Source organism: Rhynchophorus ferrugineus, unplaced genomic scaffold (assembly GCF_030347505.1).
Source record: "Rhynchophorus ferrugineus isolate W39M unplaced genomic scaffold, kcgeb_rfMv2 rfM9, whole genome shotgun sequence".
Lineage (NCBI taxonomy): Eukaryota > Metazoa > Arthropoda > Insecta > Coleoptera > Curculionidae > Rhynchophorus > Rhynchophorus ferrugineus.
Window position 1 is genome coordinate 7042171 of NW_027472588.1, and position 212229 is coordinate 7254399.

The window sequence follows — 212229 nt, forward strand, 5'->3', positions numbered from 1 at the left end:
TTTTAACAGTTCATAATGCACTACACCCGTCCCCGTTATATGCACAGCAGTATCTCGTCATGAATATTGCGCATCATTTAGGTAATTTTTTATCATCTACATCAAAATCACCATTTTCGAATTCTTGAAATCAAATCCGACAATTTGGATCAATCAAAATGCGTGCAAGTACCTAATAATTTTAAGAAGAATATCAATGAAACTCGTATGGACTATATTAATACAATTTATTATATACATATATCACAAAACTATAACATACATCTTAAAATGGACACTAAATATATTGCTTAACCAGTGTTTGTTATCATAATTAAATTATCAAATATACAAAAATATCATTAAATATCTTAAGTTCAATTAATATCAGAAAATACAGCGATAATTAGAAATAGCCTTACCTCGATATTATAATACAATTTAGAAATCTGCTTTGTCACATGTATTTGTTTACTAAACAAGTCTATTAGACATTTATTACATTTTAGACATTAATTAATTTGTTACAAAATATATCGGATAAATACGTCTTAAGTTTATATCTAGAATGACATTTAAACGTAAAATAAAATATATCTAATTGGAATTACAGGTACTAATGGTAAAGATATGTTCAACGTCTATGGACATAATTATATTTTATTTTTAAATTATATACTGACTAGTTTTATATTATTAATATGATCATCTAATATGCATAGTGAAGAAAATACAACTTGATTAGCGATCTTCTGTATCTTACAGGCTGGTTTTGGTAATCCAAGCTTTAATCGTATTAGATGGATGGTTTATTGGTGGATGTGAAGTTGGTAAAGTAATCAATATTTTAGATAATACTGAAGAAAATGTAAAATATGTGCCAATATCTGAGCAATTTTCTTGAATAAAAGAAAATGTTGCTAAGATTCCACTCTAAATTAAAGTAATTCAAATCAGATTATTAAAAATAAAAAATGGAGAAGGTTTATAAAATTAATAGAATGACGAAGTAAATAATTATATGATATTTGTAAGTGTAATAATTGAAAATATAAATGAATTATAAAAAATAAGCAAATTTTTTAAAGATTAATATATAGATAACATAGTAAATATCATAAAAAATATTTTGGCTATATTATGAATATAACACTGCAACAAGTAACAAATGACAAAATATAATGAAATATAATCGATTAAAAATATAATTCGGGAATAAGTTTCTCAATGCTCTTTAAAATTCCCATTTTTAGAGCTTGGAAAAATGAGAAAAAATATGTCTGAGCATAGAGACAGTATAGCACATGATTATATTGCTATGTAGCTACAATTTGAAATATATGTACATAGATTGTCCCAAAACTCTTAAAATCTATATCTTAAAACATTATTTAAGTACTACATACATAGTTTATAATAAATATTTAACGTTACTTATTTGTCTAGTTTTAATAATCTAAAAAGCTACCTTATTCTTCTGGTAGAAACTTTGGTCTTACCAAAACGACGTATTTATTATTAAAACATAACAAATACTTCATTATAAATTAATTTTATATGTATGTTGAACCATACGAATTTTAGAAATATCATTTCAGTAAGTTAACATAGTTAAAGGGCTATTCTACCAGGTGTGTCGGTAATTTCTTTCACGTTTTTGATACATATGTAGTTTTACTCTACTGACATTAACCTCAAAACTACACAACTTACGTTTACTCAAAATAACAGCGATATATTTTTTCCTGAAGTTTTGTGCCTGAAAATGTGCATTTTCGGCAGGCAATTACTATTCTCGTTCCATTAAAAAGGCGTTGAAAGTCATCGTTACTGCTCTAGAGACTTACGGCAAGCATGCTCTAACCATAACAATATTTTAAACGTTCTTTCGTCAATTTAAATCTGGTGGTTTAAATGTTCAAGACAAATAACGCCCTCTTAAGCTGAATAAGTTTGAGGATGCAGCAGTGCAAGAGTTATTGAATGAATTGAATGTACGCCAACATCTAACTTTAATCATCTTTTATCTAAAGATGGACAACATATATAGAATAAAATGATCAATACTTTGAATAAATACACATTTACTATCCATTAACATCTTTACTTTAGCGAAAGAAAAGGGAATGAATTACCGACTGACAAGAACCTGGTAATGTAAAGTGTGAAAAAAATGTTTGAATAAAACTGGCAACTGGGTATTAGTTTAGTGTGAATTTCTAAATATAAACACCAAACCAGACCATAGTAGCTTTTTAGTAACTTTTGACATTATGTAATGGAGAAATATATTATATTACATGAACATTTTCGCAATAAAATTTAAATAATAGCTCTACAAATACTTTGCAGTTACAGAAAGACATATATTGTCTATTAATATTGAATTCTTTTATTAATTTACTAAAATATATTATTTAACTTGTATACATTTCATGTTTCAAAATTTCACACAAAAATTTCGATAGAAGTAGCTTAAAAGTCGTGGTCATCGTAGGAGTCCTTTCTCTCGCTCATGAAATTCAACGATGACGTTCTAATAACAAATGAAGAATCTGTAGCGGGTGTTATTAGTGGCGTTCCTGTTAGGCTTATTGCCAATGGTAGAGCAGATGGCGTACACAGGCTGGTTGCCCCTCTGGTTTCCGTTACGGATCGATAACGAACTGGACGAGATAACCTATAAAATTCAGAACAAGTGATTAGTATGCAGTTTTATGACTATGCCGTTGTTTTATTATTTCTTGTTTCGTAGGCTAATGATTTGGTAATAATGAAATATCGATTTTCGAACGTGGATTTAAAGTTTTTTATTACAGTTTGTATTAGGCGTTGAAAAAGTAATTTACGTTTTTAATGTTTAAGTATAAAATGTCATAAAAATTATAATACCAATATAAAAATTGTAACTATAATATTGTAATTATAAAAGTATCTTCAACATAACCTTTAATTCTACAAGTACCATCCGTAAAATATTTAAATTAACGATAATAAGCATAACTGTGTCCTTATAGACATAAATTTTTTTAAAATGCTTCTTAAATACGAGAATCAATTTGTAGCGTAATTTGTCTTGATTCTGCCTTGTGGGAAGTGTAATTGATGATACAAACATTTCTGAGCTGGTAACCTCTCTAACTGTTTCGAAAGTTTGAAGATGCGGTAATGCTTTATGATGACTCAGATCTTAGTTGCAAAAATAGTATAAAAATATCTGATGTTCTTCAATAATTTCTAAAAGGTACAGCCAATGTATTTCAAACTTACATTCTCAATATTCCACAGGTTTGACCACTCATTGGTTAGTGAATGAATTACAATTAATTAGCAAATGTTACTGAAAAGAACAAGATATTGTTGGATTGGCTAAAATATACTACACAACTTGAGATCTTGTTATCTTTATTAATTGACAACTAGTATATTCCATGCCATTTTATCATGACTCCGCATTGGCTTGCTACTATACCAAGAGAAGTACAACAAAGTGACAAAAGGACTATTTCTTTTAGAATCTTAATTTGTTTTTTGTTAGCTGCAATGGCCAATCGTAATTTTGGTTCTTCCTAATTTTATTGGTTGGTCAACTTTAAGATCAAATATTATTTTGCGTTAATCGGGATTATTTTGTCTAACACACAAGTAAATGAAAAGTTTTTCAATTCATCCTGTTTTCTACAGCCGAAGAGCTATTAAAGAAAATTAATTCACGTTTTTAATGTTTAGCTACAAACTTTTATAAGTTTCCTGACATGACTTTGAGTGATCCAAATATTACCATTGGGATTGGAATTTCTTTCGATGTACTAAAAATAACGATAATTAATATCTTAATAGATGATGGAAAATCCTAAAAATAACGTCAGATATTTCCAGCAGTAGTTCGCTTTCGATTTTCTCTACAAGACATTTGATGAAAAAATTTACAGTTTATAGTTTCTGTTTTTTGTTTTTTCCTTCATATATAAATTTCGTCCATTTTTTCTGTCTCTGTTCAGTTTTCTTGCTTCAGCATGAGATTTACTTCTTTACTTCGGTACTTAATATATTAACTTCAGGTTGTATTACCTATAGTTTTCCATATATTGCTTTATAGTGGTTTCTATAACCTTTAATCCCAGTACTATACTGTCCCACAATATTAAAATGCCTTTAGTTATGTTATTATATATTCAACTTGGGTATTTATTTACTTACTTTTTTTAAATATATTTTAAAATCTCCTTTTTACCAACGACGTTTTATGTGGTCTGGACTTACTCTTTAACGTGGGCCCCGTAGTAGGGTCTTCGGCTGGCCTACCGATTGTCCAGTAAGCAACTTAAAGACCATGCCAGAAGTCATCCGGTCTTACCCAGCTTGGTTACTGGCGTGACTCTGATGGTTATTCCTTGTCGGATTTTTACTGTTGCCTATGAAGACATTTACAATTACAATCACAAACATACAGTACAGCCATGCCCCCGCAAGACTTAAACCCGCGGCTATCGCGACAGTAGGTCCGTCCTGGCGCCTTAACCACTGCGCCACCAAACCGGGGTATTTCTTTATTCTGAGTTTAAGATTTTCTGTATGATCACATATGTTCACATCTTCTATGAACTGATATTACTATATTATCCGCAAACAATTTTAAAGACATTTCTATTTTTTGCATAATTTTACATTCTGTATTAGCCCTGTTTGTTCTGTTTATTATTTTTTAAATTATTTTATCCATTTAAATTATTGACTCTTAGTTTCTGCTTGGGTTTCGAATCTGTATGGTCAATATTTATTTGCAACGCGAGCATATGTATTTATCCCCTATGTTTCATAAACTATTCCTACTTCTCTTTGTTCTAATATAACTATTTTTTCCTTACTTTGTCAAATGCCTGTTGCAAACCAATAAATGCTAGGTATATGTATTTTTTGGTGTAGTTGTACTTTTTCCATTATTTCTATATGTTAAGTAGCGTCTTATTTACTAATGTTTATAGACGATTTTCTATTCATTCGTATCATTCTTCATCGCTATGCACAATGCACTAATTCCTCTAATTTTTATATTATATTTTCAATATATATCTTCAATTTTAAATTCTTCTGCGCTCTTACCTAATTTGTTGTTCAGTATATTTTTTCCTATGTTGATTCATGCGAAAAAAGCAATTTCTTTTTCGTCTTCGGTTTTACAACTTAGTTACTATATAAATTATTCGCAGTTTATTTAAAAAATATGCCATAAATAAAAATGGGACAATGTTTTTTTTTTCAAACGCCTATATTATAGAGGAGGTGGTTCTCCTTCGTTATAATTTAGCTATAATACCTTAACTAAGCTCGGGTCTTCATATAAAAATATTATACAGAGAAAAAAGTTGAAAAATTGACGACCCAAGCACACTCATAATGTTAAATGAGGAAATCCCTAATATTCCCATTTGCTCGAAAGGACCCTATAATTCCCACCGGATTAGCATAATTTTACGCATAGCACTCTATCATAAGTCAAAAGCAAATACGTGTCTATTTTAATAAGCGAGTTTCGATTTGAGATATGGACTTTTAACCGAGAGATATTGTTAAATTTTACAGAAGTCAATTTCGATTCTAAAGAAGGATTAGTAGATTTTCTGTTGTTCACCTGTATAATTTCTGAAATACGAACCGTTTAGTACAATAAAAGCTTTTATTTTATTCTAGAAAATATTATATTTTATGGAAAGAAGCAGCGACTATTAAATGGCGAGTACAAAAATTAAATTATTTGTGACTATCTCTTGTATTTTCGTCCACCAGTTTGGCTTTGATCATCTTTGTGAATAGCACTGTTTTTAAAACAATTGATGGTTCCAAATTCCAATAATCCACGGCTGAGGAATTATAGTCTATTCAAAACATTAGTGACGCACGTCCTCAATATGCGTGTATCGAAAGTTGTAAATTCGTTTTACAGTCCGACAATTTTCCTTCTCGTTTTATTCTATTTAAGAAAAGATAGAATGCGGTTAGAGAAGTTAGAACAGGTAACCGAAAGAGCCTGCAAAAGATGTCCGTTTGACAAATGTCTGCAAAATTCTTCAAAATATTAGAATTACGGTTTATAAACCGGTAAATTTTTTTTGGTTGAAAGTATTTTTTTGCACGTTGCAGCTGCACTTAATATTAGTGAACTTCCAGACATTGCTTTTAAAAGAATAATATTTTTAAAAACATATAGCAAAAGAGAGGGATAATTATTAAACCAATATTTATATTTAGATTAGACATGAATATTTCAGAATGGTACATTGGGCCGCTCATGGCGAAATTATAATAAAAATAGTGTAAAGGCAACAAAAGTTGATGGAAAAAGGTAACCGTTGGAAAAACTATCGATTAGGTTTTGTTAGTCATAATAACTATTAATAATTCATTGCATACATATAGTTCTTCGTGATGGAGTGGTTTTATCCCTGGTGTAGAATTAATGTTTTCCTCCAAGTCCAAGGGTGACTACCATGGGGAAATGAACCATAACTTGTTCTTGTAGTAGTTTGAAATCAGCATAAAATCTTGGAAGAACCATCAGTTATCGTTATGTACAATGCACCATATCATAGTACACTGGTGGAGAAGATACCAATAAGTGCACCAAAAAATGGTGCAATTAAGGAATGGTTGATGAAAAAGGAAACAACTAAAGATCAGTTTATAATTAATATACTTTAACTGTAGGAAATTGTGTTAGAGAGTGTGACATCTTTATGAGTATGTGTGATTTTGTCAGAATATACCTGAACGTTTTGTTTGATTTGGTGCGGCAACATTGCGACATTTTGACAGGTCACGTGGGTACACTGCTGTTTTGAATTTATTATAAGTATTTAATACTTTGGTGGTCTTACACTCTGAACTGTGATACTTGTGCCGTGAATCAACGAACTAAAGGGGCTCTCTATGGAATTGTTTACGACTAGAAGCTTCTCAGCACCTTCTATCCTTATTGTGGCCTTACAGCTTCAGTTGCGACAGTTTTACCCGGAATGCTTTGATAATTAAATTGATTGCGGTGAATGAATGAATGATTAAATGGTGGATCAATTGAAAAGAGAATTTATGATCACCCTGGAATTTTTTTTAGAATAATCTTTTTTTGATAATTTCAGCTTGATCATCATGTAATATTTTCATGTTAATTTTATGTTTATTCTCTACTCTGAATCCAAGAGGGATTACTTTAAATGTGCCAAAATAAATTTAAAACAGCTCCATTATATTGCATCAAATATAAAATAAAACAGTATTTCATAAGATTTTTATCACAACAGAAACTTATATAAACTGTAATAAATAACGACACAAATATATTTCGGATATTACTAAACGAAATTACATTTGATAATCTCAAATATCATCAACGAAATTGATGGTAAATTAAAGATAAAGCTTAATTAAGGCCCCAGGGGTAGAACCATAATGGTAATAATCAGATTTACCATTTCCTTTCAACATTATTTTTTAATAGCGAGCCGTATCGATCCCATCGCGACAAAGTCGAAACATTTTTCATGTTTTGGCTAAATAGATTTCTCAATAACTCAATTTTCTCGCAATCAGTTTAGCTGCGATTATAAAAAAAAGCTGGTAGTATTGGCGGTGTGAGTGAGTGGGTGGAGTGAGGGCCTCGCTGTTTTCGTTAATACAGAACGTAAAACCTACTTTTCATACGAGAGTTGTCTTTTATATTTTGAGATTTTGGATAATTTTTAAGTAAGTGTGTAATTTTTATTGTTAATGGATGAGTAGTAGTAGGTCAGGCCATGAATTATAGAACGGAATAAAGGTAAGCGCATTTAATAGGACTTAGAATATATGCCCAGCTATATCCTTAGATGTAGCACAAACCCTCGATAAGGTTTGGTATGAAGGCCTTGTTCATAAAATACAGATAATGATACCAAAACTACACACCGAACTATTAAAATCGTACATTACAACCAAAATATTTAGAGTCAAATAAGAAGAAGCTTACTCTGCAATAAAAGAAGCTAAAGCAGGTGTACTACAAGGAAATATTACGGAGAATATTACGATGGCTAAGTTTGCTAATGTTACTGCGATTATAGCTGTAGGAGATAATAGAAAAGAAGCCCCACGAAAATTGCAACAGGCAAGTGATAATATTGCAAGGGGGTATGAGGAAAGACTCCATTCTCATGAGAATATTGATGTATTGCAGGTACTGGATACCACCAGAACATGATACAGGCTCAAAATTATCAAATCATCTGGTCTTGTGTAGTGTTGTGTAGTGAGGTGCGTATAATAAAAAGTACAGGAATAACATGTTTAAATATTATTTCACCAGAGACTGAGATAATATTGATAATAACAATGTAAGGAATTTTTTAAGTATATAATGCCATCCATTCATTCAGAATTAATGGTTCTTTGAAGCAGGAGCTTTATGAAGGCAAATTCATTCACCTTTTCCTACTTTACTTTCGAAAAAGAAATGAAAATTACTCATTGAACATTGTACAACATTTCTGGTTATGAGTGTATAAGTAAACATCAATGTTATAATTGATTTATTCATTTCCTGGGAAAAGTTGATCACGTACGATAATAATGCTGTTAATAAGACTATTATAGAGATCTGGAGAAGCTCCACAAACAGTTGCAAAGTTCACGTTGATGCTAAATATTCTCTATGGGAGTTGAAACGGAATCGTTCATCAGGAGTTTTTAGAAACTTACTAAAATATTGATTAACTTTCTACTATCAACAACTAACGCTATTGGAGTAGGTTACTGAAACATGACCGGCATTGACCAAAATGGAAAGGTATAGTCTTCCAAAACGGAAAAACTAGAACACATAAATCTATATTGACTCGTCAAATATTTAGAGAGCATGACGGGTATTCTGACACATCTATAATTTATATCCCCGACCTTGCCCCGTCTGATTTTCATTTACTCTGGTCAATTGACTTGAACGTTTAACATTTATTCGGTTAGAATCGTATTGATCATACTTTTTATATATTTGATTTAGAAGTTTAGGTACTGATTCTAGTATACGAATATTTTACGAAGATGAGAGTGATGCCCTGACATTATCGTTCTGTTTTTAGTTCCAGTTTTTTTTATCAGATAAATAATGAACGAACGTTTTCATGATCAATTTGATTAATTAAATTACTCGGAACAACTTTCTCCATCTAAACATCATTACTGACCTAGTGAGCAGATAAAACGGTTCAAATTTTGTTATCATTTCATGTAAATGAGGAAAATTACAAAATCATAACGGCTTTTAAGCAGATTTGTAATTAAAGTTCAACGAGATTAGCGAAGTTTTTGGTTGAAATTTAAATATTTTAAATAAGCAATTATGTTAGGCCCCCACAAACTTTCCTAATTACATAATTCAGTTTCGGCAACAATGGTTTCTTTTTTTTTGCAATTTTGAAAGCCCTAGTAATCTATAAAACAAATACACATAAGTATTCTTATTCAATCAATATTTTTCAATATTAACTAATATACTTATTGGTACTGTAATAAACATAAGATTTAAAATTAACATTTTAAAGCACACATTATTATTAAAATGAATGCAGTTTATCATGGAAATGTTTTATAGAAGATTTATAGCGTTTCCTACTCAGGATTAATTTGGATTGTAATTTATTAAAAAGTCGTGTGAGTTCCCATGCTGAAATATTTTATAAGAACATAATTTAATATAAAAACGAATAGATTTTTCTCAATATATCATATATCGTAAGATAATATAAAAGCATACGATGTCATGTTTCTCTAGAATCTGATGCCATTTATGCTTTTGCATGCTTTTTAGGATTGCTAATCAATAACAATTAAATGATTAAGCAAATAAATTATGAAGGGTAATGGAACAAAAGATTCAGTTGCACATAATCTTTGTCTGCATTGATTCTTTTTGAAAATTCAAGTCATATTATTTATGGTTATATAATAAAGTCAACAGTGTAATTTTTACACGTATGTATGTGAATGAATTCTTCATAAACTGCTGCATCGATTTTTATAAAAAAAATTGTGTATGCATGGGTGGGCACCGAAATGGTTTATATATATATACAATTATATATTAGTAAGTGGTGAAGCCACATGATTCATAGGAACTCTGTTCCAAATTTGGTGTTTTTTGGTTATTTTTGTGTAGTTCCTTAACTGCATATCATTGTTAATCTATAATTATGATGATCTTAGAATACTTTAGAATAGTTTTATTCAAAAGTCAATGTTTCGATAGGGCCTGGCAGATTCACTATTTTCATATGAAAGAGAAATACTGAAGGCACTTTCGTTTAGTGATTTATGTTGTTTTGTAAAGCATTATCACTGTTTCAAAACTGTTTTTCTAACATTTATATTGTAAACTAATGCTTCTCCATGATTGAACATTTTCTTTCTAATATATATCATATTCTTTTGGTCACTTATAAAGGGTGTTATTTGAAATATTACTTACAATGGATCATGCAAGCATGAAGGATCAACAGCCAATGTCAACAAGCATATTATCAGCTGGCAACACAACTATAAAATATTACTATTTGTGCTATGACGTGAAGCGATATTATATGGACTTTTCAAAGGAAAAAAAATTCGTTAATCAAGGAGCAGCTAATGCAAGCAGCCTCATTTCATTTCAACACCAACCTACTTTTATTGAAAAGTTCTGTGTCTATATATAACCACCTACAACGCATATTTAATTAAAACATTATTTTCTGCATTTCCTGAATATAATTAATTAGAAGCAAATGGTATGTCTTTTAATAATGTTGACAATAATACCAAAAGGGATTATGAATCGTATATATTGAACAAAAGGGACCAAAACAACTGAAGGGTTTCTGCCGTTATATTGTTTTCTAAAAATCAATATATTGCTTGATTATCTTCAATGTATTTTAAATGTTTACATCTACATCAAATAATATTAGCCATTATGCTGAATTAATGGAAATTTGCTTCAGATTGCTGGAAAGTCATCAAACTATGAATGGATTAACTTGAAGTTTATTTGTTTCCGATGCAACATTATGCCAAATACATTGTAGCATAATTTATTGATTTTCGAAAGTTTTTATACTTTTTATCTGTCGAATGTTAACAATTCGAATCTAAAAGTTTCTTGTCCGATCAGTAAAGTTACTTTTACGTTATAAAAACCATAAGATATAATTAGCAGAAACAATATGTGCTAAGAAAAATATTACCAACTTCGTATTACCACAATTTGGGGAATTTGATAAATTGGCATTGGTAACTTTGCATATAGAGTTAATAATTTATATAATATATATAATTCGAGCCGAGAAACACCCAGACCACTTTTTTAACAGTTCGTTAAAATTGCCCTATAAAAGCATTTGATTGGGTCATTTCTATAATGCGATTGTTTGTATCTATGACTTGCTTTAGTCTGTTTATGAGACCATTTTTGTGTGACTGATATAGAGTGCCTTCAGCATTAAATGACTTAGTTATAATCAATATTTTTTGTGTTTGCACATTCAGTCTCAAAAGTGTTATGTCTAAAATGAAATAAAATGAAAAAATGGTCAGTAATGGAGTTTCTCGATACTGCCACAGGAAAATCAACTATCAAGGATTGGTATGCTAAGTTTAGACGTGCTGAAATGAGCACCGAAGGCGGTGAATGCAGTGGACACCCAAAAAAGGTTGTTACCGACGAAAACTTTTGAAAAATACACAAAATGATTTTGACTTACCATAAATTGAAATTGAATGAAATATCAGATACTCTAAAGATATTAACTGAACGTGTACATCATATTATTAACGAATATTTGGGTATCAGAAAGCTGTCTGCAAAGTGGGTGCCGTGCGAGCTCACTTTTGACCAAAAACAACGACGAGTTGATGATTTGGCGCAGTGTTTGAAGATCATAAAGTGTAACTGACAATGGATCAAACCTGGCTCCATTATTTCATTCTGAAGTCCAATCGACGGTCAACCGCGTGGACTACACACGATGAATCCGCTCCAAAGCGCGAGAAAACGCAATAGTCGACTGGTAAAGTTATAGCGGTTTTATATTTTGGGATGCATATGGAATAATTTTCATTGACTACCTTGAAAACGGTCGCATTTCAATATAAAAAACTGCTGTTTCACCAAGGCAATGCACCGTGTCACAAGTCAGTGAAAACGATGGCAAAAATAAATGCATTGCCTCCATCCATGATTTTTTTAGTTATGTTGAATAAAAATACTAATTTTGCCAAGAAAATGTGTTTTACTATAGTAGGCCGGGGACTTTTTAATTAGCCTGTTATTACTTACTCGTTAAGTTAATACTCTATATACTACTCAATGATGTATAATATGTTAAAAACGTATATTTATTTTCGATACAACATTGTACGAAATACGGGCCAGGTGTAATACGAATTAATATACCGTAATAATTAACGTGTAAGTAGCTTAAACTTAGTTACGTACCTTTGACACCGACAAAGCAGTAATCGAATGAAAGCCGTCCGGAAGGTCTTGTTGAATATCGTGTAAATGATCGGATTTATGGTGGAACTAACGTAGCCCAGCCACAGACACGTCACCACGACATGCTGGGGGACGTCGCAGTCCGGGCAGGCGGCGAAGATGATGTTTAAAACGAAGAACGGCGACCAGCACAGCACGAAAGTGAAAAATACTAATCCCAGCACTTTTGACGCCTTCTGTTCCGTCGCCACGGAATTCGAGGCAAACGTTTTTCTCTTTACTTTTCCGGCTAGCAACCTGAAACAGAGAAGGAAAAAAATGAATGGGGCGTGTTTTATTGAACGTCACTGTTTTTGCAGCCAAATTTAGTATAACAGAAAAATATCGCAACAAACGAGGCGAATAAAAGCTCGGTATATATGTAGAAAAAAATCAATTGCCATTTACAGCTGGCGGGAGTTACGGGGATTTTCAATGGTATCATATTATTTCATTGATATTTTCCTTGAAACGAAATATTATCAGGATGTATTGATTTTTTAGTTCATCTATAGGGTGTATAAATAAATGTTGACGGTATTTTAATGCTTTGGTAAAATACATTCATAAAAATAGCAACAACTAGTATATTTTATAGAAACGATCGTCCAAGCAAGAGCTCACCTGTTTGAAGTAAGTACAGGAAGTTACAGCAGATAGATTTGTATAACGAATTTTATATTAAAATTACTGGAAATATTTATGTCAGTATGTATTTCCAAATTTAACACTTTATCCAAACGTTATCCTAGCGACAAACCTTGGTTTTTAATTGAAAAACCTTATTTTGGCAGCATTGCAGTATTAGTTGGTGTTGATGACCTATCTCCATATTTGCACACTCTAAGTCCAAATAAGCTTTATCACTAATTTATGAATTATCTTTGATATAAGGTAAAGAAAACACTCTTTTTTTGTCCAATTTGATGCCAGTCTGCCATCGAAGTGAATGCCGAGGTATTTCTTTGATTCTGCTTGAGGAATTGGATATGATTCAAGTGATATCGTTAGGTATCTGTTTTGCCGCAACGCAAAATCGACAGATTCACGATCTATTTCGATCTATTAACCGGTATATTTCAATCTCTGGTCTATTTGTAGACTGTGTTTGTCTGCTATTTTTATTATTGTCCCAAGAGACTACCCTGTGAAGCTGTATCCAAAATTATGATTTTTAAGAATCGTCTTCATCGTCTTCAGCGAGATTCATTCTAGCCCGTTATTATCGACGAGATCAACTCTTGGTCCGCATGACTACCCGCTGGTTTAAGGGCGTTTATGCGTGATTCTGAAACTATCAAAATGAATAACTTTTTAGCTATGAATTTTTATTATACACACTCGTGATATAGTTGTTTTGTTCTATTGCACCTATTATTATCATATTATCCTATTGCTCATACAAGCTTTAGAAGCAAATTTATATATTATATCGCATATATTTGGGGTGATTTATCACATGTAAGTAATATAATAAAAACCTTACTGTGGAAGCAATAGTTATAATAAACAAATAGTGTAATTTACTATCATTAATTTATTTAATACTTCGGTAAACTTATTCTGAAAATCATCATACATATTTTCAAAACCTTAGATTTTGTGTTATTAATTTGTTTTTCAACATACATGTTTACCCTTAAGTAACCTTACCTGTAATTATACTTATTTTCCAATGCGTAATACTATGTAAACTAGGTTTAGTTCGTCCTTCTGAAGTAAAAGTTTACAAAATACTAAACATCTTTTGAAATCTTCCAAGAGATCTTAACAATAAAAGAGAACTATTAAATAACTGAAACAACAGCTGTAACAACTGATTGAACTACTAAAGAAGGTAAATAAACATCATGAAATTAAACAAATATAATGCTTTTTGAGAATGTTTTGATAATGTTTATCTGATAAATATCAACAGAGAGATAAATATCAACTAATACTGCAAACCACCACTTCTCAGCTTTATCGCAGAGTCCATTTTTTCAATATTTTCAACGATTCCATTTGTAAAGAAGATTAACAATATAATTGACATAAACATCAAATATAAACAAATACAAAATAAACAAAAATAAGGAAACAAACCAACTTAGTTTTGCAGTCCGTCGAGATATCTTGAGATATCTTATAATTCAATTTGGTTAAATGTATACGTATATATATATATATATATATATATATATATATATATATATATATATATATATATATATATATATATATATATAATTATTTTAACCTAATAATATTTTTATCAGGTGAATATCAGGTGTGATAAGATTTTCCTATCAAATCCAGAGGGCTATGTTCAGACTTATTTATGCTGCCTTAAAGATAGACTTATTATATATAGAGAAAAACAGACTTATTTATGCTGAGAAAGATATTTATATTCTATTGCATCTATTACATGTAGTCTTATCTTGTAGCATAATTCTGTTGAAAATTTGTAACTGAAATAGTTTCTAAGCTAAAGTATTTATTATTTAATCTTTATTATTTCACTAATAGACAATTCATTGTACCAAAAAATACCATTTTCTTCTGTCTTAAACCATATTATCTAGGACATCAACCAGATACTTCATTCGATTACCATTATCATAGCTTATTTGTGAGTTATAGACGCTTGTGGCCCTTAATAAATAATATTTAGGTGTATATATTAAAGGCAAAACAGCGCATCATATTATGTCATAAGCACAAGATACAGTTCTATGAGGATTCCTAAATGCGAGCTTCTTACACATGTCGACTACTACTGTATTCCAAACATTTTTTTATTCTTAATATCTATCACCACGCCCTTGTGTTTCGATATAATACCTTTTTATATTATTTTATTTTCAGTACATATTACTTGACATAATTATCATGTCTATGAAACACGTTTCTTCTTTGGGGAATTTTCTCATATGTCTGTGACACTTGTATTCTCTAACTAATGCATGTTCTTCAGCACGTGTACACGTTTCATCGACACGAGATAAACTGATATTTTCCTCACGTCCGCTCAATTTACTTTCATAGCCAACATAAGTATCCATAATATATAACGTTGTATGTATATTGTTGAAATTTTACATTATAGTGGATTTTATTGAACAGTATGAGCTGGACGATGTGTAAAACGTAAAATTAATTAAAAAAATAGTTTTAAGAAAACACAATTTACAAAAACTGAATTAGATTTCACGCCATATTTACTAAATATCGGGCAAAAGTTAATACGAAAATGTTTTGCACATGCCAGTTAACTTTGATTTAATTCAAACTCGAAACTGCATAAAGTTAAAAAAAATCTTAAATCGGAATAATCGGAAAATCTTATTTTCCGAGTTTAGAACTAGATGCAAATTAACTTTGTGTATCTACGTGTTTGTAATATTTGTGCTCGTTCTTAGATTGTGGAATATATAGTTTATATTGTATTATAGTAACAGATATTATTTTGTTAGTAGTGAATTAAGAATTTTAAATTGTTTTTATTGGTAATTTATTTATATATACGGATTAGGTTAGATATGAAAATTTTGAATTTTAGTACGTATGTAAGTATATGTTTTTTATACGTACTTTCTTAATATATAATTTAATACAGTTTAATATTTTCAGCTCATATTTATTTGACCATTATATTATGATTATCAGATGAAGAATAAAAATTGTTTTCTTGATACAAGTGATGCACCTAGATCTGCATCAAATGTTCTTGATATGTTTTTGGACATGTTAACAAAAATCGGTAGATTTTTTAGGTGTTCATAGACCGGTAGATGTGGTATCAAAAAACAGGTAGAAAACCTAACCCCAAATTTGAACTACAGTGTTATTAAAAATATATAATATATCAACCATATGATATAGTGATTTTGATGTTATATTTACCAACTGAAAAAATTCTTTTCTGTCGATTTTGATTTGAGGTTTTATACGTGTTAGTTTTTTATGCTTTTGTGTATAATTTTAAGGAAATTTCTTATCACGGCGTCATTTTTATAGTATCTAAGTTAAAATGGTTTGTTTAAATGCAAAATGAGAACAAATGTGTTTGCTTCTAGGATGTGATTGTTTATTGGCCGAATAATTCTCTACTGCAAAAATGGTTTTTGAATATTACCTATGATGAACTTAAAGGAACGTTTTATGAGCTCTTAAATTAAGCTTTCGAACAGGAAGGTTTGATCTCTGCATTTAAGGCTAGGTTATCACGGATTCAAATGGGGAAGATCATTACTTAAAGAAGCTTGATTGATAATTGAATTTAAATAAATCACATTTATATAATGACAAATCTTTCATCTTAAGCAGTCGAAAAGGAAAATATGGTTATAAGCTGATTATTGTTGTATCAACAAACGAAAAACAAAACAATAAGATGAATTTTCGAATATAATTATAAGATTAATTTTTTTCTCAAAGGAAATAAATTGTGTATTGTCCATTTATATGTTACTAAAAATCTCTTAGCGCTTTGATTGTGTTTATGTATGTACTTGGGACTTCGAGTTTTTATGTACGAAAGCATAATATCACAAAGAGAAAAACAATTTTTCAATATTTTTTAAAAATTGTTTGATGTGCAGATACATATAATTAACAATAAGTATTTTTTCAAAAATAGTTATTAAGTTTCTTTTATTGATAAAAAATATTTACTCTAAGATCTAGCAACGCTTTTTAGAGAGGATATCAGATTAGCTGATGTTTTGTCATATCATCTCTTTCAGTGTCTCGGGTTTCGGTCAGCACCCTGTACACATTAATTAATTAATAATAATCGAGTATTTTATCTGTACAGGTATGATGCGCACTGATAAACGCAACGCCTGCCGCCAGCCAGATGGGCCGGTTGCTGGCCGAGAGAGTTAAACAGATCAATTGTCACAAAATTAGCTTTCATTTAGCTGACATTCTTGTTTTTTGTACGTTCGCTACGCTAGCTCCTGTTCTATTAAACATTACTTTCAACCCGTGATAATAATTGTTGTTCGTTATTTTTGACAATGGCAGTAGTTTGACAAATATCAAATGTCACGTAAATTACGACATACCTATGTTGTACAGCGTTACTTTAAAATAGCTAAGTTAAACATATGCTCAAGCCTAACTGAAATAATTAATAATATTAAATTTTCAACTCTTAACCGCAACGTTATTACATATCTGAGGGAATTCCACTTTCCAGCCACTCCCTTTGAAGTGCATGACGAAATTTAAATTGGCAAATAGCACTCTAGATCCTGTGGCGAAAGTTGGAAGCATACCGTCAGTGTAGTACGTTAACGCTCATAAACTCGTTAATAATAAAGAGTCTCGCCGTGAAATCCGAAAAGGTATTTAGTCGCTCCATAATAACAACTGCAACAATTATTCGTCTTTGTACGGGGCTGCTGAAGGCAGTGTCAGTTGCACTCTGTTTTGTCAGCGATATTATATAACTTCCAAGTGTATTCACAATATATTTCGTATAGATACGTTATTTAATTGTAAATAAATGTAACGAGTAGTATATTTTTCACGAAGAACACTGAACTATTGAAGCAGAGTTATTTTCAATATATCTAACATATGTAAATAGTAAATAGTTATGCGCGGTTGAAGAAAAATATTAAAATATGTAGAGGTTTAATCGCATCTCTATTTTCTCCGTGAAGTTTTCACCACCGTCAATTTTAAATTAATAAAAAATTAAAACACCCTTTACTAATTTATCTTAATTACTTCTCGAAATTCAAAAGTTAATGAAGAATAATAGATTCTAATTTAAAAATAATGATACGTAAAATCTAATTAAATTTTTAAGAATTGTGGGATAAACCCGTATACCAATAGAGAAGGGCAGGTTAGCTAAAGTATTATATTCTTAATATTTATCATTAATATTGATACTCGTATTTATAGGTAACAACTTTTAATAAATATTATTTTACATAATTATAGTGTCTATGATACACATTTATTCTTTTAGAATATTTCGCTTGTCTGTGATAGTTGTATTATTTAACTAGTAATTGGTCCTCAAAATGTTTATACGTATTATCGACAGGGGATAAACTTCTTTTGCCCTTATGTCTACTAAATTTACTTTCATTGCTAACATGAGAATCCATAATGATGTATAATGTATTGCATATTGCAGTTAGTAACATTCGTCTTAATATCAGGCAATATGTTCCTTGTCATTTTACTCTAGTCAAAAAGAGACACAATGCTGTCTGATGTGTCCTAACATGAAACCCATTCAGCATACAAAAGTTGCCCAGTTGTCAAATATCTGCAAACATTTTCAAGATATTCCCGATAATAATTACAGCTTATAAATCGGCGAACGTTTTTTTAGTGATATACGTGTTTATTATAAATTTCAAATCGTTGCTTATTTTTAATCTGATTGGCCGATGGCAATAAATAGTCAGTCAGAAACAAATCACGTATCTAAGTCAATAACTTCGAACAGGAATGGAGGTCCCTTCTTACCAGTAAAATCTTTAGAGAATTAAGTATTGATAATAATATATTTTAAGTTAATAAATGTTTTATTGGAATACATTTTTATTTTATTGCAGCTGCCCTGAATATAGTAGAATATAGTACTGATATCCCAAAAAAGAAAAGAATGTAATGTGGGGTTCACCGAAAATAATGTTAGTTCCATTCGCGATTAAACTTATGAAGTGTATAAAAATAGTGTGTACCTTTTTCAATATATACAATTATTTCAAAGATAATTGTTAGTCTTGAAAATGTTTATAAAAAATTTAGGGATATGCAACACTTTCAGGAGTGTGAGACATCCTTTCATACACCATTGTTGTTGTATAGTTAGTTGTAGTTTAAATCCTTGGTTAATATATGAATTGTATGCATTATAATGTTGAAATAAATTATAATTTATAATAAATGGGTTTCATTATTTCATTTATATTAGAATGTTGATCAAAATAAAATGTGATCAAGTTAAAATGTGTTGCAAAATAATTCAAACAGTACTCATTTGACAGCAAAATAACAACAGCTGAGTTAATATTTGGAACAATTTCACGTCTTATTTCTAATATATCGGGTAGAAGTTAATAAGGAGATTCTACTTTTATTTCTAATTAACTTTCTCTAAAATACCTTCCGCATAATTTGGAAACTTTGTATTTCGGTTTGGTGGCTGCAGTTAAACGTGAAGTTAATAATTAAATTGACACATATTTTAATAATTTTTCTGAATGGAGTGTGATTTACAAACAAAGTAACTTAAGATAACACTTAACTTGTATCAATTTGGTTTGCTCAGATGTCTGTTGTATTTCGTTTATAACCCCAATTCTGCAAAGCTCGATTAGACTCACTGTGAGACGTCCTTTCTATCAAACAATCATTATTCAAAATGTGTTTAAATTGAAGTCATTAGGGTTCGAATAATTAGTTCTGAATGTATTGGAAGTTCGAGTTATTCTATATATATAGGGACCAAAAAGTAATAAATTATCATTTAAATCAATCATTGTAGCATCAGTCATGTCTATAAATTAAGCTAAAGTTAATAGGTGAAATTATGATACAATTTCATCGTTTATATATATTTATAGTATTTTCGCGGAAATTTGAAGTAATTTTAATAATGAGTTTTTAATAACAATATTTGTTACTAAGTTTAGTTAATTTTTTCATAAGAATAAAGTTTTATGTTATCATAGAAATGTCACATTATCTTTATGAAGAACTGTATTTGTACACATTTTACTGAGATATAATTTTGAGAAAAGAGTTGCTACATAAATTTATAGTATTCGTAAGAAAGCTTATGGGAATTTGCTATATATATAACTGTCTGTACAAATTAATTTCGACGCATTAAAAATAGATTTAAATTGCTGTTTATATGTATATTATGATTTAAATAAATTGTAAAGTTCGTTCACTAGCTGTCGTCGAAACCAAAATGTATGAAAAATAACTAAAAACTTTTCACGTTTATAATAATACATTGAAATAAACATTGAAAATATATCACCCCTGATAATAGCAAATGCTACAATACTAAATGCCTAATAACCTAAAAATATCACATTGAAAGTATAGACTTGAGGGTTATAGAGTACTTACAAATACCCGTCCATATGCAAAAGCATAGTGTGTCATTTTTTTCTATATACCGTTAAAAATTATGTCAACTCAATATAATTATTTCATTATTTTTTGTTAATAACGTATACATGTTTCCGAAAATAAATATAATTGGATTAACGACAAAAAGTTCTATTGGTCAACGAATTAATTTAAGAAATAGACGTAGGCTTAGTTAAAAAATGAATTTACGAAAGTAAAATTTAATTGATTTTTTTCCTAAGCCTAATATAACAATATTTAAGCCATTGATCGACCACTTTTAATATAAAAACCAAAAAATTATAAACGTATCTATATCTCTTTATATATATCTGCTTAAAAAATATATCTCTGTGTCGTCAAACTCCGACATAACTTTTTATTACTGCAATGAATTGTTCTCCTTTCTTTGAGCGCTTATATTAAAATTTAAAATCCACACAAAACATATTTTGCTGCGTTCTGTTCCGTCATTCAATTTAGTTTATAGAACGCTTATAAAATTCATGATATCAAATGCGTCGCATAAGGCAATTGCAATATATGAACAAGAATTTGATATTTATTAAAAAAAAACAGGGATATATTCGAAATACGTTCGATAAATAAATGTTGTGTTCCATAAATTGAAAAGTGCAGGCAAAAATTCGTAACCAGTGGATAAACAACACGTTTAAATATTCCTTAAAAGCATTAAAATTAGATTTGAATGTATAATGAATGGGACTGTGGTTAAAGTGGATAATTGCGAATCAAGATAAGAGGCAGTGAAACTCTAAAATTGTGTATATGGTAGCAAATGACAACATATGGTTTTGTAACTGCGAGATTGGCCTATGGGATTCCTTGCCGTTTGTCAGTTTTTTAAGCATAATTATTTCATTCAGCCAAAAACAACAATAATAGTTGTGGTATAATTTCATATAATAGGTCAATTGAAAAGTCCCCGGCCTGGCACATAGATGGCGCTACTAAAATTAAATCCATATGCTTTTTAGTTAGCCCTAACTCTCAAAAGATGCGTATATAAATTTGACAGCTGCCGGATCATTAGTTTGTGAATTATATCATTTTGTGTGAAGTAAATTTTGTTATTGTGAAAAAATAGAAAAAATGCTAAGCTTAGACGTGGTGAAATGATCACCGAAGACGGTGAACGCAGTGGACGCCCAAAGCGGGTTGTTACATATAAAAACATTTAAAAAATCATATAAAAATGATTTTGAATGACCTTAAGTTTAAATTTAGTGAAATAGGAGACAGTATAAGGATATCAACTGAACATGTACATGATATCATTCACGAATATTTGAGTATGAGAAAACTCTGTGCAAAATGGGTGACAAGGTTATGGCGTTTGTATTTTGGGATGCGCATGGAATAATTTTCATTGACTGCCTTGATAAAAGAAGGACCATCAACAGCGACTATTACATAGTGTTTTTGGACCGTTTGAAGAACCAAATCGCTGAAAAACGGCTGATTTTGAAGAAAAAGAAGGTGCTGCTTCACCAAGACAATCCAACGTATCACAATTCAGTGAAAATGATGGCAAAAATCTATGAGTTGGCCTTCGAGCTGCTTCCTCATCCCGCGTATTCTCCAGATCTGGCCCCCAGCGACTATTTCCTGTTCTCAGATCTCAAAAGAATGCTCCCTGGGAAGACATTTTCGTCGGATGAAGAGGCCGAAACTGTGGCCTATTTTGAAGCAAAAGACAAATCGTACTACAAAAATGGTATGGTGGTATTGGTATTTACCCTTGAAGAGAATTATGTTGAATAAAAGAAATTAATTTTGTAAAAAAGAATATATTTTAATATGGCAGGCCGGGGACTTTTCAATTGATCTGTTATGTTAAATCAATGTGTCCGATGAATACTGAAATGAAAGCTGTCAGAACTATTAAAGTCTACTTTTTAATGTTAATTCTGTGTTTTCTTCATATAAATATTGATACGAATTCTGTCCTATATATTTGTATTGTAAAGAGTCTAATATATATATATACAATATACAGTAGTTAATTATTATTAGTGGTAAGTACCATACATATTATTACTGCACGAATAAAATCTAAATATCAACTAATCAAATATAAACAGCCGTGTAGGATTGAACAATTCGGGTGAAAGGTTGATTTGTGGGGTTTGTGTTAAATTAAGCGAGACTAGTTGAGTAAACAGCGATAGCTCCGAAACTCTAACTGGAAATTAATTGAGATTAATAACGGCGTAGTACCGGGAAAGGGCTAATGTCTAGTAAAAAATACGCCCCGAACAGAAATTACCAATTATATAGTTGACACTTTACTTAGTCACTTAAAAAACACAGGGTTGATAAAAAAGCAATTTCGGTCTGCTCGCGTGTTATAAAATTGGTTTTTTATAGTTTTTATTTTTTAAGTTTTAATTGATTTAGTCTTCCTCATTGTGTTTCAAGGAAAACAGTAATATTTTAAAATATATCTTGATTACAATAAATAGTTCCTTTTTTGTTATCTTCTAGAGTCCCCATTTATCAAGTGGGGTTTATCTGGACTGGACCTATATATAACTGGAGATCATGTCAGAAAATATCCGGTCTTACCCAGCCTGCTTACTGGCATATATAGGATCGCCAGCCTAAAATGTTTAGTTTTGACATGAAGATCACTAGAATATCATGAAAGATTCCAAGCCAGCAGAATCACCAGACCTCAGTATAATTGAACCGTTAAGAGGTATCTTTTAAAACAGATATTGAGGAATAGATTTCCATCTCTAACTTCGCTGAAGCAATTCACAAATATTTTGGTACAAGAATGGAACAACCTTTCATAGGGAATAGATACTCCACGAAACTATTGAGCGAAATATTACAGCTGCTGTCTCGTAATGAGCTACCATTCTCTATTATTATGAGTTATTAACACTAGTTAATAATAGTAGTTAGTAGTGAATAATAATTAATATAATTACGAGTTATTAATAAATAACTATTACGAATATGTAAGGGGTTCATGTTATTTTGTCAATTCCCTGTATATCATAAAATACAAAAATGCCAATTTAACACATTAATAATGTTAATTGAAGATTGATTTGATTGTCGAAGTTGAAGGAATATAAGTTAAGCGTAGTGAAGAGTAGGATAATAAGCAATAATAAGTTAAATCTGTAATAAATTATTGATATTTTACTTTTGAATTGGCTTTATTATAATATCAACAATAGTAGAACTATAAAACTTTAACCTAATCTAGTTTATTATACTAATAAAGAGAAATTTACCTGAAATTCGTCAGATTGGAAGTTGTATGGTTTAGTTGTAACTTTAGCGACTTTAACCTGCAGTTTCTGGCTTCCCGCGCTATGTTCTCCGGCGTCTGTGTACCTTGATCTCTTCTGGCTGAAGTTACGTTTCCATTACCACCATTGGCGAAAGACATCTGACTATGCGAGTTGGCAAGTCTTATATTTGAGCTTCTGTAATTGATAAAGTTTTATAATTAGATGCAGCGTCTGGAGTCACGCATATTCGATAACACGCCAAGGCTTTCGCGGAGAATACCGAGATCTTTATCTTTATTTATTGTGTTTTCTGAGATATAGATTTGTTAGTAATAGTGATTGATGTCTAGGGCCGAAATACAATCACAATTTATTGAGTTTCACTCACAACATAGAAAAAGGAATACATTAATAACGATATATTATTAAAACGTGCTTTTACAGTACTTTTAATATAAAATGAGAAATGTATTTGATATATAACACTAAATTAATAAATGTCTGTATATTAAAACATATTAAAATAACTATCTCAAGCACTAACATTTACTGATCTTCTTAAATGGCATGTAATTAAATCTAATTGTAGTTAAATTTCAAAAGTCAACATAGCATTGATGAGTAAATTACTACACCACTGAATATTATAACACAGTATCACAAGTAAGATTATTTTCAGAACTATAACAACTTCAGAGCGTCAAATAAAAATATACATGATCTATCTTTACATTTATATTATAAATATAAATATGGAATAAGATATGAAGTAATACTTGTTTGTTTATTAAAACAATAACGAGCACAAATAGGTAATGTACTTTATGCAATTTGGAAATATATATTAAAGGAATGTATATAACATTTATCAAATTAACTATTCGTTTTTTAATATTTAGGTCTATAATATAATAAAATGTCATATAGTTATATTTCCTATTAAACGAATCGTTGGTATTTGTGAATTCTTTAATATGTTTAGTAATTTACTGTTAATAATTCATAATTCCTCATATGTGTCCCATCTATGAAAATTATGTAGTTAGTTTGATTTCAACTGCTGCATATTTTTCACTAGTTCATTTTAATATTCATACAGTCTATCTTTTAGGCATATTTCTCATTTAAAATATATATCGGAAAAAGCTGATTAAAAAAATATTTTTTTACCTAAATTTTTAAATCAAATTGCATCGTTCTTTACTTAATTATTCCACTCCTTGACCTCATCGCTCATCTTTCATTTGCCATCTATGGATTTCCTTTAACTCACCAGCATATGAAGAATTGAAATTCTATGAAGCTATTTTATAAATATTAGTAATATCTGCAACATTTATTTTAACACTTGATGCACAAATTAATGTATTTTTACCTGCAATATTCGGTTAGTGCTTTGTTAAAAAATTTCTGAAATGAACTTGAAGTTAATACGACTAAAATTTACAGAAGAATCATAATAATCTTTAGAATTATTCCTAGTACAATGATATACTATGTCTCCAGATACATATCAATTACTCGGTCCTTATGCAAGAACATTATTCCTAAGCTGGGTTTTGTTCACCAGACACCAAATAAAATCAAAAGCTATAATGCTGTAAGTTCTAAAGACCTAAAATTTTCCCACTATTTTGCGAACTATATCAAGAAAAATGTTAGAAGCTAGTGTCAACCGTAAATAATTTAGTGAATCGTAAAAAGGTGGAATTGAAAGGATAAGTAAAAATGAAACATTGAAAAAAAATCAAATTAAAATCATTGAAAATCGACATAGAAATGTCTAAATAGAAAACCCATTGGTTGTGTAGACCCGTTGTATTCACCAAACTTTGGTCCTTGCTCTCTCTAGCATTCGAATTCTATCGTTTGAAATATAGAAAATGATCGTAATTACGTATAAACCATACTTAAATATTCAGTCACTTATGTATCTTATTTTATATAATATGTGAAATACTAATTTCCTGTCAATTTATTTCAATTGAATCTCGTAGTTACAAGAAAATGATTGTTTGTCAACTTATAATATTGTCAGACCTCAGACTCGGAACTTCACTGTCAGCTTAATATTTATGTCTGGCATCAATGATAACTAAAATAAGAGTAATTTTAACGTATGGATTATATAAAACTTGCAAACGTTAAAAATATCTCTGGACATCCTTCAATAAAATTGAACTTTTATCTAGTAGCCTTCATACTCTGAAGTAGCAGAATACAAAGGTGCGATATCGGAGATATATGCTGAACTCTCAGTCTCACTGATCTGTCGTTATTCGTCGTTGTAAAATCTGAAATTAATTTTCTGTGCTCTGCTATAACTTTTCGACAGATTCACATTCTTAGTTTTTGCTCATGAATGGCCATTAAGGATATTTGCTGCACATTTCTTGTCTGCTAATTGTTGACAAAATTAACTAACACCTGGTATTAACGGAGATCCATTTAGTCCATTTCGAAAGAGAGTCGACCATCTAGTTTTATTCAATTATTCCCACGAAATTTTCTACCACATATAATTGTTGTTCTGGAACTCTAATAATAAAGTAGCCTATGGAAAACAATGGCAAATAAAGTAAGCGCATTCGACAAGTTATCAGGAAACAATTATTTAACCAACTCGAAATGATCAATGCCCATTCCTTGTCCTTTTTCTTTAAATAAACTTTCATGCTACTGATACATGGCAGCGAGCATAATAGGAGATTAAAATTTTTGTTTGGAAAACTTTGTAAATATTTAAAAACTTTTTCAAATAATTCGCCGTTCCCCTCTCGTCTTTTATCAAATTCTCCCCCATTGTGTCGTCGGTATTAATTAAATTTTAATTAAAAATATGAGGCGGCTATCATTAATTACCGATTTTAATTGCCGTTTATACTGAACTGACTCTAAAGTGTGTGGAATGAATTAGAGTTGAAAATAGTGGGGATTTTCATTAAAAACTGAATAAATTTGATATAATTATATAGTCACTGAGTGACGTGATAGTTTTGCGGTAGTCGTGGCTTCAAATCCTATACCAGTATGTATGTTTATTTATGCGTTATCTGTTGGCAAGTGCGTAAAATCTGACAAGAAAATAGCATGTCAATCGCACCAGCGACACGGTAGTTTAAGACCGAAAGATTATCGAGATAATCTCTAAATGATGAAAAAAGGGTAAAATATTTCGTATTTTATATAAAATTGTACCCAATCAAAATAATATTGAAAAATCTTAATCTTAAAAAACTTGACATAAAAAAATTCAAAAAAGGTTTCTATTAATACTAATAATTTATAAATAACTAACTATTTTCAATCAAATTCAAATAGAGTTTTGAAAACTGATGATACTTTCTAGATAAACGAATTATTTGCATCAATAATACAGACAAAATTAGTGGATGTTAACAGTAATTAATAAATAATCTAAATTATCAATAAACTGAAAAATATTTTTAAATTAATCGAAAATGTTTTATTGAATGTTGATTAATCAAAATACTATAAGATAGTCGGATTTATATATCCACAGAAATTGATTTATTCAAAGACTGTGATAACTCAACTCTACAAAGGGTTTCAATGAATGCTAAGGGAGTTTTTAGGTCTATAGATTCACTGACTTCAACAATATAACTTAGTCATAACTTTGATCAACGACTCTTTGTCAATTTTCTAGTAAAACATAATTTCGTCTTCGATTTTAGATGAGAAACAAAATATCTGCGATATAAGGTAGATTTACCCAAGCCCTTCAACTATTCTCTCTAGTCGATATTTTAAAAAAATCATTTTATGATATTAGTTTTTGGTCGTAAGAAGCCGAATTAATTATTTGTCCAGGTATGAGTAGCTTAAGATGAAGGACTCCTTTGTGCAAGTTTGGATTTTATTTATTACGAAGCTTCTTCGAGATTCCGTCGTGACGTTCTCCATTCATTATTGTCGTAAGCGATCTAATTTACATCGGCCATAACCATTCGTTGCAAATATTACTTTAATTAGTATCGATTTGATAGTAATTCACAAAGAGAAACATCTACCATTAAATTGTTCAATTCTGATTCATGTAGGACCCAAGTATGAAGCTTCTTCGTTACCCAGTGTTATATACCTAGTTATAATAGATAGAAAAATGCAATACTTGCATATTCGTTTCGCTTTATGGGCAAACATTAAACAGTTAACCAATGTACCTACGGAGAGAAAAAAGTTTACTCAGCTATTTTCTTTGACGTAGCGCAAACCTTCAGTAAAGCCTAGCATAAGGGACTCCTATATTCGTTACCGAATATATACAATTAAGCTTTACATTCCTACATCTCGGCCATGGTATTTAGAGTTAAATAAAAGAAGCTTCCTCTTTAATTAAGATTCGACAATTCAAGAAAGAATAGCAGGTACCCCAAGGTAGTGTTTTGGGTTCTGTGCTTTACCCACTCTTTACATGTGAATAGAAAATATAACTTACTATTGGTACATTTGCTGATGAAACTGCGATACTTGCTGTTGGAGACAGTAACAAAGAAGCAATTAGAAACTACAGCATGTAATTATATAAATAAGTGGATATGGACATGAAAAAAGTCAACGAAAGAAGTAGCATATCAAATGTAAGAGGAAAGAACTCAAATTAAAATACCAAAAAAATATATTGTTTATTTGGAAGAAAGTCCAGATAATCTGTATCTAATAAGTTGCTGCTCTACAAGCAAATACTAAAACCTATATGGGACCTTTGGGATTCAGTTATGGAGATGTTCTGCGATAAGTAATACCAGTACTTCAAAATAAACCCCTGAGGAGTATTACGAATGCACCCAGATACTATAGGAATAATTATATCCACCAAGAGGTTTGGATTCCAACTGTCATAAAGGAAATTAAGAGATTTGCAACAAGACATGAGGGAAGGCTCCACTTTCATATAAACACCAAATTAGGGGTCAAAACTGAACTAGGACGCAGACTCAAGTATACCAAACCGTGTCATCTTGTGTACTTGTGTATACAACATGATACTGTAAGAAAACAATTAAAACTAAATTTATTACAATCAATAAAATATTAATGAGAAATACCGCCAATTCCGAAAATTAGTCCTACAGAAAAACCTCATCGGGATTGCTTCAAGACAGGGCCGTAAACAAGGCAACAAAGTTAGGCTTTAATCATTTTCGCAATGAATTTGAGCTCGGCCAAATTTCGTAATAAACTTTTCTCGAAAGGGTTTGTTATAAGAGCGTTATTGCTCAATGGAACATTAATAATTCTATAAAGATTATAATCTTAAAATGATGTCTCCCTTAATTAGGTTAATTAATTTTATTAGTTTTTGATTAAAATTATAAGAACCAGAATTGTTCTCATACTTTAATAAGTTTTTTTCATTATATATTTCTTCTTTGTTGAAATGGAAGTTATGGAAGCATAATCATAAGAGTAATTCCTTCTTTTAATATATAAATTTGGCTATACTAGATTTATATTTCCTTTTCGATGCTTAAATGGATCATCATGATCATTCTCATTTATTTAAAACAGTTTTTCTGTGAATTTGTTATGACACTGAATAACTTTTATAGCTTCTGAATATTTCAATGTTTATTTATATCTGTTTCTTTATATTTTAAAGTTTTTTTTTGTCAAGGAGGGTTTATCTGGACTGAACCTACTATTTAACGTGGACGAACCACGGTATTCGGCATTGAGCCTATCGACTGGCGAGTGATCAACTTAGAAATCATCCCAAAAGACATTCGGTCTTGCCAAGCCTGGTTACTGGCATAACTGGAATAATTTTCTTTATCGGATTTTACACTCTTGCCTAGGACAATCACAAATATGAAACAAATATGATCAAATAAACATAAATTTACGACCATTCCCCAGCCGGATTCGAACCCGCGACTATCGCAACAGTAGATGGACTGTCCTGTCGCCTTTACCACTGCGCCAACCAAAGCGGCTCTGAATTTTTATTGTTTACATACCTTATTGAAGTACGGCAAAATATAACGAATTTATAGTGTTTTTAATAAAATATATTTATATATACTAGATATATATTATATATTTCGTACCAACGATAGCTTCCAGTTGACTATTAAATCTAAATATTTTGAAATCGTTTTACTTCAAAGCGTTGCAATATAAAATTCTATATATAAAGCCATTGACTATTCAGCGATGCCTGTAAACGATTTCGAAATTGATTAAATTCTTTTTAAATTGATTTTTCTATGCCTTACATCAAACATATGCCAATCATTTTATAGCTCGAGTATTTCCATTAATAATAAAGTAGTGAAGAAACACTATCGTAACACCCACGTGTTGGAAAAGTATACTAAAATTCTAATAAATGAAAAACCATATTCCTTTGTTTCTTTCGGTATATTGTCCATTGTTGATTACGTAGCGTAGGCAAGACAAAATAGGGATATATGGTCTGCATTAAGAAATGACGATGTATGAACACACGACAGGATCCAGGTGGGATTTCATTTCGGTATCAATATATGAAGGCTCTGAAAAGGTGCTCGCCACAAAAGTTTACATTTACATATATCCATGTATATTTTCCTCGAATTTTTTCTAGATTTCATCTTAGAAAGTAACACTTCGTATATTTCCTTATGTGTTTATATTTATATAATATTACAAAGTGTTCATCACAACTTACGACATTATGATACGCACCGATGCCAGCAGAAATTAGTTTATGACCCTTTGTTAATTAACTGCTTGCGATTTTATTACCTCGGTAAGAAACATGAATAGAAATAAAAAAACCAAATCTGATTATATCATTTCATTTCTCCTTTGTCTTTCACTCTGCTTTTCTCTACTTTGTCGATTTCTCTATCATTATTTGTAGTTATTGCATCATCAAGATGAGTCGTTCTTGTTGCGTTATAAAATGAATATGGGAATGCTTTTTCAGAGTAGATATAATTTCGAAATTAACTTCTGCGAGGGTTGTGAATCTGCATTCTGGCTCACCACTGTTACAAGTATGCATCACAACCGCCGAAATTATGATACTTAGAACGTAAAAAAATTACAAATATTTCATTTGGACATTAACTATGAAACTATTTTACGATGTTTCCAACTCTTAGTTATTGTACTGTATATAATTATTTTTAATTACATAATAAACGGTAAGTGAAAATATTACGTCGCACTGTAGATATTAGATTCAGTAGCGGTATGTACATGACAGGTATTTATCTCGTATATTTCATCAGCAAGCTGAAAAGTTCCTAACTTTCCATAGAACATTTATGTTTCCATTGTCCCTTAATATTAGGGATGTTGTAAAGGCTTGAAATTAAAATTGTTTCTAACTTTCTAACACGAACCGTATAAATATGTACATTGCATTTCATTATAACTTTCAATGTTTTATAAATGTATTAACATTTTTTCTCCAGTATAGGAATATGTTAGTAATAATCTTAATAATATAATAAAAAACTGAGGATGTCTGATTTATTACCGGTTTAGTTCAAACTTACATAGTCGATAAATTTTAACTTTTTACTTCAGTAGCATTGCAACATAGAACTTTTGGTATATGTTCACTTTATTTTTAGACATTTTCCGATTCCCTGGGTTCAAATTTTATTGCTTCGAACTTCTTTCCATGAGCATGTAAAGCGTTTTAGTATCAGTCGGTTAGTGTACGTATAAGTGTTTGATAAATTAGATTTAAATTTATATGTTTCTAAAAATTGAACTTCATATGATTACCTATAATTCTCAGGAAGTAGGCTATGGATTGCCTTTTTAAACATTCACTTTTGATATATGTTGAGCATAGAATATGTATTTTATATTCATTATTCAGTTGGTTGTTCCTAATTGTTTTTATTTCGTGTTGAATAAATATTTAGGTTCTTAATAATTAATATTATATATAAAATTTAAATAAAAACTTGGTGTTAACTGTTAGTTTAGAAAATTTAAGATTTTATGTTAAATTTCGTCAAGAAGAAGCTCACTTATTTAAATTTTGCTATAAAGTTATATTGTTTGAATCATTTTTACGACTTTCTTGGTTATAAAATATTTTTATTTTCATAAAGTTTTATTCGATACATAAATTTAATATGTTTTAAGTGAATATAGAAATAAAATATATTTAGAGATATTTTATTATGTTTTAATTATTCTCATTCAGTTAGCCATTATATAGTTATTTATCAATGTATTAGTAAACAAGTATTAGTAATAAATAACGTATTAAAAAAATTATATTTCTACATTAAATATAAGCATTTAATACATTTTCCTTTAGCATTTACTCAACGGAAAACTGATACCATAATAGAAATATTCCTAGGTCAATGATATAAACTTTTCCATAATGCATGTTTGATTAATGATTAGGAAAATGACTAATGGTTTTTCTTTCCCCTGCTTTCGCGATAAATGTATCTATAATATTTGGTATATTTAGTCCTAAGTGATCGAAAAATATAATTCATGTACCTGGAAGTGCTAACAGAGAGATATAAATAAATCCCAAAATTACATAAAGCAACAAAATATTTTACGTTAACTAAAGGATATTTAAATGTAAGTAACTATCATAAAAAACAATGGCATATAAAATTTTAGCAAGCTCAAAAATTGTGCGAAATGCAGAAATAGTTACAATAGCAAAACAAATCGAAGTAAGACTAGAAAAAGAATTGGCAGAAAATGAGTATCATATCCAAATTAATTATGACATAAAGAGAGAACTAGAAATATATGATATAATAAAAAAAATATATAAAATAAAAACTGACTAAAGACTGTTCAACTTCAAAGGACATAACATTTTATGCTCTAGAAATAAGAATAGAGAAAATAATAGCAGGAAGTGTGCATCATAAGCAAATGAATTATGAAATGAAAAATAAATATAAATTGATATAGTAACAAATATAATATCACAGAAAGTGAAGTAGTTAGGTCATGTTTTAAGAAGTGATTCGAAATATATTACAAATGGAGAGGAGAATTGGGAACAGAAATAAAAGAAGATAAAATAATGGAAAATCATATTAAAATGTATTATGAAATGAAGATATCGGAATAGATATAAGAAAAATAAAATGCCATGGAGCGAATTGAAGTGAAAATGGCATCAAACAGAGTTAAAAGATAAAGATAGTTAAAATAGCAGAAATATTTTATTCGCATCAAAAGAATCACACCAAAAATCTGACGTTAAATTTTATACATACTTGTAGTTTCGTTAATTATCTGATTAGTATCAAATGATATGGCATAATGTATTTAATTTTAAAAAAATCCGAAATTAATCAGATTTTTTAGTTAGGCATGTGCGAAATTCTTAATGATATGATACTAATTTTGTATATAATATGATAAAACAAGATAAATGATATAGGAAGTAAAGAAAGAAGGATAGAGATGTTTAGACGGATCTGAAATAAAATCTATGAAAATAATGAAATCTATGTTTCTGTTTACTTCATAATTCTTTTGGATATGATATATTTTTTCCGTTTTTTTACTTCTCTTCGCTCCTTGATTTTTTAGTTTTCTTTTTTTACCTATTCCTTTGTCTTTCGTCATTACATAATTAATTTAGATATGGTAGAAATTGTCTGTTATTTTTGTTTCTATTCTTAGTTTGATTTATTCTTCAATTTTATTCTTATTTTCCTATTTTATTTCGGTTTAATTTAAGCATGATTTGGTTGAATTGGAATTAAGAAAATATTAAGTAATGGATAAGATAAATTGTGTCAATGAATATTACGAATTAAATAGAGACTGAACAAATTCAAAGACCATAATTATTTTTGCATCCTAATCATTGAAGAGTTTAAGACGTAATAAAGAACAAAACTTTAGTGTGAAACAAAAATCTGGCATTAATTATTTTGTACACTTATAGTGATATGGCGGTGAAATTTCGTTTTTCAACTTTTCTGATTAACAGTAACTTATATCGGGTAATATATTTGATTGAAAAAAATCCGAAACTAATCAGATTTCTTCGATCGGCGTGTGCGAAAAACTGAACCGAGGTAAATAAGACAAACACGGTAAATTGGAAACGCGTTATCTCCTTACCGATCGCCACTTCCAACGGTCCGCCATAGTGGATTATCGCTCGGTGTCGGCGTTCGTTCCTGCTTATTCGCAAATCGGCCGCCCAATCTTCGGATCTGATCGTTTTCTGGGTGTTCGGCTGCGAAACGGGCTTTTTTCCGCAACAGTTGTACGGTTAGAGCGTAGCTTATCATCATTACCGTCATGGGAATGTAGAAAGCAATTAGACTGCCGAAGACGAAAAACGCCCGGTTGTTTATGACGCATTTTTTCGGATCCGGCATGATATTCTCGTGATTGATTATACCTGGAACAGAAAATTGATTTCAGTTTCCTTATCAATGCACACCTAACTAATAGCAATCAATATTATATATATAGTAATGTTTTTAAAATATTAGTATCGTTTTTTAAGTCGGTTGAAGTGACTAATTTCTTTACACATTGCTTGAAACCAGTAAGGATTTATGGCGTTCATCTCTGTGATTGTATTAGGAAAAGGAATAGAAATATCACACAAATGTTCCAAAATAAGGTAATGCGAGGTATTGAGTTTCTCAAGATTTTATGTAATTATGGGTTAGTCAGAAGATTAAAGAGTAAAACCATTTGATTTTATTTAGGCAAATTATAAGTAAAACTGAGTAGCATAAGTACCTTGTAATTTTATAACCGTATCAAAGTGGGATAAAGAAATAGCTTATAAATAGAGGTAGTTTTTTAGATCGTCATAGTAAATAATAACGGGAATTCATAATATAGCATATAAAACTTTGAAGAAACTTTATAATTTGTTATCGAATCAATTACAATTCACTTTATAGCTGAACTATCACAATTCTCGTCCAATAAAACCCCGATCCGACTTCAAATAAGTCTTAGTACTCCTACAATCCGAATCACCTCAACATCTAGTCCCTCTGTTCTCTCCGTACCGGCATTAAAATCGATCATTATCTTTTGTTTATTCCTTTTTTATGTTTTGATTTTTATGTTTCAGTTCTCCAAATATTAGCGCAGGTCCTGAGGGAATCCGGCAGCGGATATAAAATCATGAAGTTCTCGACGAAAACAAAAAAATAAAAGCGTCCATTAATAGAAGTTCATAAACTGGGAACTGGAGCGGAAACTCGTTACCGACACAATAAATTTTGAAACGATTCCTGAAGAAGGAAGTAAACCTATAATATTCCCATTTTCTACAAATACATCATGTCCGCGGTTCGAACAGCTGGGGAGGATGTTTCAAGATATATAGCGGGGTGGTATTTATTACCGAAGCGTGTTAGTCGAAGTGATTATTAGTAATATGGTTTATTAATGACAGTAAATTCGTTAAAGGCTGTAATAACCAGTAACAAAATGATTCCTTTTTTTAAGTTAAAATAAAACTAAAATGGAAATAAAAACTGCAGAAACTGTACATCATATCCGATTTATAATTCGCATAAAACAAGAAAGACAAAAATAGAAATTGAACTAAAAAATCAGCGTGAAGTGGCTATGGCATGACTTAAAAATTGACCAAATATTTATTACCAATATGACTAAAATATAGAGGATAGTAGGTGTCATATCCCAGTGAAATATGATATGGCTAAGAATATATAAATAAAAATAGAATAAGCTTGGTCCTTGTTTAACATAAAATAACTATCATATCCAAATGAAATATGAAATGAAAAATAGAAATGGATATGGAAAGTAAAATAAAATATCTGGGAGCAAATTGAACTGAAAACAGGAGAAAATGCGTTTCATATCAAAATGAATTATGAAAAGAAATATGTAAATAAATATACAGGGAAAAATGAATTATAAAATAGTGAAATTTATAGGAGGTTATGATAAGCCACCAAAAAGATATTACAAATATGATTATAAGGTGGACGATAGCAGGCAAAAGCACAAAAGGAGCAAATATTTGCATGAATTTAAGCATAATTTGTTTGAACTAGAGATAAGCAAAAAATAAATAATAATAAGAAACGGTAAGTCGACCTAGAGTATTATGTGATAAGAAATAATATAAGAACTGTAAAGATACAAATACATATACAAAAGACAATATAAAAGGGCAATCTCTTTCTTGGCGTAAAGCTAAGAATAGAAAGAAAATCACCGGAAAATGGGTATCATATTTAAATTAATTATGATATGACGAAAGGCGGAGGAATAGGTACGTAAAGAAGAAAAGATATAACAATAGAAAAAACGCATAAATATGTACAGAAAGAAAAATAAAACTGCAGATAATGATTGTCCAGGAAATGTCTACAGTGGTGGCAAGACATATCACAAACATGTTTACAAGATGTATGATAGAAGATAAAAGAAAAAAGAAAGTTAAAGACTAAATATTAAAGATTTAGGTGTGATTAGAAATAATGCGAAGATGAAATAATATAATATAGCTTAAATATATATATAGCCGAAATAGTTTGGAAACACCCTATTTTTACATACAAACATACATAACTTTCTCATATTTCCAAATCCAAAATGATAGCGTAACTAATAATAAATCATACACAATTATTGAGAAAAAACAATTACTCTCTATTAAAAAACATATCTTTAGCATATTAAAAATGAGGTACTAACACTTTTTCTATCACAAGATAGCTAGTATACTTTTTTATGCAAAATCTCCAGGAAACATCGCTAAACTACAAAGAAGAGTAATTATAACCTTATTTACGAGAAATGTTCTAAATTAGTCTTTTGCGGATACAGTTCCTCTTTAATGTGCAAAGAACGGCGTAGATTGTGGTTTAAAAAAGATTTGTGTTAAGGTCATTTTTCTTCTCGGTTTTTTTCCTTGCCTGAGGGTTACGTTTCTTCGGTGATAAATGTTGGCAATTTTAGAATTACTAATAAAAAGCCGCGTACATTAGTTTACCAGAAGTGTAAATAATGTTATTCTCAGTGGTTATATTAAACCGACAAAAAGTTATTATTGAGACCACGAAATGATTTCCATAATATCTTGTTTGAATAACTACTAATGTTCGGAAACAAAGTACTGTAAGGAATAATTGTACTGTAAAGAGAAAACGTTGAATATGCAAAACATAGAATAAAAAAATGAAAAACAAATGTTGTAGAAAAAGCTATAAACTATTAACATAAGCGATGGTATAAAGGCACTACAGATAAAACAAACTAATGAAAGACTACTAGAACTAAAAAAAGAAATAAGAATAAAAAGCCTAATAATAATACAGATTGAATAGAACAGAAAATCAAACGATAAATATTCAGAATCAATAAGGAATACAATTATGGAAATATAAAACAGGTGGTGGTAGATAAAACAAAGGACTCTACCCAATAGAAATAGGAATCTTTTTAGCAAAAGCAAAAACCTAGACACACGGAATGTTTAAAAACAACAGTTCAATAATTCAGTTGTTATTCTTGAGTATTTCTTAGTATGTATGTCACATAGGGTTGCTTCTAGACGACTTTTCATAAAATATCAACAAAAATAATTTCGCAATCACTCTACTCATCTGATTTAGCTCCTTTGGATTGTCGGTCATTCCTTATACCCAAAAAAGCGTTTCGATGAGATTGATTCTAATATAGGGGCAAAATATATTTTCCTTTTATATAAAAATATGTAAAAGAGAAGAAATACATTTCCAAAATAAACAATACATATGAGTTTTTTTCTTATTATTAGTTTAGAATACTATACTATTTTAGTAAAGTAATACAGAAAAATTACAGATAAAATAAGTTTAAAAAACTATAAATAATCACTTACTGGACAACAAAATATTAATATATTTTGTTATTAGTACTTTAAACGAATTATTTTAATTAATATTAAAAGATCAAAGACTTAGCGCTCTAAAAGTTTATGAGATTATTATTATTTAAATCAGTCTCAAAGTTTAACGACTCCGAAACTCTGACGAAAGATCTCTAAGAGGTTTTAACTAAGATATTGACATAATATCAATTTAAAGCTTATACAGGGATTTTAGTTGCAAATAGGCTTTGCCAGTTTTCCCTTTTGGATAGATAAGTATTTTATCTAGTTTTTTTTTGACTTAATAATTTTAGTATACGCTAAAAACTCGTTAGAACTTAAAATTACGTAGTTATTTTACCACGTTGTTTCAATTAATTACACTATTTGTACAAAATTAATTGCGGAAATTTACCCTAATTGTCAAAAATATATTATGTACTTGAGAGATCTCGACATATTAACGAATAACTTAAATTAATCTAATTGTATCTGTAATTTACTTATATAAATTAAAGGTTAAAATATATAAATAAAAAATAAAAATTATTTAGAATATTTTATTATACTAAGAAAGCTTTTTCCAATTCATTTTGATTTTATATTATTTAATTTAATTAGCTTGAATTAATTATGGTTGAATTTCGACCACTGAGCGATCACTAATACACATTATTCAATCGATTAGATATATTGCCAATTCAAAATAGCAGTGACATGGGAAACGTCACAATGTTGCCACAGCTACTCTGAGTTTTAGTACATTTAGGTTCTGAAATATAACAAAATTTTAATATAAGTAAAATAATTGAACAAATATTCTATTAAATATAATTTATTTTAACATTATATTACATCAAATGAATTTATTATCGAAGAACATAAAACTACAATTAATTTTACAGCCACAATAATTTATAGGCTAGAGTTGTTGTTCATCGTTGTTCTATTATATATTCATTGAGCTTTTTTCCATACTAGTATCATTTTTACTTTCATTAGATAGCATATTTATGTTTTACGCTTAGTTCTTTCTTTCGATGCGATGTATCCTTGTAAAGTCATTATGTTATTATTATATTTCTCTTTAGTTTGTTCTGTTGCTACCTGTATACATTTTTCTTGATAAAACTACATTTAATCACTGTATTCTCTTTAATGTATTTGCCATATCTGCAAAACAGTTAGTATTACTTCTCTACTCATACATGTTAATCAAATGTTCATGTAAATCTTTGACACTCTGTAATAAAATTCAATACAATTAAAGTGTATTAATTGTATACTGACCTCTCCTCTTTCATTACTCTGTCTTAGTAATCGTCAGCATTGAATTATAAAGCAACATTCATAAAGTTTTATTCAATCACAGTCACTGTCAGAAATAAATACTAGTCAAGTTAATAACCAAACTGTTTATTTCCAATCTCAATCAAATTTAATTTTATTAAATTTTAATTTATATATATATATATATATATATATATATATATATATATATATATATATATATATATATATATATATATATATATATATGGTGAATATCGTGCATTGTACATAACAATAAGTGATGGTTACTACAAGTTTTTTGAAAGCTGATTTTCAAACTTTCAAAAGACAAGTTATGGTTCATTTCTTCATGGTAGTCACCCTTGGTCCTAGAGAAACACACTGTACATGAAACAATTCTGCACCAGGAATAAAACCGGTTTCCAGCATGAAGAACTATATGTCTGCAATGAATAAATGTTATGACTAACAAAACCTATTCGATAGTTATTCCAACCTTTACCTTTATCCATGAACCTTTATTGTCTTTATATTATATTTATTATCATCTTGCCATGAGCAACCCAATGTACCATTCTGAAATATTCATGGCTCTTTTAAATATATAAATTGATATAATTCTTCCTTGATTTTGCTATTTCTTTAAAAATTGCATTTTAAAAAAAAAATCTCTGAATTATGGGATATCTTCGGGTTATCTATACACCACTTAAATCCTATATTATCTAACAATGTATGAACAGATGTTCAACATCACTCAAATAGCTGTAACTCTTTTGGATCTTTGTGGATACTTTCTAGACTAACAATTTTCTCTGAAATAATTGTATTAAATTATGTTTCGATTGAAAAAACTACTTACTACTTAATAAAAACCGCGGCGATTTAAAATTTATTAAAACAAAGCGTTAAAATAACGTTCGCCGGTTTATAATCCGTAATTATAATATTTTGAAGAATTTTCAGATGTTTGGCAAACGGACAAATTTTGCAGGCTCATTCCGTTACATGTTCGAACTTCGCTAACAGCATTCTATCTCTTTTTAAATATAATAAAATGACAAGGATAATATGTCTGACTGTAATTCGAATTTATAACTTTAGACAGACATATATTGACACGCGTGTCACTGCTATTTTGAATTCACTATATTGCAGTAACCAAAAGGAATGACATCCTTTTAAGTAAATACGATATGATTAAATATGTATGGATTAATTGATTCACAACTGAAAACACCACTACCATATCTAATTATACATGTTCGTAATTATACATAAATGTAAACTGCCTTACGCACAATAGAAATCTACGTATATAGGTAATTAACAGATGTTACTGTTAATTAAATAATGTTTCTGTCAATGAAGGTTAATCGAACCGAAACAGATTGCTAAATGCATAGAGAAACTTAATATCAAAGTTTCCATAGTGATGAAATAAAGCACAAAATATTCAATGCAAATTTTATAAATAAATCATACTGCACTAACCTATTCAAAAACTAGTATATTGGCACGAAATTGTATTATAAATAATAGCAGTATTAGCAATATTAAAAACAATTATTTACAGAGTTTTCCAAGAATAACCGATTTAACTACTAATAAAATAAACTATAAGAGAAGCACTGCTTATTATAATTTCAAGTTTTATCTAGTAAAAATTCTCTGGTGGCTCCATTTATGCTTTTCGAAGATAATTAATAAATTTCCTCTTGATTTCCCAGCAATCTTTGAAAATGTAATTATTACACTTATAACCTATTTTTAATCAAATACATTGATCATATATAAGTAAAACTCTTGTTATGAAAATTCCTGAAAATACATTTGAATCTAGAAGATATTCATATGGGCATTAATATATGAAGCAAGAAACCTTGAGTTAATATTATTCTGTAGTGTGTTGTTGCTGATAATTTTCCTGGTAATGATAACAGGTTAATTGAAAAGTCCCCGGCCTACCATAGTAAAACATATTTTTTCGGCAAAATTAGTTTTTTTTATTCGACATAATTCTCTTCAAGGGTGATACACTGACTATAGCGACCCTCCAACTTTCCTATACCATTTTTGTAGTACGACTTGTCCTTTGCTTCAAAATAGGCCTCCGTTTCGGCGATCACCTTTTCATTCGACGAAAATTTCTTTCCAGTGAACATTCCTTTGAGATTTGAGAACAGGAAATAGGCGCTGGGAGCCAGATCTGGAGAATACGGTGAATGAGGAAGCAATTCGAAGGCCAATTCATGGATTTTTAACACGGTGCATTGTCTTGGTGAAGAAGCACTTTCTTTTTCTTCAAATGCGGCGGTTTCTCGGCGATTTAGTTCTTCAAACGGTCCAATAACGCTATATAATAGTCGCTGTTGATGGTCCTTCCTTTTTAAGGTAGTCAATAGAAATTATTCCATGCCTATCCGAAAATATAGACGCCATAACTTTGGCCAGTCTACTGTTGCGTTCCTACGCCTTCTAGCGGGTTCATCGTGTGCAGTTCACTCGGCTGACAGTCGATTGGACTTCGGAGTGAAATGATGGAGTCATGTTTTATCTATTGTCACATATAGATGCAAAAACTCGGGTTTATTAGGCTTGATCATCTTCAAACACTGCTCTACTCAATCAACTCGTCGTTGTTTTTGGTCAAAAGTGAGCTCGCGCAGCACCCAATATGCACAGAGCTTTCTCATGTCCAAATATTCGTGAATGCTATGAGCACCTTCAGTTAATATTTTATCCAATTTCAATTTACGGCCATTCAAAGTCATTTTGAAGATTTTTTATATATTTTCGTCGGTAACAACCTCTTATGGGCGTCCACTGCGTTCACCGTCTTCGGTGCTCATTTTACCACGTCTAGACTTAGCATACCAATCATTGACCGTTGATTTTCTTGAGGCAGTATCCGTAAATCGGCATCAAGCCAAGTTTTTGATTCAGCTGTATTTTTTCCTTCAAAAAGCGATATTTTATCGACACGCCAAATTCCTTTTTAGCCATTTTTTTCACAATAACAAAAGTCTCTTCACTCAAAATGCTATAATTGACAAACTAATGATCCTACAGCTGTCAAATTTATTCGTATATATATTTTAACTAAAAAACATATGGATTTATTTCTAGTTGCGCCATCTATGTGTCAGGCCTGGGAATTTTCAATTTCAATTCGTTTCTAATAATGATTGTTTTCTACCTTATTCTTATATTACTATTTCTAGTTATTATTACTTGTTTCTTATGACTTTTTTTTCTTATATATAATCTTAGGTTCCAATATTTTTGCCCTTATTCTTAATATTGAAAGACGCTGTGGTGTTTCTGGTTTGGACCAATAGTGTTAAGCCTTAAACAACAAACAAAAAACAATCAAACCCTCAAGGGGAATTTTTGAACCTATAATTTTGAAACGTAAAATGAAAATTAGTTAAAATATTACAGTAAAATACTACCATAGCTCTACTCTTTCCAATTTTCCGGTAGCATAGATAACTAATGTTCATTTATTGGATGTTGAAAATTGATTATTTAGCCACCGAATATTATTTTTATTAATTCAAAAAAGTTTTTCATGCTCTATTTTGTAATATTTTATTATTTATGTCAACTGATATTCTTACCTATAAAATATTTATATAAATACTTACCCAAAACAGTAATTGAGCTGGAAACAATCATGGAAAGTAACCATGCCAGACCGATCCTTAATATGACCGTTCTTGTGGTGGTGCTATGTCTGGTTTTAAGAGGATTCCTGATTCCCAGATATCGGCCTAGACTGATGAAACACATATGCATAATGGATGCGGAGCAAGCTAATACATCACATGTGGTGTAGACGTTGCACCAAAGGAGACCGAAGGGCCATTCGCCTGAAAAAAAGGAGTTTATAGAGCAGATTATCTCTATAAATTAATTGTCAAGTTTTTAATAAATATTATAAGTTTTAGTAATTATGAATTAATTTCTACCGATTTTTTTATAAGTTCATGGCTTCCTTATGAAGAATTGTGTCTCATAATTTAACGTGTTTCAGATTATTTATCGTTCTAAATAAAGAAGCAAATATTCCTTTATACAAAATTGAAAAACTAGGAAATTAAGAATACGATCTGATTTTAAAACTAATTTATAGAGTATAAAATTGCAGAATAAAATCGACGTTGTGATAATATGAGTTAATTGCTATTTTAACTGACCATATATATAGTCATAGCTGTAAATGTTAAATAAATGCTATTCTTAAAATGGAATTTTCAAAAACTATCACTGATAATATCAAAATTATTTCAACGATGCGGTGTAATTAATTGAGCGATAGACTAGCCAAAAATACGAGAAATTATTATTTAGATATCAACTTTATTTTATAATAAAACTTATATTATAGTCTTGTTAGTTAGGAGCTCTGCTGGATGAGGAATCAACCAGCATATAGCAAGCCCGACGATGCATATGATCCATATTGATGACTTTATTACATCGACGGTTCGGTAAATGAAAGTTTAAGTCAGTTGTTTATTTATTGTTTGTAAGCTAAAGAGGTCCTGAACCTTGGGAGACCGGATGGAAAGTGAAGAAGAACTGCATATCGAGATGGAGAAGTTGATCAAAGGTGTTCTGCACTTGGCGTTGGAAAATAACACAGAAATTAGAAGGAAACTAAACGGTAATAACCACCCTAAAAAATTTTGGAATTGGTATCAGAAAAAAGAACTGAACTTCAGAACTTCAGAAGAATACAAGCCTATTTGCTACATGGAAGTGTTTTGGGACTAATCCTTTATCTGCTGTACACTCGGGACTTGCCTACATGCAATAAAAATTTTGTTGCTACATTTCGAGGTGAGATAATAACACTGAATCAACCAAAAAGTTACAATCATCTATTGCTGAAATACAACGCTGAATCAAACAATCAAAATAAATCAGTTAATATTGATTTCACCAATAAAATAATCAGGTACAAGGTAGTATAATCAGCAACTAGTTCCATATGGAAATACATCCAAATATCTTGACATAACTTTTGATGTTACAAAAATAGCTGTAGCTGCTATAGCAAAAATAGCTGCTTTTGATAGCTGTATTACAAAAAAATTACTATTTTTGGAGTAGATATTATGCTCTGTCAGGATATGTAATAAGCTCCTTCTTTATCAACAAGTCTTGAAACAATTGAGAAATTCTGTGTGTTCTATTCTAGGATGGTGCTGCGAAATATTGCTGATGCTCTATGGTACATTAATAAGGATAATCTGCATAAGGACCTGAATATTTATAGGACTATAAAGGCTCAAAGGCATGAATAGAGGCTCATGAGCATGTCAGTATTGGATTTTTCCAGCTCTTAGATAATGATGGCTTAAAGAGAGTAAAGCCATTTGATCTAGTTCAATGAAGTTAAAATTAAAACTCAGAGTACATTAAAAACAGTAACATAGATGTTGGAATAAATCCTTTGTAATTTTAAAATCATAGTATGTTATAATAAGACCAAATAGCATATTAGTGTTAGTTTACTTAGATTGCTATGATAAATAATTTTTAAAAACATATACATTTTCTGAAAAAATTATGAAAATATCTCTTTATTCATATTCTACGATAGCTATAAATATTCAATCAAATAACAATATATTAATTGATGCAGAAAAATATCAACTCATATCAACTATACAAATATTTTAGAAGCTGCAGAAAGACAAACTTTACTCACGGATAATTAAAATGTATACACTCATCAGAACATCGTTATTACATTTAACTTTTATCCAAAAGTTACATATGAAGACATTCTAATTGTTTCCTCTTGAGGCGTGCTTGGGCATCTGAAAAGGAAATTAAGACGGATGGCTACATAAAACATTTAACCCTCGGAAAGGAAAAGCTGATAAAGACTTTTTGCAAATAAAACTTTCAAGTCGTTATTGCTGTAATGATAGCGAACAGGCCAAATTATATGTTATTTTACAATTATCGAGCTATTATTCTAAGCATTCTGGATATATGAGAAGTAAAATTTGATATTGTATTAGGTAGTCAGTTTTGAAGTTTTTTAAAAAAAGAAAAAATGCGTCATATAAAAGAAATATAGTGATAATATCCTATCAACAACGTATTCAGTTTAGTTTACTTGTATACAGTACTACACAATACTATATTATTTATGTAATTTATAGTTTGTTATATATGTTTAAATAAGTCATGTTATTTTGAAAGGGTTATTTTATATTAATTAAAATTAAATTAAACGTTTCTTCTCATTCAATCATTGTCTAGATATTATAATTTCATTACTTTAGCCAACTTTTGTGTATAGAATATTAAAAGATCCGCACAATAATACTTTTGCTATGTTTTGTCTACGAATTTACGTTTTATTCATGGTTTGAGGCGATTAGTTCAAATTTACGGGATGGGTAAGTCTTTGGACACATCTCCATGAAAAATGTAAGAGATGCAGACGTTACTGCATCTCATACATTCCCACAGAGAGATAGCAGCTATTTATGGAGTTTCAAAGTCTGTTGCTAATCGAACTAAAATTAAAATTGACAATAAAAAGGGCTTGAAGCAAGAGTGGAACAGTTTTTGTATCCTGTTGTTGCGGGTGATGAAAATTGGATTCTTTGCGAACATCCAAAGCAAAAACATTCAACATCACCCCTCTATTTGCTGAAATCAGCAGGTGTTGTATACTATGAGCTGCTAGAACCTATTAAAACTGTCTGTGGGAAGCGCATCGACTACATTTGATGTCACAAAATCGGTAAAAACATACTTGAATACATTAAAATGGGAGATGCTATCAAATCTGCCGTATCTCCAGACCTTGCTCCTACTGGTTACTACTTGTTCCGACATTTAAAATTAACAATAATATTTCAACTACTACAAGCTAATCACGTTGAAGTCGGTATGAGCAACAAATTAGGTTTATATTGTACGTAATTTAATTTTGTATATAATTTACAAAATTATATTATTATTTTTGTATTGTTTCGGTTCGGCACCTACTTCAAACTAATCAGTTGATAGTAGTTAAAATAATATTGTAAATAGATAAATAGGTTTAGGTATTAAGCTAAATTGTGTGTATGTAGTAGAATATAAAATACGTGTAGTAGATAGGTTAAATAAAGTTCTTGTTTATTTTTATTTAGTTATTACAACGATTATTTTGTAACTATTTTGTTTTAAAGTCGTCGGTTAAAATAAGTCGGTTCAATTTTTATGTACATTTTTCAAATTTTTCTTTTTTTAGTGCTAGATGTTTACTCAAAAAATTACGCAGTTATTTTATTAAGTATCATAATGGGTAAGCTAAGTAAAAGGTCCGTATGTGGAAAAATAGGTATAAAGAGACAGTGATTGAATATAAGGAACCTAGGCTAGATGATTAGACAAATGTTCCAACCAAACTAGAATAACAATAAAAAGTCATTGCCTCCGCCGGGAATCGAACCCAAGATCACCACGTGTGAACTGAACGCTCTAAGCACTACACCATAGAAGCAGTTGCCTGCTATATTTCTACGGCTTCCCACATGCTATGTTTAATGCTTAAATAGCAAACTGAATGGCGTTTGCACTGAACTACTTCCTTTCACCCATTACATCAGTTCAGCAATAACATTACAAATATACAGCATACACAAATATCTGGTTATTTTAGATAAAAAAATATCTGAAAACTTTATACTTGCTTTTGAAATTTGAGGGTTTCCCTCGATGACATCGGAATCCACCATCAAATCATGACTTGGTTCCAACGGGACCACTTTGGAAGAGCGCTCTTTCGAATAAAGGAAGAATTTTGGAAATTGGTCCATAATTGACTCAGAAATCGGTGAACATAGATTAAAAAAATGTGTAGTCGAATGTAGAACGTCCTCCTTTTTTAAAGTTGGTTATGCAACAGGTGGGTCCCGATACCAATATGATTGCGCGCTATTTTGGTTATATGACCTTTAGCTCGGTTTCGCTCTAACCATTGTATTGTGTAGACGTCCAAATTTTATTTTGGATAAACATAGGCCACAAGAACGAGCAGAAATAGTGATAATATTTATTGAAAATAATAGTTCTATTATTGCCACTCAGCGGAAATTGCGTCAAAAATATCCTAATCGTCCATTTCCTCACAAAACCAAAATTTATCGTCTACATGCGAATTTTCAACAGAACGGTACGACAGCAGACAGGCCTCGTTCTGGCAGACAGCGGACGTCTCGTAAGCTGCAATTGTCGCTCTGGTGTGCGATAGTGTTACAGCGTCTCCAGAAACATCTATTCGGAGACGTGGTTCCTAGTTATACATTTCTGCACGCAGTTTAGGGTGAATTTTGAAAACTTATTGGAAAATGTTTCGGTACAAAATTCAATTAGTCCAAAAATTGCTACCGAGAGATCCTGATCAACGAGTTGAGTACAGTTATACAATCCAAAGGCTGCTTGGTGTAATTGAAAATTTTTAGTCTAAATTGATAAGGAGCGAGGAAGCCCATTTTCTTTTCAGTGTATACGACAATATAATATAAAATATAACAGTCGGGTTTGGGGAACACAGTACACACAGCTCGTTCAACAATTCTTCAACACAAGGCTACTTTTATAAAGCTTCAAATTAAAAAAAATCCTTTAAAGATAGTTTATAGGCCTAATATTTTCGCTCACAAATGATGTAATTATTTTTTTGTTACAAATCTACTTTTGAAATGCCACATTACAATAAAAATAGTTCTCCATAATTTAAAATTTATTGACGAGCTCCATCAGGGAATTTTAATCAGTCCTGTTAGGGAAATGAAAAGTAAATTTACTCGTTTTTTTCTCTCCTCTTCTGCTGGGATAATTTTAATTTTAATAGGCATCAAAAGACGTCGGTTGTTGGAAAAACAACGTAAAATTTGAATAAATTATCAGACGGGGAGGTCTCGCAAGACGCCCTCCTTTTCTCATTCTTTTCTCTATCAGAACGCATTATGTTTTCATTCATTACTGTTTTCATTCGTCCTTGAGATAAGCCTAATTAATGATAATAAACTCGGCGGAAACTAAATTGGATTTTCCGCGCCGAGTGCTTTAAAATTTAATATTGCCGAGATTTCAGACGGTGTAAAATTCGCGGCATAACTTGATAGGCGCGATTTGTTCCTATTTTACGTTTCGACTGGTCTGTTGCACTTTGTGCTTTCTTATAATGATTCATCCGGATTATTGTAACTTCGTTTTCTTATAATAAAAATCAAAAGACTAATTAAAGTATACACGGTTTTGTACCTGAACAACTAAAAGCTGAATAAAAAACAGCAGTGCGTTTTTAAAAATTGGTTCAACTTTTCGAAATACTCAATATATTCATCATTTAACATGTTTTTACCATTAACATTCACCAACAAATAACGTTAAGAATCGTTCTTATCTGCTCGACTCGAAAAAGTTTTTTTATACGGAACTTTATTTGAATCAAGGTCATAGAAAATCTCTGAGAGTGGCTAAAAATTGTATTAGTAGGTGTATAAAATAAGGGTTCCCATTTGAAAGTTTTTTTTGCAACAGTAAATTAAACCATATCTAACCAACCTTTACTCCATACGGATATTCTGAACAAATATCTATGCAATTCTCGATGAACATCACACATAAGCAGCGTTATCTACCGAAACCAAAATATAAATGATGTGATAAAAGAAACTATAAAAAATATCTATTATGAACCCCTACTTATTACAGTTCCAAAATGCATTCATCAGATGGCATCTTGCATTATAATTTCATGTTAACGTTTTCTTTTGCTAGTATTAGATTAATTCTATCTTCACATTTTTAATCTTTAATTCAACTTTACTGACTTGATTTAGACTGCTTGCATAACATGAGTTGAGTTGCTCGCTGTTAAATATATATAGGTTTCTTGCAGTCCGTCAAATATACCGTCAATTTATAACACCGTCTGAGAATTATTTAACCCTATACATTTAGTTTTTCCTACTGTTAATTCCTCCGTGGCCTTCAAAATGTATTTAAGGAAACAGGTCCAAGAAATAGTCGCAAGGGACTACATCTGGAGAATATGGTGTACGGGACAGCAATCCCTAGCCTAATTTAAGGATTTTTTCCATGGTGACTACACATGTGAGGACAATGCACGAGTCTTGAAGCCAAAATATTTTTTGTGTTAAATGAGTTTTATCTTTTGCAAACAATCGATATGAATGACATTAAAAAGTCACTGATTTGTCAAACAGTCTTCGTATAAGTGAGTCTATTGTTTTTTTATTTATGCAAGTTTTCAAGTCTCACCTTTCTGTGTCTACCTTTTATTGATATATTTGTTTACTTATTTATTTGTTTGTTTTGTTATTTATGACAACCACTTTTTGGTTAGTTTGTTTACCGGATTTAATTTACCCCATTCATCGTGTTATTACACGCATGCTAGAGGTGCTCCTGATATTTCATTAATTATATTTCGAGGTAATAAAAGCCCTTGCTATGTGTTGTGTATTGCACAATACATTTAAGATAATTATGCTGCCCAAGACAAAACGTTATTTAACCACCTTTCATCATGTATCCACAGTTTCCTCAATTATATTAGGACAGGGGTCATTGTATCATTGTAATTTTCAAACACATATTGTAACATATGATATATTACATTTTGTTAAATTATGCTTATTAATTTTTAGAACGTTCAAGCGTTTATTTATTGCTCTTTTTTATCTTTACGAATTTCATATATTATAATATTATATTTTCATTTTCTAAATCACTTTTCAACACTTCAACATTCACCAATAAAATGAAGGTAATGACTTACTAATAAGTTAAACATTACTATTGAGAAATTTCTATATAAAATTATTTTAAATTATATAGAGAACTGAATTTATTTATTGTATTACTTTCCGTGAATATTACTAAAGCTTCATTGAAGGCTAAGGTCGTCAACCTAGCTTAAAACACGCCTTTACAACCCTTAGGTCTTAATAATAACTTTAATTAATAAATTAATAATAACTTTAAATTGAACTTCCACTGATTACTATAAATAAAGGAATATTTTTCATTCATAGATCAAAGCAAGTTTTGATTAAAATGATTTTATCGAATTTATGCGAAGTTCGGTTATTGATATACAAATATAATTAAAATTGAAAATAATATATTTAAAATATGAATGAATAAAAAATATCAATGCACATAAAATGTATATTCTTTTCTCTAGATTGAGAACAAATAAGTTATAAATTTTATGCATTTATTGTGAATTGTGTGAATTTCTGTATTATGATGTTATAATTAATAAACTTGTTAAACTTGAGATTCATAATTTTACACACTGTGTAACTTTATTTATTTTTTTCTGATCACTTTATTACTGTTTTAGAATGTGTGACGATCATTTTTAAGTTTACTTTTGCTATTTGTAAAGGACATTGTTAATGAATTAAAGTTATTTAGGACAAGTTATTATTCATTAAATCATACCAACTATTATTTTAAATCTAATCTTTATTTTAAGTGATATTTTTCAGTAAAATTCAAACCCAATTATATAAACGTTAATAAACGTTGATAATCTTATTTTCACCATATCTTGAACTATGAAATAGTAGAAAATATACTTGAGAAAGCTTATAAAATGACTTGATTATTGTTACATATAGACGAGACGAGTTCCTTTCGAACGAGATTTAAAATACGATTTCTATCTGAAATGGCTCCGATATTACATATAATTCAATAATACCTTCGAGATACCGCGCGGTTAACTAAATTATATCCCAGATTCGATCAAAAGCTTTTGACATACTTATATTTTCCATTATAAAAATTAAAAATGATGTGTAGCAGGTCGGTTGGAAGGAGTCGAATAATAGACATAATTTCTTATAGTATGATGGTCATTTCTTATTAATAAGGGAATTTGTTTTATTTTTGGCGATTTCATTTGGTGGCACGGAGAAGGAATATTTTTTCAATATATTCTTCATTTTTCAGTCATAATAATTATATTAAATTTTACTAAAAGCTAATGACATCCTTTTTAAGTATTTTTGAACTGTTTGTATTGGCTTATGGAACATTGTGTGATTAAAGAAAAAGTTCCAATTGCTAAAATATCGAGAGGTCCTCGATAATTAAAAATCGCTCCGTACCATATCAATATTGTTTTATTATAAAAAGGAACTATTGCTAAATCATCTCGCAGGTTTCACGTGACAAGCGAATATATCTCCCCCTCTTTTCCAGAACAAAACAACTATTCAGAATGATTAATTCGCCTTTTTGTGGAAGATAAATCTCGAGAAAAAGAAACCGTGCCAGTATAATTTATGGTTCCGGTTGCGTGAATATTTTTATTCGTTTTCACCAGATTCAAATTACAAGCAACATTATGTTTTCAGAGGTATTTGTCACCATGAAATACACATTTCGTTTTTCAAGATACATATGTTTATTATTCTTCTATGAATAAATAATAATAAAATAGACAAAAAAGTTAAAAACTCTTCTAAAACTACATGTATGTAGTTAAAATAAAAATATATATTCAATTCAAAACAGTAGTGACACGTGTGTCAATATGTGTGTTTCTAAAGTTGTAAATTAGTTTTACAGACAGACAATATTATCTATCTAATTTTATTCTATTTTAATTTTATTTATATTAAAATTTTGTTATATGTCCGAGCAAAAATGTACTAAAACTCGGAGTTGCTGAGGCAACATTGCAACATTTTGACAGGTCTCCCATGCCACTACTGTTTTGAATCGACTATATTTGTTGTATAAATATATGTATGTATATATATATATATATATATATATATATATATATATATATATTTATTTATTTATTTATCGAGTTGCCTTAGATAAATTATTAAATTATAAGTCAAAAGACAATATAATGCTGGACTCACCTAAAACAAAGCGCTCACATGCAAAGAGGTTGAAAAATCAGGATCACATTTAACATACGTTAGTTCTGCTCCAAATCAAATATACGAAATGTGTAAAAATAGTTATTATAAGAGCTTCCAGTTTTTTCGATATAGACATTATTTAACATAATTATTTCAGAAAAAATTGGGAAGTAAACCAGGCAGGTTAAGACCGGATACCTTCAGGAAGATCTGTTGGTCACTCGCCAGTCCGTAGGCCTAATACCAAGGACCGTGGTTTTCAGACCACTCTAAAAAGTAGGTCTAGTCTAGATGAACCCTCTAAGGAAAAACAAGACTCTAAAATATAACAAAAAGCCATTTTAAAGAGATAAAATAGTCAGAATTAATAGTAAGAAAAATGTTATTTATTATGAAATATTATCTTCAGTTGGGTTTAGTATAATGATGATTTGATTAAATGTTCTAATATACCTCTCCGGAGCTTTCAATTATCTTTTTTAATAATAGTTCCTAGGACCTGCTCAGTGCTGGTGAAAGGAAATTTTGGGTGGGTAAATTTTTCAGATAATTAATGACTGTGCTAAGTTTCCCAAAATCTCATAAATAATAAAACCCGTCTTCTCAGAGAAAACCGTTCCCCCTTTATGCCTAGCATATCGATCTATAATTTCTTTGGGGGTATCGGCTAAATTTAGAAGTACCCGTAATTTGGAAACAATAATAAAATAGAATCAGGAAATAATAGAATGAAAGCGTATAACTTTACGAATAATATAAGAAATTTTAAACAATTTAATGAATAATGATGATAGGAAATTTGGCGTAATTCCAAAAAATATAAATGTAGCTTTAGTAATTCTATATTTTATAAAACATATTCGATATTCTTCCAACCCTTGTAGCGTTTTAAAATACAAAAAGAGAACAAATATATTGTATATCAATAACTTCCCTTTAACCGGATTTTTTTTCCAAAATCAAGTGATGTTTAAAAAAAACACACTTACTTAAATAAGTAAAATACTTAAAAAAGTACACTTACGATTTTTTTTTAAATAGCTTTTTTTGAATATATCAGAGAATATATAAATAGAAAATAATAAAACAAAAATACCCTCATCCAATAAATTTTTTTAATATATATTTTAAAGTCTCCTTTTACCAACTATGGATTTATTTGGGATTATTTTCCTTGTCGGATTTTACACTCTTGTCTAGAACATTCACAAATATTAAACAATTACAAACATAAATTTACGACCATGCCTCAGCAGGATTCGAACCCGCGGCTATCGCAACAGTAGGAGGACCGTGCCATCGCCTTTACCACTGCGCCACCAAGCCGGCTAAAATTTATTTTGACATTATAGTTCATCCTGGCAGATATTATCGAAGAACTTAAATTACAGTCAATTATATAGCAATAATAGTTTGTAGGTTATTTTTATGTTTTATTATATTTACATTTAACTCTTTTTACTCCACTTATAAGGTAGAATTCTACGGGCATTTTTTATGTAGTTGTATATCGTGGAAGCCTAATATCCCTAATTAACAATTTTATATCCAAGTAATGTATTTTACTTTCATTAAAGAGCTTTTTCCTATATTACCGAATGGTGTATGCACCGATGTTCTACATCCCACAAAGAACTGCATATGTTTAAGTTTTGAATGGGTACTTTCCAGACTATTAATTTCCTCTATGCATAACTCTCTAACACATTTTATTGACAGGAAGATGCCCTCCATCTCAATCCTGTTCGTAAATGGTTCTGTTTCTTTCTGGAGACCCTATCTATTTCTGACGATGACTAATATCTAATATATTCGGTTTTTTCAATCTGAGTAATAATAAGCAGCAATTTGACTTTCATTAAAACAATCAAAGCGCTAAAACAACGTTTGCCGGTTTATAAACCGTCTGGTGAAATTGAAGATTTTTCGTCTAAATTGATAATTACCGATGAAGCCCATTTTCTTCTCAGTGGCTCCGTCAATAAACAGAACAGTCGGTTTTGGAGAACACACACTAAAAACAACTTTATGGTGTGGTATTCATGCTGGAAACATCATTGGTTCCTATTTGGTTTTTTTAAATGATCAAAGTGTTGTAGTTACTATTATTGCTGAACGGTACCAAGGCATGATTCCAAATTTTCTTGTGCCTGAAATGGAAGAGCAAGGACTAGAGGACATGTGATTTCAGCAAGATGGGGCCACATCACACACAGCTCGTTTAATAATTCAATTATTGAATGACGTTTTCCCACGAAGACTAATTTCAGCAGCAACAGACATTTCCTTACGGGGTTTTTTAAATCAAAAGTTTAAAGTGGATATATATAGATCAACATCCTAAAGACAATATTCGTTAAGAATGTGAAGAATTTCAACCTCAGATGTTGCAGGATGTTATGAAAATTGCCTAAAGTTGCATAGCGAATCGCGGTCACCATTCAGCTGATATAATTCATATCAATAACATATAATATTCATATAATCATTCAGAAAAAAAAGACTGGATAAATTTTTATATAAACCAAAGTTATAGACAATTAAAAATGGTAGCTGGACTTTTGCCCCACGTTGTATAAAGTCCTAGTAAACGTATTAATAAATCTTTAAAACGCGGAATTATATTAGGAGATCAAGAAAAATTATTGAGGTTATAATTTTAGAAAATCAACATTATTAATTGATAATGCTCTTTTTTATATTAAAAGAATGTTTAAATTTCATGGCTTATATATGTTTAAATTTTATTTAGAGGTAATACAACTAAAATAATTTAATTTTATCGTGATTTACTTGATTTCTAAAATTATTTCTAAGGAATCTAACATTTTCATTCATACTAGGGCACAAGTTGACCCTTTGATTCAAGTTAAAACATCCATTATTTCTCTGGCGATAAAGTACGTTTCGAACTCGCATCGATCATAATATGAACGAAAACTGTATGTGTTTGTTTTATGTCTTTTGCACGAGGATATGGGTGAGTGAAAAATGAACGAAAAAAAAACCGTCACGCATGTCACAGGCAATGCCAAAATGGGCATTTTTGATGTGGATGCAAGTTTTACCCGACTAAAATAAATTATGAATCGAGCGATTCACGAGACTACAACAAGCTCGTCAGTTTTTTTCTCGACATGGCGATAAAGGGATTTCTATCAGAAGAAGTTTTTGTTTGTTCTCATCAAGGTTTCTTAAAAATATTTTCAAAAAAAAAACGAAAAATGTTTTGAACAATTTTAACAAAATAATGTGTCAAAACTTAAAACTTTAATTTATTCTGTAATAATTTGGGCTAGCGGTCATGAACTAATGAAAATTCGACCACATTTAAATAAGATAATCATAAGGAAATAATTTAAAAATTTTATGTTACCTGTCTTCCCAATATCACTACATAGTATAAAACAAAGTCGCCTTTTCTGTCCCTATATCCCTATGTGCGCTTAAATCTTTAAAACTACGCAACGGATTTTGATGCGGTTTTTTTCAATAGATAGAGTGATTCAAGAGGAAGGTTTATATGTATAATACATGCATATTATACTAAGGCAACATTGCTAATTTTAGAGGTTTCTAACGTGATGTCGTAAATTAACCTATTTTTTTAGGCTTATTTAGCAATTAGCAAAAACGCTGCCTAACCCTACGAGTTAGATCAAATTAATGTACTACAGTATTGTACACCATAAAAAGGTCTACAAAAAAGTCCGCGATGGTATATGTTTATCTTTTAGGGATAACCCACATTAACCATTTTTATTGTTTACTTTTTACGTGAAAAAATGGCTTATTTACGAAGCTATTTTAAGCAATACGGCATTAATCCTCCGGAATTAAGTACCTTAAATACAGTGTGCAATTAATATAGATCAATATGGTTCCTTACAGCATGTAAATTAAACAAATATTTTCGGAGATATTACAAATTTAAAATTTGCGTTTAAAAATGTGTAATGTAATAAAAATTGTATGAATTTATATATTCCAAAGATAGCAGGAAATCTTCATAGTAAGTATAGGGGAAGAGCAATTGTTTTACTCCAAATTTAATGCGTGCAGGCCAAGGGCAGTAATGAATGAACCAAAAATACTGGATCGATTTTAATCATGTTTTCATTGAGTGACATAGGCATATATATTTTATGCCCGTGCAAAGTCGGAGCGGGCCGCTATGTTTTTATATACAACGTTCATATTTTTTCTGTAGTGTATTTAATTTAGTATCAGCATTGCACCCGTGCGAAGCCGGGGCGGGTCGCTAGTTTTCAATATAAGATAAAAAATTTATTTGATATATAACTTTAAATCAAATAATACATATCTGTATATAAGACATATTAAAATACACTTATCCATCATCGCTTACACTTTTAAATGGAAATTAATTAAATCTACTTTCCATTAAGTATAGATAAGTTTGTATTACCACACCACTGAATATTTTAACAAATTATCATAAGTAAGATTATTTTCAGTAACTTAACTAACAACATAGCATTAAATATAAGTATACGTGATCTTTCTTTACTTTTATGTTCATAATCTTCTACGTAAATATAAGAACATATATAATGTACATATGGGAACAGAGAATGTATGAATAAAACAAGTTCAAAATGATATTTGACTTTAGCATTAGGTCATTTATTTTTTAGCAAAAATGTAACAGGTCGAGTGAAACGCCCCTGGCCTACCATAGTAAAACAATTTTTTTGGAATTTTTTTTATTCAATATAATTGCCTTCAACTTTTCGATACAATTTTTGTAGTACGATTTGTCTTATGCTTCAAAATAGTCCCAGATTTCGACGATCACCTCTTCATCGACGAAAATTTCTTTCCAGAGAGCATTCTTTTGAGATCTGAGAACAGGAAATAGTCGCTGGTGGCCAGATTTCGCTGGTGGATAAGAAAGCAATTCAAAGCCCTATTCATTGATTCTTGCCATCGTTTTTACTAACTTGTGACACCGTGCATTGTCTTGGTGAAGCAGCACTTTCTATTTGTTCAAATGCGGCCGTTTTTCGGCGATTTCGTCCTTCAAACAGTCCAATAACGCTATGTAAAAGTCGCTGTTGATGGTCCTTTCCTCTTCAAGGTAGTCAATAAAAATGATTCCATGCGCATCCCGAAATTCAGACGTCATAACTTTGCCAGCCGACTGTTGCGTTTTCCCACGCTTTGGAGCGGGTTCATCGTGTGCAGTCCACTCGGATGATTGTCGATTGGACTTCGGAGAAAAATGATGGAGCCATATTTTATCCATTGTCACATATCGATACAAAAACTCGGGTTTATTACGCTTCATCGTTTTCAAACACTGCTCTGCTCCATCAACTCGTCGTTGTCTTTGGTCAAAAGTGAGCTCGCGCGGCAACCATTTTGCACAGAACATTCTCATACCCAAATATTCGTGAATGATATGATGTACACGTTCAGTAGATATCTTTAGAGTGTCTGCTATTTCATTCAATTTCAATTTACGGTCATTCAAAATCATTATTTTTAATGTTTTCGTCGGTAACAACCTTTTTTGGGAGTCCATTGCATTTACCGTCTTCGGACCTCATTTCACCAAGTCTAAACTTAGCATACCAATCCTTGATGGTTGATTTTCCTGAGCCAGTGTCCGAAAACTCGGCATCAAGCCAAGTTTTTGCTTCAACTGTATTTTTTCCCTTTAAAAAGCAATATTTTATCAACTCGTGAAATTCCTTTTTATCCATTTTTTTTCTCAATAACAAAAGTTGCTTTGCTTAAAATGTTATAATTCACAAACTAATGATCCGACAGCTGTCAAATTTGTACTTGCGTCTTCTGAGGGTTAGGGTTAACAAAAGAACATATGGATTGAATTCTAGTGGCGCCATCTATATGTTAGGCTGTGGACTTTTCAATTGACCTGTTGTTCTTAATATATACTTAATACGTACTTAATTATTCTAAATAAATGTTATTGTAAAAGACGACATTGTGTTCTTTTCAAAAGAAGAAATATATATGTATTTGGAGATTCTGAGATCGGTATCAGAACTTCTATTACTGACATTACTTTCTCTTTTTTCCCTTGTCTAGTGTAAATCAAAATATACATTTATATCACTGAAATTCAAAATTAGAGCTGTGAGATATTGCAAGTTTTTGAGTTATTCTTACACACTGTCTTCATTTTATATTTCTAGATTATAAACAGATGGTAATTGTGTATTAATTTCGTAAAATTTAATTAGATAGTGTTAGTGTTTGATATTTGATTTGAATAACAACTTTTTCCGAGAGGAATTGCCTAAATTACGGAAGAATATAACTATATATATATATATATATATATATATATATATATATATATATATATATATATATATATATATATATATATATATATATATATATATATATATATATTATTTAATAATTCCATTATGACAAACACTGTACCATATATAAATTAAACTCAATTTCTGTATGAGCAAAAAAATTCACAACATTATAATAATAAAATGAAAATCACCAAGAAGTAATATATATAAGAATAATATAGAAGTTGAAGGTTTTCATATCAGGGTCTTATACAGTTTTTGAAGGATTCATTTTCTACATTCACAAAAAAAGGACACATATAAAATAACAATGAAAAAATTAAACCTAGAAATATTTATTCCATAAAATGAAATCAGAAAGTTCATTTATTTGGACAAAACTTATAACATGATGAAAATTAGAATTATAGTTCAAATTATGATACATTACTAATAAGTAAAATGTATAAAATCTATTAAAATTAATTCTTATTTCCAGCATATATAGAAATATTGCGGTCCTAATCTCCAGTACAAAACCCATTTTATAGCGTTTATTTTATTATATTCAGGAATGTGTGCACGAGATATATTTCCCTCATGATCGTGACCATAGCATTTAAATATGCAGGTCTTATATTGCACTGTCTAGCTCACGAGTTTAATTTTCAAGCAAGAGCCAGTCCCTCGTAAACCCTAGTTTTTATTAAACACCATTAGAATTAAACGTAATCCCCTGTCTCATTTTCTTGGTTTATCATCGTTCAACAAAAAATATTTTAGGTAATGAAACGTCTACGTGTAAAGATAAAGGCCTAAAATATGCGCTACCTTGCGCTGGGAGCAAGCATCTAGATGTGTTTCAGGATGGGAAGATTACGGTTGAAATAATGCATGCCTTTTGTGGAAGCCTTCAGAAAAATTGGAAAATATACGGGTAACATTGTTGATAATTCGAATGTAACACTCCGTTAGTAATACTATATTTTCTATATCTACCTTCCTAAAAAATCAATTTAAAAAGTATTTATTGTATATATTGTATAGATTATATATATTGTATATATTGTATATATTGTATATATTGTATGTATTGTATATATTTTATATATTGTATATATTGTGTATATAAACAACTACACTTTCACACATCCTCACCTTTTTGAAGCTGTGTACCATCCAGGCCAGGTTGCATCGATCTGATTAAATAGCTATGAGAAGGCGCTATGACTTATTATTATTTTTGGTGAAGAACAATTTTGATTTTGGTTCTTGTCGTGTGGTGACTTTGTGTCACTGTCATTAAGAAACTGTTATTTTTTGTAGATAAGTAACAACACAATAGACTCTAACAATTAAGATAAGGTAATATTAACAGTTGTTTTTATTGTTAAGTGTAATTACATGTATGCACCTAATATATAAAAGTTGATAGAAGCTTTGGGGGAAATGAAGTGATTTTTGTGACGTTTATTTCAGTGTTGTTTGAGACGTCAACTTAGTGAAATTAGAGATTATAAACCACTGAATAAAATTTATTGGTTATTTATTGGTTGTGTTGAACTGCATTGGTATCGCTACTAAAAATACTTGTATACTTCTAACGCTTCTCTTGCATATATTAAAAAAGCAGGGCAATCTCCCTCTATAACGTATTGATAATCTACTTCAAAATAAATTGTCTGATGTTTGAACTAATTCAACGAAATCTCATGTATCTCTGATAAAAAGATAAGTTTAATAAAAGTTTGTAGTTATTTCCTATATCTCTGAAAAACCTTAGACTGTTCTTAACTGTAACACAAAGTAAATTGAAATCTGGAGAGTGGCTTTTTTATATTAATGTTATGAAGAAAGAAGGGACGTATAATTATTTCATATTATATTTCCGATTTTTTTACAGATTTTGATCTTGCTCGAAAATATATGTTACCGAAATATATATACTACAAATGCGAAACACTCGAATTCATTCGGCATACTTTAAAAACAACCCGCATAGCAATGATAGTTCGGCGAGAAAGTTCGGGTGAAATAAAAAATTTATATTCACCTCCATGAACTACGAATATTTTTTTTCGGTTGGCAGAATAGAGGGTATCAAAAGAGTTGAAATTTTTACGTCTCTTGATTACCAACAAAATGTTTCCTAGGTAATAGTGTAGTCCCTTTTTTTCCTATAAGTACATTTATATATATATATATATATATATATATATATATATATATATATATATATATATATACATACATATATATAATAGAGAAAAAGAAGTGATTAAATAAAAAATATAATATCAAACAAAACAATAAGAATTCCAGAGTTTCGCGATTGAAACAATAACAATTTATATCGAAATATGTTGAGCATTCTCATGCTCACCCCCTTTGATGCTCCGGGAAAGCGATTCGCGTTCTCCTCGAGAAGGGAAGAGGGAAAAAAACAGGCTACGGTTGATTAAATAATTTGAGTCGCATCAGCGAGGTCAAATAAACAAGTGAAATATTGAGGTCTACCAGAATGAAAGTACACCGTTATTTGTTTACCCAAAATTCTCCACTTTACTTTTATTCCTTTTATTATGTTTATGGATGGGCCGTATTGAATTAAAAAGGGCAAATGTAAATTGGGCCGAGAGGAAAAATAAAACTGGGTCTATATATTAAGCGTCTTTTTTTTGTAATATAAATACCATTATAGGAGGAGAAGTGGCGACTATATGAAGTGGGTTTTGTCCAACAGATTATCAGTTTAGTGTCTCCGTATTAAGGAAAAAAATATTTCTTGCGTAATTACTAAAATGACCGAAATCGAATAATCTGTTCATATTTTCCGTGCATCTGCGCCATAGCTTAACCAAGCATTAAACAGGTAGTTATTTTAACCAAAAAGTTTTTGTGGAGTCTTAGCAATATGATAACCTGGTGTATTTTTAAAATTATAGTGGTGCTTGATTGCTTCCGAAACTTTGCTAGGGGTAATCATTGCAATATTTCTTGCAGATGTTCTTTAAACCTATCTCCTATCTCCCCCCATCCGACTTTGAAATAGGAGGCACTTGAGCTATGGGGTACTGAAGATGTGTAGTTGCTTTCCAGAGTGAATACTCGGCGTTACTATTTACAGAGAGTTTTGAAGAAAGGAATCCAGCGATAGATGCTTGTTTGATTTCTTTAATTTCCTTTGTTAATTGCTATAGGGCTCTGTTAAGTAAAGTTTTATCATACAAATCCAGAAGCCCGACTGATGCCATCTTTTTTTTAGATTACATTTTTCGGCTATCAGATCCATGACTTCTTCGGAACATCTAATCCTGTCAGTTTCGATTCAATAAAAAGTAGGTCCATATAGCAATTTTATCAAGACAAGATTGCAGGTAGCAGTTGACCGAAATCGAATAATCTGTTCATATTTACCATGCATCTGCGCCATAGCTTAACCAAGCATTAAACAGGTGGTTATTTTAACCAAACAGTTTTTGTGGAGTCTTAGCAATATGACAACCTGGTGCATTCATCAAATTATAGTGGTGCTTGATTGCTTCCGAAACTTTGCTAGGAATAATCATTGTAATATTTCTTGCAGATGTTCTTTAAAGATGTTAGCTTTTTTAAAATTATTTGGGGCCTATCTCCCCCCATCCGACTTTGAAATAGGAGGCACTTGAGCTATGGGGTGCTGAAGATGTTTAGTTGCTTTCCAGAGTGAATATCCGTCGTTACTATTTACAGAGAGTTTTGAAGAAAGGAATCCAGCGATAGATGGGTGTTTGATTTCTTTAATTTCCTTTGTTAATTGCTCTGTTATTGCTGACGATAACTGGTGCAAATGTGGTAAGCATGTTTTCTTGAGCCACACCAGTCCTTATCGAATTGAAATCAGGTTTGAACACGGACATATCGATTAACCAAGTAGTATTTTAATAGCAGTTAAAAATGCTTAGGGATAAATAAATTTTCCCAGGAGTTACCGTTGCAATCCTCTCAGAACAGTTGATGAAATTGAGACAACATTATCTCCTTAATGTGAATAGAATTTTTCTTCCAGATGCTCGTCAAATATATTTGCTTGTTCAAAATTTCTTTTGGCTCACCTACCATCATGCTTTCTAATATTAGTCACTTAATATATGGCATGTCCAAGGTGTTTAGTTACTTTCGAGAGTGTATATTGGCCGTAATTATTCACAGAGAGTATCGAAAGGAAACAAGAGTTTGATGCTTGTTTGATTTCTTTAGTTTCCTTTGTTAATTGTTGTGTTGCTGTTTTAAGTAAGATTTTAACAAATGGGATTCTGAATTGATGAGATCTTATTCTAAGCTAAGGCTAAGGCTCTGTTAAGTAAAGTTTTATCAGGCAAATCCAGAAGCCCGACTGATGCCATGACTTCTTTGTAGCATCTAAGCCTGTCAGTTTCGATTCAATAAAAGGTAGGTTCATATAACAATTTTATCAAGAGAAGATGGCAGGTAGCAGTTGCGTTATATAATGTTGTGGGACGATAACTGGTGCAAATGTGGTAAGCATGTTTTCTTGAGCCACACCAGTCCTTATCGAATTGAAATCAGGTTTGAACACGGACATATCGATTAACCAAGTAGTATTTTAATAGCAGTGAAAAATTCTTAGGGATAAATAACTTTCTTTCATATAGAAGGTGAATGAAGAAGAAGAAGAATGAATAGAAGGTGAAGAATGCCATACCCTATCAAAAGCTTGTGCAACATCGAGAAAGATAATAGAACACACACCCTTATTTTTTAGGGATTTTCCAATTATTTGGTTCAATGTGCTTGGTCAATTGTCGGGTGAACATTGCTGAAACTAAACTGATGAGATGGTATCAGCGTTTACTAGTTTATTTATTTTTTGTTTTAATTGCTTTTTTTTTAAGTTTATTATGAAATATTTCTTTGGAATCTTCTAAGAATATCTCTCGTAACAAGGTCATAGCCAGGTGCCATTTTCCCATTAAAGTGGAGCTTGATTCCTTCCGAAATTTTCCCAGGAGTTACCGTTACAATCCTCTCAGAACAGTTGATGAAATTGAGACAACATTATCTCCTTAATGTGAATAGAATTTTCTTCCAGATGGTCGTTAAATATATTTGCTTGTTCAAAATTACTTTTGGCTCACCTACCATCATGCTTTCTAATATAAGTCACTTAATATATGGCATGTCTAAGGTGTTTAGTTGCTTTCGAGAGTGTATATTGACCGTAATTATTCACAGAGAGTATCGAAAGGAAACAAGAGTTTGATGCTTGTTTGATTTCTTTAGTTTCCTTTGTTAATTGTTGTGTGGCTGTTTTAAGTAAGATTTTAACAAATGGGATTCTGAATTGATGAGATCTTATTCTGAGTCCCCTAATTTATTTTGGGACATTTGAATCTGTTTCCATTCAATAAAAGGGGTACTTCTCTAAGTACCTTCTTGAATTACAGTGGTGAGAGTAATTACTTCCTGTTCCCTATTAGTCGTTATTTTAAGAGATGTATCAAATTAATATTCTGTAGTAACAGTTAATTGAAATAATCCCAATCCGTGGTATTAACCAGAATGGGATTTTGAGCTTTCGCTGCTTTGGAGAATGATCAAAGTGTAAATCGAGGCCACTTTAAATCTTAAAATAATTTTTTGGTATGTTCTTGACAACAAAGAAGTTAATCAAATATGGTGATCATCTCAAGTTAGAATGCCAGTATGTCGACTGATTAGTAGATATAAATTCACACCTATAACTGACAGCAGTATAATTCCTGCCCATTGGGGTACTAATTCTCGATTTACAGTCAGTTTGCTTGGTACTAAAATTGCCACTAATAATATCGTAAAGATAACTTTCAGCAATAATGCTATATCCAGAAGAATAACAGAACTTTTCTTTGGTTAACTCAATGGTTTTACGATTGTAGCTTGGATATTATATTAATTGAAGTTATTTGAACAGATTTTTTGTTGCAGATCTGTTTTATTTTTTGTCTCAATTGATGGAAAATGACCTCACTGATTAGATGAACCTTGGAACGATTTATCACATGTATATGTTATTGAGTTTATTGTTTGTTTCTTTGACGTTTAGGTCGACATTTTAAATACCAAAACACTTTAAGATATTAATTTTCGGATCATTAAACTATCTATTCTTTCGTACACGATGGTATATTACTCTGATTCTGGTTTCGTATTTTCATCTTGCTAAAACCATCTTAATGTTACCGAGAGATTGACAGTATACGCGTCTCTTCGGCGAATTGGAGTACATAAAACCGAATTTTGCCAACGCGATATTAAAACGATGGCAATGGCATAGGTCAAAGGTAGATTTAATGAACTTTCGAAAATTTGCCGCGTCAGTCTCTAGCAGATGGTGGACGACAACTGTGCCTTTTTTCGTTGAATTTAAATCCTGCTTTAAACTGTAAACCTTTTTGATGAAGGTATAGATGTTCCCTATGGAAATTATTAATATGGGTTCTTGGGGGTTGAAATGCAATCCAATATTTATTAATACCGAAATTCGAGGAACTGTACTTGTTTTGTAATTGATATAGTTCAGGTGTTGGAGATGTATTGATCATTAAATAGAAAAATAAATGAAAATTTTAAAAAGGAATGTCGCCTTACCAGTTTGGCAGAATTATCAGTGGCGTACCCATAACTATATTTTTTTCTGAGCATAATAAGCAGGACTGTTCTGATTCTACTCTTGATTCTTCCAAAATTCCAATAGACCTCGGACAGAAATACTCAGATCTACAATGTTTCTGTCTAAATTACAATGGATTATATTCAGTAATGGCTCTCTATTTGAATACGAGGGTGGTTCAATATGACCGAGACAAATACTTTGATACGTTTATTTATTATTGAAAAATTACTAGTTTCTCTAGGTATTTCCCCTAGAGTTAAGCATTTTGTCCATCTTTTCGAATGTTTTTTGATACCGATATCGAAGAATTCCTAGGGCAACAAGGACAGCCATGTGCGCACGAGCTTCTCTACCTCGTCGTCGGTGTTGAATCTTTGACATCCGAGAGCTTCTTTCAGTGATCCAAACAGGTGGTAGTCGCAAGAGAGTAAATCCGGATTGCAGCGGGGGGTTGTTCCAGTACTTCCCACCCTAATTTCAATATTGTATCGAGCGTGAGACGCGCGCTATGACGGTGTGCGTTATCCTGAAGAAGAATCGCTCTTCGTGCTTGAATGTTGCTCTGTTTCAAGCGATAAGGGGGTTTAACGTGTATTTTCATAAGTTTAGAGTAGTATTCAGCATTAATAGTACGTTAGGCGCACAATAAATCGACGTATAGCACGCCCCGCCTGTCTCAGAACACCGTATACAGATCCTTGCCGACGGGCCTGGTTGTACCGCGTACATTTTTGCTCAAAGTTCAACAGTTTAGGAAGTCATCGCGGTATTATTTTGCGATATTGAAGGTGTTCGTAGATCATGGACTCTACACTACCAATACTGATGCCGAGTTCAGCCGAAATGTCTCGAACATTCATCCTACGGTCCTCCAAAATGAGTTGTTCTATACGGCGAATGTTGTATGGTGTGATGCTGGTTCGAGGTCGACGGCCATGCGGCTCAATCTTGACGGTTTCGCGGTCATCCTTGAATTATTTGGCCCATTTAAACACGGCAGCCATACTCAGACGCTCACTACCGAACTAATTTCGCAAACGCAGAAAAATGTCCCTCTTTTAACGCTTTTCCACACTAAAAACGAATGACAATATGTTGCGCTACGGCGGTCAGCCCTTGACGTTCACTCATGGTCGTACCACTTGTAACGACTTGTTGGTCGAGATTGGACGAGCCTTTTTCTTCTTATTCCAGAGTGACCAGCTAGAACCAAATGGTCTTTTGCTGATGTCGCCTCGGGTTCGGGATAGAGAAGTGTTTTGCGGGACATAGAGACTCTGGGATACGACTGGGATTGTCGTAGTTTGTTTAGCTACTGGGATTTGTGGATGAGTAGGGATTTGAGCAGATTGTTATCGTGTTCTAACGCGCCTAGGAAGAATCTTACACTCAGCATGTTCGTGAAGCTTTTCACGAACGGGACTCCTGATTTGAGGTAAGTGTTCGTGTTCCTCATAAAGCATGGGACTTTGAGTAACGGGCGGACTTTTTTGGACTGGAACACTTGGTGTAGTGTAAGTTGTCTCTCAGAGACATACATGTACCACATCTAAACTCCCTAAAGGCATACTGGACGGACTAGCATCTTAGATAGTCTCTTTCTGGGGGACTGGGAGTTTGCTTTCTATGCAGAGGAGTGGAAATAGTAAGTTGTATACGCACACGAACTGGAGACCGACGTATGATACCTTCTAGAACCATATGATAGGAACTTTTTCGATTTGGAGGCGATAATCGTGGAAATATTTCTTGTAGTGGAACAGAATAGCCTGAGTCTTGCTCTGGTTAATCTATAGCCACCAGAATTTGTACAATGAAATCGCCTAATTCACTTGGGCTTGAAGTCTGTCGCGGATGGCGCCGGGACTGTAACCGGTGGTGAAGAAAGCTGTGTCATCTGCATACAATGCTGCGAGGCAAAGAGTGGGAAATCAGCCATATAAAGTTTGAACAGGGCAAGAGCTGGTAGAGCACCTTGTGGGACTCCTGCAGAGGTCTGTTTTCGAGAGTAGACTGAGTCGGCGATCTTTACTTGAAAGGATCTACCGTCCAAGTCTGAATGAATGAGGGAGATTAGATCATTCGGTAGACCTAGCTGGACCTAGCTTCATTGGAAGCTTTAGAAACATCTAAAAAGGTGGTTCCAGCTGTGCGACCTTTGCCAAGTTCCTGGTTGGTTGCTGCAACGCGGGCAGCTTGATGAAGATTTAAGTGTTTGGCACAGAAACCAAAATGTTCGTTTGTGAAGCTATTTAAAGCATGTAATATTACTTTTAGGCAAGTTTGAAGGTGAACTAATTGGACGAGATCAACGAAATATTATTTTAATGTAAATTGAACTTTTAATATTTTTCTCACCACTAGAAAAAGAAATAGTTAAAGAACTTAGGAACTTAAAAAATCCCATCGCTATTACTTTGAAATATTATTATTATATTTTATTAGAATAATAGTTGTACTAAATCTATATTATTTATAATTTATATAAAAATGTAATTTTATTTAAATGATTAACATGACATTTAGAGCCAATAGTGGATTTCTTGTGTGATTATTTTAGAAATTCCTCCTATTGTCTATTGCTTAGTGTAATACCCTCATATAGATTGTAAAATTGGTATATAAAATTCGAATAAAATACCCAATGCATGTCATCAAAATTTATGACATCAGCACGTCGTAAGCTACATTAACTTATTTTAGTTTATAACGTTCTAAACCTTGTAAACTCTAATTATTATCACTAACGTTTTGAAGAATTTTGTATACATCCGACAACATGGTCCACCAGTACCAGTAATTCTGTAGACTGATTCGGTAATTTGTTTCAACGCATTAGATTTTGTCTCTTTTTAACTGGAGTAAAATGAGAAGGAAAAATCCGTTCCCAGGCTAAAACAAATTTAACATTTTTACAAACTATATTTGGTAGTATATTCGAAATCATCGATTCATGCAATGACTGTTTTATTGGTGGATTATAATGTCCCATATTTTAGATATTTCATGAATGGCAACAACTGGTATAAAATTTGATAAATCTATTAGTACAGTAGATAAAAGTAGATCATGATATAGGACACCAAGTATTCGCGAGTCTTGAAATCAAAGGTCTATGCCCATGATGAATAAGGGAGTTCAAGGTCGTATTAGCGAAATTCAGTAAAAGTTATTCAAAATGGTCCTAGAAAATCAAAATAAAGGATACCCAACGTAAGGGATGTTTCTCGATAACTCAATTTTTGCAAATTGGGCCTGCATTTATAAATTACGGTAATAATTAAGCTACCAAGAATATATCGTTATTACAATTTTTATTTAAAAATATAAGGCCCTGTTGTAATATATTATGTAGATGTTATAATATAGACGAAAATTAATACATAAACTATCATAACCACAAAAATAAATCACTTAATACTCTAGGCCGATGTGGGACGTAATAATCCTGTTTGTTTATCCGGACTGATGTTAATTAAAATAACAAGTTATATGGCAGAAACATTTAATTTAAGGGAGACGGCTCCGTGTTGAACTGAAACTTTATCATGTTAAACGTAATAAGTAGGTTGAAGCGTATTTAACTGTGGTATTAAGCCTCAGGTACATATAGGAACGTTCCGGTAATTATCGCGGTCTAGTCACACTGAGCGTAATCAGCGAGCCACCACACTAATTCCGCACAGGCAACGCTATTCATAATGTTAATCTATGAGGAACAAATATGGGCATGTTTCGGTAAACTATCTTAGCTGCAGATCTAGTAGAATAAGTTTTTCGCTCTGAATTTCGAGACCCTGATGGTGAATAAAGTTGAGTTGATTTAATTTCGGCATTCTGTTTTAATTTAATTACACCGTGTGATTTGTATGACAATTTTTCTAACATTCCTTACTCGATTATTAATAACACTGTATATTGATATGGCTATCTAACATGGCACGTTCCCTAGTAATAATGTGAATACTCTTTACTCTAAAAGCCGTATTACTCCAGGATGGCGCCTACATCCTTTCATACCTATTACATATTCACTTGTTTCAAAAGAGACGTATGGAAATATGAAACTTTTTATTACTTTACTTTTTATTATGAACAATTTTTAGACTTAACAGGCCAATTGAAAAGTCCACGGCCTACCGTAGTAAAACACATTTTTTGGCAAAATTAGTTTTTTTTATTCAACATAATTCCCTTAAGGTTGATACACTGACTATAGCGACTCTTCAACTTTTTGATACCATTTTTTGTAGTACGATTTGTCCTTTGCTTCAAAATAGGCATTAGTTTTGGCGATCACCTCTTCATTCGACGAAAATTTCTTCCCAGCGAGCATTCTTTTGAGATCTGAGAATAGGAAATAGTCGCTGGGGCCATATCTCGAGAATATCGTGGATAAGGAAGCAATTTGAAGCCCCACTGCATGAATTTTTGCCATCGTTTTCACTGACTTGTGGCACGATGCATTGCTCAAATGCGGCCGTTTTTCGTCGATTTTGTCTTTAAGCGCTCCAATAACTCTATGTAATAGTTAATATTGATGGTCCTTCCTTTTTCAAGGTAGTCAATGAAAATTATTCCATGCGCATCCCAAAATACAGGCGCCATAATATTGCCAGCCGACTGTCGCGTTTTCACACGATTTGGAGCGGGTTCATCGTGTGCAGTCCATTCGGGTAACTGTCGATTGGACTTCGGAGTGAAATGATGGAGCCACGTTTCATCCGTTGTCATATATCGACGCAAAAGTATCCTAAAACTCGGCATCAAGCACAAAAGGACACATTGGCCAAAAAGTACTGTCTTTGTTTGTTGTAAATCAAATGTTATATATGAACTTCTTATTCCACAAGAAAATGTGATCCTTCCATCCTTTCATATACATATATAAAACTTGGTTTAATGAAAATGTTTATCTATTCTATGGATAACAATGGTAAAGGAGTTTTATATTTGAAAACTGCTTTCTCTATATTAAGTGATGCTAAATTAACAGAAGGTGGTTTTGTTGTGCCCACAGTGTTATTATTATAATTTTATACGTAGGTGCAAGTGGTACTGTGTTTCTCATTGCTATCTCAGTGAATTTTAAACTGTTCTTTTTAGATCCCATTATTATCTTTATGGCAAACCAGCTAGTTCATTCCATTCTGTATCCTCGAATTCGTTTGTCACGATACAAGTTCATATAAAACAACAAAAATATTTTTAAGTCTTTTGTTCTTTTTTAATTTAAGTTAATTTACTGAAAAACATTTGAAATACATACATGCAGTACATTATTAATTACTTGGCTATAAAGTAACTTCGTTATATTTTCAGTATTCTAAGTAACTTTTTTTACAGTTTTTTCCTTAATACGCTTTCACATATTATTATTAACTGAGGCGGACGGTAGGACTCCGAGGAGATTATAAGACCGTTGTTTTTCAATTCATTCAATTAATCGGCTTCAAAATAATTTTCTAGTGAAGAAGACCGGTTGACGTTGTTAAAAATGTTTCTTGATCATTCCGTAGGGGGGTACATAGGATATTTCGGTAAAAATAGAGTCATTTCAATGATCTTCAAAAGCAAACTGTATAAATGGATACTATATGCTCAAAAGCAATTTCTATAACCACTATAATCTGTCCAGTCGGCTATTATAACTTGTGAACTGAAGATAATTTATTCTAATTATATTATATTCTTCAAATATACGTATAATATTCAACAACTGGCCACGCAGCAATATCGAACCCTTGTGCGCATGCGGGGATTCTCCAGAATTAGACTCCTGTGACACCTAAACTAATTTATAACCTTAAACATTATGTGTCAATTGTTTTTAAAGAAAGTACGGACAAAGCAGTAGGTAGACTAATAAGTACGATAATTTATTTGACTCTATAGCAATTCGAGTCATCACTACTTCTGATTAATCAGGCCAATTGCGTAGAAGCAGCGAAAAAAGAAATAAGAAATTTATTTCCAGCACAACTCACTTTTACGACGGAATAATGTGTTGCCTTTTGCAACAGTTCGAGCAATCCATTTAAAGATTTTTTCTGATCCTATTACTCCTACGGAAAGGGTAGCCGAAATAAAAATGACGTCCCACTAAAATATATTTTTCTGTAAGAAGAAAGAAAAAAAAAGCGAACGCGTACCGCGATTGGACCGTACAGATAGGACACATAAACATAAATCTTGAATCTCGTGAAATGGGCGAAATAAGAAGGTGCAAATTTGCTACACGTGTCGGCGACAACTGCAACAGTAACATTCAGTTAATAAGTCGAACATAATTTGTTCTGTTCGTGTTTCCTATACGAAAATAATTTAAAATCTCTACGATATTCTTTAGAAAAAACGTGTTTTCATTATCATATCATTAAAATATAAGTCAGTAAGTGTATAATTATTTTATACAGTCTATTAACAATAGGCTAGATGACTATACTATAGAAAAATTGACGTATGGACTAGTGTAATGAATGCGGCTTAAAACAATCCAAATCTGCGCGTGACGTAATTATTTTCGTCGCACTGAATTGTTTGTATGAGTACAAGCGTTATTTATACATCATTTTAGTGTTAGGTATTTGTATTCTTCGTTGTGTATATGAGTCCCTAATAATTTTGTTTTATTTTTCAGTTAGCAAATAGTTAGTGGTTTAGTCGTACAAGTGTACATGAACTCAGTATATACAAGGTTCGAATACCAACTAGATAGTAGAATATGGGTTCCTAACTGAACTCACTGAACATATACTGTTGTTCTCTACTGGCCATATGTCCTCAAAATACAAAGAAAAATAATAATTAAGTTCAAGCTTTCAACAACTGTCAATCAAATCCCAGCATGGTTAGACAACGAAAGGCGAATATCGAATATTTGATTTCTTGTAAATCAAATAGTTCGACTTCATCAGGTTAAGATAAAGTGACACGTATTTGACTGAACAAATTATTTTGTGAAGTGTTTACAGCCTGTTATGTGTGTTACAGCAAATAAAAACAGAAAATTTCTAACATATCGAACAATACTTACGTGCAGACACGTATGAACTAATTGTCAGTGAAGTTAAATAATGTAAAAGAAATTCACCAGATACCCAGTTGAAGATATATATATTGCTGTTGCTAACATTAAAACTTTTTATTTAGTATAAACATATATATGAATATAGGATTTGTGATGTTAAAGTAGTGCAAGAGAGAATAATTATAGTTAGTAGAGACATTTTTATACATTCTTATAACGAATGTATTAATATAAACTAACACGAAGTAATAATAAACTCTTGTGTAATAATTAAATAATAATTTGTAAAAAGAAGTCAGTTAGTCATAAAATATTTATAGTACTATTGGAGTATTTTACAATTAACTATAAATAAATTCTTGGGGTGCAAAAATAAATTTAATTGTTCCAAAACAAGTCTTATCCTCTTCTCTCAAAATATTATTCTGACATGATATTTTAAGTGGATAACTTTAAAATGTCTACCAATACTTCTTTTATAAAGGAATATCCATAACAAAAGGAAATTACCCAGTCAAACCTAACAGCCACATCGTGTGTTTAGCAATATCAATTTGCGGGAATTTAGATGGCGTGAGATTATTTTCTGTCAGAATATGGTGATGCCGAAGCGTAACCAACTGCACAAAGTAAACTAAGCGGAATAACAAACTGCGAAATAAATGGTCCTACTTTCAAACGGCATTTTCAAAAAATAAAAGGGAAATAAAGTATATACACCTATTTATCACTACTAGTTAGTATTCATACAATCAGTTATTTCCTCAAACTCAAATGAATAAACGAATATATATTTATAGATTTCCAAATAAATTAGTAAAAGTGGTATTGTTTAAAAATAACATATATTTTTCCTTTTCCAATCCATAGTCCTAACGTATAGTATTTTGCATTTATTAGCATTGGAAACTATTGACTGAAAATAGTCCAAACAGTCGATAATCGCAAAACAGTCGAACTACCGAATAGTAAAAAAACTAGCAAAAAACTAATGCACTCTTCAACTGTTTTTCTATTCGTCATAACAGACGAAAATGTGCGAATTCCTTGCCGTACACATTTTGAGAGGGAAAAGGATGGAATTATTTTAAATTGGTAAATGGTAGTGTGTAAAAAAGAATGGATTAATAATCACAAATATATTTAATTGTATTTTAATATTCGGTAGTAAATAACACTGACATAATATAATAAAATAATTGGTTGACTAGTAAATGTAACCATGTCTGACAGAGATAAACATATTCCTTTTAGAACTGTCATTGGTAAAGAAAAGAAAAGAGATAATTGCTTTAATTTGATACCATAAAAATAACGGTTTCACATAGAATGATTATTTTTTTTTATATTTCATATATTTAACTTTCATTGTAAAGTGGAATGGAGTAATAACTACTAAATATTTGTATCGAATTCTCTCAACATATTTTTATCAAGTATTTAACAATCGCGCTGTTATAGTTAATAATGGATATCTTAAGATTATTATTTGTTAAAATTTGAATGAAAGAAGTTTTAACATTCAAAAGGCTTAAACAAACACTGAGATACTTCAAAAATCGAGAAATCAACAAAGACCCAATAGTTACCAAGATAACTTAAATGCAGTCAAGATTATTTTCCTGTTATATGTTATTGAACATGTTCTTTAATGATCTGTTCTGAAATATTTCTAATAATTCAATATTGTTATTGCTTGCTGGGTCCCATAGATGAATGTCCCCTACGTTCAGATTGAATTTTTGATGGCTCTATATACCACCATTTTGATCGCATCTCTTAAGTGAGGGTGATCACTTGATAACCAATGTATACTACGGAGTTTGCTGTCGAGCTAAAGGAGTTTGTTAGAGAGGTTAGCTATTCTGTAAATACTTATTAAATATTTACCTTCCATGAGCATGTGAGAGCAGGAAATAATCATGGATCAATTTATTTTTATTGTATCTTCGCAAAACGTATCTAATCTCTATCAAAATGCCATTCAATCGACAAGTTACACATCGATATTTTTCAATGTTGCAACATAAACATTACGATTATAATTCTAGTTCTTCTATAAGAATAATTAAAATTATAACAGTTGTCATGATACGTAATATTACGTAAATGTAAACCGTTTATAATTGTCCATTTCTCTTAGAAATTCGAAACGACACTATTATATTAAATGTTGTTATGTTCTAAACATTTCAATCCAATTTAGACCCAATTTTCTCAGTTTTAAGAACAAAAAAACAGATAGGAGCTGAAAAGATGAAGATGTAAATACAGAAAAAGATTTTCCAAAATGTAATCATTAATATATGGAATTTTGTATTCTTCGTTGTGTATATGAGTCCCTAAAAATTTTGTTTTATTTTTCAGTTAGCAAATAATAAACACAATTATATTCAATATAATGTTAGTGGTTTAGTCGTACAAGTGTACATAAACTTAGTATATATAAAGTTCGAACACCAACCAGATAGTAGAATATGGGTTTCTAACTGAACTCACTGAACATATACTGTTGTTCACTACTGGCCATATGTCCTCAAAATACAAAGAAAAATAATAATTAAGTTCAAACTTTCAACAACTGTCAATCAAATCCCATCATGGTTAGACAATGAAAGGCGAATATCGAATATCTGATTTCTTGACTATTTGTAAATCAAATAGTTCGACTTCACCAGGTTAAGATAAAGTGACACGTATTTGACTGAACAAAGTGATTTTGTGAAGTGTTTACAGCCTGTTGTGTGTGTTACAGCAAATAAAAACAGCAAATTTCTAACATATCGAACAATACTTACGTGCAGACACGTATGAACTAATTGTCAGTGAAGTTAAATAATGTATAAAAAATTAACCAGATATCTAGTTGAAGAATGGTTTGAATAAAAAGGACCTAATATATATATATATATATATATATATATATATATATATATATATATATATATATATATTGTTTTTTGATTTATATTTTGTTCTTTTATTTTTTATTTGTTGCTGCAAATAAAGTTAAGTAAACAAACACTGAGATACTTCAAAAATCGAGAAATCAACAAAGACCCAATAGTTACCAAGATAACTTAAATGCAGTCAAGATTATTTTCCTGTTATATGTTATTGAACATGTTCTTTAATGATCTGTTCTGAAATATTTCTAATAATTCAATATTGTTATTGCCTGCTGGGTCCCATAGATGAATGTCCCCTACGTTCAGATTGAATTTTTGATGGCTCTATACACCACCATTTTGATCGCATCTCTTAAGTGAGGGTGATCACTTGATAACCAATGTATACTACGGAGTTTGCTGTCGAGCTAAAGGAGTTTGTTAGAGAGGTTTGTTATTCTGAAAATACTTATTAAATATTTACTTCCCATGAGCATGTGAGAGCAGGAAATAATCATTGATCAATTTATTTTTATTGAATCTTCACAAAAGGTATCTAATCTCAATCAAAATGCCATTCAATTGACAAGTTACACATCGATATTTTTCAATGTTGCAACATAAAAATTACGATTATAATTCTAGTTTTTCTATAAGAATAATTAAAATTATAACAGTTGTCATGATACGTAATATAACGTAAATGTAAACCGTTTATAATTGTCCATTTCTCTTAGAATTTCGAAACGACGCTATTATATTAAATGTTGTTATGTTCTAAACATTTCAATATAATTTAGACCCAATTTTCTCAGGTTTAAGAACAAGATAGAAGCTGAAAAGATGAAGACGTAAATACAAAAAAAAATTCCAAAATTTAATCATTAATATATGGATTTTTTTTTTCAACTTTCTGGACTAGAAATATTATATATTGCATTGTAGTAATTGTGGATTGGATGTAGTGTTAGATCAGTCATCTTCGAACACACGGTTGATAAATCAATAACAGTTAAAGATTACTGATTTCAAGACAAGGTAGGTCAGTTTCTTGTGTTAAAATATGCGAAAATTTCCCAGTTTCTAACTGAAAACTTCCATTTTGTATCGAAACTATTTTTTGCTTGAATTTTAGTTCACCCGATATGTTAGTTATTTTATCTTAACAAATAAAGCTATACGGCTTCAGTTCGGTAATGGATAGTTGGAAAACAGCAAAAACGTCTTCAAGGTCGCGATATTCGCCGAAAAAGAAAAGACTGGTAGCCTATTGTGCTTATTTTTAGTACTGGAAGGTCGGAAACTCCTATGGCTTGGCTTTTCAGAAAAGATTTTGCTTCACTGAGAAGCCTCATAATAAAGGTGGCATGTTCAGTATTTCGACACGAACGTTTGATGTCCCGTTACGTCTAAAGAGACTTTAGGGGCCATCATTATTTATCGCCTTGAACTGATCGTGTCGAAAGGGCTCGAAAATATCAATTGGTTTTAACAGGGAATATATGAAAAAAAATTTGGTTCTAAAACGAATTACAGAAAAGGAAAATATATGGTATATCTTGAAATCAAATATCCCAAATAATTACAATACTACATTTTTGCAAATATTTTAACCAGCGATATCTATTGGTGAAAATATCAAGTAATAATTTAAAGAACACTCTAACCTAATTACGAAATTCAATTATATTCCATGATACCCATCAGAATACATGAAGCCGGCTTGATGGCACAGTGGTAAAGGTGATAAGACGGTCCTCCTAATGTTGCGAGATAGCCGCGGGTTCGAATCCTGCTGGGGCGCGATCGTCAATTTATGTTTGTGATTGTCTAAAATTTGTGACTGCCCTAGGCAGGAGTGTAAAATCCGACAAGGAAAATGATACTAGTCATGCCGGTAACCCGGCTGTGTAACACCGGATGTCTTCTGGAATGATTTTTAAAGTTGGTCACTCGCCAGTCGGTAGGCTTAATGTCGAGAACCGTGGTTCGGAGCCTACGTTAAACTGTGGGTCCAGTCCGGATAAACCGCTAGTTGGTTAAAGGAGACTTTAAGATATATTAAAAAAAAATGAATAAGTGCATATCAGAAGGAATAATGCCTGGTGGGCTAGGAAATTTTATTAAACGTTTCAAAGTAAGTTTTGTGATCCTACCTACTAACCAATATATTACTGAATTGTCTTACCACCTTACATATACATCTTAAAATGAAACTGATATTAGAATAAAGTTGAAATTGAAATTTCCTTTTTTTCCTGCTTGGAACTTCAGATATATAAGAGCCAGACAGCATAACACCAAAAATACTAAGAACTAAGTGTATATATGATAATATTGCAAGCAGAATTGTTATATGGTTTATCTTTTTATTATCTGCTATTGTTATTATGTCATGTCACCTAAATATTATTTAACGATGTCAGGAATCTATTTTAATAAATACTGAAAGATCAAATAAATCAAATTACATCAGTTAAACTTCTCAAGGTTTTACAATAGCGTATGTCAGAATTTTTGAAGATAATTATCTGTCTGAAGCATCTTTAACAGCACATTCTAAAGAACAAATTACATTAAGTTTTGTTTATTTTGAGGGATAAAATAAACCAACAAAAGGGCTGTCTCATTTATTATTGCTACATATTAAAGAATATATATATATATATATATATATATATATATATATATATATATATATATATATATATATATATATATATATATATATATATATATATATATATATATATGGTAGATATGGTGTATTTAACAATAACTGATAACAAATTGACATAACAATTACACCAACTTCTTTAAGAGCTGATTTTCAAACTATTGCAAAGAAAAGTTATGGTTCATTTCTTCATGGTAGTCACGATTGGACTTAGAGAAACACTAATTCTGCACCAGGAATAAAACCATTCCTGTTTCCAGCATGAAGAACTATATCTGCAATGAATAAATGTTATGACTAACAAAACCTAATCGATAGTTATTCCAACGTTTACCTTTTCCATGAACTTTTGTTGTCCACTATAACACTATATTTGAACACTATATTTACTATACTATATATTTACTACACTATATATATACTATATATATAGATACTATATTTATTATCAGGTTACCTTCAGTAGCCCAATGTACCATTCTGAAATCTCTTTTAAATATATAAATTGATATAATTCTTCCTTGATTTTGTTATATGTTTTTAAAAATTGTATTCTTTTAAAGCAATCTCTGGAAGTTCCATTAAACCCCTCCGTTGGTTATCTTTACATCACTTAAATCCTATATTATCCAACAATATATGAACGGATATTCTACATCTCTCAAATAGCTGTATCTCCTTTGGATCTTTGTTGATACTTTCCAGACTAACAATTTTCTATGAAATAGTTGTATTAAATTATGTTTCGATTGAAAGAACTACTTACTGTTTTATACACTTCGTACATTTGATCTCTGAAACACCCAGATTGATCTTGATTCGTCACCTGTTCGCACAAACACGGTTACTTTTTGGCGAATTTAAAGTTATATTGTTTTTTTATTTTTTGAGATATTTTAATGACCGGTCCATACTAATATGTAATGCAGCTGCAAGGCCCAAATAATATTTACAATAAAAACCGCGGCGATTTCAAATTTATTAAAACAAAGCGTTCAAACAACGCTTGACGGTTTATAACCCGTAATTATAATATTTTGAAGAATTTCCAGATGTTTGGCAAACGGACAAATTTTCAGGCTCATTCCGTTACATGTTCGAACTTCTCTAACAGCATTCTATCTTTTTTTAAATAGAATAAAATGACAAGGATAATATTGTCTTACTGTAAAACGAATTTACAACTTTAGACAGACATATATTGACACTTGTGTCACTACTATTTTAAATTGACTATATGCATTAAAGTATTAAAAATGTGACAAAACCTCACTTTATTTCCTCATTGCGATTTTGAACGAAAATTATCATAGGGAACTTTGTTTAATTAAATGAGTCCTTAAAGTTAACCAGAATGGCTTATCTTCTAATTGTAAGTATACATCGTGAACCGGAAGCAAATATCTGGCTATCTTAATGTATCGAATCTTAATTAAAGTTGTCTGTTTTAATTAATTTCAATTGTTCTTTGGTCAGGTCTTAGTTAGAAATTACTCCCCGAAGAGTCGTACATGTATTTCGGTATTCATTTGTTTTATCGGCAGTGTTATATAACCAACTATCTGGGTTTCTTGATTATATCTGCTACACGATAGTACTTTATAATTATTATTTTTGTATTCGTTGTTAATATTTATTTGTTATATTGTATGATCAATTCATAAAAATGGAGAAGGAAATTAATAAAATATCTAATAAATGGGTAAACTATTATCATATATTTTAACACTCAATGTTATTGTTACACACTCTAAAACTAACTTTTCTATGCTTTTTTAATATATTTGTTGTAGAATATATCCTCTATTATAACAATAAAGAGAATAAAGTCTGCCAACCATCACTTCATGGAATTGAATAGACTACTTAGGCTATATATTGTTTTTAAATGCTAAAATATAATTGTGTTATATTAATTTATATAGAGCTACATTACTTTGAACTTTTTAATCTTCATTTAGTTGATTAAAAAATTACTTATTTCATCCTAAGCTACACTAAGTTAGCAATAAGTTAAAGAAATTTAGAGGGAACTTTAACTTTGTCATTCATGTAGTTTTCCAAAAATATTTCTTTCAAACTGTTAATACAAACATTAGGTATTTGCATGTATATTGATCAGAGATATCTCTTGGTGAAAATGGTATCTTTTAAAAAACTCTCAAACTAACTGATAAATACGGTGGCTCTGACCATTCTCTAGATAAAGTAACATTTTTCCATTTTGTATTATTTCGTAATTAAATGTACATGGACCATAATTATATAAGGCTTTAAATAGCATTTTATTTTATTGTTTGATTGGAGGAAATATCTTGCGGAAGCGGAAGGTTAAAATAGAATGAATTATTGTCCAAAGGAATCTGCTTTAGCGCAGAAATGGTTTTTGAAAGTAAACAATGAAAAAATTAAGGAAATTTCTTATGAGCTGTTATATCAAACTTTTAGAAGGAAAGGTTTGTGTGAAAATATTATCAAGATGCAATTAATAAGAGATAATATATGTATATTCACAATCTTAACCTATCGAAAACGCAAACCTTGCTAAATATTAATATATAATATATTGGAAGTAGAAGTTATTTAGACCACGTTAAAATATTCAAAAAGAATTTTAAGGAAGTAAAAATATAATATTTTTTAAGGAAATAAATACGCATATTCTTTTTAAATCTACAAATGTGTCCCTTCAACTTCAAAAAGGTAGGCAGCAGACTGTAAAACACTAAAAATATTATAAGGCTTCATCATATTCCGATGTTGGTTTTGGATTTTTAATGTCAACAATAAAGAGGATCTTGGATCTTGGCAAATCTCGGATCTTAGAAGAAAATCTAGCCCCAATTTTCAAGGAAGTAGTAATGTAATTCTGATGTCAAAAGGGCTACTTGATGTTTTTAAAAAAGTCATTCAAGTTACACATCGATATTTTTCAATGTTGTAACATAAAAATTACGATTATAATTCTAGTTCTTCTATAAGAATAATTGTATTAAGAATATTTGAAGCGATTGCGGAAGCGGAAGGTTAAAATAGAATGAATTATTGTCCAAAGGAACCTGCTTTAGCGCAGAAATGGTTTTTGAAAGATAAAATTAAGGAAATTTCTTATGAGCTGTTATATCAAACTTTTGGAAGGAAAGGTTTGTTTGTTGTCTTTGCGACCAGATGTTTATGGACCCAAATATGGAAAATATAATCAAGATGCAATTAATAAGAGATAATAAAAGATCATAAAAGTATATTCACAGTCTTAACCTATCGAAAACGCAAACCTTGCTAAATATTAATATAAATATATATAATATATTGGAAGTAGAAGTTGTTTAGACAAGTAAGAAGTAGACTGCAAAACACTAAAAATATTACAAAGCTTCGTCATATTCCGATCGTCGGTTTTGGATTTTTGATGTCGGCAATAAAGAGGATCTAGGATCTTGGCAAATCTCGGATCTTAGAAGAAAATCTAGCCCCAATTTTCAAGGAAGTAGTAATGTAATTCTGATGTCAAAAGGGCTACTTGATGTTTTAAAAAAAGTATTTAAGGTTTTAGTATTTTATCATATCTTTTTTAGCATAATTGAAAGTTATAAAACTATATGAATTTATATTGACAACGTACTTTTTTTCATTAAGATATTACTTACTTCCTTCCAAAACTGGCAGTTGATTGCCCAAAAGTTCTGGAAACGCATTTCAACCTTCCTATCAGCCAAAATTAAAAACGTTCTTAATAGTTTCATGTTATCTACATCCCAGTTATACCATGGGAGGTCATAAAGTGCTCTAGATATTTCTTCGCTCTACAAGAAAACATATATGTATTAATTTTTATTGTATCTAATACATACTACTCACAGTATTTATGTTACTTTGACCGCATAAAATATACGGGAGGACAAGCATTACATATATAATAGTATATAATCCAGTGTAAATTTTAGGTATCTGAGGCTAAAATACATAGAATAAATAAAACATGTTCATTTTGAGATTCAGAATAAGACATCTACTTGAAGAACGTTTAATGGTCATTTTATTTTAAGTAATTTGATTTATCCAAAAAGGCTTGAAATTAGTTCAATACCAATGGAATGTTTAATGTATTTAGAAGATGCTTTAGACGAATATAACTAACAAGAACATCGGTAAAATATCTGTTGTTAGAAGTCATAAGAGATTAAACATTGAGTTGCGTACATAATCATTACATTTATAAAATTAATGATTATTGTAGCAACTCTAGAGAGCTTGACATTTTGTTACTACTTAAATTACTATTAGTACGGAAGCATATTATTAGAAGTTATATCAATATGATTAAAAATACACAGTATTTTACTAATTTTTTAGTTAGAGTAATAAACAATTAACAAAGAAATATTTAATACGTACCAATGTAAAAGCCAGAATGCAAAAAAGTCCGATTATCAAGTGAGGAATTGAAACAAAATAAAACATTAACTGAATATTCTTTAATCTCAAGGTGTACCTGAAAATGTAATAAATAATGATTGGTTTTACGTTTTAATTATCTTCCTAATAATTGAAGAAAAAGCCTGATATCTGTTAATTAACAGGTTAATTGAAAAGTCCCCGGCCTAACATAGTAAAAAATATTTTTTAGGCGAAATTAGTTTTTTTATTCAACATAATCCCCTTCAAGGGCGATACTCTGTGACCCTCCAACTTCTCGATAGCATTTGGTAGTACGACTTGTCTTTTGCTTTGTCAAATCAGTAGACCTCAGTTTTGGTGATCACTTCTTCATTCGACGAAAATTTCTTCCCAGTGAGCATTCTTTTCTTTTGAGATATGAGAATAGAAAATAGTCGCTGGGGGGCAGATCTGGAGCATACGGTGTATAAGGAAGCAATTCGAAGTTCAATTTATGTATTTTTGCCATGATTTTCACTGACTTGTGACGCGGTGTATTGTCTTAGCGAAGCAGCACTTCCTTTTTCTTCAAATGCTGCTATTTTTCGGCTATATCATCCTTCATACGGTTCAATAACGCTATGTAATAATCGCCAGGATGGTCCTACCGTTTTCAAGGTAGTCAATGAAAATTATTCCATGCGCATCCCGAAATACAGACGTCAAAACGTTGCCAGTTGCCTTTTCTCACGCTTTGGAACGGGTTCATCCTGCAGTCCACTTGGATGACTCTCGATTGGCCTTCGGAGTGAAATGATGGAGCCATGTTTCATCCATTGTCACATATCCATTGATCATCTTCAAACACTGCTCGGAATCATCAACTCGTTGTTGTTTTTGGTTAAAAAGCGAGCTCGCGCGGCACCCACTTTACACAGAGCTTTCTCATAGCCAAATATTCGTGAATGATATGACGTACACGTTCAGTTGATATCTTTAGAGGGTCTGTTATTTCATTCAATTTCAATTTACGGTCATTTAAAATAATTTTTTTGATTTTTTAATGTTTTCGTTGGTGAAAACCTCTTTTGGGCGCCCACTGCGTTCACCGTCTTCGGTGCTCATTTCACCACGTGTAAACTTAGTATACCAATCCTTGAGGGTTGATTTTCCTTCCAACTATATTTTTTCCCTTCACAAAGCAATATTTTATCAACACGCGACATTCCTTTTTATCCATTTTTTTCTCACAATAACAAAAGTTGCTTCACTCAAAATGCTATAATTCACAAACTAATGATCCGACAGTTGTCAAACGTATACACGCATCTTTTGAGGGTTAGGGCTAACTAAAAATATATGGATTTAATTCTAGTGGCACCCTCTATGGGTCAGGCCGGAAGTGTTTCAATTAACCGGTAACAGGAAACATAACAGCATTTTTTGGAATTAGACACTGGATGTTTTTTGGAAGAAATAATTAATAGGAACGTTCGTTTCGTCTTAAAAAGACGGTTGATTGAATATGTTTCTCCTCGAATATTCTTTCTAGTTATTTAAATGATTGCTTTGATCAAAAAACAGAGACAATTTTTAAATAAAACGGAGTGGGTTGTTCATTTTCTCAATTTGATTTCGCTTATTTAGCAATAATCTGTTAAACGAAATTATATCCCAGCCGAAGGAATTCATATTGAACAACACCACAATTATTATGTCTGACTATTTTATCCATTATACTAGTAACGAAACGAAATTATTGTGAATAATCATTTACCTACCTGATTATTTTGGAATGATTTTTGATGAGTGATTTTAAGTCCTCTCTCAGAACGGATTTAAAAACATCGCGGGATATTGTATTAAGTATATTGAAATGGTTGTAAAATTGTCCCATTTCCTCTATTTCGTCAATAAGGAAATACATTAAGAAATTTAAATGATGCATTATATAGTACCTACAATACATAAATTGGATTATTGTTGATGTTGGTCTGAGGCTTTTTTGATACTATATTAACATCTTTCCATTAATAGTTTATCCAAATGATGTATACCATTTTAAGGACGATAATAAACATCCTTGATACCATGGTATAATATATGAAATGGTATATAAGAGAACACTCTGCGAATCTATTTTTAATTTTGTACTATTTCAGAGTCTACTTTTTTGATCAATTATGTTTTATCTGGACTGGACCTACTGTTTAACTTACCGACTGCTATGTAACCACTTTATAAATCATGCCAGAAGACATTCGATTTTACCCAGCCTTTTTAGAGGCGTGACAAGAGTTTTCGGGTTTTACACCCATGTTTTTAGAATTTATTTGGATATCAATCTCAGATTCAACGACTGTTGGGAATACCTGCTTGATTATTCCACAAGCTGCCCGTGCATCTTTTAGGTTTAGGTAAGGTTTTAAGTAAAGATTGGTTCAAATTTAACTGTTAATTTACTCTAGCTTTTAATGTACTAGTTATCTGATGGGTTATATTTTAAAAAAATTGAAGTAGATTATACATGTTTTTCTTCATAGGTCTTCACGTAAATCTTCACATCTGATTGTTAGATATTCTTGAGTATAAAGATGTTTTGAAACGTAACAATGATAATTTAACAACAATGGTTACTGATAATTACTTTTATCTATATATAATTATCAATATCTATATTGATAATCGAAAAAGAATTATTAATATATAGTTAATATTATTGATTTCGAATTATTTCTTAGTCAATCATAAATACTTACATGTGACATAAAAAGAATAGTGATGCCGCGGCAAAAGGATATATAGCAAACATTAGGGTATACATAAGCCAAACATACTCCGGGTACCTATCAATTAAATACTCTGCTAACCAATAGAGATCTTTGAGGTACATATTGAAAGCAATAAATTGAATAGTATTGCTAACGACATAACATATAAAAATGATGGTTATTAACCTCTCCATAAAGTAACAATCACTCTCAATTTTTGTCTTGGTTTTCGATGATAATTTACTGATATCCCATGAGAAGTTTTCTTTCAGGTAAAAAATTTCATGCGCTATTTTCGGCAAATGAAAAACACTGGTTGTACCAATGAAGAAAACCTGAAATAAAAACAATTTTACCAATATAAACCAGAACAAAACCAATAAAGGCACAGACAGAATTAATTAATGACTATGTTTAGTACAGTGTTAATTCTTATTAAGAAATAGTCATGTCAATTCAAAAGTCCCCGATCTGCTATATTAAAACAAATTTTTTTGACAAAATTATTTTTTCTTATTCAACAGATGATTATAGACGACCCTCCAACTTTTGGATACTCTTTTGGAGTACGATTTACCCTTTGCTTCAAAATGGGCCTCAGTTTCGGCGATCACCTCTTCATTTGACGAAAATTACTTCCCAGCAAGCATTCCTTTGAGATCTGAGAACAGGAAATAGTCGCTGGGCTACCCACTGGGGGGTAAGTGTCAGATCTGGAGAATGCGGTGGATGAGGAAGCAATTCGGAGACCAATTCATGGATTTTTGCCATCGTTTTCACTGATTTGTAACAGGGTACATTGTCTTGGTGAAGCAACATTTTGTGGATTTTTTTTAATATTCGGTAACAACCTCTTTTGGGCATCCACTACGTTCACCGCCTTCGGTGCTCATTTGACCAAGCCTAAATTTAGCATACCTATATATATCCTTGATGGCTGATTTTCCTGGGGCAGTTTCCGAAAACGGCATCACGCGATGTATTTGCTTTAACTGTATTTTTCTATTCAAAAAGTAATATTTCATCAACACGCGAAATTTTTTTTATCCATTTTTTTCACATTAACAAAAGTTACTTCACTCAAAATACTATAATTCACAAACTAATGATCCGACAGCTCTCAAATATATACAGGCATCTTTTTAGTGTTAGGCCTAACTAAAAAACATATAGATTTAATTTTAATAACGCTATCTGTGTGTCAGGCCGGGGACTTTTCAATGAACCTATTAAACTAGTGTTCGTCCTGTGGTAGAAATTGGACCACAAGTATTAAATAAATCATGTTTATTTTATAACAGAGTAAAACGACTAATTTGAAGTATTTCTAAAACTTATTTTCACAATATTTTCGACTCAGTTTACCACTTCAGCTGTAGAAGCCACTTTTCTCTCTTGTGATTTTGGTTCAAATCACCTTCAAGTACTACGTTGGGCTCCAAGTTGATGTACTTAACGCGGAAGATCACTGTCATTTGATCTAATATGTTTAATAATATTAAATAATATAATATAATAATATTATGTTAAAATTTAAATGGAGTTCTTATTTAGACGTGTTATCGAATATTGATCTTTTTTAGTGGCTTTTTAGAGATTATTTATAGTGGTTACCATGTAGGGATATTGACAGTACTTACAAACCAAAGACCAATAAATTGTGTCAAATTTTCCAGAAAATATTCCACAGTGAAGTATTTTGCCGCACAATAGATAGTTATGATTATTATAACAGTAGGTAAAATAGTTACAAATCCTAAAATATATTTCCATATTTTGTAAGTAGACATTTTGATTCCCATATATGTTTTAGGAAGGAGTTCAACTAAAACAGACTCAGAAATTAAATACTATTTGATATTATTTCAAGTATCACATACTGGATTCAACCATTTTACAGTGGTGCCACTAATTGACTGACATGGAAAAGCTAACATTTCAGTTCTATGTTTAGATTGATGGGTCTTTTATAATGACTTAATTGAAGAAGTATAACCGGTGATTAAAAAAATCTAAGTAATTAAGGAATAGCCATTTACTTTCAATCATGGACAATTAAATACGTTTTCAGACGTAGTTCAAACAAATATTGACAGAATCAAGTCATTAAAAGAATTAATTATTCAAAAACGTTGCATTATTGCTTATGTAGTATAAAAATAAGTTTTGATGAACTCATTATTTACAGAGGAACAGAAAAATATGTCAAACTAACAGAAATACTTGTATAGTCCAAAAAACAGTGAAGTATAATGTGTTGCCTATTGCAGTTTGTAAATTCTGTGTGGATATTTCGATGGATATATGTCCGAATAGAGATTAACTTGATATTGGCTTCATTTGGAATCATATATATGAAATATGTGATAAAATATATTGTCTTTTTAATATTCTCAGCATTTTCAGAAGGTCGCGAATATACAGTTTTTTGAAAGAGAAATATTGCAAATTATACTTCGGCAAATATAAGTTAAATATTTAATACTATAAATTAAATTAATATTATTATTTAATGTAATTAAATTAGGGTTAATGTGGTCTCCAATGAAACGAAAATACTCGAGTTTGAAATTATTAATGAGCTGAATTAAACCTACTGGGGATATCACTACATAAAAAACGTGCTTATGACTCTACTTCATAGGTGGTCTAGAGAAAAGCTCAACGTAAGTATAGTATACCACCCTAATCTACAAACTATGTGACCGTATAATTAATTTTAACTTCAGTCCTTCGATAATATATCCATGATATATATTATGATGTTAAAATAAATTATATTTTATAACATGACTTTTGTTCCATTATTTTATTTGCATTAGAAATTGATTATTGACAAAACTGACGTGACAACATTCCAGCATTTGCTTACTATTATTTTAGTAAGTTTTGCATTCAATAAGATGTATTTTAGGAAGATTACATAAGAGATATTCAGGTGATATCACTTAAATAAATACGGACGTATCTCCAGCAACAATAAATTATGGACATAACAAATTATTTATAAAAAAAGGATATGTAATCCCCGCCTCGCGCCTAAAACACGTTAAACACCGAAGGGGGAGAATGAAGAGGGATCCTTAATAGGATGAATGATGACTTACTACGGAAACAGCTGAAAAAGAATAAAATCCAAATATTTCAAGACCCTTTCCGATTCAAGACTTTTTCGTGTAATGAGACTATGTTAGAATATGTTTCTGTTGTTAGGTAGAGTGACTGAATCAGAAGATATAGGGAAAATCCGTAGAATTTTACTAGGGAAGGGTACACAGTTACACAAAACAAGAACTAAACGTGAAGGGTTAATGTGTTCTCCAATGAAACGAAAATAGTCGAGTATTAAATTATTAATGAGCTGAATTAAACCTACTGGGGATATCACTACATAAAAAACGTGCTTATGACTCTACTTCATAGGTGGTCTAGAGAAAAGCTCAACGTAAGTATAGTATACCACCCTAATCTACAAACTATGTGACCGTATAATTAATTTTAACTTCAGTCCTTCGATAATATATCCATGATATATATTATGATGTTAAAATAAATTATATTTTATAACATGACTTTTGTTCCATTATTTTATTTGCATTAGAAATTGATTATTGACAAAACTGACGTGACAACATTCCAGCATTTGCTCACTATTATTTTAGTAAGTTTTGCATTCAATAAGATGTATTTTAGGAAGATTACATAAGAGATATTCAGGTGATATCACTTAAATAAATACGGACGCATCTCCAGCAACAATAAATTATGGACATAACAAATTATATATATAAAAAAGGATATGTAATCCCCGTCTCGAGCCTAAAACACGTTAAACGCCGAAGGGGGAGAATGAAGAGGGATCCTTAATAGGATGAATGATGACTTACTACGGAAACAGCTGAAAAAGAATAAAATCCAAATATTTCAAGACCCTTTTCCGAGGCAAGTGAAAAAATCGAGCAAAGATAAATAGAAACATTGTCAAAATAAAGGTCCAAACGTGATACGCCTAAAATATATGATGACTTTTTGTACTTAAGCCTCCTTCTTTAACCCTCTAATGTTATAAAAAAAGTTAATTTTAATAACCCCCTTTAAGTGAATTGTTAGAAACCTTGTTGTTAGTTCGAATTGTATCGCAGTTATAGCAAATTGTTTCTAACAACTGACACACAATAGTTCAGCTAAGGAAAATTGTTCTTGCTTGAGAACTGGTAGTAATTGTTAAGATTCTGCGAACATAGCATATCATTGTATTAGAGGTAATTGTAAAATGTATTAAGATTTTTCTGTAATTATTTTTGGTATACTTCTAATTAATTGCAGGTTTCATTAGAAAATAATTTGCCCAATAATTTGGCCAGTTTTCTGACAGGAAAAAAATGGACAGATACTCTTTTAAAAATTGAATAGTGGAATAATGTAATAAAAAAATTGAGAAAACATAAAACAGTCGCATTGTATCCAATGTATGGTAAAACCAAGTCAACCAAGGAAAACGCAACAGAGCAAACGTGTCCAACAAGAAGAATATCCCATCAGCTCGTTGTAGAATGTTTCGGATAATGGGATACTCTTTTAAAAATTGAATAGTGGAATAATGTAATAAAAAAATCGTACAATTTTATCTTAAAATATAGATTAAGAAATTCTCTTACAAAATAAGACTGGTTTTGTATTATATGTGCTGTTTTTCAATGTATATTTTAGGCGAAAAATACGTATAAAAAATAAAAACTCATATTTATATAAAAATGAAATTGAAATTAAAAATGAAATTAACAATATAATTTGCTTTAATTAATTATTGTTGTTTTAATTAATATACAAATATGTATTATTTCATTTAATATTCTAGATTAGTGATTATTAGATAAAGATAAACAAAGATCATTTATGCTTATATTTCATTCTCTAATGTTGCAGTTCTGAAAATAATCTTACTCATGATAATTTTTAATAATGTTCAGTGATGTGGTAATGGTGGGTTGTTAAACAATTCTGAACCACTTAAAAAGTTTAAATTAAAAGACTCTAAATTTTAAAGGTCTTTCAGACAACTTAGCTTATCTAAAGGGACAGACAACGACTATTGAAGCGCATTAATTGACTCAAAATGCCCTTTTGCTAGGAAAATAGAGATGTACTTTCTGTGGTGCACTGTGACTGAGCGATAAAAATGGATATTCTACAATAATTGCAAACTGAAAAGCTTATAAGTTAAACTAGGAGGGCCATCTACATCGACACCAAAAGGGAATCATAATATGCAAAAGTCTTTCAATATGAATAATATGGTGGTACGAGCAAGACATAGTGTATAAAGAGCTTCTAAATTCAAAGGAAACTGTTACTGGATATTCCTGCCAGTGTTAACTGAACAAGTTGAACGACATATTTTTAAAAAACAATAGCAACAGCGAGTTACTGACGCAAAATCATTGTGTTACATATGTTGCGAATAGCCATAGCGGATGCACTATTGCAGATCGAACAGGAAGTTCTACAGAAACCAGAATACTCACCAGATATCTCCCTGTTATTATCAGTTTTTTAGATCTACATTGTCCTTTTCAAACGGTATCGTCATTGCTGCGACGTAATTATTATTTATGTATGTTTTAAAAAATTTTGAAGTATTAAGTTTACAAATATTATACGTGTTATTATTATTATTCTTTTGCTGAAACTGTTCAAGGCAGGCATTATGTTGCAACATTATCACGTTTACATATGTTTAAGTTATGCATTCTTATTAGTACTAGGATTATTATCTTTTGAATCTAATGGCGGACAGTGTGTTGTGACGCAATTTTTACTATTTATGACTATTTAACTGTTTTTAGTAGTATTTATGACATGGGAAAAGAACCATGAATTGAGAAAACATAAAACAGTCGCATTGTATCCAATGTATGGTAAAACCAAGTCAACCAAGGAAAACGCAACAGAGCAAACGTGTCCAACAAGAAGAATATCCCATCAGCTCGTTGTAGAATGTTTCGGATAATGGGGGTTCAAGTACCGAGGCTAGAGGAAACGTTTCAGAAGTTAAACCTGGTCGTGGAATTTTTGAGAATTCCTTAAGGGTCAAAAACATACGTATTCTATCGGAGTGAGAGATTGGACGAGTATTTCCCACTCCAACATTCTGAAAAAATCGGGGTACTGAATAGTGTTTCTTTTTTCTAAAACACGGCGCATACACGCGCTACAGCGAGAAGGAACATTGAGAAAGAAAGAATTTGAAGACAGCAAGAAAATGTATCAGAATTACTAAATAATGGAAAGTGTTGGCAAGAAAGAGAAGATAAATGAATTGCCAAGGAAATACAGTGAATGAAGAAATAAGACGACTAGAAGCAGTAAACTGTTGAAAAAACTGAATATCGAGAATTAATCAGGAATCAACACAAATATAATCCTTATAGGTTAATATTATCCAAAAACATATAAAACAAACATTATCCAGGCATACGATTTAGTAAGTCCATCATTTTCATCTAATTTCTTTCTCTACATTACACATTTTTGAGTCTAACACTGAAGTTTTTTCTATTATATATCAATCACTGCACTCCAAAATCTAATGGTTTTGGAAATGGCTGAAAATAAATCCTCATCGAAACTTAAAGGAACTCTTGGTATCTTGTCAAAAATTGGAAACCGAATACTCTTAAAAAATGAATGTCTCTCTATTAGCAATCATTATTATCTGAATATGACACCTCCTAGCACTTTGTTCTGAAAAATTTGTATTTTATTTATATTACTCGTCGCAGAATCTTCCCTTAAGTGGATTCCATAGATCCAATTAATACTGAGTTAAGAATTTGCTTACACAATAATATTTTATCTCAAATATATTTCTTTTCTTTTTAATGTGCTCCCTTCAACTTCCAAACTAGATACTTAAGATTTCAGTATGTTGCTTTAGCAAACTTCTCTGTAATAGAAGGCTTGAACTATATCTAAGAATAGAGCTGACCGAATATTCTTATATCCGTAGACTTATTGTAATTCTATGCACCTAATTCATTGTCGAATATTAACTTGCAATGTTTTTACCATTTTGCATGGGATGAAATATACGGTATAAGAAAATAGTGTAAAAAATCACACTCTGCATAATTCAACAACAAAGTTTTTTTTGCGACGCAACTTTATTTATTTAGATTTAAGGCAGTCGTTTAAATTTAAGTTTAGGTGTTGTGGTATAGATTTATAGGTATAGTTGTATAGTCAAGGGATCTAATTTATTTGACCATTTAACTGATTTTTGTAATAACTGTTGGTGACCCCGACGTGATCAAGTGCCTAACAGGTAAATCAGCTCAACATAAGCCACTCGACAGCATGGAAGGACAGCACGAGGAATGGAACCCATCAACATCACATGGTCGACGATATTCCACGAGACTAGCCTGATGGACGAAAACCACAGAAGCCCATCATGTGTAACATCAACACATGAACACCCTTGCATTACGAAAGGGGACATGTAAGGCACCATGCTTATAGGTACCTTCAAACAAATCGAAACGCCCCAAGGCGAACGACGTCCTGCTCCAACTTCGATGGCAGCTGATCCCGTAAAACTCCTCGCTCAGGTTGGGATCGTCCTGGGCGTTTGTTTGCGTGATTGGGGGTGTACTCCGGAACGTGCACCACAAAGAGGTACGTTCCACGGCAGTTCCACTAGAAGGGGAGTTATGTGGAGACCGCCACGACCCTTTAGGCCGCCACGCATTCACCAACAACAAGTTCAAAGGTTGGCAACGCCAGTGGATTGGTACCATGCGGTTCCAGGTTATAAAAGACCATCACGACGACGTCTTGCCCTCTTTTCTTTTCTCCATCCCCTTGTAACAGTATCACTTCCACAGCGCTACCGTACTTCCTCTACCTAACCAAATATCCTGTCAATTCTCCCGTCGACCACATATATAAATTATAAGTTAAAATAAACAAGTTTGATTCAACCAGTGTTTTTAGTTCTCAATTCAAGTGCAAATTCCTTCCTTATTCTTAAAATTATTCTTATTATTACTTAATATATATCTATATATATACATATATATCAAAGAAGAGAAAGAATTAACTGTATTTAACTTACGACCTTGTTTTCTCTCTTACATCACTCCATATTAAAATAAATGTCGTTAATCATGTTACTAGAACTATAGAAAAATTTGTGAAATTGATGGAGATTATATATATTTCTATAAAAGCCTAAAAAATTAAAAAAAAAAACATGAACAGAATGCATGTAAATGCTTCATATACTATAAAAAACTGAGATTAATTATATGCCTCTAAAATACGCGTGTCATAGAAACAAAACTCTCCAAGCAGAAAGATAGCGTCCATGCTTCAATCTTTTTGTTATCGGAAAACAAACGTTCATAATTCCAGACCACTGTGTGCTTTACGATTGTTAACGTGATTAAAAATTCTACGCTGGTTTTGTTTCAAATCGCTGAAGTTAGATAGAGATGACGTATTGGGTTCAAACAAACAAGCAGAAATAATACGGCCCTTTACAAAAGATATCTCATTCTGCATTATTACGTTTCGACCGGTATATCAGACTCGAAATCTTGTTGACCCATAAATTGCCAAACTAGGCAAAACCCTAAAAATAAAATTCGCTTTTTCACTAAATAAATATCAAAAGAAAATCGTTCCCAGTTGGTATGGTGTGTTATCGTTTATCAGTTTAATCTATTCGCTGATTAAACATGCATTCGGGGTAAGCGCATCGAACAGGTATGTGTTGTAAATGGTTTTCTGCCACAGCAGAAGCGCTTGTGAAATAAACTGTGAAAGTAGCTGTATGTTCGCTTAATGAGATGGAAAATCGACTTTCTGTCGATATTATCTTTTCGAGCTGAAACTTTTCAATAAAACTTAACCTACTATCGATCTCATTTAATATAGGAATAGTGAAATAATTTTAAAGAATTTGTATTTTAAAAATTGAATACTGTTGAGACGTGGGTGAAAAAACGAGGTCGTAAATTAAAAACAATTTATTTTCTCTCTTCTTCTTATTTCTAACATAATTCCCTTCAAAGGTGATACACTGATTATAGCGACCCTCCTACTTTTTGACACCATTTTTGTAGTATGATTTGCCCTTTGCTTCAAAATAGGCCCCAGTTTCGTCGATAACCTCTTCATTCGACGGAAATTTCTGCCCAGCGAGCATCCTTTTGAGATCTGAGAACAGGAAATAGTCGCTGGGGGCCAGATCTGGAGAATAGGGTGGATGAGAAAGCAATTCGAAGCCCAATTCCTGGATTTTTGCCATCGTTTTCACTAACTTGTGACACGGTGCATTGTCTTGGTGAAGCAGCACTCTCTTTTTCTTCAAAAGCGGCCTTTTTCGGCGATTTCATTATTCAAACCGTCCTATAACGCTATATAATAATCGCTGTTGATGGTCCTTCCTTTTTCAAGGTAGTCAATGAAAATTATTTCATGCGCAACTCAAAATACAGACGCCACAATCTTGCCAACCGACTGTTGCGTTTTCCCACGCTTTGGAGCGGGTTCATCGTGTGCAGTCCACTCAGATGACTGTGGATTGGACTTCGGAGTGAAATTATGGAATCATGTTTCATCCATTGTCAATTGTTAATTTCAAAAGGAGTGTATTAGAATGAATATAACAGTTTAATACGTTATCATTCTACTATAGCACTAGGGCATCTGCGGCGAGTGACGTCTCTGGGACTTTGTTACTCAGGGTTACCTTGATAAGTCTCTGGGTTCGAAATAAGTATAAATATGTGGAAGACTAAAAGAGTGGAGCTATTTGGTGCACCTAATATGTAATTCACTACATAGTATAAAACAAAGTCGCCTTTTCTATCCCTATATCCCTATGTGCGCTTAAAACTTTAAAACTACGCAACGGATTTTGATGCGGTTTTTTTCAATAGATAGAGTGATTCAAGAGGAAGGCTTATATGTATAATACATGCATAATATACTAAGGCAACATTGCTAATTTTAGAGGTTTCTAACGTGATGTCGTAAATTAACCTATTTTTTTAGGCTTATTTAGCAATTAGCAAAAACGCTGCCTAACCCTACGAGTTAGATCAAATTAATGTACTACAGTATTGTACACCATAAAAAGGTTTATAAAAAAGTCCGCAATGGTATATGTTTATCTTTTAGGGATAACCCACATTAACCATTTTTATTGTTTACTTTTTACGTGAGAAAATGGCTTATTTACGAAGCTATTTTAAGCAATACGGCATTAATCCTTATCGAATTAAGTACCTTAAATACAGTGTGCAATTAATATAGATCAATATGGTTCCTTACAGCATGTAAATTAAACAAATATTTTCGGAGATATTACAAATTTAAAATTTGCGTTTAAAAATGTGTAATGTAATAAAAATTGTATGAATTTAGATATTCCAAAGATAGCAGGAAATCTTCATAGTAAGTATAGGGGAAGAGGAATTGTTTTACTCCAAATTTAATGCGTGCAGGCCAAGGGCAGTAATGAATGAACCAAAAATACTGGATCGATTTTAATCATGTTTTCATTGAGTGACATAGGCATATATATTTTATGCCAGTGCAAAGTCGGAGCGGGCCGCTATGTTTTTATATACAACGTTCATATTTTTTCTGTAGTGTATTTAATTTAGTATCAGCATTGCACCCGTGCGAAGCCGGGGAGGGTCGCTAGTATTATTATAAATAAGGAATTATCTATTTATATAGATTTTTATAACTCCTGCAAGCATTCAAATACATCGAAACAGGTGTACTAAAAACGAAGATAATTTACAACTTTATCGAGATCTTGTCGCCAAAACTTATTTATTTAATCCGGACGAAATCCCATCAACATTCAATGATGATTATATTTCGACAGAAATAATAAGTTTTGATTGAAATTTGTCAGCGGCAGACGCCGGACCCTTTTCATTTTCAAAACGTTAGCTTTGCAGTCTGAAACTTTCGGAACTGTTGAACAGTTGTTGACGGTTTCTTGGTCAAAGTTTATTATTATAGGTCCCGCCTTAATCATTAACTTTACTCGATTATTTCACACTGTGCGTCGTCATCTTTTAAATAAAATTCTCTCCTAGTGTAGTCGTATACAGTGGGATATTGGTTTTGTCTATTAAAACTTTATAGGGAACAGACAAAAGAATGTGAGCACCTGACGTATACAAAATATTTATTTTTTAATAAGGTGTTTTCCAAAACATGATAAAACTTCATCCACCAAGAGGAATATTGATCAAAATACAAGTTAATTGACAGAGATCGACGAACATTAAATTTGGATCGTGATGGTGATTGGAACACTCAACACTCAGTTGAGTAATATTGTTTATATAAAAACAGTACCTCGAAAGGTATGTTATGACCCTTTATAGTGGAATCCGTTGCTAAGATGCAAGAGAAGAGGCGTAACGATCATAAAGCTTAGACACTTGTTGATTACAAGAATTTGGTATAGTCCAATTAATTATCGTTTACATTGATGGCGACAGATGTTCTTGTTTATATGTGGAGAAATCCAAATAAGCCTACCATATGATCTGCCTGCTTTCTAGAATTATGGAGCTCTTACTATGACTAGCATATTGTTGCCAAACACTGCCTTATTCTGAGGCAACATTGTGTCCAAACACATAGCCAAAATGATTCAGTTTTTGTTTGAGGAGCATCAGAACATCACCAAACAACTTTCCTAGCTAGCACAATCACTAGATCTCAACATAATTGAACCGTTATGAAGACTGCAGAGTAGATTTCCATCCTCAACATTATTGAGGTAATTGGAAGACGTTTTAGTATAGGAACTGGACAAAGTTTCGCTGAAAAATATCCAGAAACTGAAACAAATGTCATGCCTTAGTAATAATACGTTAATAATAAATAAATATTGTGTATGTGTCAAGTATTCGTCTTATTTTGTTCATCCCCTGTATGAATGAAACGACCAAGCTACCAAATAACGTATATGTATAACAATTTAAACGAGGACTATACTTACGCATAAAATTCGCAAAATATTTATATATACAAACTTATACGCCCCGAAAACAATATCGAAATATTCCAGTTCGTTCACCTTCGTACGGCTTCGTTTATCTTACATATTTCTAATATCGCATTTACATTTCGCATGGCAAAAAATGATTGAAAACTTTGCAAGCGATTCGGCAACTTTGCCCCAAGATAGCGAATATCAAACAAACTAACCGTTCGCATATTTTCATCTCGTAAAGACGGTACATAAATATTTGCTTTGTTTTTTTTTCTGCCCAGGCACAAAAAATTACCGAATATCGCCCGTCGTACGAGGTGGTTAACTCGAATGGGGATGGATAGCGAAGAAGCAATACCTCAGCATACGTATATCGTCGTACGTCATATCGAGACTGTGAATGTTTAAGGTTTTATTTTCTGCAAATATAAGGTTGTATTGTATGAGAATTTGAAGAATTACCGTGTAGATTTTTTTATTTCTCTTTTTGTTCAGAGTCTCTTTTCTATCAACTAGGTTTATCTAAACTGAATTTATTGTCTAACGTGGGCTCTGAACCACGGTCTTCGGCATTAAGCCTACTGACTGACGAGTGAACAACTAGAAATAATTCAGGAAACATCCGTCTTATCCAGACTGGTTACTGGCATAAGTAGGATTAATTTCCTTGTCGGATTTTGCGCTATTGTCTAAGCACAATCACTAATATTAAGCGATCACAAATATAAATTTACCAGCAACCACAGCGGGATCCGAACCATGGGTCGCAACAGGAGGAAGACTAACCTGTCGCTTTTAAAACCGCGCCAACCAAGCCGGCTCTTGAAATTATTAGCCAGGATGTTCAAGAAATAAACTAAATAAATTATCAATTATGTTTAAAAATTTCTACAAATATCCCGGACAACCTTTTTGTGATATCTGCATTTTTATAGATTTATAACGTTATGTTTGGGACTTTCTGTAAATAATGAAAACTACAAATGGTTTAGAGCACGGGAAAACCCATATAATTGTTAAGGGGAGAAGTAATTGTAAATTATTGGCAGATACAGTATGCTTTTTCCAGATCTGAGCCCGATTTCTCTTATGAACTAACTGTCCTTAACTATAAATATTTACCCCAAGAAACCTACTCAAACGATTATTTCCTTGACATCCTTGAACTAAGAAATAAGATGTATATCCAAGTCCAGTACTACATACCTAATTACATCTCTACATATATTTATGTTCTGTCTTTATCACTCTTTATTTTATACAAATAGCCTCCCTTTATTATGTATAAATAGTAAATGTTGATTTATAATATTCTCGTTTTAGTCGCCAAATACCAGTGCTTTTGTTTTATGTTCAGGCAATGTCACTTGGCATTTTCAATTACAATTCTTTTGCTAACTATTGGCGCTTATTTCTTTGTGAAGGTCTTATATGCTCATCATAATTACCATGGAGCAATAACAATGTTACAAAGACATTATTTTGATAGGTTTGGAGATATTTAATTCATATATATATATATATATATATATATATATATATATATATATATATATATATATATATAAGATATAGAAGATAGGTAAGATAAGATATATAAGATATATATTAAACAGAAATAGAATCCTGTTAAAAATATTCAAACATGTAACGGAATGACCATGCAAAAATTGTCCGTTTGCCAAAGGTCTGAAAATTCTTGAAAATATTGTGATTACGGCTTATAAACCGGCAAACGTTTTTTAACTATTTGTTTTAATACATTTGAAATCGCCGCGGCTTTCATTGAAAATATTTTTTGCGCCTTGCAGTTGCACTGTATATTAGTACGGATACAGTCACTATATTATCTCAAAAAATAAAAAACAATATAACCTTAAATTCGCCAAAAAGAAACCGTGTTTCAGAAGATCGGCTTGGTGTTTCGGAGATCAAATATACGAAATATATAAAACAGTAAGTAGTTTTTTCAATCGAAACATAATTTAAAACAATTATTTCAGAGAAAATTGTTAGTCTGGAAAGTATCCATAAAATCTAACAGATATAGAACATCATAGAACATATAGAACATTACTCTGATACACAATTATTAATTATGTGGATTAGGCTAGGAGATACCACAACATTATAAAAACGCGCCTAGAACCCTACCGATACTAGTGTGGAAAAAAGCATTGGAAATCATTTCCGGCTGATGTGAAATATGCCGGCGTAAATATAAAAAGACGATTTGAATATTATAAAAGCAATTGCGACGTTACAATAAATTCGTACATAACCATAATAATTCGAATCTTGATTGTCGTTCTCTTTTCTCTCTTACCTCCACGTAGCAGGATAGTAATCGGTATCGGGCAACGGTATTACGTATATGGCGTTCTCCCGAGAAATATGTAACTTTATTTCCAGCTCTCCACATTTTTTCCGCGTCGAGACCCCTCCTAGATTGTGATAAGATTGTTTCGGTTCTCGGATCCAATGATCGTATTTTTTCTGGCATTAGCGACGTTTAGCCGCGCGGCCCTTGACCTTGTATAGGGAAAATGTCAGCGGAGTTTTTATAGTGGCTAGAAGGGGGTGCGTTGAATGTTAATAGCTGATAATGGGAACGATAAAAAGAGCTGTAAAATGAAAGATTCAGGGAACATCGTTAAACGGTCGGGAACGATTTTAGAATCACTTATCTTCGCCGTATTAATATAGCATTGCGTGGAGGTATTTCGAGCCCATGGCAATGAATATTAAGCGCAATACAGATTTTTTATATTGCTTCGTATTGCTTCATCAGCAGCGGGGTTCATTTTCAACAGAGGGGAACGAAATATTGGCGTTCAGACTAAATATAAACTAGTAGTAGCCGAGTGGGCGAAATTCGACGACAATTTATTGAAAAAATAATATTTATATCGTAATAAAAGCTGTAGCGGGGAGACATTACCATTCACACATGACAGGTGGCGCAAAAGTCTCACTACCATTTTGATTTCGATATATCTTGGTAATGTGACGTTTAGCTCAGCTTAGCTTTAACCATTTTGTCGTGAAGACGTCCAAATGTTATTATGGATAAATATATGACACAATAATGAACAGAAATAGTGACAATATTTATTGAAAATAATCGTCCCATTATTGATACTCAACGGAAATTGCGTCAAAAAATATCATAATCTTCCAGTGCCTCACAACACTGCAACTTATAATTTACATGCGAATTATCGATAGTAAGGTACGACAGCAGAAAGGCGTCGTTCTGAAAGACAATGAACCTCTCGTATCGCTTAATGCTGTGGCTTTGGTGCGTATAGTATGACTGATGTTGCTCTGGTGCGCCATAGTCTTGCAGAGTCTCTAGAAATTGTTCCCGTACACATTTCAATTAGTGCAAAAATTGCTACAGAGAGATCATGATCAATGAGTTCAGTACAGTAATGCAATCCTAAGGCTGTCTGTAGAAATTGAAGATTTTTCGTTTAAATTGATAATGAGCGATGAAGCCCATTTTCTTCTTAGTGGCCACGTCAATAAACAGAACAGTCGGTTTTGGGGAACACAGAATCCTTAACTAACTCATTAGAAATCATTGCATCCACTATAAACAACTGTATGGTGTGATATTTATACTGGAAACATTATTGGTCCCTATTTTTTTGAAAGTGACGAAGGTGTTGCAGTTATTCTCAGCGATGAACGGTATCAAGACATGATTCGAAATCTACATCTGCCTGAAATGGAAAAAAACGAGTGAAAATGTAGTTTAATCAAGATGGGGCCACAGCACACATAGCTCGTTCAACAATTTAATTATTGAATGACGATTTTCGGACGATTTATGGAGCTTTTAAAATCGTTTAAAATCGCCTTGAGTCATGAAAAATGCCTTAAAAATAGTCGGATGTTGCTTAGTGAATCGCAGTCACCATTTAGCCGATATAATTTTTCAATCATACCGAAAAAAAGTAAAGACCAAGTAAACTTTTTGTGAAAACCAAACTTACTTATCTTTTCTTTAAGCAATGTTATAGGGAATCAAAATAGTAGCGGGACTTTTGCCCCTCGTTGCATATCATTTTATTGTACTATCATCATGCTTCAAAGCTATACATATTATGTTTTGCGAAAATAATACGGTCATAGATTTATACCTCTCTGAAAATGTCAAGTTTGCTGCCTGAAAACGTGCATTTACGGCTCGCATTTCTTTTCTTATTTAATCCAAACAAAAGGGCCGCTGGAAGTCATGCTGCTAGAAGCATACGGTGAACATGTTCTAACCAACGTAAGGCGTGGTTTCAAAAATTCAAAAGAAGTAATTTCTATTACAAAGAAGATGAAGATCCAACCCAAATTCGTTAAACCTGACCCAAGAAATAATTAGTGGCTGATTACGAGCAATGGGGAAAATCCACTATATGGGAAGATGGGTAACACATCAATTGAATCTCACACAAATGGAAAATGGAAAAATCCTCTATGAAATTCTGCTTCATATGCATAATCGACAAGGTGTTGCTGTATGAGTCTATTCTCAAGCCTATTTGGTTATATGGAATCCAACTATGGGGTACCGCTAGCAAATCTAATATATCCATCATTCAACGGTTCCAAAATAAAGTGTTGCGTGCCATTGTTAATGCTCCGTACTATATTTCAAATAAAGTGATACAACGCGATATTCTTCGAGAATCTATAACGAGTGTAATTCAACGTGTTTGTGTGAAGTACTTCGAAAAAGTGTCGGTGCATCCCAATGTACTCACTAATCAGCTAAATATGCGACGTGATAGTGAAGTGCGTAGACTAAAACGTTTAACACCACCTGATCTGATTACTGGACATAGACTAATTAATTAAGATAATATTTTATACAGAAGATCGCTTAATGAAGTGATTTTCTACATGCCATGTAAATATAATATAGACATAAGAAATACTTATTGCCTATAGGGCAGATTGTGGAATGACAAAGAGTAAAAAAAATGTATAATCGGAAGTTATTTCTGCATCGAATAGTGACGGGTAATGATAATTGGATTTATTTTGAAAACCCTAAGCGCAGAAAATAAGTTTTGGTCACGATCATGTGGAGTGAATAACTCTTGAATCTTGGTGATCATATTCAATATTTTATAGAATATAATATTAAGATAACATATAGTTAAAATGAAAATATCAGTCGCTTCATTTTGTAACTAGCCCTAGAATAAATTTGTTTTTGCTATTTATAAAAAATGAACCCATTATATGGCTACGAGAAAAATTTGCAACCACTTCCGAAATATAGGATTCACTTCAATTGTAGTATTAGTATACTTTTGAGATACTTCTTAAAATGAGCCACAAGAAGGCTTTTGTTCCTCATTTCAATAATGGAGTAGCATCAACAAGCAAAAATGTGAAACATCTTTGTGGTATTACGTATTAAAAAGTACATGTTTAGCAAAGTGGCAGTTAATATTCTCATTTCCTGACTCGAATTTAGTATTAATGCTTTTGATTATTTTTATGATAATATATAGAGTAACTTATATACTGTAAAAATGTTTGGTTCTTAAGTGGTGAGTACCATTACACACTATATTTTATTTCATATATTTTATTATCAAGATGTCGAAATAATTTTTTATAAGATATATAAAAAGGCGAACTTACTTATACGACTTGAAATCCACCTTAAGATACTATATAAGATATTTGTTGTATTATACTAACTTTACACCAGTGTCATACTATTACTGGTTACAAATCTCTTATTTAATTTATTTGTAAACATTTTGACAAATAAAAAATGTATCATAAAATAAAAAAATAGAATGCTTTGAAAACTATGTGATAAAAATGTAAATAAATCAGACTTACGGCAAACAATCACCAGCTGTTTTGAGTGGATGTCATTGTCGAACTGACATCACAGAATGCAATTTGTATAGCGCGATTGAGGCCTATTGATTTTTCGGAGATGTACGGATGTCCCAGTACTCAAAGGATTTATGTGTCATTCTTTTTTTGTCCGAACGTCAGGGGTCTGATTTTTTATCGACCAATCTAATTGTATTTGTTTTTCGTCTATTTAAGTGACATTTCATCAAATTCTGTTATTAACCCATATCCAAAATTAAGTTACGGATTACTAACCATTTTAATTCCGAATGTTTTCAGTGGCCATTAAAATATTTTGAATTATTTAATTAGGTTTTAATTATTTAATAGATATTGGTGCATTACTATTGTGATGCCTTTTTCAATGTTTTCGAAAAAGTCATGTTTTCCTCCTCAATTGCAACCCAAATTCACATTTAACTAACAAATAATAAAGGAATTAACGATGTCTCACTGTCTGATGTGGATTTTGGACTGAAAACATCATTGAACCTTACTTATTCGATAATTAGGTTAGTAACCAATGACTTCTTTCTGTCTAAATTGGTTGATCTTAATGTGGGGGGCATGTCGTTTAAGCAACTCAATGTAACTTGCCACACAACCTATATGGTTTTATATTTTCGGTAATTAAATTTCAAGATAAATCAAGATAATCCGAATCTAGCTTCAAGGATATTCAAGACTGCATCTTTAATAACATTCAACCGTGTTTATGAAACATTCACACATATTTTTTTGGCAAAACTGTAAAGAATACGTAACCTTATTCTGTTTACTTTTACCACATTGTACATGTAGAAAAATAAGGACATCCTATATTTAGGATCAACGACGTAGATGTATTTTCGGTTACGTTATTTTCGAAGAAAATCAAGAACGATTCTCAACGTTTATTATATATCCGCTACCGTAACTTTCCCGAAACAAACTTGTAACTCAGTGTCAATTCTTTTTTATCTGATTATGTCGTGCCGTCCTTGGGGAAACGGGACCGTCCGACACAATTATCTCTAATCTAAATTAGATATCATATACGCAGGACGGTATTTAAGCCATCTAGGATGGGGAGTGAGTTTTATCGCGATTTGGGAAATCATTTGATTTGCAGGAATAACAGGTTACATATTGTTGTGAAAATACAGGTAATAACTTACGTATTGAATATGTTTCGTTTAGTAGTAATAAATAAATAGTTCAGTTGTTGTTCGAAATATTTGAAGGTCATTTAATACAAACTAGTGATCGGCCAGTCGTCGATATTGATAAGCTACTAGTACAAAAGAACCGAGCAAAATAATAATGTGGATTGACTGCACTGACTTTAGTGATTAGGCCTATTAAATAATTTTATAAAATAACTTCTTCTACGTATGAAAATATAAAGTTACTTTTACATCAAATCTCCATAATTAACAAAATATTAATAAGTTCGAAGTGCTCTAAACTATATGACAAAACTAATATAATTAGGATTATTTTTAAAATTGTAATGAGTTCAGAGCACTTGCAGTCATATATGATAAATATTACTTCCTTTTTCATAAATAATATATATTGAATAATAACTGAAACAACAGTCATAGTCAAGAAAGTTATATTAATGCACCAACTAGGTTTATCTAGTAAAGAAGTAAAATAATAACTGATAAAAAGACATATTTACTAAACACTTACTAAATTACTGTGAAAACCGTATAATTTTTTCTAATAACATAATTAATCGTGAACCATCAATATACATTATGTGGTTAGTTCTTTTTTCTTAGCTCATTTGAGTAACCTGTTTTAAATATACGTATTTTACTTCATAATATTTTCCACCTGAGATTTACATTAAAAACAATTATACTATGGTGGATAATTTAATTTGATAAAAATCAATTTATCTGCAATCAAATAAAACTGCAGTTATTCACTTTCATGACCAGGGTTTCGAATAATCCAAAGACTGAAAAGGGAAATACTGGAAATAAAAACAAAACCATAAATGAGAAATTTAACAGATGATAAAGAAACCGATTATTCACTCTGGAAAGCCACAAAATATCTAAAGCGCTCATGTATACATGGTATAAGACACCTATGTCGGAATCGGGTACATGACAATCACAAAAAAGCAAGTGATTCTGCACTTGCTGAATATCTAGAAAAAACTTTCAAATCGAACGAAACTGATATTGAACATAATTTGCCGGACATAGAGGCTCAAAATTCGATGATTGAATTAGTCACTCCAAAAGAGCTAACCAAAGTTACATTAACCCCAGGAAGTCACCAGGCTACAATTTAATAACAGGAGAATTACTGCAAAATCTACCAAGAAAGAGAATTATAAAACTCACCAACTTGATCAATACAGCATTTAGATTAAAACATGTCCCAGGAATTTGGAAGCTGGAGGAAATTATAATGATCCCAAAACCTGGAAAGTCACCAAACGAAATAAATGTCTATAGACTTATATCACCACTGCCAGTAAAATCTAAGGTTTTTTGAAAAACTCCTGTTAAAAAAAATAAAACCGACTATAGAGAGAAAAAATCTGGTATCAACACACCAGTTTGGGTTTATTAACATGCAGTCAATAATTGACCAGGTGCACAGAATAACAGATGTTATTGAAAAAGCCTACAAAAGTAAAAACGTATGCTTAGCTATATTCTTAGATATATCATAAGCCTTCGATAAGGTTTGACATGAGGGCCTTGTTCATAAACTACAGAAAATACTACCAAAACAACACACCGAACTATTATAATCGTACATTACAACCAGCATCTTTAGAGTCAAGCAAGAAGAAGCTTAATCTACAATAAAAGAAGCTAAAGCAGGTGTACTACAAGGAAGTGTACTGGCACCAATGCTTTATCCACATTACACTTGTGATATGTCACAAATGGAGAATATTACGATGGTTACATTTGCTGACGATACTACGAATACAGCTGTCGGAGACTATAGTGAAGAGGCCTCACGAAACTTACAACATGCAAGTGACAATATAAATAAATGGACACAAGCTTGGAAAATAAGAATTAATAAAAGTATATCTGTACATGTGCAGTTCACCTATAAACAGACCGTACAAGCACCATTACAATTACAACGCTAAATATCTCGGAATGAATCTCAATGCAAAACTTCGCTGGAAGGAACATATAAAGAAGAAAAGAAAAGAACTGGAATTGAAATATAGGAAAATGTACTAGCTAATTGGAAGAAAATCGCAATTATCAGTACATAGTAAATTGCTATTATATAAGCAAATACTGAAACCTATATGGACATACGGAGTTCCAATTATGGGGATATTCTGCAAAGGGTAACATAAATAAAATACAAATTTTTCAGAAAAAATTCCTGAGAGGCATTGTGTGTGCACCCAAATATTATGGGACTGATTACCTACATCGAGACCTTCAGATACCCGCAGTCAGTCAAGAAATCCAGAGAATTGCAAGGGGGCATGAGGAAAGACTTCCATTCTCATGAGAATATTGAAATATTGCAGCTTCTGGATTCCACCAGAACAGGACACAGACTCAAAAGAATCAAACCATCTGATCTTGTGTAGTGTTCTGTAGTGAGGTGCATATATTAAAAAATACAGCAGTGACATGTATAAACATTATTTCACCAGAAACTGAGATAAGGCCGATGGGTCTTCCTAATTATATACCTAGATTTAAGTTATAAAGACAAATTGTAGGTTAGTAGGAAACGACTAGTAACAATGTAACAATTAAACAATAATAAAAGTGTTTCAAATCCTTTGCTTTAAACAAATTTATTTATTCATTATTAATTAATTTCAGTATTTCAGTATTTATTTCAGCATTTAGTTCAATTTTATTTTTAGTTCTTGTTACTACTTTGCTTCCAACTTTGTTTCGTGTACTTATATTTGTATCCCACATGTGAACAAATTCATCTACTATATTTCGCCATCTGCGTTAAAATTGAGCGGTGGCAAAATTATGTTGAAGGTAAATGTTGAATTAAAAAATGAAAAGTTTTTGTTGTCCTTTAATAAGTTGTTTGTAAAGTGCAATCAAGTAAAAACTTAATTATTTTGAAGGGGTTCATTTGCTTAAAGCAAATGTATATTGTTTAAAATACTTCTAATTAATATTTTTTGGCTTAAGCTTAAAACGAGAGAGGTTGGATTTTTTATCTCATTTTTCGACAAGCATGTTAAAAAATATATTAATACAAAATAACATAATACAATTTGTAGACCAACAAGATGAGACTGATTTTATAGGCAAGATCTCATGGTTGTTTTATTATATTGTTATTAGCTGTCTCTTTAACTCCTGTAACCTGTAACTGTAATACAACTGATTTAAATTGATATCACTAAAGCCCTATAGACAATTTTGATTATTTTTGTCAGCTGATATATTGTGTTCTCAATTAGATTGCCGCCATTTTGTATTCATCCCTAATTATTTTTATTTATATCTTTAAATTTCATAATATATATATATATATATATATATATATATATATTCATTATATACTTCTAGTTTACCATTTTAATATTTTATATTATTTGTATTTATGTAGAATTTTTATGTAGGTTTGGTTTGGTTGGCTGCGTAATGCCTCTGAAATCCTCGATCAATGCCTTTCTAATAAAATATTTTCTTTGCAAGTGCCTGTAATACTAATTTAAATTAGCCAAAGAACGACGTCCTCGGCATATTCCTGCTGAGACCACGCAAAACAATTCTGAAATTATATGTCATGTCTTGAGATATCATGTTTAAAGTTCCGTTTTTTGATGCTAGGTCACTAAAGCTGTTTCTATCTATTTCTAGATTAAAATATCACCCTAAACTCTCAACTCACTCGTTGACATTTTATTCGTTTCTTAACGGCTGTCGGATATAAGAATTATATTTCGGTAATGGGACTCTTATTGTCTAATTGAACTAATTTATTTTAAAACGTAGGGATAACAGAGGTTCGGAGAGTACCGTAAAAATTTACATATATATCGAAATTATTTTGTCCCTCTTTCGGGCAAAGAAAATTAAACGCACAAATTTCGTTGAAATATTTAAAAACTTTCGGATGTTGTGCGTTTGAAAATATGTCGGATTTTATTTCTATATAATTACCTTATATATATATATATATATATATATATATATATATATATATATATATAGATGGCGCTACTGGAATTAAATCCATATGTTTTTTAAATATCCATAACTCTCAAAAGATGCGTGTATAAATTTGACAGCTGTCGGATCGTTAGTTTGTGAATTATAGCATTTTGAGTGAAGCAACTCTTGTTATTGTGAAAAAAAAATGGATAAAAAGGAATTTCGCGTGGTTTGACTTGGTTTGACTTGGAAAACTTGGTTTGATGCTGAGTTTCCGGACACTACCCCAGGAAAATCAACCATCAAGGGTTGATATGCTAAGTCTAGACGTGGTGAAATGAGCACCGAAAACGGTGAACGCAGTGGACGCCCAAAAGAGGTTGTTAACGACGAAAACATAAAAAAAATCCACAAAATGATTTTGAATGACCATAAATTGAAACTGAGTGAAATAGTAGACACTAAATATATCAACTGAACGTGTACATCATATCATTCACGAATATTTGGGTATGAGAAAACTCTGTACAAAGTGGGTGCCGCGCGAGCTCGCTTTTAACAAAAAACAACGACGGGTTGATGATTCCGGGCAGTGTTTGAAGATGATCAAGCGTAATAAACCCGAGTTTTTGCGTCGATATATGACAATGGATAAAACGTGGCTCCATCAATTCACTCCGAAGTCCAATCGACAGTCATCCGAGTGGACTGCACACGTTGAACCCGCTCCAAAACGTGGGAAAACGCAACAGTCGGCTGGCAAGGTTATGGCGTCTGTTTTTTGGGATGCGCATGGAATCATTTTCATTGACCACCTTGAAAAAGGAAGGACCATCAACAGCGACTATTACATGGCGTTATTGGACCGTTTGAATGACGAAATCGCCGAAAAAGGGTTGCATTTGAATAGAAAGAAAGCGCGGCTTCACCAAGAAAAGACAAGACAAATATCACGTATTAGACATCTATTTAAATAAAATTGAAATAATTTTGCTATCCTAATAGCGACCTTGCAATAATGTAGAAATAATTTGTAAATATACCGGCTTGGTTGGCGCAGTGGTAAAGGTGACAGGTGGTCCACCTACTGTTACGATATTCACGAATTCGAATCCTTTTGGGGCATAGTCGTAAATTTATGTTTGTAAAATCTGACAAGGAAAATGATCCCAGTCACGCCAGTAACCAGACTGGGTAAGATCGGTCTGATGTCTTCTGAGATGATTTCTAAGTTGGTCACCAAGCTTAATGCCGAGGACCGTGGTTTGGAGCCCACGTTAAATTAATATAACAGCATTTGGGAACTCTATTTCTGAATGGTATATGTCAACATAATAAAGTAAAAAGAACAATATTTTATTTTACAGATAATAAAATAGCTTTTGTCTTTATGAAATATCTGCGTAATAATCTTTAGACACTCTAGGATCTATTTTGCGAAGAACTAAATTAGTTTTAATAGCATATAGAGGCTCAAAACCTTAATAATAAATAAATATTGCGTATATATTCAATGTTCATATTATTTGTGCACACCTCGTATGTAAGCCTATTTTTTTTGAATAAGATGCAGTATCATTTCAACCTTAAATATCATATACTAAACATCTATTTAAATAAAATTGAAATAACGTTTTGTCAACTTAATATTCGAGATATTATCAATACTTCGCACGAAATATAGTTTACTTTAGAGCCATTATTCCGATATGAATTTATTGTCCAAATAAACTGTCAAAATATAAACCCCCTATTCTAACAACAATGTGTATTTATTGGCTACACGCCTTCGCGTCACACCTTCGGGCTTGTCGTTCGGTTTTTTTGTCGCAGGTCGAAATGTAGAAATTAGATTTTATTGTGCCTAGACACACAATTTTCCATATTCTTGGAAATTCGCAACTCAGGTCCGAAAGACGCGCTCAGTTAACCGAGTCTCGTGGTGATAAATATTTCCAATATTTGGAAATTAGATTGGGGAATTCACGCTTCATCGTATCGGTTGGATTTTAAGTTGATTGCGCTCTCAACAATTGAGTTATTCCGAGGGCTTTGTGCTTAGGACTTTTTGTAATATAGAGTTAAAGGTACATTACTGTTTTAATCGACACTTATTCATAAAAACATATTTAATATAGTCATAAATATAGATTTAATAAAGTCCCGAGCTATCATATTCCTCTAAAACAAATCCAAAACTTCGAGGAATACATTGTAGGGAACTTCAGGCATGTGGAATTTTACATCGTGGAATAACGGTCCACAAAATACCCAGAAATATAATCCCAGATGTTGAACACGAGCAAACCAACTAGAACCCGATAATGAATAGCTAGCGGCAACCCCAAGACGTTTATATGGGATGTTATTGAAGGGTATTGCGATTCATTCTGTGCTCAACCCTCGTTTAGTTTAGACGTGCCACCATCGACTGCTCAAGCCTCGTCTCCAGGTATACCGCTGCCATCCGTTTTATCTAATTGTATTGTTCTCATTTTTTATATTGCCAATAAATAACGGTCACATAATGTAAACACACTGTTTCATTTCGTTTTACCTCCATTCACCGAGCCACATCATTTACCCTAAAACATTAATATTATTTTACCAAAATACCCGCAAATCATTTCGATGATGTTGGAGACGTAAATCTCATTACTCCATATTCTAAAACTCTCCTTAACAGTTCACATATATAGAAGTAGAGGCGATTATACTAGCCAGGGAAGATGTTTGTTGATATTATGATGTCTGATATTATTATGAATCATGACTGAACCTTTTCGGTTGTGTATATGGGCAATATCATTTTAGAATTGGAAAAATTTTGGCAGCGATATGCTAGTTATAGTATGAGTTCCGTCGATGAGCATATCAACATATTCATTCGCAGTTATCCAGCCAGTGATGTAGGTAAGGTTAAGTACTGCCAGAAAATGGTGCGTGCAGCAAATGTCCATATTGAAAATAAAACAATTCGTTCACATTAGCATTCGAAACTATCGATTAAAAATAATTATCGACTGTTTAGTAATTGACTACATTTTATCATCGAATGTTTTAGGCGGGTTCTTTCCATATAACTATTTTTAATTTTGATTTTTTAACATACTTGTTATTCCATTCCTAACCGCGACGTGGTCATTTTATTGTTATTTCATTTGTAAAATAACAATATAACGCAAATAACAGTGTACCATAATATAGCTGCATTTAGGAACTCTATTTTTCAATGTTATTTATTGATATCATAATGTAAAAAGAAGAACTTTTTTTTTGTCAGCTGGAAAATATTTCTCACTGTATTAGTGTGATCTTAGCAACTATTAATTGTTTTTTTTTTTCATTGATATTCTCAATTTTCTGAGCCTCTCGTTGTCTGCTCAAACCTTTTGTAGGGCAAAACTTCTTTCGTAGAAGTTACAACAAATAATAATTTTAGGATATTCCTCATTAACGATAAAATTTTATTTACGAAGGGTGCGGTGGTTAAATAGTTACTAAAGATTGGTCGTAAAATTGATAAAGTGTCTCTTTACAATCAAATTAAATACATAAAATTTGTAAATAATTTTATATTATTGAAAGTGAAACTAATAGAAAGAGAATAGAATCCAGTAGTTCTCTTTCCTTTTCTTTCCCGAAGAATTTTCCAGAATGCATGGTTGAACAAAGCATTTGTAAGCACTGGCTGGAATTAAATAGAAATAAACCAATTAATTTGTTATATTATATCATTGTTACCTTCCAAATATTAAAATGCGCTGAAACTTGCTAATTTACAAATATTTCAAATAAACATCTATACAGCACATATAATCATACAACTAGCTGCAACTTTTCTCTCTCAAAATTAGTATGGAAAGGATTTTATACGTCTCAGAAAAGAAGGTTTTCTATTAAATGAATGAAAATAAATTATCAGTTGTCAGACTAGATATTGTTTTTTATATGTTTTGAAAATGTTTTATACGAATATTAACCCCGATTAAACCTGTCAGATCCCTTCCTTAGTATATCTATTTTGGAAGGAAACTATCAAAAACAATATAATTTTGTATTCACCACAAAGGAACCGTCCTGATACGAAAAGGAGTCCTGAAAAAAAATCATGATCAGCTTGATGTTAGCTCTATCAGAGATCAAATATATGAAATGTATGAAAACAGTGAGTAGTTTTTTCAATATATAAGGAACACACGCAGAAGAACGTTTTAAAATAAAATATGTACATAATAATCGTAATAATTAAATCAGAATAAACAAAAATCTTATTTAACTTATCTACTACAAGTATTTTATATTCTACTATATGCACACAATTTATCTTAATACCTGTTCGAGCAACAAATTGGATTTGTTCTGTTTATAATTAAGCTATGTGTATATGTCAGAAAATTATATTATTATTTTTGTATTATTTGGGCTAGACGTCGACTTTGGTGAGTTTTAGTGAGTTCCTTATTTATTTTTTGAAGTCGGTTCAATTTTTTGCTTTCTACGACTTCTCATATGATATCGTTAATATTTAAAAAGCAAACTGAACGGCTTTCAAACGTAGAACCTCCTCTTTTTTTAAGTCGGTTAAAGTTATACGATATTTCGCGACTGTACCTTATTATTAAAAAAAAAGTTATCATGAATAACAATTCTGTCACTAACTAGTATCAATTCCGGAGATAATTAAATTATTGTTTACCACATACCATCATTAAACAATCCCCTGTTTATTACGAAACCGAAAATATTTAATGAGTTTGAATTTTTATTAGTGAGATTAAACGTATAATCAAAATTGGCCTGTCATAATCGATACGGACGACATGACGTCGAAAACTTTTCGATAATTTCCGCGAACGAATCAAAGCCGGAGACCTAATCGTTTTCAGGGCAATTTTCGTTAGTGTTTTTGCATAAATTAGGACAAAGTGTCAGGAATTCGATTAGGCGCGGCGGGGCCTCTCGGAGTGGTGTTTCTTTTTCTATTTACCGGAAGAAGTTATTAGTGTCTGCAGCTAATTAAATCCGTCGAGGATGGAGCCATCCCGGTATCGGAGTCAATTTTCACTCTAAATTGCATGTTCGAACCTATGTAATTTCGTCCTGGGATGGATGAGTATGGGGTGGTCTTTGACAGGTTACTTCGGCAAGTTTTCATTAAGTTATGTTATATTAGATACGGTACTTAAAATGAAATTATGCATATATATATATATATATATATATATATATATATATATATATATATATATATATATTGTAGCGACCTTGAGGCATGTCGAATTTTACATCGTGGAATAACGATCTACAAAATACCCAGAAATATAATCCCAGATGTTGAACACGGGCGGGGTGTCAGCAGCGCCAGCTAGAACCCGATAACGAATAGCTGGCGGCAACCCCGAGACGTTTATCTGGGATGTTATTGAAGGTTATTTCCATTCAGTCAGTACTGGACCATCCTTTGGTTTAGACGTGCCACCATCGACTTCCCTACTCTCGTCAACAGATAACTCCGCTGCCATCCAATTTATCATTTTTATTTTTATATTTTTATATTACTTCAATAAATAAATAACGTCACATAATGTAAACACCACTGTTTCGTTTCGTTTTCCCTCCATTCACCGAACCACATCATTTACCCCAAAGTGGTGACCCCGACGTGATCTTTCGCAAAATTGGGTTTGGACTCGTGAATGGAGGGTACGTGCAACATGGTGTATTTTACGTGGCCGTTATATTTTTTGTTTCAAAATTTTCAATATTTTTAATTCGATTCGTTTTCGATTTTACCTTCAATATTCCTTTTCATAATATTCCTAATCCTTTTCAAATTCCTTCTATATTACATTTATTCAAACATTTGTTCCTCATTAAATTTTATTTTAGTGCTGGAACAATGAAGCTTCAATTTCATTTCATTATTTGCAATTCATTTTTTTAAATTTTTTTTTCAAAATTCTCTTTTACAATGTTTTGAACTCACAGATATTTTCACATCACTGCTTAATCATCTGCTTCTTGGCTAAACATTTCTTTCGGCGCTATGTATAAATCATAATGTCTTCATTCGCTCGCCCTCTCCGTCATAATGGCAGTCACATTTTGATTTGAAAGGCTTTGGGCAGCTTCGGTCGGATACCGTTTGTTTTTTCTGAATTACTGTAACGTATGTGACTCCAGATTAGTCACAGATCAGCTCCAGAAGCTAGGTACCGATTGCACTCACCGTAGACTCGTCATGTCTTTGCCGAGGTACCATAATTGCAAACGTCTCGTCGTCGATGAAAATAAGCTACCGCATCGTCGAACAATCGATCCTCCCACAGCGTCGATTATGGGAGCCCTGTCCGAAAAATAGCTTGTTCTCAACATCGTCGATGGACCACATTCAAGTGCCAAAACGACGATGAAGCAACGGTATCTGTAGGACCGGAAGATATCAACAGCCGTACCAGATCGCAACCGTACCAACCACAACCGTTTCGATTTATCATATTTTTCAATTTACCCTAAATATATATATATATATATATATATATATATATATATATATATATATATATATATATATATGTATATGTATATGTATATATATGTATTGTGCTAATATTAATATTGTTCATTAGGCTCGCCAAAAATCGAGAACGGTTAGACCGATTAGACTAATTTTGATTTTAAAATATTTACTGAAGCCCAGAGAAGATTTATGTGGTGAGCTGGTATGAAACAGTTACGATGATAATGGTAAAAAGAGCAAGTATATTCTTATAACTTATCGATAACGTGAAAATCAAGTGCAAAATAATAACATATATATCAAATATGTGTAGCTATGTACTAGAAGTAATTTTGAATAGTATTATATAGTCTACTAAAAATAAAAGTGTACTGATATCACCAAGATGTTTAATGTATTGCCTGCCTGTAAATTCGATTTATAATCAGAGAATATAGACAGAGAACTTCTCATTTTATTCCAGTTAAAATGATATGCAATGCTGCCTGATACGTTGGAATAGGTAACCGAATTAACCTACAAAGTTCGTCCGGTTACCAAACGTCTTCAGAATTCTTCACAGTTTATAAACCAGCAAACTTTGTTTTAACGCTCAGCTTGTTTCAATAAACTTCAAATCGTTACATATTATTACTTTGGTTAGAAACGCTGAATCCTTCAGAGAGTCAGAAACAGATTGTTTCTCTAATCAGTTACTTCGAACAGGAATGAGATAATGGAGGCTCCCTCTTATCAGTAAAATGCGTTAGACAGGTAAGCATATTTACTATTAAATACCGGGTTGCAGCGATTTTTATTGAAAACATTTTTAGCGTGTTGCCGCTACACTAAATATTAATATAAACACAGTCACTAAAATATCTCAAAAAATTAATAACAATATAATCTTGGATTCACCAAAAAGAAACCGCCCTCATACCAAAAGTGTGACGAATCATGATATCGCCTTGATATTAGCTCTATGTAAAGATATAAAAACAGCGAGTATTTTCTCAATATATACATAATTTATTACAATTATTTCAGGAACTAACAGTTAGTATGAAAAGCTCTTTGGGGGATGTGGGATGTTCTACATCATATTCTGTTGGATAATATAGGATTTAAATGGTATGAAAGATCATCCACGCAAATGGTCTAATGGAACTTCCAGACATTGCTTTTAAAACAATTCACTTTTCAAAAGCACATATTTAAAAGTATATTTCAGAATGGTACACTGAGTCACTCATGGCAAGATGATAATAATTATAGAGTAAAGACAACAAAAGTTAATCGAAGAAAGTAAACATTGAAATAAATATCTATTAGGTTTTGTTAGTCATAACATTTATCAATAATTCATTTCAGACATACAGTTCTTCATGCTGGAAACAGGAACGGTTTAATTCTTGGTGCAGAATTAATGTTTTCCTATGATTCCAAGGGCGACTACCATGGAGAAATAATTCATAAGTTGTTTTTGCAGTGGTTTGAAAACCACTGAATAAAAATTTTAAAGAATTTAGAGGAACCTTTATCAAGAACCAATTATTGTTAGAATATTGAAGAATCATTTATTGTTATGGGCATATCATAGTACACTGGTGGAGAAGATACCAACAAGTCCATCAACAAAGGTTGCAATTAAGGAATGACTTAAAGTACATAAAATAAGTTTTGACGAAACCACGAAAACAAGGATAAACTATTTCAAAATGTTACTCGCTAAATATAAATGAAACCTGTTACATTTTGTGTAATTTAGTTTTTAGAAATAAGCTTGGTAAAAGATATATGATCGATCAGATTGCTGAACGTTATGGCCACAGAGTATTACGTCTTCCTCCCTATAACTGCATATTTAATACATTTGCAGTCATATGGGCTATTGTAAACAATTATAACAATAAACATTCATGTCGAAGAGGATACTCAAACCAAAATGTATGAATTTATGAAAAGAGGCATTCTTGAAAATAACACCTTCGGTTTGGTTGAACTCGGTCAGACACATTGAAGAAGAAATCGTAGAACCGTGACCAAGTCTTTGATAGATTGAAAATAAACAGCTTAGTTATTCACTTGATTAATGTTTCTGAAAGTGACAGTGATTGAATAAAACTTTATGAATGTTGGTTTATGATTCAATACTTATTATCTAGACAGGGCGATGAAAGAGGAAGCAATTAAGGGTCAGTATACAACTAACATGCTTTAACTGTAGGAAATTGTATTATAGAGGATAAAAGCTTTATAAGCATGTGTGTTATTGCTCAGAGTATATATGAACGTTTGGGTAAAATATATGAGAGATAATGCTCTTTTGCAGATATGGCAAATTCATTAAGGAAAATGCAGTGATTAAATGTAGTTTTATCAAGAAAGTTCTATAAACGTAGTCACAGAACAAACTAAGGAGAAATATAGTAATATCATAATGACTTTACAATGAAATATTACAACGAAAGAAACAAGAACTAAGCGTGAAAGGTTAATATGCTCTCCAATGAAATTAAAATGCATTACTCAGATATACATTTGTTAATAAGGTGGATTAGACCTTCGGAGGATACCACCTCATAAAAAACGCGCCTATAACTATACCTATACTAGTATGGAAAAAAGTTCAATGTAGATATAATAAAACAACTCTAACCTATAAACTTATTGTGGCTGTATAATTAATTGTAGTTTTAAGTCCTTCGATAATATATGCATTAGATGTACTATAATGTTAAAGTAAACTATAATACATAACATTTATATTTCAATATATTATTTAGACTACTAAAACTCAGAGTGGTTGCGACAACATTGCGTACGTTTTGACAGATCACGCGGGTTCACTGCTATTTCGAATTGACTATAGATTAGATTGATACGGCGTCATTAACAAGGAATACAAAAATAGCTCTAGAGGCGTATTAATTATAACGGAGTAATTATGTTGAATCTTTAAAATTGATGGACCTCCTGGAGTACTTAATGAATAAGTAATGCGCTTCGGAATATCCACTTTCGTTTCGTCGGAGGCCGATTTGTCACTTTGCTAGAATCAATCCGTTTAGTACGAGAAAAACGCGCATAAACGTCTTGTTTTATTCTCATTAATTTGAAATTCAGATTCGGCCATAAATTAGAAACAGTCGATTTCGAGCAGTTTAATGCGACTTACGAAATGAGGGGCTCGAATTTAAATTAAGTTGTTCTTCGGTTGATTGTCGTCGCAGGCAGGATGCGAAGAAGAGTATGGCGATAATGTAATTTTTTCGGTGATATTTGCGTTGGTTTCTAAATTCGGTTCATAATTGTAGGGTCGTTAATATCGAAATTTTTGTATACAATTTTATTCAGAACAGGATATTCTCATTATTCCTATATTCATTATGATGTAGCAACCCTTTAGACCTTTTAGACCACCACGTATTCACCTAGATAAAGTTCAAAGGTTGGCAACGCTGGTGGATTGGTACCATACAGTTCCCGGCTATAAAAGACCATCACGACGACGTCTCGTTCTATCCCTTTTATCTACCGCTTATAAGAGTACCACTTCCATAGCGTGCTTCCTCTACATAAACTAATATCCTGTCAATTCTTCCGACGATCACATGTATCATTTAATATCGAATTTTTTTTGGTCGTTGTGATTCCACAATCTGCCCTATAGGCAATAAGTATTTCTTATGTCTATATTATATTTACATGGCATGCAGAAAATCACTTCATTAAGTGATCTTCTGTATAAAATATTATATTAATTAATTAGTCTTATTTTAAAGCTTATTCTAAAGTCTACATATGTCCAGTAATCAGATCGGGTGGTGTTAAACGTTTTAGTCTACGCACTTTACTATCACGTCGCATATTTAGCTGATTAGCGAGTACATTGGGATGCACTGACACTCTTTCGAAGTACTTCACGCAAACAGGTTGAATTACACTCGTTATAGGTATCACTTTATTTGAAATATAGTACGGAGCATCAACAATGACACGCAACACTTTATTTTGGAACCGTTGAATGATGGATATATTAGTTTTGCTAGCGGTACCCCATAGTTGGATCCCATATGACCAAATAGGCTTGAGTATAGATTCATACAGCAACACCTTGTTATCTAACGATAACTTGGATTTGCGCCCGATGAGCCATTACATTTGATATAATTTCAGTCTAAGTTGTTTTCGTTTATAGAGTATGTGCTTCTTCCAGGTTAGGCGTCCATCTAAATGCATACCAAGATATTTAACATGCTCTGCTTGGGGGAGTTGACGATGATTGATATTCACTGGTGGACATGTTTTTCTACACAGTGTAAACGTTACATGGGTGGATTTTGTTTTATTGACTTTAATGCGCCATGTCTTGAACCATAATTCTATTTGATCCAGGTGGGTTTGTAGGTTTATTGATGCTGTGACCGGATCTTCATAGGATGCCAATATTGCTGTGTCGTCCGCGTATGTTGTCACAGTAGTTATTTTTGTGGTGGGAAGTTCGACCGTATACAGAAGGCCGAATACAGTACTGGACCCAGTACACCACATTGCGGAACTCCTGAATATATGGCATTTAATTCGGTATGAGGGAGAAGTTTCTTTAGTTTAACCTGCAAGACCGTATGCCATACTTTGTCAAAAGCCTGAGATATGTTAAGAAAAGCAGCCGAACAATATCTTTTGGCATTTAGGTCAGCGTTTATTTTGTTTACAAGTCTGTGCACTTGTTCTATAGTCCCATGCTTACTGCGAAATCCAAACTGATGTTCAGGAATAATATTTCTTTTTTCTATTATATAGTTTAGCTTCTTGATCTATAGTTTCTCGAAAACTTTCGAGATTATCGGTAATAAACTTATAGGTCGGTAGGAGGTCACATGTTCTGGTATTTTTCGTGGCTTATGCTAGGGAAGTAATTAATTCGTAGCATAGCATTAAATATAAATTTTAATAGTAACATCGAAATAAACAAGTTTTTATGATACCAGTGTTTTCTGTTTCCGTGCGAATTCCTTCCAGAAAATAGTAGTGAGTGTTCCGATAAACGAGCGTGTCGACAGCAACACATTCCGACCGACAAGATGAACATTCTACAATGAAATATCCAAAACGGTAGTGCCGATTATTACTAGTCTCTGGTGAAATATATAATTTATAATTTAATTAATTTTTGACCTTTGAAAATCTTCGAAAAGTAATTTGATGGGCTGAATTTAATTAAGGTGAACACATTCTGGTGTGATAAGTACAGATTAAAATAATTTGACCCAAAATTTAACAGAAATGATGTCTTGAGCTCATAACCCACTAAAGATAAGCATTTAAAATGAACGTGAATGATTAAGCAGTTAACTATTTTAGTTTTGTTCAACAAAACACTGATCTCACGTCATCTGAATTGATGATGTCCAGACGTCCCAATGTTACCGCATCAATTTTGAGTTTTAGTTCATTTTAGCTCTGATATACAGAACTATTTTGATCTAAATAAGATAGTTAAACAAAAATACTATTTTCAAATATAATTTACAGTTATAATAGATTGTGGGTCAGGGTTGTGTTTAATTATACTACATTTACATTGAAACCTTTTCCATATCACCTACGATTTTTTTTATGTATTGATATATCCTGGAAGCCTAATCCGCCTAATTAACAATTGTATATCCAAGTAACATATTTTACTTTCATTATGGACCTTATTTCCCTTTTACGCTTAGTTATAGTTTACTTAGGTATATTGTTTCCTTGTAAAATAACTTTATTTCTTATTAGTTTATTCTGCAACTACATCTATAAATATTTCTTGATGAAGCTAAATTTAATCACTGAATTGTATCTAATGCATTTGCCATATCTGCACAACATTTAGCGGATTATTTATTTCCTCAAACATTTTAACCAAATGCAACACACTTCCCAAATATTTCACATTCTACAATAAGGTCTCCTATAGTTATCGTAAATTAATTATATATTAACATTTAGCTGCTTTCACACTCATCGCTCTATTTTGGAAATTATCAACTTTGAATCATAATCCCATTTTCAGAAAGTTTCATTCAAGCGAATAACTATATAACTATTACTATATTTCTACTTCAATATGTCTGGTCGAGTTTATCCGAACCGAAGGTATTATTAACCATTTCTGATTCCAGCATGAAGAATTATATGTCTGCAATGAATTATTAATAAATGTTATGACTAACAAAACCTAATCGATAGTTATTCCAACGTTTACCTTTTCCATGAACTTTTGTTATATTCAGAGTATTTTTGTTATCATCTTGCCATGAGTAATCATGGTAACCATTGGTCCCATTCTTAAATATCCATGTCTCATCTAAATACACAAACTGAATTGAAAGTCTTCCTTGATTTTATTGTATGACTTTAAAAGATGCACTCTTTTAAAATTTAATCTAGAATTTCCATTAGACCTCTTTGTGGGTTATCTTTACACTATTTAAATCCTATATTACCCCACAGTGTAATAAAAGATGCTCTACATCCATCAAAAAGCTGCATATCCCTAAGCTTTCTATGATTACCTTTCAAACAGATTCCTGAAGAAATTACTAGCTGTTCGATAGATAGTTATTGATAGAGATAACATCAAGCTGATCTTGATTCGCCACCCGTTTCTTTCCTGTGAAACTCAGATTATATTATCAAATCAATATCAAAAGCATTTAAACAGCGTGTGCCAATATACAACCAGTAGCTATTATAATAAATGTTTTGAAAAATTTTGCAAACCTTTGACGACCGGACGATTTTTACAGGCTGGGGCGGTTAGATGTCCCAATTTGTCAGACAGCATCGTGTCTATTTTTAACTAGAACAGCATGAGAAGGAAAATATTGTCTTATTCTACAAATTATATTATATATTATATAATTATAATAATAGTAACACATTGAAAGATCCAATTAATTAAAATACTCAATATTCTGAATCGAGTCAACAACATAAAATGCATAGTATTTAATTCGTGTTCGGAATCGTTCAAGGTATATTGACAATCCATTAAAATTAATTAAGGTACGTTGTTTTAGTAACGATATTCTTCTCGTAGTCTCACAATAAGGCACTAATTATAACGATGAAATATAGCGCGAATCCAAATATACCATCAATTAAATTACTTATCTTCTGGCTTTCGATTAATCAATTTTTCGTTATTAAACTTCGTCGGACTACTTGAGATGCCTAATAAATATTCTAAACGCGATCTTATATTGACTGTCAATATTTACTTCATATTTCGATGCACCGTATTGATCATCCTATTTACGTGTCACAATATTAATGGTGCCGAGTCTGGTAAACTAAATGTTGATTTTGTTTTACGTTTAAATTTCATAAACGGAATATAGGGTGTACGAATAAGTTTGGATGTTTTTTTTTTCAGAGAAATTCGTATAATATATTTTGTTACAATTATTATCCATCGTGATGATTAACTTTGCTCTTTTATATCTTTATACAGCTTCCATCTTCCATTATATTTTGTGAGCCAATTTTAAATTTATTAATACGTGGGTCACTATTTATATCTCAATAATTGGCAACGCTATTGTGATGTGAGTCCATCTGACGGTTCCATCGCAACGTTTGACATTTTTGACGATGTACGTACTCAGAACATTTTCTCGCAAGGAGGCTACTTGTGTATTTTATACTTAGTTGAAAGTCTCGTCTCACACTTTCGTGCGACTATTTTTTACGGTTTTCGACGTGGCTTTTGACTTTTGGCGATAAAGCTCCATTAAAAATCACCGTCTATCGCTGGCTTAGTGAATTCAATCGTGATCGTAGTTCACTGTCAATATCTGCCAATCTGTTTGACAATCGCTCAAAAAAAAAAAAAGGCTCATGTCGATTGGTGCAAAGATATGGTTAAGAAATTCAATCGTGGTGTTTCGAAAGACGTTTATAAAATCGTGAGAGGTGACGAATCATACATATATTCGTATGAGCCCGAAGGTAAGCAGCAGTCGACTGTGTTTCAAAATGAACCAAATCGAATAAAAGTTGTTCGCGCACGAAGCACTTCAAAGCAAATGGTGGCCAATTTCTTCGGGAAAACTAGTCATATTGCAACAGCGTCCCTAGAGGATCGTAGAACAGTAAATTCTAATTGGTACACAACTATTTGCTTGCCAAAAATCATCGGTGAAATAAGGAAAACAAACGAGATACGCCGGATTGTTCTTCATCACGACAATGTGAGCTCTTACACATCGGCTCAAACCAGAGACTACTTGAGCACTCAAAACATCGAATTGATGGGTCATCCGCCGTACAGCCCTGATTTGGTACCCAATAACTTCCTTTTGTTCCCATCCGTGAAGAATAAACGGCATGGTAAACGATTTTCATCGCCCGAAGAAAAAAGCATGTTTTGAAGATAACTCATTTAGAATGGAATAAGTGCTTTGAAAATTGGTTTAAGCCTATGCAAAAATATATCGATTATCGTGGCGAGTACTTTAAAAAACAATAAAAATGTATTCGCTGCTTAACTATTTATTTTCTTTCCTATTCTGAAAATATAAATAGTGACCCTCGTATATTATTACTAGTCGTTGCCGACCAGCTTACAATTTGTGTCTAGCGATTTAAAACCATTAGTCTTTCCAATAAAACAGCCAATATATGTCATCACAATTTATAATGCAACGTTGCCACCCCAAATTTAAGTTTTATTTTATTTTAACACTAACAAAAAAATCCGAATGAAAATAAAAAAACGAAATGTCATGTCATTTATTTTAACATTATTAGTATATCTAATGTATATTTATTGAAGGACTTAAACTACTGTTAATTAAACAGCTACAATACTTTGTAGGTTAAAGTTGTTTTATTATATTTACATTGGCGAATGACAATGGTATTGACCAGTACCAACAAAAATTGAATTTCATAACCGAATTTTTTACATTATCGGTTGCATCAGATCTCGTTCTGTCTCCTTTTAACCAGAGTAATGCACATTAGTAAAATGAGAAAGAAAAATTCTTCGAGCTTAAAAGGGATTTTACGTTTTTATAATATTAATAATTTTGCAATACGTTCGATGCTGGTGAAAATGTTTATCTAAGAAGACCAATTGGCCCTTATTTAGTCTTCAATAAAGTAAAATAAAAGCTAGTAGCACTTTTCAGTTCTTTTACTAATTAATACAAGACTTACAAGACTGTACAAGACTTCGGTGTTCCACATGAAAGTGGAGTCTTTCCTCATGTTTTGACTTCCTCTTCGACAATTGAGATCTGACTACAAGTAATTGTTCTTATAGTATATGGGTGCATCCGCTCTACTTATCAGGACTTTATTACGAAATACTTGTATTATTTTGATATTTCTTTTCGCAGAATATTCCAATAACTAAACTCCATAGGTCCATTTAGATTTTAGTATTTGTTTGTACAACAGAAATCTATTATATACAGATAGTGTAAATTTTATTCCAAATAACCCATACTTTTCTTGTATTCCAATTCGTGTTATTTTTCTATTTGATATATTCTTTCAACCAAAGTTTTACTAAGATCGATCCCAAGGAACTTGGCATTGTTATCTTATATAGGGACTGGGACAATAGTATGATTCATATTTGTTCATGGTACATAAGGCTTTGAAACAACTCTTGATAACTTATCATCCTTAGATGGTCGTTGATGTTTCAACTAAGGAAACAGTACTGGAAGTAAAATGAAAATTTATTCGTTTAAAATATCCAATAGGGGAAATGACAGGAAGCAATGCCGATAAATGATATTACAAATCTATTATATCTACTAAAAATTTAAATTCTAACAGGTAGGATATATATTTAACCAACTAAAGAAATTTATTTATACACCTAATATTTGTACACCACATATTATGAAGCTAATATATATATTTTAAATGATTTTAATATGCAAATACTGGTATATTATTGTGTCATGTATAGGTACATTTAATTGGTCTTAGTGACGATTTTAAATTTTATAACAGCATAACAAAATACTTATTTATGCATTATTTCATTGGCAGATATCTACAAGTTTTCAAAAAATTAACTCACTCAAAAAAATATGGCTTTATTAATGATGCTTTTATCAAATTTTAAAATCAAAATCAATTTAAAAAAAATCTACTGTATAAACATTTACAATGGATGAGTTATAAAAATATATGTTTTTATTGTAAGTTTTGTAATTATATGGAATAGATTCTGAATACCAAAATATTCGTCAATTTCTTCAGTGATGTTAGAGATGGAAATCTACACCTCACTATCTGCTCTAAAACTTTCCATAACTTGATTATACTCCTAGAGAAATAGAGATTTAACTTTACAGGAAATTTTGTTAGTGTCATCAATTTAATAACTATCTTGAGGGGTTCGTTTCATTAAAGAAAAAATGTGTAATTATCCATATAAATGTATTGGATTAAGGCTATTTAACCAAGATAGATAATAGATTCAGGAATATACATCATTGGCTAGTATGTTTTAGAAATAATTTGAAGAATTTAATATAAGTTAATATTTTTCTATTATTCAAAAATTTTTAGGGGGGATGACTCTATAACTTCAATTCCAGATGTTCCTATAGGAATAAACGAGTCAAGGCAATATCTTATGCCCCAGAAAATAGTTTTATTATACTGTCAGTAGAACTATCTTAACCTCTTCTTTTTATTTTAAACTCTTATTTTATCCCGCGTTATTGACAGGTCGATAATATAACATATTTTTGTGAAATATCTTTATAAAAATAAAATTTGTGTGTGCAATGCACCAAAGTTTTTTGCTTATGGTTTTATATATATGTATATAATATTTTTATCTTATAAATATAATTATTTTTATATTTTATAGATAAATTCAGATTATATATTTTTTTTATCGATTATATTTATATTTAATAGCATTTTATTTTATAAATTTATTTCGGAGAAAAATTGTTTTTATTTAAATTTCATTGGTCAACTAAACATGACGCCAATGCTGCACTACTAGTAAGCCAATCAAATGTCTTCACAATAAAATATTTTTCTTAAAGGTGCCTATAATGGAGATTTAAATTGACCAATCAAGTTACTTAAGTGGCCAATTCTGCGCCCTCTGGATGTTGGGCAAAGCAAAACTTAGCGCCAGAGTACCCTATTGAGTTGCATCTCTAATACTTAATTAATACATTGAGGATGTCGAGGCATTCATTAACTGTAATGTGATGTCAGCCAGTGATTTAAATGAGAGGACTAGCTGAATACCACGTTATCGCCGGCCTAATCATAACCTTTGGTTTCACGTTTTTTAATACCCTTTGGTTTCACGTAGGAAGCAGCTCATACTAAAAACAAAGAGGTACTTTAAAATAACTGTAATCCCTCTATAAAAAATCATCTGGTATTCGTCTTAGTATTTCTTTATTAAAAAAACTTGTAACAACCTCCTCAATTGAATATTTGTGCTCTAGACTAAAAGTATATTGTTGTTAGGTAACTCTATTATTATATATTCCAAATTATCACGCTAATATTATTCATGGTATTCGTATTTTATCATAATGTAGGATATAGCAACGCAGACACAAAGTTCGCTATTGTAAATTAAGTTATTCTCTGTATATCTCGACTGACTTTAAGATTCCCTCTACAATCTTGGTAGTTCGTAAAGTTTATCTGTTCATTAAATTGTAACAGCTGTATGAATAATAATATCATTGTATATCACGATACATTTTTCAATGTTCTATAAAAATAATAATTAGAATCTTATAATTGATTACATAGTTTAACAAGTGCTGATATTCCCGTTATATTGTTATAGGGCACGGTAATTTATGCCAGCCAATAAATGATCCTGATACGAGGTTGTAGGTTGCTCTCATTGTTAACAAATTGATTCTTGCGTGACAAGTAGAATTTCCTCCCTTCTAATGAACGAACTCGTTTTAGTCCCCAATAATGGATGTTAGGATCGTCGCTGACGGTTTTGTTGAATAAAATATTTTAATCTTTGTGGAGTTTCTAAGAAGTGCCGGTTATGAGAATATTTTGATAGGGAACAAGATAATTTACTTGAAGCAAGAGCAATAAAAATGTGGTTTTTGAAGTCATACGCGTGCTAATATATTTTTATTTTTGCATCTGCATCAGCTTCTACAATTACGGTAAGTCTGCACTGGTTTTAATATTTTTGCAACTGTTTTGCATATTGCATATCGGTCATATTATATAGACAATAACATATTGGTTTTATTTACCCGTCTCATAGATTTTCTGACCATATATCAAGGTATTGCAAGATTATGTGACATGATGGAATATAAAAGTTAAAAATAATAGCAATTGTTTATTTTAAAGTAACACAACATTTGCATCGACATGCTCATAGCTTTATTAAATTTTGGGCATTTAGCTGTTATATATAAAGCTGTTACATATTATGAAACCGCCTGGTTGTCACCCTCTCAGATATAAAAATTATAGTTCTTCCTGCGCTGTTCATATTTGTTAGTTCCATAAACTGCTTGTGAAGAAGATTTGTTGGGTGGTCATGAGTTTTATGTTTTTTTAACAACTTGCTTTTGATTCAATTTAGAAATTGGTGTGGTATTCTAGTTGGTGATGGCACGAAGAACATCTTGGTTACACATATATACAGTCTTCTGTTTTAAGTGCAAGAATATTTTTATTTAATATTCTCGATAATATCCTCATCATCCTGCTGCTATAACCTCATTTCTCATTTCCCTAGATGTTTTCTTGTGTTCTTTCTATTTTTTTACTTGTTCAAGTCATCACTTATACCTTCTTTGGCATAGAAAATCTGTCATTTAACTAGCGATCTTAACCATAGTATACATATTTTAAGCAACATCACTACATAGTATAAAACAAAGTCGCCTTTTCTGTCCCTATATCCCTATGAGCGCGTAAATCTTTAAAACTACGCAACGGATTTTGATGCGGTTTTTTTCAATAGATAGAGTGATTCAAGAGGAAGGTTTATATGTATAATACATGCATAATATACTAAGGCAACATTGCTAATTTTAGAGGTTTCTAACGTGATGTCGTAAATTAACCTATTTTTTTAGGCTTATTTAGCAATTAGCAAAAACGCTGCCTAACCCTACGAGTTAGATCAAATTAATGTACTACAGTATTGTACACCATAAAAAGTCCGCAAAAAAGTCCGCGATGGTATATGTTTATCTTTTAGGGATAACCCACATTAACCATTTTTATTGTTTACTTTTTACGTGAGAAAATGGCTTATTTACGAAGCTATTTTAAGCAATACGGCATTAATCCTTATCGAATTAAGTACCTTAAGTACAGTGTGCAATTAATATAGATCAATAAAGTTCCTTACAGCATGTAAATTAAACAAATATTTTCGGAGATATTACAAATTTAAAATTTGCGTTTAAAAATGTGTAATGTAATAAAAATTGTATGAATTTAGATATTCCAAAGATAGCAGGAAATCTTCATAGTAAGTATAGGGGAAGAGGAATTGTTTTACTCCAAATTTAATGCGTGCAGGCCAAGGGCAGTAATGAATGAACCAAAAATACTGGATCGATTTTAATCATGTTTTCATTGAGTGACATAGGCATATATATTTTATGCCCGTGCAAAGTCGGAGCGGGCCGCTATGTTTTTATATACAACGTTCATATTTTTTCTGTAGTGTATTTAATTTAGTATCAGCATTGCATCCGTGCGAAGCCGGGGCGGGTCGCTAGTTAGTAATAAGTATGCTTCTTTAATTTGGCAGTTGTTTAAATAAATATTTAATCGTTGAATTGTCAAGTTTAGCGTACCTTGATTTAATGTCTTATTGATACTAATAGCATTATTAGCTTCTAGAAATACTAATGTGCACTTAACAACATCTTCATTAAGTTGTGATATTTATACCGGATGTAAAATATATTTACGAAACTACGCCTATAAATTGAATTCAATTACCGTTAATGTCAAGAGGGAAGCTAATGAAAATAGTTAGATTTTATCAGGAAATAAATAGCTATAAAAGAAGCCGTAAAAAGCAAACAGAACGAACCTTTTCGCAATATTTGCAACGCCGGCTAGTGAGCATCCTAAGAGTTCCAAACTATTATTAAATTATATTCGTTTCTCTTATTTAAGGATGTAACACAGTTTGTAATTTTAAAATATTGTTTTCTAGTTATACTCTTGTTGTTATATATCATAATATTTTTAATAGCTTAAAATATGTGAATATGTAGCGAGTAAATCGAATTGGCAGGAAATTTCAGTTTTTATTTAAATTTTAATAAAAAGGTAGCTGAAGGTCATCGAATGTTGTGTGAAGCTTACGGCAATCATTCTGCATCGATTTCTACATATTTGTATGGTAGTATTTTTGATACCGAAGACAAAGAGCGTTCTGAGCAGCCAAATGGAGAAAATGGATGGCGAGGATTTGAAACCATTACTCGATGAAACCATCAATAGGGATAGCTCCTAGCTAAATCAACTACAATTGATACGTTTAAGAGGTGAGAAAAACCGCCAGAATACGAGCGAAGACACATCACATATCATTTTCACCATGATAAGGCCCGACCACCTGTTGTTAGCCCACCCGCCGTATTCTCCAGATCTTACTCCTTCTGATTACTACTTGTTCTGACATACGGGCCCTGGGATACCAAAAAATGTATCGCGCTATCGAGATAGAATCCGTAATTTTCCTGAAAGGTGGGTAAATGTATCGATGGGTAATACTTCAAATACAATACATTGTATCGATTTTTCACCATAATGCTACAAATAAAAAAAAGCCCTGAAAACCTATTTGTAGGTCTAATATAGTTTAGACTCCCGGATTTTATGCAGACCTTCCTTATATTTTTCTTATTTCTATCATTTATATAAAGCATTAATTCAAGATTTAGCTAATCCCCAGGAAGCGATTTTATATCGCCGGATATTTCCGTTGTTTGCCTAATTCGAAACAATATAAAATTATGTTTAAGGGGAACGAGAGTTAAGAAAGAATATTTTAGTCGTTTAATATTTTTTCAGTTCCAGATTCAAACTTGTTTTGTTTTCGTGTCGGAATACGGCTTAAATATCCGAATTGTATGAAAGTTCGGCCGCTTTTCCCGTTTTGCGAATCTGAATTTCGTACTCAAACTGATTTCCAGTTTCCATTGCCATTTTACATTGCCAAGTTAGATTTAGGCTTCGGGTAAAGTACAATTTTAAAACCATACGGTCTACCGTATGTTGAATATCGACGTAATTTATCATAGATTAGTGATCGCCCTGTGGTTGAAATTCGACCACAGTATATTAAAATAATTATGTTTATCCCATAATAAAAGGACTGCTTTGAAAATGATATGTTACTAAAACTTATTTCTGAAGTATTTTCAATATAACATCAGAAATGTATTTGATACATAACATTAATTAAAACAATAAATGTCTGTATATTTCTATATCCGCACTAATATTTTTTAAATTGTGTTTAATTAAATTTAGTTTCCATTAGCTTTCAATAATTAACAAAGTATTAATAAGCTTAAATTACTCAACAAACGGCGATCGTCTATGGCATTGGCTTGTTCTAACGTCGGCATCACTCATTCTCGTCAATGGCGCGCGAGCTGTCACTAGTGTCGGCCGTACTTGTGTTACTGCTGTCGAAACATTTTCTGAGGTAGGTATCAATGTGTTATTTAAGCTATGAAAATTAGGTTTAAATATTTCAACTATGTGTTTTATTGCAGAATATAAGTTTCATTTTATGATAGGTAAAGTACATGACCAAGTTGATTTTAGTAGGCTAGCCCATATTTACGTGTTATTATTTTAGGTGGTTACAGGACCTTGGCTATTAAATAAAACGATATTCAGCGATGCAGATTTTCTTGCAGCGGAAGAAAATACTGTCAAAAATGGATGTACAGATTTTACTCCGAAAAAATCTACCCGCAATAATGAAAAGTCATGAAAAGTCAAGTCTAGGTCTGAGACTCAAACAGAAGAATCTACTTCTGGAACTGGATATGAACCAACATATGACTGTCAACCGTCGTCTTCGGGCATTGATCGTAGTAGTCTATGTCTAGTATCTCCATATGATTTAAGCCCCGTGCCAAAAAAATTCGGAAAGACATCTAGTAGAGATAGAAAAGCTGCTGTGTCCTCCGTTATAACATCGTCTCCATATAAAATTACCTCATTGAAATAAATAAGAAGAATATTGAAAAGCAAAGTAAAACAAATGATAAGAAACCCAAGCAAAGAAAGGAAGTATAGAAAATAAGAAAGCCAAGACCAGAGACGAAAGTGAAGAAGTTAGTATGAAATTTGATTCTGATAGTGAACCAGAATCCCCAGGAAGAGAGGCTCCTGACTGTTGTATGTGTTCTATTTATGCAAATTATGTGTAGTTAGTTTAATTTTAATTCCTGCATATATTTTCATTACTTTATTTATCTATTCATATAGTCCTGATTTTTATACATGTATCTAATATACCATGGTGATTAAAAGAATAATTTATTTACCTAAATTCTTAATTAAAATTGCATTGTTATTAATAATGCTGATTCTGATTATTATTCATTCTTCTGAATATTCTGATTATTTATTTCACTCTTTGATTTCGCCTTTGCAGATAACTCATCTTTATTTCGTTTCCTTTAGCATTCGTTTATCTATTGCTTTCTAGTTTGTCATATGTTCCACGAAAGAGAACACCCCAACATATGAGAAAATAAAATTCTATAAAACTACTTCATAGCTGCTAATATTCTATGCAAGATTCATTTTAAATCTTGATGCATTAGTTAACATATTTATTACCTGCAATGAAACCTATAAATCAGATGTCAATATTATTAAACCCTAGTTCAATGATATGCTATGTTATGTATGTGTTTATTTACAGGCTGCCAATATCAACCCGTCGCAATTGAAAAACCCTATAGTTTTTCACTCCTTTTACTCAGCTATCATAAAATAAAAGATAAATAGGCAAAAAACGAAGCCTAATGTTACTTTTGGCAAGGAATGTCATTAAAAATTAACGCCGTTACAGATTAGAGTTTTTGCAAGTATTTCAAATGAGATTTCTTGGTATTTATAAAGTAGCATTTATTCGAACATTAAGCAAAACAAGAGTTTCTTAATGATGGCCGTTCCTTTTAAGATATTTAGAAAAATTGTAAATGCGAAATCAGAAAAAATAATTGAGTCCTTTTCAGTCTGGATATTCGAGTTTATATTTTTTGTCAACGATGTCTTGCTCATTGTTTTTATTTCAACGAATTCTTTTGAATAACTATTTTTATAAATAATCTAACATAAAATTTCAATTAATAGATATTATATTTCTTGTTCTATACTAATCATAAATCATATACAGAGTTCTAGAAAATAATAGACCAATTTTTTATTAAACAGCAATGCTGCTAAATAATTTAATTAAACTTATCTAATTTACAGGTCATGTTTAATTACAGTTTGGTAAATTTTTGGGTAACAACGTTAAACCAACCATTAAACTAATAAGTTCTAACCAACTGTATTTTCTTGCTATACATGTATATAAACTTTTACGTATAAAATATATGAACTCTGATACGATAGAAACGCAGAAAAGTAACTGAAACTGTTTGAGTATTATATTTCCCGGAAAATAATTATGATTTTATGTAAACTGATTCTAGGACAGGTATTATTTTGTATTTTGCCTACTCACATGTTTAATGTTTGGTGGTTCATCTGATGATAGATGGCGAAAATGGCAAATATTACTTAAAGCGTAATACATTCATTCCAAACATTTCAAGCCATTTTTAGAACGATTTTTCTTTGGTCACAAATTATGATCCAATTTATCCAATAACACCACCTCAGAAAACCAATTTTGAGTACCACAATTAGTTGTAAATCTAAAAAAGCAGTAACTAAATGTAAATAAGTTACTATTTAGTCCTAGAGTTTTCAACCTTGCTTGATTTTGGTTTTGAACCAAAGTTTCATGTCATGTTGTTTAGTTACTTGAGTCATGTTATTCCAGTCCTAGGTTTGATTAAGTCGAAATAATTCCTTCCAAGCTCCTCCCTTGTATTGAGAATAATTAAAATGTAATTGTTTATAAATCTAAACATAAATTTACTTTGTTTTCATCGAAAATCTTTATGTAGCATCCTTATAAAGATAAAATTAATATACTTGTTTTTATCAAATGAAGAGAATATTCAAGATTTTTTTTTGTTCTACAATCCTAGCGCCAGGATAATAAAAGAAAGTAATGGTAAAGAGGAAAGTAATAGTACATTAGTCATGGTCAGTATATTGAAAAATAATCATTTACATATTTTTTCTAGTAAAATCTTCATTGATTAAAAGAAAATTCTTAAAAGTTATGTTTGAGTTTCCTGGATATAATTTTAGTTTAAAGATTACTTATAAAACAGTTCGACAACATAATATCGGAATATTGATTGCTATTTATGACTGTCCGAGAAGATCTACCTGTGATTGATAAAGGCAAATAAAGGGTTTGATATAGGTATACCTTTGCATAATAAAATTATATGGTACTAGTAAAGTTAATTTATTGTATTCTAAGACCGAGAAGGTTTTAGAAGGGGAAGGCTCGAAGAGGACACTTATGAAGAGAATTGGGTTCTTGGAGGGTCAACGAGCCTGTTTAACAATTTCATGTAACATAATTAATAATACAATATAGAGTGATACTTAAATGCTCTATTTTTGATTGACCATATCAGAGTTAATATCTGATACTTGTTCTAATATTTTCACATATTAATAACTAATTATCACATATCGATGCAAAAACTCGGGTTTATTACGCTTGATCATCTTCAAACACTTCTCCGGATCATCAACTCATCATTGTTTTTGGTCAAAAGTGAGCTCGCGCGGCCCCCAATTTCACAGAGCTTTTTCATACCCAAATATTCGTGAATGATATCATGAACCGTTCAGTTGATATCTTTAGAGCGTCTGCTATTAATTCAATTTCAATTTACGGTTATTCAAAATCATTTATTAAATTTTTTTAATGTTTTCGTCGATAACAAACTGTTTTGGGCGTCCACTACGTTCACCGTCTTCGGTGCCCATTTCACCACGTCTTAAGTCTTAAACGTAGCATACCAATCCTTTTTTGGTTGATTTTCCTGAGGCAGTGTCCGAAAACTCGGCATCAGGCCAATTTTTTGCTTCAACTGTATTTTTTACCTTCCAAAACAATATTTCATCAATACTCAAAATTCCTTTTTAACCATTTCCTCACAATAACAAAAGTTGCTTCAGTCAAATTGTTATAATTCACAAACTAATGATCCAACAGCTGTCAAATTTATACACGCACCTTTTAAGGATTAGGACAAATAGAAAAACCTATGGATTGAATTCTAGTAGCGGCATCTATGTGACAGGTCGGGGACTTTTCAATTGACCTGTTTTATTGAATGGGTCCTTATAATTAATTATAATTCTAAACAATTTTTATAGTCCTAGGAATAATATAAGTTCATGAACATAACTATTTTATGTTCTATATCAGGAATGCCTTCTTTGTTATTGATATGTTACAGGAGCCATATAGAAGAAACAAAAATTTGTTTCTATATATAAAAAAAATTAAAGCGAAAACTCAATTATATTTAATTTTACTAGTGATAGCTTAGTGGCGATAGTTAATAAGTATTTCTGGAAATCAATCGGTTTAGTTTTTCGATCTGATATCTCTGAAGCTCTACTGATGGCAGAGTTCAGGTTTTTACAAAAAAAGTGATAGGTCGTTGATGAAAATATACATATATCGTTAATTAGTATTTCAAGTATATATGCAATACTTGAATTTAAAATGCAACAAAAACGAAATTACTTCCTGTCCAACAATTTGCTAAATTGATTATAAATTATCATGTGTTAAGTACGTAAAATTTCGGCATCATACATGTTTATTTACTAAATATATTTAAAAAAAATAGATTAATATTAAAATGTACATATAGTTTGGTCATGAATTTACCTGTTCTTTTTTCATATAAATACGTCTGGAACTTCTCCCAAGTACACCCATTTATCTTGCTAAGTTACCTGGAAACTCTTATCTACGGCAAACAAGCCCACTTTACTTAGTTTCCAAAGACAACTCTAGAGACGGTGATTATAGAAATAAAATATTTCTGTGAGTGTACACATCTGGGATTAGGGTAAAATGCCTGTCTCAGATTCAAAGACCGATGCGCGTAATAACTCTTATTGGTTATGCGGAATAAATAATGTACAACGGTGGGTACACGTGGACGAATATATATTGCCACCAAAGCAGATATATTTTAATTGTATTTGCTCAGTATATTGTAGGACATTTCTTTCCTTCAAAAGTTTTAATAAAATTAAAAAAAAAAAACAATATATAAAATTTATATTAATATTTTAATTTTTGTATGCATTATTATTTTTAAAAGTATCATTCATCACTAGTCATTGTATTATTTTCATTGTCCTTGTCTCTGTGATTCATTAAGACGTAACAAGCCTTCAAACACTCACAATTATCATGTTTTCGCAGCTCCTAGAAAACTGGTATTAAGTTCCCAGTTTTGAAAAAAATTCACCCACCGTTTACAACAAACCTTAAAACCAAATTCAGCACACCAAAAACACATAAAAGTCACCAAAGCTACAAAAATGCACCTCAATAGAAATAAATGACCAGGATGCAATTTAGATTAATTAGAAGCTATAGGCCTAGTTAAAGCTACTAGGAAATCTGCAATACTGAACCAGCAGGATCTTGGTTTCGCTATATATAAATATAATTTGGCTAAATAAGTCCCAATGTATTAGACGAAATCTCAGATTATGTTTAATCTAATGGCGAGGAAGAACATTAAGAGACACTATTCGCATCACAACAAAGGTGAAACATAATGTAGTTACAAACGATTTTCTTTCCTTCATGTACAAGACAAATTGAGCCTTCTATCTCAAAAATTGGAAGTGTGCAATTTTGAATATGTATACTATTTAAAAAATGGACGAGCAGTCGTAGCTAAATAAACGCTCCGCTGTAATTTAAGTAACACATATTGTAGCAAGTTATCTGATTGAACAAGCTTTCAAGTTATATTCAAAGGTTATCAATACAGCTTGTTTGTTTAAATTTCTATTAATATCAGTTGATTCAGCAGCATTGAAACTAATTGAATGCACAGAAAGTCATATGTCATTCAAATAAGCATGCAGAATATTTTATTTAAAAATAGAAAGTACTAACTAAAATAATATTATACACGCGGCTTATCAGCTTTTGTTTCAAATATTTTAAGTTTCTAGGTGACTTGGAAAAATAAATAAATAAATCACAAAAAATGTAAATATTCTGCACAGGTGACAAGAAAATGAAATAAGGAGAAATATCCTCAGATTGACCTTAATCTAATGATGAGCAACAATTTAAAAAAAAATAAAAGAATACAAATCGCATCACAATGCAAGAGATACATAATGTAGTTGTATATGATTCACGTTTCTTCATCTACAAGAAAAGTTGACCGGGTTCGATCTTCAAGAGATTTCAATGGTTAGCAATTAGGTTGACTCTTGAATCAACACAAGATGAGAAATGTTTCAGTGCTGAGCCTGTATAATGTGTATAAAAGGGGAATGATTCCTAATAATATTATTAAAATATATTGTAACAATTTATTTCATTGAGAAACATGCTCTGTATTTAAATTGCATTAATACTAGTTTATATGACTTCAGTGAAGCAAATGGAACTCCAAAAAGGTCCCAGATTATACAACTAGTCATGGGGAGCACTATATTCAAACATAAGTGGTTAAAATAATATTAGACCTCGGGTTTTTCAGTTCTTGTTTCAGATATCGTAAGCCGGCGGTTGAAATATCTTTAAAACAAAGTAAACCTTTGCTATATATATTTTGTTTATGATGAACTTTCAGTCAGACATAAGAAAACAGAATTTCCTTCAACTCAATTTATATCAATGGCAATCCTTCAGGAATACTTTCCCGCATTGTTCTGACATTTCACAACTAACTAATTCAGATCGCAAGTTGTGTAGGTGAGCCGAGTTAAATTAGTATTGTGGCTCGCTAGCTTCGGGGACCGAAAAATTAAACGAATTTCACTTAGTATTCATGACTATGTTGCCTTTAATTCAACTGATAACTCCGTACTTTGCCGGGCCGTATGTCTTGTACCAAAACTTTGTTATATAATTCGTCGTCTGAGATGCCGGCAAAAATAAGCAGAAGTTTATTACCAGAGACTTTGTTCGTGCTTGAAAAATATTAGCTAAAACTTTTGCTTCTATATATAATAAACAACAATACGTTTTAGCCTTGAGACTTTTATTTACTACTTATTATATAACCTCGAAATTTTAATTAATATAGATTTACAGGTATTATGGCTGTCATGGCATGACATCCGATCCGAGGCTATTTTTCTAATTTTTTGACTAAATCTTGTTCTGGTGAAGATATTTGCATTTCTTGGACAATAATTCGCTTCACTGTAGTCCCGCTACTATTTTGATTGCGCACGATATTGGTGATGTGACGTTTAGCTCACTTTCCCTTTAACCATTGTGTTGTGCAGACGTCTATATTTTATTATGGATAAATATGCGCCGCAAGAACGAGCAGAAATAGTAACAATATTTATTGAAAATGATCGTTCCATTATTGCCGCTCAGCGGAAATTGCGTCAAAAACATCCTAATAGTGCCTCACAAAACCACAATTTATCGTTTATATTGGAATTTTCGACAGTACGGTACGACAGCAGACAGGCCTCGTTATAGAAGACAACGTACGGCTCGTAACGCTAGAAATGTGGCTCTGGTGTGCGATAATGTTGCAGAGTCACCAGAAACAACAATTCGGAGACATGGTTCCCAGTTACACATTTCTGCACGAAGTTTAAGGCGAATTTTGAAAACTGAATTGAAAATATTGCCTTACAAAATTTAAGTAGTCCAAAAATTGCTGCCGAGAGATCCTGATCCACGATTTGAGTACATTAATGCTTAGGCTGTCCGGTGAAATTAAAGATTGTTCGTCTAAATTGATAATGACCGATGAAGCCCGTTTTCTTCTCAGTGGCGTCGGCAATAACAGAAAAGTGGGTTTTGGGGAACACATAATCCTCAATTAATTCATAAAACATCATTGTATCTACTAAAAACAACTGTATGGTGTGGTATTCATATTGGAAAGAGCATTGGTCCTCATATTTCTTGAAAATGGCGTAGGTATTGCAGTTACCGTTACTGCTAAACGATACCAAGACATGATTCAAAATTTTCTTGTGCCTGAAAGGGAATAGCAAGGACTAGAGGGCATGTGGTTTCAGCAAGATGGGACCACAGCACACCAAGCTCGTTCAACTATTCAATTATTGAATGACGTTTTTCCACGAAGACTAATTCTGCAAAGTGGCGATATAGCATATGCCAGCAAGGTCTCTGGATTTAGCAGCATCATGCTTTATCTCATGGGGTTTCTTAAAATCAAACGTTTATGTGAATAAGCCCCAAACCATTCAACATCTTAAAGAAAATATTCGTAACGGAAATGAGGAAATTCAGCCTCAAATGTTGCAGGATGTCATGAACAAGGCCGTAAAATGAGCCGAAATTTTCATAGCGAATCCCGGTCACCATTTAACCGATATAATTTTTCAATCATATTGAAAAAAAAATGTAAAGACCATGTAAACTTTTCATGAAAACCAAACTTACTTATCATTTCTTTGAGCAAACTTATAGGCAATCAAAATGGCAACGGGACTTTTGCCCCATATTTTACAATGTCTACCTATGTCTATATTTTTAAGATCTGATGATCTGCATCTGGTAGTGGTAGCAGCGCTTCTAATAATTGTTGAATTTATTCTTGTATATGCATTTGTTTATGATTTTCTTAACTTATTAGTAATAAAAATTTGTATATCATGACCAATGACGTCAATTGAAAACAGCTATTGTGTTTTTAGTTAGCCAACAAGGGGCTAAAATCATTTTCCATCCCAGAAACTCATCAACGTAATCGATCTGGTAGTGGTATTGGGGCAATTTTACTTTTCCAACGGCACACCATAACTCAGTGTATCCTCCGATGTATTTTAATGCCTACAACATTGAACAACAATTATAATCTCCCCAATCGTAACTGATTTGTTAGCATTCTGATCTATTTCCGGGTAGTAGAGGTATACTGCACATTCCTGGATCACATTTTCTAGAACTCATTGCATTCCAAGAGTATCCGCTTCATTTTCAGGCACTTTCAAACGAAATTCTGGCATACCAAAACCATTATTATCATTTTTTATCTCTCATTGGTAATCGATTCGGTTAACACGCGAGTTAGCTCATCACAGATTTGATATTCTTTGTCCATCTAAGTCTTTGGTATTGTTAATAATAAAAGCAAAGAAAGTTCTCGCTCACTAAGTATATGACTAAATAATAAGAAATGTGAAATACACTTACAAAGTATAGTCTCTCATAAACATGCATTCAACATTTTTGCACCACAAAATGCACCCATAACATTTAACAAGCAACAAAAATTTCTATCTTTTCTGACAGTGAAGTTATTGATGAAGGTGATAGTAATATGAGTTCCTTGTATGGGAAGACATTATTATTGTTGCCACTATTTTGCTTGCAACTACATCGTATTTTCTCACCATATAAACCTTCCTTGGACCTTCACAAAGAGTATAGTAATTACAAATTTATAATTACAATAACGTAATAAAATGATGAAAGTTGGTGTCATTTAAAATATCACTCACCAATACTTATCCCCATTTTTACCATCTCTTTGTATTTTATATGATATTATATCTGACAATTTGGTATCAGATAGAAGATTAGAAGAATAAAAGGATCAATATCTGCTAAATTTGATAAAGGAGATAAGAATTTTAAGCTTTTTTTATGATATTCACAGGTTCTGCAACTGGTAGTTTAATATAGTGTGGAATTGACAGATAATATAGTATATAATGCTTAATACCTAAATCAAATGCATGAATGACAATATGTAGCGATATCATATAATAATTTCATTGAGTCTGAACTTTCATCACAACTTTTCTACTAAATTCAGCATTCCCATAGAGTTCTACAAGTCAATGTTTATATATTATAACGACCTCTCAAAGTCATTGACATATGAGAGGCAGATGCTGGCATTTTACATCAGAAAATGTACATTTGCTTGTATGTACAATATGTGGTCAAATGTACAATACATTGTCATTTGCTTCAATCGGTTTCAATCGGTGTGATAAAATCGAATAACTGTTCCATAAAATAATTTCACTTGTTATTAAAATTCATCGCTTTTGATAAGAACAAAAGTCAGTGGTACTGACCCAATAGTGTGAAGCTAGAGAGCTATAAATTCTACCTTAGAAAAGTAGCAGAGTTGATGAACTTTGCAAGATTATATAAATTAATTTCTTACAATAATAATATTAATACAGTATTTTATCAAGGAGATAATTCACAGATTCATACCGATAAAATTAATCGGTCCTTTTTAAGATAGCATTTATTTTTTTATATTTCTAACAATATAGATCTATACTCAGCTTTTTGAAAACCAAACTAACAAATTAGCTAGCTATTAGTTACAATAATAATATGTAGCCACTTTCACTCATCAAGCCAAAATTTCCAAAAGTGAAATACCCCTGGGTCAGAGTACACAGAAAGTGGAGAGCTCAATTGGATATTTACAGCATATGGGGGATATGAGATAGGTAAAAATAATATAAGAAGCAAGGATGGAAATGAGAAAAATAAGAGAGAGACCCAAGTCAAATACGTGAGAATTGTGAGTAAACATAACACGTGATATGGTAGGAATGGCAAATATCGATATATCGATTTATAGATTTTACTCTACGGCCGGCGTACATACTGTGTAACTACATCTTGATTATATTAATTAATATACAAATATGTATTACATCATTTACTCTACCATGCTTACTATTGTAACATAAAAGTAGATAAAAATCATATATACTTATATTTGATGCTATGAAATTGTTACAGTTCTGAAAATAATATTACTCATGATACTTACAATAATAACATGTAGCCACTTTCATTCATCAAGCCATAATCTCCAAAAGTGAAATACCCCTGGGTCAGAGTACATAGAAAGTGGATAGATCAATTGGTGGATACTTACAGCATATGGGGGATATGAGATAGGTAAAAATAATATGAGAAGCAAGGATGGAAATGAGAAAAATAAGATAGAGACCCAAGTCAAATACGTGAGAATTGTGAGTAAACATAATACGTGATATGGTAGGAATGGCAAATATCGATATATCGATTTATAAATTTTACTCTACGGCCGGCGGACATACTGTGTAACTACATCGTAATTATATTAATTAATATACAAATATCTATTACATCGTTTACTCTACCATGCTTATTATTGTAACATAAAAGTAAATAAAAATCATATATACTTATATTTGATGCTATGAAATTGTTGCAATTCTGAAAATAATATTACTCATGATACTTACAATAATAACATGTAGCCACTTTCATTCATCAAGCCATAATTTCCAAAAGTGAATGAAAATACTCTTGGGTCAGAGTACATAGAAAGTGGATATCTCAATTGGTGGATACTTACAGCATATGGGGATATGAGATAGGTAAAAATAATATGAGAAGCCAGGATGGAATGAGAAAAATAAGAGAGAGACCCAAGTCAAATACGTGAGAATTGTAAGTAAACATAACACTTGATATGGTAGGAATGGCAAATATCGATGTATCGATTTATAGATTTTACTCTACGGCCGGCATACATACTATGTAACTACATCGTAATTATATTAATTAATATACAAATATGTATTACATCATTTGCTCTACCATGCTTATTATTATAACATAAAAGTAGATAAAAATCATATATACTTATATTTGATGCTATGAAATTGTTACAGTTCTGAAAATAATATTACTCATGATACTTGCAATAATAATATGTAGCCACTTTCATTCATCAAGCCATAATTTCCAAAAGTGAAATACCCCTGGGTCAGAGTACATAGAAAATGGAACTATACTCAGCTTCTTAAAAACCAAACTAATAAATTAGGTTTAACTTCAGGATATATTCGGTAAAAAGAAATAACAGCCCCATCTTTTATCAAACACAGAAGTTGTTTAAACAAACTCTAAAGGAAAAAATAGGTTTAGCGCATATCATATTAATAAAAATGCGATTAACAACAACTGCAGCTCAATTAAAAGTGTACCCGTTAGTTAAACAGATCTGCTTTCAAATTTTAGAATCTGAGAGGGCCAGGAAAATTTCCCTGGCAAGGCGACAAAATAATTTAGAGAAGAAAATTGCTTTTCAAAGCTATTAATTCTCATTTAGAGAACCTTCTCTCGATCCGAATAAGTTCCCAAAGAGGAAACAATGCAAACTTTATTAATTTCCTTTTTTTTCTGAGGAGGACGAGCGTCACCTGGACAATTCCTTCAACATGCCGTCACTTTGTCCCCGATGGCAGATGTTTTATTTTCGACTCGTTAAGTTCGTAGAATTTTCTTAAATTAGAAGTGGACGGACGAGAAATTTTAATATATAACAACCCCCTTTTAATCAAATCAATATAGTTTCATTCCTTAGAAACAAAGTTGAGCCCTTTGTATCTTTGTACCATTTTTTTGGGGTAACAGTTTCCCTTAAACTTCAAACATTTTTTTTAATAATACAAGTTTTTATAATATTCTTTGTAATATATTTGCTATAGTTTTATTATTTTATCCAAATCCCTATTATTAAAATTCATGAATGGACAATGAAATGTGGTACAGTAACATTGAGTTGTTTTAATAACATTAATAACATTAGCATTATTAACATTAACATTAACCATTAACATTATTAGCATCAATAACATTAACATTTAATAACATTGTGTGTGTAACATTTAATATATCGATTTATAGATTTTACTCTACGGCCGGCGTACATCCTGTGTAACTACATCGTAATTATATTAATTAATATGCAAATATGTATTACATCATTTACTCTACCATGCTTATTATTATAACATAAAAGTAAATAAAAATCATATATACTTATATTTGATGCTATGAAATTGTTACAGTTCTGAAAATAATATTACTCGTGATACTTTTGTTATTATAATCAGTAATTCAAACTTACTGATAGTTTGTTGATTGTTAAAACATAATGGAAATTAGATTTAATTAAATGCGATTTAAGGATATTAGTAAATGTTAGTTCTTGAAATAATTTGCATGTATTTTAATATACAAACATTTGTTAAAGTAATTGATGGTATATCAAATACATTTTCGCTCTTATATTGACAATTTTGTCAATGTTTGTTTTGTTTTTGTTTATTAGGAGAGAAACATGCTTAAATTCATAAACTGTGGTCAAATATCGACCACAGTGTGATCACTAGTATTTATTTAGGCACCATTGTTTTTCTGCAGTCCATTAAAAAAAATCAACTAAAAACAAAATATAGAGTCCCATTGATGTTTCATAAAACCGGTTGTAACGATAATAAATACTACAGCAAAATTTAGGTGGAGCGATTATCACTTAAAAAAACCAACACGACCAAATATTTACAAGCTGAATGCGAATTTTATTGCGAATTCTAATGGACGTTAAAACGTTTTATTTTTAATTGAATTCAAACACACTAAGCCTGTTTTGATTCCAGACGAAAAATACACAAGTTTTACGGTATATTTACCATAACTATACTGACACTAAATCGTTATGAATTAACAAAACCCTCATTCAAAATTAATAATACAACGTGACAAATATAAGGACATTATTTAAAATATTATATAAAGGCTGGATAACATACTGGACTTGATGAAATATCATACACATTTTTAATATTTCTCGCCCTTTTTAATAACGCTAATAAATTTCGCAACGCAGAAAATGACTTGGTGTCTGACATATATTTGAACGAAAAAAACATGGACGTTATTTATCAAGTGGTTAAAAATGTCTTGCTGACTGTTGTTGTGGTGAAAATGATATATAACAATCAATTATTAATATAAAACAATAGAGCACTGATTTTTAATAGCTATTGGTTGTTAGAATACTGTTTTCAATATTTACTACACCAATTAATTATAAAAATCAACAGTTGATAGTTTTGGTCATTGTTTTGAATATAACTAGTATTGGGAACTATCGACTGAAAACATTGGATAGTCGCAAAATAGTTGAAACAGCCGATAGTCAAAAAACTAATGAGTGAAAATAGTAATTACTCAATTAGCCAAATGCACGGTTCGACTGTTTTGTTCAATTCGTGATGCCTGACGAAGATGTAGGAACTCCTTCCTGTATAAATTGTGAGAGAGAAGGGATGGAGAACATTTCTTGGACAAATTAATTTTATATGTGCTTATATTTTCCAATGTACATATTCCTTCACGTACTAACTTTAAAAGAGAAATGGAAAAAAATACTGAATACAATTAACATGCAATTAAAATTTTAATTTTAAACGAAGCAGAATTACTTCTTTTGTCGGTAATTTATTTTTTGTATATGTCACAAAATTATGTTATTATTTTTAATTGTTTGGGCTCGGCACCGACTTCAGTATGATAAGTGGGTAGTTGTTCAAATAATATTGTAAATAGATAAATAGGTTTAGGTACATAGGTATTCCTTATTTATTTTATGAAGTCGGTTCAATTTTTTTGTTAAAATATTTTATTTAACTCTTTTTGGTATTACATATTTATCCAATAAATTACGCATTTATTTTATTTAATATTACTATGGAAAGGCCAAGTAAATGTGCAGACCGTGTGAGGAAAAAAAAAGGATAAAGAAACAATGACTGAAAATAAGAAACGCTTCAGGCCCCGGAGTCGTCTATATATTCTAGGTGATTTGACAAATGCTCTAACTAAACAACAACAAAAATTTATTGTCTCCGCTGGGAATAGAACCCGCGACGTCCGTTTGGAAGCTAAACGCTTTACCCATTACACTATAGAAGCAGTCGTCTGCAATATATTTACGAGGTCTTAGATGCTATAGTTTGTGCTTAAGAAGCAAACTGAATGGCTTTTGCACTGAACAACTTTCTATTTTTCATCAGCTCAGCAATAACATTATACACAAATATCTGATTATTTTAGATAAAAGATATGTGAATACCTTGTACGTGCCTTTAAAATTTGAGCATTTCCCTCGATTACCCCTTACCCCCCAACAGACCCTGATTTGGTTCCAATTGGACCAATCATTCCAATGGAATTTTGAAAATCGGCCCACAATTGACGGAGAAATCGGCGAACATACATTAAAAAAAAACAAATATATATATATATATATATATATATATATATATATATATATATATATATATATATATATATATATATATATATATATATATATATATATATATATATATATATATATATATATAAATATATATATATATATATATATATATATATATATATACAGTCGTTTTTTTATTTGCCTTTTGTTAATTTCCAAACTTTTAAATGATATTTATGAATGAATACAAGTCTCTGATTCAATATTCTATATTTAGTATACAATTTAAATAAATATTTATCTAAAATCATGTTACCAATTAACCAAATTTCAATGCATTTAAAATTAAATTGGCTCATATTCATAATATCCGTTAAATATATTATTGAAAAATGGTAATAAACGTTTATAGTTAAATACAAATCTGTTCTCGACATATTTGCATATATTCACGCTCTAATAATATATTTCCTGCTGATTTTACATTATATGTAGATATTTGTTTTATAACATAACGAACTTTAATCAAATTTATTGTACATGTATTACCATTCTGAAAATACATTGTTATAAGCCTTTTTCATTCTCGATTATTTAATAGTAGCTTTTGCTATAATTCATAATATTAACATATTTTAAATATATATAGCAAATATATTGAGAGATATTCAAAATATTATTTCTGTATATTAACAAAATTAGTTACTATAAATACCAATTGGTTGGAACTGTCAATAATTAATATAACTTGAGAGCTATACATTGTTCACGTGAATCAACTATCCTCACGTGACTATAATTATGGATCAATAAGGTCTATTTGATCATCTGAGTTAAGCCGTCGGATTTCTATTCCCTAAACTGGATTTTTTATTCCCTAAAAGACGAATGGAAAAAGGTTTTAAAGATCATTTTAGAAATCTAGGAATGCACTGAAGAAAAAATTTGTATATTTATACACAGTGGGTTTAAAGAGGATTACTTTACAGGAGATAAATAAATTTAATAAATTTGAAACCTACGTAGGTGTAGAAATCTTTGTGCGAAAAATGGATGGAATAAGAACAATAGTGTTATTCTTCAGCGTAACAAAGCTATATGTTGCAAAATCGGTGAATAGATACCTCCAAACAGTAAAATGGTTGCAACATCATCCGCCGTTTTGTCCACACCTTGCTCCTTCTGATTACTACTTGATTACATATTGTTGTACATAAAAATAGTGACCTGTCTAAGCAGCGCTTCGCTCCTTATTATGATACCAAAAAATGGGTAGATTTTTAGATACCCTCAGAAGATACATCGGTTTTGGGATAGAATCCGTAAATTGGCCGAAAGACAGGAAAAAGTAGCGGCTATCGATGAGCAATGCTTTATATATATAAAGATATTAAATCTATACCTAATGGTGAAAAGAATTATGAATTGGATCGAAATACTAACTCGTCGACCTGGTTTAGTATAATACTGATTCCGGACCCAACTGATGATTTTTCACACGACATATAATAATTCAACCGTTTCTGAATCTTGATGAGAATAATCAAGAATGAGAAACTTTTCCTTTTTATTAATTCTGATTAAATCTTGACGCTCTTGACTGTTTCTGAATTCATGTCTTTTGACTAATTCCATCGTTCTTTTACAGTTTCTGATTTTGGTTCCGTAACTCTTTCATTTTTAATTAAATCAATTGTGTTGTGTCAACACCTTCGGTTTATATGGGCTCAATCAGACTCACTGAAGAAGAAATTGACAAATGTTTGTGAACCGTGAGTAAGATTTTAGTAGATTGGAAATCAACAGCTTAGTTATTCACTTGAGTAGTTATTCTGAAAGTGACAGTGATTGAATAGAACTTTATGAATATTCTTTTATGATTCAGTGCTGACAATTACCAAGACAGGGTGGTGAAAGAGGAAACAGCTATAGGTTATTATATAATTAATATACTTTAACTGTATGAAATTGTATGATAGAGTGTGAAAGAGTGTGTGATATATGTGCATGTATGTTATTGTTCAGAATATACACGAAAGTTTGGTTAAAATGTATGAGGACAGAAATAATACTAACAGTTTTGCATATTTAGCAAACGCATTAAGAATAGTGCAGTGATTAATTCTAGATTTATCAAGAAAAGTGTACAGGTTGTAAAAGAACGAACTAAGGAGAAATATAGTAATATTAAAATGACTTTACAAGGAAACATTGCATCAAACATTGCACTGATTATATTTGTTAATTAGGTGGATTAGGCCTTTAGGGGATACCACTTCATAAAAAAACTCGCCTATTGTGGCTGTATAGTTGATTGTAATTATAAGTTCTTCTATAATATATGCATTAAATATATTATAATGTTCAAATGAATTACATTGGATAACAATTTTATTTAATTATTTTATATATATTAGATTTTTTATATATATATTTTAAAGTTTCCTTTTACCAACTATGGGTTTATCTGGACTCGGCATAAAATTTAACGTGGGTTCCGAACGACGGTCCACAGCATTAAGCCTACCGACTGGCTAGTAACCAACTTTAGAAATAATCCCAGAAGACATTCGGTCTTGCCCAGACTGGTTACTGGCGTGACTAGGATCATTTTCCTTGTCGGATTTTACACTCTTGTCTAGGATATTCACAAATTTTAAACAATCACAATCATAAATTTACGACCATGCCCCAGCAGGATTCGAACCCGCGGCTATCGCAACAGTAGGAGGACCGTCCCATCGCCTTTACCACTGCGCCACCAAGCCGGCTATATTAGAATTTTGTTATATGTTAAAGTCAAAATGTACTAAAAGTTGATGCGGCAACATTGCCTCATCAATTCAGATGACGTGGGTTCACTGCTGTTTTGAATAGACTATAGTAGATTATTTTTGTCATGCTAGAATACCATATTCTCATAAAAATATTGTGAATTAAATGAATAATTTGATATTAAATATTTTATTAACTTACCTAAAAATCCCGGTATGGCTCCTAGCGGCATAACGAACAAACTGACCAATAAATCCGCGATGGCCAGGCTCAGGAGGAAATAATTGGTGACGTTTTGCAGTCTCCGATCGAGCAACACCGCCAGACAAACTAAAATATTCCCCAAGCCACCCGCGATAATAAAAACCGCCACGAACAAAAAGCTCCAATCAAAATGCGCCTTGGTCCATAACGTTTCCGAAAAAGTCGACGAGTTACACGTCCAGAACACTTCACCGCTACGATTGTAAAGATCGCAGTTTAAAGTTGGAGTGCGCACTATAAACTGCTTAATGTTCTCGCTGAAAAAGTGCACTAGAATGTCCTCGGTACGGTTTGAAGTACACTCGGTGCAAAGGAATTTATTGTGGAGCGAGTAACGATCTCTCTCGCAGTAGAAATCGACGTAGGTGATATTTTCTATGATGCACTGTAGGGTCGTGGTGGCGTTGTAGTCGCAGGACGTCTCTATTGTAATGTTTTCGACGCATTTTGCCAGAGTTTCTTCTCGCGGAAGCAGTCCAAAGCTCATTGTTTATTTAATAGCCATAATGTTTATCCTAAAACAAGAAATATAAAATTACTTACACCAAATTTATTAAGATTCTTTTGAAATTGACATTTAGGGTCAAGTGTTATTCGATTGGAATAGTCACATGATATTGTTTATAATGAAAATTATTTAAACGATATTTTATTGTCTGGATTCATTGGAAAATATAAGATGTCCATTGCCTTAATGCATTTATTTTATTTAAACAGTGACACAATGCTGTCCGATTATTTCGAACACGTAAACAAGTGAAGTCGTCCGGTTGTCAGACGTATGCAAAATTCTTGGAAGCAGTAGGGATAAGAGGTGATAACTCTAACCTATAAACTATTGTGGCTGTATAATTAACTGTAGTTTTTAGATGTATTATAATATTAAAATAAATTATATTTGAGAACGTTCAATGATTTTATTTAGATTAGAATTTTGTTCTATGTTAAAGCCAAACTGCCCTAAAACTCAGAGTTGATGCGACAACATTGCGACGTTTTGATGTGACAAATATAAATGACTTATGTATAAAATAATTTTGAACAGGCTACATATACAATTTGTCAATCAGGCAACTTTTCTCCAATAGTATTAATATAAGTTTGCCTTTATATTATTCATTTATTAGATAACAGAATTGAAATATATTTTAAGAGATTAATTTAACAGTTGACGCAATATATACCATAAATACGCTGTAGGTATTACACGTCTATAATAAATGATATTTGCATATAAAATAATCTGTCTAAAATAGCAGTGAACTCACTTCATCAATATGTATAACGTATTGCCTATAGCAGTTAGTTGATTCGTTATAATCCCCCTTTCCCATCTTATTCTTGTTAAGTAGAGATATAATGCTATCTGATGTACGAACATGTAATAGAATCAGCCCACAAATATCGTCCGGTTGTCAAATGTCTGTAAAATTCTTCAAAAAATATTATTTAGTACAATAATTTCAGAGGAAAGTGTTATCCATTTATACACTGTTAGGTGGCGTAGGATTTAAAGATAACCCTCGAATGAATTTTCATTGAATTCAATTTTCAAAAGCATACAATAAAGTCAAGGAAGATTTATTATTTGAATTTTTATATCTTCACACGACTTTGATATTTCAAAATGGTATATTGGGCCACTTTTGTCAAAACTGTTATAAAACGTTGTAGAGAACGATAGTTGCCGGAGAAAAGTAAGGGTTAGAATTAGAGGTAAAAGTTGACATAAACAGTGACTCAAAAAGTGACAGTGACTAAATGAAACTTTCGGAATATGTTATTATGATCTAATAGTGAGAGGTGAAACAACTAAAGGTTTATTTTTAATTATTAGTAAATGACGATAGTGTAGAAAATTCGATTTTAGGGTGTAAATGCACTAAAGAAAATGCAATGTTTATTACCCTCTAATAAAAAATATTTTATTTTTATATACAATTGTTATTTAGGTGAATTAGGGCTCCAGTGGATATCACATAAAAAATTCGCCTAGAATTTTTTATGTGATATCATGGTATGGATCTCATGGGTGATGTGGAAAATAATTCAATGTAAATATAATGAAACAACTCTAACCTATACACTATTATACCTGTGTTCTTAATTGTAGTTTTAAGTCCTTCGATAATATATGTATTATATGTACTATAATGTTGAAGTAAATGATATTTGATAACATTCCTCTTCGGTTACAATATGGATGGCGCCTGAGCTAATCTATGGCTTTTAGGGCTTGTGATTATAAAACTAGATTCGCGTTCACCATCAAGGTTACAACATGCTACTCAAAACTCCAGATGTTTTAAAATTTAAGAATACTAAATGTAATCATGGTTATCATATTCACCAAAATATGACGCTGATAAATAAACCTGGAAGCGTTTAATAATAGAACTAAACAAGAAAAAACATAATTTATTCACAAAATAAATACTTGAATGATTTTTCTTTTCCCTTCTTGAACTGAAGTAAATACATACAAAGTGTTACGAAACGAAATCTGAGAAAAAAACTTTCAATATTTTTTTGGTACTCCGGTAAATCTTCTCCCTTCAGTTAAACGTATAAATCAAAAAAGCTTTCGGACTTTTTTACTTGATATTTAAATATAAAAAAAGTAAATACCAAACAGGATCAAACCGATGCTGAACGTTAATTTTCAAGTGACCTAAAACATCAAACGGCTTTGCTCAAAGGGCTAATTTTTTTGAACAATTTGATCCATCGCAATTAAAGCTACCTCTGGTGTCCTAACTTCTTTTAATATTTGCAATATCAAATACAGTAACTTGATCGGATCTAATGGATTAATGTTGTTTGTTAATAAAATGTCTTTTTAAAAAATATCACTACATAGTATAAAACAAATTCGCCTTTTCTGTCCCTATATCCCTATGTGCGCTTAAATCTTTAAAACTATGCAACAGATTTTGATACGGTTTTTTTTCAATAGATAGAGTGATTCAAGAGGAAGGTTTATATGTATAATACATGCATAATATACTAAGGCAACATTGCTAATTTTAGAGGTTTCTAACGTGATGTCGTAAATTAACCTATTTTTTTAGGCTTATTTAGCAATTAACAAAAACGCTGCCTAACCCTACGAGTTAGATCAAATTAATGTACTACTGTATTGTACACCATAAAAAGGACTACAAAAAAGTCCGGGATGGTATATGTTTATCTTTTAGGGATAACCCACATTAACCATTATTATTGTTTACATTTTTCCGTACTTATTGTTGCCTAATCAAAATATTGTGCACGCTTATTAATTAATTAGACAAGGTATCAAAATGAAGAAAATATCAACTCAATGTAGGGGTGTATAGCATGAGTTAGATCAAAGGCCAATTATAAAGCAATGTATGTTAAACCAGTATACTCAAAGAAATAATTGCATAGAAAAGAACGGTACATAGAATATAAAATGTAGAAGTATTTTTTTTAAACTTTTATGCCAACATTTAACGAAACTATGAATACATTATATATTATACTAAAATCATATGAGAGAGAAATAGAAAGTATTACATTAAATATCTAATTTTTATTGGAAAATATATTAATAATCGTTTTGTTTTAGTGTTGAATTTATTGACAAAGTTTAATAACAGAAATATTGTAGAATTTCTTTGAGAATAATATGTTTTTTGAAGATCAGCAGTAATTTACCATCCATTATCACTAAATCTTTTTTCCATCTATTGGAAAATATACACATTATCTTGAATTCTCAGAGAATATATCTAGATAACTGTGAAGCAAACGTAATTTTATTCTCATATTTACTTCCAATGTATTGAGGAATTACAAGAATTTGCGCACGGTTTATGTATAATTTGATAGTTTATATTTACCTAGAAAATTTTCTATCATCAATACAAAACCTCTACACTATATACTCTATACTTTCAATATCTTTCAATTATAACTCCTATAAAATTTGTAGGTTTAATAAATGTCCGATCTTGAGAACCATCACTAAATATTACTGGATTTAAGATTTTATACCCAGTTTAAAATGTCTTATAAATACATCTGAACCATTCTCACTTTTTGTTCATCCAATCTTGATTTGAGAGTATAAGTATGTTTTTTCGCTACGATATCTCATTATTGACATTGGGTCCTTGCAAGGGCCACAACATAACATATTTCCAGTAATATTATTTAACTTTACTACTCCGTATAAAAATAAAGTAATGGTATTTGCTACATCAACATAGTTGACCAAGTAAAAAGCTGACCATTTTTAAATTAATACAAAATAGGTCATATCATTGCATTGCATCTATTATTGAGGTACTTGTGGAACAAAACAAACTCCAACCACATTACGCAACACGATTAATAATATTTCTTTTTCAAAAGGCCACAACCAACACAGTTACTGGATAATACGCAGGAAATCTTATTTAATTTTAATTTAGGAAATACATACTGATGATTTAAGGACAAAAGAAGAATAGTAATAAATTTCTTTATAAATTAAAATTGTACTAAGCATACCTAATGTAACTGTAACTTAAAAATTGTAAATGCTACTAAAAATAGCGTCACATAATTTATTAAAAATCAGATTCATATTAGAACAACTACCAAAAATGTAAATGTCGTTTAAAAACCGAAGAGAATAAAATTGCACGTAAAAATGTTGACTACTTGAAGTTTTTCTATCATTTCTCGAAGATAAAAGTATTCGAAGAGATCCTAGAATATTTAGTAGCCATTATACTTTAAAATTTTACTTTTATTGGTAACTGAACAATGGTTGTTTATGGATCCTTTTACTATTTGAATACTTTCATCATAAATTACAGTAGACTATTATTTCAATAATGAACAGTAGACGCAAATTATTTGTGCAAAAATGTTAATACATAATTTTAACTATGGAACTGCTCGTGGAAGATTACAGTATTTAATAGTTTTATTTCTTCAAATAAATTATCAATTTCGCTTTAATTACCTAACATATATTTATCTAAATATATTAACCTTCTTCAATTGATAAATATATAATTTAGTGACTTTAGAGTTAACTCATCAATTGCTAAGCTGTCGGAAATTTTTAGAAACTAAACATTCTGGCTGTAATGTACGATTTCAATAGTTCAGGGTGTTGCTTCGTTAATATTTTCTGTAGCTTATGAACAAGGCCATTATGCTATACCTTATCGAATGATTGTGCTCTATCTAAAGATCTAGCTGAACATAATTTCTAACATTCATAAGCTTTTTATTTACATCTGTTACTCTATGGACCCGGTCAATTGTCGAATGTTTGTTAACAAATTGAAACTAATAATACTAAATGAAAAACTATTATTTTATATGAGGAGATATCAAAACAATCAATTTGAATAGTTAAGTTTTGTTATTTAACAAATATTTACATTGATATCCAGCTATTCAACAATAAATATGACTGATCAAAATATATGCAAAAAATTAAAATGTAATTGTATAAATACAAGGCTACATAAAATTCAAAAAGTGTTAGTGTGGAATAAGTCAAATACTTTTGCCTAAATTTATTTTTTTACTCCCATTATCCTAAAATGTTTGAGGACATTATTTTAAATAAAATGTGGGACTAGAGCATATGCATGTTTGGGGCTTTCGAAACTCTGTTGGGATTGAAAAGGGAAACAATACCAAGAACTAAACCGAAGGACCTACCGTACTTAGAATGATTTCGAACTTTGATTTTATTCTACTTAGTTTCGAACTTGTTATAGTTTCACGAACTTTTAAATTCGACAAGACATCGAACTCAAATCCAATCAATGCATATTGTTATAACCGATTTCGATAATAGAAGAACGATGATATTTTTTTTAAACCTCATTATCATCAACAGAGCACTTTTTCTTTTGTAGGTATGATTGTTGATATATAAAATGTATTTAGTCGTATCAAACTAAACCCAATATAAAATCTAATATAAACACTATAGTTTGTTCCTGGTTTTCGTAAAACTTATTGTGTTTCTACTATGGATGGACATTACACCAAACTCGTGCAATTTATTCGGACCACAGTCATAAAGGAAAGAAATAGACCGAAAATAATATAAACTAAGCAAATATTTTGCCTAAGAAATTACAGAAGGAATGTGAATCTCTAGGAAATAATACACTTAGTTCGGATTTATTACTTTCGGCTAGATTTATTAAAATGGCATAGCCAAGGTTATAAGGTTTGCTTTATAACATACCTTAAACCCTTTAAAGTAGTATATTCACGATTTTTCTATTTCCTAAGTAATTCGCATAATGACAGTAATAAAGGGACACACAAATACAAAATTAATATATATTTTTTAATATTTAAAGATATTAAAAAAAACATTTGTTTTTATAAGAGGTTATAACTATATAAACTATTGTAGCTGTATAATTTACTGTAGTTTTTAGATGTACGGTAATGTTAAAATAAATTATATTTTTGATAACATTTGTGTTCAATTATTTTATTTGGATTAGAATTTAGTTATATGTCAAAGCCAAACTGAACTAAAACTCAGAGTTGATGCGGCAACATTGAGACATTTTGGCGTCACAAATTTAGATGACGTATGTACAAAATAACTTTGATTAGACTAGGTGTGAATATTTTTGCCTACAACAATTTTACTTCAATTATTTATCTCATATTTCATAGTTATACAATCATAAATCATAGATCATAAACAATTAGCCAAGCTTTAATAGAAGCAATCGGTTGTAAAAATAGTTACTATATCTCTCAGTCGCTTCCATTCAGATACGAAACAAAAGAAACAATTCACATTTCATAACAGCCGAGGACAATTTATTTTAACCTTAACCATGACAGAAATAATTACAGGAAAGATAATATGGCTTAAATAAACAGTATATATTTCGCCAGGAAAATAATAAGAGCGTAAAACTAAAGAAAACAGTAAGCTCTATGATTAACAGGCCATTTAATCATCTTCATGTGACCTTTTCCGTGGTGTAAGTTTATTTTTCCTTATTTGTTCGTTATTGTTTATAACACAATACTGTGAAAACAGAGTCGCGTTTAAAATGGAACGCTTGGTTCGTTTTAATTAGTTGAAATGTATGCAGTTATGGTATAGCCAAAGCTAATGAAGAAATTCTCTTAAATCTTATTTTTTAAATGCCAATTCACTTAAAATATTATAATGAATCGTGCCAAATGTAAAGCAACTGGCCAATATTGAGTAGTTGTAATACTTCGATATTTTTACATTAGGTATTTCTGGATCCATATTATCAATGATGCCATGGAACTGGGGTCATATTGATATTGTACCACCTCATAGTAGTACACTGTCGGTCCACAACGGTGGCTTCAAAATTTGTTTATAAAGTCAGATTGTTGTCCAACTAACCACCGCATTTTTCTGAGATTCACATGAGGTTTTGGTTGATACTTTTTATGATGCTCTGACTGGATTTATCAGAGATCTTTGGTGACACTAATTTGTTTTTATTTTCAAATTTTTCGTAGTATTTGTTAATTTTACGTTGTTATATTGAATTACTAGCGACCCGCCCCGGCTTCGCACGGGTGCAATGCTGATACCAAATTAAATACACTACAGAAAAAATATGAACGTTGTATATAAAAACATAGCGGCCCGCTCCGACTTTGCACGGGCATAAAATATATACGCCTATGTCACTCAATGAAAACATGATTAAAATCGATCCAGTATTTTTGGTTCATTCATTACTGCCCTTGGCCTGCACGCATTAAATTTGGAGTAAAACAATTCCTCTTCCCCCATACTTACTATGAAGATTTCCTGCTATCTTTGGAATATCTAAATTCATACAATTTTTATTACATTACATATTTTTAAACGCAAATTTTAAATTTGTAGTATCTCCGAAAATATTTGTTTAATTTACTTGCTGTAAGGAACCATATTGATCTATATTAATTGCACACTGTATTTAAGGTACTTAATTCGATAAGGATTAATGCCGTATTGCTTAAAATAGCTTCGTAAATAAGCCATTTTCTCACGTAAAAAGTAAACAATAAAAATGGTTAATGTGGGTTATCCCTAAAAGATAAACATATACCATCGCGGACTTTTTTGTAGACCTTTTTATGGTGTACAATACTGTAGTACATTAATTTGATCTAACTCGTAGGGTTAGGCAGCGTTTTTGCTAATTGCTAAATAAGTCTAAAAAAATAGGTTAATTTACGACATCACGTTAGAAACCTCTAAAATTAGCAATGTTGCCTTAGTATATTATGCATGTATTATACATATAAACCTTCGTCATGAATCACTCTATCTATTGAAAAAAACCGCATCAAAATCCGTTGCGTAGTTTTGAAGATTTAAGCGCACATAGGGATATAGGGACAAAAAAGGCGACTTTGTTTTATACTATGTAGTGATAATATAAGAATGTATTTTCGAAACTAAGAATTTATGTTATCATGACATTTTTGCAGCAGTTATAGTAAAAATTAAGGGCGAAAACTGTAAGATCTTATATGAGCAGGAAAGGGTTTGTTCATTGCATTCGAGACTGAAGGAATATACACCCAGTATTTATACACCCGTTTTAACTTGTGTTCAATTACTTAAAATATATAGTCTCTATTCACAAAGTTTTTACTAATTTCAAAGGAAAAGATGAAGTTAAATCATATATCGGTAAAATCAGATCTTTGCACATTAAAATCTTCCAATAGAATAAGAGGTGGAATATGTTAAGTACGAGATACGAGAATAATTTGTTTAAAAATTAAATAAATTGTGAGGTTTTAACATTGAAATTAAATAATTGGTATGAGATATAACATAGACGATATGGTAACAGAATCTTCAACTTCAGACAAGCAAGGAGCATAATTACAACTCTAAAATGATCAAGAGTTTAGTGAAATTAATTCACTAGAGAAGCACATTGTGAAATTTTAATTGAAGTAAAATATTTGTTGGTATTTGTTACAAGCAAATGGCGAATTTTTTAAAAATAATCAATTATCTATACTATTCTCAATAGGACACTGTTGTAAAAAAAATTAGGTGTCGCTTGTTCTGCCGATTGAAATGGGTCTATAGACCTTCAAAGGGCACAAATTAAAAAAACTGCATTGCAAAATCTGAATTTATCAACAGAGTTTAACTATATAATTTCAAGAAATATATAGGAAAGATACAGAGGTTTTGGGAATGACAATTCAGATCTATAATATACTATTCAGTTAACTGGATTCTCTGTATATTTATTGTGGCAATGTAGATTTTTCCATAGTTGTTAAGCATAAAAATTGTAGTATAAATATAAATAATAGCTTATATTTCTCAACACATTTTTTTCATATTACATTTAAGTGTGTGTACTTTTGGAGATAAACTATTGTATTAAATTTAAGACAACAATGTACATTTAGTAAATAAATTTCACATGAAATGTGGTAAAAATAATTTTTTAAACTAATGTTCAGTGAAGGGGTTTTATATAAATAATATTTAATGTCTTCAATTATTCCAGTATAGAACAAAATTTCCAATATATTTCCATTTAATACTATATTATTGGTGTAATGAAAATAATTTGTTAAAAGAGAGTTGCTAGATTAAATGGTGTTTTTTTTTAATTATATATAGATAATTCAATTATTAAATAGTATTTATATGATACTTATGATACCATTATTAAAATATTTTTAATACTAAGAGCACCATCTTTTAATTTAAGACTTATTAAACCACCCTTATAAAATATTTCAACACCATTAATCTCAACAAGTTTTATGTAAAGATTAATTAGCGATTAGACACTAGAAAGTAGTCAAACAAATGCCTATTTAACTCCTAACTATGGCGAATGGTAAAACATAACCAGTTCAGCGCTAAAAAACTTCACAGTTTCTTTTATTCGGGGTTGTCTACTAAAATAAAGTTTACCTAAATGGCTTAAGAGATCTGAGGGCCCGAATTGTAAATAAAATTGAAACTAAGGGACATTGCGTGTTTGGGATTTTCAAGGTTTTGGCAGGCTGACGGAAAAAATGTTTCTGGAGGACCGTGCGACCTTTCGCGCCTATTTCACACTCAAAGCTGTTTTACCTTCGTTTAGAACTTTCCTGTTTTTTTTTTCTCCTATTCTGTTTAGGCCTACCCTATAACTTTTAATATCATTTTACGTTAAAAAGTTTTACATTAAAACATATAATTGTAATAAATTAGAACTATTTGGACCAGCATATTTTCTAAATTCTTTTATAATATTTTATGAGTATTGGTCATTTTATTTTATTATAATATTGTTGTAAATATTATTAGGCAATAGTAATGAAAAAACAAAATGAGAGGAGAAAATATATTTATTGCTTCTCAGGTACATCAGCTAAGGCTTCTAGGATATTTTGTCAATTTATTTACAATATTTCATAATTTAGTAGGAATAAAGAATTGCGTTTGCAAAATTTATAATGGATGAATTTGTCCATAATATTTTGTTTCCCTTTGAAAGTACCCTTTCTGGGTAAGAGTAGATATTGATATTATTTTAAAAGATATAAAGAAACAGTCATGTTCTACTTTTTATTCTATTTTTATTATTAGATCCAAAAAGATGTGAATTTTAGGTCTAGATAGAAGAAAAAATATATATCCTAGTATAGATTAGCATGACATTAAAGAATTTCATTTATTAATCTATTAATCTAATTTTGTATCAAAAAAAACCTTCTGATATATAGGTATTCACGTAATATTTGGGCTAAATGTAGAACACAGTAATTTTTTTTACTTATACTTTTTATTCTAAGCTTCATTTTCGAATAAGTCTGCTTCAATGAAGACTCCATTTCTAAATCTACACTTTTGTGTAGTGGGATCCTCTAAGTGAATGCTGAAAAATCAGCATATATATGTACATGTTCAATAAACTATTCTATTATATATCCTCGCTGTAATGTTCAATAGTTGTTTGAGACAATTAAACTCGTCAGTAAAGAAATAATATTCCTTACATATATATATATATATATATATATATATATATATATATATATATATATATATATATATAATGCTTTTGGTCTTTTACCAACACTCATAATTACGATGTTAACATTTGAAAGGTTTATTAGTTTGAATAATCAGTGGGTTTGGTACCACCCTGTACATATATTTTAGTCCAATTCATGAATAGATATCAAGAACACTCTTTGGTATATATAATTGTATCCTAGAGGAATTACTTTGAAAAAATGACAAGATTAATTAGGAAAAATAAGCAAGCCGTATTTAAAAAATTACCGAAATATGCAACAAGCAAGTATTTATTACCTTATACAATACATGGACTTTGAGTAAACTTCTCAGGTTATAAAAACGTTAAGAAAATCCCACATCAAAACAAATTTCTAATTCTCTAATCCATTTATAATATTCTCCTTTTTAGTTATTCTTTAATTGTACTTTTTATTCCTATTTTTATTTAAGTCCCAATGAAGACTCCATCTCTAAATCCACACCAAACAGTGGCATGTTGTTTATACATTTATTATTAGTGGTATTCTCTGAGTGAATGCTGAAAAATCTGCGTACATTTGTACAAACAAGTATTTATTACGTTATACAATACATGGACTTTGCGTAAACTTCTCAGGTTATAAAAACGTTAAGAAAATCAAACATCAAAACAAATTTCTTATTCTCCAATCCATTTATAATATTCTCCTTTTTAATTATTCTTTAATTATACTTTTTATTCCTATTTTTATTTCAGTCCCAATGAAGACTCGATCTCTAAATCCACACCGAACAGTGGCATGTGGTTAATACATTTATTATTAGTGGGATTCTTTGAATGAATGCTGAAAATTCTGCGTACATTTGTACAAACAATTATTTATTACTTTATACAATACATGGACTTTGAGTAAACATCTCAGGTTATAAAAACGTTAAGAAAATCCCACATCAAAACAACTTTCTTATTCTCTAATCCACTTATAATATTCTCCTTTTTAATTATTTTTTAATTGTACCTTTTATTCCTATTTTTATTTCAGTCGCAATGAAGACTCCATCTCTAAATCCACACCAAACAGTGGCATGTTGTTAATACATGTATTATTAGTGGGATTCTCTGAGTGAATGCTGAAAAATCGGCATACATTTGTACAAACAAGTATTTATTACGTTATACAAAACATGGACTTTGAGTAAACTTCTCAGGTTATAAAAACGTTAAGAAAATCCCACATCAAAACAAATTTCTTATTCTCTAATCCATTTATAATATTCTCCTTTTTAATTATTCTTTAATTATACTTTTTATTCCTATTTTTATTTCAGTCCCAATGAAGACTCCATCTCTAAATCCACACCAAACAGTGGCATGTTGTTAATGCATTTATTATTAGTGAAATTCTCTGAGGGACTGCTGAAAAATCGGCATACATTTGTATAAACAAGTATTTATTACGTTATACAATACATGGATTTTGAGTAGTAAACTTCCTAGGTTATAAAAACGTTAAGAAAATCCCACATGAAAAAAATTTCTAATTCTCTAGTCCGTTTATAATACTCAAAGTTTATTTACGAGACAATGTCGATGAACCGCCAAAAAATCTTATGAATATTTAAACTTCGGGTTAAATTAACGGGGCTATTCAATTTTTATTTCGGCGTAAACTGCGAAACCCACACATCTCCAGTAACGGTTCTGGAATACGAAATAAGCTTATCTGCTTTATTTTAAACCAAATGATCTATTTCTTTTTTACTAGAGCAGACGCCGGGAGTATTTCAAAACGCCGACAATAACAATATAAGACGGGACCACCGCCTACTTGATGATTTATGCAAGGAGCTGACGCTGCCACTTTATTACAAATTTCGTAGCGGAAAATGGTAAACATAGGATACTTAAATCTTTTACAGTGAAACCACTATTTTTCAAAATAATGTAACCGGATATGCATATAATAGATTTCTGTAACAGATGATTGTTGGGGTCACATATATTTTTAGTTGTTTTAAAAAGCATCACAAAAGAATTATAGATTCACTATTGTTCGTGTTATTGGCTTTAGCAACACGCTACGTTAAGACAGTTTAGCTCATTATATTTATGAATAAAATATTGGTCAATATTGCCTTCACGCCGGCTTGATTCGCGCAGAGGTAAAGGCTACAGGACGGTCACCTACTGTTGCGTTAATCGCGAGTTCGAGTCCTGCTTGAGCATGATCGTAAATTTATCTTTGTGATTGTTTAATATTTGTGATGGTCCTAGGCAAGAAAGCAAAATCCGATAAGGAAAATGATCCCAGTCACGTCAGTAACCAGACTGGGCAAGGCCGGATGTCTCCTGGGATGTCTTCTAAGTTGGTCACTTAAATTGTGGATCCAGTCCAGATAAACACTAGTTGGTAAGGAGTCTCTGAAGTTAATGAAGCTTTGGTTAAAATATATATGCCACTGCAGAAACTTAATGCAGTTTAATATCATTACTATGAAATGATTATTGAAACTAAATTAATGAATGGTATCTGTATGTTAATCTGTAAATTAATTATAAATTATGAAACTGACATAATATTAATGGTACTAAATGCAAGTTTTTTTTTGAACATATGTTAATAAAATATATTATTTATAATAAAAACAATGTATTCATAAGAAAATGTTAAATTATTTACTAAAATACAAACTCAAGTAACCCTCTTAAGTAGCTGTGCACTAAGTATGTTAATTAAATATTAAATATCATTAGTTTAATGACTAGGTTCATGTAGTATTAACTAAAGAAGACTTTTGACTTTGAATTTTTTATATTTATACAGACAAATATAATATAACGGAATTTACGCATTTTAAAACACCCTGTATAAAATAACGCGTCAGAGCTGTGTGTGAATGTATAATGCATTATTTTAATCTAACATTTGAACTATAATATTGTTGATATTGATTTTTTTTCTCACTATTCGAATTATTCCTTATCGAAATTATTTATTAATATTTACAATTTATTATTATTTCAACACACTTTACTATCTCCTTAATACAAATTAATATTCATTTTCAAATATTAGGAAACATAATCAAAATGGTTTGTCATTTTTCAGAAGAAATTCAAATAATTTTTTGTATCCATGTATATTTTAAGAAATAATGGAAATTTATATTGGATAAAAGGTGAACAAATGGTTGATCTTACAATATCTTTTTTTTTATTAATCTCTTGGAAGTTCAACGATCTGTCCGTGGGCAATAAGTATTACTAAAGAATTTTCGTTATATAATATAACTGACATGTAGAAGATCGCTTCAGTAAGTGATCTGCTGTACAACTTATCATATAAGTCTAATTCTAGATACTATTCCAGCTTATTTTAAAGTATCTCCTAACTTGTTCTAAAGGCTGACTTACTATAGAGATTATTAAATCTCACTCTATGTGTCTATTAATCAGTTCTAATGGTAGTTTGCGTTTGAGCCTATGCACTATACGCCATCGCGCACATTTAACTGTTTGGCGGGTGCACTGGGATGCACTAATAGTCTTTCAGATTACTTCGCACTAACACTTCAAATCACACTCGTTCTGGGTTCTAAGGGGATATCGCACTGATGATCAGTTTGTTGAAGACGTAATATGGGCATCGACGATGACTCGCCACACTTTATTGTTAGATTTACTCCCTATCAGCCAATATTTTTGGTTTAGTTTAAGGCCAAGCTGTTGGCATTTTATCATTATATGTTTTCCATGTCAAACGTCGACCAAAATTCACTCTCAGATATTTAAGGAAGTCTGCTTGCGGAAATTCATGATTATTCAATTTTACTGAGGGACGTCTCCTTCTACAAACGGTGAATGTCACATGGGTAGATTTTGCTTCATTTGCTTTGATACGTCACACCGCTGAATCGTCAGCATATGTTGCAACAGTAGTGCTTCTTGAGGTCGGTAGGTCAGCTGTATACAACAAAGAGCTAAGAACACTGCCCAGCGGAACACGCGAATATATTGGGTTTATAATAATTGGAGTAATATTTGAATTCGTCTCTACGGAAAGTGTAATTATGTCTGGTTTCCTTTTAATATAACATTGGTAAAACTATAAATATCTCTCTGTTATATTTTAATGCAATAACACAATCAAACCTCTGAAGAGAGGGCTTTCTATTTGGTCATCTTCCATGTTTCAGTTGTTTAAGCAGCACTAAAATGTTGTCGATCTCCGCTGACCAATTAGATCACCCTTCCCTTTTTAAGAAGTGAAAGTTAAATCAATATCTTTCATGAAATTCAACGATATTTTAATTTAGCTCGATCGCCAAAAATGTGTAATGGAAAATCAGAGTGTATTGCAGGACCAGCAGAATATCCACCCTGCGTGTGACATGTAAATAACTTTTCAAGCAGTTGGGCGCTCGAATTTGATGAATATTCATGGAAATATTCTATTTGCATAAAAATTGGGTCAAAGACAATGTATATAAAAATTGTCGATTATGGTACTTTTCACATTCCATAAAAGCGATCTTTTATCATTTATATATATATAGGGTGTTTCCTGATTTATTATAAAAATGATTAAAAAAAATTCGGTTCGGATCGGTTAAAAAAAATTAAAGAACAATGAATGATAATAAAATTGATGTAATATTTATGATTTTTTGAGTTTTTTTTTAATTTGTTTCATTTCACAATATATATAACTTGAGCATTACACTTGAGTGACTTGAAACTTGAACGCTTGCTCAGTTAAAAATTATTGTGTTTTCTAGGTCAACTTTGATTACCAAAACTGAATAAATGCAGTATAGACTTCATCACGAATCCAAGTTAGTTGTTTTCGAGTACTTAAATACTCGTCAGTTTTAGTCCGAATTTTCAACTACCAATAATTTAAAGTTCGATAAAATTCTTATACAAAAGTAATATGATCTTGGCTTAAAAAAAGTTTGTTCTTAAAACGAAATTATTAGTCTCTGCTTGAAAGTTATCAAAAACTAATGAGATAGAAAGCCATTTTTCCCCTAACAGTTAGACTTAGTACTTTGTTCATAGAAATCAGTTTATATTAATCTCGGTCAAACCTATTAAAGAAGATAGTTAAAACTGTTGTTGCAGTATATCATCATAGCCTCCGTTTTCTTCAATGGTTTACGGCGTCATAATATTTGCGCCATAAACTTCCGGAATGTCCTTGTTGGTCGCGCTACATATTGTTACAAACCCATTTAAAATTTATTGCTAACACTTCCAAATTTCAACAAAAATGCAGTGGAAATTAAAATGGCTATAACACACTTAATACAGTCTGTATCGAAAAATGTTTTTCAACCAACATTTGTTTGAATGTTTTCCCTTACAATATGAATATAATTGATTTATGTTATATGATTATATGTGATAACATTTCATTAATGAGTAACGAAACTAACGCTAGGGGTTTTGCTATTTAGAGTATTGGTAGTTTCCGCTGAACACTTTTAACATAACACAACAAACACATATAATGACAGTTGCATAAGTCACATTTTTCATCATCTTTGAACACCTTGGGAAAATATTATTGTTAAAATATGTTATAATAATAGATGGATGGAAAGTAGAATTTTCGTAGATATAACACATATTGAAGTCCTTAGGAGTGCTGAAAACAAGTAAAAATATGTTTATAGACTAAAAACAACAATGATTAAGCTTATAACTGTAATATTTAATTTGTTTTTTGTGTCTGTTTATAACAAGTGTCAACTGTTGAACTGTGAGAAATTTTTCGAGGGTTTGAGCAGGGTTTTTGTATCATAACTTTTGCAGTTCATTGTCGTAAAACTATCTTGGTCACTCAGATCGTTCTTCGTTTCGTTTCTTTTGTTTCTAAAAGTGTACTAGTTTTAAACAGCAAAAAACTATTATTATACTTATAAACAGACTTATTCAAGAGAAGAAGAGGCGACTCTTTGAACGGCTTTGTAAAGCCACACTGAGGGTACTTATATATTAGAAAATAGACTCTTTCGCCTTACTCCTACACTGTTTAGGTATTTTAAGTAACAGTAACAGTAACAGATGCCTGGATAGTTGGGCCACAATACATAACATGTGTGTCACCAATAGATATTGGTGCTGATTGAAGATTGAATATTGAATTACAGTTTAGTGATACTAGTACTCTACCACTGGCTTAAAATTTTAACATTATGTAGTAAAAACAGCCTTTTTAGAAATGTATGACTTGATTTTGACTTTTGATTCAAAAGATATTTTACTGTTTAGGGAATAATCCAAGAAATAAATTACACAAAGACTTTATTGGGCATATAGATGAACACTAACTCTCAACTGAATTCAGATTATTCTTATTTTGCTTAAATGTTAAGCTGATAGAACTCGAGTGCCATCCATGTTGATGAAATGACTCCTAGAGACATTTTAAAACTTAACAAATCTGTCTACAAATTTATTGAGTAACCTCGTATACCCAGTAATTATACTAATAGTCACATTTTCGACATTTTTCATGTTAGGAAAGATGATTGATAGCAAATATGTGATTATAATTTCGTTTTTATTAGAATAACATCAGCTGTGTTATTTTTCAACTTAAGTCTATACGATTATTTAAAATAGGCTGACGATGTTTTTAAACAACTATAACCATCTAATATAATCACTGAAACTAAATTTAACTCATACGGAGTCCGAAATTATCTCGTTTTTATTACCGGAATTTGTTTAATTGAGAAAAAGAAAAATAAATTGGGCTTAATAAAGGAGTAAACCAGCAGAAGGATTACTTACGATCCTAATTTGGAAAGTTCGATCGTAATTTTAAACTTCATAAACCTAAGGTTAATTAGAAATTTTCCTAACCCATAAATTACCAATTATGAAATTATTAAATTTCGAATAGAAGTTTTTTCCTAACAAAGTCGTTGCTGTAGGCAGGACCAGCTGGTACATTTTCTCTAACGTTTACATAAATATAAAGAAATATCCGATTTGGGATTCCACAAACCTTCGTGAAGTGATCTAGACGATTTTCTTTAAATATTTTGATTACTTAACTTTTATAATTCCTCTTAGAAGATTCACACCTCATATTCGATCATCTTCGGTAAACACAAATGAAATGTTCAACTGTGTTCAATGTAATTCACACAGAGTATTACATCTTTACCTCTGTCACTACATTTTCCATCCAATCGAATTGTTATATATGGTGTATGGCAACGAATGCTTACAATGGACAATTCAACACCATTATAGGGTAGGTAGTTTAAGTAACAGTAACAGTAACAGATGGCTGAATATTTTGAATATTGAACAAGACTTTAGGGACCCTAGTACATTACAACTGACTTAAATTTTTAACTTTATTTGCTAATTAAATCTTCTCTATGATTATAAGAGGACTAAAAACACCATCTAGATGTTACAACAACATTATATTAACTACATACTTTAACCAGGTTGGATGAAGTAAATTATTCGTGTAGTTGAAAACGCTATTCCTAATTTTCAGAACGTTAATCGCTCAGAGATAATTACCAACATAATTATATATCCGAATAACGCCACAGGAAATAATCTGTTGGTAATGCCGCAGAATCGACGCAGACATCCTGCACGTGTTGCACTTTAAATTTCCAATTAAGCATATCGATGTTCAAGCATTTCGAAATTAAAGTGTCATAGCTGCATATAACCGTAGATTATCTTCTAAGAAAAAATCAATGATAACGCCAAAAAAGTAAGTTTTAATTAATATTTTTCTCATCTATTTCCAATTACATCAGATAATCTGATATTTTTAAACACTAATATGTTATTCCCAAAGCATAACGTTATTCGATTCAAGCTTATTACTACCATAATGTTATTTTCCAATAATTCCATGGGGCTTAACTTACTGTTTTTTATTCAGCATAGATAACATGTAAAAACAGCTATATATTTACATAATAAACCCACGAATCTATGATAAGTCACATTTTTCATCATCTTTCAATACCTTGGGAAAATGTTATCGTTAAAATATGTTATAATAATAGAAGGATGGAATTTCCGTAGATATAACATATATTGAAGTCCTTGGGAGAGCTGAAAACAAATAAAAATAAGTTTATAGGCTAAAAAAACAATAATTAACTTTTAACTGTAATATTTAATTTAGTTTTTTTGTGGTTTTAAATGTCTGTTTATAATAAGTGTCAACTGTTGGGCTGTCTAGATATTTTTCGAGAGTTTGAGAATGGTTTTCGTTTCATAACTTTCGCAGTTCGTTGTCTTAAAACTGCCTTGGTCATCCAAATCGTTCGATGCGTTTGACATCAAAATACTCACTTTTGAATCATTGAATCAATGAGTTACCCCTCGTTTCTAAAAGTGTGTTAAAATGGCGTATTAGTATTAAACAAAAAAAGCTATTATTTTACTTATAAACAGATTTGTTCAAGAAAAGAATAGACGACTGTTTGAGCGGCTATACAAAGCCACTCTGAGGGTGTTTATATATTAGAAAATAGACCCTTCCGTCTTACTCGTTCACCGTTCAGGTAGTTTACGTAACAGTAACAGTAACCGATGGCTGAATAGTCTCCAGTGAATATTGAATAAGAGTTTAAGAACATTAATACCTTACCACTGATTTGAAATTTTTTAACATTATGTACTAATTAAATCTTCTCTATTATTATAAGAGGACTTAAACACCATCTAGATGTTACAACAGCATTATATCAACTACATACTTTAACTAGGTTAGATGAAGTAAATTATTCGTGTAGTTGAAACCGCTATTCCTAATTTTCAGAACGTTAATCGCTCAGAGATAATTACCAACATAATTATATTTCCGAATAACGCCACAGGAAATAATCTGTTGGTAATGCCGCAGAATCGACGGAGATATCCTGCACGTGTTGCACTTTAAATTTCCAATTAAGCCTGTCGATGTTCAAGCATTCCGAAGTTGAAGTGTCATAACTACATATAACCGTAGATTACCTACTAAAAAAAGATCAAGGATAACGCCAAAAAAAGTAAGTTTTAATTTATATTTTTCGCATCTATTTCCAGTTACATCAGATAATCTGATATTTTTAATAACTAATATATTATTCCCAAAGCATAACGTTATTCGATTCAAGGTTATTACTACCATAATGTTATTTTCCAATAATTCTGTTTTTCATTAAACATAGATAACATGTAAAAACAGTTATATATTTACATAATAAACCCACGAATCCATGATAAGTCACATTTTTCATCATCTTTCAACACCTTGGGAAAATGTTATTGGTAAAATATGTTATAATAATAGATGGATGGAATTTCCGTAGATATAACAAATATTGAAGTCCTTAAGGGAGCTGAAAACAAGTAAAAATAAGTTTATAGACTAAAAAAACAATAATTAACTTTTAACTGTAATATTTAATTTAGTTTTTTTGTAGTTTCAAATGTCTGTTTATAATAAGTGCCAACTGTTGGGCTGTCTAGATATTTTTCGAGAGTTTGAGAATGGTTTTCGTTTCATAACTTTCGCAGTTCGTTGTCTTAAAACTGCCTTGGTCATCCAAATCGTTCGATGCGTTTGACATCAAAATACTCACTTTTGAATCAATGAATCACCACTCGTTTTTAAAAGTGTATTAAAATGGTGTATTAATATTAAACGAAAAAAAGCTATTATTTTACTTATAAACAGATTTGTTCAAGAAAAGAATAGGCGACTATTTGAGCGGCTATACAAAGCCACTCTGAGGGTGCTTATATATTAGAAAATAGACCCTTCCGTCTTACTCGTTCACCGTTCAGGTAGTTTACGTAACAGTAACAGTAACAGTAACCGATGGCTGAATAGTCTCCAGTGAATATTGAATGAGAGTTTAAGAACATGAATACCTTACCACTGATTTAAATTTTTTTAACATTATGTACTAATTAAATCTTCTCTACTATTATAAGAGGACTAAAACACCATCTAGATGTTACAGCACCATTATTTCAACTACATACTTTAACTAGGTTAGATGAAGTAAATTATTTGTGTAGTTGATACCGCTATTCGTAATTTTCAGACCGTTAATCGCTTAGAGATAATTACCAACATAATTTTATTTCCGAATAACGCCACAGGAAGTAATCTGTTGGTAATGCCGCAGAATCGACGCAGATATCCTGCACGTGTTGCCCCTTAAATTTCCAATTAAGCATATCGATGTTCAAGCATTCCGAAATTAAAGTATCATAGCTGCATATAACCGTAGATTGCCTTCTAAAAAAAGATCAAGGACAGCGCCAAAAAGTAAGTATTAATTTATATTTTTCGCATCTATTTCCAGTCACATCAGATACATCGATATTTTTAATAACTGACATGTAATTCCCAAAGCATAACGTAAATCGATTCCAGGTTATTACTGCCATAATTTCATTTTCCAATAATGCCACCGTGCTTAATTTACTGTTTTTCATACCGCAAAATCCGTACGTACTAAAATCGAACATGTGTCGTTGGGAGGCATGGTCGCCGGCTCCTGGAGGTGATCGAGATTAAAACTCATATATACGCAGGCTCAAATTTATGTGGCATTAAAAGTTTATTGTTGTAAATTATGCGAGTAGGAGAGAGAAAGATGATACGGGAGATGCAATTGAAGTAATTTATGGATCTACCATATCCAATAAATGTTTTTGAAGTTACATATTACATACGCACAGCAGAAATATAATAAGAATTCACTTATTTGTCTAAAAGTCTGTTTCTTTCAATAAAGGTCTATGTCTATGCTTTGCCACCTGTTGATATTCGTATGAGTCACAACGATTTGATACCAAAAATGTAACATTCAAAACCCCTGCTCAGTAATGTTCCCTGCTGCATGATTAAAAATCAGAGGCAAGTAAAGAATGTTTTTTGCCCAAAAGAACTTTCAGACAAAACTTTCTCTCCAGGGTTTTTCCAAGCTATTTCAGAAGTAATATGACTTAAACCGCCACATCGCTTTATAATTAGTTTAATTTAATTGTACAACAAAATTAATTAATTAAAAGTTAGAAGATTGACATAATTTAAATAATTACTAGAGATAAGTCAGATCCATGTCTCTTTTTCTCACTGAAGAACCGGATTCAGACCATTCGTAAGTTCGTTCAATACTTCAAGAATAGAGATTGGGTCTCATCCATATTAATAAAGACACAAAAAGCAGTTTTATTAATTTTGAAGTCAGCAGTATAGCGCAAATTTGTTTCTGTTCTAATTTGGAAAAAATATATTTTAACAAACCTATAGGGTACCAGTATTTTCATCATTTTATCATGCAACAAATAGTTGAAAATAATAACAAATTTACTGTTCATTGCACCACTGATAAAATACTCATTGTGAAATAAATAATGCTGTTACCATTAGCAACTCTACTTCATTCATTATCTGTTCTAAATATATATTTCCTTTTAATGTTTAAATATATTAAATAATCACCGTTCACTCCTTGAAGTTTCCTTGGGTTTCATCAGGATTTTCAAATGAAAATTTCATATTTAAGTGTTTTTTTTTTCACGTATTATCGGTCTTTTGGCATTAGTCTGCTTCTTAATACTTTTTCCATAACACTTTACACTTGTAAAGAAAAGGAGGAAGAATAATAAGCTAATTATTAATATATAATAACAAATATTGTTCTTTTTCGAAGAAACTATTATATATTTCTTCCTAATATTTACATGTATGATTTAATGACTATGATAATATTTCTCCCATTCTGTTGATACATGAATATTTTTAATTATTGCGTTCTCCCTTTTCAGTTTCAAAATTCCATCATATATCAATTGCCTCTTTTTTATTTTTACCGCTGATTGAAAGTAGCAGCATTTATATATTGAGCTGTTTAATTTTCAGATGTTCATTCTTCAGATTATGTTAGAACAGAATGTTCCACAGAATTCAACATCTAATAAATAAAATGATAACATGAATAATAACATATAACTTAAATAAATAAATTAACTTAGTTTTAAATAATCGGTTCGATATAATTTTGTTTAAGTTCTTTTAAGTTATTTAAAATATTTGTTATTATAGGAAATATAAAGTTTATTTTGCTTATATTAATAATACATGATGCTTTACATTATTTACCTCCTTGAGTGTTTCACCAAAGCTATAAAAATTAGATAATATTTTATTATTATGGCTTCGAGTAGTAAAGTGACCATAAAGTGTTCATAAATTTAAGATAATATTCAACTAATAAAAACAGTTTGAAGAAATATTAAATTCTTCTAAAAGCCAAGGAAATATATTTAGATTTAACTGACAGATTCCAAACATTTTTGTTCTTTTTGTTGACTGCTGTCTTAAATATTATTTAGGTAAAGCAACAGTACTCAGAGAGGACTAAATCTTACCACTAAGCTGGATATTGAAATATGTTTTTTATTATTTCACTGTTCTAGCGATGGTTTATTAAGATGACTTTTATTTTTAGAGTCTTTTTAGAAGTGTATACCTTGATTTTGACCTTTGATTCAAAAGATATTTTACTGTTTAGAGATTAGTTCAAGAAATAAGTTCAATAAAGATTTTATTGAGCATATAGATGAACACAAGCTCTGAACTGAATTCAGATTATTCTTATTTGGATTAAAGGTTACGCTGATTGAACCTGGTTGCCATCCATGTTGATGAAATAAGTTACAGAGACCTTTTAAAAGTTAACAAATTTGTCTACAAACTTATTAAATAAACTAGTATACTCAGTAGTTATAAAAATAGTCTTATTTTCGATATTTTTCATGTTAGGAAAGATGATTGATAGCAAATGTGTGATTATAACTTCGTTTTCATTAAAATAACATTCATCAGCTGTATTATTTTTAAATTTAAGCCTATACGATTATTTAAAATACACCGACGATGTTTTTAAACAACAACTCTCTAATATAATTACTGAAACTAAATTTAACTCATACGGAGCCTGAAATAACCTCTGTCTATATGGAGAAATATCAGATTTGGAATTCCATAAGCCTTCACGAAGCAGTGCAAAATTTTTTTTTAATATTTTGATTACTTAACTTTTATAATTCCTCTTAAAAGATTAGATTATTACATCTTCCTCCCTATTACTGCATATTCAATCCAATCGAATTTATATATATATATATATATATATATATATATATATATATATATATATAATATATATATATATATATATATATATATATATATATATAAATATATATATATATATATATATATATATATATATATATATACAGTGTGTAGCCAAGAATTGTTACAATACAAATGGACATGCGGACCTAAAAGGAAATACAAGTATGAACTCTTTGGATATGTGCAAAGAAGCATTACAATAACACCATTATTTGGGATGAATTCCACCCGACATACAACAGAAGAAGTTGACAATTGATGGAACTGTGCACAAATCTTAGATATATTGAATATTAACAGTTTAGTTATTGACTTTAATAATCACTCAGAAAATGACCGTGACTGAGTGGAGTTTTTGTGATGTGGGATTATGATCCAATACTGACAATTCGAAGGCAGGGTGATGAGAGTGGAAACAACTAAAGGTGAACACATAATTTATATAGAATAACTGTTGAAAATAATAAAATTAATCGTATATAGATGTATGTAAAAACGTTCAAAATATATATGAGAATTTGGATCGAATGTACGAGGAGAGAATGAATACTAACTGTTTTGTAGATATTGCAAGTGCATTAAGGAGAATGCAGTAATTAAATCTAATAAAGAAAAGTGGACACAGATCAAACAAAAGGAACTGAGAATAAATGAAACAACTAAACAAGAGCTAAAGATAAAAAATAAATATGATATCGAATGAAAGAGATTTTAAAATTATTTGGATATACTATATATTTGGATATATTAGTTGGATATAATAGTTAATTTGATTAGGTACAAAGGAACACCACTTCTGTTATAAAAACGCAACTAAAATTCTTAACTTATAGGTGGTGTAGAAAACAGTATAACGTAAATATACTTAAACAACTCTAAACTACAAATTATTGCGGCTGTATAATTAACTGTAGTTTATGTCGATAATATGTCGATTAGGTGTACAATAATTACTTTTGTTCTATTATTTTATTTACAGTGGAATTTTTAAATATCAAAGCCAAACTTAACTAAACGTCATGGGGTGGTATTGGAACATTTTGATGTTATAAATTTTGATAACATAAGTTCTCTGTTTTGAATAAACTTTTTGAAAATGACTAGCGATAATATATTAATAAATACAAAAAATATAATTTACTTTAGTAATTTATTATATGTTAAAGTCAAAATTAGCTAATAGTCAGATTTAAGGCAGCAGCATTGCGAGGTGCTGACTTATAAATGTTGATGACGTTTATTGGCTGTTTTTGCAATGCAATGGTGAAGTATTAGCTTCAAATAACTCATCTACACAAGCTATTTGCTAAAACACTATTAAGATGTGCCATATTATCAGATTTGATTGAACAGTTTGAATTCAACTACAACCAAACTGTTCGTGTACCAATAAATATGAATAACGCTACTATGCCATACAGTAGCAAAGCTAGTACCTTGGGATGAATATCGATACAAAACTGCGTTGTAAGTTGCAAGTTTGATCTAAATTATCCGCAGGTAATAAGTTACTGCTGTACAAGCATATACTAAAATCTATATGCACACATGGAATTCAGTTATGGATACATTCGGTGAGAAATAATATCAGTGTAGTATTTCACTAGAGTAGAGCACTTACTTACACCAAGACTTTCGGATTCCTATCGTTATAGAGGAAATTAAGAGATTCATAACAAGCCACGAGGAAACACTCTACTTAAAAATAAGTGTACATTGTTTCAACACCGAGATTATTGGCCAGCTTTAGTTTCTCTTGATTCTGGCTTTTCATATATCTAAAAAATATTTTGTCGGTATAGGTACTTTGGAATCATATTGGAACAAAGGCATCGAAGTTGAAGTTAATTATACTAGCAACCATAAATCTGTTTTTTAACTGCATAATTTTGATGAACTTGTCAAGAAACCTAGTTAATTTGATGTAGTGTTATTTGAATCGATGCAAAAATTACAGGTGTCCAATCTAGACGAGGACAACACGAACAAATACTATACAAACCCAGCCTATATATTTAAAAAAACCTCATTATGAAAAACGCTCGCACAGGAATTTTATCAAGAAGATTTAAATTAGACCAATTTACAAAGATATCCATTTGGCGTATAACAAAGCGCACCCCTCGGCTTCCAATCCGAAGGAACCAAGGCAAAATGCGAACGTATTGATTATTTTGCTTAAAGATTTACATTTCCTATGGGACGTCTGTGTTATTTAGAGAGCGTGTGTTGAACCTGAAGCTTTTTTTTCCTTTTCTGTTGCAGCACGTCCTCTTTAAAGGCAAACATGAACCAATAGAGCAGCAGTAAAACGGTTGTGCCTTTTCGTTAGACCTAAAACAGATTCGGTTTTTTTTCGTTTTGTTTAGTTTAGTTTACACCGTGATGTATATGTTGAAAATTTAATTTACATCCATATGCATCGTTGAAAATAAACAATACGTGTTTTTTTGATCTACTAAATTATTAGTGTTATCTGTTCAATGTAAATATAAAAAAAGTTGGGCATCATTTATTAAAATTTTATCAGAATAACTAACCAAAAGGTTATACAGGATAGCTTAAAATTAAATAATTTTTTTATATTTATTGATTTGAATAGAGTATATGAATATGAATTAAATATTGAAACTATATGTGAAAAATGTGAAATATGTGAAACTAATGAAACTTACCATTTGAAATAAATTAATTATTTATTTGCCATATTTATCCTTGGACAATTGCATTAATTTATAAACGTTATCAATCATTCAGTCCTTGAAATAGTTGTTGAAATTATTTTCTGAAAGGGCTTTCCAAAATGATAAATATATATATATATATATATATATATCATTATATATATATATATATATTTTCTATCCTTGGTCTGGAATATAACTTATTTAGAAATCAAGAGCAATCAAAGATTCTGTTTTATTATTTACTGAGCAAATAATTGTATACTCATTATTTATAACAGTTTTTGCATTAAAATGATTATAAAACTATTATCAGTGAGAACAACCATGGAGATATAATAAACACGTGCCGATCGGACTAGAATTTTGTGACTTGAAGAAATAATAGATCTTTTTAGGCAACCAAGATAGTACAATCTCTTAAAATATCAAAATCTTCGATCCTTATAATAACAATAGGAAGAATCCCGCATTCGGACAGTTGGATGAATAAAAAGTACCAATCTAGCCACTCAACAATAGTCATCCAGTATGAACCATAGAGGTATAAGTAATGAGAAATCGCCAGGCGGTCAAAAAATTACATTCGTAGAAAAATAGAAGATGTACATATTAGAATGACTTTCGTTTATGAAATTTATATTTTATGAACCACATTACCTGAAATTTTATTAAACGAAACTAAATGATAATAAGATTTATTTCCTATGGCGGGCAGTGAAATTGGAAAAAGTTAGGTTGGGCATATTTTAATGCATATAGTAATAGTCATCCAACGCTGTCAAAACAAGGTTCTTCGATTGATTACCAATGCCTATCGCTACGTGACTAATGAAGAACTGTACGATGACCTGAAAATCAATTGGATTTGCGAAGTTATACAAGATTTCGCCTTAAAATTCGAAAAAAGAGGACTAAATCATACTAAGGTGGAAGCAATACAACTACTGGATAACACGCAGGATATCAGAAGATTGAAACGAACCAAACCATACGAACTTATATAGTGTAAGTTATAGTGGTGTGTAGAATCAGCTATAGCTTAAGTTATTATAATTTGGTAATTGAGGATACATATTGATGTATTTATCTTGCTTGTGAATTAATCCAAGTACAAATGAAATGTATTAACAAGTTAATGTATAATTAAGATTTTATTAAGCATATATATTAAAGATGCTATAAAACATATATTGAAATCAGTTTGAACTAAATTGTCAGTGTACCAAAAGATATGAGTAACAATAGCATCCATAGGGTGACAAAAGATCTTCTGCTGAGCTTTGATACTGTAGCGACCTAGAGGCATGTTGAATTTTACATCGTGGAATAACGATCAACAAACTACCCAGAAATATAATCCCAGATGTTGAACACGGGCGGGGTGCCAGCAGCGACAACAAGAACACGACGATAACGAATAGCTGGCAACCCCGAGACGTTAATCTGGGATGTTATTGAAGGGTATTTCCATCATTCAGTAACCGACCATCGTTTGGTTTAGACGCGCCACGTTGTATTTTCTACATTTTTTATATTACCAATAACTAACAGTCAGACAATGTAAGCAGCACTGTTTCATTTCGTTTTACATCTATTCACTGAGCCATATCATTTACCCTAAACTACAAAATTTCGTTGAAAGAGGCCTATCAAAAAGAAAAGAAAATAACCCAAATTATATTATAAAAAACCTATTTGTTGCTTTTAAGAAAATCTAAATGTAAATTAGTATATAATAAGTTACTGCTGTACAAGCAAAAAGTTGTGGTCTGTTACTGTGAGAAGTATTGTTCACAACAAAACATGAGGAAAGAATCTATTTCCATGTTAACACTGAACTGTGACGCAGACTCCAGAGAACAAACAGTGTGACTCTGTAAGCTTGTGTAGAGAAATATACCAAATAGTAAAAACACTCAAAAATGCTTGTAGCTTTTGTTTTAATTTATTCTTTTTTGCTATTTAGATAGAGAGGTTTTATTTTCCTACACAAGTATCTAGTTTAAAGTTTTTATACAGATAAATACTTAAATTAAATAATCGACGAAGATAATAGATAAGAATAGTTAAAATAGATAAAAAATATAATAATATAGAAATAGATCAAAATAGAGTAGATAAAATGTTAATCGTTTAGTTAATTTTTATTAATTTATTTTAATTTAGTGTTATTTTAATTACATATTAATTCGATTCAAATTATTATATAAATCATATATTAATAAAAAGTAACATATAACGTACCCTTATTGCTGATACGACGGATGATCTATCAATTTACCATAAATATAACAGTAACTAATTAAGATAGAACTGATACACTGACAATATGGGCCCCGACGGAACCGTTTTCCTCTTTCGCGCCTTCGCATTTATTCGAATAAACCCAAATCGGCCCGAAATAATTTTCGGACTCCCGTAATTATAACAATTACGACTGAGGAGGATCGCCTTCCGCCAACTGAAAATCAAACACCGAAATAGCCCCCACTCTTGCCGGAAATTTATCGAAAGGAATTAAAGGAAGCTTAAGAACGTACCTTAATATATAAAAGTAATTTACAAACATTTATATGTACGTTTATATATAATCCATCCAAAGAAGCAGTGAACATACGTCACCAAGATGTTTAATGTAGTGCTCGCTGCAATTTGTAAATTCGTTCTAGAATCAGACAATATTTTCCTTCTCATTTTATTCCGGTTAAAAAGAGATACAATGTTGTCTAATACGTTCGAACAAGTAAACGAATGAGCCGGCAAAATTCGTTCGGTTTTCAAATGTTTGCAAAAAAAATAATTCTTCAAAATATTAGTTATAACAACTAGAGTTTATAAATCACAAAACGTTGTTTCAAAGCTTTGCTTGTTTTTTGCCATATATTTATATATATATATCGGCCCGAAATAATTTTCGGACTCCCGTAATTATAACAATTAGGGCCGAGGAGGATCGCCTTCCGCCATCTGAAAATCAAACACCGAAATAGCCCCCACTCTTGACGGAAATTTATCGAAAGGAATTAAACGAAGCTTAAGAACGTACCTTAATATATAAAAGTAATTTACAAACATATGTATATGTATATTTATATATAGTCCATCCAAAGAAGCAGTGAACATACGTCACCAAGATGTTTAATGTAGTGCCCGCTGCAATTTGTAAATTCGTTCTAGAATCAGACAATATTTTCCTTCTCATTTTATTCCGGTTAAAAAGAGATACAATGTTGTCTAATACGTTCGAACAAGTAAACGAATGAGCCGGCAAAATTCGTTCGGTTTTCAAATGTTTGCAAAAAAAATTATTCTTCAAAATATTAGTTATAACAACTAGAGTTGTTAGCGTGGCGTGGCAGCTAATGAATGAATCGATGGAGGATAAACAAAAGGGCGGTTCGAATTTAACATCCTATCATTGAAGCCACCCATGCATAGAAAACTTCTAGACGAGGCAAGCTCGCTGGAACAACGGACGTCCTCATAGATATTCGACGCACGAAATCCTTATGGAGGATTAAGAGAAATAAAAGAGTTATTTGTATCGGTTGGACAAGAGCGATCGGTCCCATTTAGAGTACAAGTTTGTCTCGAGTAGAACGGATGGAATTTCTATTCGCGTCAGTTTGTCAGGTGTTGAGACATATAAAAAAGAAAATATTATTGTGTTTTATCTAATTTAATGAAGTAAGTAGAAGGATGTGCGAAATTAAATTTATTTTAATGTATTTTATATGTTCAAACCCGTAAAATATTATAAAACCCAATAGTTATAATGTATTTCAATCTTTCTTAAGTTGAATATCATCAATATTCGAAGAATGGAAGTCAACTGAAAAAAAATTAGAATTTGAGAAACTGAACTTTTGACTAATCTAGTCTAGTAGGTATCTTAGAGGAATATATGAAAAATTTTCGCACCTAACATAATGTTATGCAAATCGGTTCTATAGAATATGAGATACCATTTTAAAAAGAATAATATTACTTACCTTGGTAACTTATTGTAAATTTCTTATCTTGTATTATTAGATTAAATGTACACATAACTCTCTCTTTTTTGGACTACTATATTTAGGAGTTGCTGTTACTATTATTGATTTAAACTTATTTAAGAACAGAGACGTAGCACCATCTAACGGGTGCGACTGTGAATTTAATCACACAAAAATTTTCATCCAAATCGGTTCAACCATTTAAAATGAGTTAAGTGACACAAAGACAGAAGAATAATAAAAATTAGAAATATATGTATATACACATAGATGATTTTTTTCCTTCATTTATGTATTAATTTATGTTAATTTATTAATTTAATATAATTGTTTAATTTAACAAATATTTAACTAGCTAAATTGAGTCGATTTATACCTAGCGGCCACTTAGAAAATCGTTTATCTATCAAATCCTTGTCAACTATCTTCTATGTTATGAGATAAAGGCGAAAAAATTTTCCTTCAAAAAAATACACTTTGATACAGTTGTTATGTAGCTATGCGCAACATACATTTCGGCAATTCATTTTTAATTAACATATATAGATATTACTCTAAATCAACACTAACTATACATTATGAAGTCAGCAAGTATATGCAAATAAATACGTTAGTATTACGGGAATTAAGCTTAGTTTAGCTTGATTTGTCGAAAACAGCTTGTTTTATTTTTAATATTACAAATAAATATACTTCCTAATCTTCTGTGTTTCAAAGTATCAGAATTGTGTTACAACATTCAAATATGGGTCGTTTCATCGTTTATTTGGAACTGGTTTCTAACTACTTTTTGGTGTACAGTCAAATTTCAGCCACATTTATATTATTTAAAGCCACTATAAATTTCTCTTTACATTCTCTGTTGAGATGCAGGAGAGAAAACAAGGTTGTAAATTAAATACAATTTATTTTCTCTCTTCCTTGAGTAAATTAATACCCAAAGACGAGTTATTTAATTGATAATAAAGAATACATATACATATACATATACATATACATATATATATATATATATATATATATATATATATATATATATATATATATATATATATTCTATGCTTTAATAATACTTCAATGAATACAATGATTTATTCAATTAATGGGTGAGAATATCTGGGTGAGAAACACTCTTCCAGCTAGGAACATCTCACGCTGATAAAACATGTGCGTTTCGAACTCTTAAGGAATTTCCAAAAATTCGACGATTTCGAGTCTTCGTAATATTTATGGTTAGGCGTCATAAAGAGTCCTCTACCAGGTCTAACATCCGACATGTTTCATCTAGCATCGGTACTTAAACCCTCGTTCTCTAAACACTTGACAACAAGCCGATGGAATCATCCCTGTTGAAAACGTCTGTTCTGTTTAGTTGGTATCTTTTTGCCTGTCTATATTTACCAGACGTTCAATATACTGCGAACGTTATTTATCAGGTCATAATTTAGACCCTCTAACAATAGAACCGAAAGAATTATACAATTAGCGTAACTTACATTTTACATGGCTGTCCCAACCATTCATAATAAATTTGCGCGCAACATTATCATTACATTAAGGTACTTTTTCAAGTTTCATAAAGTAACTTAAACTAACATAAATGTATAAAATATCCAATTATTAAACAAATAACTGTTTTAACTAATAAATAAAATCAGAACTATTGAGGAATTTGCTAAAAACATGAATACCACTGGCTAAACTGGACAGGTTGATAGAAAATAATTATTTTATGGATAGCGAAATGGTGCCCACAGAAGTACATATCCGTAATAAAAACAATACGGTGTATTTTGAGAATAATTTTTTTTATATTAAAAAATATATAAAATTGATGTTTACTTAACTAGAGCATCATCTGAATGTAGAGCAAAACAGAACTCATTTTTTACAAAAGCCTTCTACTTGGATCTACAAAAAGTGTACCCAGATACTTAACTGTCATACATTTTTTTAAAATGTAAATTTAATGGAGTATTACAATACAAAATATGTGGTATTACATAAAATTACTAAAGCTAAAAATAGCAGTTTAAAAAGAGTAACAATTACAATTATAGATTTTGAACTTATCAGTGGAACAGCTTCGAATAAGGTATTATAAACATCCTGGCAGATACAGACAGATACAAAAAAAATCCTTAAAGGCAACACAAATTCCTCATATTTAGTCATAATTGTATATTAAAATCAAAATCTACTCAAAACAAAACAGACAATACTCTTTTATATTATCTTAAAATCTGAAACAAGATAACGCCTAATATAAAAGCTTAATTACTTCCTGGTAAAGGTCCAACGGCAAGAAAACACTTCCGAGAAAAAACTAATTCACTAGATAGACCTTGGGTTAATTCGTTTTCAGGAATTCGCCAGACATTTTTCTCGAAATCAAATTAGACTGTCTTCCTGAGCAAGAAGCAACAAAACAAGAACAAAACGGTTAATATTAAGTGGAATGTACAATTCTTAAAGATTAGGGTTGATATTACAGGAATTTTAGTTATTAATTAATCAGATGTAGATGAATGAAACTCACGAAATATTTATAAAATATTTGAATATTAAAAATCCGTATATGCATTGGAAGATTAAGGAGTCTAGAAAATTGAAAGAAAATGTGTTTTTTTTTTCATATTTCTAAAGCTCAATCCTAGAAGAATATCACTTTAAGAGCAATTATGCAAATTTAAATTATTTTCGGAGATATAGCTGTTTTAGTGACGCGGCATCTATAGTCCATTAAGTAGTAACATTAGTGACGTACCAAATCAATATGTGCCTGTTGAAAGTTATAAATTCGTTTTAGAATCAGATAATATATTCCTTCCCATTTTATTCTATTTAAAAAGAGATAAAATGCTGTTTGACAAGATCGAACATGTTGCCGAGTTATGAGCTTCCTAAAATCTTTTCTTTTCTTAAATTTCTTCAAAATATTATAATTAATGGTTATCAAAAATGAAACGTTGTTTTAACGCTTTGTTTTAATAAATTTCAGATCGCCGCGGCTTCTATTCAAAATATGTTTGCGTGTTGGAGCTGCACTAGAAATTAATACAGCCAAGGTCACTAAAATATCTCAAAAAATAAAAAAACAATATAACCTTAAACTCGCCAAAAAGAAACCGTCTTTATGCTTGATATTAGCTGTATTAGAGAGCAAATATTCGAAATGGATAAAAACAGTAAGTAGTTTTTTCAATCGAAATATAATTAGATACAATTATTTCAGAGAAAATTGTTAGTCTGTAAAGTATCCACAAAAAGCCAAAAGAAATGAAGCTATTTGAGTGATGTAGAACACCCCTTTATACACTGTTAGGTAATATAGGATTTAAGTGGTGTAAAGATAACCAACAAAGGGGTTAAATGGTAATTCCAGACATTGCTTTTAAACAAAACAATTTATAAAAAAACAAGTAAATTCAAGGAAAAATTATATCAATTTGTATATTTAGATGAGACATGGATGTTTCAAGCAAGCATTTTTAGCAAGATGATAATAAATAGAGTGTAAGACAACAAAAGTTGATGGAAGAAGTTTAACAATGAAAGAACTATCTATTAGGTTTTGTTAGTCATAAGATTTATTAATAATTGCAGAATTAGTGTTTTACTCTAAGTTCAAGAGTGACTACTGTGGAGAAATGAAGCACAACTTGTTTTTGAAGTGGTTTGAAAATCAGCTTTAAAAGAACTTGAAGGAACCATCAGTTACTATTATGGACAATGCACCTTATTGTACACTGGTGGAGAAGATGCCAAAAAGTATATCAACAAAACCTGCAATTAAGGAATGGCTTAAAGTACATAAAATAAGTTTTGAAAAAAACCGTGTTAAAGAATGTTACAGAAAAAAAAGAGAACAGACTAAGGCTTAATATCTAAATGACTTTACAAGGAAACATTGTATCGAAAAAAACAATAACTAATCGTAAATGGTTAATATGCTCTCTAATTAATGTAAAATAGTTTACTCAGATATACAATTGTTAATTAGGTGGATTACGCCACCGAGGGATAACACTACATACAAAATTGCACGTATAACTGTACCTATACTAGTGTGGAAAAAATGCAATGTAAATATAATAAAACAACTGTAATCTATAAATTATTGTAGCTGCATAATTAATTATGGTTTTAAGTTCTTCAATAATATATACACTAGATGAAGTATAATGATAAAATAAATAATATCGCTTTGTTTCATTATTTTATTTAGATTAGAATTTTGTTATATGTTAAAGTCAAAATGCGGAAACATTGCGACGATTTAACAGATCACGTGGGTTCAGTGCTGCTTTGAATTGACTATAATTATAAATATTTTAAAGCATTTTTCTCGAAACTCGTTTATCTATATATTGAACATGATGTCTCAAAATTAACTGAAACAATTGACTTGAAATTTGGTGTCAAACTTCTGTCTATATATATTCCTCTATTGTACTAAAGTAAAAACCAAGTTTTTTCCCTAAATTACGTCTGTTTGAAGAAACGAGATATTTTTACGAATATTATAAAATGGTAAAAAATTTTAAATGTACTTTTAAGGGAATATACTCAAAGTGGTTTGGAGTTCTGAACATGTGAAAAAAAAGAACATTGCAAATTGCTAGACTATAATTTCTCCTGAAAAGTAAAGGGTTCATTATATACCTAAGAATTATGGACATCAATTTACTATAGTAAGTAATTATGACATAAAATATGAAACTCTTACACTTTAACTATGGTTTAACAGTACGTCTCTCAACAACACTACATCAGAAAATTATACTACAACGAATGTATATTAGGCCTAATAAAGGATTCCTAATTTGAAGCGTTATTGTAAAAAATCGATGGAATATATTTCATTCAAAAAATTGTTCATCGTGGTAGGTAATTTACGTATTCCATCTCAAGAAAACGATATATCTTCTGAAACTATCCATAAATACCATTTTTTGGTACCTTCATAAGAAGTTAAGCACTGCTCAGACAGGCCAGGAATCATATATCGAAACAAGTGGTAATCAGAAGGAGCAAGGTCTGGAGAATTATTGGTCACTCGACATGTGACCGAACATTGTCGTACCTTTTCGAAATACGCCCATTTTGAGCGCTGTGTTCAATTCCAACGGATCAATAGTCGATAGCAATCTCCATTGATGGTTTCATAAAACAATGCCTTCAAATCTATGTCTTCAAATTTAATTGGTCGTACAGAGTGCTCTTTGCCTTCGGTGTCAAGATTACCGGTTTTAAAACGTCGAAAGTAGCATTCACATGCTGATGGGGTATGAAGTCAAGAAGTAAACTTTCATTGACATTCCTTCTTTCTTTTGATAAGAAGTTGATAAGTTTTGAAGTTCTTTTGATATCTGTACTATGTTAGCTAACTCACGCAACCACACTTATCGATCAGTAGCCATAAGCTTCACGCGGCATTCGATGGCCTTGGTTCGCCTTATTCTTCAAAATTGAAGGCAAGAAATATATCTTCATTTAAATTCAGCCATTTTCAACGCAAAGAAAAAACTGCAGGTTCACACTTCAACGATATGACATATACTTATGGAAAAGTGGAGCACGCGAGTGAGGCTTCAATTTGTTTACCAATATATCTAATACGATTTGGCGCACAGAAACTTCGACCCCAATATATCGATGCTATCAACCTAAATGTAGACATAATTTTTGATTTTAAAGAAATCGACGAAAATTTACATTCCCAATCAAGATTAGGTCGACCGAAAAAAATCAACGGGAAATTTAACTCGATCGATTAAGTACAAGTGCCGCGGGGAACCGGGGGCGGGAGGGAGAGGTAGGAGAGTGTCGGCGGGCCAGTTCGATGCTGACAATCAAATCCGTCTCCCTAATAAATTGCTGTCGTTAAATCGAGATGGGGGGTGCTTTTAATTTGGATTGTGGCGACGATAGTTGGCTTGCTCTGCCAGATTTTGCCAGAAATTATTAAAATAGCGCGTCACGTGGAATTACCCATATAGATTTGTTCCGCGCCATTTGATTGGGATTTCGCAGGCACGCCCGAGAAACATGCTGACTTGAACCGTACAACGTTCGGCATGAGCCCGATATAATGAGACATTTAGATAGCGATGCTGTAAGACATGGGTGAACTTATTTCAAATTAATACCCCATATATTAATACCCAATATCTGAAATATTATTAAGATTTCTATTCAAAAGTTCCCGGCCTGACACATAGATGGCGCTACTAGAATTAATTCCATATGTTTATTAGTTAGCCCTAACCCTCAAAAGATGCTTGTATAAATTTGACAGCTGCCGGGTCGTTAGTTTATAGATTATAGCATTTTGAGTAAAGCAACTTTTGTTAATGTAAAAAAATGGATAAAAAGGAATTGCGCGTGTTGAATAAAATATTGTTTTTTTGAAGGGAAATAATACAATTGAAGCAAGAACTTGGCTTGATGCTGAGTGTGCGGATAATTCCCCAGGAAAATCAACCATCAAGGATTGGTATGCTAAGTTTAAACGTGGTAAAATGAGCACCGAAGACGGTGAACGCAGTGGACGCCCAAAAGAGGTTGACGCACAAAATGATTTTGAATGACCGCAAATTGAAATTGAATGAAATATCAGAGTCTCTAAATATATTAACCGAACGTGTACATCACATCATTCACGAATATTTAGGTATGAGAAAGCTTTGTGCAAAGTGGGTGCCGCACGAGCTCACTTTTGACCAAAAACAGTTGATGATTCGGAGCAGAGTTTGAAGATGACCAAGCGTAATAAACCCGAGTTTTTGCGTCGATATGCAACAATGGATGAAACATGGCTCCATTATTTCATTCTGAAATCCAATCGAGAGTCATCCGAGTGGACTGGACATGATGAACCCGCTCCAAAGCGTTGAAAAACGCAACAATCGGCTGGCAAGGTTATGGCGTCTGTATTTTGGGATGCGCATGGAATAATTTTCATTGACTACCTTAAAAAGGAAGGATCATCAACAGCGACTATTACATAGGATATTACATTGGACCGTTTGAAGGACGAAATCGCCAATAAATGGCCGCATTTGAAGAAAAAGAAAGTACTGCTTCACCAAGACAATGCACCGTATTACAAATCAGTGAAAACGATGAAAAAAATCCATAAATTGGACTACGAATTGCTTCCCCACCCACAGTACTCTCCAGATCTGGCCTCCAGCGACTATTTCCTGTCCCCAAGTCTCAAAAGGTGGCTGTTTGGGAAGAAATTTTCGTCGAATGAAGAGGTGATCGCCGAAGCTGAGGCCTATTTTGAAGCAAAGGTCAAATCGTACTACAAAAATGGTATCGAAAAGTTGGAGGGCCGCTATAATCAGTGTATCACACTTGAAGGGAATTGTTGAATAAAAAAATAATTTTTCTAAAAAGAAATGTGTGTTACTGTGGTAGGCCGGGGACTTTTCAATTGACCTCTATAAAATAAATAGAAAAGCATGATCAGGGAAGACTGAATGCTAAAATATCAGCAGATTACTGCTGATTTGTAATGAAAGAGGATTCTTCTGTTCATAAGAGGAAGCGTTAATATTTCATCAGGATATATGATTCATTTTTTCTATTGACCACTTTAACCTACGCTATTTTGATTGATTGTCTATTTGTAAATATATTTTACCATTTGGTTTTATAAAATTGATAATATAAATTAATAAATATGATTATTATAATAATTTAGTTTATCATAACTATAAACATAATGGTATGTGTTACAAAAAATCCTTCTACATTTTTGTGGTCAGCTGGTACAATTTGACAAAAAATGTCGTTTTACTTAATGTTATAGAACAAAGGACAATTGTCACACAATATTACTTTGTCGACTCGCTATGAAATATAATTTTTACAAACAAAAAAAATCACCGATCAAAAAAAAACTATTTCCAATCGTTACAACTATTACAATTCAAAAAATAATTACATGACAAGAACATATTCTATATAGTGATTTATTTTCAATTTCGCAAATGTTCTCCACAGATCATAAATCATATAAAAATATATATTTTCGTTAGCTGTCTATCAAGGAACTTTACTCTTACACTAAGGGAAAAAGTTGAACACGATTTGGTATGAGAAATATTATTTTCCCACCATTGGATTGTGTCTTAATACAAAAATCGGGTGAAAAGTCCGTGGTATAATAAAATATATTCATTAGTCTCTTTTTTTTAAAGTTCGACAATTTGTATTCCTTATTAATTGTTGCTCTTTTCTATATCTGGTTACTAATTAAAATATTTCGATTATATACTTACTATAGATGGAAATACAAACAAATAAGGATATGTTTAGTGCAGGATATCACTAATTAACACAACCTGAAACCTGCCTAAATATAATAAACGAATTAAATTAATATTATACGTAATTTTAAAGTGGATCATTGAAGCAAAAGAGCACCCGAAGCGAATGTTCTGATTAAATATTCAAATTGCTTTTTCACTAAACCTAACGTGTGTTAACCATTGAAAACTCCTGAGTTTATATTCGCTCCATAAAAGGTTTCATAATTTTGGTGAGCATTAATGTAGCAAGAAATAAATATTTAATAATCATATGTAACAGGTTATGTCCATTAGTTTTTACCTTGAAATGCATTGTATATAGTAAATTATGTATTAATTGGTTCTCACCGTCTATTTATTAATTAAATATCTATAAAAGTTTATGTTTTATTATGTGCTTGCATCAATTTTGATAAATAAATCTCGATTGGTGAAACCAATGTTATACTCAAAGGATTTCATTTTTTTTATCATCATAAAGTAAAAGTTTTCCATTTCATATTATTGAATTATCGAGTATATAGAGACGCTAATAATAGAACGCTCCAAATTGAACAAATCTTGTGACGAACCACATCAAACACTTTCAGAAAATTATAATGATTCAACTGCGTGATATTAAAATTGTCGATGTCGATCTGGATCGTCAAAATTGTGGGAAAAATTGTCACATAGATTAGCAGAATTTTTTTTGTCTGTTTACATCGAAAAATGTAAAAGGAGGGAAAATAACACGAATTAACTGAAAGTTTTTGGTTTTGACCACAAAAAATATAGAAATTGGTGGAAAATATTCTACCTTGATGTGAAAAAATGACCAGAGTTCATAGACCAAATTAATATTTGATGACTGATATAAGTTTATATATAACAAGAGACTTTAACGAACACTTTAAATTATTATAAAATTGTTATCTATTATAGAAAATATATTAATAAAACCACATAATAATCTTGGTCGTTTCTTTTCTGATATTGATTGTAATTTTGATGCTTTGTGAGTATATCATCGCTATATCGCTTCATATATCTTTACATGCACTCTATATATTTTTTATTGTACGTACTAAATCTTATTGCTAATTTAAATATTTGTGTTTAGAAACTTGACCACGTTAAAGAGAAAACAGATCGGAATTAAAATCAAAAAACTCTACTGGTTAATTGGAAGACATTCTCATTTTGGCTTAAGATTAAAGACACTAGTTTTAAGTTAATTATAAAGCTTGATTAGATTTATGAGTTGCAAATATAGGGCTGTGCATCAAAGTGACTAGTAAGCCAATGCTGCCAAAATAAAGTTCTTTGATTAATTACCAGATCTGCTTAGAGCTACGTAACCAAAAAATAACTGTGCGATGACCTAGAAGTCAAATAGATCTGTGCCACCCAAGATTTCGTGTTAAAACATGAATAAAAGTTACAAAATCGCAGCAGTGTAGAAGCAACATAGTTACTGGACAACACACAAGACAAAACAATTGAAGTCGACCAAACCACAGGAATTTGTATGGTATAACTTAAGCAGTCTAATTTCATTGTAATTTATGTCACTCCCGCACTTGTTTTGCAAGTACAACAGAACAATATTAATTATAAATTAATCTACAACTTATATTAAGCATATTCAGCCTAAGATATAAAATAAGTTAATCTTCATTATATTGGTAACTAAATAACTTTAGATTTATTATTTAACAAAACTTGAAGTCTCATTAGGTATAATGAGTACGTCAAATTTATATAGGATGTAATTTGGAAGTAAACTGTTAATTCCAGTATGTCTACAAAGCAAAATATGTAGGTCAATTCTTCAGATTGTTTTTTTTTATTAAGCCTACGACATGTCAGCCTATAAAAGTCATGAGTTCTTATTCATTTATTATTAAATTCATTAAATAAAAATAATTGTTAAATCATCTAATTTTAATCTAATTTGAGAACACTTGGGAAAGTAAAGGGTCCATGGAATATCCTGGATATAAATATAGTAATACTCGTTTATGTAGTCAGAAGTTACTACACTTTGAAAACGAAGATCCCGGAGAGATATTTGCCTTATATTTTACTTCTTTGCTTGTTACTTCAGGAAAATAAGGAATAGCTAAATAAGGACACCGCTACTGTAATGCGTAGAGAGTACTCTCAACAATGTCCTAACCTATATCACAAAACGACTAAAACCAATACGCAAATAAGCCGTCAAGTTCAAAAGCTTCCTCTGCTGAAGATGTTGCACAGCATATCACAATTGATAAAAAATTACAAAGGGTGGACAATGTCCACATACGACTATATAATGTGCATTATAATGCAAAGAAATCTAGAAGAAAAATAACCTAATCTGAGTCTAAATATATAGAGCAACAGGTAGTAGATCAATGAGCACATCCTTTGTCCTTGATACTACTTGCTGATAATATTGTATATTATGTTAAGGCTTACAAACATTGATTTTTATCATACAAACATATAAAAACAAATAATTTAGTTAGAGTTCTCCTTAGAAAAGAGTTACAAAGCCTTCTAGCTAAACCTATAATATTTTTTTTAAAGACGTAAAACAATACAAATAACAAGATCAGATGGGTCTTTCTGATGCTAATGTATAATATGTTAATGCTAATAAATATATCATTCAGTCATACAAAAACAGAAATATAAATAATTCATTTTGAGAACTTCAACATGTTATACCTAAATAATAAATATCAATAATTTCTTCTGACACACAGCTTAACCACGAACGTCCTATAAGGTTTAGAGCGTTTCGAGCAATTCGCACTCTTGAAAAATTGTACACGCATTTTTTTCGAAAATCCATCAAAATAACTTTTCCCCCTGAAGTAAAAGTTTGAAAGGGCTAAGGGAGAGGATTTTTTGTCACACTTTCGCAAGAGTGGCAGTTCAAAATAAAAAATTAAACGGAAATAGCGTTGTTAAATTAGAAAAATTTACCAGGTGTTGAGAATATCCTTTAAAGTTTAATATTTTCAATAAATATTCGGTTCATATAATTCAAAGTATTTCAAAATTAAGTTAATCTACTAGAACTGATTAATATAGTAAAAGTAGTTTTGATATTCCATCTATAAAATAACAGGTTTTCTTTTAGTATTACTGAGTTATTTAGTATATACAGACGCTAATTCAATGCTTAAAATTACATTTTATTCAGCAAAATATAGTATATTACGAGCTATTAAAACTGAATAAAACTGTCATTGCAGGTGTTCCCCGATGATAATTAAACAAATTGATTTACGTATTGTTGTGAATAAAACCAGATATAGCGAGTAACAGACGAAAGGTCGTTCCTTCGACACTGTATCGCTATATTATCAGTAAGAAGCGAAAATGTTATCAGCGATATTTTGTCGAACTTGATTGTTATTTATGATCAGAGAAGCATATTCAGCTAAGCCTGAGTTTATTGGGAACAGCTGAGATGCCAGGTTCGTCAAGATTAAATATGCGACCTGCATAAAATTATGTCTCTTATAAACCGTTCGCTAATTGGCGTTTTATTAAAACCGAATGATCTTGCAGTACTTGTATTCTAAGGTTCTTAGCTAGGTTCTAAGCCAATATCTCTGCCATAGCATATATAACAAATCTTCTAACCTGAGTACATGTCAGTCCAAAATTCATTTTAGAACTATCTAAATTATTAAAAAAAAACCCTTTTCTTCAGACGTCAAAACTTGACATAATGAAAAGATCGACCGAAAAGTGCGACCATAATTTGCATATTTTTCTTATTTGCGAAGTTTTGTATAAAATAAAGTGTGTCCAGTGTCTCTATATATTTTATTAATATGATATTTTAGAGTAAATTAGAAGTTTTTTTATTCAAAACCATTTCACATTTCATAACAAGGGTAGTGGTAGATCTCTGGACATATCATAAGACTGTTCACTGTTGAAGTCATTCAGTTAACTAGAATCAAATTAACTATCAAGAAAAGAAGACTGGTTAAAATTGGATTTACAATAATTCCTCATATACTCTAGACATTTCTTTCTGTAGTTAAATGGGTTTCGGGAAGAAGTTCCGTAGCTGCTCAAAAACTATTCCAATTAGGAAACATTAGAGTTTTGAAAAATATCTCTAGTCTATAGACACACGGCAGAAATAACACTGTTCAAAGTATAAGGCCACCAAAGGCGGCCTGAAATTATTTTGGACTAACATAGCCTACTAGAATTTGCACGGAAGCTTGTAGTTCAGATCGAACTGCCAATGAAGGCGAATTGAAGTAGTTCGGTGTCTGGTCCATTATTCATAGTTTCATATTGAATTCGTATTCTTATTGAAAGTTGAATCACCAAATTGTGGGAAACCATTCCAAGCTGGAATTACATACATCTTTTGGTAAAATCAGTGTAATTTAGAAGATCAATAAAGGCAAACTGGTAAACGAAGGTACAGGTGGTATTCAAAATTAATTTTATTAGGACTATAAGCTATCCAGACGGGACAAACACCGCTCATCCTTATAGTCGTTGGGATGGAGGTGTTACATCGTTTATTATGCCACTGGAGACGGAATGTGCGGCAATGTAGCACATTCAAGTACTTGTGTTAAGATTAATTGGTGCAACAACTAAAATGTCTAAAAATCAACGTCATCGAGATAAGGGTTTTTGTCTGTTTTAGAATAGATAAAAACCCTCAGTGTCACTTTATATCGCCGTTTGTTTTGTATTAAGAATAGCCTTGTAGAGCAGAAATTAACACTGTCTTCAAAACAGGCTTATAAAAATTGATTCAGAATTACCACAGTGACGGAATTATAGTTTTATTAAGAAACGCAGTAGCACATTTCAATAATATTAGGAATAGTGGAATAAATTAATAAATTCGCTCTTAAAAGACGTCAAATGAACCGTAATTACCATTTCACCAACTCATTCAATATTTATCATAAATATAATTTTAATTTTTTCAGATACAGTTGAATTTTAATATAAATTTCGGATGATAGAAATACTAAGCAAAATCTAATAACATCGGCCACACGCCGCCTGCCGAAATCTTCGAATAAAATCATCAGCGATCTAATTCGCTTTATATCAAAGTCAAGCGAATTGCCGATTATTGGAAACTGAAATAATCATTTTAAGCTACGCCTCTCCGACAGTAAACGGTATAAGCCTCTTGGAAATGAAAGTATTGACGTATAAATCTACAAATGGAATACTTATTTACATTTCATCGACATCAAAGAAATCCTTTTACAACGCCCGCCATGTTAAACCGGATGCTGCAATATTTTGTGTTATGAATATTATCGATCTCTTGGCCTATCAGCTTTTCCACTTTGTCCAATTTCAATAAAAAAATAACGAAACATAAAATTAATTATTACAGTTCAGTAATAGAACAACTGTCCATCAAACATTTTTTTTATTTATTAATTTTTATTACTAGTCTTTGCCGAGTACTTTACAATTTGTTTCTACGGTGACTTAAAACTAGGTACTTATCTAGGAAGTCCCATTGGTCTTTACTTAAACTCTAATAAAATAAAAATTAGTAGTACTTTTCAATGTTTTACTATTTAATATACTTCACTATGCAATGGTTTGGTTCTTTTGAGTCTGAGTCTGAGTGCTGTGTTATCAAGAGGTTCAGCACATCCTTTCGCTTTGCCTCAGGTCTTGTCTTGTCATGTTTGTCGTATCTGGGTACATCCAGAATACTTCTTAGGACTTTGTTCTGAAATATTTGTATTATGTTGATAATACTTCCCGCAGACCATCCCCATAATTGAATTCCATGAGACTATATAGGTTTCAGTATTTTCGTATACTGCAGCAGCTTATTATGCACGGATAATTTACAATACATTTTTTTGTAATATAATGTAATTAATATTTATTCTCCATGCCTCTGTTCACTTATGTATATTATTACTTGCGTCTGTACAGTTTTCTTTTTTCTTCTTCGCTGTTGTCTCTTATAACAAGTATAGCTGTGTCATCAACAAATGTATATATATATATATATATATATATATATATATATATATATATATATATATGTATAGTAGGTAATGAACAGGAAACAAAACACTGCCTTGGGATATACCTACTTTTGATTTCACTATTGAATAAGCTTCTTCTTGTTTAACTCTAAACATATTGGCTTGATGGCTGAGATGTAGAAGTTTAAGAGTTCAATATTTTGGTGTTGTTATTGTCTTTCATAAAATAACTACATACGCCAACAAGATTATGTTCTTGTTTTAGTGATATTTACATTACAAGATATTAAAACAACAGTTACTAGGTATTTTAGTTGGATTTATAAAGAATCAGTTGATGTCTTATGAGATACTTACTCATTTTTAGGTTTTCTCTTAAAAGGGACCTTGGAATGATTCTGTCAACGGTTCCTCTGCTGTCACTTTGACTCTAGAAGTTCCACGTCCTATGACAGCTTAAAATCCACAATGATATCATGTAACCACAATTTGTCCCGTATATATACAATTAAAAATGATCAGCCATTCTTCGTCCACATATTTCTTTACACATTAGAAGTTACTACTACTTCTAAAACTAGAGCACACTTGACACCAAAATGCTCTTCATCTTCATTGTTAAGAGGTTGTTCGGTAGCTTTTAGCAAAACTCTCTTTACAAAATGGAGTTTTTGTAATCATCACCTTTCATAAGGAAAAAGGTAAAATCCAACAAGGAACAACCATTCTAGCCACGCCAATAACTAAGCCGTGCAAGACCGAGTCTATTTAGTTACTCCTGTCTTAAGAAATCTTGGTACAATAAGTGCTAATATTTTTTCTCAGAACATCTTCATAACTAGATTTCATACATTTTCCATCATTCCAGTTCCTCTCTTGTAATGTGATTCTTCAAGTACAGTTTTGCATCCGGATTCATCGCAAGATACTTAAAGATATCGCTATTTGGGGTGATGGCATTACTAGTTGTGAGTGTTGTTGTATTTTGTTCATATATATAAATTTTATTAACCATGTCTGTGTTCATTTGTTCATATGGTCACTTGCCTGTTGATTTTTTGTGGTTTCTTCTTCGCTCAGTACAGTCAAGACAATTAGCAATGATAATATTTTCTATTTGGGGCATGTAGTTAAGCAAATAATTGGTCCAAAAATACTTTCCTATGGTATACCTCCTTTAGCCTCTTTTATTCTAGATTAGACTTCCTCTTATTGAACCATTCCGGCTGGGATGTAAGAGTTCAAATGTTCAGTATTTGCTTTCATAACATTTTCTAACACTAGTCTACGTACTTGCTAACTTATTCTATATTTGTTTGTCACAACAACCTGTATTGGAATTTTTCCTCTATATTTGAGTTTATTAGTTTTTTCTACAAGATATTCATATAAAGGAATCATCAACGGAGAAACAAGGAACCTCAAAATATATTGACGCGCCCTATAAGTCACCCCCCGACATAATCATAATACAATATTCAAAACGGTTCAACTTTAAACAACTGTGTCATTATTAAATTCGATTTTTGGTCGAGTTAATTTGAATTATAATTAACGAAACAGAATTTTAGGTCAGATTCAATTTTAAGGGGGCGAAAGTTCTTCTGTCAAAATCGGTTTAATTTTCGCCACTTAACAAAAATTTATTCAGAAACACTCACAGATCAACATTTTTGTAATTGGGAACAATAAAAAATTTAAACTAATAGTTAACAGTTAAACTAATAATTAATTTAAACTAATAGACCAAAATATAGAATTAATTTATTTAGAATGATTGGCAATATTAACGATTTTATAACTGAAAAGTAAGAAACGTTTTAACGAATAACGAAAAATACGGAATTGGTTTATTTAGAATGACTGACAATGACGTATTTGACACATAATAATTATAGAGATAAGAGTTTCTTCACTGACAACGTCAAGATATTACCTAGGGTCATGACACTGATATTGATCCCTGTTCGAATATTAGACGGTATAGGGAGAGGGGAATTTACTAATAAGCTAATTTTTAATATTTCATTTAAATATATCTTTCGATATATTTTTTAAAATTCAACTGAATAATTATAAACAATGTAATTCTTGGATGTATGGTCAATACAAGGGGCCTTTATATATTTGAATATTTGAATAATACGATAACTCAATAGCATTTTTAAATTGATGTTCTTATAAGTAATTTATTTAAATATGTGACCTATTAACTATATGCAGCAGATGGTGTTACTGTTGTGGCGACCGCCACGAGCCTTTAGGCCACCACCAATTCACCATCAACAACTACAAAGGTTGGCAACGCCGGTGGATTGGTACCATGCAGTTCTGGAGTATAAAAGGCCATCACGACGACGTCTCTCTCTTTTCTTTTCTCCGTCCCCTTGTAACAGTACCACTTCCACAGCGCTACCGTACTTCCTTCACCTTAACCTAATATCCTGTCAATCCTACCATCGACCACATGTATCAATCGTAAGTTAAAATAAACAACTTTGATTCAACCAGTGTTTTTAGTTCCCGTGCAAATTCCTTCCAAAAATAGTAGTGAGTGTTCTGATAAATAATCGCAGCGGCAGCCACACATTTCGACCGACCGACCGACCCGACGAACATGGCTACACTGTGTATTAAATGGTATCAGGAACATTTGTAAACTACTTCATATTGAAGCTCACTGACTTCGCTGTAGGTTATCCAATGCTACGTGAAACTTGTCGCAACCATGCTTCATCGATCTTAACATGTGTATAGTGGTTTCGACATTTTTAATATAAAGATTTTGACACCGAAGACAAAAAGCGTACTGGACAGCCAAAAACATAATTGAAGACGAATATTTGAAGGCGTTTACTTTACTTTTACATTACTCAATGAAACTATCAAAAGCAATCGCTATCAGCTACAATTAATGCGTTTACGTCGAGCATTGCGTGAAAGCGACCAGAATACAATCAAATACTCAACAATGCTATTCTTCAACACGACAATGCTCGACCACAGGTTGCGAAACCGATGAAAACATTTTTGGAAACATTGAAACGGGAAGCGTTACCACACCCGCCTTATTCCCCAGACCTTGCTCCTCCTGATTACTGTTTGTTCCAACATATGAATCATGAACTGTCTGAGCAGTGCCTCTTTAGTTCCTCACTTCTTATGAACGTACCAAAAAGTGTGTCGATTCATGGATGGCCTCATAGAATGCGTCGTATTTTTGAGATGTAACCCACAAAATTACATAATGAATTTCGTTTGATGAATCTGAATAAGTAGTTGTATTACCATATATTAAGAAAAACCTAAAATTTCTTTTCTCCCTACCTAATATATATCCGGTAAAACATCAATTTAAGCTCTCTTTTTAAACTTGTTACTCTAAACAAACACGGCCGGGACTAAATAATTTGCAATCAAAAGATCAAAAGGTATGGAGTTTATAGAAATATATGAAATATCAACACAACGGTAGAGGGGAATGGCTTTATACGAGCCCCAATATCAATATCTACCATTAGCACGGCTCAAGCGAAGGCTAAAACTTCTTTGATCAGGGTTTTAATATTTCAAAGCAAACATGGAAAGGCATTTCGATTTTTATTGGTTGCCGTCAAATAATTTCGAGATTTTGTTAGTTTATTTTGAACTACCTGTACAAACGGTTATGGTTATAAAAGATAAGAATTCTAATATGTTTGATTTCACATAGCTATGGATGCAAAGTTTATTGTAAAATGTAAATTTTTCGTAGGAGAATCAATCTCTTCAGGTTCATCGAAAATGTTGTGGGGATGAATGCTTCATTGAATGTCAGAGTAATAATTGATTTGTTCGTCGGTTGTTGAAGAAATCGATGAAATTTTTAAAAAATATCAAGGTAGGCCTACAAATTTAGGTTATAGACCGGCGAGAAAAATTTGGATATTTTAATAATATCGACATTTTCAAGTCATCAAGTCAAAAAAAAAACAAAGAACAAACATAATTTTACACAAAAAAATAAGAATCTTAATATATCGGCCTAAAAAAATATTTATATTCTTTAAATATTCTAAAAAGTAGAAATATTTATAATAAACCTTTTTAAACCACAATAAATGAATGGCTGACTGGAATGGCTGGAAATGGTAGTATTTGACAGCGGTAGCTAGCTCCAGTTCTATTTTATAATTATGCGCAAAAACTTTTATTATAGAAGAAGTCTAGAAAAATGTATTGTGGAAAGTGTGGCATAATTTCGATAAAAACTACAATTTTGTTTTAAAATAGATAATATGTTAAAATCTGAAAGAAATTTCTAGACAATCGCCGTTTACTACCTTACGACGATTTATATTTTATACAAATATAGAGTATTTTAAAGTCTCCTTTTTACCAACGACTGTTTATCTGGACTGGACCTACAGTTTAACGTGGGCTCAGAACCACGATCCTCGGCATTAAGCCTACCGACTGGCGAATGACCAACTTAGATATTATCCAAGAAGACATCCGGTCCTACCCAGCCTGGTTACTGGCGTAACTGGGATCATTTTCCATGTCGGATTTTCCACTCTTGCTTACGACAATCACAAATATGAAACAATCACGAACATAAATTTACTACCATTTACACATGAGCTGAAAAGTCCCAGGCTAAGCGTTGTTCAAGGATTTCAATACCACTTTTGCAGAACTATTTACTTTTTGCCTCAAAGTAGATCCGTTGTCACCAGTCGACTCTGATGACGATCGTCTTGATTCCAGGGTCAAGTGATGGATCCATGTTTCAGTCATTGTCACACATCTACGCAAAAATTTCGGACGGTTACGTTTAACCGTGGCCAAGTTCTTGTTTTTTTGGTCAACAGTAAGCAAACACAGCACCCACATTGCACAGAGCTTTCTCATATTCAAATTCTCATGCGATGTAAACCCAACACGATTTTTTTATATCTTTGCAACCTTTGATAACTCACGTAACTTAACTTTTCGATTATTCAAAACGATTTTGTGGGTTTTTTTATGTTTTCTGGTGTTACCACCTCATTTGAACGTCCATTACCTTGTGCATCATCGGTGTACCTACGACTACGTTTGAAGATAGCCAACCAACATTTAATTATTGTTTCTGATAAAGCGGAGTCCTTTTTACCACCGAGAAGCAGTCCAAAATTTAAACACGAAGTTGTTTTGTATCCACTGTTTTGAAAATAACAAAAGTAGTGTCACACTTAGCACAATAACTCACAGATTTATGAGTAGAATATTATGAAATTTTAATAACTTTCTTTCGAAGCATAGTATTAGCTTAAAGAGAGGTGAATGCGATAAAACAAGTGCCATCTATGTGTTACGCCAGGAACTTTTCAGTCCATGTGTTATGTTTGGATTGGATTATTGTCAGAGACACTCAAATTATGGACGTCCTATTAAAAATCTTTAATGACTTCAATACACTGAACTAACATCATATCTTTCATGGCGTAATAAACATTTTCAATAAAACTTATTCAATACAATATCTTGTCATTAGAATACAATCAGTATTATCAGAGAGACCCCATTGGATTATCGTATAATATCGTAAACCGCGAAAATATGCGGACTGAATCAAAATTCGGTAGGGAGAGTTGACTGAAAGCAGCATGTCGATAACAGAAATGATCTTAAAACGCTTCATTATGGACATCAAAGAATTACGGCTCAATAAACGAGCTCCAAAATGAGGTAGTTCAGCGAACAGGCATAAACGCCGATGAATTTTGAGAACAATGGAGGAATTTAAAAAGGATTACGTCAAATATAAACGGGAAACGCAATAAAAGTTAATTAAGAGGTCATTAAATATATCATATATTATATTTGATTATAATTATTTAATATTTATTCGGTAACCGACAATAGTTGTGAAAAGAAAAGTGTCAAGGTAATGTGAAAATAAGTAGCGAGTTATTTAGCAAATAGTTGCCTATTTTCAACAGTTGAATTGTGTATGCAATTTTTGTAAAACTTAAATTAACATCTAACGAAATTAAGAAAATTATGATATTTTTATCTTTTTTAAATTAACTAAGGGTTTTTCTAAAGAATGTGTAAGATTTTATTATATAAATATTTAGAAAAAAAATTAGAAATACAGTTAGAATACTACTATTTTTATACATCAGAAATCAAGAATATGAATTAATGATGTTATATTAGTATATACATCGAAGAATATACAATATAAAATATGAAGATGATAACATTTAGTAAATATCAATCAATAGCTGTTAACTAATCGGGGAGGGGGGCATAATTTTTATTTTATATTAAAAATAAAGGTGTTCAAACAGCACGATTCAATCACCATTGTTGTGGATAATGTGAGAAGTCTGCTAATCTCTTAATATGTTCAACTTCAAGTTTTTTTTAATTAACGTACAACATTTAATTAGTAATCATCAAGTGGCTCATATACATTAAGTCTACCTGCTGGCCATTAACCAACGTAGAGATCAACTCAGAGAACATCTGATCTTAGCCATTCATTCTGCTGGAATGATTTTACACTTTTTCCTAGAGAAAAATACAATTACAATCATAGTTAAAGCCAGGATTTGAACCCCCGACTATCGCAACAGGAGAAGGACCATTCTGATATTTTAAGCATGTCGGCGACCAAACCGCAAAATAATAAAATATTTATATATGAAAGGGATGGAGATATAGACATCACCACAACGATAAATATCACATTTCGATATCATCGATGCAACCTAGGTTTTGCTAACAGAAAATGCCAGTTTAAAACCTTTATCAACTAATTTTGCACCTTAAAATATATAATAGGTTAGATGAATTACTGGATAAGTGAATCCATGCCAAACAAAAGAATATTTAGACATTAAATAGTAATAACAGTTGGCTAGCAATCATTGCAGAAATTGAAAGCTCATTGGGATTATTTAAAAGCATTTTATATGCCACATGAATTGCGACAAAAAAATGTTGATTTTGGATGGTCCAAATCTTACTATATCGCTAAAAAGAAATTATTTTTATATAGTATAGCTACTGGTAATTAAAAGTGATATATTGCAATAATCTACAGTGAAGAAAGATTCTATAAAATAATGAAAATTGTATTATCAAATATTTATAAAATATTTTTAACAAAAAATTGAACAGGCTTCAACAAATAAATAAGGAACTCACTAAAAAGTAAAACATAATAAGACTTAAATTTTTAATACAAAAAGAACGTCTTGAAATAAAGTATATAAATAATAATCGTAACAGCTAAATGAAAATAATCAAAAACCTTCTTTGATCTGTCTACTACACGTAATTTATATTCTACTATATACACACCATTTAGCTTAATACCTACCTAAACCTATTTATCTATTTACAATATTATTTTAACTACTACCAACTTATCACTTTGAAGTCAGTGTCGAGCAACAAATTACATTTGTTTTGTTCGTAATTTAATGTTGTTTATGTCACAAAATTATTTAGTGGTAGTATAAAATAGTAGAACAATAATTATCATCAAAAATTATTAACGAAGGTATATAATAATCATATATACAATAAAAAAATATTATACACAAATAACTATGGAACCTGTCTGCTCTTTGTTTCTGCTGTTTCTCTTAATTAGAAAGGAATTTAACACGCTATCACTTGCAGCAACGGCTCTGGATTAAACTTGGAAACGGTGTGTCGACCTTCATTAAAATAAGAATGTAGGAGGATGCTTTCCATGTGCCTTTAATCTAGGTCAGATCATACAAATTGCGGCTAGACTGCTGAAAGATAAATAATATGAGACGCGATATAAATTCGTCATTTGGTGTTTTAATACATATTGATGACGTTAAAAGACGACAACTAACACATTCTCATCACTGAAAATAATTATATTTATTTATTGCGTTTACCGTTCTATTCGATACGTCATAAAACAAAAAGTAACGACAATATACACACACAGTGAATTAAAAAATCAAGAACTATAAAAAAAACATTATATTTTAATCAGAACTAGTATGCATATAAAACAATTCGTTATTGTCTAAATAAGCATTTGATATTAAAAATCGTTATAATGCATTTGCTCCAAATACCTGGAGCCAAAAATATTTATAGCTCTTTATTGTTCGCCAGAAATATGCCAATTAATACAACAATAGGTCAATTTGGAACCATATTTCGATAAATATAGATAAAAGTGGGATTCATTTTAATATTTCTACACTAATAAAACGTCAAATGCAAACAATTAATATAAATATATTGTTCTGGATTTCGTATAAGCCTATTTATTTATAATATTGTTCTCAAATAAAATAATTAGATTAACATACGATCATAAAACTTGAAAATTAATTCAAGATAGAATGATTGATATTTGCTTTACGTACTAGTACTAAGCAATAATCAATATATAATGCCTGTTTAATGCTGCACCTTCTTAAATCAACAATAATTTTTTTTAATATCACTTTTTGATTGATATTATCGGTTTCGAGTTTATCCGACGCATTAGCATTCTTTGGAAACTATCAATACTAACCAAGATCTATTTAAGGAAACTAAGAATCTAAAAACTAATAAGGCAAAAACTGTGGTAGTTAAAATAAAATAAATTAATAAAATTATGAGGTAAAATTATATTTTAAAATAAAGACCTATATCCTAGAGAAAATCAAATAATTTGAAGAGATTTAGAAGTAACAGAATATCGTTCAATTAATCAGATAAATCATGTTGTTTATTTTAATAAACTTCTCATAGTATTCTGATATTATAATAGCTTTTGCATTTTTTATGATACGGTCACAGAGTTCTGTGCACTCAGTTCGATTAATTAGTATTAACTTGAAAAAATTGGCAGTCTTCAGTCAGCAACCAGCAGCAACATTTAATTTTATTCACATATAAAGGGTTTATAGTCTCTCTTATTACATCTCTGCAATGGGAATAATTGAAATTACGGGCAGACTGTAGGGTTTACTGTGAAACCTATGATATATTGCGGCAATTGCTATTAGGGACTGGAAACGGTATAAATATTCTCACATTTTTGGGTACTCTGATAGGATCTGAAATATTAAAAAAATTATCAGATGATAATGTCTTAATAATTACTTTGATACCGGGAAAAGTCCTTGGCAGATGTAAAATATACTGAATCCTACATGATAGGTGGTATTTTAATTATTTTGCATTAATTATTTGATATGCAGCCAAAAACTAGATAACAGTTTATAACTGCAGAAGCACTACCAATAGAGGCAATGATTTTAAATGTTCTCTGTGAACTAATAATTAAGAACATTAAATTCTAAATATTTGAAAGAATAGAACAGTTTTACACTGTTGAGATCAGACAAGAAATATGTATATTTTTTAATAGTAGTTACAAGAACATTATAGCATATATAGTAAATGAAGCCACAGTACTTTAATCATTACATCAAAAGATTATTATATATAATTCCACCATTATCTGTTTTTGTCTGGCATAAATGAGCTCCATCGCACAGTGTTTTTGCACAACCAGATGTAAGACTGGCGTGTCATAAATAACCAACGTATTTCAACATATTAATAGTCAACTATGATAACGAACAAGGCGTAGTAAAACGAAAATTACTAGACGAAAAACGATTTTCCAGTACGGTTTTTCTCCTACTGTCTGAGGGTATCAACTGGAGCTTATATAACTCCTACTATCAGAATTGGAACTATTAACCGATACTTTTGTAAAGTTGAATAAATATTTGAAAAACTGATAGTGGCCAGATATAAAGTTTCCATCAAAAGTTCCATTATTTTCTTCTTTAACAGATCTAAAAATGAAAACTGAACCAATCCAAACAAAGTTTTTTAATATTCCCGATTTTTATTCAGTTATATATTACGTTATTTGGGCCTATTGTTAAAACTGATCTAGTAAGAATTGGAATAATTCTAAAAATCAATCCTATAAATGTAATGTATTAATTATTTCATAAAAACGGAAACAAAAATATTCAGGAAATAATAACGTTTTTATTTAGAATATCTCTATATTTCTGTCCAAATATTGAAAAAGTGTAAAAATTATACTTTTTCAACAAACTGGTATATTGTTAGACGAAGGGCCTTTTTGAAGGTTCTCGAGGTAGTAAAATTGTAATACATTTTTTTTCAATTACAATTACAGTTCAATTCGATACACGACATTGATATTGTAGCATCGCTATGATTGGTGTTCATAATATCATGGCGGATTGTTTTATTTTCTACTGAGATTTGATTAAATATATTATCCAAGTAAATATGAAAGTAAACATATTTGTATGAGTTAATAAATACAATTTCATGTATTTTTGTGATTTTTAATTACTGTCATCATCCCAATTACGCCACTACGGTTAAATTAAATCGAAATGTATCCCTTAATCAAATTGAGTAATGTAAGAATTGTGATCATCCTATACAAATTTGTTAAATAATTCTATAAAGTACATTTATTTTAAATAGAACAAACATTTCTATTTTGATTTAAAATATTAAGTGTTGGAATTAATTCATATACTGTATGAAGTTTTGGGTATGTAATGCAGCGTTGCGTTATTCTAACAATCCATTCCTTGCCAAACAATTATTATTATCCTTTTTAGTCAATTTCCAACTTAGTAATAAGTAAGAAAATATAAGAACAATTTCTATATGAAAATTGGAATTGAACCCTTCTGTTCGTTTAATTACACCTAGCACACCTCTTGATGTAACTTGTTAATACTCTAATATTTATCTAATCTCTTAGTGGAGCTATTCTCCAATACCATGGGCTGTTTTCACTATTATCCATCCTTTGATGAAACTTTGCGCTATTCAAGACAGGATGTTATCTACTTTAGTTAGCCAATCAAACACCTTTCTATATAAGGTGTCGAATAATTTTGTGTTTCAAAGGACGTAATATATATAATGATTTTAACTAGTAACCCGAGTTAATACTGCATTTTTTTTATTAACATTTGCAAAAAACCCACAAAAATTATATTCTTCGATTAATTACTTCAACTGAATTTTCTATGCAAAAAAATAGTTTAAAAGTCTTAATGTATAAAAGTTACATTTTGCTGAACTAGTTAGAAGCAACGATGAGGAAATATCATCACAAATAAGTTACCTTATTGTACTAAAACACATCTTACTATGTTCTGATCACACTAGTAATGCTTAACAGAATTATAGAACAGAACACAAGAATAACGGAAACTATTTTTACGTCAAAATATATTTTTTATATAGATTTAAGCGCTCATGAGAAATACACATTATAAAAACAAAAACGTAAGCGAAATCCAGAAGAATTCCAATGAAATTCACCCGCCTTATTAATAGAAAAGACGATTATTAAATAATAACCTGAAATATCTGGGGGGATAGGGGTTTTTAAAGAAGAAGATTGCTTTTGGGTTTTTCCTCCTTTCTTCGAGACAAACAGGCGAGAAAAAAAAACAGAAAGTCCTGCTTTTTTTTCAATACAATTGTTTCAAATAAAGATTAAACTGTGTTTGGTTAATATATATACATTTTAATCATTTTCTCTTCTGTTGGTACTTTAATTTCGGTCTAAATAACAATAGAAAACTAGAGGCTCATAATTATTTATTACCAAGGAATGAAAACGTTATAAAAAAAACAATAATAAAAATATATATTTCCAGTATGCAGTGTTCAATCAGTATCAACATTCGTAAGCATAACAAGCCTTAGTATAATTTATCTAATAAAAGTATTTTTCTTACAGAGAGTACTTCCTGAAATGTTAGAGAAAAGTAAATACCTACAGAAACACTTGAATGAACGATCATAAAGAATGTTTCTGAAGCATTTCCTTTAATTTTTTTTAAAGCACTGATATGCTCATTCCATCAGTTTTACATTTTTATGTTTTTTTTGCAGAGTTACTGAACAACTTTTGATTACGTTTTATATATCATTACATATCAATGAAAGAACACATGCTTAATACAGAATACAGCCTTATGAGGTCATAAAGGCATCAAATATTTCACCCAACTTCAATTTACAGCCTTTCAAACCTAATTTATAAGCTTTAAGATTTTAAGATTTCCTAAGGAACCGTTGCCTTTGGGTGGCGAGAGTTTCATTACCATCATCACTGCATATTTGAGCAACTATAAGTTGAACATTTTGCTAATAATTGTTGGTTTACCATTCCCATATTGTTTATTTTTCCCATCAAAGAATCGTTTAGTCAACAAACGATATTATTTTTTATCTACTGTTTTGAAATTAACAAAGTTAGTTCACTGAAACTGTTATATTTTCTAAAATAGCAACTGTTAACAATTTCTAGAAAATGTATCTCTCAACAAGATCTACAAGTTGATGTTGATATTGATTTTACATCAACTTGTTGTATTGTATTGTATGTATATTGTATTGTAAAATGTATTGATTAACAAATGCTGTTTCTAGTGGAGTTTACATGAGAATAGTGGCAGTGATTCATTTTGCTAGTTTATCAACGTATGGTCGACAGAAGCATGATCAATTAATAGGATGATACTAATCCTTAAAGGTTCAGAGAATGAGAAAGAGAAATACATAGCCCGTTCAGTAAAGCAGTGAACTAACTTCATCGAAATTCAATCTGAATTTATGACGTCAAAACGTTGCAGTGTTGCCGCATCAACGTCTAATTTTACGTTATTTTGGCTTGATAACAAAATTCTAATCTAAATGAAATAATGAAACAAAAATTATGCTCTGAAATAAAATGTGTTATAAATATATAATATTTTAGCACATCTAATGCATATGCTATGTCGTTTAAAACAAACAAAGCACCAGAACGTTTTGCTGACGTCTGACAACCAGACGAATTTTGTGGACATTTTTTCTCATGTTACTAGAATAAAATGAGAAGGAAAAGTAGTGTCGTAAAGTACATTCGACTTACTGGTATTTGACGATACTTGGTTATGACTTATTAATTAATTCTAGTGAACCAGCGTTTCGACTATTATCTAATCAATCACGTCAAGTGATTCAATAATGACAGCCAATGATATTATCACATCTATTCTCACTTATTAATTTTTATAATAAGATTAACTAGTGTTAGATATCTACGACAAATATCAATCTAATATATATTAAAAATTAATTTTCCAATTACACTGAAATCTTATTTTCTTTTCATTGTCTTAAATATATCAAAACAATACGTTCAAATATTATTCTGTATCATTTTCTGTTGGATGTAACGAAAACTCACATGATGAGCTCGTATTTTAAATATACTTTATTTTATACTGAAAACTGGCTCGGTGGACCCTAAATAAATAAAGTTCTCCTTGGTAAAATATATACATATATATTTCTGCTTCTTTTATATCTCGCAGGATAATGTAGCCCACGGGCTAAAATATATTAGAGCGGTTACACGTGATACATTAAACTTCATGTCCGAATAGACTTTTCATCTCAGTACAAATTGTGATCCTAATCCAGATCTAACAGCTGCGTCAACAATGCTGCTTGCTCGTCCCGTCTCACTCGCAACGACACATTCTAAACGGATAGAGTCCATTATTTACTATGGCAATTTTTTATACAAATAATTTAGGAATTTTAACATATGGTAATATTGAAATCTATGAAATATTGTTATTTTCTTTACTATATATAGACTATTAAGAAATATCACAAGATTATTGTTTTTATTGCTAATAATCCCCGGTCTGCCATACTAAAACATATTTCTTGCCAAAATTAGTTCCTTTTATTGAACACAATTCCCTTCAAGGGTGATATATTGATTATAGCGACCGTCCGACTTTTCGATATCATGTTTGTAGTACGATTTGTCCTTTGCTTCAAACTGGGCCTCAGTTTGGGCGAGCTTCAGTTTTCACCTATTCACTCGACGAAAATTTCTTCCCAGCGAGCATTCTATTAAGATCTGAGAACAGGAAATAGTCGCTGGAGGCGAGGCATTCATTACGCCTGATCATCTTCAAACACTGCTCCGAATCATCAACTCGTCGTTGTTTTTGGTCAAAAGTGAGCTCGCGCGGCACCCACTTTACACACAGCTTTCTCATATCCAAATATTCGTGAATGATATGATGTACACGTTCAGTTGATATATTTAGAGTGTCTTATATTTCATTCAATTTTAATTTACAGTAATTCAAAATAATTTTGGTGATTTTTTAATGTTTTCATCGGTAACAACCTCTTTTTGGCGTCCACTGCGTTCATTGTCTTCGGTACTCATTTCACCACGTCTAAACTTAGCATAGCGATCCTTGATGGTAAATTTTCCTGGAGCAGTATCCGGAAACTCAGCATCTAACCAAGTTTTTGCTTCAACTGTATTTTTCCCTTCAAAAAGCAATATTTTATCAATACTCGAAAATCCTTTTTATACATTTCAAACAAAGTTGCTTCACTCAAAGCGCTATAATTCACAAACTAGTAATCCGACAACTGTCAAATTTATACACGCATCTTTTGAGAGTTAGAGCTAACTAAAAAACATATCGATTTGATTTACTAGCGCCATCTATGGTCAGACCTGGTGCTTTCCCCAAACATATTAAATATTAGAGTTATAAATATTTATGTCACTGTTCTGAATTCATATTACTAAACATTTTATATCAAATTTCCGCCTATTTGTAGTAACTCCTGTAAATACGTAATGCTGTCATCAATATATATTAAAGCACTAACTGATGAATAAATATACCAGACCGTAACATTTATCTTTCAAAGACTAGCCGCTGCTATATAACATATATAACATAATTTGGCCTAAATTGAAGGGACACAAAAGCATCCTCCTACATTCTTATTTTAATGAGGGTAATCTCACCGTTTTCAACTTTACTCCAGCGGACCTTAACGCAAGTGTTAAATATCTTCCTAATTAAGAAAAACAGCAAAAAAGTAAAAAAATCAGACACCGCCCAAAGCCATTCATCAGTTTTTTACTCCTATTTATGAAGTTATCGTTCAATACGCTAGGCGGTTCGAAATTGTTTTCTAATAATACAAAAAAAAACTAAACCAGGTAAAACTGAAACAAAAAATATAATACAAGGATGTTAAAAGTTTTTTTTTGATTAATATATAATGAAAAGATGAAGTATAGATTCAATTCAAATGAAAAATTTACAAAGAGAGTGATAAAAGGTTGTATTGTTATTTTCTTTACTATATATAGACTATTAAGAAATATCACAAGATTATTGTTTTTATTGCTAATAATCCCCGGTCTGCCATACTAAAACATATCTTTTGAAAAAATTAGTTTCTTTTATTTAACAAAATTCCCTTCAAGGGTGATATATTGATTATAGCGACCGTCCGACTTTTCGATATCATGTTTGTAGTACGATTTGTCCTTTGCTTCAAACTGGGCCTCAGTTTGGGCGAGCTTCAGTTTTCACCTATTCACTCGACGAAAATTTCTTCCCAGCGAGCATTCTATTAAGATCTGAGAACAGGAAATAGTCGCTGGAGGCGAGGCATTCATTACGCCTGATCATCTTCAAACACTGCTCCGAATCATCAACTCGTCGTTGTTTTTGGTCAAAAGTGAGCTCGCGCGGCACCCACTTTACACACAGCTTTCTCATAACCAAATATTCGTGAATGATATGATGTATACATTCAGTTGATATATTTAGAGTGTCTTATATTTCATTCAATTTTAATTTACAGTCATTCAAAATAATTTTGTGGATTTTTTAATGTTTTCATCGGTAGCAACCTCTTTTGGGCGTCAACTGCGTTCACTGTCTTCGGTACTCATTTCACCACGTCTAAACTTAGCATAGCGATCCTCGATGGTAAATTTTCCTGGAGCAGTGTCCGGAAACTCAGCACCTAACCAAGTTTTTGCTTCAACTCTATTTTTTCCCTTCAAAAAGCAATATTTTATCAACACGCGAAATTCCTTTTTATACATTTCAAACAAAGTTGCTTCACTTAAAGTGCTATAATTCACAAACTAATGATCCAACAACTGTCAAATTTATACACGCATCTTTTGAGAGTTAGGGCTAACTAAAAAACATATCGATTTGATTCTACTAGCGCCATCTATGTGTCAGACCTGGTACTTTCCCCAAGCATATTAAATATTAGAGTTATAAATATTTATGTCACTATTCTGAATTCACATTACTAAACACTTTATATCAAATTTCTGCATGTTTGTATTAACTCCTGTAAATATATAATGGTATCATCAATATATATTAAAGCGCTAACTGATAAATAAACATACCAGACCGTAACATTTATCTTTCGAAGACTAGCCGCTGCTATATAACATATATAACATAATTTGACCTAAATTGAAAGGACACAAAAGGATCCTCCTACATTCTTATTTTAATGAGGGTAATATCACCGTTTTCAACTTTACTCCAGCGGACCTTAACGCAAGTGTTAAATATCTTCCTAATTAAGGAAAACAGCAAAAAAGTAAAAAAATCAGACACCACCCAAAGTCATTCATCAGTTTTTTACTCCTATTTATGAAGTTATCGTTCAATACGCTAGGCAGTTCGAAATTGTTTTCTAATAATACAAAAAAAAAACTAAAGCAGGTAAAACCGAAACAAAAAATATAATACAAGGATGTTATACGTTTTTCTTTTGATTAATATATAATGAAAAGATGAAGTATGGATTCAAGTCAAATGAAAAATTTACAAAGAGAGTGATAAAAGAAACAGAAGATATAAAAAATAACTTAATGGGAATAAATTAAAGACAGTTATAGTAAGATATTAACTTAGAATCAACAGTTATTTTTATTATTATATAATTCTCTTCAACAATACGATAAAATATTTGAGCAAAATTTGAACAATAAACATAACTGTTAACAGTAAAGATCAACATAAGATTATATCGATGTTTGCTCGATTGTTGTAGAATGTAGTATCACACGCCAAAGGTATTAGTCAAAAAATAGATATTCTCAATGTGTATGGCATATTTGTGTTAATATTTGTGCTACTGTGTGCTTCTTTAATAGCTGTGTCTTCTTTAAATGTTACAAACAATGTTAATAATTATAAATTAGCTCCATAGAATTTTAAATCCTCATTTTTTGGTAAGTGTGAACTAAGCAGAGGAATAATTGAGTAAAATTAGAAAATATAAGTAAAATATTATTATTTTAATCAGCATAGTGTGTTTATTGATTTTGCAATATATATTTTAGGTAAGAAATATGGATTAAGACTATATGAATGTATTCATATAATATTTACAAAAGTAAATATATGTTAATGAAGCAATGATAGTATGCAGCAGTTAAAATAAAACTAGCTAAACTAAATACAAATAGAAGAAATGATGAATTATTAAGAATAACTTCATAAACATTTTAAAGCATTAATAAATATTATGGTGTTTAACGATTACTGTTAAAAGATATGTAACTATATGATATTTTATTGTTTGAACTTTGTATCAATTATTTTGATTATTTACATTATAAACCTACATTCTGAAAAATCAGTAGTTAATTTAATAAATGTAAATACATTCCTTTAAAATATTTTTTTAAATTATAAAAAAATAAATTACCTGATTATGTTCGTTCTTGTTTTAATATAAATGCTCAAGCCAAATATCAATTTTAAAATTGATTTTTTCATATGTTATCTGTTTTCATATACAAATATATACTACTTCTTTTTTTGTTCCATATTTATATTTATAACATAAAAGTAAAGAAAGATCATGTATACTTATATTTAACTCTCTGAAATCGTTACAGTTCTGACAGTAATGTTACTTTGGATACTTTGTTATAATATTCAGTGGTGTAGTAATTTAAACTTATCAATACTTTGTGGATTTTTAAAACTTAATAGAAGTCAGTTTTCAAGTACATTTCTGATTTTTATGTTGAAAATATTGCGAAAACAAGTCATATAACACATAATTTAAAAATTATTCCCGTTACACTGTTACTGAAAAAAATTTGCAACATCAAAAGACGAACAATGTAGCTAGAATTATATGATTTTCTTAGAGATATTTTTTAATCATATATATTTAATAGATTGCTAGTAAAATAGCGTCCTGTTAATATAATAATAATCATATATATGGCACATTTATTACTATTCGAGTTTAAGAACTGTTTTATTAAAGCCAGCGTTTCTCAATAGATTTTCAAAGCTATTTTTCATACATTTATGATGACTGTTGTCATTTCCAACTTACCCGAAGTAATAATAAAACGGGAACACTGTCAGTTAACCAAACTGTCACCCATCCAATTGAACAGCACTTGCCTCGTAATTTCCTGGACAAACGTGCTGGAAAATTTGGCGCGAAAACTTCTCGTGCCGTCGTAAGCCGCAGGAGACGCGCTATCGCCCCGTTGAATTCAGCATCCGTCCTGGGGAAGATCGCGAATGATACTGGACAGCGCAAGTTGCACCACCATCACGCTTACTGTCGAGAGGTGACGGCGTTGATAGGTCCGTCGGATTTTTCCCTTTTCGGTTTGATAGTGATAAGGAATGGCCCTCCACGCTTGTATTATTATTAAACCCAAGATCCTTTTGCCGTGCGATAATGACAGATTGATTGGATTACTGGGTGAGGAAATTATGACCCGATCAACTGTGCTACGATTAATTTAAATTTGGCGTTAATTATTATCGAAGGAAGAGCGCGCGATGGAGACGATGAAGTGTACGTCTTTCCGATATACCAGAAGTATATTGAACCACTTTGTAAAAATTATATTTTTATAATAATAGCCATAATAATGAGGCTGTTTGAATATCAAGGCATTTGTTAAATTTGGCGCAGATATAGATTTTTTTTTATAACATCTTTATTTGATACGCTTAGTAAAATCTTAATTATTATTATTACAATTAATTTATTACTACTTTTCCTATGTGCTTGGATTAATTAACAAGCAAGACGAGTACGAGAAAATACATCAGTATGTATTCCTCAATTATAAAATTATAATTATTTATTAATTATTAACTTATAGCTATAGTTTACACTAATAATACACACTAAATGTTCACACAAGTTCGTATGGTTTTGTTCGTTTCAATCTCCTGACATCCTGCGCGCTGTCCAGCAGTTGTATTGCTTCCACGTTAGAATGATTTAGTAATCTTTCGTGTTTCAAGGCGAAATCCAGCACAACTTCGCAAATCCATTTCATTTCCAGGTCATCGTGCAGTTCTTCAATGGTTACATAGCGATAGGCATTGGTAATCAATCGAAGAATCTTGTTTTGACA

The 212229-nt window shown here is 31.1% G+C and overlaps 2 protein-coding genes and 1 long non-coding RNA gene across 3 annotated transcripts; all 3 read right to left on the reverse strand.

Moving 5' to 3' along the window:
- Window positions 1-210: 210 nt before the first annotated feature.
- 5-HT2A (5-hydroxytryptamine receptor 2A) lies at window positions 211-211385 on the reverse strand. Its single transcript, XM_076413281.1, has 7 exons — window positions 211182-211385; window positions 147643-148220; window positions 42667-42891; window positions 33985-34270; window positions 23893-24087; window positions 12479-12775; window positions 211-2659 (listed from the first exon to the last, which is right to left on the reverse strand). Exons 2-7 carry the CDS (start codon window positions 148190-148192, stop codon window positions 2455-2457), a joined length of 1758 nt encoding a protein of 585 aa, XP_076269396.1. The 5' UTR covers window positions 148193-148220; window positions 211182-211385; the 3' UTR covers window positions 211-2454.
- LOC143202013 (uncharacterized) lies at window positions 79242-84188 on the reverse strand. Its single transcript, XM_076413282.1, has 5 exons — window positions 83671-84188; window positions 81908-82004; window positions 81371-81466; window positions 81160-81315; window positions 79242-79403 (listed from the first exon to the last, which is right to left on the reverse strand). Exons 1-5 carry the CDS (start codon window positions 83856-83858, stop codon window positions 79353-79355), a joined length of 588 nt encoding a protein of 195 aa, XP_076269397.1. The 5' UTR covers window positions 83859-84188; the 3' UTR covers window positions 79242-79352.
- Window positions 120456-121078, reverse strand: LOC143202014 (uncharacterized). The gene is made up of 3 exons (XR_013007063.1): window positions 120968-121078; window positions 120691-120857; window positions 120456-120630 (listed from the first exon to the last, which is right to left on the reverse strand). It is a non-coding gene; the product is annotated as an uncharacterized LOC143202014 (long non-coding RNA).
- Window positions 211386-212229: the final 844 nt, after the last annotated feature.

Excerpts from the sequence above, each read along its gene's own strand:
- LOC143202013 (XM_076413282.1), bottom strand. The coding sequence starts at position 83,858 with ATGTATTGTAGGTACTATATAATGCATCATTTAAATTTCTTAATGTAT. Across the intron at positions 81,316-81,370 it reads GTCAAAGTAACATAAATACT|AGCGAAGAAATATCTAGAGC; the intron begins GTGAGTAGTATG and ends GTTTTCTTGTAG. Across the intron at positions 79,404-81,159 it reads ACTGCCAGTTTTGGAAGGAA|CATTTAAAAACAATATATAG; the intron begins GTAAGTAATATC and ends ATTATATTTTAG.
- 5-HT2A (XM_076413281.1), bottom strand. The coding sequence starts at position 148,192 with ATGAGCTTTGGACTGCTTCCGCGAGAAGAAACTCTGGCAAAATGCGTC. Across the intron at positions 42,892-147,642 it reads AGCCATACCGGGATTTTTAG|GCGAATGGCCCTTCGGTCTC; the intron begins GTAAGTTAATAA and ends CCTTTTTTTCAG. Across the intron at positions 2,660-12,478 it reads CTGCTTTGTCGGTGTCAAAG|GTTATCTCGTCCAGTTCGTT; the intron begins GTACGTAACTAA and ends TGAATTTTATAG.